The following is a 288,358-nucleotide window of genomic DNA, read 5'->3' as shown; positions in this document are numbered from 1 at the left end:
TGGTGTCGTCTGCAAATCTGATGAGTTCCCCATCTATCCCCTCGTCGTTGATGAAGATGTTGAAGAGCACTGGGCCCAGAACAGAGCCCTGGGGCACCCCCACTACACACTTCCCTCCATATAAATGCGGTTCCATTGAGGACCATACCTGTGGCCAACTTGAATTTGTGCATGTATAAAGTCAACCACAGATGGTACCTGCAGCTGCAACCTGACCTGTAATTGTTACTGTTATTTGGTCAATAGTGCTTATGACTGACTTGATATCATCTCTCAAGCAGATGCCCTGGAGTCAAGATTCACATTCACTGGTGTTGGGATTGCATCATGCTAAGCCTCTAGGACAGAGGTGTCAATCTCGCCATGTCACGTGACGTGTCGCAATGTATCACAACTCTTTTTGCATTGCCGGCAATGGGGTGGGCGCGGCTTCAGTGTGATGAAACCGGCCCATGGGCTGGCAGTTTGAGATCCCTGCTCTAGGAGGTGGGCTTCGTCTCCTGGCTCCAGCTGTAAAAGGGATCCATTCTCCTGTGGCTCAAGGATCAATGACCCCTATCATTCTATTGTGACAAGCATGACATAAAACCTTCAACCATTGAGTCTAATGCTTTCCCATTCTATCTTAATTCATTATATTTGGGGAAGTTTTTAAAAGGCATATTTTCTTCCTAACCATTGCATGGGTCATTTTTTGACAGCATTTATGATGCAAAATTTTTTTTTCTCTCTCTCTCTCTTTGTGTGTGTATGTGTGTGTGTGTGTGTGTGTGTGTGTGTGTTAAAGAGTAGCAGAGTATCACTTCTGACAATAAAATTTCCATGTAGCCATGCTGTGTAGTGCTGAATTTACTGAAGTCTGTAGAAAACAAATGCCTTAATTAATTTTGGCCTTCACAATTGCATTACCACACTGAATGGCTCTTTGCTTTCTAGAAACACTTGAGAGGGAGAAAGTAGGATGTGTAAAAACAGAGGGATGTGCATTACAAATGATAATTCTGCTTAATGATGGCTGACATAAAGGGAGCCAATACTTCCACTCTGTAGTTCCTACTTGCCTTCCAGCCTGAGGATGATCTTTTGACTATAGCCTTCCAGGCATTGAACATTGATCACAAAATACCTTATAGAAGTACAAAGATAAATTGCATGAAATCAGATGGTGTTAAATGCAAATACCTTCATCTATGCTGCGAAAAAACTCCTTGGGATCTTTAATTTATTTTTGCAGAAGCCAAATATCTAAGATAGATAAACCTATCATTTTATTTTTTTTTACCATTTTTACTTTTTTTCAGATTTTTAGTCCAATTTCTGCATCTGTATGAAAATAGTTGTAAAAACTATGCTTAAACTCAGTACACATCTTTTATGAATTTGTATAGTCAATATTAATACATTTTGCACTGATGTCTATAAAATATAAAAAACAATTTTCATACATGCACACACACAAATATATATTCAAGAGAAAAATACATGCTCTGTGTATTGTGTGGGTATATAAAGACAATTTTTTTCTTGACAAATTCAATCAGAAAGTTTAGGAGAGTATAAATTTTGGAAAATAAGTACATTTTTGTTTGAAAAAATAACTTTTGGAAAACCAAATCAAACTATGAAATAAATGTCTCTTGATTCTGCTTCAAATGGAATAGTCTAACAGTCAGACCCCCAAACATCTTATTCACTATGCTACATCAACATCTTGTTCCTATTTATTGCACTTGGTCACACCAGTTTAGTCAGGAAAGAGACATTAACATGATTTTCTAAAAAGTCTACCCCATCTTTCACCAGGGAACTTAGTGAAAATTGGTATGAAATTAAGTAACAATCTGAAATAAAATCACAGCAGTAAATACAAGGATTATGAGTTCAGAACCAGAGCCACAATGCTGTAATGAATAAGATAAGAAGGAAAAAGAAATCAAGGCAGACAACATGAAGTAGGAGTTGTCAAGAGTTGTCAAGGTTTTAGGTAGGGTTTTGCACTGATGTCTATTTTATGTGCACCTAGAGCAGGGGTGTCAGACTGCCGGCCCATCGGCCAGACGTGTCATCTGGAAGCCGTGCCCACCCCATTGCCGGCAATGGCAAAACCATCCCAATACATTGCGCGATGTCACGTGACATCGCAAGTTTGACATGTCTGACCTAGAGAGTAAAAAGCACCTCTGAAATCCTGTAATAAATTAGCAATTCATACTGTTTTTGACCACACCTTCTGTAATTCTTAAACATTGGTCATGCTGACTGAGATGGGATTTATGGAAGCTCTGATTCAAAATCAAGAGGGCACCTTGCCCTAAATAGTCACTTTCGGAAATGTAGACAATACTGAGCTGGATAGACTAATGGTCTTCCTATATTCCTAAAATAAAAATGTCCTGGATAGCCAATTCTCTAAATGAAAGGGACATGGAACAAAGCTTCTGCTGATGAATGTATTGGTAATGGTTGTAGAGGAGGGAAGATGGTCCTTAAAATAGTTCAGTTCCTCAGTCATAAAATCTTTATATATAATAATAACCAGTGCATTGAATTATGCCTAGAACTACACCAGAAAAAAAGCATCTCTGCAAACTCAGCCTCTCACAAGAAGACAGGCTGTTAAAAGTAATGAATAAAGTGGTTATGTTTGGGGACATGTTGTGCTGAAGGTATAAGTAACCAATAAGATTCTAATTATTCTCAATTATTTCAACCGTTGCTGTTCCACTGAGAATATCAGTCATATTCTGTCAAACTATCCCATCTTTGTTTTAACCAGATATCTTTTAAACTGGACCGGAAAAGACTGGATCTTGAAGTTTGACCTCTCCTTCAATCCAAAAATCTGACAATTAACCTAAAATAGAAGTCTTTGAATTATTTTCAAAACAGGTCCACTTGTATATAAGTCACTAAACATTCTATTGATTGTTTATTAATGTATGTTGCATTGATGTAAAATATGTGTACTTTGTTTTGTGATTGATTGATTACATTCATATACTGCCTTCCTCTGACCTCTGCTGATCCTCTGTAAATAGTTGGTATGTAACAATGAACACCAGTCTTGTGTCATTGACACCAGTTAAGACATCAGGTTAGAAATGGGGAGATGGTGAGTTCTAGTCTTGCCTTACGCATGAAGTCAGCTTAGTAACTTTGAGCCAGGCACTCTCTCTCAGCCGTGGGAAGGAAGCACTGTAATGGCAGATCATTTCTGAAAAACCCTGCCAAAAAAACTGCAGAGACTTGTCCAGTGGTGGGATTCAAATATGTGAACAACCTGCTCTCTGTGTGGATGCTGCTTCCGGAAGTCCATTCTGGGCCTGGGCAACAAAAAATTAGCTACCGTTTCCGCCGAAGTGGTGCAAACTGGCTGAATCCCACCACTGGACTTGTCTTTCAGAACTGGACATGATTGATTCCATTTTTTCTTGCTTCTTTTCTTACCGAGGAACTGAACAGAATTATTCTGCATGAACTCAGTTCATCCTCACTAAGGAATGAAGGCCTGATTCATACAGTGATTCAGATCTCCCCTTCTGACCAAAGCTATTTCAAATATCAATTCAATACCTCCTGACATGAGTGGGAAGAGTTGACTGAAAATGTAATTCATGGTACATTGATGTGCAAGCAAAGAAAAAGCAAATCTGCTTGCATTGATCAATGCAGGCTCAGCAACATGGATACGGTTGGAGAAAGACTAATTGTGGATTCCAGCTAAGGCTATGTTTAGTTAAACTAAACTTAATTGCATTAGGTTATAAAAATTCTGCCAATATTTGATCATTGGAACAGCAACACAGATGCTGTAAGATTGACCAGTTTCTCTCTTTCTTGTGTTAGAGAGCTATCTGATCTCAGAGAGATACCCTCACAGTCAGTTCCCACTGACAAACTATTTCCAAATTCAGAAAATTCCAAACTTGGAAAGCCCCAAAGAAGAATTGTGGTAGAATCTGGACTAAGCAAGAGGTGAAGTTGCTCAATAATAACAACTGTGAGAGGGATCTTGTAGTGGACCAATCACTTAAATATCAGCCAGCAGTGTGCTGCAGCTACCAAAAAAGCCAACACAGTGCTAGGTTGCATTAACAGAGGGACAGAATCAAGATCATGTGAAGGGTTGATACCACTTTATAATGCCTTGGTATGAGGAATAAAAATTCAACTCCAAGGATGTTGAAAAACAAAACAAGTTTTTTTTAAGCTTTTAAAAAAGCAGTGAAATTCTTGGTAATGGCAAATCCCAGAGCCCAGACTTGAATCAATTTTTGCATAGGTTTTTATACCCTGCCCCGTACACCTCCTTCCAAAGTGAGCCCAGTCGATAGGCCCACCCGATCACATGCTTTCTGACCGCCTAGCAACCATTACAATTACCAGACCCTCCAATTATTAGATCAAATGCCCTTTGATTCCTATCTTATCTTCACTCCCTTTTCTGTGACATGATTTGTAACATCCTGCTAACTCGGGGTATAGCCTTATCTACAAGGTGAACTGTTACCCAAGCTGGATAATTGCAATTATAAAAGATTTAGGTCTCCCTCCTTGTTTTTCTATAAGAATGCCTGCTTTGCATCTAGAAGCTATGTGTGTAACAGAGTTCATGCTTCAGTTAAACATGGCTGCACTTTGGTTCTTAGTTATACTTTAAAATACTAACTCTAAGCAGTTTTTGTAAAGAATAAGCCTTATATAAAATGAATTCATAAGCTATATGTTATTCTACAATACTGTGCACTATTCTAAAAGTATCCTTTAAGTCATAATAGTAGAAACAACAGCAACAACAATAGGGAGGATTTTTAGACCAATTAATCCAAGGATCCAAATGGAAGCTGTTGAAAGCTTCTGGATTGTGGCATGGTACAAACATGAAAAATAAATAAATAAAAGCTCTTCCAGATGCCCACTATATCTTCTTCCAGGGATGAGGAATGTTGGACCACAAATATCGCTGGCCTAATAAAGAAATTCCTTTCTACTTTGAGCCATGGGAAAGATATTCATGTTTGTTTAAAAATGTAAGTGGATTTTTATTCAAAAAAAAACAGAAGATGGTTTTTCAAAATGCAAATAGAAAAGATCTGGCAAGGAAGGCATCCTAGTGTGTGCCTTGGACTGCATATGTAACAGCTAGGAAAAATGGGATTTTACAACATAATATTTATATTTATATTTGTTGTTGTTAGTTGCGAAGTCGTGTCCGACCCATCGCGACCCTATGGACAATGTTCCTCCAGGCCTTCCTGTCCTCTACTATCTTCTGGAGTCCATTTAAGCTCACGCCTACTGCTTCAGTGACTCCATCCAGCCACCTCATTCTCTGTCGTCCCCTTCTTCTATTGCCCTCAATCTTTCCCAGCATTAGGCTCTTCTCCAGTGAGTCCTTCCTTCTCATTAGGTGGCCAAAGTATTTGAGTTTTAGCTTCAGGATCTGGCCTTCTAAAGAGCAGTCAGGGTTGATCTCCTCTAGGACTGACCGGTTTGATCGCCTTGCAGTCCAAGGAACTCGCAGGAGTCTTCTCCAGCACCATAGTTCAAAGGCTTCAATTCTTTGGCGCTCAGCCTTTCTTATGGTCCAGCTTTCACTGCCATACATTGCAACTGGGAAGACCATAGCCTTGACTATACGCACTTTTGTTGACAGGGTGATGTCTCTGCTTTTTAGTGTGCTGTCTAGATTTGCCATGGCTTTCCTCCCAAGGAGCAAGCGTCTTTTAATTTCTTGGCTACAGTCCCCATCTGCAGTGATCTTGGAGCCCAGGAAAATAAAATCTGTCACTACCTCCATTTCTTCCCCATCTATTTGCCAGGAATTGAGAGGGCCAGATGCCATGATCTTGGTTTTCTTAATGTTTAATTTCAATCCAAGTTTTGCACTCTCCTTCTTCACCCGCAACAAGAGGCTCTTTAGTTCTTCTTCACTTTCTGCCATTAGAGTGGTATCATCTGCATATCTTAGGTTGTTGATGTTTCTTCTGGCAATCTTAATTCCAACTTTTGATTCATCTAGCCCTGCCTTTCTCATGATGTGCTCTGCATATAAGTTAAACAGGCAAGGCGACAGTATACAGCCTTGCCGGACTCCTTTCCCAATTTTGAACCAATCAGTGGTTCCGTGTCCAGTTCTCACTGTTGCTTCTTGGCCCGCATATAGATTTCTCAAGAGACAAATAAGATGGTCTGGTATGCCCATCTCTTTAAGGACTTGCCAGAGTTTGTTATGATCCACACAATCAAAGGCTTTAGCATACTCAATGAAGCAGAAGTAGATGTTTTTCTGGAACTCTCTAGCTTTCTCCATGATCCAGCGTAAGTTAGCAATTTGATCTCTAGTTCCTCTGCCTCTTCGAAATCCTGCCTGTACTTCTGGTAGTTCTCGATCCACATACTGCTGGAGTCTAGCTTGTAGAATTTTAAGCATAACTTTACTAGCATGAGAAATGAGTGCAATGGTGCGATAGTTTGAACATTCTTTGGCACTGCCTTTCTTTGGAATTGGAATGTAAACTGATCTTTTCCAATCCTGTGGCCACTGTTGAGTTTTCCAAATTTGCTGGCAAATTGAGTGTTGCACTTTTACTGCATCGATATTTATATTTATTGAACTTATATACCGCCCTTCTCCCGTAGGACCCAGGGCGGTTCACAAGGCAATTAAAACAACATTACAATACAAAAAGTTAATAACAATTAAAATAGATTAAATTATCCTTGATTAAAAATCTAAAACCCCTATAACTCTGATTAAAAAACCCCAATTACAATAAGTTAAAAATTAAAAATTCTCAGTCCTGGCCGGAAAGCTCAAAGAGCCAGGTCTTCAGGTCCCGGCGGAATGAACAAAAATCAGGGGCAGTCCTGACCTCTACGGGTAACTGGTTCCAAAGGGCAGGCGTGCCCACAGAGAAGGCCTTCCCCCTGGGTGTTGCCCGCTGGCAATCCTTTGCCAGCGGCACCCTGAGAAGGCCCTCCCTGTGGGAGCGCACAGGATGAAGGGAACTTGATGCCGGCAGCAGGTGTTCCCTCAGATATCCTGGACCCAAGCCATTTAGGGCTTTATAGGTCATCACCAGCACCTTGAATCTCACCCGGAGGGCAACCAGAAGCCAATGCAGCTCACGGAGCAGAGGTGTTACATGGGAGTATCGGGAAGCCCCCATCACAACTAGCGCGGCTGCATTCTGCACCAGCTGAAGCCTCTGAGTGGTCCTCAAGGGCAGCCCCATGTAGAGAGCATTGCAGTAGTCTAACCGGGAGGTCACGAGCGCATGAGTGACTGTGTGCAAGGCATCTTGGTCCAGATAGGGCCGCAACTGGCGCACCAGGTGATCCTGGGCAAAAGCCCCCCTGGTCACGGCTCCTATATGATCTTCAAGTCTGAGCCGCGAGTCCAGGAGGACACCCAAGTTGCGAGCCCTATCGACGGGGGGTAACACCTCACCCCCCATCATTAAAGATGGAATAGAATGGTTCACTCGAGATGCCTGTACGCACAGCCACTCCGTCTTGGCAGGATTGAGTTGGAGCCTGTTTCTAAATATCTAAAAGTCTTTCACAATGAATAGAAAAGCCACTCCCTATTTCCAATGTGATATCTTTTTCTTGACTATGATCTTGACTCAAGCTGGCCAACTTGCTAAGTAAGAGTCATCTTCCTGTTTTATTTTATTCTTTTTCTTTAGTTGCTTGATTTCCTATCTTCAGAGCCTTTTCTAACATGCTGTCTAAGGAGACCAGAAATGGACAGGGGCTGTGGGAGTGTAGATTTAGCCACCTGTTAGACCTTATCTTTCCTGGCCAGTCAGGACTTCCCAAAAGACAATATGTGCTTGAGTTTAGGCAGTGATAAATTCATTTTTGAGTGAGGCAGCAGTCTGTCCATTCATCAAAAAAACATCATTGGACCAAAGAGTACTGGAAAATTTTATTTCACTTTCCAATTTTAGATTGTAAAAAGCCATCAAACTCTTACTCTAAATTTACAATAGTCTATATTTCTATAGTCCCATAGAATTCTAATCATCAAATTCCAAAATCAAAAATTTATTTCTTTCAGTTTCTTGCAAAAAGTGATTTCCATGCAGAAATAAAATTAGTCAAAGCCTTTTCTTTAATCAAAGGCATCAATTTTGCCATCTTTGCCATCTTTGTTGTCTACTTGAATTAAGGTTCTAGATCCATTTTGGTGGCCAAAAGTTCATCCTTGAAACTTACAAAACTTCAGATTTGAACAAGTTTGCATTTCTTACATAAGAAAGCACATATTTATTTCTGGTTAAATTTTGCAAAGGTTCTGCAGCACTTCTTTAGTACCAGTAAAGAACTGAACCCCCACCCCCCTTATCCCCAAAATAGGTGTAAATATTCATTTTTTCCTAGAAATTTGATAAGTTAAGGCAACCAGTTCTTGGCTACAGAAATCTGAATGACCGCTACAAGCTATAAATCTATACCAATATCTGGATTTTTCAGTCTTTATCAGATAACACTAATTATATCAGATATTTAGTTGAGGAACATCCTTCTATAGGATATACTAGGATATTTCCTAGTTTTTTTAAGAGTTGAAATAATTTAGTCAAAGTTCAGCACATGAAGTTACATCTATTACCAAGAGAATATGCCTAACTCTCAATTGCAAATGAACTGTACTTAAACATTGAGTTGGAGATGGCTTATGCCTGGGGATTTTACATAAGCAATTGCATTGCTCATTTCAGCTCTTAAACTATGCCACGTTTACAGTTTCAGGGGAAAAAACCCCTAAGTATGCCAGATATGCTAGAACAGATTGTCCTGAGTAAAAGGTCTAATCCTCATGGGAAAAAGCAGTGATTTTTTCCAAATATTAGAGCCCTGCTTTTCTTTGTCTTTCCTTTTGATTTTCAACAAAGAAACTTGCCTCTGCATCTTAATCCTGCAAAGGGTAGCATTTTCCATGCTGCAAGCCAAATAATAGTCTGAAATATCATTGGAAGAGATCTGTAAATGCACTAGAGAAGTATAGGAAGAGTCAAAATGCATTCCTAAATCCATCTGACACAAGAAGGGCATTCAAATATAACTTTGGACAAAAGATGGCTGCTTAGCAACCAAATCTGTGAAGCCTCCTTTGATTATAGAGGAGGGTTTACATTTTAATTAATTAATTTGAAAATGAGTGATTCAACTTCCCCTGTGCTGGTTTAATTTTGGAATGGATAGTGGAAAAATCCTTCATGTCCTTATTATTTCCTCTGGCTGCAACTTCAGAGTTCAAGAGTCTTACCAAATGAATTTACATTAACAATCCCATTAAATCCCTGCATATGGCCAATATTTTTGCAGTCTTTAGCAAAAAAACCAGTATGCTTGAACATCCTACTAGCATTTCTACCCTCCCCTATTCTACTTATTCCATTTCCTCAATCATTTACATGAGATATTATTTTGGATGAATGCCACTAATTCTTTGCTAACCTTTACTCTAAAATAAAAGCCTTCTTTCGTTATCAGACAATGCTATAGACAACTCATTCAATTCCAGTGTTGTCCTGATCATCTCAAAAAAAGAGGCTCTTTTAAAAGCAATATGCAGTTTCAGAATATGTTATTATTTCTGGATCACTTGCTGTATCTTCTGAAGGCAGCCTTTAATTGTCAATTTGGTGGTCTTTAATTCCTATTTTTCCCATGTTATCCATAGAGACCTTATTAATTGCTCATTAATTTACGATTTTTAACAGTGTACTTTTGCAATTCCAAATGCAACAAAATAAGAATGTTCAAGTGGGTTAAGGATCATTTAGGAACACCATGACCTTGATAAATAAGCAAAAGGAACTGAAGGGCAAAATAACTTTAAAATGAAAGGGCAAAGAAGTAGCCACTACTGTAAAACTACCTTTAAATACTGACATCCCACTATTTTAAAATATTTAACAGAATAACAGAGTTGGAAGGGACCTTGAGGATCTTCTAGTCCAGCCCCCAGCTCAGGCTGGAAACCCTATACCAGGGGTAGGCAACCTCGGCTCTTTTATGAGTCATGGACTTCAACTCCCAGAACTCCTGAGCCAGCCAAGCTGGCTCAGGAATTCTGGGAGTTGAAGTCCATGACTCATAAAAGAGCCGAGGTTGCCTACCCCTGCCCTATACCATTTCAGACAAATGATTGTCCACTCTCTTCTTGAAAACCTCCAGTGTTGGAGCACCCACAACTTCTGGAGGTAAATTGTTCCACTGATTAATTGTTCTAACTGGAAATTCCTCCTTAGTTCTAGGTCGGCTCTCTCCTTGATTCATTTCCATCCATTTCTGTCTTGAGTTTCTTTTGGAAGCCTATAGTGGTGTATAGAGGGATCTCAGATCAACAACATGACTCAGGTTTGGGGTTCTGTAGGCTGAACATAAATCGGTCCTTCATCTTAGCTATTATATCACAACTGCTTCCTAATTCCCAAAGGACAATTGTAGAGGGAATTGAGATAACCTGCTGAGTAGGACTGGCTGAATAAATATTCACTGAAAAGATAGGACTCTTTGATAGTTATTGGGACAGACATTATATTAAGTAAAACATGAAATCAATAGTTCAAATATGTATTTTAGCATGGATTAATTTCTGGCTAAAAAGTGCAGTTATTAAGCAGGATACATACATGAATGTTTCATATCCAGTATTTTCTACAGAAGCAATTCCTATATATGAAAAATAATATTTTTTTAAGATTGGTAGAGTAGCTGTAGATTTTTCAGAAAGCTGCATTTAAAAACAATACTTTATTTTTTTTACAATCTCCTACATAAGTGAAGAACTTTTATAGCTGATAATAATCTTGAACATTGCCATCCTAGATATTGTTATTTATGAAGGTATGTAGTACAATTAGTGACAGATTTTATTTTCCTGGGATCCAAGATCACCGCAGATGGGGACTGCAGCCAAGAAATTAAAAGACGCTTCTGGGGAGGAAAGCCATGGCAAATCTAGACAGCACACTAAAAAGCAGAGGGGGGAAAGGGGGGGAGGGGTAGGGAGGGATAGGTTGGGGAGGGGGAGGGGGGGATTGTTAAAGATAAAATGTATTTTAAAACTTTTCAATAAAAAAAAAAGCAGAGATATCACCCTGCAAACAAAAGTGTGTAAAGTCAAGGCTATGGTCTTCCCAGTTGCAATGTATGGCTGTGAAAGTTGGACCATAAGAAAGGCTGAGCGCCAAAGAATTGAGGCCTTTGAACTATGGTGCTGGAGAAGACTCCTGCAAGTCCCTTGGACTGCAAGGCAATCAAACCAGTCAGTCTTAGAGGAAATCAACCCTGACTGCTCTTTAGAAGGCCAGATCCTGAAGTTGAAACTCAAATACTTTGTCCACCTAATGAGAAGGAAGGACTCACTGGAGAAGAGCCTAATGCTGGGAAAGGTTGAGGGCAAGAGAAGAATGGGACGACAGAGAATGAGGTGGCTGGATGGAGTCACTGAAGCAGTAGGCGTGAGCCTAAATGGACTCCAGAAGATGGTAGAGGACAGGAAGGCCTGAATGAACGTTGTCCAGGGGGTTGTGATGGGTTGGACACGACTTCTCAACTAACAACAACATATAGTACAATGCACAAACATAAACTTTGTCTGCAGACCAAAAAGAAATATATTGTCCATTTAAACCTGTTAATTACTTATTTTCATGGGCACGCTTTCTTTTAATTTTAAAAGCCTGTATGAGTACCAATTTCTTCTTCTGAATAAAGCTATATAAAATTAAATGTATTCTACCCAGTCACTTGGTTAATAGTGAATATTAAAAAGAACTGTTTAGTTAATCCATATGGACTGCATTCATAAATTACTCCTCCTTTACTAAAGAACGACATTTTTCTCATAAACTGATTCATAATCATAAACTGTATCTCTTAAATGACCATAAGGTCCACAGTTTCATTTCTCTTATTTTCTTTCTCACTTAAGCTGTCCAGAATATTAACAGTAAATGCTACCCTGTCTTTTTTCCACTATGTTAATAGTCCTATAGTAACACAACAGTAGTAACGCTAAAGAGAAACCTTCTAAGAAATGTAATCCTCAGAGAACACAAGTTACAACAAGGTAGCTGGAAAGACTTACAGTGCTAGTCACCTTGAATGACCTAAGCCAGGGATAGGCAACCTCGGCTCTTTTATGACTCATGGACTTCAACTCCCAGAATTCCTGAGTCAGCTGACCTACCTCTGACCTAAGCACTTCAGAGATATACCCTTCAGTTCTCAGTACATAGCATGTTTTTCAAGCCTTACTGTATACTGTAAGCACTGTTGCCACAGTACTTAGTGTTTAAAATAGCACCTATTACTGTGTCTCTGCTCTTCCAGCCCTAGCCTTTGCTTCATCTGGAGAACTGAGAACCAGACCAGGTTAAATCCAAGGGAATTGCTGGGTTAGGCTGGTTACACTGGCAAATGATAGAAATTGCAATGCAATGTATCTGGCGGGTACTTGGTGGAAAAAAAGATTGCTTCAGAGTGCTCACACAGCCTTATAAAGACGAAAAAGCCTTCTAGCCCTGTGCTTTTTATGTTTCTCTGCAAACTGCTTAATTACTTTTTAGCTACAGTGTCCTTCAGAACGTGTTGATTACTATCATTTGCTGGTAGTAATTATCTTTTCAGAGACTGTAAGGGGTTGTTAATTTCATTACTTCAGTCAATTTCATTCTGTCCCTTGCCTTCATAGTTTCAATTTAGGGAATGCAGCACACATAAAAAATAGTCAGAGATATTATTATAGCAGCCTAATGAAGGCAATTTGCTTTTAGGTTACAAGAACACTGGACAATAAAATACTGCAGCTTTTTTATAGTATAGTTTATTTTTATTTTATTTATTTATAATATAATTTTATTAAACTTATTACAGTATAAAATGAAAATGAAAATGAAAACAGTGGGAAAATATAAAAGGGGGAAAGGGAAAGGAGGAAAGTGTAGGATTAAAGGGGGGGGAAGAGAAAAAATGATTAACTTCCAACTCTTTTCAGTGCAGTAGAACAAACATAAAATACTTAATGTAGGTCTGTTCCCATCATGTAATACATAGAGGTCTGTTCCCATATAGTAAATGCAGAGAAGAAAATCTAAATATATTCAATTTAAATAACCACAGCTGCCCAAGGTATCCACTTTAAGTGAAAAAGTTATTTATTTAAACTCTAATTAATGAACAAGCCAGGACCATGCAACTGTTTCAGTTCCTGATTTCAGGCAAATCCTAGTTGTTTAAATCTGGACATCAGAAGAAACAGTAATTATTAGGGAATGCTGGCGGGAGATCCCCAGAGGAAGGGCATTCTCTGTGGCGCGCCTGCCCTTTGGAATGATTTACCTGTGGAACTCCGGACTGCCCCCGACCTGCGCTCGTTTCGCCAGGACCTGAAAACCTGGCTTTTCTATCTGGCCTGGACTGAGGGGTTTTTTAGTTTTAAGTTTTAACATTGTTTTATTGTTGGGCTATTATTAATTTAATTCTTTTTAATTCTATTTTTATCTTAATTTATATTGTCTTTTAAATATTGCCCTGTAAACCGCCCTGAGTCCTTCGGGAATAGGGCGGTATAGAAAACTAATTATATAAATAAAAATAAATAATAAATTGTAAGCCCCACCCAGAGTCATTAACTGAAATGGATGACCATAGAAACTGAACAAACAAACAAAAATTAGTTGAAAGGGTAGAAGAGCAACCTCTACACTTATGGAGGAAGAGCTCTATAAACCAAAAGCTTTCTGAAGTTAGACCTACCTTGGCTGCAAAAATCCAGATAACCACTAGAGAGCGGTAATGAAATTTAGAAAGCTACCGTAACTCTTTGTACTGGAATACAAATCTGGCTCTGGGAATAGGGAAGGGGTGAATGAAGGGAGCAGTTTCAGAAAAGATTACGGAGTCCTGGAAAAGAAGGAACTCAAAATAACCTTACCTTCATTTTGTTTGAGATAAGATGTAGTAGAGACAACCTATGACAAGCTTCCAAGACTTTGTTATTATACCAAACAAAAAAAATGACATTATTGAAAATCCTGGTATTACTTTTTTTTTTACTTTGCCTACCTTACTCACACTATTTCATAGCCTCTAGTGATTGTCTGGATTTTTTCAGCCCATATCAATCGGCCTTATGAAGTAGACCAGACAGGAAACATGACCACATGAGGTAATTCTACTTTATTGTAAAACTACATTAACAGAATCATCTAAGTCTCGAAAGTACACCTCTTCTCCTGTCTCCTTTACAGGCCAAGAAACTATTGAGCTTCTTGCCTTGTCTACATTTGTGTTGTGGGCTCAGCTGCCTTTTATCTGATCATTTCATTGGTTGCTTCTTTTCACCCTGTCTCTCAAGATGTTCCCACATATCATTACAATATTTCGCAACTTTAACATATGCTTTGACAGCCCTATAGGACTCTATGGTGAAGACAACAATTTCACCAATACATTTATAGTTAGCATTCCTATCACTATGACTGAATAAACATTAAGAATGTAAATATTCAGAGCTATTCAAATTGTGTATTATCTGATGTCCACCTCAGAGAATGGGATGTTTAATATACGTTTATTCTGAAATTCTGCCTAATTTGTAAAATGAATAGAAAACTAAACCTATTTGTCTCCCTTGCTTGTCCTTTGCTCTATTATCTGGTCCCATTATTAGATAATGGTCACATGGGCCCGGATTATCTGAGGGAGCACCTGCTGCCAGTGTCAATTTCCCATCGTCCTGTGCGCTCCCACAGGGAGGGCCTCCTCAGGGTACCACCGGTCAAGGATTGCCGGCGGGTGATCCCCAGGGGGAGGGCGTTCTCTGTGGGCGCGGCTGCCCTATGGAATTAACTGCCAACGGAACTCCGGACTGCCCCCGACCTTCGTTCGTTTCGCTGGGACCTAAAAACCTGGCTCTTTGAGCTATCTGGCCTGGACTGAGGGGTTTTAATGATTTTAAATTGTGATTTTGACTTTTCTTTATACTTAATTTAATTTTATTTTAATTTTATATTGTATTGTTTTTAAATTCTGCCCTGTAAACTGCCCTGAGTCCTTCGGGAATAGGGCAGTATATAAACTGAATAAATAAATAAATAAATAAATAAATTATTAAGCTGATGAACCAGTCATTAAACTTAGTATAACCCTATTTCCAATATGATAGCCAGTTTGGGGTACTGGTTAAACCATCAGGTTAGAAACTGGGAGACTGTGAATTCTAATCCTGCCTTAGGCATAAAGCGAGCTGGGTGCCTTGGCCCAGTCACATTCTCTCAGCTTTAGAAACAAAGCAATGAAAAAGCACTTCTGAAAAACCTTGTCAAGAAAACTGCAGGGATTTGGCCAGGCAATCTCCAAGAATTTGACACGATTGAACAAAATAAAAATAAAAAGCTACATTATTCCCAAATCTTAAAGAATTTTTCCACTACGGATAGACTTAGCAGATTCCTGCACAAAGAAGGTTAGGTTCATCAAAACTAAATATTCATAATAGGGGTTGAGCTCAATATGAAGGAGATGATCTCTTTTATATCTTTTAAAGAGCACTTTGTACATTATTCCATGCAAAAGTAGAATTAGCTATAATTTTTTTAAAATACCTATTTTTACAACTTTTGTTCTGCCTTTTTTGGCTCTGGCTGATACTCAGTGAAGCTTACTTTCATAAAATAATTGCAGTCCATTCAGAACACCCAATGTAAGACAAGGCAAGAAAAGTGCTAAAACATAAAAATTATAGCAAAACAGTGCTGAGAATAAATTTCTCTACTGAATATTATAATATGTTGCCTTTTGATGTGCCATTTATTGTCTTCATTCATAAAACGTAGAATGGCTTACACAGAATACCAGATGGGCTGCCAACAGGCCTAGCTGCAGCAAGGTAGCTGCATTTTTTGCATTTGGAGCATAATGTGAAACAAACCTGGATTAAATTAAGAATTCATATGCAGTATTGAGCCAGCTTACAATTTTGTAGGCTGTTAGGCTATTGCAAGAGAAAGATGAAAGTTCAAAACAATGTGAGATAGATTGTCCCAGAAGTGTTTTCCAAAAGGCAACTGGACTATTTTAGGTTTTTTTATTGAAAACATTTTGCTTTTCATCCAAGAAGCTTCTTCAGCTTCTTGGATGAAAAGTGAATTTTTTTCAAGAAAAAAACAAGAAAGTCCAGTTACCTTTTGAAAGCACCTTTGGCACAACCATGATCTGGATGACTGAAAATCTCCATAGAAGATTTTCTATGTTAGATAGATAAATCCCATTTTTCCTTCTAGCAGTCCCCATGTAGTGATTGGAAAAATGGGATCTGTGTTCATGCAATGACTCTGTGCTGCATTCCATAGCAGAGGACTGCGTGGGGCGATCAATGAACCTCTTATTGGGAAAGAGCAGATAACAATACTTATTCACTGAGGAGGAATCAAACAAGAGCCTGGCATCCATGCTAGTTCCCTGGAGCATATTGGAGGAATTTCCAGATTTTGTGGCATTTTTGAGCTGGTGGTCTGCCTTCAAATGGGGAGGGCACAAGCTGCAAAGACTTGCTAAAGACTTCAGTAAAGGTCACCTTATAACAGGGTAGCTATAAATATGTTCTTAGTGTCAGTGCAAGCCCTGAGCATTATGGTTAATTCCATCCTTCCCTGCTAAACAATCAGATATTAATCTAGCTTTACAGAGGAAAGGTGTGCAGTGAGAATATGTGCCAGGATGACCTCATTCAACTCCTCCAGGGCTGTTCATGTTGTGACAGCTATGTGTGAAGAAATCAATTTTCATTTCAAGTCTGATCCCAGGGACTGCTTAGCTATAAGATGTGCTAATGAAAAGGAAAGTTTTATTAAAAGATATATTTCAGTTGCTTATGTATTCAAGTATAGGGAAGAAGGGGGGAGCAAAGGAAATGGTGATCAGTAAAATTCAGCCTTGATGCAAAAGCAAGAATGAACAAACATGGGCAACCTGTGGCTCAGAGCTGGCATGTGATTCCTAATTTTTTTTATAATACCCTCAAGGTCCTTACATATTTTTGCATGAAATTCATTGGCAGCTGCTGAAAATCACCTATACTTTCCTTCAAATAGGCTGTACACCTATAAACACCTATAAATAAAGAAACAAAAAACTTACAATTAAAACACCCAGTTTTATAAACTCCGACAAGATCACTCTGTCTTTTGGATCTAGACACTAGAAATAATACATAACCCAAAATGTTGCTCTGGTCTAAAAAAAAAGATTGCTTCATCCTATAGCAAAGCATTTCTCCCTTTATTTCTCTTTTTATTTAACATGCTGCTGCTTCAAAACTTTTATTATCTACGTTCAATCTCTGAATGGCCTGCTGTTCCTCTGAATGTTCAGTTATTCAGATGACTGCTTGGGCTTTCTACTAGAACAGCCTTTTTTAAGTTGGCATCTGGTTACAGGGAAACCAATGCCCATAATTATTCCTACCAGCAAAGCCCTATGTTTTGAGATGATAGGAATTGTCATTCAACAGGTTTGGCTTGGCATTTGTGTTCTTATAAACTGTCTCTTCCACTGAGACTTGGTCTGCCTTGTGTATTTGTTCAAAGAGGATCTGCACATAGATCATAGAATAACAGAAGTGGAAGGGACCTTGGAGTTCTTCTAGTCCAGGAGTAGGCAACCTTGGCTCTTTTATGACTTGTGGACTTCAATACCCAGAATTCCTGAACCAGCCATGCTGACTCGGGAATTCTGGGAGTTGAAGTCCACAAGTCATAAAAGAGCCATGGTTGCCTAGCCTTGTTCTAGTCCAACCCCCTGCTCAAGCAGGAGACCATATACCATTTTGGACATACGGCTGTCCAACCTCTTCTTGAAAAACCCCAGTGCTGAAGTACCCACAACTTCTGGAGGCAAGTTATTCCACTGGTTAATTGTTCTCACTGTCAATGGGGATACAGAATACAGAATAACAGAGTTGGAAGGGACCTTGGAGATCTTCTAGTCCAATCCCCTATTCAAGCAGGAGATCTTGTACCATTCTGGACAAATGACTATCCAGTCTCCTCCTCTGGGACCAGAGAAATCACCCCTTGCTTCTCCAAAGAAATGGAGGGGCTTCATGTGCCTGCCATGTTCCTGCCTGCCTGTTCTGAAAGACAGTGACAATCTAGAGGTTCTTCAACTTTTGTGGGATGATATGGGTGGGGGCCTGGAGATGTGCCTTCTTGTTGATGATTCCCACTTTATAGAACAACTTGCTTCCAGAGATATGGAATGCCTCTACCTTCCTCACTTTTCACAAGGTGAAAAAACAACCCTGTTTTGGCAAGCTTTCAGCTAGAAAAGTGCACCTGGGCTAACTTTATAAATGTTATAGAGGTTATTTATATTTATTCTCTTGCCTACTGTGTTTGTGTTGGTGAATTTTGTGCTGTATCTCATCTGGTTAATTGGTGGTATAATTTGGTAAAGCAATTTTTAGATGTTCATCTTTTCTGTTTTTATTTGTGCTGTATTATAAAACAGCCTGAGTCTGTCAAACTAGGGGCGGCTTATAAACAACTACATAAATAAACAATATTTGGAGAATGTCAATGTTTGGCAAGCCACAGCTTTTTTTATAAAAATAATTTGCTCTTGCTCTAGAGCAATGTTATTTGCATGATGGGACTACTACTGGGTGCGGTTTCTTTTTTTTTGGGGGGGGTGCATATGTGTGTGTGTGCTAAGCAGAATTCCTTATTCTGTCCAAATCACCAAATTACCGTCAGTGCTTTCTGTGGTGTCAGACACTAACCACCACTTGTTATTTCAGTTATCACAGTGCTGAAAATAGGGGGGAGAGGGGCAGGGAGGGAGGAATAAGCTGCAGTGCAAATTATTCATTCAACAAAAATGGAGACAGAAGGCATAACGGCTCATTTTGATTCTCTGAAGTGAAGCAGAGAATCTTTGTTTAGTAATAACAATAATCTTAATAATAATAATAATAATAATATAAAGTTGGAAGGGACCTTGGAGGTCATCTAGTCCAACCCCCTGCTCAGGCAGGAAACCCTATACCATTTCAGGCAAATGGCTGTCCAGTCTTCACCTCTCTTCACCTCTCAAAAGGTAAATTGTTTTAATTATTATGACCTTTCCCCAACAATTCTGGGAACTGCAGCTTTAGCAAGTCAGACTGCAGAGACCCATAGCCGAACACAAAATATTTACGGTAATTTTTATTTTCCAAGCAATTATCTCACACATACTACTACCCTGGATTATCCAAGCCCTATTGTCCTAAAAAACATTTAACCTCTACTTCCTTATCCTTGCTTTGATCAAAAAATTTAGGATTTTACTTGCAATGAATTCCCCTTTGTTTACAAAAAAAAATCACTAACAATTTACTAGAGTCAAGAGTATAATGGATTTTTAGAATGCTATCTTTTACATAGTGTTTTAGTGAGGACTGTTTCCATGGAGATCAGGAAGAGTTGTGCCTAATTATACCTTGCCTTCTTGGCCTAACTGCCTAGTGACATTGTTATCTGAATAATCTGTTGTATTCTACAGGCCCAGATTATAACAAGAAATGAGATTGGTTCTAGTCTGGGAGTATTGTGGCTGTTCTAGGGATTGTGGTAGAAGCAGCATTTTGTAATGTCTGGTAAGTGACATTTTCCCAGAACGTCCCATATTTTAATATCAATTTCCCATCAAAGTATGATGCTCAGTGTTCCAGCAGTAAATGTTCTATTTTAAGATGACCTAGCTTTGAGAGTGTTTTTCCTGTTGGATCTTTTTATGAGGATTATCTTCCATTTGGGTTTAATGTTCTTTTCTTATTGTCTTCCTAGTCTGAAGCAGTCTTTCTGATTAGTCATTTTATTCTCAGCCTCACAACATTCTGTTTCCATTCTTGTGAACGCTGTGTCATTTTCAGAATGGCCATCTCTAGAAACATTTATAGTATCTGTTGAAATAAATCTTTTACATTTATTAAATTTTCAGCGAGAGTTGTGTTGGGAGTCTCCCGATACTCCCATGTTACACCTCTGCTCCGTGAGCTGCATTGGTTGCCAGTTGTCTTCCGGGTGAGATTCAAGGTGCTAGTAATGGTGTTTAAAGCCCTACATGGCAGGGGTCCGGAGTACCTTAGGGAACACCTGCTGCCGGCGTCTACTTCCCTCCGCCCTGTGCGGTCCCACAGAGAGGGTCTCCTCAGGGTGCCACCGGTCAGAGAATGCCGACTGGTGGCCCCCAGGGGGAGATCCTTCTCTGTGGGCGCCCCGGAGCTATGGAACCAGTTACCGGTTGAGCTCCGGACGGCGCCCGACCTTCGCTCCTTTCGCCGCGATTTGAAAACATACTTGTTCGAGCAAGCCGGCCTGGCCTGAGGGGGGATTGGTGGGGTTTTTTACTATTTTATTGGGGGTTTTCTTTTACCATGTATCAACTGTATTTTTAATCGGGCATGTATTTAATTATCTTTTATTTTTTGTAAATTTCTGTGTTTTATTCTTGCCCTGTACACCGCCCTGAGTCCTTCGGGAGAAGGGCGGTATAGAAATATTAATAAATTAAATTAAATTAAATTAATACCAGCTTGATGCATGTCAACAGCTGCATTTAGGCAAAACTATGATTTAGTCAGTGGGCAATTTCTGGCCTCAGACTAATTTGAAAAGCTCTTCCCCATTCAGGCCACTAGCAAGACTGATCTGTCTCTTCCCTGAAAGCCTGCTACATGACAAAGAAGAAAGAAAAGAAAGTGACTGAAAGAGAGAATAAAATAACAAAAACTATATCAGAAACAGCCGGTGGCTGACTTTAAATGAACTTGAAAAACTAAGAAGGATCAGTATTCATATGGAAGACAATAGGAAGCAGTGGAGAGACAACCAGATAGACAATGTCATTTCCATGTTGTTGTCAAAAATAAATGTCTGTAAAGTTCCCTGCATTGAAATTTGACTTGAAGGAATCTGTATGTTACCACAGGGGTCTCCAACCTTGGCAACTTTAACACTTGTGGACTTCAACTCCCAGAATTCCTCAGCCACCTTGGCTGAGGAATTCTGGGAGTTGAAGTCCACAAGTCTTAAAGTTGCCAAGGTTGGGGACCTCTGCATTACCAGATAAGGAGGACATAGGAACTTCAGTCATTTTGACTGTGGTCTCACCAACTGCTTCCTTCAGCCCAACCCCATTAACTAAACTAAGGAAGCATATATTCAAGCAATCTTGTTGCCTAGTCCATAGTTTTTTCCCCAAAATTTTCCCAAAAATTTTGCAATAGACACAACCTACTCTCTAGCATTGCTGAGGCACTCTGAACAATACAATTATGTCAAGAAACCAACATAATTGGTTCTTTACTGATGGTCTCTGTAAAGCAATATAACATAGTCAGCAAAGCAATGCATGGATTATGTCTGTGAATGTGTAAATCTATAAACATCCAGTAAACACCGCACCATGGTGTTTAATATCAAACACTGACAAAGCTGCTTTAAAATTTCAAGGGGAAAGGTGGCTAGAGCTGGGGTATATCTGCAGTACTTCCTTATAAAGGTATAATGTGTGTGGGGTGGGGGAATTTGAAAGAAGCCTACAAGGTTACTGTTGTAGAGCTAAAGGAAGGGAAATGACATGAGCCAGTAGTTTCTCAACCTTTTCTTCACCACGGACTGCCTTAAAATACTTTTTGTGCCATTGACCACCAAGACATAACTCAAGATTTAAATCATAAAATTTCTTCAAGCCTTTGCAGATCCCTGTGACAACAGTACGCCCTGCCCCCAGAAGTCCGCGGACCACAGGTTGAGAACCACTGCCATGAGCTACCTTGAATTCTTAGGAAAAAGGTCATATAAATCTAATCAATCATGGTTGGGCTAGGATTCCTCAAAGTGGTCAGTATCAAACCCCAAGAGTTGATGTGACTACTCATTATTATTGATGGTCACACAGTTATTATTACTGTTACTCTTATTCATATTACTAATGGTTAATGTAGTATTTATTAAATTACTTTCACAGTTGGGGTAGACAAGCAGTCTGAAACTTCATAAAGATGTCGATGAATGTTAGACACTCAGGGTCACCTTTCAAAATTAAATGCAAAAAACAATTATTTACACAATGGCTAGCTAAAGTATAATTTGGTGCCAGTAGATGTGATTATGACCACCAATTTAGATGGCTTAAAAGAGAGTTGAACAAAATAAGGAGGATCAGGCTATCAATAGCTACTCATTTTGGTTTTTGTATACTCCATCCTGATCCAAAGAAAGAACACCACAAATACCAGGTACTATGAAACAACGGGTGAGATATTATCCTTCAGCCTATGTTTATGTTTCTTTACACAGATCTGCTCTAGCCCCATAATTATTTTTTGTTTTGCACCTTTTACAGCTCTGCAATTGTTTTCAAGTGTGATAACTAAAATTGTGTAGAGTGGTTCATTATATCATTATATGAGTTTTTAAAAAAATTCTATATATAAAATAGACCTTTTTTTCTTTCAAAACTCAAAGAATCTTGTTTTCAGAAAATCTAAACCAGTGTTTTTCAAATTTTAAGATGTATGGACTTCAACTCCCAGAATTCCTCAGCCACCATGCTCTAAACCTCAAAACATGCTAGACATCCCAGTTACTACCATGTGCCGGATTTCATTACATAACCACTTTTGTGCTGCAGTCCTTCATCATTTGTTTTAAGGCTCTTTGCAAGCAGTGAGAGGCTGTTTCTCCCAGGTTTGTAATGGGGATTTTTCCAGCATAGATTACCATAGCCTCTTATGTTAACTGACAGTTTCTGTTGCACATGAGAAGCTAACATCACTTTGGAAGGGGACATTCTTATAAATTACTTTAGTAGATGAAGTTCGATTTGCTTCTTGAGCAGTTTTGACTTAAAAACGCAACTGTTCTCATCATTGCAAGTTAAAAGGTACCTACTGTCTCTGATCCAGTGAAAATGCAATGGTTTATCCCTTTTCAAGTTTCTACATTTGGCCTTTAAGAATCCTTGTGAATAAAATGTCTGATATAGTTAAACTAGCAATGTGCATATAGCACTGCCCCCTGCTGTGAATATAACTGTTTCACATTCCTGGGTCACAAAACAGTTTAATCACATAATGAGATATTTATGTGTAAACAGGAGAAAAAAATAGGAAAAAATGGCTTTGTAAATTCCGTTCAATGTTTAAAATCATGTTAGAATGCAGCAGAAATAATATTATGGCCAAACAGTGGGGAGAGAGAGAGGGGGAGGGAGAGAAAGACAGAAAGAGAAAGAGAGAATATTCATTCGAGTCTTATTCTCTTCTGCTGAATTCAATTAAATTTGAAAATGTCTGCTGATGATCGATCCTGTGTCTGCAATGAACAACTAAATAAAACCAAAGGCTAAAAATTTAAGTAAGAAAGTGAGTTTTAAATTTTGTTCTATGCTCTCCAGTTGAAGAAATAATGGCAAGGACAGGAAACTATATAAAGCTATATAAATTTAATATGAATAAACAAATAACAATTAACTTTAAAGGATCGAAGTAAAGTCCTGGATCCTTTCCCAGAGTAGCCAGTCTATTTCTTTGGAAAGTTATGCGGGGAGTAAGTTCTTTCCTGCTTTTTCTCCACAACATCTGAGATTCAATTACTTATCTTTGGATGCTGTATAGAGTTGCATCGGCGGTTGAGGAGCCCAATAAATAAACCAATTAAATAAATAACAATGACCAGCCATTGCTAACTTATCTTCTATTAATTGTCTAATTTGAAAGGCATGTACATTTCTTAGATCCCTCTGAAAAGAACTTTGTATAATGCAAAATGTTTATTGCTGTCTGTATTATAATTTAACTTTATGGTGCTAGTTTCTTGTATTACAATTATATGATCTCTTTCTACATAGAAATCTGAAGAGGTTTACCTTCAGAGCCCTTTTTCCAGGTCCTTCCATCTACCAAATAAAGGTATTTTTTGCAATAACAGACAACAGTGAAATCTCTAATCTGTGTTTTGCAAACACGAGTCTGCTTTCAGAAGGTTCCGTTAAATCTGTATTTAGATGCATCCAGATACTTTTAATTTCTCTTTCCAAAATTTAAATTCATCTTATTAGCATTAAAAGAATTGAGCTGCTGTGAGCCTTGGATTTGCTTATTCCTCCTTTCTCCTCTGAACAGATTGTTTCCTGGGTCATAATTCCATTTAAAACCCTTCCAGCAGAGCAGTGGGAAAACTCCAGACCTTTGGTCTTGTCCTGAAAGCCAGGGGAAGTAGTTGATAAGAGACCAACCAGTACAGAATAGTGGGATCTGAGATTTTAAATAAACTAGTGTTAGATGGCTAGAGTATTCTGGGAGTTGAAGTCCATGCATCTTAAAAGGCTGAGAAATATTGGACTAGACCACAGAAGTGGTTTCCATGGTTCAGGGTGGACTTGAACCTGGATTAAGTTTGCCCCAATCTTTAACCACTATACAGGCAGCCCTCAATTTAACAATCAGAACTGAGCCTAAAATTTCCATTGCTAAGCGAGACAGTTGTTAAGTGAGTTTTACCTCATTTTAGGACATTTCTAGTTACGTGAATCACTTCAGTTATTAAGTTAGTTACACAGAATCTGCTATCCCGCTGACTTTGCTTGTCAGAAGGTCACAAAAGGGGGTCGCATGAACCTGGACACTGCAACCATCATAAATATATGTCAGTTGTCAAGCGTCTGAATTTTGATCACATGACCATGGGAATGCTGCAACCATCGTAGGTGTGAAAAATGATCATAAGTCATTTTTTCAGTGCTGCTGTAACTTCAGTCACTAAATGAATGGTTTTAAGTTGAGGACTACCTGTATCACATTGCCTTCTACTGCTTAACAACTATATTGGAGAAATTAGATTTCTCCTCTGCTAGGCTGGCACAATAATTTTTGTATAGTGGAGCTAAGTAAAATGAGATCCACTCACTTATTTAAAATTATGTGATCGGTGTACATCTTCTGTCTCCTATATTCATTCTTAAGAGTACAGGAAGCTGCAGGAAATCCTTGCAAATGGGAGCCCCAGAAAAATGCTTTAATTTCTACCTGATGGCTGGTAAAGATAATCTCATGACCAATGATAAAATTTACTCAATGACTAAACACATATTTTTAGGAATGGAATAGATATAAGCTATATATATTTTAGCAGTTAATAATTTATGTTAGTTTTAATTATACCATGTTTCATTGAATATGTGAATGACATCCACCATATCCAGTAAGTGAAACTTATTTCCTAATAAGCATGATTTACATTAGGCTAAACTTACTACTGTTAGTTTTTTTAATAGGAACTTCTTTCATTAACTTTCATTACTATATCTGTTTTATCCTGGTCCAGAATGAATTGTAAGGCAGCAGCTATGAGATTATTTACTTAGGCTGTTCAGTGTTTAATTCGTATGAGAAATGGATTCAGATTGTTTGGGATGAAAATAATCTATTTGTAATCTTGAAATGAGCCGATGTAAACTATTTACAGAATGTGGAGGCATCAAGAATCTGCTTGATTCATGTACAGCTCAAAAGCCTGCATTTACATGTAAACAGCAAAGAAAAGAATCTTACTTGATGATACCATGTGGTTTTCCTCTTAAAGCTTACCCAAATAAAAAAGTCTGAATAAACAGCATCCCTTGGCAAATATATTTTTAATTGTTTTCATTATCAGAAATAGCTTCTTTATAAGACAAACCAGTTCTCTCTTCCACAGCTAGAACCTGATCTAGATAGAAGCTAACAATTTCCAAGTGATGGAGATTCTAATAAGTAAAGGTAAAGGTTCCCCCGCACATGCGTGCTAGTCATTTCCAACTCTAGGGGCCGGTGCTCATCTGTGTTTCAAAGCCGAAGAGCCAGCGCTTGTCCGAGGACGTCTCTGTGGTCATGTGGCCGGCATGACTAGACGCCAAAGGCGCACAGAACGCTGTTACCTTCCCACTGTAGTGGTCCCTATTTTTCTACTTGCATTTTTACGTGCTTTCGAACTGCTAGGTTGGCAAAAGCTGGAACGAGTAACAGGCGCTCACTCTGTTATGTGGCACTCGGGATTCGACCCGCCAAACTGCCGACCATCTGATTGACAAGCTCAGCGTCCTAACCCATTGAGCCACCACGTCCCTAAAGGAGATTCTAATAGAAATCCTAAATCTAGCATTTGGTCAGTGCATAATATTGACAAAGAATCAAGATCACTTAGTCTCTGCTTCTGGTTTTATGACTGAGGTGGGGAAAAAAAATAAAACTTTGACTTTGGGTTTTGCTAATTAGATAGGTTTGTTGTTATAGAAATGGCTAGTATAGTATTAGTATTAGTATAGTATATATTATTATGTAAAAGCAAGATTTTGAGGCTGTATGTTACTGCCTTATTCTACTGCATTAAAGAGTCAGAAGTCAATGCTTTTCTTTCTGTTTCCCCTTTTACGTTACACTTTTTCCTCTTCCCTTTTCCCTCCCTTCCCTTCCCTTTATTTTCATTTTTCTTTGTATTTTATATTTTGATAAAATAATAAAAAATTAAATATGAGTTAAAGACCACTTAGTCTCAGCATCATTTTGCAACTTGTCATATTCTGACATCACCAGCTTGTTTGGGCTCCTCCTAAGAGGAATAGCTGCAACTACTTGTGACTTCTGAGATTGTTATACCATTTGAATATGACAGAATGACTTTTTGCAGCTGGAATAAGCCTGTACAGAAACTGAAGTTTTGTTTCAGTTTCCTCTTGTTTGCTTCTTCTTGCAAGAACAAACCACTTTGGTGAATTTCAGTGTCAACACCCCTCAAATTTAAGCACAGGGGGAGGATGGAGTTGCTATCTGCAATACCTTGAACTGCTGAAAGAAAGGCAAGACATAAATTTAATAAATAAGCTCTAATAAACATGTTATAGGCATTTGCTGTCTGCCTTAGGTTGTATATAAATGTCTGCCCTTCTCCATATGATTAAATTGCACATCAAAATGTAGAGGGGGAAAATTATATAAACTGAAACATTATGCTACTGTTTGCAAAGCTTACAACAGCTAAAACTGATGCAGCTGGAATCTCCAAGTTCACTCCATTCAAATGAAGTTAATCTGCACAATTCTAGATTCAAAATAGCCAATGAAGCAGACTCCCTGTCTATTCATTACAACTTGCAGCCTTAAGTATTTTTAACAAAAATAAAATGAAGTAAGTAGATCAGGGCATTCAGGAAAAGTAAATAATGAAACAAAGAAACCAGTTCACTTAGTGATATTTTATAAAGGATGCAAATATAATGTATAAAGGATCAGTTCAAAGGGTGGGATTGTTTACTTCTTATAAATGCAGAGAGAATAGTTAAATGGGCCCAAAACGCTTGCTGTATTAAGCCCGAATATCAACCTTTGTGTGCCCTTCCCCTTATTCAACTTATTCTGTAGGTTGATGCAGAAGGTCAGGAGAACATAATGGGTGAATAGTCCTATTGTTAAGTCTACCTCAGACATTTGAACAGATTGCAGTTCATTAAGCATCCTTCTAGTGGGGGGGGATCTTTTCTTAAGCAGTCACATGCTCCTTTCTGCTTTTGTGGCCTTCAACTATTTAATCCTGTCCCTCCTGTTGTCAGCCAAGAATATTTCTCGACATTTAATGGGTGCTGGATGCCAATGCTGTCAGGTTTAATTTTCCCAGTCCTCCACGCTATTATTTTTTGTAAATCAAACAACTGGGAAGAAATGTTTGTTTTAAGAAATAAAATATGGCCTGGATCAATAACTAGGGATACAATTTGCTTTCAGTGATCCATCAAGAATCCATCATAAGCTGTTTTGGTTATACAGGACTCAATTAAAGCAGATTTAAAGCAAGAAAGGTAGAATAAACATTGGTTACTCCTACCCTCCTCAACAAGAAACTGGCTTCACTAATCTACATGTTTCAACAAAGTAAATTTGTCACAATTTCAGAAGCCAATTTCCACTCTCACTTTAATCTCTGGAATGCCAGGAGCATCTGCATAAGGATACAAACCCCTCCCCCCAATATGACACCATGTAATCAAAGGCCTTCCCCTTTCAGGGTACCCATATGTGGTGTGAAATGCTTCTATTCAGTTTGTACTTTATTCCAAGTCCTCTTCCAGCTATTGCATCTTTTTTTCTATTCCATCGTATAGCTACAGCTTTCAGATTTCCCTGAACCTACAGTTAACACCATTTTAAATGTGAATTGATCAGTTTGACTACATAAAGATTGGCATGCTTTGAACATTTTAGTTTTAGAAATATTTAATGATTCCTGTGATTCAGACATACTGTACAAAGCATTCTACATGACTAAGGTAAGCAGTACTAGTCAGTTAAATTGTAGGCAAATATACATCACTTGACTTGAAGGGAAAGACATCCCAACAAAAGCAGTCTGGTAGTTGATCTAGAATTAAGGGCCTGGCCAATCAATACTCAGGTTAAAGTGAGTTGCAGTCTGTATCTATTGTATAGGCAAGCATTACTATTGCAGCAGCAATAATAAAGTTACAGTATCTTTAAGTTGGTCTCAGTAAGTAGGTGGAAAATTAAGTCCCTTTTAGGATGAAGTTGTTGAGGTGCATTATTTGGGAAGAGTTGTGCTCTTATACAACCCTTCATTTTTTTACTTCTGCATATTCATTTATTTTACCCATTCCTTTATACTTTATCTATTTCTGACAAGATATAGGTTCCAGCCCCCTTGCCGTTTTTCTAGCCTTCTTCTGAGATCAGTTCAGTTTGCCAATATCCCTTCTAGAATGCAATACCCACAAAAGGACACAATAATGCAAGTGGGACCTGAATAAGACCGAATAGAGTGCAATAATTACTTCTTGTGATCTGGACTCCATGCTTCTGTTAATACATTCCAAAATAGCATTTGTCTTTTTAGTCTCTGTATCATGATATTTTATCATGTTTAATTTCTGAGCTACTAAAATATCCAGATCTTTTTCATTTGTATTACTGTATTGCCAGACAAAGTCTCATCTATCCTTTACTAGTGCTTTTTATATTTTCTTCCAAGATATATAGGGTATTGTATTACATCCCTATTAAATGTCATCATGTTCATTTCAGCCATGTTGAAACATGCCTAGAGCTGCAAAGCTGAAAATTAATCTCAATCTTACTGAAATTTATACAGTTCACTAATTAATTAAAATCTTAAGCAGCATAGGATATAGGACAAAGCCCTGAGTTATTCCACTTCATATCACTTTCCATATTGACGTAAAATAATTTATCAGCACTCCCTGGATGTGGCTATTTAGCCTATTATGAATCCATCCCTATCATACTTTACCATATTGTTAATATTTATAGAATAATGACTTTGCCAAATTTTTTGACGAGTTCAGAGTACATTTTCATGGTATCCCCCTGATCTATCAAGCTATTGACTTCATCAAAAGAGGAGAAATAAAGGAGATGAGGTTAGACTGATACAATTTGTTTTGACAAATCCATTTCTGCTATTATTAATTCATTTCTGTGCAAGTGCTCACAAATACGCTTCAAATAATCTACTCATGGATATTGTTCTCTTAGATATCTAGCTAACCATTCTGACATTTTCTGGGTCCTCGTCTTTCTCTTTTTTGAAGATAGTGGTGACCTTTGCTTTCTTCTGGTCTTTAGCACTTCACCAAGTTTGCAGATTCTTCTCTACCACCATTTCATCTGCTGAAATTTACTCGAGGGAGCCACATGCTGCAGGGATTAATATAATCACAGTTACAGAAGACCATCTCTTAGTAGGAAACTGGATAGGTTTGAAATTATTCTTAAAGTCATTTACATCCACAAGCAAACTGAAGAAACCATTAGGGAAAATGGAAGGGGGAAATGTCAATGTATTGCCTTATTGGGTTAGGTTTTGCCTGAAAGTGGATAAGGTGCTCCAGTAAGTTCAGGCTATTACATTATCACTGGACCTGGTTCAGTTTGGCTAGTTCTGACTTGGAAAGATCTATTGGGAGAGATGTTATGTTCTATGACTCACTGTCCCAGGGGATGATACTATCTTGCTTGACCTCCTGGGACGAGTAAAAGGCACTCACTCTATTATGCGGCACTCAGGATTCAACCCGCCAAACTGCCGACCTTCTGATCGACAAGCTCAGTGTCCTAACCCACTGAGCCGCTGCGTCCCTACAAGAGTGATACCCAGATCTATTTCTATTTTTCATCTTCTCGAGATGTTGCTTACAGACTGCCATACAGATAAGACATAATAGACTAAAGCTGAGTCCAAAGAAGTGTTGGATGTTAGCAATAACTTTATCTGAGAGGACTTTACCAGCTATGAATGAGAAAGTATTCCCTCTCAAAGACTGGATTTGCAACTTGGAGTGCTTTTCGACACCCTGAGAGCTCAGTTAAGCACAAGAACAATGGGCACCTTCTTTTATCTGTACTTGATCTGTCAGCTTTGACCTTTGTTGGCAAAATCTGACTTAGCTTCCATGGTCTACACACTAGATACCTCCTGAATAGGTTATTAAAATACATTTAAAGGAATCCCAGAAACTTTCTACTTTAATAATTGTACTGAAATCTTTAAGAAGTGAAAATAATAATTAAGTATAATCTTTATTTTAACCTGTTAAAGAAGAAACTATACACAAGAAAGGTTTTAAAGGAAAGTACAACAACAACAGTTTAAAATCAATAATTAAACATTTTACAAATGTCACTATTTTTCTGTGACAAGAAAATAGCAATTTTTTAAAATCATACTAGCTGGACTGTCAAGATGTTTGATGGGAAATTCCCAACAGAATCCTAGTTGCTACATTCTAGACCCAATTTTTGCAACATAAGTGCATATGCTTTAGAATTATCCAGTTCCTTCTTAATTAGATAATAATAGCATGGTCAATTAAGTATGGTTATATTTTTATTATTCTTTATTTTGTGTTTGATTTTATTTTAATGTGCTGCTATAATTTTTACTTTTATCTGAAGACTGCTATTGACATTCTACACTCGCCCTGATAGATCTTCTGTCATACTCTGAAGGAAACAAGTGTTGGATCTGAACTCCAAAAATAGACCTTTCCCACTGTAGTTTTCTATTTGTGCTTGTTAGATGCTTTGTTAAGAGCTGAGGGAGGACAGCTCCCTATAAACATAGTTCCTGCTGGACAGCTCCTCAGCTGATTCAGGCCTTTGAACTTAATGTGTGTTTTGTGGTGAGATTGTGTTAGACAGCTTCTGAGTAGCAAAAGATTATAGGATAAAATAGTAAGGAATAATGCATACATATGACATGCATATCAACATGCATACTTATCCAATTATTCCCTTTTGAGGTAAGCAATGGTATGCAAGGCACAAAAAGGGAATAAAAAATAAACCAAATAAAACTTAAAAGGAAAAAAGTCAACTGCAAATCTTATTTCCACTAACACCATTCAGTATAAATCTCTATGCTTTTTTATCCTTTCAAACTGTCATTTCACATCCCTACACCAAAATATTTATTGCTTTTGATCTTTAAGGTTCTCAACTCTCTTTTGGGAGATCTTATCAACAGCATCCATGATTTCTCAGTCCCCCTCCCCTTCTGATTCATCCATTCACTCTTCCTCTTTCATCACCCCAGTATGATTAACCCACCTCATTATAGGCTTTTGTACCAGTCATGACTCTATCTCTTTTTTTTTTAGCATGCACACTTTTTTACCATCCCATTTAATACATATGAACCTTGAATTTGATTTAGTTTTTATGTTTCTCCTGACAAATCCAACTCCTGTGACTTCTTACTTCCATGCAAGAAGCTGGGCGAAGCATGCTGTTATATGCAGCCATTTGTTGCAACATATCACATACTGCCTACTATCTTTCCACCAGCATTTGCATATGTTACAATATCTTCACCCACATTCCTGCTTTTAATACCTAATCTACCGAGATACACAATCTAAGTTATTAAAACATTGCTTTTAATATAACAGCACGAAAATAATTAAACATTCAAAAATGGCTATTATCAAACAATGAGATAATAAATGATAAATGTATTAGATGATCTTTTTAGGAATTGTGTGCAGATAGTATAAATAAAGGAATATGTATTTCAAAAAGAAGAAATGTATACCTGCATTTTTTTGATTCATTTATTTTTCCCTAGCCCCCTTGATCATGGAATGCACATTTTACTTAGTTATTTAGTTATTGTTTTAAAGGTACTTTCCATTTATTTCATTTGCTGCTCTGTATTGGATTGGTGTGCCAGGAACATACAGACTGCAGAGTCCCCCCAAGGGGTTATAAATGTTATTTGGAGACTAGCTGTATAAGAAGAGAGCTTTATGATTCATGGGCAATTTGCTGACAGAAAACCAGTAGGACCCTTTTTTTTACATTTGTTCAAAAAAGACGCAGTTCACATATGTCTTTAGCTTTGATAACTGCTCAATCAAATTTCCCTATAGAGAATGTAAACTGCAGAAATATATTAATGTGAGAAGAAACATGCCTAACAACATAAACAAGGAACAAAGCATCTTAACTGCAACAGACCAAATAATATTTAGACCATCTTTTGGTATTCACAGTAGCTAAAAAAAAATAAATCTCCAGGAATTCTAAAATAAGGACAGGAGAACAGTACTTGACTCCTGATGTTGTATTGCTCTGATTAGTATTCAGAATCATATTTCCCTGGACTTTAGAGATAGCACATGGCTATCATGACCAACCACCACCGATTAGCCTTACTTTTTATGAATGCTTTTAACCCCACTTATACACCTTTTGGTGGCCATCACCATAGCATACAATATGCTAATAAATTCCATTGTTTAATTGTGTGGAGATCCACTTCCTTCTTATCTATCTAGGTTTTCCCATAACTTTTTTCATTGGCTGATTATAAATTGTACATAATGAGTAAAGGAGAAAACCCTCCTCTGTCTATTTGCTTCACATCCAGCATTAACAGCCCATGGTTCGATTATATATTATATTTTTCCCAATTCATCTTTATTATAAGCTAGAAAGAGCCAACTTATGAAACCTTGTCTCATAAAAGCAGGGTCTCAACCTGTTAATCTTTTAAAATGACCATTTAAGCCAGAGGTGTCAAACTGCTGGCCTGCAGGCCGGATGCGTCATGCTGAAACCCTGCCCACCCCATTGCCGGCAAGAGAAAAAAAGTTGCGACACATCACCTGATGTTGCAAGTTTGACACCCTTGATTTAAGCCATTGTAAGATTTTTTTTTGTTTAAGTTTGCAAAACTTGTAAAATAAAGAGAAAATTCTGGAGAGCAATCTATTAAAGGAGGGGTCCCCAACCTCTGAGCCATGGCCCACTAGTGGGCTATGAGCTGTTTGCAACTGGGCCACAGAAACACCAGGCGAGCTCATGCACATGTGCATCCCCATTTGTGCTAGCAGTGGGTGAGCGTGTGCATGTATGCTCCATTTGTGTGAGTGGTGTGCATGTGTGCATGCCGCTCATGCAAATGGAGCTACGCACACTTGCCAGCCACTTGCATGAAATCATACACACACACACACACACCGCTGGTCTGCAAAGCCAGAAAGGTTAGGGAACTCTGTATTAAAGGATTGCTGGGACTCTTACCTAAAGGAACAGAATGGGTGTGTGATGAGTCATTTGGGACACATTCACTGAGTTAACTATTATTCACATTAAACTCTTTATAACAGCCAAGAACCTCTATTTTTCACCTTCCAGATTTGCCCTCTGCAAATTGCAATTACCTGCTCGGTTGTGATAGTATGTCACCCAGAACAAGGCCAAGACCTGTCCTCCCATCTCAGAGAGCAAGCCATGGAGTAACAGATTTAAGCTGCTGAAAAACAGAACCCAACTGAATGTTAGGGGGAAAAACTGCCAGAACAGCTTGACAGTGGAATTAATTACCCAGATAGGTTATGGCCTCTCCTTCATTGAATGCATTCAAACAGAAGCTAGACAGCCATCTGTCAGAAATGTTTTAAATTGGATTTCTGCACTGAGCAGGAGATTAGGCTCAGTGACTTAAATAGCCCTTTCCAACATTGTGAAAGTAAGTTATTTAACAGCATATTGCTTTTTTAAAAAATAATGTGGGGGAATAAAAATAGGAAGATCTTTCAAAATAGAAGTCAACCTTCAAGTTATTATAATCATATTTATCTCACTTCCAAATACTTAAAGTAATTCTAGAACATCTGTCTAAGACTTGTTTCATTTGTGCCAAAATTCAATTTATTCAGATGAGAACATTTTGTATAAATCTATATCAAGATAAACAAAGGAATGAGAATGCAGCCAGACAACCACATTTTTGTGTAGCATGTTGTCTGAATTGAACACTGGATTCCACACTGAACAACACAGTTTAAATATTGTATAGTTCAGTCAATCTGAAAGTGAAGGTTCTTACTTATAGTTGCTCTTTACTCTGTAGTAAACAATTGTGTGTGTTGCAGTTTTAAAAACATTGTTAGATTTTTTTAGATTAGATCACTTAAACCAAGTTGGTTGGATTAAGTTTCCAAAGAAAGCAATGACACACAAATCCAAAGAAGTTTACTGTAATCTAGATGCAACTATCTGTACTGTATTGATTTAATAATTGAATTCACAATCACACTAAAACATGGCTTATTTCTGTATTGAAAGAATTATACATTGCTTGTTCATATCCTATTCAAACAAATCATGTTATGGCTTACTGCTGGGCATAAATTGTCAATACATTTCTAGGATTTTTTTAGATGAAGTTTCTTTGCGGACTATGTACTTGTGGTTTTAGCAATATTGCTGTTGCAACTGGTCCAGATGTGGGAGATTAGCATCACAACCCATTAACCACCAGAAACAGCAATTGGAAAACAGGAATATGCAGCCGTTACACATGGCCAAGCATGAAAATAATTAAGGCACTGGCACATGCCACAGATGACACTGCAAACACTGACTGACAGCAATTTGGAAGTCTCGTTCCATTTTGGCATCTATCCCAGCAAACTTTGCAGGGTTTGTTTCCCAACACTTCCTGTTTATTTTACTCTATTCTGGATTTATGCAAACAAATAAAAAACTGCATGGTGGCTCAGGCAGGGTCAAAGCTGGTACAAGTGGATTGGAGAAAAGTGATCCTTCCCCCAACCCCTTTATTTTCATACACAGCTTGGGTCCTTACAAACTGTTAAAAAGAAAGGTGGAAAAGCAGATACGCGGCTATTGGAGTGGATCCACTTTGTAATCCTCATTACCCCACATTGTTTTGTTTCTGAAGGAATAATAGAGCTGCTCAGCCATAAACTAATTATAAATCTAGTTCAGAAACACAGGAAGTCATTGTCAAACAGCAACTTCATCCCACATGAAGCTTGCAAATAACTTCAGTTTGATTTGGGACACATGAGAGTTCATGTTAAACTCTAATGTATGCTTTTTTTTCTTTTTTTTCTTTTTCCTTTTTTAACAATAGTGAGGCTATTCTAAATTGAACCTATTCCAAAAATTCCAGAAGTCAAAACATCTGAAGAAAGCAAAGTTAAGCAAAAGATAAAGTTTATGCCATTAAGTGGAGACGAGAAGGGAAAAGAGAGTAGTTGTTCCCCAAGGCACCAACAACTTCTGCTTGACTCAAAATCTTTTTAACCTCTGACCCATCCCACTATTCATATCACACAATGTACCTTTACCACTTGTTTTGATCTGGAAATATTCCAGCCCCTCACTTCTCAAGGGATAGAAACATCAGATATACAGAGAGAAGACTAAATATATGCTTCTGATAGGCAAAGGCATCTTGCCATCCAAACTTAAATGGTGCACCTAGTTGTCTTAAATTTGTAGAGGGTATAAGGCATGTAGAACAACTAAGGCATGTTTATTTAGTGGAAAGAATTTTATGTTAACTGAAAAGAGGACAACAAATTCCAAAGATATTATTACAGGCATTCTTGACACTTAGTCCTCATCTTACAACCACAATGGAGCCTGGAATCCCATCATAAGTCATTGCAGTCATAAATCAAGGTACCACATGACTGGACTCGATTTTTTGAATTTTTTTACAATAATCATTAAACTAATCACATGGTCATTAACTGAAATATCTGGTTATTAAACAAATCCAGCATATCTAATGGGCATCTAATGTGGTCACAAATTGCAGTCAGATGACCACAGGACACAGGACACTGCCACCACTTTGTAAATACAAGCCAGTTGCCAAGTGCTTAAAATGTGATCGTGTGAGTATGGGGTGGCACAGCGGTCATAACTTAGAAGACAGGTCATAGGTATCCTTTTTGAAGCCCATCATAACATGGAACAATCATTAAGCAACTTGTCACAATGTCACGCTGGCCAATATAGCAAGCTATCATTATTACAGGTTGGAACATCCTTTTGCAGGAACGTATTTTCAGGCTCTAAACAGGCATTGTCTACTCAGGGTTCCTCTTGGTCAGAAATGTCTATAAATACTTGTACTTTAGACTGGAAGTTTCACTAAACAATAACACTTTTCTTGGCCTGGTAAGCTTCTCAGCAGTGAGTCATTAACAGAACTTCCAGTTCCTGCTCCACCTCTGATAGACACAGCTGAACCCTGACACTATGACTGTCAAGTAATTTTTTTTATTTTTATACTGCCTTTTTTTCCTCATATACAACTCAAGGCAGCAAACATACCAATGTCCCTTCCTCCTTCTATTTCCCTACAACAACAAACCTGTTAGGTGGGTTGGGCCCAAACTTAGTCATGCCTAAAGCAAGATTAAAATGCACAGTCTCCTGGTTTCTAGGCTAGGCTCTTAACCACTACACCATACTGGGTCTCAGATTCAAATTATTATTTAAATAACCAATTTAAATAATCAATTAAATCTGAAGTTCACTCAAAGAGCATACAGCTATTTATATCCTAATAAATGAAAACACTCATTCATCGTTAGACAAAAACAGCCATAATTTAAAGCCAAATAAAGCCAAAAAATTAAAGAAACCTTAATTAAAATTTGTCCTACTGATTAATTCTGTAGTAAATTGCAACAATTTGAAACAATAATGCTTTTATTCATACTGAGCTTTGCAAATTAATCAGCTAAACTTCAGCTGATAGTCAACTTATCAAATTAGTCAATCCAAAATTTTTGCATGGTGAAGAGAAGTTATTATCAGGATTCTACGGGTAATTGAGTTGACAGTCTAATTGTAGAAGAATATTCAAGAATATGAATTGGCAAATGGACATTACACTGAATGGGGATTTCTTGGTTGATAATGATTGGTATCTAACCTAAGCATTGTCAAACGTTCTGCTGCAAACTGGATAATTATAGATGATTGCAAACTGTTGCTTCAGCAGGCCAAAATATTGTTGATCCCCATTAACGGCTATATATGCTGGTCTTTAAAGCAGATGAATACTACTATTCCTTTACTTCATGTCACTTGAATGGCAGAGTTCAGAGGCTTTTTCTTGGTAAGAGCTGACATGATTTATGTTTAATAAAGGTTACTTGGCTTCTGGAAAGCAGCCTCAAGCCAAGTCTCAGGATTCTTCTATAGTCTTGTCTATTATCTTCTACCTCTGAGATTACATCTCTCATCTTGGTAAACAAAGGGGCAGCTGTACGCTTGGCCAGCTCTGATGCAACCCTTTGTCCAGCACTAGTACTCTGCTCACATCATTCATCACATTTGCATAAAAATGATCCCTTGGAGGACAAATCCAAGGGACAAGGAAGGGGGAGAAAGAGAGAAGAAAAAACAAAGCTTCTTTCTATTTGCTGGCATTTGAATGGGGGCAGTAACAAAGTGACTGGTCCTCAGAAGCCAGAAGCAGTAAAAAGTAAACAAACTGCAAAGATTTTTCTACAAAAAGCAGCTTCCGAAAGGTTCTGGGTTGGAAGTGGGAGGAGACTCAGATTTATGCAAGGAGGCTGAAAATCAGAGATGCCAGAGAGAGAGAGAGAGAGAGAGAGAGAGAGAGAGAGAGAGAGAGAGAGAGAGAGAGAGAGAGAGAGAAGAATCTCTGTTTCTATTCCTCCTACTCTGTGGTGAGATTTAGCCAGTTCGCACCAGTTCTGCAGAACCAGTAGCTAATTTTTTGTTGCCCAGGCCCAGAGCAGACCTCTGGAAGCTGCATCCACACACGGAGAACCGGTTGTTCACATATCTGAATCCAACCACTGCTTCTACTAGAGGCTGTTTGCCAAGCTGTACATGTTTTACTTTGTCAGAGGTATATTATAATGTAGAAGGACGCAGAATTAAAGCATGGATTTATCCTGCTGAAAATGAAAGCCTATCTATCATCTCATATTATATTACAAGTCTGCAAGGTCAGTTCTGTGATAGGTTGCTTTTCATGCTCAGTGTGCAAAGCTATAGTACAAGGTATGAAACTCTAGAATAAGTGCGTGCATCATGTTACATTCTTACATAAGGAAGGAGACAGTCTGGGTGCCATTGTTGAAGAATTGACTATGGGTTCTGCTTCCAGCCATTCATATCCTCCAGCATCACACGTAGGCATTTGCAGACACAAACAACATGCTGCCTCTCACATCTCCTGTAAGCCTCCAGCCTTGCTGTAATGCTCCAGATTTTGGGGGGGAGGGGGAGGAATCTAGCAAGCATGTACTTCTGGGCTTCTGTGAGGCCCTACACAGAGCTAAATCCTTGGCCTAGACCACCTTTCTGTGGTTTGGTTGCATGTGCCTAATTTTCTCTTTGGCAGCAGGTGCAATACTATACGCAGTGCTAGTGTTACAGATTTTAATTTCAGGATCTTACGCGGTAATGAAATGCTGAGAAGCACACAATACGGAGAGGGTCTCTATGAAAACAGTTGTTTGAGCAACATGCACTGCCTCCCACATACTCCCTTGTCCTACTGCATCCTGATCAGGTGGCATAGGGAGACTGGGAAAGACAAGAATTTCCCATAGATGATAGTTACGTGTATTTAATGGAGGGAGGATCTTTTGAATACTCCCTCTGCAACATTCCTTTGTTTCCTTTCTTATCTAAATTCTTGAAGCCCTCTATCAAGCATAACTTCCTTTGGCTGTTACGTTGCAGGATCAAACATGATTTGCTGCTCGGCAGTGAACTAGTTATCTTTGGTTTATTTATTTGTTTGTTTACTAAACTTATATGCCATCTATCTCACTCCCAAAAACAATTCTGGGCAGCTTGCTATTTCAAAACTGATTTCCTTATTGTTTCAGCTTTCTTCTTTTTTAAGTTTTTATTAATTTTTTCATACAATTCAGTAGTACTTGTTCAACAAACGTGTTGTCTGAGTTTATCATTCACTAATGCAAATTTAATTCCTAATCCTTTATTCCTTTCTCCAGCCATTGATAAAATAAATCCCAAGTTTGATAGTATTCTGTTTCTTATTTTTCTTTCAACCTCAAAATAAGTCTATCCATTTCCGTAGATTCTAGCATTTTTTAAATTGTTTCTTCCTCTGGTGGTATTTCTTCATTTTTCCAATGTTGTGCAAATATGATTCTTGCCACTGCTATCACATGTAGAATCAAGTATATATTTTGTTTATAAATCTTTTCTGGCATTATACCTAATCTACATGTTTTCCCAACATCTTTTCTAGCCAAGTATGTATTTTTGTCCAATACCTCTTTGCTTTAACACATGTCCACCATACATGATAATAAGTTTACATTTCCAACATCTATCTGACATATTTTTAAACATTTTTTCTAATCTTGCTGGTGGCAAGTGCCATCTATGAAACATTTTCTATAGATTTTCTTTGTGAGAAGTTGACATTGTCAATTTATAGTTTCTTTCCCACAAGTTTTGCCATTTTTCTAAAACTATATTATATCCAAAATTCTTTGCCCATGTTATCATTGTTTCTTTAGCTTGTTCATTTTCCATTTTCAAATTCAATAAAATGTTATAGATTTTCTTAATTAATTTTTCATCAGAGGTTAATAATGTCTGATCAAACAAGGTCTGCTCTTTATAAAATCCGTTCAATTTAACATCTTTATTGTATCTAACTTGCATTTGTAAATATACCCACTATGATAGATCAATACCTGATTTTCCATCTCTTGTTTAGATTTTAAATTCTCTTCAGAATTTAGAATATCTTTATATGTCCATATTTTCTCAAAACTGACTAAATTTGGATGTACAAATGCTTCCATTGTTGAAAGCCATCCTGGAATTTTCAAGTATACTTTACATTTTATTTTTTCCCATGTTAGTAATAATGTGTTTCTAATATTAAGAGTTAACCAAATTTACTTTAAAGCAGTCCCAATTATATTTTTATATATTCTTTTGTATTCCTTAATTTCATCCCCCATTTAAAATTTTTCACCGCTTTTAACTACCTTCTTCCCAAATCTTCTTCTTTATTTGAGAAATTTTATCCAATCAGGGGATCTCTATTTCCAAGTCCATAGGGAAGAGGAATAAAAAGTAACAGTCTCACGCAGTTCTCAGCATGTTGTTGACAATCAGCTGTTTGGTGGCATGCTGCGGCTTGCCACAGCATGCCACAGGTCTTTGCTTTTTTCCCCAGTTGTTTATGACTTGGGCTCCCTGTGCATTTACAGGCAGCCTTTCTTCCGTCCATTTGAAGAGTTTCCTCAGTTCGTTTTGGGCTGATTGCTGTCTGCACCAAGCTCCCAAGACTTCCCTTCTTCTTTGTTGCCTCTCCAGGGCAACTTTCCGACCCCTTGGGGTCTCTAGACAGAGCGAAATCAGGCTAGGAAGCCGGAGCTCCGGTTTCTTTCACCCGTCTTGTCATGACATCAAACTGGAAGTCCTTGTTTCAGCTTTCTTGTTTCTGGACCATATGTATTCTTCTCCAGATTCAACATTTGGTCAATCTGCTCCATTTGATTCTCTCAATATTTTGGTTCTTGTGATAGTAGGCACACCTGTCACTGATGATTGCGGTTCTTGTTGCAGTGATCTCAGTGTAGTGAGATGAACTAGGCTGATTTTAAAATGTATAGTAAATTGTATCCATACTAAATTGATAATAATAATTAGGGAAGATATATGTTTTGTGAGGATCTATCCTTTAAGGAATTTTATTTTGGATGTACATGTATGGGTACTTTTTGACAATTTGATTTTCCTTTTTTTTTTTTGAGATGCAGAAGTAACATTTTGCATGACCTACTTATAAATTCCAGATTTTATATTCTTTTCTGCTTCTTAACCAGAAATAACTGCATGAAAACAAAGCAGGCTGCTTTATCTCTTTTCACCTACCTATCTGTATGGTATATACTTTATAAAATCCCACAGCTGGCTCAGCAGGATAAAATGTCAAGGTTTGGAGTTTAAATCTTCATTTTATTTAGATTACATTCTAACAAGCATACCCTGGATATTGGTCAATTTAGACAGCATGTTTTCTCCAATCCATCTATCTCTTATAGCCTTCCCTTTACAGTTGCTTATATACTTGCTATGATGATTAACAATTAAGAAACAAAATTGTTTTTGTTTCTATACTGCTGCAGCAGACCATCCATTCATACCCTAGGCCACAGGTAGGCAACCTCGGCTCTTTTATGACTCATGGACTTTACCAAGTTGGCTCAGGAATTCTGGGAGTTGAAGTCCATGAGTCATAAAAGAGCCGAGGTTGCCTACCCCTGCCCTAGGCTATTTCCCTAGTCCCTTTTGGTGGTGGTGGTGCCCCCACCAATAATGTTTGCTTAAAAAAATTGGCTGCTGACAAAGCATAGTTGTCAAGTTTCCGACGTATGGGCTTTTCAAGTGACTCTGAGGCTAACATCAAATGTTATTGCTTGACAATAGTATCCAGTAGTGGGATTCAGCCAGTTTGCACCAATTCAGCAGAACCAGTAGCTAGTTTTTTGCTGCCCAGGACCAGAATGGATTTCTGGAAGCAGCATCCACACGGAGAACCGGTTGTTCAACATATTTGAATCCCATCACTGATAGTATCACCATCGCACTAACTCTCTGCCTCACAAAGCCTGTGGCAGCCTTTAAATCTTCTGAATTATTGTATTTCATGTGTTTATTGGCAATAAGGTTCACCTTACTAATCTAATGAATATTCACTATTTGTTGTTGTTAGCTGCGAAGTCGTGTCCGACCCATCACGACCCCATGGACAATGTTCCTCCAGGCCTTCCTGTCCTCTACCATCTTCTGGAGTCCATTTAAGCTCACACCTACTGCTTCAGTGACTCCATCCAGCCACCTCATTCTCTGTCGTGCCCTTCTTCTATTGCCCTCAATGTTTCCCAGCATTAGGCTCTTCTCCAGTGAGTCCTTCCTTCTCATTAGATGGCCAAAGTATTTGAGTTTTATCTTCAGGATCTGGCCTTCTAAAGAGCAGTCAGGGTTGATCTCCTCTAGGACTGACCGGTTTGATCACCTTGCAGTCCAAGGGACTCGCAGGAGTCTTCTCCAGCACCACAGTTCAAAGGCCTCAATTCTTTGGCGCTCAGCCTTTTTTATGGTCCACCTTTCACTGCCATACATTTATTGTATTTATTGTATTTATTTATTTATTTATTTATTTATTTATTTATTTATTTATTTATTTATTTATTTTATTTAATTTTTATACCGCCCTTCTCCCGAAGGACTCAGGGCGGTGTACAGGGCAATACAATAAAATACAATATATAAAAATTAAAAGAAATATTAAATTTGTTGTTGTTAGTTGCGAAGTCGTGTCCGACCCATCGCGACCCTATGGACAATGTTCCTCCAGGCTTTCCTGTCCTCTGCCATCTTCTGGAGTCCATTTAAGCTCACGCCTACTGCTTCAGTGACTCCATCCAGCCACCTCATTCTCTGTCGTCCCCTTCTTCTATTGCCCTCAATCTTTCCCAGCATTAGGCTCTTCTCCAGTGAGTCCTTCCTCCTCATTAGGTGGCCAAAGTATTTGAGTTTTAGCTTCAGGATCTGGCCTTCTAAAGAGCAGTCAGGGTTGATCTCCTTGTTCTGAACCAGCCTGCTACCGGCCTTGCAATAAGGCAAACCCCTGTTCAAACAGTAGAGACTGGAGAGCGTCTGAGGCTGAAAAGCGTCTGCCAAGATTTATTACTCAAACAACAGAACAAGAAACAAAAACACTGGAACTTGAATCCTCAAACGGAAGGGTTGCTTTCAGCAACCAGCCCTTCCCCAAACACTCCTTTTATTTAGAGATCAGGGCGTGGCCTCCCTGTGCCTCCTCCCGAGGAGTCCCACAGCCTTTCTCTGTTTGTTCCTGCTCGACTGCCTCCTGCGTCGGGCGTCCTTGAACAGGGCCAGCTGTGGGTCATCATCCTCCGCACTATCGGGCTCACGCAGCTGAGAAGAGGGCCCCGGCTGGGGGCTCTGCGAAGCCTCCAAACCATCATCAGCCGGTTCGTCTTCCACACACTCCTCCTCCCCCTCATCTGAGTCATCCGAGACATCTGAGCCGGCTGCCGGACCCACAGGCTGGCCCTGAGTCACAACACTCCTCTAGGACTGACCGGTTTGATCGCCTTGCAGTCCAAGGGACTCGCAGGAGTCTTCTCCAGCACCAGAGTTCAAAGGCCTCAATTCTTTTGCACTCAGCCTTTCTTATGGTCCAACTTTCACTGCCATACATTGCAACTGGGAAGACCATAGCCTTGACTATACGCACTTTTTAATACAAAACGTTAAAATACCCCTAAACCCATCAGACCAGGCCGGCTTGTTCAAATAAATATGTTTTTAGGTCACGTCGGAAGGAGCGAAGGTCGGGAGCCATCCGGAGCTCCACCGGTAAACGGTTCCAAAGGTCTGGCGTGCAACTGGGAAGACCATAGCCTTGACTATACGCACTTTTGTTGACAGGGTGATGTCTTTGCTTTTTAGTGTGCTGTCTAGATTTGCCATGGCTTTCCTCCCAAGGAGTAAGCGTCTTTTAATTTCTTGGCTACAGTCCCCATCTGCAGTGATCTTGGAGCCCAGGAAAATAAAATCTGTCACTACCTCCATTTCTTCCCCATCTATTTGCCAGGAATTGAGAGGGCTGGATGGCATGATCTTGGTTTTCTTAATGTTAAGTTTCAACCCAACTTTTGCACTCTCCTTCTTCACCCGCAACAAGAGGCTCTTTAGTTCCTCTTCACTTTCTGCCATTAGAGTGGTATCATCTGCATATCTTAGGTTGTTGATATTTCTTCCGGCAATCTTAATTCAAACTTTTGATTCATCTAGCCCTGCCTTTCTCATGATGTGCTCTGCATATAAGTTAAATAGGCAGGGACTTCCGGTGGCTACGCGGCGCCGGAGACAGCCTTCCCGGGCTGCCCGCGGCTCAGCTGTGTGTTTTTTTGCCCGAAACAGCGCCGATCAGCTGTTCGGGCAAATTTGAAGCCCCCTCCTCGGGAGAAGAGGAGGGGGTGAGGCCCCAGGTAGGGGTAGAGTTCTCCGGGGCCGCCTGAGCTTGGAGCTTGGGCGGCTGAAGGATTGAACTCCCCCGAAGCCTGGGTTGCTCCCAGCTGGCCGGCGTCTCTGCTCCGGACTTCTTGGAGCAGAGCCAGGTGTCTGCGACCACCCCTGCCTGAAGAAAGGACTATGGATTAAAAGGAGCAGGCAGAGCGGTACAAGAGGAAAAGGTGAAGAGGATTATTTTATTTTACTCTCAAGCTTGATGGATTTTTTAAACTTTAAGTGAAAGTGCGTCACAATTGAAAGTAAAAGATGGCGGCTAAACCTCCCCCTAAAACTCTTCGGAGTGGTGGATCTTCTCCAGTGCAACAATCATCATTACAGGCGTTGCACCCTCCTGATGTATTGACACCGAAGGACTTACGAGATGCTCTGGATAAACATGCTCAGGTACTTTTGGAATCAATCAATCAATCAATGGGTGATAAATTTGCACAGATGGAGGAGAAATTGGAGAAACTGGAGGAGAGAATAGAAGAGAGGATGGAACAGAAGTTCAGCGTGATGAAGGTAGACATTTTGTCTTCAGTGCATAAAGTGGCGGAATGTGTGGATGATTTGGATGAAAAAGTGGAAGACTTGACTCAAAAGAATGCCATATTAGAAGCAAAAGTACGGGAGAATGAAGATTTAAGAGACAAAATGGAAAGGGAATTAAGTCTTGCTCAATATTACCAGATGCAGTTTGCTGTTAGAATCAGAGGCTTAAAAGAGAATATTAAGGAAGATTTAAAGCAGCTGGTTTCTGAGGCTCTCGAAGTGGTATTGAATCAGCCAGCATCTGAAATAAGAGAAGCTATGGATAAAGTGTTCCGTGTGAATTCATGGATTGCTAGACAGAGAAAGCTACCTAGAGATGTGGTGGTCTACTTTGCAAAAAGAGAAATTAGAGATGAAGTTATACAAGCTGCCTATGATGCTAAAGTTGTGATTGCTGATCAAGAAGTCTTGGTTTTAAAAGAAATTCCTCCAAAGATCTTAAGGAAAAGGAAAGACTTCACATTTCTTGTGCAAGAGCTTAAGCAACGAGATATAAGGTTCAGATGGGAGATTCCAGATGGGTTGATGGTGATGTATGAAGGTAAAAGGTACCGGTTGATTACTGTGAAGCAAGCGCGTGATTTCTATAATAACGTTTTAAAAGCAACCCCATTAACACTTCTGGAATCTGCAAAGGGATCTGGAGAAGGAGAACATCAAGAGGTTGAAGTAGAGGAAAACGGTGCTGGAGGAGATCAAGCTATAACTTCTTTGGATGATCCTAGAGAGCAAAGGGTAACGCGTGCTGCTTTAAAACGAGCAAAGAAAATAAAAGAACAAGACCAGCAAAAGTCTTCGGAATCTTCACAACGTACTCATAGCCAAGCAGTGGGAGGAGCACGGCCTAAAGAAGATAGTCCTATCAAAGCAGTGCTTCAAGAGCTTTGGGAGGATATGCATGGCAACTAAATTTTTGACTTGGAACGTTAATGGACTAAATTCACCACAGAAGAGAAAGAAAGTTTTTCAATATTTAAAACAATTCAAGATAGATGTTATATGTTTGCAAGAAACGCATATTAGGGCTATGGACCAAAAGTTTTTATTGAACTCAAGACTGGGTACGCACTTTGTTGCCTCTGCAATGAATAAGAAAAATGGGGTGGTTGTTTATATTAAAAGTGCTATAACAGCGGATTTAATTGAAGCAGACAAGCATGGAAGATACGTACTGATAGACTTGTTGCTAGAAGGCAAAAAGACGCTTTTAGTTGGACTGTATGCCCCTAATCAACAACAACAACAGGCTGATTTTTTTAGTTTACTTTATACAAAGCTTACCCAGTTGGATTATAAATCTTTTATTTTTATGGGGGACTGGAATGGTGTTTTGGATGTACAGATGGATAAGGCTGGAGCTTTTAAGCGCATTCCAAGTCATGCTAGACTGCCTAAATCTTTTTTTGAAATGAAGGATGACTTGGAACTGCGAGATATTTGGCGTGAGAGACACTTGCAGGAAAAGGATTATACTTTTTATTCTGATAGGCATCAATCTTTTTCGAGGATTGATTTCATTTTGGTGACTAATGACTTTTTTTTGAGGACTAAAAAGGTGAAGATTTGTGCAAGAACTATCTCTGATCATAGTCCAGTTTGGTTAGAGATTGATAAGGAGAAAAGAGACAGGCGCTCGTGGCGCGTAAATGAGAATTTGTTTAGAAATCAGAGAAATGTGGAAGAATGTAAACAGCGGATGAAGGATTTTTTTGAAACTAATATGAACAAAGGTACCTCTATGGATATGGTCTGGGATGCTAGCAAGGCCTACATGAGAGGGGTGTTGATATATATGAATAATAAACATAGACGTGCTGTGGAAGCTAGGAGGAAAGAACTGGAGAATGAAATAAAGGAAAAAGAAAAGGCTTTGATTTTGAACTCAGAGGATGTGAAGACTAAGGAGGCTATTAAATTGCTAAGAGGACAATTTGATAAATTAATGGCTGACCAAGTGGCAACCAATTTGCGGTTTGCCAGGCATAATACTTTTTGCAACGCTAATAAACCAGGCAGATGGTTAGCTTATAGATTGAGGAAAAAACAAAGGGCTTCTAATATAGACAAGATTGAGCATAAAGGAAGGGTTGTGTTTCAACAGGACCTTATTAAGGACGCTTTTGTGGATTTTTATTCTAAATTATATGCTAAGGAGAAAATTAATGAAAAAGACATTGATATATATTTGGAGAATGCTAGCATCCCGGTTCTTACGCAAGTACAAAAAGAAGGGATTAATCAATTGATTACAGAAGAAGAAATTTTTACAGCAATTAAGGAATTGAAGGTGGATAAAGCACCAGGTACGGATGGTTTGACTGCGGTCTATTATAAAAATTTACAAATAGAGATGATAAAACCGTTAAAGGAACTGTTCCAGACAATCCAGAGGGGGGGAAAGGTGCCACCGTCTTGGAGAACAGCTTTTATTTCTTTGATTCCGAAGGAAGACCAAGATGCTACTCAAGTTAAAAATTACAGACCGATATCGCTTTTAAATACAGATTACAAGATATTTGCTAAGGTTTTGGCTAATAGACTGATGAGGGTTCTGCAACAGGTGATTCATGGGGACCAAACGGGGTTTATTAGTGGTAGGCAAATGAAAAATAATGTGAGGCATATAGTTGATGTGTTAGAGTTTTTGGAAAGGAACAACCAGATATCTGCGGCGCTAATTTTCTTAGATGCTGAAAAAGCTTTTGATCAATTGAATTGGCAATTTTTGTTGAAAGTTTTAGACAAAATGGATTTTGGGGAAAATTTTTTGCAACCGATTAGGGCATTATATCAAAAACAAACTGCCCGAATTATAGTTAATAATAGCTTGACAGAAGCATGTAATATTGAGAAGGGCACAAGGCAAGGGTGTCCGTTATCGCCCTTGTTATTTGTGTTAACATTAGAGATATTATTGGTTAAAATACGGAATTCGGAAAAAATTAAGGGGATACAAATTAGAGATCAGGATTATAGATTGAGAGCATTCGCAGATGATCTGGTTGTTACAGTGACCCAGCCAGAGAACTCTGTTGTGGACCTGATGGAGATAATAACACAATATGGGAAGGTTTCTGGATTTAAAGTTAATACACAGAAAACCAAAATTTTGGTCAGAAATATGACAGTTTCGCAAAAGGTTCTTTTAGAAGGAGTAACTGGATTTGAGATTGTTAAAAGGGTTAAATATTTGGGGGTGTTTTTGTCGCCCTCTAATACAAAGTTATATAAAAATAATTATGAAAAACTATGGGGGAAAATTCAAAAAGAATTGGAGAATTGGGAAAAACTGCAATTGTCTTTGTTGGGACGGATTGCAGCAGTGAAAATGAATGTCCTGCCCAAATTTTTATTTCTATTTCAAATGATACCGATTCTTAAGAAAGATTCTAATTTGGAGGAATGGCAGCGAGGTATCAATAAATTTGTGTGGGCAGGGAAAAAGCCACGAGTTAAACTTAAGATTATGCAGGATACTCGTGAGAGAGGTGGGCTTAAAATGCCCAATCTTAAACTATATTATGAAGCTGCTGCATTAGTAGGAATAAGTGATTGGATTAATTTGACACAAGAGAGATTATTAAATCTTGAGGGCCATGATTTGTTGTTTGGCTGGCATGCATATTTGTTGTATGACAAGAAGGTAGACAATGTGTTTAGAGTGCATATTTTAAGACAGGCATTGCTGAGAGTTTGGAAGAAGTACAGACATAAGTTAGATTGCAAGATACCATTGTGGGCAATTCCAAAACACGCAATAGAAAATATACATGCTGGTTTCAAACATGATGTGACTACGTACAAGGAGATCCTAAGTTTGGAAAGAAATGTCTGGTGTTTGAAATCATATAGCCTCTTGCGAGAAGAGAAGGTTGTTCAAAACTGGTTTCAATATACTCAGTTACGGGCCAGGTGGAAAGAAGATCAGAAAAATGGTTTTACAATGACTGATGAAAATCTGATAAAGCAAATTAGAAACCAGGGACCAGCACATATTAAACGGATATATCTTGCGTTGATAGAGATTGATTCAGAAACAGAACTTGTTAAGGATTGTATGATAAAATGGGCCCAAAACATCCAGGAAGTTATTACAATGGACACGTGGGAAAAGATTTGGGTGAGGAACGTAAAATTTACACAAGCTCAAAATCTAAGAGAGAATTTTTACAAAATGTTTTATAGATGGCATTTAGATCCTAAAAAGCTCGCAAGTATGTATCCGAATTATCAGCCTAAATGTTGGAGGTGCGGTGATGAAGATGCAACATATTTTCATATATGGTGGACATGTAAAAAGGTTAAGGCCTTTTGGATAAAAGTTTGGTGGAACATGCAGAAGATTTTTAAACAGAGGATAAAGTTTTGTCCGCAACTTTTTTTGTTGGGAATAATTACAGATGCTACAGTTGTGGACGCTAAGTTGATGTTGAATTTAATTACGGCAGCAAGACTCTTAATAGGTCAGTATTGGAAGAAAGAGGAATTGCCGTCTATAGAAGAGTGGACTTTAAAGGTTTCCGACCTGGCAGAGATGGCGAAGATTTCGGCCTATTTGAAAGATCACTCGCAAGAACGCTATATTATGGAATGGAGAAAATGGATCGAATTTATCCAGAATAAGTATAGGGTTAAGAAGTTTTATGTAGCATTTGAATAAGTCTTCTTTCTTCTTTCTTTTTTTTTTCTTTTAGTTTTTTTATATATATATATATTTAATATTACTAAGGTTTGTTTTATCCTATATAAGCTAGAGAGTGATGGATTTTAGAGTTTATAGTTGTTAGTATATGATTGTTTATGATTGGTTTTTTTTATATATATACCTTGTATTTAGCTCTGGGAAGTCGGGGGGGGAGGGGGGGAGGGGGGAGAGGTAGGGGGGGAGGGTGAAGGGAGGGGGAGGGGGGGGTTTAAAGAAAAATTGTATGTTAAAACTTTTTAATAAAAAAAAAAGTTAAATAGGCAGGGCGACAGTATACAGCCTTGCCAGACTCCTTTCCCAATTTTGAACCAATCAGTGGTTCCGTGTCCAGTTCTCACTGTTGCTTCTTGGCCCACATATAGGTTTCTCAAGAAACAAATAAGATGGTCTGGTATGCCCATCTCTTTAAGAACTTGCCACAGTTTGTCATGATCCACACAATCAAAGGCTTTAGCATAGTCAATGAAGCAGAAGTTGATGTTTTTCTGGAACTCTCTAGCTTTCTCCATGATCCAGCATATGTTGGCAATTTGATCTCTAGTTCCTCTGCCTCTTTGAAATCCTGCCTGTACTTCTGGTAGTTCTCGATCCACATACTGCTGGAGTCTAGCTTGTAGGATTTTAAGCATAACTTTACTAGCATGAGAAATGAGTGCAATGGTGCGATAGTTTGAACATTCTTTGGCACTGCCTTTCTTTGGAACTGGAATGTAAACTGATCTTTTCCAATCCTGTGGCCACTGTTGAGTTTTCCAAATTTGCTGGCAAATTGAGTGTAGCACTTTTACTGCATCGTCTTTTAAGATTTTGAATAGCTCAGCTGGAATACTGTCACCTCCACTAGCTTTGTTGTTGCTCAGCTTTGCTAAGGCCCACTTCACTTCAAATTCTAGGATGTCTGGCTCGAGGTCAGTTGCCACCTCATTGTGATTATCAGGGACATAAAGCTCATTCTTGTATAGTTCTTCTGTGTAATTTTGCCACCTCTTCTTAATCTCTTCTGCCTCTGTTAGGTCCCTGCCATTTTGGTCCTTTATCATGCCCATTTTTGCATTAAACATTCCCTTCATCTCTCCAATTTTCTTGAAGAGATCTCTGGTCCTCCCTATTCTGTTGTTTTCTTCTATTACTTTGCACTGTTCATTTAAGAAGGCATTCTTATCTCTTCTAGCTATTCTCTGGAATTCTGCATTCAATTGGGCGTATCTTTCTTTTTCTCCCTTGCCTTTCGCTTTCCTCCTTTCCTCAGCTATTTGCAAAGCTTCCTCAGACAGCCATTTTGCTTTCTTGCATTTCTTTTTCTTTGGGATGGTTTTGGTTGCTACCTCTTGTACAATGTTGCAAACCTCTGTCCATAGTTCTTCAGGCACTCTGTCTATCAGATCTAATTCCTTAAATCTATTTGTCACCTCTACTGTATATTCAACAGGGATATGATTTAATTCATACCTGAGTGGCCTAGTGCTTTTCCCTACTTTCTTCAGTTTAAGTCTAAACTTTGCAACGAGAAGCTCATGGTCTGAGCCACAGTCAGCTCCTGGTCTTCTTTTTACTGACTGTATAGAGCTTCTCCATGTTTGGCTGCAGAGCACATAGTCAATCTGATTTCTGTGTTGACCGTCTGGTGATTTCCATGTGTAGAGCCATCTCTTGGGTTGTTGGAAAAGAGTGTTTGCTATGACCATCGTATTCTCTTGACAAAATTCTATCAGCCTCTGCCCTGCTTCATTTTGTACTCCAAGGCCAAACTTGCCTGTTATTCTGGTTATCTTTTGGCTTCGTACTTTAGCATTCCAATCCCCCATGATGATAAGGACATCATTTTTTGGTGCTAGTTCTATAAGGTGCTGTAGGGCTTCATAGAACCGGTCAATTTCATCCTCTTCAGCACTGGTGGTTGGGGCATAGACTTGGACTACTATGATATTGAATGGTTTGCCTTGGATTCGAACTGAAATCATTCTGTCATTTTGAGGATTGTATCCCAGTATTGCTTTTCCTACTCTTTTATTTGACTATGAAGGCTACTCCATTTCTGAAGTGGCTGAAGGACCACTAGGAGGCCGTGGGTGGCAAAGACCCTCCTGAGTGCTTGTATGGTGGATCTTGATGTGGTTTTCTTAAGGGGAATTACTTCGAGCCATTTTGAATAGCTATCTACGATTACTAAGAAACTTTGTCCCCGGATTGGTCCTGCAAAATCTAAATGGATGCGGGACCATGGATTTCTAGTAGTCTCCCATTTGTGTACTGGGGCGTGGGGTGGTTCACCTCTTGTTGATTGGCAAGGGTAGCATCCCCCCACGTGGGTTTCTATTTCCTTATCAATTCCGGGCCACCATACATAGCTCATTGCTAGGGATTTCATTTTGACCATCCCGGGATGTCCTTCGTGAAGGGTGTCAAGGGTTTGTGGTATGTTTTTGTTGGGTATTACTACCCTGCTGCCCCATAAGAGGCATCCTAAATGGGACGACAATTCTCGTTGTCTGTTAAAAAATGGTTGGAAGTGCGGTTCCGGGCATTTGGCTGGCCATCCTGTGGTCACCCATCATAGGACCCTGCTTAGAATTTTATCCTTGGCGGTGTTTTTGGCTATGATTTTAGCGGAGAGTGGACACTCCGGTAGCTCTGATATTGCTAACATGTTCCCTGCGGGAGCTGGGTCTGTATCTTTTGATGGAATGGGCAGTCTGCTCAGACAATCAGCGTGTCCTAGTTCCCTTCCTGGCTTGTGTATTAGCCTGTATGAGTACGCTGACAAAAAGGTGGACCAGTGCAGAATTCTTAGGGATAAAATTTGGGGGGTTGTTTTGTCCCAAGTGAATATTCCCAAAAGCGGCTTATGATCAGTGAAGATCGTGAAGGGTCTGCCGTATAGATAATCATGGAACTTCTTTACGCCTGCTACTATGGCTAGAGCCTCCCTGTCTATCTGCGCATAGTTTCTTTCTGCTTTAGATAGTGTGCGGGAATAGAAAGCGATTGGTCTTTGTGTGCCGTCCTTATATAGGTGGCTTAATACTGCTCCAATTCCGTAGGGGGAGGCATCGCAAGCGATGCACACGGGGACCTCTTCCCTAAACAGGGTGACCGTTGAGCTGTTACAGATAATACTTTTCAGTGATTGGAAACTGTTTTCGTGTGTCCTGGTCCAAGACCAGGGAGTGCCCTTGTCTAATAGTCTGTGGAGAGGCTCCGCGATTGTAGCCTTGTGAGGTAGGAATGCGTGATAGAAGTTTAGTAGTCCTAAAAAAGCTTGGAGTTCTTGTTTGTTTTTGGGACTGGGGGCTGTTTGAATAGCTTCTAATTTTTCACTGGTAGGGTGGATGCCCTTGGCATCTATTTTATAGCCCAGAAATTCTGTAGAAGTGACTCCTATGGAGCATTTCTCTCTTTTTACTTTGAGACCGGCTGTTCTGAGCCGGTCCAGGACAGCTGACAGCCTATCTGCTAAGTTGGCTTCTGTTTCTCCGGCGATGAGTACATCGTCGAAGTATGGGCAGACCCCGGGTATTCCCTTCAAGGTTTTCTCCATTATGCCTTGGAAGATCCCCGGGGCTGCCAAAATGCCAAACTGTAGCCTTTTTACTTTAAAAGCCCCACGGTGCGTGACGATTGTTTGTGCATCCGCGGTTTCATTGGTTACAGGCAATTGCAAGTACACCTGCGTGAGGTCAAGTTTTGCGAAGATGGCCCCGGAGCGGATGGAGGCGAGGACGTCTCTCACCGCTGGAACCGGGTAAGCGTGGGGACTTAGTGCTAAGTTTAGGGTGGCTTTATAGTCAGCGCATAGTCTTATCTCCCCGTTAGGCTTAACGGGGGTTACTATTGGGGTTTCCCAGCTTCCCCCATCTGTAGGTTCAAGCACCCCTAGTTTCACGAGGCATTCCAGTTCGTCCTCAATTTTTTTCTTGAGGGCGAATGGAACCCTCCTGGTCCTTATTCTAACGGGTTGGACGGTCGGGTTTAGTTTTAAGGAGATGGGGGGCCTGTATATTTCCCTAGCGAGCCGTAGAAGACGTCTGCATATTTGTTGCAGACGGCTTCGAGGCTTGCGGCCTGTATGGAGTTTACCCCAGTGATGGCGATGCCCAAGGGGCTGAACCAGTTCAGCCCTATTAAATTGGTGCGGTTCCCCTGAGTTATTAGGACTTCTAGGAGCCCCTTAAACTTTTTGTATTCAACCGTAACCCTGGCCTTTCCCTTCAACTGGATGGGGGTTTTCTGATAATCTGCTAGCTGAACGTGGGGTTTTTCTAAGGGGATTTCCCTTTTGCATCGGCGGAAGATTTCCTGGTACGTTTTAAAAGAAATTAGGGATACTGCCGACCCGGAGTCGACCTCCATGTCGCAGGCGACTCCCTGAATTTTGGTCTTAATTTTTACTTTGGGGCTTAAGCTATGCACCCTTTCCACCGTTTCCACTAAACTCCCCTGAATCTTTTCCCTGCTGTTTTGGGGGGTGTTCCTACCTGGGGGGTTGGCCTCCAGTTTGTGTAAGTTGTCGCGGGGGCGGCTTCGGCAGACAGACTTGATGTGGCCGGTTTTTCCGCAATTGTGGCACTTTGCGTTGCGGAACCGGCAGCTGCCCCGGACATGGTTGCCCCCGCAGCTGGCACAGTTGGCGCATTGGTCTCTTCATGGTGGCAGGAGGTTTCTTGCTTTCTGGCGGTCTGTAGTGTCGTTTCTTCGGGGTTGCCGCCTCTCCATTCGGCGTTGTAGTGCGTCCCCATCGGTGAGGTCTACGGACTCATTGTCATCGCTGAAGGTCGCTTCGTCTTGGTACACGGTTGCGTGGCTTTCAGGTGTGGTCGTGGCTGATTTCTTTCGGTGGTTGTCCTCGTAGGCCATTATCTCTCTGGAGAGTTCGGCTAGACTCATATCTGGCTTCGATATGAGCTTCTTCTGGAGACGTTCGTCCCTCAAGCCTATGACCACTTGGTCCCGGATTCGGTCTTCCAAATCCGGGAAACTGCAGCTACGGGCGGCGTGCCGGACCCCTGCGATGAAATCGTTCGCAGCTTCGTCTGGCCGCTGCTTCCTTTGAGCGAATTGTACCCGCCAGTACAGTTCGGAGCGGGCCGGCATGTAGTGTTTATTGAGCCGGTCAATAAGGTCAGCGTAGGATACTTCGGCGATCGGCACGGGGCTGAACAGCCCCACTGTGGCATTGTAGACCGGGGGACCGCTTATGTAGAGGAGTGCGGCGGCCTTTGCTCTTGTCGTCAGTAATTTTACTGACTAGGAGGAAGCCCTCGACCTGCCCCAGATGCAATTCCCATCGCTCCGGATGGCGGGTGTCGAACTCCCTGACGCGCCCAAAATTGGCCATGCTGTCTGGGTCCTGGGGTCCGCTCCGTTCGGGAAGTTAGAACTTCCAGTGACTGGTCTTGGCCGGGAACTCTCTTCCTCGGCCATGACTTCAGCTCGGTGGAGTGGATCCCATCCTCGTCGCCAGTGAAGTGGCTGAAGGACCACACAGTGACAGCTGGCTGGCTAACAAGGTTTATTTAGAGCAAGGCAAAGAAGGTACAAACTAGCTCGGCTTTTATAGCTGGCTGCCGGCTGGCCGGACCAATCAGGTTTTAGTCTTTTCGCGCCGCGCCTCTCTCGTCCAATCGTCTGGGCCGCTCCTTGACAGTTTTTCTTCCTCGTGGCCGGCGGCTCTCCGTTGTTTTGACAGCCGCGAGCTGTCAGTCGGCTGTGCCTGCGCTCTGGCGGGGAATTTTGACAGCTGTCAAAATTCCCGCGTGTTCTTCTGTCAGATTGGTTTACCTCATAGTTTAACGTGTTTAACAATAGTACGAAATATAGTAATAAGTATTTGCATTTATGTACACATATATTACAATTTCTTCTGAGGGATTCTTGCCTCAGAAGAATTCTGATTCTTACATTCCAGGTTCCTATGGAGAAAAAATCTTTACAGCATCGGACTTTCCTTTCACCACCAGACAGCTGAGCATCCTTTCGGCTTTGGCTCAGTCGCTTCATTCTTTCTGGCGCTACTAGTACTAGCCCTCTGCTCTTCCCCAGTAGCATATTGGACGCCTTCCGACCTGAGGGGCTCATCTTCCAGCATCATATTGTTTTGCCTTTTGGTACTGTCCATAGGGTTTTCATGGCAAAGATACTGGAGTGGGTTGCCATTTCCTTCTCCAGTGGATCACGTTTTGTCAGAACTCTCTGCTATGACCTTTCCGTCTTGGGTGGCCCTGCACAGCATAGCTCATAGCTTCATTGAATTACGCAAGCCCCTTCACCACGACAAGGCAGTAATCCATGAAGGGGATATTCACTATATCCCTACATTAAACCATAGATCATGGATTATAAATCATAATGATTGGGTTCAAACAATATGCTAAACCACAAATAAGCAACTCATAGTATGGCTTAATATGATGCATAAACCCAGCTAATTACAGCTTGGTTTCCATCACAAAAGGCAAATTATATGGAAAATCGTATGACTGCAGATGCATTTAGCTTTGAATCCTGCCTTTTGCTGATGAAAGTAACAAAAAGGTAATAGGACCATAAATATTATATAATATTTAAACAAATAATTGACTAATAGTTGCTGCAATTTTGGGTGTGGAGGTGGGGGTTTAATTTTACCTTGTAAAAAATCTACTACTTTATCTTCTACCCTAGGTTTTTTCCAAAAATACAAATATTTTAGATGATCTTGTTTCTTCAATGTCTTATATTAAAGGAAAATAGAAACAGATTATGTTATGCTCTAGAACACGGGTCCCCAACCCCCGGTCCATGGACCAGTACCAGGCTGCAGCATACCAGCACAAACAAGCAAAGCCCCATCCCCGGGATGCAGGCAGCCCCCAAAAACATGCACCCTCTGGTCCACAGAAAAATTGCTCTCCATGGAACCAGTCCCTGGTGCCCAAAAGGTTGGGGATCTCTGCTCTAGAACAGCGATGATCATTTTGCAAAAACATAACAGATGAACTTGTAGTAATGTTAGCAATTGGGTGACACTGGTCAAGTTATAAACTTACCTGACAGTTAAGGCAAGTACATTATACCTAGCATAGGAAACTAGCTATACTCTGAATCTGATGCAGAATATAGAACATAGAACCTCAGAGGTCTTATAATCCAACCCGCTGCTCAGGCAGGAAACCCTATACCATTTCAGACAAATGGTTGTCCAGTCTCTTTTTGAAAGCCTTCAGTAATGGAGCACCCACAACTTCTGAAGGCAAGCTATTCCATTGGTTGATTGCTCTCATCGTTAGGAAATTTTTCCTTAGTTCTAGGTTGCTTCTCTCCTTGGTTAGTAATATATTTCAGCCTGAGATCTTGAGTATCAAAAAGATTGTGTGAGTAGCATCACAAAACATAAAATGCATAAGGTATAGTATAATAATATAATGGGATTTCTGCTTTTAAAAGACAAAAATGTTTGACGTCTAGTGACTGTAAGGGAATAGAAGCAGAGGTTCAGAAAAATAGAAAAGGGGGAGGTAGGAGAAAGAAGAGTGTTAAATTTTATGGTAGGAGGCATAGAAAAAGAAAGGAAGGACTCAAGGAGGGAGAGGAGATACAGGTAGCTGCCCCAGATAATGTAAGGTGACTGCACAACCCATACACACATATGCAAATGCCCCAATGTTTCAAATTTGTCCATCTTCTGTTTATCCTGTTTGCTTGAAGGGATTGCATGTTGTACTAATAGCAAAAGTCAATATGTCATTTGTATTGTATGCATTCTGTGTGCTCTGCTCTGCTCTATAGTGAATAACAAAACAAAGTTGTAATTCAGGTGCCCCAACAGTTGTACAAATGAATCTTTTATGATGCATATCTAGAGGTCTAATCAGCCACAGCTGTCTGATATTGCAAAGTGAAACTAAGAGAAAAGCCATTTTGCACTTCTATTCCACAGTATAAAACCAAGAATGTTCTATTTTAAAATAGGGGGAAACTTACACATTGGTAAGGAGTGTGAACAGTGGAAATAAAAATTTCCTTTTATGTCTATTAAAAAAGAGCCTAATTGTGTCAACTTTGAAAATGAGTGTGGCTGCAGCCATTTTCCCTGCTCATTTTCGGTTGACACATAGCATGGAGGGAGGGGGGTTTACCAGGTGCTTCACTAAACTAAACAGATTTTCTCCCATGGGAACCAAGGTCATCAGCTGCTCCCGGGACTGTAGACTAGGCGTTTTGTGAAAAGCCCATCAAGAAGATGTATTGGGGAACGTAGTAGCTTGCATAGCTTTAGGGGTGGGATTTCTTAACTTTGTAGTTACATGTCTATTCAAATTTGGTTTCGCTTTTGTCATACCGATACTTTGTATCAGTAAACATGTTCTTTGAGGAACTTGCAAGCCTTGGAGTTCTGCTTTATTTCTCTCTGTCAGAACCATGATGTGTTGCATACCTAGTAAGACCTATTCACCATGTAAAATAATTACTAAACATATTATTCTTATATTCTGTTGAAACTCCTATCAAAATTACTGTAAATAGTTAAACTAAAACTCAGACACAAGCCCATCTGCTCTCATTTGTGTGAGAATGGCAAAAAAAAAATCTACACAAAAATTGGTAGGCAGGGAAGATTCATATATCCACTTGAATTTCACATGTTCCCTCCAGTGATTTGCTTTACTTTAATGCACATCCATAAACATTCCTATACGTAGGAACAATGAATTGGGTGGGACTGGAGGATGTTTGTTAGTTTCATTGTCCCAAAACATTTAGCCCAGGTAAATTTAGCCTACATTAAAAGGCAATTGGGATGCAGCTGGGGGGAAATAAATGATCAGAAAGGAGAGCCAGTTTGGTGTAGTGGTTAAGGCATCAGGCTAAAATCAAGGAGATCATGACATAAAATCTCTTAAAATTCCCCATCAAATTTTGTGCAGAATAATTTGGCTGGATGAGGGTTAGTGTTGTGTGTTTTTTTTAGTATACTATTACTAAACAATCCCTTCCTGATGTCTTTCAATAGACCTGAATTAAAACCTGTGAGGCCAGAGAGGCTGCAGATCATTGACGTGATGATCAGAAATGTTTTATTTGCACACATATGCAGAAGACACCTGAGACTAAATAAACATAATGGCATACCTCACATTTAACCCATAAGTATTTTGGGAGAAATTTTTGCCTGAAAAAAACAAAACACCTACAACAAATGTTCTTTCACACATTTGAATGAGAACTGGTAACAAAAATAAAAAATAATTTCTCTGCATAGTACCAATGAATTTCTGGAACCATTGCAAATTGACTATTTTCTGTCATTTCTTATCATTTTAAAACTATTCAAAATTTAAAACATTATTTATGTCTGTTTAACAAATCACTAAGCAAGCAACAGGTCTGGCTCTTAAAGAACCCAAATTTCCAGAAAAACTTCCTGAGTCCCTTTTTAGGCTTTTAATATTTCCGAAGCAATTCCTACAGCCAGGTACATCTTTAAAAACCAAATGACTAGAAATAACATATACAAATCATTGAGATTTTCAAACAATTAAATTTACACAAGGCCAGATCTTGTGATTTCCTGGGCTCCTATGCAATCATGGCATATACATGGTCTAATGATGGCTGAATTCGCCCATGTGCTTCATCTGCTTCTTCTGCTTCTGCTGTTGCTTTTTTTATGGTCATTATAAAAACTTGTTCTGCTATTGGCACAGGAGAGTATAATGTTAAGAGCCCTTTCTGCACCTTTCAAGCCTAAGTGAAATAGCTCAAGGAGCTCTGATTAAAAGCTGCCGTTCCTCCCACCCGGCCTTTTCCTCCTCTTCCTCCTCCTCCTTTCACAAAGCAGCTCTACATGCAAGGATTTGGTTCAAGGAGCATTCAAATCACAGCTGTCAGCTCGGAAACAAGAGCTTGGGTGGAATGAAGGGGGAGAAATAGGACACTGACATTGTGAGGGAGTTGCTATGGCAATTCAAACAGAGGGGTTGCTTAATAGGTTTTATTCCCAGGAAACCAGGAGCATTAGAAGGGAAATAGTAGAGCTAGCACTCCACAAAAGCATTACCACGTATTTTTTAATGAATAGCATCTCTATGGAGAATATCTTGGGCTTCTCCTTCAAGAGCAAAGGAAGAAGACCTCCTGGTGGCCATTTCAGATATAAACTAGTGGCTCAGAAAAGGAAAGTCCATTCCAGAGCAGAGCTATCTGGAAGGATATGAACCATAGAGTGCAATGTAAAGCTCTCCATTAACTTATGGCTGAGAACCCTTCTGGTGGCCAGAGGCACCCTGAATGGGTGGGAAGAAGCAAGGGCCCAGGAGATCAGGCACTTACACCAAGAGGTGGAGTTACATATTTCTGTTTTTGTTTGAAGGAAGCAGGAATTTTTATTTTTATTGTGTTTAGCCTAATTCAGGGCTCTTCAAAATTGGCCCTTTTATGACTTGTGAACTTCAACTCCCAGAATTCCTCAGCCAGCGCTGGCTGAGGAATTCTGGGAGTTGAAGTCCACAAGTCATAAAAGGGCCAAGTTTGAAGAGCCCTGGCCTAAATTTAAAGGGCTTGACAGAGGAATGGAAGACTGCAAATTTGGAGCTGAAGGCTGCCCATCAGTGACATAACTGATGAGGCCAGCAGTTCATGCACTTATTTATTTATTTATTTATTTATTCGTTTTATATACCGCCCTTCTCCCGGAGGACTCAGGGCGGTGTACAGAGCAAAGTAAGTATACAATAAACCAACAATAAAACAAATAAAACCCCAGATCTACAAATAAAACCCCAAATCTATCAGGCCAGGCCGGCTTGCTGGAATAGATAGGTTTTTAAATCTTGCCGAAAGGTGCGAAGGTCGGGGGCCATCCGGATTTCGGCTGGTAAGCGGTTCCAGAGGATTGGCGCACCCACCGAGAATGCTCTCCCCCTGGGGGTCACCAGCCGGCATTCTCTGACCGGTGGCACCCTGAGGAGGCCCTCTCTGTGGGAGCGCACAGGACGGAGGGGTGTTGACGCTGGCAGTAGGTGCTCCCGTAGGTATTCTGGACCCATGCCATGTAGGGCTTTGTATGTCATCACTAGCACCTTGAATTTCACCCGGAAGGCAACTGGAAGCCAGTGCAGCTCACGAAGCAGAGGTGTAATATGGGAGTATCGGGGAGCCCCCAAAAGCGTCCGTGCAGCTGCACTCTGTACCAGCTGAAGCTTCCGAGTGATTCTCAAGGGCAGCCCCATGTAAAGAGCGTTGCAGTAGTCAAGACGAGAGGTCACAAGTGCATGGGTGACTGTACGTAAGGCATCCAGGTCCAGATAGGGTCGTAGCTGGCGCACCAGACGAACCTGAGTGAAAGCCCCCCTAGTCACAGCTCCTATGTGATCTTCTAAGGAGAGCTGTGAATCTAGGAGGACACCCAGGTTGCGAGCCCTATCTACGGGGGGCAGTAACTCGCCCCCAATATTAAGGGTTGGAATACTCTGAATATCCTGACATGCCGGTATGTACAGCCATTCAGTCTTGTCCGGGTTGAGTTGAAGCCTGTTCCTCCCCATCCATTCCCGGACCGCTTCCAGGCAACGGGATATCACGTCAAGGGCATCACTGATGTGGTTTGGGGTCGAGATGAAAAGCTGGGTGTCATCAGCATACTGATGATAACCCACTCCAAAACCACAGATGATCTCACCTAGCGGCTTCATATAGATGTTAAACAGGAGAGGTGAGAGGACCGACCCCTGAGGAACTCCATAAATGAGAGGCCTTGGGGTCGATCTCTGGTCACCCGCCAACACCCACTGTGAACGTTCCAGAAGGTAGGAGGAGAACCACTGAAGAACAGTGCCTCCCACTCCCAATCTCCTGAGACGCCGAAGTAAGATACCATGGTCGATTGTATCAAAAGCCGCAGAGAGGTCTAATAGGACCAGGACAGAGGAATGACCCCTGTCCCGAGCCCGCCAGAGATCATTCATCAGAGCGACCAATGCCGTCTCCGTGCTGTGTCCGGGCCTGAAACCCGATTGGTACGGGTCTAGATAATCAGTATCTTCTAGGAACAGAGGAAGCTGATGCGCCACTATGCTCTCAACAACCTTCGCAAGAAAGCGAAGGTTGGAGACCGGGCGAAAGTTGTTTAAAACAGCTGGGTCCAGGGAAGGCTTTTTGAGGAGGGGTCTCACCACCGCTTCTTTCAAGGCTGCGGGGAAACTGCCCTCTTTCAATGAAGCAGTTACCACTGCATGGATCCAGCCTCGTGTCCCATCCCGAGCCGAATAAACCAGCCAGGAGGGGCACGGGTCCAATAAGGATGTAGTGGAGCTTAGCTTCCTCATGATCCTTTCTACCTCGTCCAGAGTCACAGGATCGAACTCTTCCCAGATAACATCAACAAGACTGTCCATGTTCTCATCATCAGACTCTGCCCAGTTGGAATCCAGACTGGTCCGGATCCGAGCGATTTTGTCCAGCAGATGTTGGCTAAATTCCTCAGCACGACCCTGCAAGGGATCCTCCTTCACCTCTAGATTAAGGAGGGAGCGGGTCACCTTAAACAGGGCGGTCGGGCGATTATCTGCGGACGCGATAAGGGCAGCAAAGTAATTAGACCTTGCCCTCCTTAGCGCCGCGAGATAAGACCTCGTAAAGGACCTTAGTCACGATCGGTCGGATTCGGATGGGCTGGATCTCCAACAGCTCTCTAGGCCCCGTCTCTGCCGTTTCATCTCCCGGAGCTCCGTAGAAAACCATGGAGCCCACTGGGATCTGCAACGGGTCAGGGGCCGCATGGGTACAACTCGGTCGAGTGCTTCTGTGGCTGCCTTTTCCCAGGCTTCCACCATGGCACTGGCCGAGCTATGAGCAAAGGAGGCAGGTGGGGGGCCAAGCGCTGTTTGGAACCGCCCAGGGTCCATAAGCCGCCTAGGGCGGTACCATTTCATTGGTTCAGTAAACCCACGACGGGGAGTGGCAAAGCGGAAGGTCAGCCGCAGGAGATGATGATCTGTCCATGACAGGGGGGTAACAATTGGAGAGCCCCCACCCAGATCATCTAACCACTGTCCAGATAGGAAAATCAAATCGAGCATGTGTCCTCCTACATGAGTTGGGCCCTGGATTATCTGCGTCAGGTCCATGGCCGTCATGGAAGCCATGAACTCCCGAGCCAACTCAGATGATCTCCCCAGGGATGGTAAGTTGAAGTCACCCAAGATCATAATTTTGGGGAACTCAACCACCAGTCCCGAGAGGATGACAAGAAGCTCGGGCAGGGCTGCTGCTATGCGACTAGGTGAAAGGTACACTAGCAGCAAGCCCAACTGAGCCTTAGGGCCACATCTAAGGAGGAGAGACTCACACCCGGCTATTTGGACAACAGTGGCCTCTCGCGGATACAGGTTCTCCCTCACCGCTACCGCCACTCCCCCGCCTCTTCCCTGAGCCCGAGGCCTGTGTAGCACCCGGAAACCTGGTGGGCAAAGATCTACCAAAGGGACACCACCCTCAGGTCCTAACCAGGTTTCCGTAATGCAGGCCAGATCCGCATGTTCACTCTCAACCAAATCTCGGAGGAGAGGAGCTTTATTGACTATGGATCTGGCATTAAGATATACAAGCCTGAGCTCAGGTGGTTGATTATCTTCGCTCCCGGTACCACGGGCCGAAACCAGAGGGTCGGAGTGCATCACCGCTTGAAGATAGCGGGGATGCACTCCCGGATGTTGATGCTGTCCTCTGTTCGGACACCTACTGCCATTCCCTACCGTCGTTGGAATAGGTAATCCCAAACTCCGCTTCGGGGGCCCGAGGGTAGCTAGTCTAAGCTCCCTCTCAGCGTGATCAATCTCAGGCCTGGCCTGAGTAGCGGTTGGTGGACACCTCCCGGTATCTGACCGAAACTCTAAACCCTCCCTTCTCCCTAACCCCATAAAAAATTTAGCTAGAAAATTAACCATGGACCTCTTATTAGGTTTGTAACCGAGGCCCCTATCCCTGCCCAGCCATCTCTCTGGGTCCCAACAATTGGGCCCTTCATCAAGAGGTAGATTGGTAAGTGAGGCGGGTCACATCCAGGAGGAGGGGGAACCCCTAAGGGCGAATAAGGCAGTGATGGAGTACTTGAGACGAGTCATTGATTAAAGAGTGACTTCGTAGCTAATAGACATGTCCGTGTAAGCCATTATTTACAAATGGGGAAGATGTTAGTAAGATGTTAAAGTAATAAGGGACTTAATATTAATTAAAATTAGGTATTGATTAGGTAATAGGTATTAGACCCGGTCAATTGCTGCCATTGTTGCCGTTGCCGCCGAGCTCCGGAGGGGGGAGGCAAGGCTACACAGTCAGTTGTTTTGCCAGTCAGTTGTTTTTGCTCTCCCCCTCCGAGTATGTACGTTGGGTGAAGTTGTTCTAGTCCGTATGTAAGGCAGCGGGGATCGATTGAGGCTTGAACGGCGTTTGTTACTTGATTCTGGGGCCAGCTGATCAGCGGTAGAGCCGGTCATTCCTGCCGTTGCCGCCGCCGCTCCTCTGCTCCGGAGGGGGGAGGCAAGGCTTCACACCGCAAAACGGTGCTAGCCTGCTGTTTTTGCTCTCCCCCTCCGAGTATGCACATCGGCCGAAGTTGATCTAGGCCCATGTATAAGGCAGCAGGAATGGATTGAGGCTGGTGGAGGCGTTTCAGAGTTGATTCTGGTGCCAGCTGATCTGCGGTAGACCCGGTCATTGTTGCCGTTACTGCCACCGCTGCTCTGCTCCGGAGGGGGAGGCAAGGCTTCACACCGCAAAACGGCCTGCTGTTTTTGCTCCCCCCCCTCCGAGTATGCTCCTCGACTGAAGTTGATCTGGCCCCATGTTTAAGGCAGCAGGAGTCGATTGAGGCTGGTAAAGGCGTTTCGTAGTTGGGTCTGCTGTTTTTGCTCCCCCCCTCCGAGTATGCACCTCGACTGAAGTTGATCTGGCCCCATGTATAAGGCAGCAGGAGTCGATTGAGGCTGGTAACGGAGTTTGATGGATGATTCTGGAGCCAGCTGATCAGCGGGAGACCAGGCCTTAGCAGCCGTTGACGCTGCTGCGGAGGGGGGAAGGCAAGGCTTCACACCGCAAAACGGTGCTAGACTGTTGTTTTGGTACTCCCCCTCTGAGTATGCACCTCGGCTGGGTCCCAGTGAGCCCCTTGGTCACCCATTGTAATGGCTTAACGTGGAGCTCACCAACTGCCGTCCATGGTCGCCGCCATCTTGGGCAAAAAAAAAAAATATTTTCCAATGCAATCTTCACTCTATATGAATTAGTGAAGTGATTATTTGTCTAACTGATTATTCCATCTTTCTGCTCAGAAGCAAATTGGATGTTTTTAATTTTCCACAAAATTCAGCTTACCCTAGCCTTCTTAGCACATACTGGAGAATCCCAGACACTGGGACTTTGGCCTGATCCAGTAAGGATGTTCTTATGAAACATTAAAATGTGGTTTTATTTATACATTAAATTTGTATTCCACCTTTCCTCAAAATGTTCAAGGTTGTGTACCTAATATTGTCTTTTCCACATTTTGTCACAACAAATACCAGTAAAGGTTTTCTTTTTAGAAAAGCAAATTTCATTTCCACCTAGTGCTAATCTATTATTTTACAGCCACAACCTTCATAAGCACTGATGGCAAAAAAATATATATTGTGATAGTCCTCGACTTGTGACAATTGGAACTGGAATTTCCATTGGAAGTCAATGTGGTCATAAAGCGAATCATCCAGACCAGACCCAATTTCATGATCATTTTTACTACAGTTGTTAATCACTTTCCAACTGTATTAATCATGCCACCTTTAAGCAAATTTGGCTTCCCCAATTTATTTTGCTTCTTGTAAGCAAGCTGGGAAGTTTGCAAACTCTCTAAAGAATGCAAATGAACAGCTGTCTGCAGGAGTATAAATCTTTCCATTCCCCACCATCCAGTCAGAGATGAAGAAGCTTCTTGGATGAGAAGCAAAACGTCTTCAAAAAAACCCAAGAAAGTCCAGTTGCCTTGTGAAAAAGAAAAAGCATCTTTGGGATAACTATGACCTGGATGACAGAGAATCTCCATAGATATCTCTAAACCCAATTAAATATATTCAGTAGATTCCCAATTCAACAAATTATCCCATGTTAGGGAGATTTCTTTTCCCTTTTGTTGAAACCAAATTCTTTTCCGTTAGATCTACATACAATGGATTCACAGAATAATTTTTTCTACCCTACCTAAATGGGAAATAATAGTGTCATTAAATATAAGGCCTTGAAACAGTGATAAAAGACACTGCCAATTATTTTTTGCAAAAGGACATATGGGATAAGTTTTTATTTATTTATTTTTATTTTTATTCCATTTATATCCCGCCCTTCTCCGAAGACTCAGGGCGGCTTACAAGCTTAGCAGTAGCCTTCATTCTATGTATATGCCTGCTTATTAGGGCTTTCACACACACCCCAAGCGGCATTATTACAAAGTCAGCTTAATTGCCCCCAACAATCTGGGTCCTCATTTTACCCACCTCGGAAGGATGGAAGGCTGAGTCAACCTTGAGCCTGGTGGGATGCGAACCTGCACTAATTGCAGGCAGCTGGTGTTCCTTAAGGAGGCATTAGCCCACTGCTCCACCAAGGCTAATAGTGCTAATCTGCACTATTATTACATAATATCAGTAAATTAAAATAGCCCATGTAGCTCATATTACCTCTTGTACCAGCATATGAAGTGACCCTTTTTGCTGAAGAAAAGATTCATCTTCTCACCTGAGCCTTGTGACAGTAACATGTCAAGTGGATGGTTAATTGAGTTTTGAATAGGGTGTAAACATCCATGGGAAAGACGGAGTAGATGCTTATATTTAATATTACGATGCAAATTCCATCACTTACAGTATTGCCTCTGGCATTTGGCAGAAGTATGAAAGACCCTGGATTTTATTTGATATGCACATTTTCATTGTTTTTTTCACTGTTGTAGATGCCCAAGGATGATAGAATCTAATTTGAGTATTTTAGATTCTATTACATTGATAAAATACCAAAATATACATATTCCTTGGTTTTACATATTACTATCAGGGAATCCATCTTGAATCTTTGAGGTATTAACGGATTAGCATTTTCTCTCATGGAAATCCTTGGCTGCTATCTCAATGAAACTGTTTACAAACAGTGCCATCTGATGGTAAAAATTCTCGATACAGAAATTCCTCATGTTTAAAGTTTAAGTCTATAGTGGAATTATCTCTCAAGAGATGGGGTTCACACAATAGATTAGGGGTGTCAAACTGCCGGCCTGTGGGCTGGACACGTAATCCGGAAGACATGCCCACCCCATTGCCGGCAATGGCAAAACCGTCCTGATAGGTTGTGCGATGTCACATGATGTCACGTTTGACATGTCTGCAATAGATCATACTCTTGTATGATCATTATGCTTCATTACTGTGCTTATGCATTGTATGTTTTAATTAACTTCACACATTTACTACGGAAGTTTTAATTTCTAACACAAATATCTTCCACCCTGCAGTTATTTTCTGGACCAAATTATGATTTAGTACAATATATGAACACAACAATTAATCTGAATATCTATAAGACCTCAAAAGTGAAACAATCATTCATATCACTTTATCATATTAAAGTTGCTGAAGTACCTTTCCCAAATCAGATTCTGCTAGATATATCAGAAGTTAAGTTTCCAGAACTTCTGTGACACATATACAAGGGCAATTTGGAAACAAACCTCCATTTGGTTATCGATGACAGACACTTGCAGATATAGAACTTTTATTACAACATTACATTACTTTTCAACATAATCGCCATTCAAATTGAGGGACTTGTCATAACGTCTTACAAGGTTTGAAATTCCTTAGTAATAGTTGTTGTTAGCTGCAAAGTCGTGTCCGACCCATCACGACCCCATGGACAACGTTCCTCCAGGCCTTCCTGTCCTCTACCATCTTCTGGAGTCCGTTTAAGCTCATGCCTACTGCTTCAGTGACTCCATCCAGCCACCTCATTCTCTGTCGTCCCCTTCTTCTATTGCCCTCAATCTTTCTCAGCATTAGGCTCTTCTCCAGTGAGTCCTTCCTTCTCATTAGGTGGCCAAAGTATTTGAGTTTCAACTTCAGGATCTGGCCTTCTAAAGAGCAGTCAGGGTTGATCTCCTCTAGGACCGACCGGTTTGATCGCCTTGCAGTCCAAGGGACTCGCAGGAGTCTTCTCCAGCACCATAGTTCAAAGGCTTCAATTCTTTGGCGCTCAGCCTTTCTTATGGTCCAACTTTCACAGCCATACATTGCAACTGGGAAGACCATAGCTTTGACTATACACCCTTTTGTTGGCAGGGTGATGTCTCTGCTTTTTAGTGTGCTGTCTAGATTTGCCAGAGGGACGCAGTGGCTCAGTGGGTTAGGACGCTAAGCTTGTTGATCAGATGGTCGGCAGTTTGGCGGGTCGAATCCCGAGTGCTGTGTAACAGAGTGAGTGCCTGCTACTCATCCCAGCTTCTGCCAACCTAGCAGTTCGAAAGCACGTAAAAATGTAAGTAGCAAATTAGGGACCACTATGGTGGGAAGGTAACAGCATTCCATGCGCCTTTGGTGTCTAGTCATGCTGGCCACATGTCTAGAGTCGTCCTCGGACAAGCGCTTGCTCTTCGGCTTTGAAACGGAGATGAGCACCGGCCCCTAGAGTTGGAAATGACTAGCACGCATGTGCGGGGGAACCTTTACCTTTACTTTACCTAGATTTGCCATGGCTTTCCTCCCAAGGAGTAAGCGTCTTTTAATTTCTTGGCTACAGTCCCCATCTGCAGTGATCTTGGAGCCCAGGAAAATAAAATCTGTCACTACCTCCATTTCTTCCCCATCTATTTGCCAGGAATTGAGAGGGCCGGATGCCATGATCTTGGTTTTCTTAATGTTAAGTTTCAAGCCCACTTTTGTACTCTCCTTCTTCACCCACAACAAGAGGCTCTTTAGTTCTTCTTCACTTTCTGCCATTAGACCTTTCAAGTCATCATGGGCGATAAAATTGGTAAGCAAAGACATCTGAATAATGGACTCCCTCAGGGCTCTGTATTGGCCCCATCCTTATTCAACTTATATATTTCCGATATACCACCCACGCTATCAACAAAGTTCTCTTACGCTGATGACTTGGCATTAGCATGTAGCCACAAGGACATCGAAGTTACAGAAGGTGTACTTACAGCCGACCTTACAACTCTGAGCACATACTTCCACCAATGGAGGTTAATCCCAAGCATAAGTAAGACAGTCACATCATGTTTCCACCTTAATAATAAACTGGCAAAAAGAGAACTCAATGTATATCTAAATAACAAATTACTCCCATATGAGGCAACTCCAAAATATCTGGGGGTCACCTTAGACAGGACCCTGTCTTTTAAAAAACATATTCAGAATATGGCTGCCAAGGTTAACAGCATTCTTCAAAAACTATGCGGAACAACTTGGGGAGCTTCAGCTCCAACTCTTCGATGCGCAGCCCTTGGGCTTTGCTACTCTGTAGTGGAATACTGTGCACCTGTATGGATAAACAGCTCACATACAAGACTTGTTCATGTTCAACTCAACCATACGATGAGATTAATTACTGGGTGCATAAAATCTACACCTATTCACTGGCTACCAGTTCTTAGCCACATACTTCCCCCGCACTTACGACGACAAGAAGCTCTCATTCGGGAGTATAGTGAGATCCTGCTAAACTCCTCTCTACCCATTCTCTACCTCTGATCTCTTAAGATGTCGATTAAAGTCAAGAAATCCACCATTCCTCACAGCGCTTAAGCTGCTGGCCAAACATCAGAGCACTATACAAAAGTGGATGGAAGCATGGAGTAGCTATACCTCCCAAGATATTTCTGAGCATATTAATCCTAATAGTATACCTCCAGGATTTAATCTACCCCAACATATATGGGTGACATACAATAGAATTAGAATGACTCATGGGGTGTGTGCCGGTTCTCTGTATAAATGGGGTAAGACACCTTCAGTACAATGTGATTGCAGGGCTCCCCGACAGACTATCCAACATATAGTGAGGGAATGCACTAATAGAAGATACCCAGGAGATTTTAAGGACTTCCTCTGCATAATAATGGGAGCTACTGACTGGATCTCCAAACTCAACATTAAACTCTGAAATGTTATTTCTGTTTTCCTCTTAGGTTTTATAATTGCTTCTTTTTTAAAAAAATTGTTTTAACTGTTCTAACTTGTAAATATGAAGTGCTTTTAATTCTGTGTGTGACCAGCCATACGCTAAATAAATAAATTAGAGTGGTATCATCTGCATATCTTAGGTTGTTGATATTTCTCCCGACAATCTTAATTCCAACTTTTGATTCATCTAGCCCTGCCTTTCTCATGATGTGCTGTGCATATAAGTTAAATAGGCAGGGCGACAGTATACAGCCTTGCCAGACTCCTTTCCCAATTTTGAACCAATCAGTGGTTCCGTGTCCAGTTGCTTTTTGACCCGCATATAGGTTTCTCAAGAGACAAATAAGATGGTCTGCTACTCCCATCTCTTTAAGAACTTGCCACAGTTTGTTGTGATCCACACAATCAAAGGCTTTAGCATAGTCAATGAAGCAGAAGTAGATGTTTTTCTGGAACTCCCTAGCTTTCTCCATGATCCAGCGTATGTTGGCAATTTGATCTCTAGTTCCTCTGCCTCTTCGAAATCCTGCCTGTACTTCTGGTAGTTCTCGATCCGCATACTGCTGGAGTCTAGCTTGTAGGATTTTAAGCATAACTTTACTAGCATGTGAAATGAGTGCAGTGGTGTGATAGTTTGAACATTCTTTGGCACTGCCTTTCTTTGGAATTGGAATGTAAACTGATCTTTTCCAATCCTGTGGCCACTGTTGAGCTTTCCAAATTTGCTGGCAAACTGAGTGTGGCACTTTTACTGCATCGTCTTTTAAGATTTTGAATAGCTCAGCTGGAATACTGTCACCTCCACTAGCTTTGTTGTTGCTCAGCTTTTCTAAGGCCCACTTCACTTCAAATTCTAGGATGTCTGGCTCGAGGTCAGTGACCACCTCATTGTGATTATCAGGGACATTAAGCTCATTCTTGTATAGTTCTTCTGTGTAATTTTGCCACCTCTTCTTAATCTCTTCTGCCTCTGTTAGGTCCCTCCCATTTTGGTCCTTTATCATGCCCATTTTTGCTTGAAACGTTCCCTTCATCTCCTATTTTCTTGAAGAGATCTCTGGTCCTCCCTATTCTATTGTTTTCTTCTATTTCTTTGCACTGTTCATTTAAGAAGGCATTCTTATCTCTTCTAGCTATTCTCTGGAATTCTGCATTCAATTGGGCGTATCTTTCTTTTTCTCCCTTGCCTTTTGCTTCCCTTCTTCCCCCAGCTATTTGCAAAGCTTCCTCAGACAGCCATTTTGCTTTCTTGCATTTCTTTTTCTTTGGGATGGTTTTAGTTGCTACCTCTTGTACAATGTTGCGAACCTCTGTCCATAGTTCTTCAGGCACTCTGTCTATCAGATCTAATTCCTTAAATCTATTTGTCACCTCTACTGTATATTCAACAGGGATATGATTTAATTCATACCTGAGTGGCCTAGTGCTTTTCCCTACTTTCTTCATTTTAAGCCTAAACTTTGCAACGAGAAGCTCATGGTCTGAGCCACAGTCAGCTCCTGGTCTTGTTTTTACTGACTGTATAGAGCTTCCCCATCTTTGGCTGCAGAGCATATAGTCAATTTGATTTCTGTGTTGACCGTCTGGTGATGTCCATGTGTAGAGCCGTCTCTTGGGTTGTTGGAAAAGAGTGTTTGCTATGACCATTGTATTCTCTTGACAAAATTCTATCAGCCTGTGCCCTGCTTCATTTTGTACTCCAAGGCCAAACTTGCCTGTTATTCCAGTTATCGTTTGGCTTTGTACTTTAGCATTCCAATCCCCCATGATGATAAGAACATCATTTTTTGGTGTTAGTTCTATAAGGTGCTGTAGGGCTTCATAGAACCGGTCAATTTCACCCTCTTCAGCACTGGTGGTTGGGGCATAGACTTGGACTACTGTGATATTGAATGGTTTGCCTTGCATTCGAACTGAGATCATTCTGTCATTTTGGGGATTGTATCCCAGTATTGCTTTTCCTACTCTTTTATTTTTATTTTTATTTATTAGAAGGGACGCGGTGGCTCAGTGGGTTAGGATGCTGAGCTTGTCGATCAGAAGATCCGCAGTTTGGCGTGTCGAATCCCGAGTGCTATGTAGCAGAGTGAGCGCCTGTTACTCGCCCCAGTTTCTGCCAACCTAGCAGTCCGAAAGCACGTAAAAATGCAAGTAGAAAAATAGGGACCACTACGGTGGGAAGGTAACAGCGTTCCGTGCGCCTTTGGTGTCTAGTCATGCCGGCCACATGACCACGGAGACATCCTCGGAGAAACGCTGGCTCTTCGGCTTTGAAACGGAGATGAGCACCAGCCCCTAGAGTTGGAAATGACTAGCACACATGTGCGGGGGAACCTTTACCTTTACCTTTACTCTTTTATTGACTATGAAGGCTAGTCCATTTCTTCTGAGGGATTCTTGCCCGCAGTAGTATATGTGATGGTCATCTGAATTAAGTTCACCCATTCCTGTCCTTTTTAGTTCGCTGATTCCTAAGATGTCGATGTTCAGCCTTGTCATCTCTTTTTTGACCACGTCCAGCTTGCCTTGATTCATGGATCTTATATTCCAGGTTCCTATAGAGAAAAAATCTTTACAGCATTGGACTTTCCTTTCACCACCAGATACATCCACAGCTGAGCGTCCTTTCGGCTTTGGCCCAGTCGCTTCATTCTTTCTGGCACTACTAGTACTAGCCCTCTGCTCTTCCCCAGTAGCACATTGGACGCCTTCTGACCTGAGGGGCTCATCTTCCAGCGTCATATCATTTTGCCTTTTGGTACTGTCCATAGGGTTTCCATGGCAAAGATACTGGAGTGGATTGCCATTTCCTTCTCCAGTGGATCACATTTTGTCAGAACTCTCTGCTATGCCCTGTCCTTCTTGGGTGGCCCTGCACAGCATAGCTCATGGCTTCATTGAATTATGCAAGCCCCTTCGCCATGACAAGGCAGTAATCCATGAAAGGGAATAGTAATAGTTGCTTGGAGCCAAATTTGGGCTACGGGAGTGAGTGTGATCAAAAACATCCCAACAGAACTGCTTCAAAAGTTCTTGGGTGCATCTAGCAGTGTGCAGGTGAGTGTTATTGTGAACCAACACCACACCAGAAGTAGTGCCATAGAAAATCCTGCCAAATGTGAAGATGCCAAAGGAGTACAGCTAGTGAAGTTCATGGACCCTGGTTTGACCATCAATTCAGAAGTCTACTGTGAAACGTTACAAAAACTCAGATGAGCCATCCATAACAAGCGTCGGGGCATGCTGACTTCTGGTATGGTGTTGTTTCACGATAATGCTCACCCGCACACCACTAGACGCACCCAAGAACTTTTGAAGCAGTTTCATTGGGATGTTTTTGATCATTCCCGCCATAGCCCAGATTTGGCACCGAGTGACTACTACTAAGTAATTTCAAACTTTGTAAGACATTATGACAAGACATTTGAATGGCGATTATGTCAAAAAGTAATGTAATGTAATTTTCTAATGTGTATAATAAAAGTTATGTTTCTGCAAGTGTCTGTCACTGATAACCAAATGGAGGTTTATTTCCAAATTGCCCTCGTATATGTGTCACAGAAGTTCTGGAAACTTAACTTCTGATATATCTAGCAGAATCTGATGTGGGAAAGGTACTTCAGCAACTTTAATAATTTCTAATGTGTATAATAAAAAATCTGTATCTGCGAGTGTCTGCCATTAATAACCAAGTGGAGGTTTATTTCCTAATTGTCCTCGTAATTTTATAAAGCTGAAATAATATTGCAGCAATCAAAAATCTTATTGGGCTTTTAGAAAGGAAGGCTGAAAGGAACATCATAGCTGTGTATAAATCTGGTGAGGGAAACTTTTTGTACTTAGCAAAGGGCCCTTTTTTTCTTTGGTTAAAATTGTCCATTTAAATTTCTGGATAGGCTCCTTCAAAATGCAAGTAAAGCGAGCACGATATTGTTCTTTGCTGATGTTATTGTGAGATATTGCTTGAATCTCAGGACAAATAACTATCAGCTCTGCTCCTAATCCTTTGGAATTCCTTTCCAATTAGCAGAAATGGCTGACCAAATGTCTAAAAAAAATTAAAAAGTAATTTATTTGAGAAAAGGAAAAAGTGAAAAGAAAAAGTAGCAATCTGACCTTGCTTAGATTTCTGAGTTCAGCCTAGGCCAGGGGTAGGCAACCTTGGCTCTTCTATGACTTCAACTCCCAGAATTCCTGAGCCAGCCATGCTGAGGGGAAAGGGAGAGGTTTCCAAGCTGAGCCATCCTGGCTCAGGAATTCTGGGAGTTGAAGTCCATGAGTCACAAAAGAGCCAAGGTTGCCTACCCCTGGCCTAGGCTGTTAGCTACTATCATCTAGTTTGGACCCAAGACTTCTAGTGTCCAAAAAAGGGATTGACATAAATATTTTACAACAACAATTCTCTAGTCAGAGTTTGTTATTTCCCCCAAAAGGTTTGCTTGGCAACTATGTTGCTATATGGTACATTGCTATCAGGAAAAGAAATATATTTTTTGTTTAACAGTAAGTTAGTTTAATTTGCTTGTTTAAGGTTTCATCTGCTTTTATTTTTTGCCTTTTAAATTTTTTCTTTTACATTTTTTTACTAATGTAAATGGATTCCTTTCCTTGAAATTAAATATAATGAAGGGAAGTATCCAACTATTTTAAATAAAATTAATAAATAAATTAGGTTCATGCAGCATCTTGCTTGTGATTTTATTTTTGAAGTCCACGGCAAACCAGTTTAACACTTCCATGTCATCAGTGTCAAGCCACTTAAGATTCCAATCTTTACTCATAAACCTTAGGGACATAACTACATAAATTACACTCTTTGAAGTAAAGCAACTAATGTGTTATACTAGGTGTTTTATTTTCACAGCAGACAAATGTGTGGACTGTCAACTCTGACATCATTAGCAAAGAAGCTACAATTGTCAGGCAAACTATTTCCTCATGATGTCATACATAGTCAAGGCAGCTGACAAGAGGTCAAGAAAAATTCACACCTGACAGCCATCACCATCTGAATCCTTTTAACATTCTTTAGTACTTCTCTGCTAATGACTCAGAATTTATTTGTTTTTAAACTCCTGATCTACTTCACATTCCCTAGTATACTGTTTGATTTAGATCTGTTCTGTTATCCACAATTAAACTCTTGGTCCGGGAAGGAAAAAGTATTTTAAAGCAACTGTCAAATTTCCTTTGAATTGAATTTGACTCCCAATGACTTCATGAACAAGTCTATTCAGTTTTTGTTGTTGCAACAAGATGGAAAGTGGTTTGGCACTGCCTTCCTCTGGGATGTTTTTCAACAACCTAGTCCATCCTATAATCCTGATATTCCCTAGAGGTTTCCTATCCAAGTACTAACCAGGCCCAACCCTTATTAGCTTCCAGACCCAGATAAGATCAATCAGGTGCCACTTGTTGAAATTATTAATTTTCTGAATAAGAACTGCGTGAAAAGGAGGCTCTGCAGGTTTACGCTAGCCTTATATATTTGTTGCAAGTTTACCACCTTACCATACAGGTAGTCCTTGACTTACAATACTTTAACATAGTAATTAGCATGGCCTTTGAAAGGGTACTTTACAGACTGTAATTATGACAGCTGTAAAGCACCTCTGGCTTTTAGAAAACATTGCAAATGTTGACCAACAATATAAATTGATTAGATGAATAACATATTAATAAAAGTTAATAGTAAGACAAAAGCAGAGTGGTCATATCACTGAAGGATTAGCTTTCCCTTGAATAGCCAATTTTTAATGAATGCGACTAACCACTAAATCAATTATTCAATTTATCTGGGATATATAGAGATAGAGATAGAGATATTACAAATGAAGCACATCTATCATTAATAGCTTTTGATTCATTAAATATTTTCTGTTTTATTAGTACTATAAAATTTTGGTTCTATAAAAGAAAACTTTAAGGTAAAATAGGAGGCCATGTCAACTGGAGGGAAATGTTGGATAGTGACTACCAAATATATAAATTGAGTTTTTTCAGCAATTTTTAATTTTATTTTGGAAATAAAAGTTTGCTTTGTGAGATATATCCTAAGTAGTAAATACTTCAACTAGGTATGCTTTAGATTAAAATTGTTTTAAAGTAAAAGCTGTCTTAAATATCAAGATGAAATGGTCATGCTAATTTTATTCTTTATGAAGCATAAATTACACTATCCTGACTAGTTCTAACTTTGAAAACTCAGGAATATGATTAATGCTTATGGTACTATGTACTAGACAGCTTATATTGTTTGACCAAGAAAGATGAAAGACAAAAGATGAAAGCAAAACTGTCTGAATCTTGGATCTGTGTAGTAGGAGCCAGAGAGTCTAATTCTTTTTTATTTATTTATTTTTATTTTAGCTTAGGTTTAATGGCAAATTTAAAGATTTTACTCCACTGTGATAGTGACATTAAGTGCCAAGACTGAAGAAATGTATGAAGCTTATTGCATATCCCAACATCAGTACACTGACTACCATAGTTAATTAAATTACTTAAAACTTAATTACATGCACTTACAGGAAGGAAATGCAAGTTAATTGTATCATGAAGCCATTAAGGTACTTCTCCAAAAAAAGCATAAAGTAAAATAAATAGACATTCTTCATCCATGTGAATATGTTTTCTTTCCTGGCTTTGTAATTTTCTAGGGTGTAGGATTGTGGACATTCTACAGCATTATTATTGCTAAGAATTATTTACTAAGCTAGAATACATTGTAGGAATGAAAACATTGGTCTTTGTTATTATACTCTGTTATTCCACAGAATTCTTCAGTGATATCAGGGATAAGTATGTTATTAGCATTTTCGACAAGACAGTATAGTTGGTGAAATCCTTGTCAAACACAGAATTTTATACTATTAGTAGATGCTATGTTTAAGTTTTTTATTTATAACATATAGTTCACATAGTGAATGTACAACATAATCAAGTTTTATCTTTATATTTGAAATATTATTTGAGGGAGCATACAGTTACTTAATGAATCAAATACCACAATATGTTTATAAAATATTTGTTAATCAACCTTTCTTCAGGCATGGCTGGAAAACAAATTTTGCTGAAGAACAGATTTGTTGCCAATGTTAAGTAATACAATAATTTGTACTTTGCGAAGACAGAAGATATATGAATTTCATGGATAGGGCATTGCCCATGAGAAACAAGAATTTTAGGAAATATATGCTAAACTAAAATAAGCTCAATTACCACATACCATATGCATGGCAATCATATAAATAAAAGATCTCTCCAAACTGGGTTTAAAAAAAACACCTTGATTCTGTCAAACAGAAGACAATAAACTTTGTTCTTCAAAGTTGGGGGAAAGATGTGAGATGTTTTATATCATATTTGTGTCATGTTCTCTTAGTACATGAACATGGGGGCTGGGGTGTTATTTTTTTTTATGATTGTGGATTGGGTTTTTATTTTTGTAAGCCCTTAAGAGTCACTGAGAGAGAGTGGGCAGCCATATAAATTTCATAAATAAATAAATAAATAAATAAATAAATAAATAAATAAATAAATAAATAAATAAATAATAAATAAATAAATAAATAAATAAATAAAATAAAATAAATAAAATAAATAAATAAGTAAATTAATTAATAGCTTGGCTTTTTTCCTCATAGAATGCTCAGAACAGAGTTCCGGCACCTTTTTTGGATGGAACCTTGTAGGGTAGGCAAGGCGGGTTGTATGACATGTGCGAGTTCTGGCACCTTTTTCTTTTAGAAAAAAAGCACTGATTAATAGTATGCTAACATCATAGTAAAAAAATAGGTAAAAGTTTCTCCTGCCAGTCATGTCCATCTGTAGGGGTGGTGTTCATCTCCGATCATAGCCAAAGAGCTAGCATTGTCTGAAGACGCTTCTGTGATCATGTGGCCAGCATATATGCTGAAGGCGCATGGAATGCTGTTAACTTCTACCAAAGTGGTACCGATTTAACTACTTGCATTTGCATGCTTTCGAACTGCTAGATTGGCAGCAAGTGAGGCAAGAACAGGAGCATCCTCTCCATCATGCAGTAGTGGAATCTGAAACTGCCAAACTTCCAGTCAATAAACCCAGCGTCTTAACTGCTCAGCCACTGTGCCCCCTACCATCATAGTACAGACAAACAAATAGTGAGAAGAAATTTATTTATTTTATTTATTTATTTTATTTTGACTTATATACCGCCCTATTCCCATAGGACTCAGGGCGGTTTACAGGTCAATTAAAAACCATACAATACAAAAGTTAAAATAAATTTAAAACAATTAATTAAATTTAAAGCCCAAAAGTTAAAAATTAAAACTTTAAAACCGAGTTAAAAACCCCTCAGTCTAGGCCAGGCACCTCAAAGAGCCAGGTTTTTAGGTCCTGGCGAAATGAGCGAAGGTTGGAGGCAGTCCTGAGTTCCATAGGAAGTTGGTTCCAAAGGGCAGGCGCACCCACAGAGAAGGCCCTCCCTCTGGGAGTCACCCGCCGGCAATCAGTGAAATTATGAAATGACATTACATTTTATCTCATTCTTGTATGAAGTAGAAGCAGATTATTCATTTTATGAAATCTGAACAGATCCTACCTTTTTGCCTCACCTTTCTACAGTCCGTTTATCCAATTGGCTTAGTTCTAGCATTACAAGTTGTGGATGGGATGGAAGACTATTTGGGCAATTGGACAGAGAAAGACAAGATATAATGAAATAAATTAGTGAGCATTTTCTTATACTTATAGGAACAAAACAAAAAATCCTTATTTCTCTAAGTTTAAATTTCTAGGTAGTTATAGATGCCATTTTTAGTTTTATTCAAGAATATATGTTATTTTGACACAGTAAGGTCTTGTATCTGTGTAAATCCATTAATAAATCCAAGACCATTTAAACTGAGAACTGACATAAAAAATGAATAGATTATGTACAATAATCTACTTTATAAATAGAATGTGCTTTCTCTTGACACTTCCAAGACATAGTATTCATATTGATATTTTTCCATGTTTAGTTTATTTTTATTCCAGGTTTCAGCACAACAAACCAAATACAGTATCTACTCCTAATTTATAAAGAACAACTGATATCCTGAATTACATTTCTCTTGAGGAAGAATTACTTTATCTCTAGTTTCTCCTACCTGGAATTATATGAGTAATCAAAAGGATGAACCTAGACCAGGCATGTCAAACTCGCGATGTCACGTGACATTACGCGACATACAGGGCTTTTTTTCTCATAGAACGCTCAGAACGGCATTCCAGCACTTTTTTTTTGCAAAAAAAGCTCCCTCTATTGGCTTTCAAAAACCTATTGCAGTGGTAGGCAATCTTGGCTCTTTTTTATGACTCGTGGACTTCAACTCCCAGAAATCCTGAGCCAGCCACGCTGAGGGGAAAGACAGGTTTCCAAGCTGAGCCATGGTGGCTCAGGAATTCTGGGAGTTGAAGTTCTTGAGTCATAAAAGAGCCAAGATTGCCTACCCTGCACTAGAGGAGGACATTAAAATTATTTACAAGGTTACTTCTTTAGGAATTAAACTTTTAGAATCTAAAACAGCTAATTCAAAAAAGCCAACAGAAAAGAACCTCACATTTTTCATCTGCTTCTATCTTTTAGAAGGTAAAATTAGATAACAAAATAATCTATTTCCTATGTTAACATCTCTGCAATGAAATCAATAAAGGTAATAGGAAAGAAATGAGAAACATTTTTCTCAATGTAATATGTCTAATTTAGCTGATGCTAGAAAAAAATAGTATCTTTTGTACACACTCTATTACAACTAAACCACTTTAAATTAAACAATTCTTAAGAATGAAATATTCTTAATTTGGACTTTACTTTTACTGTTTGGACTGTTGTGTGTTTGAAAAATAGATTATTTAGAATCTAGTTATGTTGCACTTCAGTCTTTAAATAATTAACCCAGTATATACATAACAATATATGATGTTTTCCATGGTGAGCTTAACATCAATAACAACATTTATTAAAAAGGCTAAAATAATTTCTGGTGGTATTATCTGTACATTAAAATTTTGTTTAGTCACAATCTTTCACTTTTCACATTCTGGACAAGCAGTGGTCATGTATCCTAGCAAAAGATGTTACATATGTGCATAAGCGTAGTCAGTAGCAAAAGCCTTTTTAAAAATATCAAACATGCACAGAAACAAAAATAAGTCCAAAATATCTGTATTACATCCAGAAATGCCAACTTTGCAACCAATATTTCTCATCCATAACTATGGCACACTAAGGATACCTGCATACATGCAAATACTTCTCTGGGATCAGTAACATAGCATGGATTGCTTTTTCCTTCCAGTAACAGATTGCTGGGAAATACCAAACATGGCCTTGAGAATTCCAATGTTTGTTACAAATTTTTCTGGATGTGGTTGGAAAGAGGCCTAGAAATGCCAGCACAAATATATCACACTTGCTGAATGTGCACACGCAACTAATTACAATCTTCAATTATATGTGATATATCTAAAATGAGATGGGCTGTCTCAACTGCAACTTGCAAACCATTCCATTTTGCAGCAAAACAATCCAGGACAAGCTGATCAGCAGAGCTTAGAGAGGACTCATTAACCCAATTTTTGGGAAGGAAAGAAACAGAAGGACAGTTTAACATCTTCCAGTTGATGTTATGTTATGTAACATCTTCTGGAAGTTGAAGTCCACGAGTCATAAAAGAGCCAAGGTTGCCTATGCCTGCCCTATTGGCTTTCGAAAGCTAATAGGAATTGCTGCTGAGTGTGCCAAAAGACCCGGACGGCAAATGTTGCACAGGCAAGTTGTCTGCAGCGAAGGCAGGAACTTTGCACCTCTCCCTGCTGCCCAACTACACCATCTCAACTAGGTAAGTAAGATATTATTTGCAAATAGGATGGCAATAAACAATTTAGGCTGCGTTTACATCAGGGCTTTTCAACCTTTTCAGAAATTGTACCACTTTTAGGACATGACAATATTCAAGCACCACCAGTGCTTAACAAGGTGTCAAAAACTTGATGACTAAAAAAAAAGGGGATGGTATTTTGGGTTTCATTGGTTAGATTCATTTATTGTTATAGAAATGGCTAGTTTATAATATTATAGAAAAGCAAAAAGTTGAGGTTCAATGTTAATGCTTCCTTCTACTCCTGTAACAGAGGAAGTCAGAAGTCAGTGCCTTTTCTTTTTCCCTTCTCCCCCTCACTTTTCCCTTTTTCTCTCACCCTTCGCTCGCAAAAGCCCACCCATTCACTCACACTTTGCTCACAAAAGCCTCCAGTCGCTCTCACTCACTCCTCCATCTCTTTCAAAGGCACCTCATTCAGTCTCTCCCCCACTCACTCCGTCTCTTTCAAAGGCCTCTTGCTCGCTCGCTCACTTACTGCCCCGTCGCTTCCAAATGCCTTTTGCTCATTCACTCACTCACTTACTGCTCCGTTGCTTCCAAACGCCATTTGCTCGTTCACACACTCACTTACTGCCCCGACGCTTCCAAACGCCATTTGCTCATTCACTCATTCACTTACTACACCATCGGTTCCAAACGCTTCCAAACGCCACTTGCTCACTGACTCACTTACTGCATTTGGAAGCGATGGGGCAGTAAGTGGACGAGTGCTAGTGCTGGAGGCCATCAGCTGTTTGGCGCTGGAGACCACTGCCATGAGGAACATAGCTCTGGGTTGGCGTTCGGAGCAGTTCCAGGTGGGGGCTCAGCACAGGCCGCGGCATGGCAACTGCGGGGAGGGGAATCCCCACGGCGGCTGTGGTGAGGGGAATCCCCACGGCATGTGGCTCCGAGCTGCAGGGGTGGAGGTGCAAAGGACGGGTGGCGACGCCATAGCAAGACACCGGCATCGCTCCCAGTGACAGCACCTCTGAGTTCTGGCACCTTTGTTTTTAGAAAAAAAGCACTGGTGATGTATCACAACTTTTTCCCATTGCCGGCAATCAGGTGGGCGCGGTTTCAGCATGACGCATCCAGCCCATGGGCTGGCTGTTTGACATGCCTGACCTAGACTATTTCCAGTTCTTTCCAAATCTTACAATTTCCAAAATATATATTGATAGTCATTGTATTAGCTACATACAATAGTGTAATTAAATCATTCAGCTATAGAATATTCAAAGTTGCTTTCTTAGCTGCGCAGTCACCATGTATTTTTTCTTCTGGAATGAGGAAACAATATTAAAAGCAACATTTGACTCCAACTTTAAAAGGAAAACAAATTAAGGAGATATGTATTAAAGTGACATATAGAACAGTATATTTCATATTGTGATGAAATTGCTACAGGAAATCGCAACAAATGAAATAGGAGAATCAACTATCTAAGATTATGGTGGTCTTGGTTTCATAGGATATATTAATTATAGATTGATAATAATAATAATAATAATAATAATAATAATAATAATAATAATAATAATAATAATAATAATAATAATAATAATAATAGAGTTGGAAGGGACCTTGGAGGTCTTCTAGTCCAACCCGCTGCTCAGGCAGGAAACCCTATTCCAATTTCAGACAAATGGTTATCCAGTCTCTTCTTAAAAACTTCTAGTGTTGGAGCATTCACAAGTTCTGGAGGCAGTTTGCTCCACTGATTAATCGTTCTGACTGTCAGGAAATTTCTCCTGAGTTCTAGGTTGCTTCTCTCTTTGATTAATTTCCATCCATTGCTTCTTGTCCTGCCTTCAGGTGCTTTGGAGAATAGCTTGACTTCCTCTTCTTTGTGGCAGCCTCTGAGATATTGGAACACTGCTATCATGTCACCCCTCGTCCTTCTCTTCATTAAAGTAGGCATACCCAATTTCAGCAACAGTTCCTTACAGTATATGTTTTAGCCTACAGTCCCCTAATCATTTTTGTTGCTCTTCTCTGTACTCTTTCTAGAGTCTCAACATCTTTTTTACATCGTGGTGACCAAAACTGGATGCAGTATTCCAAATGTGGCCTTACCAAGGCATTGTAAAGTGGTATTGACACTTCACATGATCTTGATTCTATCCCTCTGTTAGTTAATGCAGCCTAGCATTGTTTTGGCTTTTTTGTTGGATTTTTGGTGCTGAGAAAGAGTTTGAACTCTAAACTATTGAGTCTTCATCTAACACTGATTCCTAGTACAAGCGACATAGAAAATAGATTTTTGGAGACAATTACTGGAAAACCCCAAAAATTTCATGGCTTGGATGTAATACCGGGTATCCCTGCTGAAGAGTCTTTACTTTTGACAGCAACAATCAACAGTCTGTAATACAATTAGTCCACTTAATTATTATAAAGTATATTAGTGATTCTCAGATTCTTTATTGAATCTATATTGTTCTATAAATAAATATTAAGAGTCATTTTATTAACTATCACCACATGCAATAATGAGTCTTTAAACCAACCAGATCATGGAGGAGCTCATTTATAGCATCAAAGATGGCCAGGTGCTGATTGTGGAGCAGATCAAAAACTGTTCATGTGTAAGTTCCAAGTTAATAATAATAATGATGATGATGATGATGATGTTGGAAGGGACCTTGGAGGTCATCTAATCCAACCCCGTGCTTAGTTAAGCTAAAGAAGTTAAGCCAAAGAAGTTAAGTTAAGCTAAAGAAGAAGAAGAAAACCAACTATTTTTCAGAATATGATCTTGAGCATATACCAACATTTTCAACTTCATCAGAAATTGCTTTGAAATCCAGAAACTCATTGATAGAAAACTAGAGGAACAATGGAATAAACTTAAAGATGCTGTTAAGAATGAACATGATCAGGTTACCAAAGATGAAGAAACAGAAGAAAGCAAACTGAATGTCAGGGGGAAAAAAAGAAAAGAAACTGCCAAAAAGAGAAGCCAAAGCCAAGAAGGGCAAAAATCTCAAGAAAGAACATAACAGTCTTGGAAAGTTGTCAGAAGAAACAGGAAGTAGTATTATAACTGCATATGTAAAGATATTGAAGATGGAGACGGAAAAACAAGGAAAGTCTTCCACAATATATTTGAACTCAGAAAAAGGTTCCAATCTTAAATTGGTGTGCTAAAGGACACTTATGGACAGTAGCTGAGTCAAAAACTAGCATAGGAAGATTGAAGAAGTATACTGAAATATTGTACAGTAGAGATTTCAGCATCCAAGATGCCATAAACTCTACTGTAGAAGAAACTAGATCAGCACTTGGGTCATTACTAAGTTGGAAGGCTACAGGAACTGATAAAATATCTACAGAAATACTATATAGCAAGCAAGAAATAAAAAAAATCTGTAAATTATGTCAGTAAATTTGAAGAAAGAATCCAAAAATGGAAGAGGTGAGTCTAAATTCCAGTAAGGGAGAGGGAAAGGAAGAGGCAGAGAGGGTGGGGAAAGACACCTAACAGTGTGCAAACTGTTATACGATATATTTATCTTCACATGCTAGCAAAATCTTGCTTAGGATCGTTCAGTGCAGATTGGAGACCTTAATGGAAAGGGAGATCTCAGATATTAAGTTGACCTTAGAAAAAACTGAGGAACACGAGATACAGTATTATTGCTGATGCACATTGGATAACTGGGAAAGCCAAATAATATTTAAAAAGTCAGTCCGTGTTTTGTTTATTATAGAAAGGCCTTTGATTATCTCAATTATATCAAGCTGTGGCAAGTGCTTAGAAAAAGGGAATCCCAGAACATCTCACTGTCCTCTTCCAAAATTGCACCTATATACCTACAGTATAAAAGGGACGCGGTGGCTCAGTGGGTTAGGACGCTGAGCTTGTTGATCAGAAGGTCGGCAGTTTGGTGGGTCGAATCCCGAGTGCAGCGTAACAGAGTGAGCGCCTGTTACTCGTCCCAGCTTCTGCCAACCTAGCAGTTCGAAAGCACGTAAAAATGCAAGTAGAAAAATAGGGACCACTACGGTGGGAAGGTAACAGCATTCTGTGCACCTTTGGCGTCCAGTCATGCCGGCCACATGACCACGGAGACGTCCTCGGACAAGCGCTGGCTCTTTGGCTTTGAAACGGAGATGAGCACCGGCCCCTAGAGTTGGAAACGATTAGCACGCATGTGCGGGGGAACCTTTACCTTTTACCTACAGTATGGATAGATCATGGTGAAATAGACTGGTTCCTTGTTGGCAAAAGATTGAGACAAGATTGTATGTTCTCCCCTGTTCTATTCAGCCTATATTGTGAATATATATTAAGGGATGTACTCAGTGTCAATAGATACACCCCAGGAAGCTCTAAAATAGCAGTCCCCAATTTTCTGGTTCCACGGGTTGGCAGCGGGCAGAGGCACAGGCAAGGGGGGAGGGAATGGTTTCTCAGGTGCAATTTAGCTCCCGCACATGCCAATGGAGCTTTATGTGCTCACCCAGCTCTTGCGCAGCCCGGTCTCCAACAGGCCGTGAACCAGTACTCAAGGTTGGGGACACCTGACTTAAAAGATTACCAGGTTAGGGTCAGATCACGATGGAGAATATCAATGAGTGATTGTTATAAGTTGATGCCAACATGATAGCTCATAATCAAGAGGACCATATTTACTTCATCATTCTGAATATTTTCAGCTTACAGTTTAGTGGGGTTATTGAATTGAGCAATAGAAATCAAGCTATTTTAGTATACCCCAATGTGCTTCCTACATTTTTATATGTATTTCCATTGTCCTTTCCTTCATTTTTTCTTTCTTTCTGTCTCTTTTTCTTTGTTTTTCTGTCTTTCTCTCTCCCTCTCTGTTTTTCTTTCTTTTCTACATTCTTATAGATACATTATTTTACACCAGCATGTGATGTTTTCCTTGTCCAATCCACTCCCTTAAGATTTCTGGCTCTTCTTGAAAAGTCACTTACTGCATAATAGTATAACTATTCTTGCTTTGTCAAGAGTTTTTTGTGTGAATTAATATGCATGCAGATTGTGCTACAATGGCTTGATTATCTTGTTTCTTTGTTAGCATTCTAACTTTAAGACATAAATGTAAGCTAGATATAATTTATGCCTTAATTCTTTTAATAAAATCCTTTTCTGTATAGTTTTCATAAGGCAGATTTTCCTAGAGAACTCTTCCAAAACCTGATTCCTGCATGAAAAAGTGGAACAAAACCCATGCAACAATCAATCAATCTGCTCCAATACTTCTGGCATTAATAATAACCATACAATAATATTAAAATATTCATCTAAAATACCACCAAAGAGAAAGTTATATAATATAGCTGCGTAACAGATGACAAAAGTCTCCTAACATCTCTAAATACTCTATAGAAGAGCTCCATTTTAACTTGAAAGGCAGGTCTGGCCAAGAGAGGGTATATCAAGACTACTGGGGCCAAAATGTGCTTCCTGGACTTTTCTCTACTCCCCATCCACCCTTGCAAATGGAGCAAAAGGTTGATTGAGCTGGAGTTGTATTTTAAGGTTTTCCTCTAAAGAATTCAAAAACTAAGGTTGGGGGAAAATTATAAATAGCACCTAATATTCAATATATAAGGTTGAAGGAATCAGAATTTGTACTGAGATTTACCATGAAGTCCCAGAATGTAAGGATGTCCTTGAGGAGGAACAAAGTTCATTATAATTACTTTGGTAATCCAATTCTTCTAACATATTTCCCAGGAAAAATGACACTGCATGAAATTGGTTTAAGGAAGCCACTCTTCTTAATATAGATATAATTAGGCTGACGTTAAAAAGGCATTTCTGTTTATACTGTCACAAGGTGGTTATAGGTATATTTATTAACATACCAATCTCTAAGTGAAATCTAGTTTCCAAATCTGAAAAAGGTCTGATCCATGCTATGTTGACACTGCAGAAAATTAATACAGAACTCCTAAAGCACCAAATAAATGAATTATCTGCCATTTTTTTAGTCTTTTTCTTTCTGCCAGCTATCTATAGTGCATTAAATAGAAGGTCTTAACTATGCAGGACATGCAAATATAAATTCCCTCCTATCAGTAAAATTTTATTCTAATTATTTAAATTTCACCATCTTTTATCTCTTATGCCAAATTACATGGGGGGAAAGCAGAAGGGAGGTTTTTTTTAGAAAAAAGATGGAATTAGAATTAATTACTTCATGTGTATTCTGTTCCCCCTTTGAAAATCTTTTTGATTGGGAAGTCCATTAAATTGCATAGTTATTTGTTACAATTACATCACCTCTTCCATTCAAGAGTTCAAGTAGTTAAATCCTAGATAGTCTGATTCTAAGCTTGCAATTTTACATTTTAATTTTAATAATAATTTAATATGTGATGGCTGCTCACTTCAGTAATTTCTGGGCAGCTTACAAAATCCAAATACATAATGAAAACAATTAAAAATATAAACCAACAGCCCAATTCAAAAATAACCAAAACAATAAAAACACAAGCAGCTAACCCAAAGTCTAGGAACAGAGTCAGGTCTTAAGGGCTTTCCAAAATGGCAGGACAATGGCAGTGTCCATATTTTGGGGTGGGGGTGGGATTCTTTTCCAGAGGTAGGGAGCAGTGACTTAGAAAGCATGCTTCATTGGTCCCACAAAATGTTTAATTGAGGAGAGCCAGAGCCCACTCACTCAGCCCAAACATAATGGGTGGGCAGAAACAGTTGGAAATGAAGCAACACCCTCAGATAACCAGGCTCTGTGCCATTAAGGACTTAATAGATAACAACTTGTACCTTGAATTGCAATTGGAAACCTACTGGCATCCAACACAGCTTGGGACTCATGGGCATAATGAAAAGTGCCTGATTAATAATAATGATGATGATGATGGAAGGGACCTTGGAGGTCATCTAGTCCAACCCCCTGCTCAGGCAGGAAACCCTATCCCATTTCAGACAAATGGCTGTCCAGTCTCTTCTTAAAACCTTCCAGTGTTGGAGCATTCTCAGCTTCTGAAGGCAGGTTGATCCACTGATTAATTGTTCTGTCAGGAAATTACTGCTCAAGTTGCAGCATTTTGAATCAGTTGAGGCTTCCAGATGGTCTTCAAGGGCAAACTCATGCAGAGCACATTGCCATAATTTAATCATGAGGTGATCAGGGCATGTACTGTATGACCATCCAAAGTGTCTAGTTGAGGAAAGGCTGCACATTTCATTATATTATTTTGTTACATGTTGTTTCTAAAATTGTATTTCTTAACTAAAAAGGCCCATTTTTGAGAATTATATTTTTATCAAAAAGAAAAACATAATTTAACATTTTAATGCTATCCGTATATCAGTAATGGCTACAGACCAGAGCTTTTCAACCAGTGGTATGGGTACCACCTGTGGTACATTGGCACCTGGCAGGTGGTACGCGACCATCCTAGAAAAGTGGTAGCGGGGAAGGGGAATGAGCTGAACCGGTGGCAGCACCGCACAAGTCTGAGCAAGAGATGGCTGGAGCTGCAGGGCTGTCAGGGCTGAGCGGAAGCGCCAGGATCAGCACTTCTTCTGGGCTGTCAGGGCTCAGTGGAAGCGCTAGGTTCCCACTGGAGCTCGGCGCTGATCCTGGCACTTCTAAGCCCAGAAGAATTGCCAATCAGCTGGAATGTTGCAGCATCTCCAGGGTCTTGTGATTTACATTCAGATGCTTGGCAACTGATTCATGTCCCAGGGTCATGTGAAGTGACCAAAACCTGCTGCAACCACCCAGCAGACAGGGGAAATAAAAACCAAATACCCCCCCCACCCTCACCCCTGCTGCCAATCCTCAAGAGAAATGCTCACAATGAAAACCTCGGACAGGAGGAAGAGCGCCACCGGGCAGGCAGGCAGGTGTCTTGCTCGGCTGTGGCTTGGGGGGCACTTTTTTTCAGTGCCACTGTAACTTTGAAAAGTCACTAAGCGAACTGTTGTAAGTCGAGGACTACATGTACTTCATCACTTTTTTCCTTTTTTTTGGTCAAGTTTTTGACACCTTGCTAGGCGACTGGTGGCACTCGGATGTTGCCATATCCTAAAATGGTACAATGGGTGAAAAGGTTGAAAAGCCCTGCTATAGACCATTATGTCAAAGTATAGAATTTTATGCACACAACCCACCGTACAACACAAGGAATTATCCTGTCCTAAAGTGAATTGTCAAGAAAGCAACATCCAGATAATTTATTGATTTCTGAATCTGTATATACTGAACAGTGCAATACATAAACATGAGATGATACACTTACATCAAAAACCAGCAAGCTCCAGCCACGTGGTAGCTTGTTCTCAAATTTAACATACAACAGAATATGTATCAACTACAGGTCTAGTGCCCAGAGAAAGCTTAATTATAGAAGCTGATTACAATGGTTTGCCAATCATATTGGAATAGTTAATTTCAAACTGCTCAAAACAAAATTGTTTCATGTTTGCTAGCAAAAACATCAGAAAGCTATCAGAAGGCTTTTTAGAGCAACAGAATATCTAAAGCAACACAATCAAAATCATGATGTATTTGAATAGAATTACATGTTTCTTACCCTAAATACTATGGCACTGCACAAAAGCCTTAATATTAAAAAAAACCCTCCAATCTGGTCCAATGCAAAACTGCAGAAGACACTGTTAAATCATTGCACGGAAAATATGTGCTGTAACCTACTTACATGTTAAGTAGAAAAAGAATATTCTTAAAAGGGCAAAACAAATTTGTAATGTTTCATTTTGGTTTATCATATTTACTTTATCATATTTATTCATGCAAAAATCAGATCTATAATTATACCAAGTAACTTTAAAATAACAGATCAGCAAAGCACACTTAAATCTGTGAGCTAGAGATTACTTTTAAATAGAAAAATGGGAAATTATGCTTTTACTACAATATCTACTGTAATTTTATTACACATTCTCTTTAAAACCTGCATCTTTTAAAAGATACAAGTTATGAGAACCTTAAGAATGTCTCTGTGTACTAGAAGCCTATGTGTTGAAGTTTAGAACAATAGCATTGCAGTTACATGTAAAATATAAGCAAAACATTAATAGAAAAATTTAAAGTTAAAATAACAAAAAACACCAGATGCATGTGGTGTAAAACAGAATGGCCTTCAGTTGCATAAGGGAAACAGTTCTGAACTGCTTTTACAGTTTTCCATTCTTTTTAAATCACTAAATCACTCACTATGTGATTCCAGAAAGTTCCCTAAATCATTGCTTGACTTCTTCAGAACTGCATGGGAATGAAAGACTTTCTCCTCTTCTACTACAGTCGTTGGAATTTACTGAAGTTTTTTTTTTCCATGCAAGTTGCTTAAAACTAGTAACCAACATTAAGAATACATGTCTGAAGCATAAACAGCAGAAAACCCAAATCCAAATATAAACTTTCTTTTCGCTACAATTGCCAACACCAAATTTAATGCTGCTCCCTAAACACTGAAGCTTATTTTATGGAAAGCAGAGAGGTAAAGAGACAGGAGAATCAGCATTAATCATCTTTTTCTTTCACAAAAGTATCTTCTGGTGAAGTTTTCTGTGAGCTGAGGGACAAGTAGATACACAATTACTTATTTGTTCCCTAAAAATACATGTCTAATCTGCCATCTCATTTCAGAGTATGCAGATAAGCAATGGCTTCCACATGGAAGTTGGAGTCCTATATAGGGAAAAAGAGACTAGAAGAAAAACACTTGTATTATTATTTTCAAAGTTATATTAATGGGGAATCCAAATCATGTGGAAATTATGTATGCAGAGTTTATAATCAAAACCATGTAACTAGAATGAAAACTTTTAATGAAAGTGAAAATATCTTAATCAGATATGCTAGACAATTTACTAAGGACCCAAACTAGAACAGTTACAAGCAGGTAAAAGTAATCATTTTAAGCAATAACAAAAGGAAGGGACTAAATGAAGTCACTGATGATGAAGTTACCCAAATGCTTATTAGTCCATTTTGGACTCTATTAACTGTTCATTGACAAAGATTCACCAAAATATCAGGACAACAAAAATACACCAAGCTTAAAAAAATACAGCTAGATCAAAATTAATTTTAAAGTAAATTGAGCCACTACTCCTTTTTTACGTCTCACAGAAATGACACACACAAGAGAGCAGAGAATTGAGCCAATGAGACTAAGTCAAGGACAAAACTAAGCAAAACGGAGTTTGGGGCCATCAAGGTTTTAGGCGTTTGCTAATATCCCAGTAGAGCCTTACAAATATGATAAATGATAAGTAATCCATAATACAGAAAAAACTTCACAGAAAAACACCATGAAGTAAACTACAGCAGTCATAAACTACAAGGTGCTACAAATTCAAAGGTCATTTAAAAGGCACTTGTTTCTCAAGAATAAGCCTTATGCCTTTTAATTCTATACTAAAATTGCATTCATAGACATCAATGTAATATCTCAGCATGCATTAATCATGTATTGTAGAAATAATCTTCTACAAGCCAATTTTGATTACTATATGGAGTTTGGATTAGAAACATGTTATTCTACATATTAATTGACTGCAGATTTCTGGATGATACTAATAATGCATTCTGAAAATATGACTGCTGGTGATTCTATTCTGAATTTATAAGCAATAGGGAAAAATTATATTTAAACTGACTTAAGTTTGGTGTATTCAGAAATATTATCAGACATTGTTAATGAATTATGAAACTTCAGTGAAGACAAAAAGGTGTGGAGGACACAACGTTAAAAAATTAAAGCAACTTTTTCTTTTATACTCAGGAATAGTACATGTAACCTATTCAAGATAAAGTAAGTAATATATAATAATGCTTCTACTTTTTAAATTCTGTTTTCTGAAATGTTTAATCATTCTGATGGATTGAAAGATAAAAAAGTCAAAAGAAATATCTGCTGTCTGCATAAATCATAAACAGCATTTGGAAAAAGAAAATAATTTTAAACAACACTCTTAAGCTATAACTAGCAGCACATGAAATCTTAGAAAAAGTAACATTTTTGTGTCAAGCTTGGTCTGCAAAAAGAAATGATGAATCAATCAAAAAAATGCAAAGGAATATTTGACAAGTTGCCAAATATCTACCAAGTCTTCACAAAATTAAAGGAAAATATCTCCACAGCTATTAAGATCCCAAATTCAAGATCATTGTTTGGTTACTGAAAAGCACCATAATTCAGGAAATATATATTGTTCAACCTATGCTATGCATTCTATTTTTAAAGTCGTAACATTTCTATATTCTGGTGTTCCTCTAGTTTACATAATGAGAACTCCAGAATGTGCAAACTGATCGACTGTAAGTCTGTTAATTCTGAAATAATCCTATGGAAGTCAGAAGAAAGTATACAATTACAATTTATATTTATATTTCAGATATGTTCATGTTTCATATTATGCCAAACTATTAAAAAATCTCAGGTGAAAGATCAGCAATATTAAATCAAACACACAAAACAGCCATGAGTAATTTGCATTTAATCCTTTGGATTGCAACTGGATTGAACCAGACAACTGCAAATATCTAAACTGGTTTAAGGCTGACTGACATTTGCTCTGAATTTTCTCATTAGTTTTGCTTTGATTTTGCAAAACTGTATTTTGTCTTGATGTAGAATTTTATATAGAAAGCTTTAGGCAACAGCTGGAGATGCAATTTTGGGAGTCTTCTTCACAAATCATGCAAGCAACTGAAAACAGGCTATGACAAAAATTGTAACATAATTGGTACGTGGACTGCCTTCATTGCCTGATTGCACAAGCAGGAAAAAGTTGCTGCTTAACCCAATCCAACTTTTACTCAACCTCAAAGAGATGAGCAAATGATGGAACTGTTAGTCTTGTAGTCATGGGAGTCTGTTATAAAGTGCAAGAGAGAAATCAACATCTAGCACATAAGACCAGTATTATTTTAGTACTCCCATTCATCAGTTTTCATGTCCAAATAGTAAAGAATGTTCTGTGCAAGCTTCACTGCTTGCTTTCTAGATACCTTTGAACACTCATCTCCTTGAGGATCTATAGCATCAAGTGCTAGAAGCTGTTTGGTGAGGAGCTCCTCTAGCCGCATGTAGTTCTTATCAGTTCTGTTCCCATCAAAAGACAACACCTCTTGTTGAATCTGAGCCACATTTCCAAGAATATTCCAAATTGCTTTTTGTGATGGGATTTCTGTTTCTGTTTGCTCTACAAAAGTTTGTTGTTTAAGAAGCGCCTCCTTTAAGTCAATATAAGTTATGAGGGTTTGCACTTCTATCACAGCTCGCCTCCTGGCTTCTCGGATACAGGGATTATTGCCTGGGCTTATTTCATCCAACTGGGCGATTAACCCCTGCAGCTCTGTCTTTGACTTTAGATACAAATCTGAAGCTTTCTCTATTTTTAAAAGGGAAGCTTTAATTTCTTTCATGTTCGTGCGTATTTCTTCTATTTTTATAATGGATCCATTTTGTGCCAAGTCATAAGCGTAAGTGGAATCTGCTTCTTCTTCCAGATCCAGATATGTTTGCAATCTATTGATCTCTTCCACTACTTCTTTACGATAGTTTCTTATTTCTGGGTGGCCACATACATCTAAGGCATCCAGATCAGCAACCAGACCTGTGAGTACACAGGATAAATGTCTGCAGGTCTCATTGTTATTTACTCCCATTAATACAGCAATAAGAGTCCCTTTTGCTTTGTTCACATCTCCTATGACAGAATTAATTTTGGAAACAGAAGGATGTGCATCACTGGACAATGGCAGGGAAGGCTGCTGCTTTGTACAACGACTTATAATTTCTTGAACAGCACATATTTTGGTCAGGGTGCGATATCTGGCTTTCCGCAGAGAAATTTTCCCTCCGGTTTTTACCTGAGTGAGTCTAAAAATTATATCCTGTAAACCTTCTTCAAATTCCTCAGTTACACAGTTGCCTCCTTTATAAAAAGCAGTGATTTCCTGCTCCACCAATGCCTGTGCCTCGTTAAATATGGATTCTATCTCCAGCCTTTGCGGATGGTTTGCATTCTGCTCCAGTTCCTTAAGCAGTTTCTCAGTTTCTTGGGCAGCCCTCTTTCTGGCTTGCTGAACATCACCTCTTCCTTCAGCATCCACAGAATCTATTTCAAAAAGCTGTTTAGTCAAAGTCCTTTCTAATTTCTTGTAAGTTCTATCACTGGACAAACCACTGAAGGCTACTACTTGAGGTTCAAACTCTTTGACTTCTTTTTGTATTTCTTGCAGCCTTTTGATAGATGGATGTTGGTTACCCATATCCATTCTTTTTCTTCATCCAGTTTCAACAGAACTAAAAACAATGGAAAATATAATAAAATGTAACAGATTGCTTGAAAATATTCTAAAAAAACATATACGAGCAGTTGGAAGTACTCAAGAAATATTCCACTATTGTTTTATTCGAGAGACAATATAGTACAGTAACATAACATCTTTTTGAAGATATAATAACTCTAATCTTCTTGAAAGATTGTGCCAGTTGTTTTAACTCTGATGCTTATTAATTATGAACTTAAATATGCCTAACTGGTCTACCCCTTGCCAAAAGTAAAAAGTATGAACTAAAATGTTCCAAGCAGGGTGGTTTCTTTTCCCAATGTCTTTAAATACCACACGCAAGTCATAACAAGTGCTCACGTATTAGGGAAAAAACAGTAGCAACTGCATTCCCAAATAATATTCTTCTAGTATCAAAAGCAGGTAAAATAGGGACAAAAACAGACATATTCTCTCATTAACCTTCTTTGGTCATCCCAGGGAAATACAAAGTTATATTTTTGCCTTTTCCTCTTTTCTCCAGAAATAAGACAGTCGTCCTCTTAATTTCAAACTGCACAAGTCCTTTAGCTACTTGGGGTGACAATGCTTTGAGTCTGTCTGGTCCACCGATCCCATTCAAACAAACACATTCCCATTCTACCAGCTACTGCTTTGGTATAGATAGGAGCATAGAGCGAAGCTGCAACTCAATTCAGCCCCACCACTTGTAGCCTCCGTCCTATTCTTCTTACCCAGTGAGAAGCTCTTTGGGGGAAGCGAGTCCCCGTGCACAGAGCTTGATCCCCCGGCCCCCGTTTCAATCCTACATTCCTGCAGGAAGGTAGCCAGGAATCAGCCCCGAGCTCGGGCCGCTTCCCCCAGGTAGAGCGCGGGGACAAGCTCCCCGCCGTCCTCAATCCCCTCCCCCCACTCCCGTGACTTCACAATGCCGCACAATCTAATTCCGCTTTGACCACCGGGGCGCTTCTCCGGGAACGGCGGGAGGAGGGGGGGGTCGCCGGGGAGGCCGAGAAAGCGAAGGGCTTCGGGTTCCGGAGGAGACGAGAACAGGAGAATCCCGCCAGGCCTAATTCCTCCTTCCCCGTTCCCACGCACCCTTTATAACCAGGAGCTATTTCCCGGGAAGGGTGTGTGTGTGTGAAAGACCATCCTCGCCGTGACAAATCTCCGGCCTCAATTCGCCACCCCCAGACGCAGCTGTTCCCAGCTGTTCCCTAAATCAGCGTTTCCCAACCTTAGGAACTTGAAGATGCGTGGACTTCAACTCCCAGAATTCCCCAGCCAGCTACGCTGGCTGGGGAATTCTGGGAGTTGAAGTCCACGCATCTTCAAGTTCCTAAGGTTGGGAAACGCTGCCCTAAATCCATCCTTCCCGCCGGGATTCCGTCGCCGTCAACTACGCTACGCTTAAATACTCGCCCGCCCCCTGCGCGGCAGCTGCTTCACACCTGCAAGTAGTAGTGCGGACTAGTCGCCTGATCTGACGCAGAGCGGGTCTTTCCAGGAAGCCCGCCCCGCTGCACTAAGGGGGCTTTACACCTCTTCGCCGCAAACAAGAACACGCAACACGAGGCGAACAGCCATTTGGCCTACCCGCCTTGGGAGGCCAGGCACTACCCTTCTCTCTCCCCCCCCCTCCGCCCGACAACCCTTGCCTAATCCAGATGCGTCCCTCCACCGGCCCCAAGGAACGAGGGCTTCTACGGCTTTCTCCCTCAGCAGCCCATCTTGACCTCTGGAGGAAAAAAAAAGGCAGGCAGGCAGGCGTAGGGGAGGACGCCACAGGCCGATGGGCTCGAAAGGGCGACAATTGGGGTTGTGTAGCGGAGCTTTCAGTCCACCCCGTTGGCTGCAGGGCTCTGCTGAGCCTTCCTCTCTTCGATTCAGCCCGTCTCGCCAACTTCACCGGCATGCCAGTCTCGCTGCTTTTCACAACCGCCCACCAAGCAATCTTACCAGGCCGGCTGCTTTTGCTGTGTTTTTTTTTTTCAGTTTGCGAAGCCTGGACCCGCTTCCACGCTTCCCAATTGAAAAAAAAAACCATCACCCGGGCATGTTAACTCGCCCAGTTCCTTCGCCCCGTCGGCAAGCACCGGCTGCCCAACTTTCCCTCCTTATTCCGCAAGTCGTCTTCATCTTCACTCCATACTTCACACACACACACACACACACACACAAGACCCCACGAGTCAGGTAATTTCACTAACGTCGTCCTCTAGCTCCCTTCCTTCGAACCAGCGTGCGGACTTTCCATCATTCCCTCCGCTGTCCAATTCCCACGATTGTCCTTGGGAAGCGCACAGTAGGCTGGAGCTGCCCGTAACACCTTCGCCACAGCGTCCCTCCCTCTCCGCTCCCTTTCTCACCTCAAGGGTGGCTCGGAAACGATCTAGGGCTGATTGCAACACTCCAGCTCCCAGCCCGGTTCGCGCGCACTCCCGGCGTTCGCTAACGCCGGCGCCATTTGAGGGAACGAGGAGAGCGCGCGAGAACTCTCAGGGAACTCTCCCTCCCCCGCCTTTCACGACGTTGCCGTAAAGCAACGGGCCCGTTCAGTTCTTGGCGGCTGCGCGGGGTGTTTATCCCTTGGCTTGGATGGCGATTGCCGTGAGGAGCCGAGGATTACTATACAGCCTGGGCGGCTGCCCGTACCTAATCTCGAGCTGCGCGGGCTGCAGGTTTTTGTCATCCTCAGTCTCCGGGGAATCTTCGCGTGGCGAAGACCCGGAGAGGAAGAGCGCGCCCTCGCCTCCCAAGAGAAAGGTAACGCGGAGGAAATAAAGGGCTAGGTACCCGGGTGCCCTGCCAAAGTTTCATGCTTCCGTTCCGAATCTTTTCCAAGCCAGCGTGACGAGACTGTGGGAGGGCACCGGGTAACTTTCTGCTGTCATAGAGTCGGTGGCTTGGTTCACATAGCACAAGTTGTAACGCTAATCTGATTGCTTTTGCGTGTTCTGTAAATCCAGCCAATTGTGATTTATTCATCAAATGTTCATAAGCAAATCACAGAAATGAAGGAAGCCGCTTGGAATTAGTAAAACGATTGTTTCTTATCCTAGACAAGGCACTGTGCATAACTTGTGCATTCTAGTATATTATTCCTTTTGGGGTTTTTTTTCTATGAAATAAAAGGGATCTGGTTGCATCTTTTGTTGATGTGAGATTCTTTTTTTTTCATTAAACAAAAATGCTTTCTTCTGTTTAATGCACTTTTAACCACTTAGGTTAGCTTCAGTAATCAGTGCTCTGGTAGCTAACTGCTCACCTAGATCACCATTTTGTACTTTTATGTAAAGCTGATTTTGAAGACAGTTTGGAAACTGACAGAGAACTCCCTAGGACTGAATATTCACTTCATCATCAGCATGACTTTTAAGAATTTTAATTTAAGAAACTGATTTTAACTCCTGAATCTCTTCATATTTTGGAACTGCCTAAAGAATTACTTCCCTTCATGGATTACTGCCTTGTCGTGGCGAAGGGGCTTGCGTAATTCAATGAAGCTATGAGCTATGCCGTGCAGGGCATAGTACATAGTACTTTGGCCACCTAATGAGAAGGAAGGACTCACTGGAGAAGAGCCTAATGCTGGGAAAGATCGAGGGCAATAGAAGAAGGGGACGACAGAGAATGAGGTGGCTGGATGGAGTCACTGAAGCAGTAGGCGTGACCTTAAATGGACTCCAGAAGATGGTAGAGGACAGGAAGGCCTGGAGGAATGTTGTCCATAGGGTCGCGATGGGTCGGACACGACTTCGCAGCTAACAACAACAAAGAATTACTTAGACCAGTGGTGGCGAACCTATGGCACGCGTGCCAGAGGCGGCACTCAGAGCCCTCTCTGTGGGTGCACGCGCCATGCCCCGGAGATGGCAACTGTCCCTCTTCAACCAACCGCCTGCTAACTCACCGAAGTCCCACATGGCCGGATGCACCCCGCGTGGTGGGTTTCCCTCCCCCCCATCCCGTTCCTCCTGGCCTCGCATGCTCTCCTTTTCCCAGGCACAACCCACTGCATCGCCTCCTCAGCTGTCGGCCGGCCATCCATCTCAGATGCGGCTTCTTTGAACTGCTGGTGGCGGGCTATGGAGCCCTAGAGTGTGCCAGTCGAAGGGCCGGCAGACTGTGGCTGTTGACAGACACTGTTGGCCCCCATGCACTCACTGGCCTCTGTGTGCGGGGGCCAATGGTGTCAGACAGCAGCCTCCCCAGCCCTTGCCTTGCCCTATGGCAATGGCACCCCCACCCTGCCTTGCCTCAGCTGCAGGATGAGCCTCCTGCCTACCCTCCACAGGTGTCCCTCTCCACAGGTGTCCCTCCAAATAAAAAAAAAGCAACATTGAGGTGACCAGGCCCACCTTGGCCACACCTATCCAATCTGCCGTGACCACCACAGCCACGCCCACCCAGTGGACCATGCCTACCAGGCACCCGGTGATAAATAAGTGGGTTTTGGGTTGCAATCAGGTTCACCATCACTGACTTAGACCTTTAAGCCATCCTTCCTCACGTGAGGCTTGACAAGAAATGAATGGAGCACACCTACTCACTGAATTCTGTGGGATAGTGGATATGGCATCATAATCTAAGTTCTTCCTTTTCTTTATGTGTGTATAAAGGGATGAAGACTTGGGTCACCACATTAAGCACATTATTCTCCCTTCTGACACCCTTCTCCACTGATGCTACTACCTGGTCCATAGTGGTCCCTAGAACTGGAATGAGGCACACCTATTTTGTTAGCTTTTGAAACTTTAATACAATTCCCCCAAACTAGGAGTAAGAGTCAGTAACTATTGCTGTTTCCATTTATCTCCAATAACATTTTGGGGTTTTTTTGCCATGTTAGATTAGTTAAGATTAGTCTCAAAATTACAATTTCAGAAAACTGTATTACAAGTTACCTGGAAAAATTATTTTGAAGGGCAGCTTATAAAATGATTTTAATATCCTCACAATTCATCTTCTGCAGTTAAAATTACAATTACTTCAGTTTATCAGCCTTCCATGAACTTTACTCCTTTGCGGTATTCTGTTTTGTGGTTTATTTTCTTTTTTTCTGATTCAGTTACTTCTTTATGAGGAGATCAGTTTTTCACTTGAAGTTTTCTTGTTAAAAAAGAGGATCTGAAAATTACAGTGGGGATGTTCAGTAACGCATGATATCATAGTTTTGGAACTGCACATTTGGGTGTTTGGGGGATTAAGGGCAAACTAAAGATATTAAGTCTTACAGAGACATATCACAAATACCACAACTGTTTTCTATCAGGGGGAAAAAGGATCTGTGTATGAAATTTGGAAAATTATGTGCATTATATTTTATTTTTTAAAAAAATATTTGTTATGATTATTTCTTCATTTCACCACCTATTTGATATTTGCTAAACTACAAGATAAACAGACATAAGATTGAATTTTGCCCAGTGTTAAATGTTATTCTTTAAAATTCTGCTTAATCTTATCTCACTTTTATAATTGTTTGTATAGCCTGCCTCTTTGGGTAATATAATGTTGAGATAATTTGTGATGGTTTGTATTATTAACCCCTCCTCCTCTCTTTTTAAGGTTTCACGTTTTCACCCACCTTCAGATTCTTGTTGTGATTGGATTGGACCTCCTGATCAGTGTTCAAACCTTCGACCAGTAATATTTTATGTTCCTAAAGATGAAACTCCATTGGAGCGAAGACTGAGAGAACTTAGGCAGGAAACTCAGGCTTGGAATCAAGAATTCTGGGCAAATCAAAATTTATCATTTAGAAAGGTAGAAATATAAAACCACTAGATGGCACTGGTTGTTCATTTAAGTCTTGTAGGAAGATTTGTTTAAAGCAATGATACTATTCAACTATTCAATATACAATTCATGTTTTATATTTGTAATATTTTTAACTTATTTTTCATTTCTAAATTTCTCCAATGTCAATTATGAAGTCTTACTATCATAAACTTAATTATCTGTTTACGCTAACCTAGAACCAGTGTATTCTTTTTGTAGGGGGAAGTATTGCTGTACAAGTGTGTTCCTCTCTCACTTTTAATAGTCATATCAGAATGACTGATTTTTTTTGTTACAGAATTGCATATGTTGAAGATACTGTGTTTCCCCGAAAGTAAGACCCACCCCGAAAGTAAGTCCTAGCTTGATTTTTTTTGGGGGGGCTAATATAAGTCCTACCCCCAAAATAAGCCCTAGTTTGGGGCAAGGTGCATGCCTAAAAATCAAGCTAGGGTGGGAGTGGGGAGGGTGGAGCTGCCCCACACACCCCGCAGCCACCTACCATTGCAGCCAGGCCTCCTATGAATCGACACCTGCCTCGCCTTGCTGGCCCACTTATTCTGCAGGGCCCCCCAGCCTGTATTTCGTTGTCAGAGGCCTTTCTGGAAGGCCTCTGATGGCAAAATGCAGGCTGTGGGGGGGCATCCTGTGCATCATTCAGGAGCTCCATTCTCAGCTGAAGAGGCATTTCCTTTGGCTGCAGAAGAAGTGGGCCAGCTGGACAGGGCTGTTGGTGCCGCTGCCACGAGGTGAGACCGTGGAGAAGACACACATACACACACACACACACACACACACAAATAAGACCTGGTACCTCTTTTGGAGGCAAAAAAAAGACGGTTTTATTTTCAGGGAAACATGGTATATTAATCTCTAATTGTTTTGAAGAGTATCTTTGTTATCAGTTAAAATATTACATGGAGTTGATTTTGCAATCATAAACTATTATGATTGATAATTATCACTTAATAAGATGATACCAATAAACTAAGAACCAATACATTATAATATTATTGAATCTTATTTCAGGAAAAAGAAGAATTTGTTTGTTCTAGACTGAAAGCCAAAGGTATACAGCCAAGAGATGACAAAGGTTAGATCATTAGTTTTACCATTTGGCATACATTCTTAAATGATTTATGTTACTTGTGGATTTTAAATCTTAGAATCTTAAATCTTAGAATACTTATATCCCATTTTTGATCAAAGAAATCATGCATTGTATTTACTGTATTTGGTAAAGCTAAAACAAAAATGGCTTGGAATATTTGCTGTAGCATAGCTTAATTTCCTTACAGTGTTTCTAATCCTCAAATTTCATTAGTAATTTAAAATAGATTCTATTGCAGAAAGTTCAGTTTTAGAATAAGAACATTAGGCTCCTTGAGAATGAAGTTACAAGTTAGAGAACTCATGATAAGGAGTAATATAACTAAAATTTAATTACTGAGAAGCCTGGAAGAAGTCTATAATTTTCCATGAATTTGGGGTGACTCTTAGCTACAAAAGAATATTTTTATTTCTCTGCTTAGTACTATACTATTCATTTAACCCAGGCATCCCAATCCATGGCCTATAGGCCACGTGCACTCCTGAACAGTTAATAAGGCATCCCCACAAGATTGTAAGCTTTTAACAGGAAGTTTGTTATTTATATACACTAACTATATTATATATTTTATTTGTGGCCCAAGACAATTTCTCTTCACTCAGTGCAGCAAGCCAAAAGTTTGGACAGCCGTGATTTAACCAGTTATTACTAATGCTACTGTTTGTAATTCATACAGCATTTCCATTTTACAGAGTTCATACAGATATTTAATTTGAACATCCTTAAAATAATACAGCTATTTTGTGGAGAGTTGTTTGTGTATAGAAGAGACAGTATGTAGCCAAAAATCCATAAATTTGGATATCCTGGCTTCAGTTCTTATTTGATATTAAACCTGTCAAATAAATAACAAAGAAATTAACCGTTAAGATTGTGATTTTATTTCTCTTTCAGGTCAGAAAGCATCACTGACTGCAGAAGAAATGGCTGAATTTTACAAAGATTTCCTAAGTAAAAACTTGGGGAAAAATGTATACTATAATAGGTAAGAGATACTTTTCAGGATACTTTTCTTTCCTTATTTGTTAAATCAGTTTACCTTTCTCTTTCATTGATTTCTTTCAACAATTTATTTAATAAACTTTTTGGAACTGTTTCCAAATCACCAGCTGACTTTATCTGTTTCTCTGTTGCTATTCACTCACCTACCAATCTGCACTGTACTTTTTATATTCTTAATATTTCTTTATTGACTGCATTTCATCTAGCACAGTAGACAGTGCATCAGTGTCATAATCTACCTAAGTGATCATAGAAGGCCTTGAGGCAGATACCATGAGGCCTAAAACACTCAATTGCATTCACTGAGATTTGCAGCTAAGGGGGCATAAAATTGTAGATTTAGAAAGTAGTAGTTTGCATGCTTCCAGGTAAGATGTTGCAGTCCTAAATAAACTGCATAAGTTTATTTGTCATTTAGAAACAGGATTTTAATCATTATTTGCATACAGTACAGTATTGCTACATGATATACCACATTAAGATTAAAATATATAATCCTATTCACAGTTTTAATTTAATAGGACAATAGGCAATAAGAGTTACATTAAATATTGAACTAGGAAACAATATAATTTATCTGGACACATTGATACAGCACTTCACTTTATTACAATACAACTCTGAACATAGTTGGAAGAAAATCCAGATGAATTAAGCAAAGATACTTTTGAACACACATAAGTATAGCTGCTCTTTGAAACAGTTACTCTATTTTAAAAAGTATATTTCCAAGGTAACTAATACAATGAAAAAGCAAAACACCATTTTGAAATAAATGTCCTAATTTTCTCTTTAGGAAAAAATCCAGTGGTGTTTCTTGTATTACTTTAGTGGCTCTGTGTATTAAGATAGTTCCATTGTAAGGATGCCCAAATATTAATTATAGACTATAGTCTAATTTCTCTCTTCTCTCTTTAGTTTTAGTTTCATTTAAATATTGTATGCAATATTTAAAACGATAAAATTTATCCAAGTGATAAAATCATTTATCTTATCTGTATTATCGTATTTTAATAACACAACATTTTTGTATTAATTTAATAAATTGTTAACTTATTGTTTATCAGATAGGGCTATGCAACACATTCAGAAGAGGACCATACTTAGATCTTTTGATGAATTTGTAGAGTTAGAAACTCGTTTCAGAAATAAAAGAATGTCTCTTAACCTAATTTGTATTCACTGCATTGGTATATTATTGCAGTTTATATAAGCTTTATTAAAAGAGACCTTTTTCAGACTACAGAAGCATGTTAGCCTAATAAAATAAAATAAATAAAATGGTGCTTCAAATAATGGAGCATATGTTTTTGCACATACCCATACACATATACTGTAGTACAGAGTAAGGTATTTTTCTAGAAAGGTATTTCTAACAGTACAAATTTGTTAGGGTTCACTTTAATTACACAAGAGAGAGAAAGGTTTTTCTAAATATTTATCTTCTTTAATATTTTGTTCAAGATGACCATGATTTTGCTATGTTCCCTTGCTTCTAAAATGTAGGGAATGGTACAAACGGAATTTTACCATCACATTCCTCATGGGACAAGTAGCATTTGAAAAAGCGTGGAAGAAATTTGGACTGAAATGAAGTGCAAACTAACAGGCAGCAACATTGGGTAAAATTGACTCTTAAGTTGCAGCTTTGTCAATAATAATAATAACAATAATAATAAGTTGGAAGGGACCTTGGAGGTCATCTAGTCCAACCCCCTGCTCAGGCAAGAAACCCTATACCGTTTCAGGCAAATGGCTTCTAGTCTCTTCTTAAAGACTTCCAGTGTTGGAACATTCACAGCTTCTGTAGGCAAGTTGTTCCACTGATTAATTGTTCTAATTGTCACTGTATATTTAAAAATATACAACTACAAATTTATGCTTCAGAGTGCATGCGCCCACCCCATTGCCGGCAATGGCGAAAATGCTCCGATACGTTGTGCGACGTCACGTGATGTTGCGAGTTTGACGTGTCTGCTCTAGTGGCTCCATGTTTTAAGATAGCATGCCCAAATATTAATTATAGACTAATTATACTCTAATTTCTCTCTTCTCTCTCTTTTTAGTTTTTTCAACCAAAGATGAAATGAAGAATTGAATTTCTGTCCTAAATTATATGAAAGCATTCTGGTATATTTGTATGTAGGTGCTTGTTTTTATTTATTTATTTATTTTGTTAATTCATATACCAGATGCTTCCAGCTGACAGCAGTGGTTAAGAAATAGAAGTAATATATAAGACTGGTAATTTGTTAATACTGTTTCAACTATAAATAATCCAAATAATTTACTATTTTCTATGGATATCACTTATGAAGATGCCAGCATTATACTGTAATACGTGAAGACAATACTGTAATTGCATCATTTACATCATTATTTACTGCAAAGTTTATAAGTTAGGAATGATCCTCCTAATAGAGACTTTTGTTGCTGGGTATGAATTGCTTTGGCCTGCATTACATTATTTAAAAATTAGTGACCAAAATAAGGGTCTACGATGTGTACAGAACATCTTGCTAAATGGCTGAAGAGTGGATATTAATAACACGTTATGATGAGGCATTATCTGAGATGGACAGGTCCAAGGATCTGAGAAGTAGAAATGCCAGATCTGCCCTACAAGACACACCTAATGCCACTTTGCAACCTGCTTGGGCTGGTCCTATGACAAGGAATTATCTGGCTGCATATGAAATACTTGTACTTAAGAACTATTGGACCTGCAGCATGGATCCCAGGAAAATATAAAGAGGATTGGGTTGACAGCACAATCGAGATGATCTCTACCAACAGTGTCCAGTCCTTTCATCTTTTTAACACATCATCAGTTGCTAAATGATTGTAATATTTTAAGATGATTTTGTAATTGCTTCATTTAATTAAATGCAAACAACATGTCTCCATTTGGATGTATTCATTTTTTAAATCTCATGATGAGTATTATTCATTCTAGAAGAAGTCATCCGTGTCTTGTCAATCTAGTCGTACATAAATATTACCTTTATTGATTGATTGGCACATCCAATAGATGTTTCTTTAATAGATATATGATAGATTGCATTAGTTTAATGGAAAAGCAGCCTCTATTCCACAGTTCAAAATATATACAGTATGGCATGTCATATAATGATTTGCTGATGGCATTAGAGCAATTGACTCATCTATTTTCAAAACAGTCTCATTGAGATCGACTTCTGGCTGAATAGAAAGGTTCTTGGTGGATTCTGCATAGATTAGTACTTCTAATGGATTCAGACTGTGCATTCCTTCCATGCATGGAATTATTGCTTTTATTCACAGACAGTATTTCCGCTAGTAAAGAAAACAAATAAGCAGGTGGAAGCAACTTCTATTGTCTGTTCCATCCCCTGAAGCCATTAGTATTCTAATAATTGGTCTGGCCGATTTCATATCTCTCTAGGGCAGATATTTAGAGGATGCTAGTAATTCCAGATGCAACAGGGGATTGGTGTACACAGAATGTATATGCACAGATCCACCACAAAGGCAATTGGCCACAAGAAAAATAAAGCCAGTACTGTATATGGCAATCTTTTTGTTAGACAATCAAGAGTTACAGGACTGCATGTAAACTTATGTTTCTGAAATTCTACACTAGCAAGTTAGTTTTTTAAAAAAAGGCTTCATTTGCTTTTTGCCTAATTATTTCCCCCCTTTTTAAACAAATTGGATGAAGAATTCTTCAACTCCTGAATCTTGCATTCTTTTGTAATTCTGATCAGAGCAGCTTCTGCATTATAGTTACTGAAACTATATCATATATTCAGAATATTGTATGGATTTTTCAGAATTGATTTGCTGCTGTAATGTCCAAACCAAATAAGGAAAGTATCACTGACATTGGCTTTCTATAGAAATATCAAAAATAAATTTGTTTTCCAATTAAATGTTTTTTTAAAAAATGTCTAGTCGTTCTCAGTAAGATTGTTGAGTTCTATAAGGAAACAGTTTAGTGATGCTTATCTTGTTTGTAAATTCTACATGGTGTTTAATATGATAGGAAATGGTTATTGCATTCCAAGCATGTCTTTTATTTCCTGCTATTCATTGGATCTCTCCATTGAAGTATTCATTTCACTAGAATAAAAGAGGATGAAAGGCAAGAAGAGACTGATTAAGGCTAAGCTAAAAGCTCTTATGAATGTCTCAGTGTGATTGCAACTATTACAGAACAAGTGTTTATAGAGTATTTTTAATTATGTAAAAAATGAAGAGCGCCTTCATGGCATATTATTGTCAGTGTCTTAGTGTTTCAATCTTTATATTAGCATCCTTACTCTCTAATTTCTAACCCACTGGTTGTCTCATTTCCAAATAAAAAAGCAGATCTAACAAGGATTGCTTGTGATTATTCTGTATTCTGTATCCTTTTCTCCCAATTTCCTGTTAATGTGAGACAACACAGATGCCATTTGGTTCAGATATCACTGTTGAATCTGAAATCTCAGTAGAAGAAGATTGCTCTGTGAATACAATTGATTCTGGTAGGAAAACAGTAATCTGCATTATTAATAATTATGGTCTGATCCAAAGAGCTTCTAAAGCAGAGGTCCTCAACCTTTTGGGCACCAGGGACCAGTTCCGTGGAGAGAGGTTTTTCCGCAGACTGGAGCGTGTGTGGTTTTCTGTGTTGCCTGCATCTCACGGATGGGGCTTTGCTTGTTTGTGCAGATCGGTTGCTGACGTGGTGGCCCACTACTGGTCCACAGACTGCGGTTTGGGGGGCCCTGTTCTAAAGTATATAATTCTCTTACCTGTCCACAAATACAGTGTGTACCAAGTGCTATTGTTTTTTTAATTTTTGATTTGAGTACTGTTCTGAAAAAGCAGAATTGTGAGATGACCGTTGTGTACATCAATGATTTTCAAACTTGGCAACTTTAATATGTATGGTTAGTGTGGAAAGTCTAGGAGGACTTTCTCTCCTAGAATTAACCAGTCAGCCCTCGTGGCTGAGGAATTCTGGAATTGGAAGTCCAGACATTTTAAAGTTGCTATGCCAAGTTTCAGAAACCCTGCTGCAGATGCTGCTGTTCAGTCATGCCATGAAATCTTACTATCAGAATTTTTTTTCCTGGTGTGTTTCAAGCTACGTATCTGATATTAGTATAGTGAAATTTCTAGTGAAAATAACTTGTTATAGTGTTAGTTTAATTATTGCATCAAAATCAGTAAAATCTAATTTAAAGACCAACATATTCTTGCAGCATAAACATTTCCAAATTATGTCCTCTATGGATTCTACTGTATTAACAAGCATCATTCCAATTTGTTTTTTTTTTAACATTCAAATATTGTGTAATCAAAAAAATATTTCTGCCTTTATGTAACCCTGACCGAAAGGAAGATTAGATACATTCTCTATCTTGTTATTAAACCCAATCCCTGAAGATGTCATCTTTTCTAGTAAATGCGTACACATGATAAACTTGTAAATGTGCATCTTTATGTACTTTTATATACTAGCCAAGGGTCACAATCTCCCAAAAGGATGGGCAGATCAAAAAAAGTTTAATAAATAAAAGTTATTGTCTGAAAATGGCACTGTTTGTAAAGTTAATTGATTCCCAGATGTGATTAAAGGATATTTCTTCTTACAACATTTACACAAATAGACAGCTTCACTGAATAAAAATGAAGCTCAGCAAACAAATCTGTGCTTACTCATTAGTATGTCCCAATGAATTCACTAGTTCTCACTTCCAGGTAATACCTCTTGGTATGTAATGTTTCTTTAAGCTAGAGGTGGAGGGGGGGTTGTTGCACTATAAAAAATAGCACTCAGTATCAACTACACATACCCATATGTAATCTTTATAATAGAATACCTATATTGTTTTAATGTAGAATGCCTGGAAACTTTTCTCTCAACATGCTCTTGTCCAAATACAAAGCTGTCCCTGAGTCAAACTTGACTTCTTGTGGATACATGGAGACTATTACATAATTTTATTGGAAAAACTACAGAACAGATTACAACCTTCATTGAGGGTTGCACTTGTTTTACGGTACTTTCCAACCTAGTTCACAGTCCTGGTAATCTGCCATCCAAGTAGTAGCTAGACATAACAACAGTAGTTGTAGAGTTGGAAGGGTCTTTGGAGGTCTTCTAGTCCAACCCCCTGCTCAGGCAGGAAACCCTATACCATTTCAGACAAATGGCTGTCCAGTCTCTTCTTTAAAAAGTCCAGTGTTGGAGCATTCACAACTTCTGAGGCAGGTTGTTCCATTGATTAATTGTTGTAATTGTCAGGAAATTTCTCCTTAGTTCCAGGTTGCTTCTATCTTTGATTAGTTTCCATCCATTGCTTCTTGTCCTGCCTTCAAGTGCTTTGGAGAATAGCTTACCATGCTTAGCTTCTGAACCAGACACAATTGACTTGGTGCTATCATCTGCTGAGTAATTTACCTTAGAATCAAATATAAAAATAGTTCACATTACAAGATTTTCTTACACAAAAACTGTATACCTGTACAGAGAATCTCAAAGCTGGTGAAGCCCAGGAGAAACATCTTGTCTCTATTCACACAATAGAAGTTTTCCCAAATTAGTATTCACACTAGTTATAGCCACTAGCCAACAATAGTGGTCTGTTTATTTATTTATTTATTTATTTATTGGGACTTATATGCCGCCCTATCTCCCAAGGGACTCAGGGCGGCTTACAACAATAAAAACAACAATACAAAAATTAAAAAACGAATTAAATAACAGCCCCAAAATAAATTAACTACAATTAAAAATTAAAACATATTTAAAAACCCATCATCAATCCAGGTCAGCCTGATGGAAGAGAAAAGTTTTGAGGTCGCGGCGAAAGGACCGGAGGTCCGGGGCCATCCGAAGCTCAAGGGGAAGCTGGTTCTTTTGAATTCATATTTAATTCAGAAAAGCCTATCTTTCTTGAATTATTTGAAAAATACTTCATTGTACTTCATTATACTAATCATATATTAAATGTATGTCCAAATAAAATATATCAAATATATCAAATCCTAGCAGTCATTTCCTGAAGCCAATGTTTTTCTTGGACTCCCTAGATCTAGAAGGACAAATAATTTGAGTCAGGATTGGGGGCCAAGTTAAATATTTCTTTTTTAGCCAGAGTTTTTGCTATGCATATGATTGAAAGCATAAACCAAATTCCTTCATCTTTTGCTGTGATAAGTTTTTTCCTTCCCTCTCCCCTATTTACTGAATCATTCATAAGAAGTGTGGTATTTCTGAATTTAAATTTTGGCATTCACAACTAAATATGAGCAAACTGTATTGAACAAAAATAACAAAGAACTGGATAAGAGAACAAAAGACAAGGGGAATATAGTGTTTGTGTGTGTGTGTGTGTGTGTGTGTGAGAGAGAGAGAGAGAGAGAGAGAGAGAGAGAACAATATAGTACAGTAGAAAAACTAATTCACAGACTTCCTTGAAAAGAGTATCAACCACGTAATATTAGGCTTGTCTTGTACATGGGAAGGCTTTGAAGGATTTGCCTTTTACATAGGAAGCTGAAGCTGAATCAGATCTTGTGGGCTCTGGGTGTATCTGCTTCATTTTTCTATCTGCTGTATAACATTACACAGATTACACAGATGACGTTCACATCTCTCAGTAGCAATCTTTTGAGTACACAAATTAGGAACAGATGTTAAAAAGACAAAAAGAAATGGGCAGATGGGCTTGAAGGGACCACATTCTAGATGTAGACTACAACTTAAGTGTAATATTAATGTTTTACAGCTGAGTATAGGAGTTAAAGCAGAAAGAAAATTTTAAAATCAGCTTTTAATAGTTCCAAAATAAGCCTCTGTAATAGAGGAATCTCTAGCAAAACATGCTAGCATCCCAGAGGGATAAGCGTTTACTTTTCCTACACATAAGGAGTCAGCCAGATATCATGGCAGGATAGCTGACAAGCCAGTAAAAAGCAGCTGCAAGATATAGTACATATAGTATGAGGCTATTTGGTGTTCTATGTAGATACTGAGATAGTTCACACAATCTAATATAAATATAAATTTGCAGAGACCATTTTTTCTTCCTAGAAATTTTGTTCCTGAAAAGTCTGGTTGGTGATTTAATAAACAATTATATGTTGAGTCATACCATGTGTCCATTAACTTCTAAATGTTTTCTGATCCACATCATTGTCCAAGCTTTCTAAAACAAAAAAGTGGACTTTTATTATTCTTTTTTCCAGTTAACCAAAGCAATTTAGTGTGAATGTTTGTGCTTCTTTGGTATAGTTCCATCCCTTTATTTTTAAAACAATCCCAAGTTACCTTCCAAGGCAACTGTGAAATATTCCCTTGTGACCTTCCGGGAGCTTATAAGTTATAATGCCAGCCACTTCGTTGGTAGGCAGGTGTTATCTAAAGACAACAAATCATTTAATAAAAAAGAGTAGAAGTAGAGCAAGCAATTGGAATGTCTAAAATAATATGTAAAACAAGCTACCATTTTAGAAACATATCATTTAAAGGGAAAATGAGGTGAAGTTCTATGAGAGAAAAAGTATACATAAACTTTTGGATATACAAATAAAACCTGTGTGTCATATATATAAATTATATACAACCAAAAGTCAGGTCCCATAGGCCAATCACAATTTTTTCAGAGAAATATTATTGTAAGTGTTTACAGATAGTGTTTGACTTACAACCATGTGTTCAGCCATGGAAATTACAAAGGTGAAGACACAGGAAGCAACAGCAAGCATTTGTTCATTCCTGAACCTGGTTCAGCAAGCAAGTCAGCAAGAATTCATTCAACCAGCTGCCTTCTCTCTGAATTATCTGCATCAACCTTTTGCTGTCTCCTTTTCCGATCCAGCTTCTCCAACAAACATTTTGTACTTCCTTAATTCTTTCTTTCTGAAGACAGCGCTGTCTTCAAAAACAGGTAAGGGTAATAGAAACAGGAATGCTTCTATTTTCCAGCACATAGGTTATATTGACCTGTTAGTGTTGTGATTTTAAATATTTAATAGTTAAGTAAAATTAATATTTTTATTATTTGTAAACATACAGAAACATGTACAACTTTCTAGACTAATATTTATTTTTAAACACATTGTATACATTCCCAGCATTTTATTTGACATGAAATCCTTCATTGTGTTGTAGAAGAGTAATGGGGAAAAAGATAGTCTGCCAGGATAAAATCAGAAGAATTAGGAAATTTGAGAGCTAAAATGAAGACAATGAACCAGGAGTCCTAGGATCTCAGACATCAGAGATATTTTCTAGAGGATGGTAGTGTTGTTGGCAACAAAACAGCAAAGAACTCTGCAACACCATAAAGATTAACAAATTCATTATTTCTGAAATGTTTGTGGATCATAATTCACTTAATAGGCATGTACAGTGGTTTTGAGATCCGAGAAAGAATATTCTCAGCAGGAAATGGTGAACAAGATGTCGAGACTCTAGAAAGAGTACAGAGAAGAGCAACAAAGATGATTGGGGGACTGGAGGCTAAAACATATAGGGAACGGTTGCTGGAACTGGGTATGTGTAGTTTAATGAAGAGAAGGGTGAGGGGTGACATGATAGCAGTGTTCCAATATCTCAGGGGCCGCCACAAAGAAGAGGGAGTCAAGCTATTCTCCAAAGCACCTGAAAGCAGGACAAGAAGCAATGGATGGAAATTAGTCAAGGAGAGAAGCAACCTAGAACTAAGGAGAAACTTCCTGACAGTTAGAACAACTAACCAGTGGAACAACCTGCCTCCAGAAGTGGTGAATGCTCCAACACTGGAAGTTTTTAAGAAGAGACTGGACAGCCATTTGTCTGAAATGGTATAGGGTTTCCTGCCTTAGCAGGGGGTTGGACTAGATGACCTCCAAGGTCCCTTCCAACTTATTATTATTATTATTGTTGTTGTTGTTGGTATTATTATTATTATTATTATTATTATGAACTGAAAAATACTGTACTGGCTTTCCTAAATTGTCAAGCTACTATCACGGTACTAGGATAAATATTGTTTAGTCATATACATCAGATTGTATATATCAACAGACTCAGTATAAAAGCACAACTACTGCTTTTAAGTTATTGTTCATAATTTTTCCTGCCCCTTTCACTATTTTCTTCTTTCCCACTTTGAAAACAGCAATTACCCCTCCCCCCACACAGATATTCTTTCTTGAAGCTATACTTATTTGATGCAGTGGACTGAGATCCAGAACAACTAAGTGATCCAAATTTATGTAACAAATAAATATGTGCCCTATGGAATATCTTATTCCCTGAGGTGAGATTGGCTCCCACCTTTCCGAAGGAGCCTGAAGAACTGGCTCTGCCAGATGGCTTGGGGTCCTAAGGGGCGGGGGGGGGAGGGAAGAAAACATCACATTGGAGGTGGTTGTTGAATTAAGAGCCGCATCCCCCCGCGCATCCCGCTTCATTATTGGCATTCACGAAATGATCGCACCACCATCTACTAACTAGACGACGCATCACAACGTAAGCCAGAGAGAATGACAAATATCGATCGGCCACAATTAAAACCCCGGATTTCCCCCCCCCCGCCCGCAGTGTGGCGCATGCGTGCTATGGCAAAGCCTTCGCGGATTCCTCCCTCGCGCTTCTAACTTTTCCAGCTCTCTGTCCGCCCTGCATCCCCAGCTTCTCGGAACCAGTGACATCATGGCCGTGGGCACGCGCAGAGTTGTGGGCCGGGAGGGAACCGCCATTTTCGGAAAGGAGAGGGGTGGGGCTAAGGCCGGTCAGTCAGGCTTGGGAAGCCGGGAAGAAATTATCTCCCGGCCGTGAGAACTGAGGTATAGGGGGGCAACGGCGGTGCTGGGGTCTCCCCCGCCCCGTGATTGACAGCCCGGTCTTTCCACCCGGGCGGTGAAATCATAGCAGGGGTGAGTATCGGCACTGGGTCCCCGCCGCCTTATTAGCATCCTTTCTCCTTTCTTCGCCACCAAGGGAACCGGGCGGCCTGCCGCCCATCAAAAATGCGGATCGCTTAGGACTAACCGGCCAAAGTGGTGGCAGCCGTGGGCGCCAGTTGTAGGAAGAGCTCCGAGTGTGTACTTGTAGAATTGGGAGTAGATGAGAAGGACAAAGTGGTGCTCGCCAGCCGCAGCACCGAAAATGAGAAGCGGGTCCTGTGTGGGAGTGGATAGGATAGGTTCCTGGGTGGGGTGATGGAAGAAGGGATGTCACACTGGGGCGTGTTGAGCAGCGCATCTGAGAAGATGAAGAAGGTCATAGGAAGCTGATAGCAATTCTGTGTAAGGTGTCTTCTGTTGTCAATTTCTCATCTACAAGAAAAAGCTGATTTCGGTGCCTGTAAGTGCTGGACTAATCTCTGATGACAACAGCCATCCTTAGTCTGCTGCTGATGTTGCTCTTCCGAATGGAAAAACAGCTAATTGAGGAAGGGAGATTGAAGAGGAAGGAACTAGTTTGTTAGTTGGGCATGTGTTTCTCTGACTTCCCTTTCCCCCCACTTGTGCTTACTGTCCCTTCCCTGCTTTTGACAATTTATGTTGCAATTTGGGACCTGACAACATCCAGGAATGGTGACATCTGTAGAATCATGAAATATGATCCTTTGGATATTCAGATCTGCATAGTTAATGACCTATTTTTCTTCTGCATTAGAAATCCCTTCAGGTTGGTTTTACATTTTTTTTAAGTTATTAAAAGCTTGTGTCCACCAGCCACAACTTCACATAACACAGCTTTGTATGTAGATTTTTAATGTATATCATTATTGATTATTGATATAAAGCTATGAAAACATGGTTTTCCAGGCATCTTTTTATTGCAGGGTTGTTGTTTTTTTGCATTCTATACTTTACCCTTATTTTCTTCAATAGGTAGATATTTCTGGGGTTCATGTGTTTGTTTGCTTTTTCCTGATATGAGATCAGAAAAATGATAGCGGTCTTGTTTTCCATTTTTCTGTGTTTTGAGTTTGTAGGCAGATCCAGCAGTTGTTTTTTTTAAAGACTTTTTTATGGCTAGAAAATTTTGGTTGAGAAAAATGCAATAGCAAAGCTTATTATCTGTATGCATTATGATGGATAATCTTGATAGGATTTCAGCTTGTTTAATAATTTATAGAGCTAAATTTTTAATATCTAAAAGCTGCACCTTTTGCTTTAGGCTACTGATATGTAAGTTTTAGAAAACTGTGGAAGTATTCATTCCATTTTGCAATGTGGAATAGTTTGGGTGGAGACATTTAATGAAATTTAGAAAGGCTGTAGCATTATAAGTCAAACTCAACTGTCTGATACCATAATAAAATAAAAATTAAAACTCAGATTTCAATCTTGTGTCTGCTTACCTGAGAGTACATAAGATAAGATGACCTTTATTGTCATTTTTTTACTGTGGGCACAACGGCACACATCAAAAATGAAATTTAGTTGCCCGTTCTCAAAGTGGAACACATACATGACACACACCTAACCATAACAGGCATTTTAATTAATTATATTTAGAATTTTTAATTTATTTTTAGTTTTTAATTTTAATTTATTGCACAGATGATTTTAATTTTATTTTTATCTTGATTTCTGTACTTATTATATGTTTTGTTGTTAGTCCTTCAGGAGATAGGGCGGGATATAAATCCCATCAATAAATAAATAAATAAATAAATATTATATACACATATGTATAGAGTAAACCATATTGAATTTGGCAGTTAATATGCCTAGGTAGACATTTATACAAATAAGTTGTAAATGGAATTAAGTATGTTTTTGTGAGCTTATTTTGAATCTGTATATTAAATAATGATAGAAGTATAAATGTTTTCCAAATAAATTTAAATAATGCAATATCATAGAAAATAACTTTTTCTAAAAATTGTCAAAATAAGTACAGTAACAATTAAAAACCAAGTTATAACTCTTGGAATGATAAAGAGAAGAATCATGAACAGTAAAGGTCAAACAGATTCATTAAACAAAGTCTTAATGTGTTATAAACCAGTAACTTTATTGTAGCAAGCAAATTGCTGATCAGGAAAACTATCATGAGATGATATCAGGCTTCAAGCTTGGAATAGTGTAGCCCTAATGCATACCAATTTAGCAAAGTTTATATGCCAAAATTTAATGCAATCAATTTTGGGAAGTCAGGATTGGATAACATTTCTATGTTATATTGCAGTAATCTGTCTTCCATGAGCCTGATAATAGGATTGATATATAGAATTAATACGACATTTTTGAAATTGCTAAATGGAGGTTGCATATAAAAGCATTAAAATAAAAAATATCTAACTGTAAAATATTAATATTTTAAAAATAACCATACTGTATTTGTGGCTTTTTTAAAGTGGAAAGAAAAGCAAATACGGTTTAGAATAAGAAGGTTAAGAAAAACTAGGTCGTTAGTTTTTCTAATGTTTGCAATTTCAAATATGTAACCTTTAATATGTAAAGGATGAAACATATCTAACATTTTTTTTAAAAAATGAAGACATTTATAAAATGAAGATCAGCATATAATATAGTGTTTAAGCAGAAGCATGTTTAAAAATTGTTGTTTTCATTTTCTGATTTAAGGAGTTCCCCATTAGGATCTAAACAAATCTGCACCTATTTCTCTTTCCTTTTGTTTCTTATTTTTTATCTGTTTATTTCTCTTACTTCCCTCAGTGCCCTTGGGATGTTAGATTGCACCCTGTAATGCAGCGTCTGGCTTCTTATTGTAGGCTGAATTCCCTTTGGACATGTGGATTAGCACAGCTACTCCTCTAACTCCATTTTTTTGATCTGCTTCAAAGCCATGCTTTGATATCCACATTTTAATTTTAAATCTCAGTATATACATTGTGACAACATGGTTTCTATATATTTCAGGATTATTTTAACGATCAGAATGAGTACTTCAGCACATAAGGCAATAGGAAACAAAACTATCTGAGCTGTTTAAATTTCTTTCTTCATGGGAGGAGGAAGGGAAATAGATCTTCAATTTTTAGAACCTCTATAAAGTAAAATCTTTCCTTTAGATTATTCTTAAGAGGATGAAGTATTTATAAGCTTGATAATATGTAGAGGAGTTTGAGTAATGAAATCTTTTAGAAAAATCGTCAGTTTATTTTCCATGTTTGATTACTGATGTGCAGATAGATGTTTGATCATAGAAAATAAGAATTTGTTTTAGCTGCTTTTTTAAAACATCCTTAAAAATTCACTGATTCACTAGAAGAATTTTTTTCCCTTTAGCTATTTTCAAATTATGTAATAAACATTCTAGTCTTTCTTGGAAAATACTGTAAGGTTGTTTTATTATAGGTTATAAGTAAGCTGTTTTAATTTAAAAGCTGGAAAAATTATAAGTAGACAAAATTGTAGCTAACATAAAGATTAGGATTGTGACATTTCAAGCTACTTTGTAAACAGCTTGTTTTCAGCCTTGGATGCCATTTGTAATATTTAATACTAGCTATACAGGTATTCCTAGACTTACAACCATAGTTGAGACCAAAATTCATATTACTAAGTGAGACATTTGTTAATTGAATTTTGCCCCATTTTATGACCTTTCTTGCCACAGTTGTTAAGTGAATCACTGTGCTAAAGTTAATAACACGGTTAGTAACTGAATTTGGCTTCCCCATAGACTTTGCTTGTCAGAAGGTTGCAAAAGATGATCACATAACCTTGGGACATGCAACTGTCATAAATATAAGTCAGTTGCTAAGCATCCAAATTTTGATCATATGCAATGGTCATAAGTGTGAAAAATGGTGATAAGTCAGTTTTCAGTGCCGTAACTTTGAATGGTCACTAAACACATTGTTCTAAGTTGAGGACTTTACAAGGCTGATATATGAATTTAAGAAAATTTATATGGCTGCCCAACACACTCTCACTCTATGCAGTTTACAAGGATAAAAACACAATATAAAAAAACAAACAATAATCCCTAGCCCCTCTGGCAACAACAGTTAAGCCATTTGATGAGCTCCATCCTACTCTGGGGTCCCCAGGCTGATTGGAAAACCAGGTCTTCAGGGCCTTACAAAATAGTGTCAAAGTGTGGACCAATCTTATCTCTGCAGGGATGTTGTTCCACAAGCCAGCATGGAGAAGATCTTCTATGAATGCTTCTGAAATTCTTTAAATGCATTAAATACCTAACATAATTTAAATGCATAAAATACATAAAAAGAATTCCATGCATATTGCCAATTGCATATATAATTGCATTATATAATTATGACAGACTTCATCTTTCATGTATTTGAAAGTAACAGGTCTGTTGCTTGACAGATTTGTTTTTGGTAGTGTATAGCTATATGATTTTGAATAATTTCATCAGATACAACAGGGATAAATTATTGATCTCACATTTTTAGGAGACTTGGGGAGGTGAAATGAGGCATTACTTTTCAGTAGCAATGCCAACCCTATCCTCTCAGAGTGGAGATCAGATTAGCGCTCTCCTCCTAAAAATGGAGTTATTTAGAAGCTTCTAAAATTGGAGTTGTTTCCAAGAACCTTTGTCCGATTTTACCACGCCATCTTTCACATTTATTTTATTATTTGTGTTTTTATAATGGGTGTTTTTGGGGTTTTTATGGAAGCTTGCACCATATATGTTTTATTTGGTTTTATGTAAACTGCTAATAGGTTTTTTTATTGTGATGGACTATAAGTGTGAAAAATAATTTTTTCCATAGAAATGGAAGATTGTATGAGAAGATGTTAGCCTTGTGATAAAGCTTTCAGAGTAGTCTTCTTGGAAAAGTTTGGTTGTCTATAGACTTATCCTTGTTCACTTTCTCTTTCATTGTGCTCATTTTCCTCTTTTACCACATCCTAATTTTTTGGTACCTTTCTTTACTTTTAGGCATAGTTCTTAGCATATTACTGAAGTCTGAATGTGGCTTCAGCCTAAAATCATTGCGCACTGCTACTTAAATTATGCCTAATTTGAATAGTGTTATTGTAATTCAGATTTAGTCTCCATGACATGATGAAGGTTTCTGTAAAATTTTTAAAATGTACATATTTGTTCAGCTATGTATTGTCCTATAAAAAGTATATTTCTATGTGAGTTTTGTGTAGGAAGTGATGTCTGTATTCAGACTTCAGTTAACCCATTTGTTAACAGCCCCAAAGTCTTCAATTTGAGCAATCAAGAATGTTTAGGAAAGAGAGATTTCACAAGAATAGCTATGCTAGACTGCCAAAATAATCTGAAGTGGGATTTCAGAAAATAATCAAAACTATCTAATTCTGAAAGGAATCTGCAGGAATTTTCATTTTCACTTTTATGGGAATACTGCAAATTTGACTATTGGGAATATTTGATTACTTTAAGATTTTTGCACAAGTTTGTTTCATGCATAATAATCCTCAGTTAAACTAAAAGAAGCCTCTCCTGCTTCCTTACTTCACTATCTCCATTTCTTAAATGATGAGTTCATTCACAGATAGTGAATCAGATTCTAACTGGGAAATTAGTTTAATCTTCATTTACCAGCCAGTATCTGAGATCATCATTTAGAGTAAACGGATTACATTCAATGCAAGAAAGTGTGAGTTAAAGGGAAATTTAATTTAAAGAGGCTACATACTCCAAGGTAAATTATATGAAGACTTTGAACTCAGTTTAGTAATGGGATTAGCTCCTCTGACTTTTTAAGTATTTGAATGAATTGGATGCACACATCACTCTAAACCAAGGGTAGGCAACCTTGGCTCTTTTATGACTCATGGACTTCAACTCCCAGAATTCCTGGTGGCTCAGGAATTCTGGGAGTTGAAGTCCACGAGTCATGAAAGAGCCAAGGTTGCCTACCACTGCTCTAAACTATAAAATTGGGTTTTATCCACATATTTATCAAATCAGCTATTGAGTTTGTAAATAAATTATAGTTGGAACAACTGAGGGCTTCAGAGCTGCATGTGAATTTAAGTGTAATTTTAAGGTAAATTATTTTATTGTTTATTTTTAGAACAACTCAAAAGGCCAACTGTGGACTCCATCCTAAGACTTCTGCCTTAGTGTGAACCATGATATTTGTTGATATCTCATAAGCATGATGTAGCATAAATAGATATTTCAAAAGCATGAAATATCTACATTTCTCAGTGTATGATAGTTCAGTAAGTTAATCTGTTTAAAACATTAAAGCTAACTGTATAATACTTCACCTATGATGTAACTGTTGAAAAATAGTGATCAATACATGAATTAGCATAGTGATTTGCTTTTTTGTATCTTGCAAAAATCTACTACCATTAGTTCTTATTTACTGACCCCAGTTGGAACCAGCAGTCTATTGTTAAGCAAAGTGATTGCTATGTGGGAAATAATGGGACTGTTTTCTTTTTACCCATTCCCCTGCCCTGTGGAATGCTCTCTGTGGTGCCACAAGAGCTAGCTTGCAGCAACTGCCCATAACTGACAAGACTACTGTAATCAATGTAATATCTTTGACATTTGTTTGCCCCTAATGATTTTACTTCAGTTTCCCTTTACCCCCTCTCTTCGGAGTGTTCTCTCCCGTAATGGGATAATTAGCAGTAAGGAATTATTGTTTATAATTAATTCATTGGAGAAGAAGTGATAAGAGAGTAAACAAGCACACAATGGAGGAATGCACATTGGAAGGAATGCAGTGGAGCCAGCAGCAATTGTGTTAGGCAAACAGCCTGTTCTATTCCCCTTTGGGTCCCTGCTTATTCTCTTATAATCCCTTCCTCTCCAGTCTCTCTACTCTGCAAGTGTATGTGTGGGGGGGACAGTGGGTCAGTCACAGGACAATGTATATTGACTGTAATGGTGATAATGTAACTGAGGAATATTGATAAGGTTATAAACACAGCCATTGGTTGTAAAATTATTTTTTTCAGTATTGAAATCTCCCTGAATGAGTCAGTTGGTAAATGAGATTTGCCTATACAGTAGTTGTCTGGAAAGAAAAGAATATAGAACTTATTGCAGAATAAGACCAAGGAGGATGATAAATTGTGTGCCAATGATATTTGGTGTCTAGGTATTTTTTCATGTATTGATGTGTACAGATGTGTTGCTTTTACAAAGAATGAATTAAAAAAATGATTTGGTGTTTGCAAATTTGATTTCTCATCTACCGGTACTCTAAAGTAAAATAAGTTTTTTAAAAAATGACTTCAATGAGATGGGCAGCATACACGTTTGATGCATAAATAACATGTTTTTCAATATTAGATTTTTAAAGCAAAGTCCAGGTACTTTGTATATCAGCTTTTTCGTCCCAACCAGTATGGCCAAATCATCTGGATGGTATCTGATTTATTAATAGCTGCTGTAGAACATGAAAAAAGGCAGTAGTTAAAAATAGAAAACAAGAAAGGAAGTAATGAGAAAAGTTCTTGTCCTGAAAAATGTGGAGAATGATCCAACATAGAAGCTGCATTTAGGTCCATGGTTCCCAAGCAGTATGCTGTGGTACCGTAGGGCATTGCAGCAAAATCATAGAGCACTGAGGGATATTTTGCTGCTTAGTAAATGGAACTGTTGGTGATCTGGGCTGTCACTATACATATGCTAGCTTGAGCATGATGAAAGTTTGGAAACTTGGTTTAGATATTTTTAAGATTTGTCAAGGTAAACTGAAGAAGAAATAGATATCTTAAAATTTCAATATTTTAAAATATAAACATAATTGATTCTGGGAGTGAGGGGAGTTATTCATCTGCTTGTACTTTCACTGGGTCAGATTTGGGAATGGCAGGCTTCACCTATCCTGCCAAGTTTGGTAACTTGGCATGATAAGAAGTATTGTTGGGTTTAGCTTACTAATTTATTTCATATATTTGAATATGCTGTTTAGCCAATTTATTTATTTATTATACATAGAATTAAGGCTACTGCTAAGCTTGTAAGCCGCCCTGAGTCTTCGGAGAAGGGCGGGATATAAATGGAATAAAAATAAAAATAAAAATAAATTTCCTTGTTTACAGTCAACTATAACAACAATATAGATACTTAGGAGCAAAGCAAGTAAACTGTAATAAGATCAACAGAGTTAAAATAAATTAAGACCCAGAACTTTAAAGCCTGAGAGGACAAAATCTTTTCAGGGCTGCTTACTGAGGAAGTAAATACTATGAGAACATGGATTATATTACATTTCTCGATACTGAATTGATAACTAATAGTTTTATAGTGTGTACCAATTACGGAGATTATGGAAGTTTATGCTAGCAGTATCAAATGATAATCTAAAATTCTGATTTTAAAGTCACCATTCCATGAAAATATATGCGGTTACCTGGAATTTAGACCATATTAGTATGGCAATTATAATTCTTTTATTCTGTATGATGTGAGCCAGTCTATGTGACAAGGAAAAAACTGGACCAGAAATAGGAGCAACAAAGCATGGCTATGACAGGATTGAGAGACAGGACAGCCACTCATTTCCCTATGACCGAACTCTTGAGAAAAGTAATGAATAGAGCTAAGTCCAATAGTTGCTGCTGATATGCCTTTCTTCCCCCTGTGTTTTTCCATTGAAAGATAGAAAAAAGAAAAGATTTCAGACAGTACATGGCTGGATGCCAAGTGCCCCATGATCATTTGCAATTTCCTTTCTGGCTTCCTCAGAAAGTCAGTGGGGAAGCCAAGCAAGGAAAATTGCAAGGTGCTTGAATAAGCCTTTTCCATCCGTGCACCCTTCCCCAGCCACTCTGCATTTGCTTTGTTTCGGCCATATGTGCACCTCCATACATTCTCCCCAACCTGCACCTCTCATGTACCCTCCATGACCCTCCGCCACACTTCTCATGCACATTCATGCACTTTCCCTGACTTGCCTGACACCTCTTGTGCATCCTCTTCCAACAATCCTGACTCAAGCAGGTTCTCTAGTCTAGTTCTCCCTCATGCATCCTCTCCAGCTCATGCCTCTCACACTCTCTGACCTGTGTGTGCCTGTCATGCAACCTCCTTAACTCTCTCCCACATCCCTTCTTCTTTCTTCCCCCGTGTGGCCGCAGCTATTAACTTCCTGCCAGGTTGGAATTGACTGGTTGTGGGAAGTGGCAGGAAGTTGCCTTGCCTAATGATTATGGAATTCAGTTAATGACAGTAACCAGAACTGTAAGGATTGTCATTGCTAAGTGACCACATTGCTTAGCAATGGAATTTCTGGTGCAAATTTCTGTCATAAGTCAAGGATTACCTGTTTTAAATGTCAGAGCTGCATTGCTGCCTATGGAATTATTTGTTGAGCACTTTATATTGATATGCTTATTTATCTTCTGCTTACAACTGGAATCCTATTCAATATTCAGTATATAATTAATAGAACCATAAAATGTCTTTTGATACTATGCTTTCATGTTTGTGAGTTTTCCAGAGAATATTGTATATCAACTACCACAAACAGGTATTTCATGATTGGATCATCTTATTTGGGGCTTGTGAAATATAGGTAGCTAGATATTATTCTGTAACATTTCTGTAATCCTCTATTGAAGATTGAACTTGTGATTTTTTTCCCCACGAGTTTTAGGATTGTATACATTTTATTAGCTTTAAGAGATATCCAGGTCCTGGTGCTCAGTGGTTGTAGGAGGTGATATCTAGACATTATCAGAATGATATCTACAGTCTACCTTTAATATACAGTGCCATAAACCATTTAGTTCCACAGAATAAGCAAACACAAACATCACATAGAATGTACATTGTATGAAAACAGAGAAATTTTCTCATCCCCAAGAGGGGTGAAAGTCATGTGAAGCTCCTTACATAGGGACATGACATAATGTAACAACAGTCTCTCTGCTCTGAGTTTAAGGGAAGATGAGCACCACATATCATTGTGATGGTTTCCAGAAAATAAATGCTGTTGGGCATAATTATTAGTAAATAAGTTGCATTATGGGTATATGAACTAAAACTTTCATATTGAAATAATGTATTTAGATAGCATTTAAATAATATCTCTGAAACATTTTTTTCCTAGAATGTATGACAACATGTCCACAATGGTGTATCTAAAAGAAGACAAATTGGAAAAGCTCACTCAGGATGAGATTATTTCCAAGACTAAACAAGTGATTCAAGGCCTAGAAGCCTTGAAGAATGAGCACAATTCCATCTTACAGAGTTTACTTGAGACACTAAAATGTTTGAAGAAAGATGATGAGACCAATCTGGTGGAAGAAAAATCAAATATGATTCGAAAGTCTTTGGAAATGCTAGAATTGGGTCTAAGTGAAGCTCAGGTAAATAAAATGCATAAAAATAGCTTTATTTAATCAGTGATATTCAAAACCAAGGTGGAAGGTTGGTATTGTAATTCAATAAATATGATTGTATACAATCAATATATAACATGTCTCTGTGCTTTGGAGAAATCTGTGACTTCAGCACACATACCCTTTCAGTGCAGTTTTTACAATAATTTACCCTCTGTTTTCATCTGCCTTTAGGAAAGTCTTATTTGTTCCTTGGTGTCAGGCTAAACCCTAACATCAATAGGAGAATTTTAAAAAAAATCAATTGACATTCCTATGAAGGAAACTACTTTACTTTCTGATTTTATTAATTTACAATTTTATTTTGTTCTAGGTTTCCCACATGGCATAATCAATATACTTATGCATACTTACATATACACAAACTCATGTTTCTAGAGTCTTGACATGTGTACTTCGTATGGTAGTCTGTTTTTCAAAAGATAGAAATTTAATATATTATTCTTAAAGTATTTTTTTATTAAATGTATCATTTTTATCATAAATGATCTATTTTTAATATACTGCTCTATACACTGACCTCTGGTGAATGTCATAAATACATTAATAATAAATGTTTTATAAATGTTTTAGACATTAAGGCATTTTTATTCTTCTTAGATAATATTTATGCTTTGTTTCCTATGTCATGGCTTTCCATCTTTTGTTTTTAATGAAGTCAGCTCTTTAATTTATTGGTTGGTGGCTATTGTCTATCTCTCTCTCTCTAGCTATCTTATCGCCTGTCTGTCTAATCAACACGTGTTTCCTCATTGTTTTACAAAATGTTTAACTGCTAGAATTCTGAATCAAACAAATAACAATTTTTGGTGCATTCTAGGTGATGATGGCTTTGTCAAATCACTTAAATGCTGTAGAATCAGAGAAGCAGAAATTACGTGCCCAGGTTCGTAGGCTGTGTCAAGAAAACCAGTGGCTAAGAGATGAACTTGCTAATACCCAGCAGAAATTACAGAAAAGTGAACAGTCTGTGGCTCAGCTGGAAGAAGAAAAGAAGCACCTTGAATTCATGAATCAGTTAAAAAAATATGATGATGATATATCACCTTCAGTAAGTAGCTTCAGATAAATTACATGATTTTCTTTAAATTCCTTTCTGTGAATGAATGTTACTCTGAAAATATTTTTAATTTTTAAGGCAGATTTAATTTCTTTAATATCTGTAAGTATGGACAAAGACTGTATAATCTTTGTGCATGACGTGAATCTTGCTTATATATTGTGTAATTTTGTAATATTTTTATAACGCAGCCTCTTTTGAGTCCAGTATTTACTTGAGTTCGAGTTGGAAGCCAAAGGACAGATATATGGGACAGGCCAGAAATTAAGGAAGTACAGTTATATATTTAAAACCAGTTAATTTCCAGTTTCCCAAATGCACCTTCTAATCTAAGTATGCTATATATGCTATACATTTTATTGATTTGATTTGATTTTTATCTTACCACAATCTAACAACTCTTGGTGGTTACATTTTCACAATAAAAAGAACAACAGAATTAAAACAACGTACAATCTAAAGTAAAAAAAAAATTTGGATTCAGCAATTTTAACACTCTGAATATTTGGGATACATTTTAGGAGGACAAAGACGCAGATTCTGCCAAAGAGCCACTGGATGATTTATTCCCCAATGATGAAGATGACCAAGGACAAGGAAGTAAGTTACAATTGTAACTAATATTACTAGACTTACCAGGCTATACCCTGAATCTGCCCTTCATTTCTGAAACTGAATCTTGTGTTAGTAAGCCTCCACCCAAAATTTGAAATTGCAGAAAACTTTTGGTTCCCTCCATTCACCCCCAGTTGCGTTGTCTAACAATTACTAGTGAATGGGTCCCTAACTTTTCTTCTTTTTCATGAGCTGAGCTATATTTTAAAAAACCAGGTAATTTGAAGAGAAAAGCAGTATGAAAGTACTTTAACTTTGTTTACAGAATGCGTCCAAAAAGATGTATTCTCAAACAGTAGCATGTCATATTCTTAATTGTAATATAATATTTTATACGTAAAACATTAGTGTATATGCTACTAATGAAGGTCAATTCAACTATAGGTGGTTGGTTGATTGGTTTATAATGAAATACTGTAGTTATAGTCAAGGCTACTTTAAATGGTATACAAAATCAACAGCTGCAGCTATTGCCACAATATTAATATATCATACAGTAAAATATAAAATGATGGGTAAAATTGTAATGAATATAGTGTACCTGCACTGAGAAATTTATAGCTGTCAAGACCCAAAGTCCTTCTGGAACAGTCAGATTTTTATGAGCTTCCAAGAGATTGGCAACTAATCTTGCCTCAGAATTTAATGGGCTTATTCTGATTATTTTATTTCCAGTTCAACAGCCACATAGCAGTGCAGCAGCAGCTGCCCAACAGGGTGGTTATGAGATTCCAGCAAGATTAAGGACCCTTCATAATCTTGTCATTCAGTATGCTTCCCAAGGTAGATATGAGGTTGCAGTTCCACTTTGTAAGCAAGCTCTTGAAGACCTTGAAAAGACTTCAGGACACGATCACCCTGATGTTGCCACTATGTTGAACATACTTGCATTAGTATACAGGTTAGTAAATAGTTTTAAAAATATTGCATGTTTAGAATGCTACAGTGCAATGTTTTATTTATAAGACAGTTAAAAACATCCCCATTTAGCCAACACCCCAAGCCCAGAGGCTAACAGGAAAGGCCAGGTTTTTATAGTTTTACAAAATCTTAAGGTAAAGGTAAAGGTAAAGGTTCCCCTGCACATGCGTGCTAGTCGTTTCCGACTCTAGGGGCCGGTGCTCATCTCCGTTTCAAAGCCGAAGAGCCAGCGCTTGTCCGAGGACGTCTCCGTGGTCATGTGGCTGGCATGACTAGACGCCAAAGGCGCACGGAACGCTGTTACCTTCCCACCGTAGTGGTCCCTATTTTTCTACTTGCATTTTTACGTGCTTTCGAACTGCTAGGTTGGCAGAAGCTGGGACGAGTAACAGGCGCTCACTCTGTTACGCGGCACTCGGGATTCGACCCGCCAAACTGCCGACCTTCTGATCGACAAGCTCAGCGTCCTAACCCACTGAGCCACCGCGTCCCTTACAAAATCTTAAGTGTGGGTAAATTGGCCTAGAGAGACAGGGCCACCATGTTTTCTCCCCAAGGTCCCAAGGAAAGGGGATTTGGAGTGTCTGGTTGTGGACTGATTCAACAGGACTGGCAAATTCTGCTTGGAGTATATAAATTCTGCTTGGAGTATATATGTTTTCTCCCCAAGGTCCCAAGGAAAGGGGATTTGGAGTGTCTGGTTGTGGACTGATTCAACAGGACTGGCAAATTCTGCTTGGAGTAAATGATTCTGTAGGTTATCTCAATAAAACTAGATTTATAGACCCATTTATAGACCCATTCCATTAACCTTCTATTTCCTTTTCCAGAGCTTTAAGAAAGCCAAAGTATAATTAGGTTGATAACCAAGTAATCAATTCAGGATGGAAATTTTATTCACAGGATTTTATTTTATAATGTCACAATATTTCCAGATCTATGTGGCGGAGATCTGAACCCAGAGGCCTGTCACTATGTTCCCATATGTAGACAGAATAGCTACCTACAATGTCATTAAACACTGTAATCTTATACAGTGTTAACCTATTTGGGACTAAGCCTCATTAAAATGAATAGGATTAGACACAGACTCTGCTATAATTAACATATTGTCTTGTCAAACCCAGAAAAAGATGAGCTATATTTTTGCTGTCTCATCTTTTTCTATGCCCAGACTGCTCATCTCTTTGATAGTTAGCCAGTAACATTAGTTGATAGATAGTGATCCTTATTTGTGTCATTCTCCAGGCATCTAAGCTAGAATGTCCAATTTCTTGTTTTAAAGTAATTTAGCCTAGGGCTGCTCGGGCTGCCTGCGCTCTGGTGTGACAGAGTCTGACATGTTCTCCCTTGAGATGTGTTCAGTTAACTAAACAGCTGAAAAAAAGAAGTCTTCCCACTCCTTAGCAAGATTTCTCCCCTCCCCCATCACTAACTGAGCTATTCAACCTGGAAGCTAGAATTTTATATATACAAGTCTTATCAATCCTATTATTCCAGGATATATTAACGTTATTTTTTTTAAAAAAATCCTCTTATTTTTGTAGGTTTCCACATGGCTAAGTAATACATGGTATTATTTCAGCTACTGTATGTCTGGTAGTTAAAGCCCAGGAACTAAATTCACTTTTGTTTTAGTATTGTCTTCACAAATGCTTATGGTGATTCCACAAAATAAAGGTTTAGCTTCATTGTTAGCTTCACTAACAGCTACATGAAATATGATGAAGTGAAGTGTTGAATATTTACATAATGTTTATATAAAGCATTTATAACTAGTGTATGTTAAATGATTTCTTCCCAATTTAGGGACCAGAATAAATACAAAGATGCAGCAAATTTACTGAATGATGCCCTGGCCATTCGTGAAAAGACCTTAGGCAAAGATCATCCCGCGGTCTGTATATTCATTTTAATGTTAAACTTGAGAGGAAGGTTTTAAAGTTTATTGTTAAACATAATTGAAGTTAGAGAACCTTCAATTGTTTTGAATTTGTAATAACTGAATACAAATCTTTTTAGCTTTATTTATTTACTTTCTTGATACATGCATCAAGTGTACAGTATATTCCTCTGCTGAAACTGATATTGTCTATAATTGTATTTCTTGAAGTATACTAAAATATAAGTATGTGAGCTATTTAACTTAATCATTTCAGCAGGTGTAGTAGTTGATCTAGTAGTGTTTGGTTTTTCTTGCAGGTTGCAGCAACTTTAAATAATCTTGCTGTACTTTATGGGAAAAGAGGAAAATACAAGGAAGCTGAACCTTTATGCAAGAGGGCTTTGGAAATCAGAGAAAAGGTAACATTTATCTAGCTTTGGGTGGTGTAGAAAAATAATTCCTAAAATTGTAATAATAATAACTTGCCACATACTTTTACCAAATAACCCAATAATTACAAATGAAGCCAGTAAAATTAGCTTAGAATCCAATAAACAAATATTAATATAAACCAGAATACCATTACATTTAAAATATTGCCCTCAGTTATTTTTGTTGAAGCTATCTTACAATTATAATATTGGCAGTACAGGTAGTCCTTAACTTACGACTGAAATGGAGCTGTCCATTATGTTTGTAAGTTATGACAGTCATAAAGTGGGTCATCCACATGACTGATCAGATTTTGCAATCTTTTTTGTAATGCTAGTTACGTAAACACTGTGGTTGTTAAATGAACCAAATATTTCCTATGTCCGGTTTTGTCGAAAACCAGAAGTAAATACCAATTTTGGGCAAAAATATCATAAACTATGGTTATGTGACTGCAGGATCCTGCAAACTGCCATGTAGGCCAGTTCCCAAATTATGTAATGGGGGGTGGGTGGTGGGGTGGCTGTTGGAACTTCAGAACTGAGTTGTAGGTATCCTGGAGAGGTCTGTCAGAATTTAAAAGTTGCTAAGCAACCAGTGGTACATTGAGGACTACTTATATGCATGCAGACTAGAGAAGAAAACTATGTATGCAGTTAGGACTTTTTTTTTGTTATAAATATTTGGTGCAATACAGATATATGGCAGTTTGTTATTACAGAGCAGTAAAATATTTGTAATAGGACAGGAATGGTTGTTAACAAGGAAGATTGTATAAACCTTTTTGCAAGTAGTTTTATAAGATAATCTGCATACCAAAACACCCCAGTGAAAGCATTAGCACATGCGGCCGGGGGGGGGGGGAGAGCTAAAACATTTTTAAAAAATAGTTGTTACATGAATATTTTTTTCATTCTAAGGGAAACTTCCTTAATCACAGAATTTCTAATTTAAAAAGAAAAAGATTGGGAAGTTTTTCCACTTTGCTAGCTAAAATCTGAGAGCATGAGAGCAAAAGGGGATTCTGAAGAAAGCAGTAAGAATGACATGATGGACACTGGGAAGTTGAGCAATAGGGGACAAAGATAATTTCCTACAGGGCTTTTTCTATCAACATGATGGAGTAAAGAAATTAATGAAGTTGGAGAGGTATAAATAAATGAGAAGAAAGTCTGAAGAAATAATGTGAAATTATATAACCAGGGATTTTCAATACTTTAAATGTGCGCATGTTAGATTTAAATTAATATGATTGGCATATCACAACAAAATAATTGCCCAGTCCTTTGTTTACTGAAAATACTCTAGATTAAACCCTTCAGAGACTACAGGTAGTCCTTAAAACAGTTCATTTAGTGACTGTTCAAAGTTACAATGACACTGAAAAAAGTGACTTATGACTATTTTCAACTGTTGCAGCATTCCCATTTGATGGCATTGTCATGTGATCAAAATTCAGACGCTTGGCAACTGACTCATATTTATGATGGTTGCAGTAGCCTGGGATCATGTGATTACCTTTTGTAACCTTCTGGCAAGCAAAGTCAATGGGGAAGCCATATCCACTTAACAACTGTGTCACTACCTTAACAACTGCAGTGATTCACTTAACAACTGTGGCAAGAAAGGTCATAAAATTGGGCAAAATTCATTTAACAACTGTTTCAATTGTGGTCATAGGTCAAGGACCACCTGTAGTTATTAACTCTTAAATAACTCTTGTGTTCTAAGAAAGATAGTATTCCCCAAACAACCCATAATTGTGCTAGAAAATTTGCTTTGGCCTTCCAATATGTTTTTGTAAATAGAATCAATGGAAGAATCATTTATGATACTTTCTTTTCTCATCCAAAATGCCAACCTTACCAGGTAGATCAGACAGGAGACATGACTATAATTCTACTTTATTGTAAAGCTACATTATTAGAATCTTGCAAATCTGAAAGTAAAAATCTGCTGTTTCCTTTACAAACCAAGAAACTAGGGAGGGGCCTTATGAGCCTCTTGCTCCGCCCACTATCCAGCTGACAGCTATGCCTTCTCTTATTTAATTATTCCCATGCAGCTTTTCTTCACCCCATCTCCAAAGGTCTTTCCCATGTAATTATACAAAACTTCCAAGTAAAGACACTGGTTATTAGAGCTGTCCACACTTGTTTAACTGTAAGCAATTCTGTAAAGTTATACTTGAAAACTTTAAAGCATTTTAACAAGAAAATCATAAATCGTTAACAACTGCATTGCATGTAAATAAATCCTGGTAATGTTGATTGACAAATTTTGGACTTGGGATATAATTAAGTGGTTAATTTCAGAGAAAGATAGTTTGCAATATTTTTATATGACTTATTTATAATATTAAAAATAAAATTCATTGTACTAAATTCATTATAAGAATATAAGAAACATAAGAAAAATTAGAGAAGTAAATGTGATAGCAGTAATTCAATCAGCCATTAACTGATAAAAAATTAAAACATGTAGGTCCGCTGACGAAAGAGTATAAAGATTATCTCCATACCTCAATCAATTGGATACTGTAGTAATCGTATCTGAGAAAGAAAAGTATTAATGTGAAATTCCTCTTTATTTCTAGGTGCTGGGAAAAGACCATCCAGATGTTGCCAAACAGTTAAATAATCTGGCATTACTATGTCAGAACCAGGGAAAATATGAAGAAGTAGAATACTATTATCAGCGAGCACTTGAGATCTACCAAACAAAACTGGGGCCAGATGATCCAAATGTAGCAAAAACAAAGAATAATTTGGTATGTTTGTATAGGAGAATAAAAAGCAGAGAAGCAACTCATTGTGGTTCTCCCTTGCTGAATATCTTAAACTGATTTCAAAACACTGTGTCTTAGCTGCTGGTTCGTCCTACAAATGCTTACACAAGTGATAATACTGATATTTAAATTTAAAATATGCTAAAGTAATGGTTTCTCTCTTCAGGCATCCTGCTATTTGAAACAAGGGAAATTTAAGCAAGCAGAAACTTTGTACAAAGAGATTCTTACTCGTGCCCATGAAAGAGAATTTGGCTCTGTGGATGGTAAATGTTTATATTATGAAAAAAATGTTAGACGTGGAGATTTTTTTTCCAAATGATATGGTGTATGGCATGTTACATATTTAAAAATAACACAAAATTTAGACATATTAAAAGTGTTTATTTCTATGTTAGTTCTGCAGATCTGGGCACAGTTATTTTTTCAAGTGATACATATTTTAAATTGTACTTGGAGGCATACCCAACCCCCACTTTAAATTGAGCAGATTTCTCTCTCCCCCCCCCCCAATATATTACTAAAACTCCCTTGTCTGCAACCATTAACTGGACATAACAGTGCCCCATAGAGCAAAAATTTTTCAACCAGGATATTTCAAATAGGCTTACTTACAGAATGCATTCAAAATCCAGGAGCCATGACTCTTGTTGAACTGAAATTTGGCTAATTTTACAAAACATTTTATGTCTTATTTTATTTGTATTATAAAACATAATATGTTCAACATGGGCTACTTTTGAGACAGGTACATTTCTGAATATCTTCCTGAAGCTTTAACAACATTTCTAGTACGTTAGAAGCTCTGCCATTGTTGAATGCATTGAGGAGTCTAGTAAGGAAATAGCTCTAACATGATGACTCAGGAGGTCACGGGTTGTTTCAGTGCATAATGAATAAGGGATGGAAGAATCATTTTTTAAAGCAAAACATTCAAATGACATTGGTTACAATTATCTGTCTGCTTTTAGGCCTCTTTTCATAAGTAATAGAATTCTTCACAGTGTCGTAAAATATAGTACTAATAAAAATAAGTCAGCTGAGTGTTGTTTTACACAAAAAATACAGATTGTATATAGTAATTATAGTGTAGTGGCTTCATTGCACTAAATCGGTTATGTCAACAAGGATGTGTAAGTTGTCAGAAATACTGTGATAAATGAAAAACTTCATATGCTTTAGCAGACAGCAGTGTTCTCTCAGCCTGCTATTTGAAGGCTGGTTGAGATCAGAGCTACTTTAAATAGAACAATTTTTTCCACAGCTTCTAGTAAGCTAGATGCATTTTGACACAGTGGGATGAGATAACTTTCTATGGCATTCACCTTATTTTAAAAAAATTAGAATCTTTACAATAATAGAAGTACGAGCTACAAGTTAACATTGACCAAGATGTTTTAGAAACTAGCAGAGTCTAGGATAGATTTTTCTATATATTTATAAAATGCTTCCTTAACCATTATTCTGGAACGTGTGGTAATTTTATTTCACAATTCAATATTTTACATAGATGAAAACAAACCGATCTGGATGCATGCTGAGGAGAGAGAAGAATGCAAAGTAAGGAATTAAAGAACAGAAATGTATTTATAAGCAAATACGTTGTTAATTTATACTCCACTTTTCTGCTCCTTAATATATTATTCTCACTTTAGGGAAAACAAAAAGATGGCACTACATTTGGTGAATACGGAGGCTGGTACAAAGCTTGCAAAGTTGACAGGTAGGTGTATTTTCCCCAAAACATTTCTAGCATTTGGCTGTGGCCAGTGCTATGAATTCTGAAATGAAAAGAAATCATAGTGGGTAAAAAAGCCTATATCATTTTTTTTAAATTGTGTCATAGTATCAGAGTCTCTGCTTTCTAATGTGATATTTTTTTTCATTTAAAAGAGGAGATATGAACTTTCTAGTTTGCAAACTGTTTTTCTGTTTAATTCTTCGGGATCAGTGACAAGAACACTAACTTTCACAATCTCCTGCTTGTCTATTGCACTTGATGCTTGTGGTGTGATATCAGTGGACTAAACGTATTTTACCCCTGCTAGATAGGCCTATGTCTTATTTCTAAACATTCAACATTCTTCAAAACGTTGGAGGGATGTATAAGAAAATGATCATTTTACCAAAGCTACAGGTAGTCCTCAAGATACCACTGTAATGAAGCTTGCCCATTATGGTTGCAAGTAGTGATGGCTATTAAGCGAGACAGCCTCGCTTAACGACTCCCCCACCTCCCTGATTTTCCTTGAAGCAGCTGTTAAATGAATGTGTGGAATGTTAAGTGAAGCACAGGGTGCTTCAGGTGTGGGGGAGGCCTTTGGAGGCCTAGCACAGGCCCAGGCCCATGTCTCCCCCACCTCCCAAGACCCCCCATGCTCTGCTTTCCAGCCCTTAGGTCTCCACTGGCCTTTTCCTCCCCCCCTCTCCCCCCAGTCTCCACAGGTCTTTCCCTCCCCCTGGTCCCCACAGGTCTTAGCATGGATGCCTACCTCACCAGGCCCCACATACTCCTCCTCACTTACCTTTTGAAACTCTATGCATGGTGGTGAGGTTGCCTAGGTGATGAGGCTGCCTCCTGGAAGCAGCTGTCATTTTTAACACCGCCCCCCCAATTCTTTGCTGGTACATCAGAATGGTAGCTGCTTCCATGAAGCTACCATGGAGCCCAGGGACAAACTACTTTGCTTTGCATCTAGAGGTGCAGAAAGTTTCTGCAGTATTGTGCAGACCGCTTAAGGCAGCAAAACAGAGTGATTTTTCCTGGGCCGCATGGTGGCCTCACAAAAGTAGCCGCCAATTTTCCAAACTAGAAATTTAATGGGCCCTATCAGATTAATAGCTATTTTAAAACTATAGAGGTTACAATTATTCAGGAAACCTGTTGTTAACAATGTGCAAACTTGTTCATTCCAAAATGAGTAGTTCCAGAGAACTGTGCAACATTTTGTTCCCCCTAGGCCAGCCTCTTCTTGGAAAGTGGAAGAGGTTGCAGGTTTGGGCAGTTAATTCTTGAAACCAGAAGCATTTGAAGTGTTTCCAGTGTTCTTGATCAAAAAAGGCTGTTCCATCTGTAATGTTTTCTGTAAAATTATCTCAAACTATTTTCAGTTCAGAGGATTTACAGTATTTCCAGAAACCATAAAAAACCATCCACCAGAACAGTAGAGAAAAATCTTAAATATTCTCAAGAATATTCCTGAGTTGCCTGAATAAACTGTTTTGCAAAGCCCTCTGCAGAACCTAGCTACAGAGTGTTGCTCTGCCAAGGGTTTGATTGATGAAGCTAATGGATTTACTATAGGGATTAAAAGCATTTTGTGGCCTAAAGTGGTTATACTGGACAAGCAGCATAACCACTGGCCCTTGAGAGAAAGAGCTTCAAAGGGAGTAGCACTTCGTATATTTGTGTTATTGCTATTGCTCTTTGTTTCTAATAATTCCTATTTTTAATATTGATATGGCATTGAACTTGTAAAATGTTATTAAGAGGTGGTTTTACTTTTATTGGAATAAAAATGTTCACACGTGCTGTAAAGTGTGATAAATCAATGCAGAGTATTATATATCATATTTTTATGCAGTTCTTTTTTTAAAAAACTGAACAAAGTTGATAAATGAAAATTGATAATACAATTTGTATGTTTTAAAGCTATTGCTTTAGAACTAGTGTAGCTATAAAATGGATTAAAATAACTATGAAAACAGTTTATGCCCTTTGCAAGTATATTCTCCAAAATCACTTATAATGTTAAAGCTGATTTCTGCATGAAAATAGCAAACGAGTATTTAAATTCAATGCAGTTAGGAAATAAATGCCCATTACTTTATTATTTAGGCTTAAGATGAGCATTGGCTTTTAATCTTCCACTGCAGTCTTAAGCAGGATTGCTGCAATAACAGGTAGTTGTGGATTGCTGTCAGAAAATAATTTTGATTTTTAATTAACAGTCCAACAGTTACAACTACTTTAAAGAACCTTGGAGCACTTTACAGACGTCAAGGCAAATTTGAGGCTGCTGAAACACTGGAAGAGGCAGCAATGAGGTCCCGTAAACAGGCGAGTACTATTACACAAAAAGTTTCTTCAAAATGTTTAAAGTGTTTAATATAAATTTAGGAACAACGGATGATATGTATTCCTTTATTGCATGAAATACTAAAAAGGCTGCCATAAAGAGGCCAAACCAACAGGTTCAAGGATATCTTTGCAGCAAAATGCACCACTGACTACATCAGGAAATAGCAATTCCAAGCGCTCTTAAAAGTCATTGACCCCAAGTCTGTGCCCAGTACAAGAATCCACTGCTAGCATCTTTGACAAATGACCATTCAGTATCTGTCTAAGCACCTCTGTTTAATCAGTGACGCATAGGAGCACAGTTTGCATACATAGGAGCTTAGCAGGCCGACCATAAAGGAGTCCTTTTTACATTTTTAAATGAATACCAGTCTCCAAATCAATAAACAAAGATCACTAGAGAATGTAGCAGTGCATAGAAAACAAGGACAAATGATCAGTGATAGCACCAAAGTAAAAAACGTGCAAGAGCTATCCAGAAAACTTGCTTTTCAGATGCATCCAGAAAGCCTAAAAGAAACGGCAGCATATCAAGGTGATCTGCATAGATTTGGGAGACAAATTTGAACGATGTTGATAATGGTTAGCTTTATTCAGCTATTGTCCTTTTGTCTTGCTGATTATGGAGGTTTCAAACTATCTTTGAAAAAGACAGTTACTGCATATAGAAAGGTATCCTGTATCCCAGCATTGACAAGAAAACCAAAAACTTGTATGGAGTGCACACACACCTAACCAGCAAAACAGACAGACAATTCATGGCATGATGATTTTGGCTGGGGAAGAATGGGCCTCCAGCCTGAGCACCAGTTTCATGCTCTGTACACTGTTGCTTGTTCTTTGAGTACATGATGCCTCAGCACAAGCCCAACCTGTTTGTGACCCAGTTGGGTTAGGGCCTGGAGTCCAGCAACACTGTTACTGGCCATATATGTTGAAGGTAGGACATGTGGATGAATCTTGTTCTAATGTATATTCTGCAGGGACTAGGTAAGCCCATGTGGACTCTGTTGAAGTATGATGCTTATTTAGTGACTTGCTCAGAGACTGAGGACTCCTGGGTGAGCCATCCATTGTGCATTCAGTGTGATCGAAAGAGACACAATCAAATCTCTGCTCCAGTGTCAAGCCCTAACAAGTTGAACAAGATCAAGGAAGCAAATTTTAGTAAAGGATATTTAGTACTATTCTGGGGGTAAATACAGAATCTTGGAAACTATAAAAAGATTTTCTTCATTTATTGTGAGTTTTAGGCGGACTCTCTGAATGATTCAATTCGAAAAGCTGCTCACTAATGTTTGTTTTGTCTTTCTTTGTTGTAACAGGGACTTGACAATGTTCACAAACAAAAAGTTGCTGAAGTACTTAATGATCCAGAAAGTATAGAGAGAAGGCAAAGCCGTGAGAGCCTTAATATTGATGTGGTAAAGTATGAGAGTGGACCTGATGGAGGAGAGGAAGTGAGTATGAGCTTAGAATGGAATGGGGTGAGTACAGTACACAGTGCAGTCAAGTTTTTATTCTGTTGGTATTATAAAATATTCTTGGTTTATATTTATCTGCGTAAAATCCTGCTTTTTATATTTTAAAATTAATTGGATAATACTCAAATGGGGAAAATCTAGGAATTAATATTTGGATCTTGCTGCGCATGCTTGAATGCTGATTGAATGTCCTAGTTAATATAGGGCCTAAATCAAGCTAATGGTTTTTTTAGTGGAAGCAAAGTATGACAGTCACATGCTTGTATTCTTTACTACTTAAAAAGTTTGCTGATTCAGGAAACAAACACTGCTGTAAACTCAGATGGAATGATATAAAAGAAAAAAAAAACCTGGACGGTGTATTGTGAAAACAAAGTGAAAAAAAGTTTTGCATAAATGAAATCCACTTTTTTTCCACAGAGGTAGTCCTCATTTAACAAACATTCATTCATGGTGCTAAATAACTGGTTTGGTCATGTGATTAAAATTTGGATGCTTGGCAACTTGGCTGTACTTATGATTGCATAGGTTCTTCAACTCCTCTCACTTTCCCATCCCCCGATCTGTTATTTGTCTTTTTGGTCACCTTGTACAATGGACTCTTTGGTGGTGGCAGCACCAGCGATGGTGGTGATAGTGGTGGAACTAAAATAGGCCCAGCCAGCCACACCCAAGTCTACTTATGCCATTCCTCAGATAGGACTCACTGTTGCCTAAATTATGCACAGCGTTCTTATAATGCTTTGGAAGACCTCAGAATACTTTTGAAGCATTGTGAGATTTAGAAAATGAGACGAGTGGCCTCAGGAAGAAGGTCTGGCATAGTCAGCAGCTGCCTCACCTACAGCCAGGTTGGGCATGCCTCATCAGCGGGAAGAAGATGGTAAAGATCAGCTGGGTGTGGTAGCACTTGCAGAGTGTAGGGCAGTGGTGATGACTGGGACTTTGTGCTGTGGCTGTAGTTGGCTGCAGGGTAAGGCTCTGCGTTGCTGAGGTTGAAGAAGGGTTCCAGGGGGCAGTGATGGCTGGCTAAGGCTGCTGAAGGCCTTGGGCCTCTTATTTCAGCCCCACTGTTGCTGCTGCCGCCAAGGAGTACTGCTGTGCAGAGTGGCCAAAGGCAGAGATGGAAAGGAGATAGGAAGGTGGGAATGCTGAAGAGGAGGCTCCCGTAACTTACTGGGGCTCAGGACAGGGAAGGATCAAGCCAGGAATGGCTTGGATGTAAGTGGGTCCTTGCTTATTCACCAGTGGGATGCAATTAACAATTGCAGTGAAGACTGCCAGGATTGCTGTTGCTAAGTGATGTGGTCACTTAGCATTGTACTTTATAATTGCATCTCTTAAAGACAGAAATTCCAGTCCCAATTAACCATCGTAAGTCAAAGACCACCTATATGCTGTGAGCTGTGCTGCAGAATCTACTTCTGTATTCAACATTTCTGAAAGTTCATGGCACTAGAAATGCAAAAATAAAATCTGACTCTTACAGCTGGCTAAATTACTGCTTCCAAACATCAGGGAAGTCTGTTGTATTTTTAGAAAAAATGTTGTTTTTTTATTTCATGCCATCTGCTCCCATCTGCAAAAAGTGTGCCATAAAATTAAAACAAAAAGCACTTTCTAAAGCCAGCATTGATTGAACCTGTTTTTCTATTTGTCTGGTAACTTTATCATTGTTATAATGATTCTCGCTTATTGTAGCAGCAAATAGTTTTCTAGCTTTGATTTGTAACTGAATACCCTGAGCAGATACCATTATTGTTCACGATAAGCGCATCATGATAATTTTGTTTTTATAATACATTGGAAACCAATAGCAATTCATCTTGCATTTGGAAGTGTAGATTAGTTTCAATACTGGGATATTTTTCAGAGATGTCTTCTATTGCTCTTAAATCTTGCTTGGATTTTAGAGGTTGTGTGGTTCTACAGTATTTTGTTGCTTTCTTCGACTTTTTTCCTGCTCGTCTTTGACTTTCTTTGTCTTTCTTTCTGATTTAGTATTAACAGTGCTAAGACAGTCAATCAGCATATAATAGAAACACCATTACCTTATTATTCTTTAATTTATCCTGTTGGAATTAGAACTGTGTACTGTACTCTTCCCTGATTTTTTTCCCCTCTGCTTGGCATGCCTTCAGTTTTCAAGTGCAGGAAGATGAATTTTTTTCCATGTGTTTTACTTTTTATTAAGATATATGCAGATTTGCAATTGATAACACATTCAAAGAAATAAACAGTATTTCTTGGTCACAAATAGTCCATATTTTAAAATATTCTGATCAATAAATGACTTTCTTTAAAATGGAAATATCTGCTTTGAATAATATGTGGTCTTTGGGTTTTTTTTTAATTTATTCCATTTATATCCCGCCCTTCTCCGAAGACTCAGGGCGGCTTACAAGCTTAGCAGTAGCCTTCATTCTATGTATATGCCTGCTTATTAGGGCTTTCACACACACCCCAAGCGGCATTATTACAAAGTCAGCTTAATTGCCCCCAACAATCTGGGTCCTCATTTTACCTACCTCGGAAGGATGGAAGGCTGAGTCAACCTTGAGCCTGGTGGGATGCGAACCTGCACTAATTGCAGGCAGCTGGTGTTACTTAAGGAGGCATTAGCCCACTGCTCCACCAAGGCTCTTTTGAGTAAACTAGATTTAAATCATGTCAAAAGCAGCTGTAATTTAAACATATCCATCATATTCTTATAAAACGCTGCTAAATTTGAGATTCTTCTATAAGAATATTAATCATTTTGTATTGTTTAAAATGTTATCTTTGCCTGAAAAGTCATCTTTACAATAATTCTAGCAGTTTGTGATATTGAAATAATTATTTGGACAGAAATTTAATACAATAGGGATTTTCAACCTCTCTCTTTTGCATTCCCAACTCACTTTAATATCTCACTAAACCTCTCCAAAGGGACTTTGTCTTTTTTAAAAATAATTTTATTAAAAGTTTTAATTACAATAATAAAAGATAATGCAAACTAAGAATGAAAAAAAGTGCAAGAAAACAAAACAGAAAGAAAAAATAGAGAAAGAAAAAGCATCTTTCCACTGTCATCACAAATATAAACAATATCACTATTTCGTCAGCTCCTTAATTAATACATACAAAGCTCTTCATCCCATATCTCATCTCTTAACTATAGGCAAATAAGTAAATAATGTCTTCTCCGATCCAGGTGTCAGCAAAAAGTCCTAAAATAATAACATTAATTAAGAGATGTAAAACTCAGTATTCAACATCTCAACCCTTCACCACAAACAAATGCACATTTAGAATTCACAAAGCGGTCCCAATATTTTAGCTCAAACAAAAGACTAAAATTTAACATTAGAAAGAGGGGCAACTATAGTGAAAAAGGTTTAACTTGGTGTTAACTGAAAGCAAATCAATTCAAAATATTTTTCATTACAGAAGTCAGCAATTTGAAAAAGAACATGCAAAATAATAGCATCTCCGATTTTAACCCTGATCAAATAAACTGATTTTGTGTTTGTTTTTTTTACATAAAACAGTCTTTAATTCATTCAAATAATTGTTGATCCTTGTTTTGAATTTCTTCAAACAGCCTCTTTTTTAAGAACAACAAAAATAAATTATTCAAATTGCTCCCTGCGATTGTCATTTTTATTCCTTTCTTAATTTTTAAAGCCTCATCCATTTATACAGATTGTTCCCAACAAAACACAGTATTGCTGACATTGATTCAAAGTTCCAGTGCAGTTCTTCAAACATGTTTCTGAATGCCATTATAAATTGCTCTTGTTACATGTCCAATATTGAAAACAAATTTTCTTGCTCATAAAATATGTTTATTCTTTAAAATTAATTTCAAAGTCTTAATATACAAAAACCAATATTTAATATACAAAAACCAATAGTTTTCTGTAGCCAAAACTTTGTTTTGCTTTTTAATATTTTATTTTAAATTCTTAAATGAAGATACATCTTCATTTTTTTTACATTTTTTAAAGTGTAGCTTCTTTAAAGCAATTAATAGACAATTTCCAAAAGTGATTTGAAAGAGAAGTGTGAACCTAGAGTCCTTGAAAAGGACCCGTTTGCAGTGGAGCAAGTATGGCAAATTTCCTTAGCTCCCAGTTTACCCCATCTTCGGGAGAGTCCTGCTTTGCAATCTACTTGGGAGAAGTAACTGTATGGAGCACAACTTGTGTACCTTTGTGTTCTCTCTTTGACCAGAGGGGGTTGAAGGAGCTGATCTACTTGTCAGCTCCCTATTCTTAGCTGCAAATTTCAGCTCCATTTTTTGCCAAGCCATCTTTAATCTAGATGTCTTCAAGGGAATGAATGCAAGTAATTGCAATGGAAATAGACTTGAAATGCATATTGCATTTTTGGAAAGTCTACCAATAAGAATAAATGTGCCTTAGCTCCATGTGTATAACTGTTGGGATCCTCCTCATGGATAATAGTTTTCTAATCTTCAGTAGTTTTCATTATTTTCTAATTTCCTTGTGTTGCAACTATTTTCTCTCTCCCAAAAGTGCTTTAACAATCAAAGCTTGAGAGAAAACACATATAAATGTATGTATGTATGTATGTATTTTTATCCCGTCTTTTTATAAATAACTCAAAAGCAGCAAACATAAATTGTGGTTGTAAATTTATTATTATTTATGAAACTTGTACACCACCCATCTTGCTGAGGCGACTCTGGAGGGGTTCAGTTCTAATACTGAATACAAATGTTTAGGTTGAATTTGTCATCAAAGGTAACCTAAGCCTCAATTTATAAGCCCCTGGTGCTTTACTGTTTAATTAAATACAAAACAGATTTGTCAGGCCTGAAATTTGTCCAGGTTTTCATTAGATGTTTAAGAAGAAGGCAGGCCAATATCACTGGATCTTACTAATAAATATGAGGTTAATGTAAATTTAGAACTGACACTTCCCTCCTTGCAATCTAGGTGGAAAACAGTTAATGGAAAGAACAACAAAAAAGGGAATTGATAAATAGTATTTATTCAAAGAAAGGTTGAGGCTATAATACAAGTATTCCAATAGGTATCTTTTAAATCTTATAATATACTTTTGTTTAGGCAATTTGTGGTTGAAAAACTCTTGCTATTTCTTCTACTTTTTAATTTAAAGGACTGGAGGCTTGCCTCTTTTGGGAAAGCTGGGCAGTCTGCATCTATTCATTACTTTGCTACTTTAACAGTATAACGAACTTTTAGGAATATTAATGCATTTATTAGGAGCACATTTATTCCCATTGGTATTTTTCATAGTATCTGAAAGTTAAATTATTCTACCTTGTTCTGATTCTTTTTTTTTTTTGAGGTTTTTCGTCCCTTTGGCTGATGTGCTTTTTCAAATGGAAATTCGTTGGCTATAAAATCTATATGTTCTCAATTATATTATAATCACAGAATGATTCTTTCAGCATGAGAATACTAAGAGTTTTGCAATAGAAGATAAAGGCCTGCCTAAAGGCTTTTATTTTCATTTTAAAAATATTAGCTTTTTTTCATCTCTGCTAAGTATTTGTATGCAGCAATTCACATAATTATGTGACCTAGAAATACTGTGAACAAGTATTAACAAGCTTGAAACTGAAAACTGTTGAACTTCCTCCACAACAGTTTCATCCAGCTTTTTCTCTCTCCATTTCTGTCCGACAGGCCTAGATGCCTTTTCTGACTCTAATACTGTCTCCTGCATGACGGGCGTACACCATCTTCAAGCTCTAACTTCTCTCCACTACTGACTGCTGTGAATTTAGCAATCCCTTAAGATATTTGTCACAGCTATACTTCCTGTAAAAATGGCCACTTCTTCAGTTGCTGGTGTCTCTTTTCATTTGGGACAGGGGATCCTCTTTCTCTTGTATATGTGTCGCTTTGCCAGATATGTAGTCTTCTAGAATGTAGTCTTAATAACCATTTGCTGTGTAACAGATGAGTTAACAAAACTAAGAATGAAAATTCATAAGTAGATGTTTCACTATAATGAAAGATAGTTTAAGCTATTACACAAGAAATTAAAATGGCATGAAGGTTACTTTGACAGAGTAATTAGTTAAAAAGCACTCAAAATGTAAGGCACATGCTTATATTGTATTTAGACTTATAATAGGTTTAACATCAATATAGATGTCTTGACTTAATGCTTATTCAAAAGTAGCAGTGCTGTTTAGTATTCATGTGAAAATGCAATTACGCTTTTCTCTACTAATCTTGGTGATGGGTAACTTTGTGTATTTGTCTAATAAACTCAGTCCAACTGACGTCTGTCTCTGTCTTATGCGTACTACTTTCTGACCTTTTGTATATGGAAAGATTTATTTTCCAAAACAGCAAGGTATTAGTAACTTGAAATAAAGCATAAACAAGTTACTTAGAGAACAAAGTTAACAAATATTTCACTATGTAAATTGGTCTTCTGGAAAGTGAACTAAAATACCACCAAATATATTATTGTAAAATTATGGGCTTGCATCTTAACTTTTTAGAATACTGTTAAGGTTAAAGTGCAAGAACTTAAAAATGTTTTTTTGCTATCATATGCTTCTGTTCTTAATTTCTGCTTGCTATGTATGAGCCAAATGAGATTGAGCCTCAATAAAATCTTGCTCACTCAGCTGTTACTATAATGCTACTGCTTGGTGGTGGACTTTTGTTGGTATTCTTATTACTGCATCATGGTTTGCATGGACTGCAGTATGCAGCTAATAGAAATGTTGGCTATTGTGCAAGGAACTGCCTTTACCTATACTGTTTTAATACACGTTCATTTAATTTCAGTGGAAATGAGCAATTAAGTGTTCAGATAATTAAATCATTTTATCTTATTAAAACTAGCAAAACTTGTTTCATTGAAATGTATGAGAATTATAATTCTTGGTTAACTTGTCATCATGGTGAACTCTTTAAAGTGATGCACCCCTGACATAATATGCTCTGTGCTTATTTTTAATCTGCTCATCTCAGAACCATTATCACAGAATCTTAGAATTAAGGGTTCAAAGTGATATTGGAGATTATCTACTCTTATCTGTTAAGAATAACTTTTTGTGAAATTTTGTTTGAAATTGAGATACTTGCTTATAACTTCAATGACAGCAGAACATAACTGACGGGTGTTGTGATCGCTAAACTCTGACAAAGGATGAATGATTTGGTGGTTTTAAACATGCTCATCTTTTTCAGGATGGCAGTGGATCATTAAAACGCAGTGGTTCCTTTAGCAAACTTCGTGCTTCAATTAGACGCAGCAGCGAGAAGCTGGTTAGAAAACTGAAGGGAGGAAGTTCACGAGAAAGTCCTGGGTAATTATTTCTAGATGTGTTGCAACACATGGGAATTGAATTATGCGTAAACCTATCCTGCTGTGTAATGTGTTTATCTGTTGTGAGAATACACAAGTTTAATCAGGAAGCAGTTCTCATAAAAATGCAGTACATAGGATATTGTTGAAAGTTGGTCTTAAACAGATGTAAAAAGTTTGCTCTTAATTTGATTGTAAACAGTATTAAGGTTTTGTAAAAATTTTGATATTATATAAATTACTAGTTCAAGAATTGACTGCTCTGTCTTCCCACATACAATGACTAATGCACTTGGCTGGAATTTCAGCAGGTTCTCCTTAATAACAAAATATGAGCCTTTAATTTATTCTGAAAAAGTTATTAAGATTTAATTGACACATATATACATAATATCTAATCAAACTAGGTTATTGAAACTGTACAGATCTATTTAACTGGGTACTTGTTTACATTTATTAAACATGTAAACGTAATATTTTTTTTCACTTCTCACATATTAATAAAAGTTTTTTATCTACTTTGTCTAGAATTCCTGCGAATAAATTATTGTTATATTAAAATGGACTGAAATTCTTTATCCAGTCCATGTAATGCATAAAAGATATGCTTGCAACCAATATCATCATTTTGAAATCTATGCTCATTCTTCCTTATGGATCATATGGTTTGATTTTTTTTTGTAAAAAGCATGAATAACTTCACACTCCAAATATACAGAGATATGTTATTGGAATATGTGTGTGTGTGTGTTTGTGTGTGTGTTTGTAGAGAGAGAGAGGGAGTGAGAAAGAGATTGAGTTGTTTTCAGGTGTAAGGAAATAAACTTACAGATTTTATTACATGAAAGTATTATTAACTGTTACAAGAAGTTATGCAATGCTATTTTCAATAAGAACAATGGAGACAATCCTTGTTGGAAATATAGAACCAATTTTTATTTCTAACTATGGTGCTTTGTAAAACAGGTAACAGTAATAAAGGAAAGGAAAGCCTTTCTTTTAACAAGAATCTGAATTAGAGGTGATTCTTTTTTGCTACTTTGCTACTTTTTTGGTGCTTGTGATTATTGTCTGGCTTTGACTATAACCATAAGGGCCTTCATCCCATAATCTTTTCTATTTCTGTCACTTTCTAGTTTGGAATATTTCAGTATTTAGGTTATTGATAAGACAGTTAAACTTTTTGGGATACTTTTTCTCTGAACTACTAGATTTTCAGTCACTAAATTTTAGCAAAATATTTCCAAAGCCACTTACTTCTGTCCTTAAAATATACTTAAATGTGCCTTCTGTTTCTTTTAAGACTATTTTACCTTTTAAAACCAGCTTTTTCTCTTTGAAAACAACTTAAACATTTGTATACATTTTTCAGGTCTTTTATATTGCTTTAAAATTTTGCATTAGCATATGCTTTCATCATTTTTAAAGAAAGTTTGCTTTACAAATGAAAAAAAATACTTAACTACCTTCATTGCTTCCCAAAGAGCAACCCACTTTGTTCTGAAAATATACATTCTATGAAGTATTGTTAAATAACAATATTATTTAAGTGCCCTTATTTTCATTAAGAGCTATTTCTATTAATTTGATAAATAAATTTATACTAATGAATCTACACAAGTGAAAAACATCAGTTTTTGAATAGTATTGGATATGGGGAGAAGGAAATAAATGAAGATTTGTGTATTACTTTATAAAGTTCCATACTCAGTTTTGAAAGAAACTTACCTATATTTTTAAGAAAAAGGAAGATTTACTGACTGAATTATCATTAATTTGCCCCATACGAATTGCCTTTATAATATTTCAAAGTTTGTTTACCTGATCAAAAAACAATACTTACAATTTCTTACAATTGAAGTAGTATCCTTCTTAAATGTACAATTATTGTTGTTATGATCGCTTGTTTTATTTTTATTCTAATCCAAGCTACAATATTTTCCCATCTCATTTATTCTAACTTTTCTTCCTTTTTTTGCAATTCCTTCAGAATTGCAGTGCTTCCCTCTTTTAAATAAAAAAAATTGATTTTCCTTTTTGAACCACTGTTTTTATTTTTCCCAAGATGGTTGTTTGCTTTCAAACCTTCCAATCTGTCCTAATTCAGTGAATCACAGTAGATGGGAGCACTCAACAAAACTTACCTGATCTCAGAAAAGTTAAGGATGGTCAGAACTTGTTAGTATTTGGATGGGAATTTATTAGGAAATTCCAGGAATGTAAATTCTATACTATACCAACACACACACACACACACACACACACACACACACACACACACACAAACCTGACCTGCATATGTCCAGGATAATTACCAGAAAATGAGCTTTGAAGGAGTTTTTGCATTCAGAAAAAAATCTTAGGTTGCTACATTGAAACTTGGAAGTCTTGCATTCTGTGTTAATTAACTTTACTTTGCCATAATTATGTTGGCACTGCTGGAGTTCTTTATAAAAAAATAAATTCTGATATTCAAATTGTCACTGTAGATAATTATATATCTTCTCTTCTATATTACTTTCATGTTCCTATATTACTTTCATGCCGCTTCATTTCTTTAAGTAGGATTATTATGCTACAATTCAAGAAACAATTTAAAACATTATATAAATGGCCATGATGATTTTTAGAATCAAAATAGCAGGTCTCAGAGCAGTATCACAAACTGCTTTTGACAGCCTGCCTTAAGAGGCTTACACTCTTGGAAACTGCTGTTTGTGAATCATAAATTCATGGGTTCAACATGTATGATGCCTTGAATGCTGCTGCAAGTGGGAATTTGCCCAAAGAGAAGAATAACAAGATTCCAACCTACTTTTATTTAATACAAATTGTTATGCAGTTTAACCTCTAACTAGTATCTCATTTGAGGTGATATCTGTACATGATGGTGTTTATGTGTGTTCAGTAAAATATTGGCTCATAATGTCAATTTTTAGGGTTGGATTTGTTTGGTTGTTTTTTATAGAACAATCTACACCACTACCCACCTCCAACTTAGAATTTGGGCCAATGGTTTATTGAACATGCTTAAGGAAATCAAATTAGCACTCAGCAGTAAGTAATAGCTTTTTCTTTATTCAATTCTAGCCTCCGCTAGGCAGAATATGCTCAGATCAAATGGATTAGAGTTAATTTTTTATTACAGACAAGAAGCCATAAACAGTGATTGCCCAGTGCAGTGCAAAGAAGTCACAGACTGTGTATATCTGTACTCTATAGCCACAGATATCTTTCTAGGCTTCTTCCGCTCACTTTTCTAAATTAACTGGTAGGCCTCTAGATGCTAATATCCTCTCCAGTCTCAGCCCTTAAACACTCATGTTTTACACAGCCCTCTAATGTCTTTAGTGGGCTGTCTAGTGCTGATACTAGTTAAAATCCTCAATATTTTTCCTGTACCTTATTGATTTGTACTTGAAGGAATGGTGCTGCAAGAATAATAATATCATGACCTAGTTGCAGATTTTAATGCAAAATGAAATTTGGAAACATGTAAAAACTGGATTTTGTCTTGCCAAAGGCTTCCCGTATTTGCAATGGTCATATACTACTACTTGTATTCCAAAACAATTAAATTTATATCACAGAAAACCCTGGGTATGAAGTCAATTTTTAAATTGATTGTTTAATATTTCAGTGTCATCTGTGGATAATTTTCATTTAAAAACTGAGTTTATGTACATATTTGTGCTGTGTTATACATTTTTAGATTAACAATATATGTTTAACTATATATTTATAAATAAATAACGTAAATATTGCATGACTTACTACTTTATGTTGATAACACCTGTATTTTAATATGCATGCATTGAAGTTACTGAATATGCTGAAATATATTGTTATTTTTGGCACTAATACAGTGTAAATATTTTGTATACCTTACTTTATAATAAATTTTCTTGAATTTCTAAGGCTTGTTATATTAATGGTACTACTTACCATTAGGAATCCATAGGTGAGAACAATATATATATGTATGTATTGCTGGGGCTATCTTTTGGTTAACCTGTGCCAAAAGATACAATGTCCCTGTCTACTGATACACACTTGCTTTACTCACAACACAAATCCCTAAGACCAAGTAATTACAGTCACCACAATCTGGCCTTGCCAGTGCAGGGAAAACTTGCAAACTTGCAAATTTCTCATAAAAAATCTCTTATCTTATAATTTATCAAATGACTAATGTAAACTGACTGGGTAGTAATAGCCAGCTATTTCACGTTTTTCATCCCAAAACATCCAAGTTTAATTAGTCACCTGACTTTACTGTTTTAGACCTTAAAGGTTCATAAGAATCCTAGCTGCCATATGTCCAGGTTTTGCCTATATTTACTTCATTTAAAGTTAGTGCAAATGTTTGCTGTGCTAAGCACATCCAATACAGAAAAATAGTAATTTGTGTATTATGCTACTTGGTTTTAAATCTTAAGGGTAAACCCTCTTAAATTTTAGAAGCCCTTAAATTATTATAGCTGTAGTTCAATGAAGGGTAATTGTTCAATAAATCTAGGAATATACCATGGAAATTCTACAAGGTTTTATATGCATTGTTACAGCTAAATATGTTAATAATATCTTTTGGGGCTTAAGAATTGATTACATTAGTTAGTACAGTAAGATTTGCTACTAAATCTCCTCTGCAGATTGTGGACTTCAGTTGGCTAATGTTGGAATATTAGGGCAGAATTTTGTCAAATGCCTATATTCAGAGAAATTATCTTCAGAAAGAGAATCTCTAAAAACCAATAATTTAAATTATTTAATTTAAATTAAAGCTATTAAGGAACTAGTCAAGATGGGCAATCGTTTGTCCATTCAGTTACCAAGAATGAATGGCACGTTCTTAACTAAAGGATGTAGATAGTACTATATCTACTTTTAAAATAATGGCTTGAAATTGTCCAGTTAATAAAAGAATTTGTTAAGAAAATGGTACTTAAAATAATCTTAAATTTTATGATCTTTTGTGATAAATATAAGAGAATGTGTGTATGCTAAATTGCATTTCTTTCAGTCATAATAATGTTATTAGTGCAGGAGTTATTTTCTTGTTATATATGTTTTGTGTATTCAGAGCTTTCCATTTTCAGCTCTTCTGATTGGTTTATCATTGCATGTTTACTGTCCAGCATGAAGCGTGCCAGTTCAATGAATATTCTTAACGTGGGTGGCAAAGCAACTGAAGATCATTTTCAAGTAAGAAGCCCTATAATATTCTTATGCAACTAGATGTTACTGGCAGGGCTTAAAATAGCTATAGGTAAAATGACGAATTTGGGCATATCAGAACTCAAACTCAGACATGGAAATAAGTTTGATAGTGTTTCATTCCTAATTTTATGTCATAACACTGCAAAGCTTCTAGTAAGTAGGCCCAATAACTTTATTTAAAGTGGCCACCAACATTTGCAGTGTTACCCTTTTATATACTGTTGACTGCTGCTGCTAATTCATTGCTCTTTCTATTCTCTGAATATTTTAGGGCAGAAATTCCAGTGTTGTCAATAGAAACAACAAGTCTTTCATACAGATAGCAAATAAGGTGACAGAACCATGCAGTTCAGACTACAGTCGGGTGTTGTGTGACTGAACATATCTTCTTGGTTTGTGGATTTGCATTTCTTGCATCTGTCTGTATGCTTTTTTTTGTAGTGAAGAAAGTAAGTCATAATTGTACGAATGAAGCTATCTGGAAAGTCTATGATGAAGATAATTGGCTGTATGTGAAAAAACACATATTGTCTTTCCCATGATAGGGAAGCAGAAGCTAATAATTTCAGTTAGCAGATATTGTATTATCTTTATTGTTTTGTGTATTGATAGTGTTGTTCTGTAATGGCTTGTAGTATATTAAAGGCATTAGAAATTACACATACATTTTTTGATATTCAAGTCCCCCTTTTCCGGAACCATCATTGACTTCAACCATGATTATCAAGAGAAAGCAGACAAACTGTTGTTAACTGCTTTATATTAACATTTTCTGAAGTTTGCAAGGTTATCTTCACTGTCCAGGCATTTTAAGTGGCTATTGGAGTTTAGTATCACACTGATAGGGACGCAGTGGCTCAGTGGGTTAGGATGCTGAGCTTGTTGATCAGAAGGTCGGCAGTTTGGCGGGTCGAATCCCGAGTGCCGCGTAGCAGAGTGAGCGCCTGTCCCAGCTTCTGCCAACCTAGCAGTTCGAAAGCACGTAAAAATGCAAGTAGAAAAATAGAGACCACTACGGTGGGAAGGTAACAGCGTTCTGTGCGCCTTTGGCATCTAGTCATGCCGGCCACATGACCATGGAGACGTCCTCGGACAAGCGCTGGCTCTTCGGCTTTGAAACGGAGATCAGCACCGGTCCCTAGAGTCAGAAACGACTAGCACGCATGTGCGGGGGAAACTTTACCTTTTTACCTTTATCACACTGATTAGGATTAAAAAATATCTGAACAACATCCAGCATACTGATGCACTAATGTCAATCCACAATAGTTTCTCAGTTGTGTAAATTGGAGAGTTAGTCTAGAAGGAAATTAACAGTGGATGGAATTCTATGTGGCTTTTCCTATTTGCCAGCTTTTGCTAAAAGTCACAGGTTACTGACAGCTTGGAATACACTCTGGGGCAAATTTCAATCTGTCCCAAGGGGCAATAAATAAAAATAAATGTAAATTGTGCCCCTGAGTAAGTACAGGAAGATTAACATTGAAGAAATATTTTCAAATTCCAACCAATACTTTTTATAAAGATTGTTTTTAAAAGTTAAATTTCTGCATAATACTTGTTAATCATTGAGTAGGGCTACAATCCAACATGGGGAAAAAATGAGATTTCAAGATATTAACTCAGTCACGTTTTAATAATGTCTGCATGAAGACTCTTTCACATGTCTTAATATTTGTCATATTTGATTTAGTAGTCTAGTGACAAGTGTTATGTTGTGGCTGTTAACTAACCCTATAATTGCAACTAACATATATGACAATGTAGCAGATGTTTCAATACTAATGTGTTACATCAGGAGAATAAAAACCTATATATGGGTATTTGTTTGAAATATTCTTGCATTTGTATAAAACCCAAAATAAAATATGCAAAGCAATTAAGAACTTCACAGTTTTAAAAATGGAACTATTTATAAATGCTGCCAACATCTTATGGAACATAATAACAAGGGTTAATAAAAGTAAAACAGTCGGAGGGATAAAGTCTTCAGTTGGTTGTAGGACTAAATATTTAATTAATAATATGGCCACAATAGCATCATAGGGACTCTTCCCTTTACCTTGATCTGTGGAGAAGCTTGATCATGGCAGGCATGAGCATCAATATGAAAAAATGTAAAATGGTTCTATTTTTATAATTTAAATATATAACATTTGGTGTGCATTTTATATTATAAATAATCACCGCTCTTAGCATTTTCAGGATGCAACACAATTTTTTTTTGCTGAAGTTTCTGTATTTTCATGAGTTCAATATCCTATGGCAGAACTCTTTATCAGTAATGTTATGATACAAACGATAGAATTTATGATTTTTTAAAACTTCCAAGATATCTTAAGTTTCTGAAAAGCCAGTTCTGAAGATCTTTCATGCTCATATGGTACCTTAGAAACATATTCTTTTTGATTGCTTGTCTCCTAAGACAACCACGATAAAAAAAAATCTGATAGTACAGTTGGCTTTTTGTCTAATAAATAAAGAATTATTTAATTGAACACATGTTCTTTAGATAGCCACAATTTGAGAACAGAAGCAAATGCTTCCAGTTTTATGCTTGTGGTGGAAAAAGTTACTTTAACTCGGAGCTGTTTGGATTCCTCTTTAAGGAACTGAATCAGGCACTGATAAAGCTACGAAATTGAAATAAAGCCTACCTAGTTAATTGAAAGTGTGCTGAAAAATCCTGAAATTCAATTAAGATTCTAAAACTAATTTTAGATAAACAGTATCAGTCTTTGTTTTTCATTTTGGATTACCATGCATTTTGTTCAGTCAGAGATTGTATTTTTAAATGACTGATTGCACAGTTTGGAACTGTACATAAACTCTTTCTGTTCTCTTTCCTATGCAGGGACGAACTAATTGTCTGACAGATTCAAGAGCTAAGAGTGTCAGTCACACTGATTTGGCCCACTGAGGTTCTGGAACCGATGCTAGCTAAAAATGTTTGTATGAATTATGAAGCACTGAGATTCACAGGTTTTGGTGGTTCCTATTATTATTTTTTAGCACTTTCTAGGTTAAAGGCATAACAGAATGGACTATTCTAGGCTCTCTTAAAATAACTGGCATTTTAAAGAATCCTAGAGTTAGCAATTAGCTTCTTTCTGAAGCATGCTCAGTTTGTTGCATTGTTACTAGCAATATGGATTTGTGTTACAGATATTTGTATAGCAGTATTCATAAGCAGAAGAAAATATGCCCACAAAATAGAAAAAGAACTGAAGAATATAAAAATGCAAAAGCTTTCTTCAACATGCTGTTTTAAAACTGTTACAGGAGCATCCATTATTAACTATGTATGCATTTGCTAGAATGAGGTTTACATTAAGTTCATTGCTGTATGGAATAAGGATTCTGTCTGTACACATTAGATTACAGATACAGAAATTGTCATGTAGGTTTAGGTTTAGGTTTATTAAATTTTTATACCGCCCTTCTCCCGAAGGACTCAGGGCGGTGAACAGGGCATATCATAAAACTACAAAAATACAAAAGTTAAAAAAAGAATTAAATTATTGCCCACAGTAAAAACAATAGAAAATATATATAAATATTAAAACCCTAAATAACTCCCCATCAGGCCAGGCCAGCTTGTTCAAATAAATGGGTCTTTTACCCGCGCCGGAAGGAGCGGAGATCCGGTGCCATCCGGAGCTCAACCGGCAGCTGATTCCACAAAGCCGGAGCGCCCACAGAGAAGGCCCTCCCCCTGGGGGCCACCAGCCGACATTCCCTGACTGGAGGCACCCTGAGGAGGCCCTCTCTGTGGGAACGCACGGGGCGGAGGGGAGTCGACGCCGGCAGCAGGTGGTCCCCGAGGTATTCCGGCTTATGTCATTCGGGTTTTAAATCAGGAAGACAAGATACTGGTTAATTGGAATGGAATAACTTTGACATCTCTTGAAAATGACAATAGCCAATTAATTGTGGCTTTCTTCGGTCTAAAAATGGATGAAAGTGGTGCAATTTACTTTAACCTGAAAGAGAAAAACAGAATAGGCTAGAAGCCCATCAGGTTTTCAGTCTTTTCATTTTAGTCCCACAGAACACTCCTTTTTTTCCTCAGTCCAGAATTATAAGTACTTACTGCCTGTTGAATCTGACTTCTGTTTCAGTTTGGATTAAGAAAGGGGAAAAATAAGTACAGTACTGTGAAGTTGTGGCTTGCAAGAGGGTCTCATAAGAAATTTGTCAGGATAAAAAAAAAGCCTATTAGTGCAATTTGTTTCAATCTTCCATTGATTTATTACTCTCTTGTGTGACAAAAGTCTTTCTTCTCAGGGGACTAGATAAGGAAGGACAAGTGTTTCAGCATTTGGTTTTGAAGTCACATTTAATGAATTGTGTTTATCTGTTTCCATTTTGCAATACTATCATTTGCAAGCAGGAAGTAGGAAATGTGTGCAAGTCATAATTGCATACCAAGAAAATTAAAGCTCTGCCCAGCAGGAATAACCAAGCTAAGTTAATTTTGCTTACTTTTTTGCAGTACAATCAATGTTAATGTGGATTGCAGAGGTTAAAGCTCTAAAAGGAATATATTATAGTTTTATAAAAAATTACATGCAACAAGATTTGTGGTGAAACTACATCACTCCAGTGTTTAAATGAACACACAAATCTGGTCAACTGCTGCTGACTATGTCGAGGTTTTGTGAGAACATTGCATATCATTTGTAAATCTGAGTGAATTAAACTTGCTGGTTCACAATGGAGGTGGTTATATTGTTTTTAACCATCTCAGTTAAATTCTAAAATTCTGAACGGACTTTGGAAAGCAAGTATAAAGAAACCAAAAAGCTGAAGATACAATGACTCTCCATTTTTAAGTTGTTGTATTTGCATTCCTGTCTGAAAAGACTTTACATTGGTGGTATGTTCTAAACATCTGTTACTCAAAGTGGAGTATAAATATGCCTTATTCAATATATTTTTGAGAATAAGAGCATTAGATAAGATTTAAAGTTCTTTGAGATGGTTAGGTTATTAAAATAATACTAGTCTCGCTTATTTTTAACAATTTTTCTATTTTTGTTTTTTTAAGGAGAAAGATGCTTAGATAAAATGTTCTTCCGTATGGAAAATGGTTATGAGTTACATTGTCCTTCATGTTTAATGTTTTTTTAAAAGTGAATATTGATATTTAGTTTTATATTGTTATAAAATTACCTCTTGCATGCATACAGCTTAAATGAAAGTTGAAAATATTGGCTGCCAAAAAGTTGAAGAGGGGCAGCGCTTTAATGCCATCTTGTTTTGATCTTATAACAAACTTTAGTAGTATACTTTGACGAATGAACCACAACAGCTGTCTCTTCATTTGGTGGGACTAAAATTTTGACCTCTCCAGTAGAATTTATGAATATTGTTACCTTATCTCCTCCAGATGAGATGAAATAAATTCTCAGAATTCTCAGGTCATCTAGACTTTCTGGAAATTGTAGGAGAAATCTACTTTTAGAAGAAAAATCTAGGTGTATGTTATGTATTATGAATAAGTGAATGACCTAAAATATTAATATTCTCACATAGGAAATAAATATTTGTGAATAATCTGTATGACTGTGCTAAACTTGGTTCTTAGTCACCTGACTATCCTGACTTGCTTATGGATCTATCAGTGAATAGGAAATGAGAGAGAATTTACCTCATACTTTTCTTTGAAGCAGTTTACTCAGTACATTTGATTAGGAAAGTGGATATAGACAAACCTATGGCTGGGCAGTTGTGGTAAGGTATCACTCTACTGATATACTATTGAGCACATTAGGGATATAGTATATCTTATTTTCTGCAATGTTACAAAACAGTTACCATATACTGCCAGCTCATGATAGAAACAATTCAGCAGTTCACTAATTTAAGTGATTATTGTTGAAAGATAAATCACATATCATTCCTTTCATTAGAATCTTGCACTTGGTGCAGAAATAACTTGTTTGTGCATCTGTTGTACTTATTTGAAGAACTGAGTCCTCACCAGCAAAACCTCCTATCATAAAGGGGTTTTTCTCCCCTTTCAGAAGTAGCTTAAGCAACAATCTGTGTTGTTTTGTATAAACTCTAAAGCATGATTCCTTCCCTACCAAGTAGGCGTTTTCATAATAAATGATTTAATCCTATCATAGAAATTTATCTGTGGAAACAACAGGCTCATCCAATTAAGTCCACATCTGTCAGTGAATCCCTTTTAGACCTCATAACTGCAATCTGAAAAATAAGTTTAAGGAGTCCAAGTGAAACAAAAGGAAGACAGTGTGAGCAATAGTCATGTGGATTCTGCCTATTGGGAAGATTGCCATTTCTCACAACTCTGGGGATTTTAACTAAAACAGCAGTGAATTGAAAGCTCAGTGGCAATATTAATCTTATGTGACATCTGCACATTTAAATGTATTGGCAGTAGCATTATTAAATTAAATTTTAATTTTTTTCTTTAATTTTAAAATAGTATAAGTGATGGTGGTAATCTAAATTGCCCATCACATTATACACTTTCTTAGACAATACTGTTAATTAGTACCCCAAGTAACAATTTGTCTTATAAAATAAATAAGTTGCAATATTAAATATAATTTACCTAAGCTACATCTTTAATAGATGTTCCTATATCCATTTAGAATACTCAAGAATACAGTTAGCCCCAATACAAGTCTTTGAAAGAAACATTGGGGTTGGACTAGAAGACCTCCAAGGTCCTTTTCAACTCTGCTATTCTATTAATATGGTGATCTAGAATACTTGCCTTGATTCAGTAGTTATTTATATATGAAAAATTGGTAGTAGTATCTGGTTTCAAGAAAATGCTTCATGCAAAACAATTCAGATAATGTTTACTACAGATATCCCTCTTTGCAAGCAGGAATGCTTTTTAGATTTAACATGTTACATCAGCTAGCTAAAAGATGTTTTGTGTTAAACTAGTAATTCCACTGATTATGGAAAATTAAGTATTTTTATTATATATATTTCTGAAAAAAGATTGTGTAATGTTTTACTGAATTTGTTTACAATGTTGAAATACACCAATTTGTTAACAAGGTCAATTTCCCCACTGAATCTACTATGAAATCTGCTGAAGTACAAAATACATACTTGTAACATACATTCATGTAAAAAATATTTTACCAGAACTTGTTTATATTTTGCTGAAGTTATGAATACTCCCTTTTAAAAATATGAAACTTTATTTCATTATTGTATATCTCTCAATCAGAAAAAAAATGTTATTTTAAAAACACATTACTGTATTTCTTAATCTGTAATATCAATGTGTAGTTCTGTGGCTTCAAATAGTAAATTAAATAGTTTTTGTACCCTGTATGTATGACTTACCCCAAAACTGGATCTAACTAATGGCATTTCATCTGTGCACTTTATGTATGGCAGCACTGATGGGGCTATTGTGTAATGGCAGAATATTCAGCTAAACAGCTGAAATGGAGTACATGTACCCTTTTGAAAATCAGTTCAGAGCACTTGAGGATACCATAGTCAGAGAAAAATCAACAAAGTAGCAGTTTAAAAAAGGAAATAAATGGTACAGGTAGTCAACAACAGTTCATTTAGTGACTGAAGTTACAACGGCACTGTTTTTCACACAACCGTGACAGCATCCCCATGGTCATGTGATCAAAATTCAGACTCTCAGCAACTGACCTTCATTTATGACGGTTGTAGTGTCCCAGGGTCACGCGATTACCTTTTCTGACCTTTTGACAAGCAAAGCAGTGGGGAAGCCAGATTAATTTAATAACCATGTTACTAACAATGGCAGTGATTTGCTTAGTAACTGTGGCAGGAAAGGTCATTAAATGGTACAAAATTCACATAACCATTTTGCTTAGAACAGAAATTTTGGGCTCCATTGTGATTGTAAATTGAGAACCTGTAGTTCTAAATAGTATAGTTTTAACACTGGAAAATATTAAAATGGAAACAGGCTAAATCAATCTTTTAAGATTTGATTCTCCATATTTTATTTTTTAAAAATTGCATTTACTCTTTAAAACAGAACTGTTCTAATGAGGAATTTTATTCTTACAGGAAGAAATAATGTATGATCAATTTACGGTATCTGAAAAACTAAAAAAAATGGCTCTTTTAAGTCACAAAGTCTGGAAAAGCATATTTTCAATTTGCCACAGCAATTTCCTTAATCTATTTTAATTCTTAAATGGATGTTAAATTAGAGCAAAAGTATTTGCTTTAGACTGTTCTAAAAAAAACAGATTTTCTTCAAAAGTGTATAACATGGTATTTCTTCTTTTTTATTTTGTTTTAATGTTAGAGTTGTGATGTATTTAATTTTTAAAGCTTTCTTGTTACTCTCCAAGTGTAAAAATAAAGTATCAAACAGAGCTACATAAATGTGATTTCTTTATTAAAGAGGTGGAAATGTTCTGTGTATGAAATGTTTAGTTAGTCTCAACACTGATTGTTTAGCAACCTTTGGAAGTTCCAACAGATTGGGGGGGGAGTACTTCAATCCATATTTAAAGTTCCAAAAGTATGTGCTCCATCCACAGCCACACGAGTGCAATTTGGGCACTCAGAAACCAGGTCACTGTTACAGCCATTTGCAATGTCCTGTGGTCACGTGAACACGTTTTACGAAATTTTGCTAAAAACCAGCATTTACTTCTGGGTTTTGAAAAAACCACATCTGTAGTGAAGCAGTGGTTCACTTAACAATCACTGCATTTACTTAACAATCACCATTACAAAAGGATTGTTTAAAGTGGAGATTCGCTTTATGGCCATCACGAGTTATAACATAGCAGCCAGCTATAAATTTATTTATTTATTTAGTTACATTTATATACCGCCCTTTCCCTGAGGACTCAGGGCGGTTTACAGGGAATTAAAAAATCCAACATACAAAAGTTAAAAACCAGATTAAAAAATATTAAATTGACCCTGTACTCTTAAAAACCCCAATTCTGAGAGTTGATGACCAAACATCTTAAAACATTCTTAGAAAATAACTATGTTCACAGAATATTGTCTCCTTGTTCTCTCAAACCATCGTTTTTGTAATTCTACCCCATTACCTCATAAAATTCACCTATTTTATATACATGATATGCTGCTATATTGAATCCATTATTTTGCAAAATTCTCTAGAGGACTGCATCCCCAACTTCTGCATACCTAAAAAACAACTTGTGCTTCAAGATTATTGTGTAATTTATCCCACAAATGTACAATCTTTAGTAATGCCTGTTTCTCCATGAAGAACAAGGCCTTTCCCTTAAAAATGTAGCTTTAAATTGGGAGAGGGTGGTATTGTCTTAAATATTCTGAAGAATATTGCATTGGAGACAAGCACATGTTTTGTTTTGTTTAAACTGAACTTTTTATTTTATTCAGGCCACCATTCTCTGAAGTTGTTATGGTATTTTTAGTAAGCTAGAAACTTAAGACAACATGATGAGACACAGAATTAAATATTTCCAGGAAAACAATCGAGCCAAAATGAAGTGTATTTTATTACTTTGGAAAATTTCTAAACATATATTCAACTTTTAATAAGCCTGTAAAGTAAGTAAACACTAGTTTATATTAGGAAAGCTAAATGATTGCATTATAAATTTAAATAACACCTTCATCTTTAGTTATTTAACCATTATCTAAATTTTTGTGGTAAAATAATCAGAGTTCTGCATTCTGCTTAAAATGAAATCTAATAAAAGTTGTATCACTTAATTCTTTCAGTCATGATATTGGGTGGAGACTCCCCATCAAGTATTTCCCGGACATTTCTGACATAATTAAAACTTTAAAAAGATTCAGTGTAAATGAAAATTTAAGATTCTCCATTGCTGCTGCAGTACTCAACATTGTCTGTTCACAGTATGTTAAAATGTTATTACTATCATCTATTTTAGTATTTACACTGCTTTTTGATAATCATTTTTATTGTAAAACCCTGATTTAAAGTACATGCAAATTGCTATATGGTATTAATAAAAACTTAAAAGCTTTTAAGTTTAAACAAAAGCTTAATTAATAGTTATAGATTATTAGGAAAGAAAAGTCATGTATATTCCTACAGAGAAAATTTATTGGCAGGGCAAATACTTTATTCAGACAACAAAGAGTCCAGGATTTTCTATCCTTGAATAAATTGCGGCCACAAGAAGCTGCTGTGTTTTAATAATTTCACAATTTACTGGAAAGTATGCAATATACTAACCAAACTTTGTGATCTGAAGATGTTTTAATGAATAGGATCAATTAGGCTAAATATTATTTGAACAGGACTTCCGCTGATAATGGAAATCTTTGTTTAAATACAGTATAATAAAAGATTTTTCGACAAATCTTTTACAAAGTGAAGGAAATCTTCCATATTCTCCATTTAACCATCCATAAATTGCATTGACAAAATTCTTCAGGCAACTGCAGAAATTAATTACAGCATTAGGAAAAATATCTCCTAAAATCTGATGCTGGAGAAAGTGTATAAACAACTTAAGAATATAGGCACAATACTTGACAATGATATGGGAATAAGTAAAGTTTAATCAGCAGAGTATCTCATGAAATCCAGCGAGGGTAGGTGGGTGGATATGGATATTTCAAGTCCTTCTAATGAAATAGTGTCATCCATCAGGATTTAGAAACTTTACAACCTTGGCCCTATGGAATTACATTCCCATGAGATTTGGATTATCCCAACTCTGTTGGCTTTCCAAAAGACCTTGACAAGTTGTTTTTCTCCCAAGCACTAAGCCAATGCTGGATAAGCTCATTCTGAAATGACTTTTAATTGGAGTCGGTTCGGATTTGGCCTTAATTAATCTCTACTGTGAAGGGTTTTTTAAAATGTTTTTAGCCATGTATAAGCTGCCCAGAATTGCAAGTTGGGCAGCCACATGAATCATTTAAATACTGTAAATATGGACATTTAAGTCTTATTATCTTTTTCCCCTAAGATAGGGGACATGAGGACTTAAATCTAGTATGTTTCATCTCTTGCGGTTCTTGTGTATTTTTATATTTTTTATTTTTAGAAATTTAAAAAACCAAATTATTTTTTCCTGTGTAGAGACTGCAGTGGAAGTTATGTATATTTACATTTAGTGCACAGGAAGAATATAAATATTTCTTCATAAATTAAAAGAAAACAGCAAAAATTAAAGACATTTTCAGCTTTGTCAGCTTAAAGGTAAACATGGGACCCAACTAAATCTCCCCAGGAAAAGAATTCCCTAGCCATGTAAGTAAATTGCATCACACCATTAATAGTCTACCCTGACTTTAAAAGAATGCAGCATGTTTAAATGGATCTCTAACTTATTATTTCAGCCTAAGCACTGTAAGTGCAGCACGTTAGTCCTGTTGAATACATGTAAATGTAATTGCTGACAGAGAATTTCCTTTCTAGAAATACAGCTTAACCTTCAAAGGTTTTTCACTTCAGTTATTTTATCAGATGTTTGTTACATATGTTTTATATTGTTAAAGGGAATTCTTTTATAAACTGACATTTTGTTGTTCTGTTTTTTGTAGTTTAAACGAGTTCAAATTATTGTTTGCTATCATTCTGAGAGCACAATACAGATCAAATAATACTTTGCTGAGCAGACAGGATAACGCAACAGATAAATAGGATGATACAACAGCAGGAACAAATAGAGGATTTTTAACATATTAGTTCCTTTTTATACTGAAATAATGGTAAAAAAACCCCTGCTTTACATTTTTTCATAATCATGACTGATTTTCCTTATTCCTTTTACACCTTCCAAATTTACAGTATAATAGCAAAAACACTGGGGCAAATGAGGAGCAAAAATAATTCTTAACATTCGGAGCTCACTTCTACCATACAATGTTTCTCCACTAGTCAGTCCTTGGTTTACAGTGCGACAAACCATCAATCTCATTAACAGCTGATTAGACCAAGTTATTCCCAGTGCTGGAACAACAGTCCTGGCTGAGCAGCTGAAACACAAAGCCTGGAATTACAAAATATTCTAGCAATTTGAGCTAGGGGAAGCAAGGTTGTTTTTAGATTGGTTTCTTGGGCTAGGCTCATAGAAAAACTGCAGCAGTTTTATTGCATTTGCAATAAAAGAAATCTTACTAAACACAGAGGAAATAAAGAGTATTTTTTTCACTATTGCATTTAAATTCCACTGTTAAATCTTATTTTTTGTTGTTCCAGAAGTGTGCAGCCCCCCCCCAGTCCAAAATGTACATAATCCTGGGACAGATGAATTAATGATATGGTTTGATTTAAGGTAATTTTGCTGAACTCTTTAAAGATTAATGCACTAGTGTCTATTTCATAAGTGAGATCCGTCCTAGCAAATCTTATACCATATTAGATGCTTCAGAATCACATTAAGGTAGAATGTATTCCATTGCATCATATTAATCAGTGAACGCATGCTGTCTGTTGAAAACTTATTTTAACTAAGAAGAAAGTTCTGTTGGATAGAGGTGTGGTTGGTCACAACCTCACTCTTCACAGTTAGTGTTTCAACGAAACAGAATCCATCTAAAATCAGGTGTTTTCACCTTGTGTTTGGGGCTAGCCATAGAATCCAATAGCAGTTCTTCCTTACATCATTCCAGCTCAAAATGAGTTATTCTAGGTAGGGTTAGAAATACCCAATGTCAGCATATATACACTACCACACACATACAACATATATGAGATATGTGTTTAGATTCACTTTGTGTATATGTATGTGCGCACGTGTGCCTACATGTGTTTGCTGAATTTCTTTTTCCACTCACCTTTGAGTATTCCAAACAGCATCTTCCTTCTCATGCATTGCATCAGTTACCTAGATTACAAAAAAGGAATAAAAAAATGCACATTCAATACTTTGTCAGAATATAAGTAATAGGAAAGAAATGATTTTACATCAAATAAAATACTTTGGCTAGACCAGAGTTAATTAGCCAACCCTAATTCTGGTGAAAGAGGGACGCGGTGGCTCAGTGGGTTAGGACGCTGAGCCTGTCGATCAGAAGGTTGGCAGTTTGGCGGGTCGAATCCCGAATGCCGCATAACAGAGTGAGCCCCTGTTACTCATCCCAGCTTCTGCCAACCTAGCAGTTCGAAAGCACGTAAAAATGCAAGTAGAAAAATAGGGACCACTACGGTGGGAAAGTAACAGCGTTCCGTGCGCCTTTGGCGTCCAGTCATGCCGGCCACATGACCAGAGATGTCCTCGGACAAGCGCTGGCTCTTCGGCTTTGAAACGGAGATAAGCACCGGCCCCTAGAGTTGGAAACGACTAGCACGCATGTGCGGGGGAACCTTTACCTTTACTTTTTAATTCTGGTGATCTATAGGAACAATAGCTTTTACTTGGAAAAATTCCATTATTAACTTTCATTTAAGTGTTTAAATCAAGGTCCAGTTAAATATTAAAAACCAGTTAGATGCACATAGCTCTCCTGAAATTAGTGGGATGTTGCTTAGGCTAAGCAAACTCTACTATCTTACCTGATTAATGCATACGATGGGGGTGTGGAACCTGCAGCTTAATCTGTGAAGTTTTGCCCCAAATCTCTGTAAATATTTAGCTTTCAGGAGAGAATCTGTAGCACTGAATTCACATCTGAATAAGGCAGCAATGGAATCAATAATGACTAGCCGCACCATGCCTCTTGAGAGCAGCAAGCTAAGTCTCTTAGTAATGCACTCATGGAAAGTATCCTGTAATAAGAAGGAAATACAGCAGAATGTCTGTCAAGAACAGCACCGTTGTAAAAAAACTGCTCCAGTAGATGCACAGTAATTATTGCAATAGCTAGAGTAATCCTTATTCCAAGTTTTTCTATTTGCAATGCCAGCAAGCAGCAAACTCTATACTCAATCAAGTAGTTTTACTGAGTCAGGAAGCTGAGTGAGAATTAACAGCAATGTTGCAAATCTATGCACATTATCTTGAGACTAAATCCCAATTAACCCTTCTGAATATATAATAGGATTACATTAAGATTTTTACAACAGGGTTATTAGTATAGGTCCTTATTCTAAAACAATAGCTTGCTAGAATATCCTCTTTCTATGCTTGAAAATATGATTATTCAAAGCTTCTTTCTGCCAAAGCGGGCTAGCATTTTCTAACCAGTGATATCTTTCCAGGGTTTCAAGTCCCCTGAACATGTGTCCTGCCTAATGTCCCCATCAGTAATTAAATAAATACTAACAGGAAAGGATTAACTGTGGCCAGCACAAATTGATTTAACTCTTCCCCCAAAAAATTACCCCACTCCAAGCTGAAATATATCCTACTAACTGCATAGCTCTGCTGCATTATTACCAGTGCAATCCATAAGCCATTTGTAAGGCGGTATAGAATTAATATGTTTTCCTCTGCACAATTTTTATTGTATGTTCCTGATGGAACATCAAACTGCAAAGTAGCGAAGTATAGTTGACATACACATTCCAGTGAAAAACAAAATGCAGGAGAAATGCACTGGAAAGCAAGTTCTAGTCAATAATTTATTCATTTTTCCTTCTGGCTACTGTTCCAGTAAGCTGAAACAACTTCCCTCCCCAATGACCCATTCCCTATTAATATTTAGGAACGTGGCTAAAATGGAGTTGTTCAAAAGCACTTTTAATGTTTACATGTTGCCACTGGGAGACGCTATGTCAATATCATCTTGGATACATTATCCTGTAATTTTTTTTCTACACTTTATTATCTGTTTTATGGTGTACACTGCCAGAAATCCATGTGGAGTATCAGTACATAAAATAAATATGGAGGAATGATCAAAAAGGGGGTTTAAAAAGGTGCATTTACAAAGGCTGACATGTAGTTATGAAAGCTTTAGGAAACACTAAGGGAAAAATATTGTTTACTGACCTTGTATTTGTGGTAAACACCTAGGTTTTTTTTAAAATGTCTTTTTCATTTCTCCAACTTTTTAGCAGCAATGGCCATAGGAGACATTTGTATTTTCTTCTGTTTTAACAAACTAATGTGTTCCATGTGTGCACATTTTTTCACCAAGACTAATCAGGATATGTACTGTATAGCTGCACTGCCCATCTGTTTGTGTCAGATGTCTGATTAGGATAGATACATGGGTGTTGCGTCTGGATATAGATTTCTGTTCTTCCTTCATACTATGTTTGACTTTCAATATTTTTGTGCATCAAAAAGCTCAGGCCAGGCAACAAGCATGCTGCCCTGGGTTATGTGATCAAGAAAGAAGGGAGGGGTTTAGAATAGAGGAGTGGTGGCATACTGAACATTGCCCATCTGCCCCTCCCATTGAGGGGGGGTTTCTTTGCAGCCCCTGGCCATTTTCTAAATCAATATTTTTTCATTTCTTTTTTTCAGCTTCTCCCGCCACATCAAATATGGTCATATTACATTCTGTTTAAGAGAATTATTCTGCTGACAGACAGATAGCCATAGTTTTGAGCCCTTTTAGGAAATGACTTTCTAATCTGCCATTGGGTTGGAAAGAACAAAAGGAAAGCATTTGACGTACATTTTTCTCTTGGCCATTCCACTTTTGTTTTCCTTTCCTTAAAAAAAATTAAAAATAATGTTAAGCAAAAGGTATCCTGCGGAATTCCAGTGTATTTCTCACAAAGGCAACACTGAATATGCCAGAGGAAAAGCAAGCAAATGGTTAAGCCAGATCAATTTCTCTTTAAAAACAGTATAATGCAATGCCTAGTTGGAAAGATTTTCTACGCCTGCAGCATAATAACCAAATGCCAATCAATTCCCCTCTCTGCCAATTTTGAAAAAGCAAATGAATTCTCCTCTGTGCTTAATTCCCTTTCTAGTTGAATTTGTCCTCATTGAGGGCAGTGATACCACACCTTTGTCTCCAGAATACAAGTTTGTGGTTTGATCACAGTCCCTGAGCTTAACTGCTGTCCACCATTTAATGGACAAACTATCAGAGGTATGCTGGAGAAAAAATAAATAAATTAACATTTAATCAGTGAGGCAGACTGTAATTTGCATTCTATGCCCAAAATTAAATATCATTTAAGACTATATATATATTTATAAAAATAGGCAGCCAATGTTCCATGACTTGAGATTTATTATTGATAGATTAAAATCTGCTTTTACTCACACTGATTTTTTTTTAGTTTTCTACAGATAGCAAGATGTGCAAGACAGTTGTGCAGGAAACCCGAAACAAGGTTTTGTTTTTTTTACAAATCTTTATAATTCAGTTGACTTAGTGCCAAAAAAGTAAGCACATAACAGCACTACTTTAGCTTCTGAGAGTGCTTAAACTTAGCCAGCAGTTTCACAGCTCTGAAAACAAAGTTTACCTTTTTATTAAAAAATAAAAGAAAAATGAACACTCATTTTTCAGAAATTCTGTATTGAAGTATTGAAGTTCAAACCTGACCTGTTGAATGTGTTCTATAAGTTGAGATCTTTTTAATAACACCATTTTTTTTAATGTTTTGCATAGTTTAACTAATGGATGTTCTATATGTGTTGTTTGTAGCCTTTTAGCTTCATATTGAGAAAATTTGAGGAGGAAAGGTTAGCTATATATATTTTGTAAAAACATATAATCCTCTTTTTTCTGTAGAGATTTGCTGAGAAATGGCATCTTTGGAAACAGTACTATAAAACTGATGTTAAGTGTGAGTAATTGTCATTTTGATTTACAAAGTGCATATTCTATGTTGGAATGTAGCATCACAGCTCCTTTTCAACTGCATAGATTGAATTTAACATTTTGAAGCATTGACAGCCAGATAAAATACTCACCAAGTCTGCTGCATGTTCAACAAATATTCTGTTTCCAAATTTTATCTTCTGCATCACCTCAGATGGAACATCACTCCTCAATATGGGCAGCTGCTCAATCAATTGCTGCAAACGTTTATTAGGAAAAACATCTTCTGTGCAAATGTAAACTGCACCTGTAATGAAGGCCAAGCCATGTGAAATTACTGGTTTCTCTTTGTGGCAGTTGGCTGGAACACACACACACACGCACGCACGCACACACACGGAAGGGATAATAATTTTGTTTTTTTTTAAAAAAAATACTTTATATGGCTACCCATTTCATAACTGCAACTGTGGGTGGCTAACAAATTAAAATAAAATAAAAACTGTCAAGCAATAACATTTGATGTAAAAGCAAAGTAATACTAATAGCAAAACAGTATAAATAGATATACAGAATGTTTGTTGAGAACACGCAATATAGTGAAAACCATCTCACACACTACCTTAACCTCATGACCCCAATGCCCAGGAAAACAGTCATATTTTTAAGGTTATCTGAAATACCAGTAGTGTCTTGCTGGATCCTGGGAATTACGGTGTTCCAGACGGCAGGCGCTGCAACTGAAAATGCCCATTTCCAAAGCTGCAGTGGATATTAGTACAAAAATTCATCCACTTACAACAGTTCATTTAGTGACTGCTTGAAGTTACAGCGGCACTGAAAAAAATCACTTATGACCGTTTTTCACAGTTACAACCATTGCAGAAGCATCCCTGTGGTCATGTGATCAAAATTCAGACACTAGGCAACTGACTCATGATAGTTGTAGTGTCCTGGGATCATGTGATCGCCTTTTGCGACCTTATGGCAAGCAAAGTCAATGGGGAACCCATTTTCACTTAATAACTGTGTTACTAACTTAACAACTGCAATGATTCGCTTAACAACTGTAGCAAGAAAAGTCATAAAATGGGGCAAAAATCACTTAATAAATTGATTTAGCAACAGAAATTTTGAGCTCAATTGTGGTTGTAAGTTGAGGACTACCTGTATAGAAAGACCTGAACTCATAAACAGAACCAAACTTGCAAACAAAATGTTTGATTCAACTCCGGCAACTATAAATAATAATTTAGGTGATGGCAGCATAAGCATTACACAGTATTTCATCTTCTCCGAGTGCACAAAGCAAATTCCCACAGTGAAAAATGTGATTTGATTTCAGTAGCTGTTGAATGTAATTGTCCTTACATTTTTGAAGAAACCAAATTACAGGCTCTCATACATGTACTTTGGAACTAAATAAGAGAAAATTCATTACATCCTTTTAAGCTTTTAAAAACTAAACTCCTAGTCTTTATAGATACATAAATATGCTTGAAAGTATGTAAACAGTGCCTACCGAAATCTTCAAAACAATGAAATCAACAGTCGATTTATTGACTAGAATATTTTTAATGTTTGGAGTTGAAACTTTAGCAAGGAGTAGGCTACCTAGCTGAGTCACTGTTTTTTCCAAAAATAAAATTTAATATAATATAGGAGTCCTGGTGGCACAGTGGTTAAAGTGCAGTATTGCAGGCAATCTCTGCCCACAGCCTGGAGTTTGATCCTGATGGGACTCAAGGATGACTTAGCCTTTCATCCTTCTGAGGTTGGTAAAATGAGGACCCAGATTGTTGACGGCAATATGCAAATATTGCTTACATTGTAAACTGCCCAGAGAGTGCTGTAAAGCACTACGGGGCATTATATAGGACTAAATGCTAATAATCATGCAATAATATGCAACATTGCAGTGAGTGAAGAATTCTGCTTAAAATCATTACAAGAGTGTCATGGTTCTGATAGATGAGACCAATTAAAGCAGAACTCCAAGGCTTGAGTTTTCCTGTAAGAACATGTTTATTGGTTACAAAGTATCGGCACAGTCAAAACTGAAACCAAGACTAAAGTTCCCTCCAAAAAGTAACAGTATTACAAAGTTAAACTTCCCACCCCATAAACTATGCAATCAACTATGCTTCCCAATAGAATTGTTTGGTGGGCTTCCTAACATTACACTCAACCCCGTCTAATGAACACAAATGACCTTAGTTCCCACGGGACAGAGAATTGTTTAGACTAGCATAAAACTCCCCATATCTCTCCCCAATTTTGTGGCAACTGAAAAGGAGCAAGATGGCTTTAGCCAGGTTTGTTGCAGAATTGACAAAGAGATTAAAAGAGTATATTTCTTACCAGATTCTAGTCCACCATATCTGTATGGATATTGCACAGAAAGACACAACTGCAAAGCAATCTGAGTCTTCCCAGCAGAGCTTTCACCAGCAATTTCAGTAATTCCTGTATGGGGAATTCCACCTCGGAGCAAGCCATCTAGAACTGGGCAGCCCAGACTCAGCTTCTGGCCTTGGGAAGTGCTGGGGGCTTTGTTTTGAAATAGCTGGAGTGCTAAAACAATTTGACAAGAGGTTTACTTAATGTTACTTGTATGCCACTTTCAGTGTAATTATCCTGAAATGGTTCACAGAATAAAGATACGGAGGCTCTTAATCACTGCTGATTCAGAAATCCTCAGCAAGCATTCAGTTAAGACATCCAGCAAAAGCACAATGTTCTATTTTGACAGCAGGGAAAGAATATAAGGTGGAAAGGGAATAAAAGAGATTATCAATTTTTATAAAAAAATGTGCCATTATTTTATGACATAAACACATCAAATGTTATAGCATTTTCAATTAGATTTTAACAAAAGTCTGGAAGATCAAATCCCACTATATCTTCAAATTATAGGTTTATCATAGTTAATATTTTTTAAAATTGATTGTTTAGAAAAAAGCTAATTGAAGACTTACCTGTAAAAACAGAATTTTTTCTCAAAGTACTAGAAATTGTTCTTAGTAGATATTGTACATCTGTCTTGGATAGCTTTGTTAACCTTTGCAAATCTGATCCCGAAAGATGGAAAACGTCTTTAATTGATGTTATATTTGCTGAAATAAGAAAATTGATTCTATAACCAACATAGACTTATTTGAAAAGTGGAAATATTACAGGGCATAGACCGGTTATTATTTCATTCTCTTGCTCTTTATCATATCATATCATTTTTATTTTTTTTTCCGGCTCCAAAGATGGTGGACGCGCTGGGGAGAGCTCCGTAGCCCCCAACGGTAAGGCGTCCCCCCAGGAGCCCCCCAGGGATGTCAGCGGACCCCTGGGGTGGGGCCAGAAATTCGGGCAGATGAGCTGGGCAATGGTGCCGCCCGCTGCCTCCCGAAACAGCTGCAGGGGTGCCGGGACATCTCCGCCTCGCCACCTGGGCCGTTGGCAACCGTTATAAACGGGGGCCAGCGCCTCTGCCCTGCCTCTACCAATGTTCATGCTGCCGGGCAGGGGCGGCGTCTCCGCGGATCAGCTGTGCGGCGGAGGCGCCTTCAGGCATCCAGGAGGGGCCGGAGGCTCTGCTTTCCCCGGCCCCCTGTTCGGCTCCTAATCGGCTCCCGGGCGGCAGCGGCGTCTCCGCGGATCAGCTGTGCGGCGGAGGCACCTTCAGGCATCCAGGAGGGGTCGGAGGCTCTGCTCTGCCCCGGCCCCCTGATCGGCTCCTGATCGGCTCCCGGGCGGCAGCGGCGTCTCCGCGGATCAGCTGTGCGGCGGAGGCGCCTTCAGGCATCCAGAAGGGGCCGGAGGCTCTACTCTGCCCCAGCCCCCTGATCGGCTCCTGATCGGCTCCCGGGCGGCTGCTGCGTCTCCGCGGATCAGCTGTGCGGCGGAGGCGCCTTCAGGCATCCAGGAGGGGCCGGAGGCTCTGCTCTGCCCCGGCCCCCTGATCGGCTCCTGACCGGCTCCCGGGCGGCAGCGGCGTCTCCGCGGATCAGCTGTGCGGCGGAGGCGCCTTCAGCGGCGATGGCGACGACTCCCAAGCTCCAGCTCGGTCGCCTATTCGGGGAGCCGGCAGCCACGATGGCAGTGGCGGCAGGGCTTCCCCAGGCCCGCCCCCTGGCCCTTGGCAGGCATCCAGGAGGGGCCGGAGGCTCTGCTCTGCCCCGGCCCCCTGATCGGCTCCTGATCGGCTCCCGGGCGGCAGCGGCGTCTCCGCGGATCAGCTGTGCGGCGGAGGCACCGGCGGCGAGGACTACAGCGGCGATGGCGGCGACTCCCCAGCTCCAGTTCGGTCGCCTATTCAGGGAACCGGCAGCGACGGTGTCGGTGGCGGCAGGGCCTCTCCAATCCCCGCCCCTGGACCACGACAACCATCGCAGCCATCCAGGGGGGGCCGGAGGCTCTGCTCTGCCCCGGCCCCCTGACCGGCTCCCGGGCGACGGCGGCAACATCTCTGCCCTGCCCCAACCCCCGCACCTGTTCGACTCCGGCGGCGTCCCCAAGCGACCAACGGAGGCGCTGCGGACCAGCTGGGTAGCAGAGGCGGCGGCACCGTCGGCAGCGGCGACGGCGAGTACCACGCGGGGCCCTAGCCTGTCATCTCCCCACGGGCCCGAACACCCCCCCCGAGCCGCTGCAACTGCTGCAGCCATCCAGAGTGGGGCCGGTGCCTCCACCCTCGGCTCCCTATTATGCCTCCCTGGACAACAGCGACGCCAGGGATGATCAGGAAAGACCCCGCGGATCAAATGGATCAGCTAGGCGGCGGAAGAGACAGCCGCAGCAACCGCCCTGAGCGGGACCGGAGTCGTTGCCCTGCTTCGACCTTCTGGCCTGCTCCTGAACAACGGCGGCATCTCCCTGGGATCAAGGAGATGCCGCAGACCGGCTATGCGGACCCGATCGACCACCACCGAGGGGCCTTTGACAGCGGCGCTAAACTTCTCCAGGCCCTGGTCACCCAATCTCACCGAAAACCACTCGACGGCAGCACCACTAGATACGGCGGGGCGTCCACGGCCCGCACCCTGGGTGCCGACGCTATCTCCGTGCCGATCAACACCCCTAAAGACGCCAGGATGCAGCTGATCGTTGGAGATGACGGCGACTAGACCACCGAGGCCATCAACATCTGGCCTCCTCCAGCTCTGAACCCCCCCTGCCCTCCCTCGCCCCACAGGACATGATGGGCCTGGGTGCAAGCCACGGTGGCAGAGTGGCCTGTCCTACACCTGCAGCCCCATAGAGGTGAGAGCTCTATGGGGTATGCTTCACCCAGAGTGGGTCCTGGACCACCGCCAGAAGCAGAATCACAACCCATCGTGAGAGGATGGGGAGTGGCCTGCTTCTGGGGTTCACCCAACCAAGTGGCAGTGGCTGGGTGACGGTCCAGATACCCACCTACCCGACTAGACCCTCCTTCTAATGCTCCACCCAGGGGACCGCCTTCCCAATGCTCCCCGATGCTCCCTATGCGTCTTCAATATTCTTGCATAGACCTACTCGCCCTCAGGAGTTCCCCCCTCTCCTGGGTTCGTCCTGCCTTCACTACATCAAACCTTGATGACGGGCCCGACCTTTGGGTCTCTGAGAGATGGCCAGGCAGGGTCAGGGGCCTCCATCACAAGACCAACAAGAGGCCCCTGGTTAAGTTTCTTGTTAAGTTTTTTGTCGGGTTAGGGAGGGGGGCGGGAAAAGAGTATGGCTGCTCGGAGAAGGCAGGCCTTCCGGGTGCCATAACGCAGGCCAGGCTTACGACCATTCGCGATGGTGAGAAACGAGGACCAGTCGCCGACAATAACCGATGGCGTACTGACGAACATCCTATTCCCAGGATGGTGGGGAACGGCAGAAGGTGCACAAACAGAGGGCCGTATCATCACCGGGAGTGTCATCTCCGCTCTGTACAAGCGGTGAGACGCTCCGACCCTCTGTACTTCCCCGGAGGACCCGGGAGCGAAGGTGTGCAGCCTCCTATGCTAAGGCTGGTCTACCTGAATGCCAGGTCCGTAGCTAACAAGGCACACCTTGTTCGTGACCTAGTGGAGAGCGAGCACGCGGACCTGGCTTGCATCACGGAAACCTGGCTGGGCCAAGAGGGTGGTGTCCCTCTGGTTGACCTCTGCCCGCCAGGTTTCCGGGTGCTGCACCAGCCTCGGACCCATGGGAGGGGCGGGGGAGTGGCAGTTATCATCAGGGAATCCCTTAGCCCACGAGAGATCACCGTCCCTCAGATGGTCGGGTGTGAGTCTCTCCTACTGAGATACGGCCCGGGGGCGCAGTTGGGCCTGCTGCTGGCATACCTACCACCTAATCGTGCAGCGGCAGCCCTGCCCGAGCTACTCGATGTCCTCTCAGGGTTGGTGGTTGAATTCCCAAGACTCATGGTCTTGGGCGACTTTAACCTACCGTCCCTGGGAGGATCGTCCGACCTGGCTCGGGAGTTCATGGCTTCCATGGCGGCCATGGACCTGTCGCAAATAATTTCTGGACCGACTCATGAGAGAGGCCACACCCCAGACTTAGTGTTCTTGTCTGGACGGTGGCGCGATGATATCGGTGGGGGTGCCACGACTGTTATGCCCCTGTCATGGACCGATCATCACCTTGTGCGGCTAGACTTCCCCTTTGCCACCCCCCGCCGTGGGTGCGCGGTGCCAACCAGATGGTACCGCCCCAGGCGCCTAATGGACCCTGATAGGTTCCAGGCAGCGCTTGGGGACGCACATGCACTCCCTGCTCACAGCTCGGCGGATGCCTTAGTGGAAGCCTGGGAGAAGGCAGCCACGGAGGCTCTGGACCGAGTTGCACCCATGCGGCCTCTGACCCGGCGCAGATCCCAGCGAGCCCCATGGTTCACCGCGGAGCTCCGGGAAATGAAGCGTCGGAGACGGGGCCTAGAGAGCCGTTGGAGATCCAGTCGATCCGAATCCGACCGATTGCGATTAAGAATCCTCACCAGGTCTTATCTCGCTGCGATAAGGGTGGCAAAATCCAACTACTTTTCCACCCTCATCGCGTCCGCAGATAATCGCCCGGCTGCCTTGTTCAGGGTGACTCGCTCCCTACTGAACCAAGAGGTGAGGGAGGAACCCTTGCAGGGTCGAGCCGAGGAATTCGGCCAATATCTGCTGGATAAAATTGCTCGGATCCGAACCGGCCTGGACTCCAACTGGGCTGAGTTGGAAGAACAAGGCATGGACAGTCTTGTCGACGTCACCTGGGAGGAATTTGATCCTGTGACTCCGAAGGAAGTGGACAGGATTATGAGGAGGTTGAGCTCCTCCACATGCTTACTGGACCCGTGCCCTTCCTGGCTGGCATATGCAGCTCGAGAGGGGACACGAGGCTGGTTCCTGGCGGTCATCTCCGCTTCTCTGAGTGAGGGTCACTTCCCCACCGCCTTGAAGGAGGCGGTGGTGAGACCTCTCCTCAAGAAGCCCACCTTGGACCCATCCTCATTGAATAACTTTCGTCCAGTCTCCAATCTTCGCTTCCTTGCGAAGGTTGTTGAGAGCGTGGTGGCGCACCAACTCCCTCAGATCCTGGATGAAGCGGTTTATCTAGACCCGTACCAATCGGGCTTCAGGCCGGGCTACAGCACGGAGACGGCATTGGTCGCTCTGATAAATGATCTCTGGAGAGCCCGGGACAGGGGCCATTCCTCTGTCCTAGTCTTATTAGACCTCTCGGCGGCTTTCGATACCATCAACCATGGTATCTTGCTGCGACGCCTCAGGGGAGTGGGAGGCACGGTTCTGCGTTGGTTCTCCTCCTTTCTCCAGGGTCGCTCGCAGTCGGTGTTGGCAGGGGGACAGAGGTCGACCCCGAGGCCTCTCGCTTGCGGAGTCCCTCAGGGGTCGGTCCTCTCGCCTCTCCTGTTCAACATCTACATGAAACCGCTGGGTGAGATCATTCGCAGCTTTGGAGTAGGGTACCATCAGTATGCTGATGACACCCAGCTTTTCATCTCAACTCCAAACAACATCAGTGATGCCCTCGACGTGATGTCCCGCTGCCTGAAAGCGGTCCGGGAATGGATGGGGAGGAACAGGCTTCAACTGAACCCGGACAAGACTGAATGGCTGTACGTACCGGCAAGCCAGGATACTCAGAACATCCCATCCCTTAACATCGGGGACAAGTTACTACCCCCTGTTGATAGGGCCCGCAACCTGGGTGTCCTCCTTGACTCGCAGCTCTCCCTGGAAGATCACATAGGAGCTGTGACCAAGGGGGCCTTCTCCCGGGTTTGACTAGTTCGCCAATTACGGCCTTATCTGGACCTGGATGCCTTACGTACAGTCACCCATGCTCTTGTGACCTCTCGCCTAGACTACTGTAACGCTCTCTACTTGGGGCTGCCCTTGAGATCCACTCGGAAGCTTCAACTGGTGCAAAGTGCAGCGGCACGGACACTCTTGGGAGCCTCCCGATACTCCCATATCACACCTCTCCTCCGTGCGCTGCACTGGCTTCCAGTTGCCTTCCGTGTGAAGTTCAAGGTGCTAACAATGACATACAAAGCCCTACATGGCATGGGTCCGGACTACCTACGGGAGCACCTTCTGCCAATGTCAGCACCCCACCGTCCTGTGCGCTCCCACAGAGAGGGCCTCCTCAGGGTGCCACCGCTCAAGGAATGTCGGCTGGTGGCCCCCAGGGGGAGGGCATTCTCAGTGGGTGCGCCAGCCCTCTGGAACAGCTTGCCAACCGAAATCCGGATGGCCCCTGACCTCCGCACCTTCCGGCGCGAATTAAAAACTTACCTGTTCCAGCAGTCCGGCCTGGCCTGATAGCTCTAATTGGGGTCCCAGTTTGTATTTTGCTATTGTTTGTTTTTCACTATTGTTCATTCTGTATGCCTACCCTATTCTGTACACCGCCCCGAGTCCCTCGGGAGAAGGGCGGTTTATAAAAACAAATAAATAAATAAATAAATAAATACCTGAGTATGTCCCATTCAATGCAATGCAATTTACTTTTAAGTAGACATGATCAGCATGGCAGCATAAATAGGTTTTTATGCAAGCACCTTTTTCTAAAGCAAAACTGTGAAACTATAATTGTTCACTGTTCAACTATTCAAAACATCCCTTACCACTGGCAGTCATTCATTTATATTTCACATTTCTAAACAGTAGTTTAGAAATGGTAACTGGTAACTAGTTTAGCAATGAGAGCAAGGCTAAAAATTTCCCATCAATTAGCTATAGACACACTCACAGATATTTATTCAGAAGTGAGTCCAACATGGCTTGTTCTTTAAAAATTCAGATTGCAACCTTAGCTTCTTTTCAAATCTGGATATATCTAACCTCATCACAATCAGCATTTACCTACTTGCAATCGTAGTCTGTACAAATCCCTAGTCAAATGCAGCAAGACAAAGTTTTCTTACATAATCAATATATAAAAATGATAGAGGGGTGGCATATAACATGAAAACAAGGATTTGTAGACAGTTGATGTACCTTTTTTAATAGCTGCAATCACTCTAGGGTTCATGTCAAACTTATCCCAGTCCATTTCTTCACAAATGCAGAGCTAGGCATAGAGGAAGAAAACTGAGTAAGATACAGCTTTAGAAAGATACTAACAGAAAGACTTGAAATAGTTTTTCACATCAGCCTTGCTCCCTGGTCTCAGTATTATTTTTCCAATTTTTCTTTAATGCTTTTATGTTACTAGTGTTATATACTGATTTGCAATTGCTAGGCTCCTTGGCTTGTTTTAGTTACTTTCAGGTCATGTAGCATAACCTGAAGAATGGTTCACACATAATCTGCACAAGACAATTGGTACTTAGGTGGAAAAATATAAGGATATATGAGATTGGCCAAAACATGTTGAAGGTTGTGAAAGTGGATGAAAGTGCTATTTTTACAATCATCACACAGAATAAGGTACCTTGAATAAGGGGCTTCCTTTATTCTTCTGGAACTCAAACAGCCTAGCCTATTAGACATTGAGTAGGACATGTGTGGAAAGAATATGAATGAAGCTCTTATCCTGAAAGTGAACAAAATATTATGACAGTTGAATGAAAAATAAATCTTCCACCTCTATTGGTTAAAGAAATTTTAATAAAGGAAAAATAATTATTAAAACGAACTCTTTTGTTACCTATATTTACTTCTTCATAGGATCTTTATTTGCCATATAGTTCCCGTCAAACACATATGTGACTATAGACTCAAAATTGCACACTAGCTTGAAAAAAAGGCCAATTTTGAAAGTCAAACAGAATTCTCAAAAACTGACAGTCGGACAAAAGTCACCCAACTCAGACTCCATCGAGAGAAGACTAGTAAGCAAGAGTTACTTTTAAATTATTCCCTACCTTCAATGAACGATCCCAGCCTTCGAAAAGAGAAAGGCGCTAACAAGAATCAGCCTAAACCGCGGAAAGCGTGGGCCAATCACAGAAAGCTGGAAAGAATTATTAACCAATCATATGTCTCGCTCGTCATCAAGAACACAGCTTTTCTCAACTTCGCTGTCAATGTAAAGGGCGCATGCGGCACTATAACGCTAGCCGCTGCGCGCACGCGTGCGAGACTCCTCTCTCTTTCTTCCCTCCCCTTTTCACTTTCCTACTTGCCTTGAAGGGGATTGGTTGAGAAGTATATATCAACGGGGAGGGGAGGTCGGCCCACTATTGTAATGTTGAAAACAACAGCTCTGGCCCCCCCAAAGAGAAACGTTTCTCAACTTTCATTGGTCAGGAGAGACGTCTACCTTTAGTGAATCTGATGGCGATTGGATGGCTGTGGCGGGGCACTAGCTTTGGATTGGGTGGCTGGGGTGGCTCGACGGTTTGGGCGAGTCGCCGTGTGGCGGCGGCTGTGGTGCGGGCTCTGAAGGGAAAATGTCGGGCCGCGAGGCCCCTGATGGCAAAAAGTTGATTCGGTCCCCTAGTGGGCTCCGAATGGTCCCCGAAAGCCGGGCTGCGCAGAGCCCTTTCGGATTGGAAGAGCCGCCGTGGGTGCCGGATAAGGAGGTAACGGTGGTAGGGCTGCTCAGGTCTGGACCCTATTCAGTATATCTCGCTTCCCTCCTTTCGGGCTTTGCCGCCCTCCGCCAAAGCCTCTCCCATCAGTCCCTATTCGTCACGAGACGGTTGGATGGTGGAAAAACCAGGCCCTTCGCGGAACTCCAGTTGTGCTCTACGCCAGCGTTTCCCAACCTTAGGAACTTGAAGATGCGTGGACTTCAACTCCCAGAATTCCCCAGCCAGCTATGCTGGCTGGGGAATTCTGGGAGTTGAAGTCCACGCATCTTCAAGTTCCTAAGGTTGGGAAACACTGCTCTACGCCTCGTCTCCCATTTTTTTTTTTACCTTCAGGTCTTCCCCCCCCACCTGGAATGAAAGTCCTGCCGCGACGCTCAAAGCTCGCCCTTCAGGCTGATTGGGTCGATTCTCTGAACGGCCTGCCTTCAAATCACCCTTCCAAGTAGTGGAACATCAGAACAGTTTGCTGAAAACGGGGCTGGCACTTTGATGTGCTGTTCTTCTGTTCGCCAGCAGAGGGTGCCTGAGTAGAAAATAGTGTCTTGATTAGAGGGGGGGAGGGCGATGACTGCGGTATTTGGGAGCTACCCAAAAGTTGGTTGTAACATAAGCGGCTGTATAAACCAGGGGTCTTCAAACTTGGCCCTTTTATGACTTGTGGACTTCAACTCCCAGAATTCCTCAGCCAGCAAAGCTGGCTGAGGAATTCTGGGAGTTGAAGTCCACAAGTCATAAAAGGGCCAAGTTTGAAGACCCCTGGTATAAACGCTTTACACGAAATAAAAGAGTGAAGTTCTCTATTTGAAACAATTATCTTAGAAAAATAAGGTTTACTTTCAACGATGGATGATGGATTAAGTATGTGTTTTGTGGAAGAAACTAGTTTGGGTGAGGGATTTGAAGGGAGAAGTATTCTGCTCGTTTATGGAATTCCCATTCGTGGGAATAATAAGGAAATTGATCACACAGCTAAGGAGACCTAGAAAACAAATCACGGCTTGGAAAGAAAAACTGAGGTGAAGGGAGAAGCTGCAGGATCTTAAGCAGAAGCGGCAGAAGAACAGCCAGTGTTTCAGACTTATTGCTGAAACAAGAAAGGTGCAAATGTACTCAGTAGAGCCGTGGTTTTACAACATACTATACGCACCAGAATTGACAGCATACATATAATAAATCGTTGCAAATGTTAGGTTGAAAAAACACACACAAGTGCTTAGCTAAATGTGTTGTGTGTATTTTATCAAATGCTGGAAAATCATGAATTACCAAAGTTTCAATAACATTGCAAACAATATCACTTCTAGGATGTTTGTTAAATGATGTCAGAAATAGATAATATTTGTATAGAAAGTAGGTTGAAGCTTGTTGGAGCTTAGGATGTTATCCAAGAACAATAAGATAAAGTACATTTCAAAGCAGCCCAACATATTTTATGTTCCATGAATTATGAAAAATATTGGCAGTATATATTGTCGTTATGTGGAGGAAGAAAATTTTGTGATTGAAACTCTTGTAAAATACAAGTCTTCATAACAATATATGTGAAGAATAACATTCTGTAGTAATCTCTGTTTCTTCAGGGCTACCTCCCCTTTCCCCATATAACATATTTTTATGCCCAATATAAATTGGTGTTTTTATCCTTTCACATAAAGTGATATTTCAAGCACTGTCTGGAAAATATGTGGTATAAAGGTGAAGAAAATCAAGTGGATGGGAATCAGTTAAAGTTCATTAGAAGAAATGGTAACATCGAGATTGATTTCAAGCAGTTTTAAATCTGGGCTTTAGATGTGATCTCAGAAAGTAGTCCTTAGATGGGTCATGCTAATTGTGCTTGAATTTGAACTACAGATGATCTTGTATTTTTTTTTGTTTTAGTAGGAAAATATGGTACAGAAAAATGATCTCTGTAGAAGCATTTTATGAGGCTTACTCATGTAAATCAATGAAGCTCTTTAGAACTGTGTCACATAATATGCCATGTATTCTTTTAGTCCTTGGCTGAAACAGTCAAATTTTAATATGTTTGTATTATTATTTTATAGTGTCCTAGATGTATGCAATGCAATACAAAGTTTGACTTCATAACCAGAAAGGTAAGAGTTTGGATGAAAATTTATTGTAGAGCATTCTCCTGAAAGCAATAAAATGTCCTCACCACAGTTGTCACTATTGAGTAGAATGTTCTGCATACCAAATGAATGTGTTATACTGGTAGCTGTAGCATTTAGGATAGCAGTAGTTTGTACTGAAAAAACTTAGTGTAGCTTATATTGAACATAATAATGATACCAATTTTTCTTTATGGTTTTTCTATCTTCTTGAAATTGCATTGTGAACACTTAAAATTTTCAGTAGATGAATTTATTTTTTCAACTTCTACAGCTGCACATCTCAGCCAATGACTTTGGGCAGCTTAATGATAAAAATATAAAAACAAAACATTTAAAACAATAGAAACATCCAAAATAAATATATACAGCAAATCATTAAACAACAGGAAATAAAAAAAACGGGGTCTTTAAATGTGTATCATTTGCTTTAAGTATAAGCCAGAATTACAAATCTCGCTATACATGAGTATTGAACGCTACATATGCAATAATAAGTACTTTCACAAATTTGGCTCTCTTTTACATTGTTATCCTGGAGGCAATTACGGTTCGTTCTCTAATTAGATTTCTTTTTAGTCAAGCCATGCAAGCAATACACATTACAGTTGAAAACTGCATACTGTGCATATGCTTTTTAATGCTACAGATTTGCTGTGTCCACATATTAATTCAGGGTGTATTTGGTTTTGATTTCTTGAATAAACCAGCTGGCCAGGTTGTACTTATGTTTAACCTTGGTTTAAAAGCCTAAGACACATAATTTTAGGGCTAAATGAACAATTTTAGGCCTAAATGAAATAAAAAGTTTGCATGATGTATGGATTTAGCTGTTTTGCTTTACAATTATATCATGAATATTGTGTGATTATGTAAATTCTGTATTTATATCAGTTATATGCTTTATAATTTCTCAAACAATGTAATTGCTTTCTTGTGTTGCAACTTCACTGAGTTTTTGATAAGCAATTATAGTAACAAAAATCATTTCAAAACTGTAGATATAAGAATGCAATATTGCATAGGGCGGCCAGAATAAAAATCTGGATGGCACAGTAGTTCTACTACTATGTAATGTTCATTCATATTATTGCAATCCTGATCTGGTAGCCCTAAAATTTCACATCACAAAGATGTTTGTTTGACAAACATAATTTGGATAGGCAAATTATCCTTCAGATAGTGAAGGAAATATTTGGGTTGATCAAATGTCATTTTCACATGGTATGTGAAGCTGTTGATAGCTTAACTATGGACTATTGAAAAAACCCAAGATATCTCATGCATAGAGTATATTAAACCTTGTATTGGTAGAATTTTTGCAATTCTTAAAGGATAAGATGTGATTTGTTTGTGGGCTTTATATGTTACATGAATACTTCCAGAATTCATCCCTCCCTCCCTCCCTCCCTCCCTCCCTCCCTCCCTCCCTCCCTCCCTTCCTTCCTTCCTTCCTTCCTTCCTTCCTTCCTTCCTTCCTTCCTTCCTTCCTTCCTTCCTTCCTTCCTTCCCTGTCTCCCTCAGTTTTGTGATATGGAGATTACGAAATTTATTAAGCACTGTTTATATTCCCTAAATATATAACTTTTAGCTTAGTTAAGTACTTGTTTGCTGATATTATTATATTTCTACACCACCCATCTCACCTAAATTACTCTGCGCATTTGATACTTGAAGCTTGCTGACTGTGCTTGTTTTTTTAGAACAGGGAAAGGAAAACGCTGCCTATTGTACTCTGCATTTTCATGGACTGATTGCTAGACTTCCATGGAAACTAAGGAAGTAGTGCAATGTGATCTGCAAAGACAGCTTTCTCTAGCACATGAGAGTTTAGACCTAATTCAGACATTTTTCTCAATTTGATTTTGCAAACATTCTGGTGTTTTTTTTAAACATGGCCTATCAGGATTTTATCCTCTTTATACTCCTTGTACTTCTGCTACAGTATTCTATCTGCCTGATAGAATTTGCAGTAGATCAGAATCAAATATTCTAAATATAGTGATCCAATTTCGGTTAATATCTCTCTCTTTCTCTCTCTTTCCTCCATTCCAGCATCATTGCAGGAGATGTGGAAAGTGCTTTTGTGATAAATGCTGCAGCAAGAAAGTGCCTCTGCCTCGTATGTACTTTGTTGATCCTGTACGCCAGTGTGCTGAATGTGCTCTCATTTCTCAGAAAGAAATGGAGTTCTACGACAGGCAACTCAAAGTACTTATGAATGGTAAGTATAGATTATAGATTCTTATTTGACTTGCTAAAAGACAATATATAAGTTTGTTTTGGGTGATACACTTAATAATAGTAATAAATAAATGACATAAAACAGGATTGTGAAATTTGAACCAAAAATTATAGTTGGCCATTAAGTGGTATATTGAAGGCAGTAGTGGATAGTAGAAGGCAAAAACTATATTGGATTTTGTTAAATTTGGGTAATACCAGTACAAGTTTAGTCATTATATATTAATTTTCTCTTTAGTGATTGCACTTCAGTAACAATACTTGCATGTCTTAGGGAAAAGTACTGAAGGTTTTGGGTCTGCATAAATTTTGGAGCTTCAGCTTGGGATTTTCTGGTATAAGTAAATGTTTGGATTCCAGAATGAAAAATGAGAAACCTCTGTCCCATTTTAATTGGAATAATCTAGATATGTCCAATTTTTTCCCTCTTAATAACAAAAGTTCTGAGAAAGGTTAATAAACATTAACTCTGTATAGTAAGATTGAGAATTGCACATGTAAGCTTGTTTTAATTTTATTGTATTTATAAAATGTATCTAATTCTTTTTCTTCCGTTCCTGCAATGTTTAGGTGCTACATTCTTCGTAACTCCAGGGACATCAGAAACAACAGAAATGATGGTTTGTCGACTTTCCAACAACCAGAGGTAAGAAGAGTGTTGTGTTTGCTAGTACTAATTGAATCAGTTGAAATCTTTTTCTGAAAAATATTATCTTTGCTACATATTTTGTCTTAATGTTTTGAAGAATTACCTAAGAAACCTGTCCGCTGTTATTTCCAAAGTGTCATCTGAGCAATATTGCTTTGACTTGCTCTTAGCAGAAAATTGATACTTTTTCAGTTTCCATTTTTGAAGCTTTTGGCTGTGGTATGTATTATTTGTTGTTTTTCTTATAATTTAATAAGTAGGCTAGTGTACCTTATTAATTTTCTGGTATTGGTTATTGTATAAGCATGATCTTACTGGAGGAATACATTTTAATATTTCAGAAAGATACTTTTCAACTCATATCAATAGATTAATCTTTAGCAAGTTGGGAAAATCAATACCTTTCATTATTTTATAAAGCTTTAAGGAGGTAGTTGTTTTGACATATGGTAATTTGTTTACAAGTATAGAAGTGATGACAGAATTTAGGAGATTTCCTTGGATAGCTTTTCCTATGTTACGAACACTTTCAAAAATTTGTTTGAGAATGAATAGTGTGTGTGTTTTGTGTGTGTGTATGTGTGTGTGTTTAAAACTAGAAACAAGGATCACCAAGACTTAAAAATTTATTAAAACTGAGCTTTTGTCAGCACTCTGACATCGTCAGAGTATAAGCTAAGATTGGGAAGCATATTCTTAATAGTCTGTGAGGCCAGAAATCAGACGTCAGCGCGCTTGACGGAGACAGGACCGATGCAATTGATTGCAGGAGGGCGGGAGCGGAATAGACCTGTTACACGCTCATTAGCCAAACTACTGGCCTCACAGAGACTATAAGAATGTGCTTCCCAATCCTGGCTTATACTCGGACGACGTCAGCAGGTGCTGACGAAAGTTCAGTTTTAATAAATTTTTAAGTCTTGGTGATACTTGTTTCTAGTTTTAAACATGTATATACCCAAGATTCATATTTTTAGGACTATTTACACACACACACACACACACACACACACACACACACACACACGTGCACACACACACACACACAAATAGGTTCTACCAATAATGAGTAAGAATTTTTAACAAATGTAATGTTTTATAATTATATAAATGATTTATTTTCTACTATGGGACTTAGTATTGTAAGAATTACTAAGTATACATGAAATGAACATCATTTTTTCTCTATTTGTGCAGGTATCTGTTTTTGGATGGAGAAAGCCATTATGAAATAGAAATTTCACATATCTCCACGGTCCAAATTCTTACTGAAGGATTTACTCCTGGAGGTAATTTGTTTATTAAGCATAAATAGTAACTAGGAACCTGCAGCTCAGATCACTGGGTTTTGCTCTTCATAGTTTAAGCCTTCCAGATTATAGTGTTGAAACCATAATTTAGAGAATTCCTCTATCAGTATCTGTATTCCAGGCCAGGCAACACAATACATTGCATCTCTCTTCCCTGCATGATTCCTTACTAGCGGTAAATATTTCCTCATTGCTTCTCTTTAGTCTTTTTCTATTGCCGTTTTTTAACTTTGCCTTTCAAATGTCTACTATTTTATCCAGCTTTCTTTAGTGTCTTTCTTGTCAAATCTTCCTAGAATTCTATTCATATTAATAGTTAGCTTCTTGGGATATTTTCTTAGATTGCTTCTTAATGGCAAGCATTCTGCAACATATTTGTCTCTGAGTTCTCTTCTTGTGGAATACATATCTTATCTGAAATATATCTTGTACGGGGTAGGCAACCTCGGCTCTTTTATGACTCATGGACTTCAACTCCCAGAATTCCTGAGTCAGCTATGCTGACTCAGGAATTCTGGGAGTTAAAGTTCATGAGTCATAAAAGAGCCGAGGTTGCCTATCCTTGGTCTAGTAGTTAAACTGCTGCACCAGGATAGGACAGTCCTGCTTCAGTCCAGCAAAAGAAGTTATTTGGGTGTCCTGGGGCTGGTCTCTTAGCACAACCAATAATTGTTGTGGAGGAGAAAAATGAAAAAAAAAAAGATTTGTGAACCTCTGTAGAAAATGTATGATACAATCAAATAAGTAAAAATGGGAACTGGCTTCCTTTCGTCAGGAATCATTTTAGCATTGTGAAGGTAGTGGTGGTGATTTAGATAGCAATAGTTCAGAAACATCCAGTCTGAGAATTTTGTGATATAATGAACTTACAATTGTTAATACATTAGTGAGCAATTACAGGGCCACGCAGTACACATATGTGATTGCTTAGACACCTCTATTTTCAGTTTAGAATATTAGTAGCTTTTGCACTTTCCGATTAATACATATGCTAATGAACAAATTTTTTTATATAATTAAGTATAATTATTGCATGTATCACATTTGTGCACAATGAAAGTGTTGAATATATTAACTGTCAGATAATACTTATTGCTATCATACTAGAGCTTGCAAATATTTATTTATTGTATTTCTTAACCACCCATCTCTCTCAGAGAGGGGCTCTAGACAGTGTACAATATAATGAATAAAATTTAAAAAATCAGAATTAATTTAAGATTTAAAAGGTTTAAAAATGTAAACAATATATAAAATTTCAGAAGATGAAAAATTCCAAGATGGGGGCTTAGCAATTGTTAATACAGGTGGGGAAAATTCTCAAGGGGCCAGCCAGCTACAGAGTTGTATGGACCTCTTTGTCCCCCATGTAAGGCGGGTTGGCCAAGTTTTGACTCCTTTGAAGAACGCCAAGAGATTGGGGGCTTTCCTCATCTCTGAAGGCAAGGTATTCCACAGTGTAGGGTAGTGGCAAAAAAGACCATCCTGTAGACCCTGCCTGTCGAAATTCTTTGACTGCAGCGTACTTTCCTTGCCTGAATGAGTGGGATGGGTTGATGTAATGGGATGAAGCCAGTTCTGTAGGTAGCTTGACCCTTTGCCATGTAGGGTTTTATAGGTGATGATCAACACCAAGAATTGGACCAGGAAGCAAACTGGTACCTAATACAGTTTGTGGAGCAAAGCTGTTATATGTGCCCTTCTTTGGGCACCCAGTATGGTTTGCACAGCCAATTCTACACTGTTGAAGCTTCCAGATACTTTTCAAAGGTAGCCCCAGGCAGAGTGGTTGCAATAGACCAATTAGGAAATGACCAAAGCATGAGTGACAGAATGGTAGGCCTCCCTGTCCGGGAAGGGGCATAACTGGCACACAATGCAGCAGGAGCCGTGAGTCCAAGAGGTTCTCCAAGTTACACACTGGGACTGTCTGGGGTAGTGCAACTTCATCCAGGACCAACAATGATAAATTCCTGGATACAGAGGGTCCCACCCACAGCCATCCCTTCTTATCAGGGTTCAATTGAAGTCTGTTATTTCTCATCCAGAACCCCACAGCCTCCAGGCACCACAAAAAGCCATCCACGGCGTCACTCACTTCACTTGGAACAAAGATATATAGCTGGATATCATCGGCATATTGGTGATACTGTCCAAAAGAACCTCAAGCCTAAAAACAAATTGAGTACCTTACTTTTATGAAGCTTATAAACATAGCTTTTTATAAAAGCATTTTATTTACAATTTTTCCCTTGTACTAATCTTTTTGATTTTGTTGCTGATTCCAATTCAGAAATCTTTACTGTTTGAAACAAAACAATATTTATTTACCTGAAGTGGAGCTTGTTTACAATAGGAATGAGACTTTGAACTTCCAATTTACTAGTATTTACACTTTTTGGTAAATAATAAAATATTTATTTTAGATAGTAGCTTCTGCCACAGATGTAAGCATGTAATTAGGACTTGTTTCTCACTTCATTAACCTAGCAAAAAAGATTGATACTGGCTGTACTTGCAGTATGTCACAAAGTTACAAGTATTCCATGAGAAACTCAGTCATTGTTTCTTTCCAACCCTTGTTTTTAGTTTGTGTGTGTGTGTGTGTGTGTGTGTGTGTGTGTATAAATTCAAAATAAACTCAAATAAAACAAGAAACATGATGGGAAGTATGCTGCAAATCAGATACTCTCAATTATTTGGAATTACTTTTAGCTGGTATTAGCAAAAGGATGACTTCCTAAAGATGTGATTGGTAATTAAATCAGTGTAAAACCTGTTGTGTTCAATTACTTAGAATCATTGAGAGTCTAGCTATATGCATAATCATTGTAGAATGTAATTTAAAAATATTTCTATTTGTACATTTTAAAAGTAATGTGGAACTGTATTATGAACAAATATTATGCCAGCCCATTATTAAAGCACATAGTTTTAAGAAAATTTTGGATTTCAATAGCTCATTTTTTATTTTTCCTTAACATTGTGTTAGTCACAAAAGTAACTACTATATATAAGAAATATTTCATTAATGCCAGTTCTGAAAAATGCAAGATTTTGCTGACTTTTAAACCATTAAAACTAGATTATATAAAAATGCAGTGGTGAGAATTCAGGAAAAAAAGAATAGTAAAATCTGAGACCAGGGTTTCACGTATGTCACTGGATTAAATTGCATTCATATCCATTTCTGGTCTGTAGCTTTCTGTATATTTTCCCAAATGACTTGATCCTATCTGTTTAATTTTTATGGCTATAAATTGAATCTTCATTTTAAACCACCTGTATTTCTTTTTATTAACATTTCTCTTCATTGCTTGCCTGCTTCCTTGATGTAGAAAACGACATTCATACTTATACCTGCCTCTTGGAAAGTGAACACATTATGGAAGGTCAGCACTGGAACTCATTACTCCTAAGCATGCTTTTTGTGTTATTTCTTCAGGATGTGAGGCCTAGTGCAGATAGTATTTTTGTGGGAATGTTTCCTTAGTGGCTGAACATTAGATCCATTCATGATCAACCATCTTGATGGCCAACTAGCATTCTCCAGGCTACATCTAGCCACTGTTCCTTTTTTCATCTCCTTGTCTGATAGCTAGGCTTGGGTTACAAAAGTTAAACATTAAAAGAAGTTATGTTAGGCTGAAATATTAAAACTAAAAAGTATCTTGGTATTCTTTTATTGAAGTAAGTCAGAGATGCTTTGCTTTTCTCCAAAAATATGTGTAAATTTACTTACTTGGGTTCAGTGAAGAGATTTATCTGTCATAAATGAAACTGTCAAGAAGAGTTTTTTTGTGAGTAGGGGTTGGGTGGTTTCTGCTTAAGAAAAAAAGATTTGATTATTTCATAATTCCAGGTGAGATGGGGAAAGTCTTGTAAAAAAGAAAAACCCTTTCATTGGATGAATATCATAAATCCAATAGAAGATGGTTTCAACTTTGCCCCCCTCCCCCAGCAGAGATGTGAAACTATTTTAGGCCAAGGATCTGACTTGATGTTGGAAAAAATGGGAAAGATCAGGATTAGGAAGACAGAAGAAGTTATATTTGATATACATTTAAAGTAAGTTTAAAATGATAACACTGTAGAAAAGATTTAATACACCGCTTAGCACAGGCACAGCAGCTGCGTACCCTATCTTTCTACAGAATTGCACCTAACAAATCTGAGCAAATACTTTAGGCTATGACCTCACTGTGGAAGTGGCAGCACTTATTATTGTTTCTGGTTGCTTCACTGCCTTTCCTGACTGATATGTCACATTGAGAAACCTGTAATACCTCTCTGTTTGCAACACTACAGTCATCGATGGTCACTTCCCTTGCGTGCATCACTCTGAAAATGGGATTGGGTAGGTGATAGCTTTGAGTAGATGAATTAAAATGACAGTTTTCAGGAAGTGGCCACAATTAGTTACCCAAGGCAAAGGATTCATTCTGCCTTACCAATAGACCAGTTCTGATTACATCAGTTTGAACACTGTGTATAAAGTTACGTAGGATTTGTATATTCAGCTTTTTAAATATCTACAATAAACTTAGAATGTAATATGGCTTCATACTGTTAATTGGACTGTGCAACTGTTCAGATTCATTTCCAAAGGGTGATTCAGATTTCTTGGAGAAAATATAGTATCTGTTTGCAATTTTTAAAACAGCCATGTCTTTCCCTTGACTGCTTTCTGCAATTGCCAAGTGATCCTGGGAAAACATGTATCTGCTTTGAAGAGCTTCAGGAAAAATACTAAGTTTATGTCTTGCACCCGCTGAAATACTATTTTGGAACATGCTTCAAAAATCAAATAGCCTTGTTGCTAGATCAGTGTTAAGAAATAGCCATTTTTAAAAAATATTTTTGTCTCAGGATTATTTTAGCATGTTGACTTTTTTGATCAAACAAAACTGAAAAGAATATCGTATTAGTTTTACCTGTTGTTGAATCACCTCTATGCTGTTTAAACTATTAAATCACAGTTTAGGTATCTTAGAAAGCTCACTATGGTTCATATTCACAATTTAATTATTATATTACTTTTCACTCAAATACATTTATCATTGCATAAAATAGAATAATTTAATGGACTTGTTTTAGTATTCTCACATTAACACAATTCAAGAGCTGTGCGTTAGTTATGTATTTCTTACAATATATTCAGAGAAATTACAACCCCAAAATTATTTTTGATACTATTTCCATTAGTTAAGTCAGCTTCATAAAATGCTAATCTTCTAAAAATGAGAAATGTGTCTACATAAAAATATGGCAGAAGAGAATTCCAGTCTTACATCTCTACTCATGAAAGAGTAACAACATCAGTTCTTTCCCACTTCTCTTTTGTTTTCACGGTTAGTCTTTCACTTAGAACTGTAATGGAACCTGCCTATTATGGTTCGAATTTGTGACAGTTGTAAAACAGTCAGCAGTGTTTTGCTGAAATTTGGAAATAAATACCAATTTTCAGCAAAAGTAAACCATCATAAAAGACTGCTGCCTGATTGTGGGATAGCCATAAATGTATCTCGGTTGCTGAGCACCTGAAGTACTGTCATGTGACCAAAAGGGGGAGACCATCATAACTTGGAATCTGAGTCATAAGTAGCTCCCCATTGTAACTTGGAACAGTCGCTCAGGTTGCAAGTCAACGTTTACCTATATTCTTTCCAAAACAATAGAATCTTGGGAAGAAATTATGTAGATGGATTTGAGAGCAGGATAACAGAATGGGACTAAATTTGATATAGGAGGACTGCAAAAGAAAAGATTTAATTGAACAGTGTCAGGCAGGGGCTGCAGAGAAAAGAATCTAGAAAAAAAACACCTCCCAATGCTTTCCTGAAAGGCAGTTGGGCAGAAGGTTGACATGACATTTTTAATCATGTGATCTAAAACACAACTATTTTAAAGTGTTAGAATTCAGAGCCATCCTCTGTATGTGCTTCTGCATTTGTGCAACAGTACAAATACAAGAAATTAGAACTCTGTATGTTTGATTTTTTTTTCTTTCTACTAAAAAGGAATAAACGGACTTTGCCTTTGTAATATTTCTCGGACACTTCTAATGTTATAAATGAATGTAGATTTTTTTTAAAAAAAAAATCTTAATTGCAGATTTTAGTGGTTTTAGTTGGGGTTTTCATGTCAATTCTCAACCAACAATCTCACAGGAAAAATTTATTCAAAATTGTGCCTTCAAAATACATGTCAACTTGTAATGCAGGAGATGGGTACAAGTATTTTATTGTTATTGTTGTTGAAGCAGTATTGAATTTGGGATGTAATCATAAATGTGGACTGACTTAAACATTATGACCAAGTCATATTTGTTTGAGCATACATCATCCAAATAAATGTGTTGTGTAATGCACATTCTCCACATGTACTCTTGAATATGATGCCTTTAAAAACACTAGTTCAGTCAGACATTTGTCTTGTAACCTCAAAGCTACCCAGTCTGAATACTTGCTCAGCCATAGTTGTTTTGCCTGTGCCTTTCTTCATATCATTATTTCTTGATGTGACTTTGTAACCTAGAGTTTAATCCATTACTCCAAATTCTTCTTTCCTTTATTTGTCAGTGACTGGGGCTAGAGATGAAAGGTTAGCCAGCCACCATTGTAGGGATAAAGCTGTATTTGTTTTGGAGTGTAAATCTGGATTACATTTAACACCACTTGAGTAAACTTCCACTTGCACAATGGGATTTCTTCTTGTTCTCCCTTTTCTAAGTCTGGTTCAGAGATTTACTCAAAAGTTTGGATTGCATTTTGGGATGTGTAATTTTTCTGGTGATAGAATCCATTCTGTCAAAAAAAAAAGCTATGGTTTGGTACAGTCCTTTGTATTTTTAACAAAGTATTTTTCCCCTTCCCCCCCCCCTTAGGAGGCAATACTCGTGCTACAGGTATGCTACTTCAGTACAAAGTACCAGGATCAGATGAATTCAAACAGATTAAATTTACTGCTGGTGAAGATTTCAATTCCAATAAAAAGCTATCAGCTACCTGGCTAGCAGCAATGCATAAGGTAACTAAAGCAATTGTTAATTAAATTATGTCTTAAAACGCCTAATCCACTGTTCAGTTATCAGCATCCAAGATGCCAATAGGAAATTGGCAAGAAACACGGTGTTAGCAATAGTCTTTTCTACCGGGAGAATCCACTGAAGTTCAGAGTCAAGATGGCAGGTATGCCATTGTAATCAAAACCACATCTTTTAAAAGAGAGTGATGTTTAGCTACCACAGACTATTAGTTAAATACTAAGTTGAGGTAGTCTTTGAGTTATGACAGCAACAGAGACCAGAATTTCCATTGTTAGTAATGTGGTCATGCAACATGACTGCATCATTTAGGCTGGCAGTGTTTGCCATCCTGCTTGCCATTGTTAACCTAATCCCATGGTAATTAGGCACTTCTAGCTGCTGTAAAATGTCACAATATCCTCCCACAGTCATGTGACCACATTTTTGGCAATTGGCAACTGGTTTGCCTTTATGGCTAGTTGCAGTGCCCTACGGTCATCTGACCATGATTCGCAATCTTTTTTTATCTGTTAAAACTGCTGCTGTTTAGCTTAATGATTTGCAAAAAATGTAAAAAGATGGGTCTAGTCTCGACCTACAACTGCAGTGACTAAGATTGAAATTTTGGTTCCAATTATGGTAGTAAGTTGAGGACTATCTATATTATGGCCATAAACCAATATAAGTGTTTGTGTACAGATTTTCATATAAAGAGAATCATAGTTACCTTATGAAATTCTACAAAATTTTCCATGTGCCATTTGATGAATCAGAATCTTAACATTTAGCACATCTTGCTTTGTGTTTTTCTTCTATTATAATAATTTGAATGCATTCAGAAATAATTCAGCCCCAGTGCTGAATTACATGTGCAATTCCAATAGCTTCAAACAATGACAATTCATATGCTATCCTTTCTTTTTTGTCATCTTACAGGCAGCAAAACTTCTTTATGAATCTCGGGATCAATAGGGAGTATTTTGGAATTGAGGAGAAAAGATTGGCTCTAAAAATAAGCTTACTACTTGCTATTTACACATGGTATAGGGATTTTCCCTTTCTCCTTTCCTACGTTAAATGTGGTTCATCATGTGAGCACTGGCCAATTATAATGTGAGTATTTGGACCTATAAGTATTCACTTATTTAGTGTGCAATATGTATACAGTTTATTAATGCTTTAAATAGAGCTCTGCAAGTCTGCATCTACAACTTTATTTTGTTAAATCTTATCTGCACTTAATATGTAAAATGAAGTGTGACCTGCACTATTGCTAAATATATAGCACAACTTTTATAATGCAAATTATGTAACTCACTTAAAACCAATCCTCAATGTTCCAGAAAAAAGTTCTTCAGAAATGTAGACCTCAGGTTTTTTCCCCCAGATACCCAAATGATCTATCAAATCCACCTTAGGTATTATTTCATATAGAATCACCCTGTCTTCTGCTGAGGGGTTTGTATCATGAGATTAAAGGGGTTTTTTTGTTGTAAAGTTAAGATTTACCAAATACTACAAATAGTGCTGTATAAATTGGCCTTTTTGAATGAAACTGTCAGCAAAATTGTTTTTGAGATTTTATAGACATGTTTTGTGATAATTTGAGATTTGGCTAATAAAATCTTATTAAATACTACGTAAGCTTGTCTGATGTAGCACTACTGAGAATTCATTTTAAGTAATACATATATTGGTGTTGTCAATTTGAACTTGATATGAAATCAAGTACAAATTAAGCAGGAAAAATGTAAAAGTTAAATACAAATACAGAAAGTTTCTAAAGAATTCTGGTTGAAGACTTGATTTAGCACATTATTCTTAAGGACATGCAGAGAATATATAACAGCATAACGCATGTAAGATGTGTTATGTGTATGAAAATTTCATAAATGACTTTCAGAAAAATCATACATGTTAAAAACAAACACCCAAAATGTCAACAATATCTTAGTAGTAGTTTATTGTGCACACTGGATTAGCAGTGTATTGCAGGCTTTTAACTTGTAATTTCATTTAGCAAATATTCTTTTACAATACCCTTTCACTTCTCGTCACACAATATATACAATTGATGCTAAACAATAATAAAAGCAAGTCACAGCACTGCATGAATGGTTATAAATTATGCACAATGTATAATGAATAAAGCCATTTGGTCTAGAATTTACTGGCAAAAAACAAGCATGGTTACAACATAATGGGAAGTTCAAAATAGACTTTTGTATATAAAACCATGTACAATTAGTATTCCAGTGAAGTGCTTCTTTGCTTGAAAGTAGATATTGGGTTTATTGCATATCTCACCCTGGTAAGCAGGGTCACTAGAATCACAGATACTATTTCAGTCCAAAAAGTAAATCATCTCTCCTTTCTCAGCCTCAGTCTATTGAACCAACTTGTCTTTTTATTCAACCTTTGAATCACCTTCCTACTTTCACAAATAAAATTTAAACGTCCTTAAAATAAATCTTCTAGCTTTTATAGCCTACCTCCTACCATTTCCAACTATTGCACTTTTCTTTCATAAGACATACAAGTTCCTTAAATCAGGATTGTCAAGGAAATAGAAGTCAGGATGTGTTTGAGAAATGGTAACAGAATATTGGGAAGATAAATTTGTACTGTAAGCAGAATATCAAGCAGAAACATCAAGTGAAGGAACAAGTGCAGTTTTTAGAAGTGTGCAAAATCTATTCAGCATAACTGCATCTCTGTCCTGTCAGAAACACCTTTTATATCAGAAGATTGTTCATTACTCTCAACTTGTCAACTCTTACAAGATCTTTAAGGATTTACACATTAAAATCAACATTCAATTGAATATTTTAACTGTAATGTTCTTGACATAACAGGGCAGCTACAGTGAACTATGACAGAGTAGACAGCATTATCTGCATTTTACAAAGGTTTTAACATCTAGCACTTTTAATTCAATTGGCAAAAAATACTGTAGACTGTTTGAGTACCTCTCTCAATGATTGGCATATTAATATGGAGCAGACCTCACTTACAAACTGCAGATTGAAAATCTCAAATGCTGTCTATCATATTAAACAAGAGCACCATTTAAAACAAGGATAGCTTTAATTTGTGGTGAAATGTAGTTGCAAATGTCTCCAGTGTATACTTTCCATCTTTTAGCTCCCAGAAAAAAATATTGACATATCAAGTGATTCAGGCAAGTGTTCGCTGTCTTGGTTTTATCCTTGGGCATAACTGCAATAACATGAAATTGAAAGTAAACTTTAAAGTGCAAAAGAGTGATAAACATGTAAGGACAAAGCTGTAATATTTCTAGAAATTTTGAAGCATTATAAAAAAATAGGTATGAGGAAATGAAAAATACTTCTTGGCTATTTCCACAAATAAAATCACTTGTTGCTATATAAAATATATACTGTATATCTTGGTTTGCTTAAAGTAATGCAAAGAGATATAGCTAGTACATCATAAATTTATTAATTGACTTTTACTTTAGAATGTTTCAAATGCCACTATAAGTTACTAATATCTAAGGAATTCTGTTCTTGTCAGGTTTCCTGATATCAGAAGAAACACTGAAGAGTGCAGTGAAATAAAGTTATGGGTTCTGGCTTTTGTACAGAAAGCACCAAATTTCATTAAAAATAAAGGAGGGGGAGCCAAGGTATAGAATACCCATTTTCCCATGTGAAACTTATATTCATTGTCATTTTCAGGATTTAAAGCGCAATCAATATTAGCAGTTTTTACTTTAGTCATTTCTCCAAACTCCTGAAAATAATCAGTTATCTACTTACAACTTAGATATTCAAGTGATCACCAGGAAATCCACATAAACTTTGTACCCATGCAGAGCTCTGATCAAAACCTTTGAAAGGTTTAATAAACTTTGGCATGAGTCTTTCTCCCACAAACATCTGCATACATACGCATAATTCTTGCTAATTGCTTTTTTCTAGGATCACCACAGAAATTTCTGGAGCAAACCATGGGCCTTATCTTTCTTTTCTTTTTGCTCTGCCACAGTATGACAGCTGGCATCTTTTTCAAACGCTTTGTCAGGGAGAAAAGAATCCCCGCCTTTTGAGTGGCCAAACAACTTATAAACAAAAAAGCCATCTGCAGCTAAATCTACAAAGTAGCCTGAGAACCATCAATCACCAATTTTGACAGAGTTATATCTAGAACTAACAGAAAGAAGGAATGAGTTTTGAGGAAAATGGTTTAGTAACTAGTCTTAGAATCTATGGTCGTCAACACATACATCCATAGTGTAACTGTTGGATGAGAGGACCTATTGTATCAGATGTGATCAAAAAAGATTGGAAATGTTTACAGAAGTCTACTACAAGCAGTTCTTGACTTACAGCTGTTTTCTTAGTGACTTTTCCAGAGTACTTACAATCTGAATCTGATGGCAGGTGTGTGTGTCCCATGGCTGCATTTTGGGCACTTGGCAAGTGGCCATTTGCAGTGCCTCATGGTCATGTGACTGCGTTTTATTATGGGTTTTGCAAAAAACCAGCATTTATTTCTGGGTTTTGGCAAAACTGGCCCCTACCATACAATTGGTTCACTTAACACCTTGCAAAAAAAAAGTCCTGATGCTCTTAGCATCTTCTTTAGTAACAAATGTAAAGAAAGAATAAAATAAAATTATGCATGAGATTACTGCATGGATATATTATTATTCTGATTATTTAAAAGAAAAAACTCCTGTGATTGGGAAGAACTATATAGTTCACAGAAACCATGATTGAAGAACTGAAAGTTTCCTTCCACTGACCAGGATTCTCTAGCCCTTCATATGGATTACTCTTACACTATGGTAATTGCACATGTAATTATTTTCTAATGGTAGGCTTTATGATAACTATTTCAAGCTATTAGAAGGTGAAGCAAAATACATTACAAAGCTGTAGATTAATCATTGGTGTTAATGGTTTCCAATGTGTTTATTCCTTGTTCATGGCTTTGGTATGAACAATCGTATATTCAGCCTAGGCACTATGCCACAACTTAGGATAAAATATGTATCATACTTACCCCCAAGAGATTTTTAGGCACATAGCCTTCCTTGTCATTGAGCCGAGCCCACCACCAGTCTGTCTCATTGTCATCTTTGCGTCGCAAAATTGTAAGTGCATCTCCTTCATGAAATGACAACTCATCGTTGTTCTGAGCTTCATAATCCCACAGTGCATAAACTATGCCTTTGTTCATGACTCCTAACTTCTCCTGTACACCTGTTAACAAATGTTTTAACAAAAAACAATTTGAAATTAGAAACTATAATTTCAATTATGAAATTAAAATTTAATCATAAATTTAGGGAGAAGGGCGGTATACAAATCAAATAAATAAATAAATAAATAAATATAAAATCCCTTGCTTCTGGCCAGTAGGAACAAAAATGTAAAGTTTGCATAATTATAACCTATCCCTACTTCACTGCTTCATCAGCAAAAATAACAGCAGCATTATTTATTCATTTATTTGACTTTATTAAATCTTCAACTCTAATGGACTCTGGGTGATGTATAAACTCCAACTGACTCTTGGCAGTAAAAAATAAACAATAAAAATCATTTTTAAACATTGGTATCTTGTTTCCTTTGGCCCTCAAGAAGAGGTTTAATGTAGGGGACCTGGAATACAACCGCTCTGCTGAAATACCCTAATTGTGCAGAAATGGAGACAAACATTCTTTCAGTTATTTATACCCTATTCCATATTTGAAGCAGCTGTGATTTCCAGGTGATCTTCAAGCACAGCCCCATGATTACATTGCAATAATCCACCTGCTACTTGAACAGTAGTTATAATTTCAGAAGGACCCTAAGTTGCACACCAGTCTTGAATGGAGAAATGCAGTTCCAGCCAACATCTATAATGGTCACTATGTCTAATCAGGATTGAATGAAGTCTATTCTCCGCCTTCCGGACCTGATCAGCTTCCAGAAACTGAGTACACTGATAGCCTCAACCATGCATCTCAGAGTTGAGATGCAGAGCTAGGTAATACTGAACCCCCAAATGGCAGAAGCTCTTATCCAGTGGCTTTATGTAGATGCTAAACGGGAAGGGAGGGGAAAGGATCCCCACATACGAAGGGCTAAAAATATGGTCTCCATCAATACTCACTGGAACCCCTGCAGTTGGTCCAGAAGGATACTGTGATTGATAGTATCAAAAATTGCTAAGAAATCAAGAGTACTTGAGTAATAGGCAAAAAAAGAAAAGGCGAGCGGATGAACACATGAAACTCCATTTGTGCAAACAGTGGATGCACACACGTTCAAAGCTCCATTTGTGCAGAACCATCCTGTCTTCCTTCCCACCATCTCCACTGGTCCACAGAGGTAGAAAGGTTGGGGACTGCTGCTCTAAAGAACCCACCTCTTCCCTTAATACTTGGCATGATTAGTGCCAAGGCTTTGTCACAGAACGCTCAGAATGGAGTTCTGGCACCTTTTTTGGATGGAACCTTGTAGGGTAGACAAGGCAGGTTGTATGACGTGTGAGTTCCGGCACCTTTTTGTTTTACAATAAAAGCACTGATTAGTGCATATTTGTATTATATAGTGCAAATACTTTGGTGCCCAGAGAAGAAATTTCTATTGATTGGAGAAGTGAATTCCAATGATCTTTCTTCGATGCAGTTGTTTCTAACCCGGATAAGTCTTAAAAATACAACCCAGTGATGAGAGCAAAGTAAATGTCTCCTAAAATCAGATCTCATCAGATCTCATTTCCAGTAAAAAGACTATATTTCCTATTTCTTTACAGCCAAACTCCCTCAAGGATAGAAATGAATATGGGAAAAGAATATATCCATCTGCTTTATAATTTCTCCATTCTCATTTAAGCCCTCCCACATACTGACATAACACTTGCATAAGTAAGTCCTGTCTATCCACTGGCCATACTATGTAAAGGTGATATTTTAAAGTGGCAGGTACCTGAAATCTTAAACACCAGTCAAAGTACTGAGCAAAGGAGGAGGAACTATTATTCCTACCAACTGTTATAGTGACCAATCTAAACAAAAGCTTTCTTCATCTGACAATATTGTGGGGGTTGTACTGCAATCTTAACATCTGAAGGGCAGATTGGGACAGATGGCAAGTGAACTTAGGTTTCTCATCTCTCCATTTACACAATCAAATTCAGATAAGAAAGAGTACTGTTCATGAAAATTTATGTCTGTGCGCAAATATTCAAAATAAATATTTTTTGTACTAATATAAATACTAATATAGATCTTGAAATGAGCTGAGAAGATACATTATTTAAGTTATGAATCTTCAAATTCTACAGGGAAACATTGAAACCTACCATATAGGAACTGGGAACACTGAATATATCCTTCTTCCATCTCCTCACATTTATCTGCTGCAGTTTCTATATCACTTATAGTTGAAGCAAAAATTGCTGCTCCAGATTCAACAAGCAACTTACAGAGGTGAACACTGTTGCAACTGGCAGCACAATGCAAAGGAGTCCTGAAACAAAGTAGACACTGGAAAATCAATATAAATAAAGGAAATAAAGGATATAAATATATATGCTAAGATGAAACCAACTAGCATCTGGCTGCTAGTTTTTCTTCTCCAATTGTTAGAAGGGTTATTAATATACCATATTAATACCATACCATCCATCACTGTCTGCTGCATTAACGTTGACCCCAAAATCCAACAAAAATTTAACTATGTGGTGATGGCCAGCACAAACTGCATTGTGCAGGGGGGTGATTCCTTCATCATTAGGTTTGCTGGGATCATCCACCTAGGAAAAAACAGGCATGACTACATGAAACATACATTTGTTTATTTATTAAACAAAGCTGATGAATTTGATCCTATTTCCAAGCTTACCTCATATATGATCCTTTGCACTAGATCAAATTCTCCCTCTAGTGAGGCATCCAACAGCAGGGCCAAGGGATTGAACTTCACCCGCAAGGTATGACCAGTTCTCTCCGAGTCTGGTTTCTTCAGGTTGGTCCTTTTCGTCTGAACAACATTGTGAGAGTTATCTTTAAATTACTTTATTGTGATAATATTCAATTTATCGAAATCCAAATTTTATTTTATGTATTTATTAAATTTATATATCATTAAATATATTAAATTTATATATCTCGCTATCCAGAGCTATCTCATTCTTCATTATTGAATTTATATACCGCTCAACTCACTATCTCATTATCCATGAGCTAATTAAGATTTAATTTTCATTTCTAATCTGCCAGAACCTAGAAATGAACAAGAACAAATACAAGATGTATTCCAACTTGATCTTTACCTTCTTTTAAGTATGTATAAAATCATTACCCCATAGTCTCTCAACATAATTGAAAATCTACTTGGGCTATTCTAGGATCTTAATAATCTTCAACCACTACAGAGAGACTCAGCTTTTTATTATATTTCTCTCTCTCTCCTGCTTAAAAATGTGTTGAGTTATTGGTATGACCCACTTTTGCTGGTTATGATTGGATTGTGGAACTTAAACCCACAACAGAAAGTTTTGAAGTATGGCCTCTAATTTATGACTCACAAAAGACAGATACGGCTCATCAGCAAACTTCTAGACTTCCTGTCAACCTATTTAAGGATGCCGAAATAGGAATATTGTTAAGCTGTAGCAAGCCAACATTATTTGACTGATGAAATATCCTTTCAGCCTTCCAAGCCACATGTTAAGTCACCACTGGAGAAGTTTGCTATAGAAAGGACATATGGCTTAAAATGATACAAGCATTAACAAATTAAAAACACATTTATTAAAAATATGTTTTTTAAATATGTTATTCCTGTTTTTCTGTAACTTACCACAGGAAGCAGAGGTGTAGGAGGAAGAACAGGTAGCACCTGCACTTCTTCATCATCTGGGGAACTGCCCATGGGTATTGGACTAGGAGGCCGCTCAACAGGAGGAGCCACAGCAGGGTTGTTGTTATCATCCTCAGTTGTCTCAGGAATTTGATTTATAGTTTCTACACTGATCAACTCCTCAGTTGCAGGAGAAGGTAGTTCATTATCGTTAGCATCTGATGAAGGTTCATCAGCAAGAGGAACAGTAGAAGGTACTGCAACTGGATCCTCAACATTGCCATTAGTGTTCATATTTCCATTATCAACATCTGCCAAGGTACCGATGAAATCTTGCGAGTTACTTGGCTCATAAAAAGGGGCACTTTCTATTCCTCCTGCCAAGGTATTAAAGCGCTGGTATAAGAGTTTTTGAATATTTGGTCCACTGGGGCCCTCTGGCTCTGTGATAGAACTTCGCTTCTTCAAAGGCCTAGGAGCATTGGCAAGTTTCCTGCGAAGAGCTTCAAGGTCAGCATCACTTTGGTAACGAAGGGGTGAATGAACAATAGGAGTGAGCTTTGTTGGACTGAGAGGACGAGGAATGTTTTCTACATTACTGTTATCACCAGAGGATGGAGTGATTTCCTGCTCTTGATCTTTTTCACTCATATCATTTGGTGCTTGAGACTGTGATGTACTGGCAGGCAAAGAGCCTTGAAGGAAGGGAAGCGGTGAAGGAGATGTTGAGCCAGACTGTACAACAGGTTTCCCATAGACTGAGAAGAAAAGGTAAGAGAGGGACAGTTAAAAGTAAAATAGAATTATATATAATTTTAAATGAAAAAAATCAAAATTACTTATGCCAGTGGTTGACTTTGTAAAATTTCCTAATAGACATATATAACTCTCCAATCCCTTCTACAATCTTCAGAAATTGAAGTATCCCAAAGAGAAAGAAATTATAAGGCCAAACATGTCTGATTATTTCCCATGTTTGATTTATTTTAGCCCCCCCCCCCCCGCAACAGGCACATAAACAGAGATAAGACATATTTTAAGCAGGAATCACAACAAATAATCACACCAAAGGTTAAGTGCTTTTTAGAAGTGTGAATGAGAGAAATCAAAAAAAGGTAATCATTTCTTTTCTCCCCTTGAGGGTCAAGATACATTTTAATCCTAGTTCATTCTAGATCTTTCTTTTTATGCTCTTTTAAATTAAACTAAGTCTCACCAAGGCTTTTTATCTCACATATATAGAGACATTAAAATGTCTTTTTATTTCATATATTCATACACTGAAATGAGAACAAACTCCACTCCCTACTAGCACTAATAGAGCCAGTTTGGTCTAGTGGTTAAGGCAAGGGTCTTCAAACTTGGCCCTTTTATAACTTGTGAACTTCAACTCCCAGAATTCCTCAGCCAGGCACGCTGGCTGAGGAATTCTGACAGTTGAAGTCCACAAGTCATAAAAGAGCCGAGTTTGAAGACCCCTGGGTTAAGGCACCAGGCTCGAAAGCAGGAGACTGAGTTCTAATCCCACCTCAGGCATGAAAGCTAGCTGGGTGACTTTCTCTCTCAGCCAAACTCGCCTCACACAGTTGTGTGGATATGTTTGCCACTTTGAGTTATTTGTAAAAATAATAAAGGTGACATATAAATAAATTTAAAAATGTTACTTAGTTTGGAAATGTCTACAAGAAAACAAGCTCAGAGAGAACCAAGGACCCCACTATATACAGACATACGTGCATATCTTATCTCTTTTTGATATACATCTCAGAATCACTGTTCACATTTATTAAACTGTTACACAAACCAAGTCTGATTCCTAAAGGGTTGCAACTTCTAAAGCATAGCCAGAAAAAGTAGCAAAAAATTATTCTACCTGCTTTAACTGACTTATTTAGCGTACTATACACAGCTTGTTGATAGTTCTTTGGTGGAGTTGCTTGCTGCAGATAGACTGAATATATGGAACTTGAATTCACAGTTTGAGGCCCTTTCCTAGGAGACTGGGGTCTTGAACCTTTTTCAGCTAAGAAAGGCCTAATGGCCACTGTTAAAGGGAGATCAGGCCTGCTATCACCGCCTGGAAATAATGGTGCATTAGAAGGTTGGTATGTTGGACTTGGAGGCACACATATTCTCTGCTGTATCTGCTGTGAAGAACTTGGTTGGTGAATGCCACTTGTGGGTGGTAAAGGAATAGGTCTTTGCCGGTTCACTGCTGTAGAACTAGGCCTTGGCAGGCTGCCATCTTTTCGTCTTTCCAAGGAATTAGTGGAACCTGGTCCTGAAGGAACAGAGCTTGGATAGGTCCCATAGTTTTGAGGCAACTGTTTATTTACACCAGGAATAGTTGGTGGCATTTTGCCCACATCAAGACTCTAGGAAAAAACGTTTTAAAAGGCTGGTTAGACTGCTCTATTCCACACTGAAAACTAGGTAACTGAAATATAAATCTAATGACAAGATGCATAAAACTTTGCCAAGGAGCTCCATAGTATAACATTTTAACAAATGAGTTGTATAGATTCTGTACCAAGTTGTACAAGCAATAAAATTTTTAATATTATGTGAAGCAGGAGGGAGGGATGGAGGGAGGGAGGAAGGAAGGAAGGAAAACCCACCAGTTTATCAGTACTTCCTAATCCTGAAGACGACAAAGGTTGACTGGATATAGTTCCTTGTTTTAAATTTGCATCCATGTTTGATTCCTTCCAGTCTGTATTAGAGAGGTGTGGTGGTTTTACCACAGTAGTTTGTTTAAGTGCAGGCCATGTTCCATCATTAGCTTGAAAGAAAGGAAAGTTTCATTAAAGATATGCTTGTGGAATAAATCAAATAGATCTAGAAAAAAAAATTATTTTTATTTATTTTATTTTAATTCCATTTATATCCCGCCCTTCTCCGAAGACTCAGGGCGGCTTACAAGCTTAGCAGTAGCCTTCATTCTATGTATATGCCTGCTTATTAGGGCTTTCATACACCCCCCAAGCGGCATTATTACAAAGTCAGCTTAATTGCCCCCAACAATCTGGGTCCTCATTTTACCTACCTCGGAAGGATGGAAGGCTGAGTCAACCTTGAGCCTGGTGGGATGCGAACCTGCACTAATTGCAGGCAGCTGGTGTTACTTAAGGAGGCATTAGCCCACTGCTCCACCAAGGCTCAAATTACATTAAGGAAATAAAAGTAATAATAGAGAAGTCAAAAAACAGGTGTACTTTTAATTCTAAAGGTTCATTATTTATGCACTGTTCTATTCCATACCATGATCAAATTACAAGAGGCTATAACATATCCATGTGAAAATAACTACTTATTTAAAATGGCTACATTCAGAAGACACAGTTTCTGAAGCATATTAATAGCTGATAAAAAAGCAACTCTTATCATAATCAGCTATACATGTTGAAATTCTCTCCTATGGTCATTTCTTAAAAGGGACAAAACAGTTAATGCATTTATAATCAGTGGTTTTGCACAATGAATTGCACAATTTGAATCTAAGTTGTTTCATATAATTTTTCTGATTCTTTGTTACAAAATTATAGTCGTGATTGGTCCTTTGTCAGTCTTAGGATGTTATTAGAAGAGCCATGAAGGCCCAGCTCTTCACTCAGACCTTTGGGGAAGAAGAGAGGGAGACCTCTTGCTTCATTCCATCTGTCTGTCACACTTGCCATGTTTAACTTCTATCTTTATCTTTTATCAGTTTTACTGTAATGTCTTTGTTGTGAGTGCCCAAATCAGCAGCATGCAAGTTTAATAACTTATTATATTACTAAGGAGAAAAAAAACTGTGCAAAGAAGCAGAAGAAACAGTAGATCCTTATACTCAGCTTGTGCAAGACCATGCACATACACACAGAGATTGAAGGGTATGTTTGGGATAAACATTCTATTCTAAAAACAAGCAACTCCCATATTCACCATTGCTCACAAACTTATTCATGCTACTGTATTTGAATTCCAGGAAAACATTCTGCTGAAGATGAAACTTAGAATATACCATTCTGTGTCTTAATTTAACTTATTTAAATTAAAGCTGGAATAAGCCATACTTTTTAGTTAATAAATGAGAATGTAGCATTACTGCAGAGAAATTCTATACCATTAAAATATGTATTTTTTTAGTTTTGATAGTCTGACAATAACTACATTTTTCTCCCATACATACGCACGAGCATGATTTTCAATCTGTGTCATTAAATATCCATTTTGTGATCCTCTACTCAATCACCCAATGTTCATATTATCAATTACTAAATAATCTTATTTTAATTAAATCTCTTCTCAGAAATCCTATTTTAATTAAATCTCTTCTCAGAAACATAAACCTTTCAAGAAGCTGACTAGAATGCAAAAAATGGAATAACAATATATTACAATTTATATTAGAATTTTAAATGTTACAGATTTATATTCAAATTTAGCATGCTGAAAAGTAATCAGTTGAGAATAAAATGACTTGATTTTTGATTGGAGAGTTAAAAATCATTGAAGAATATATTTGGTTTAAATATATTATGGTTTGTAAAACATACATTTCCAAAACTGATTAGTTTTGTTTCTTGGATACCATGTAGAGCTGCATTCAGGTCTGACATCAAGGTCTGATACTGTCCATGACCACCTATTACCATCATCTAGTAGTACAAAGAATCAGAAAATCAACTTTCTCTACCCACTCAACCCCCCCCTCGCCCCACCATTACAACAACAATCACCTTGACTTCATGCCTGCCTGCCTAATATGAGGAAGTATGTTCCATATTTAAAGACCTTTTTTCACATGTAAAAAAATCTCACATAGGATTATAAGCCACCCTGAAATCAATTTCTGGAGACAAATACTGTATATATTTTATGTATATGAATGTATACAATAAATATAAATAAATTATGCTGACAAGATTGCTTTAATTTAAACACATATCTAAAAGAAGTGACCTCAGTCTATAGTTTAAAATCTGCCTTGGAAAGTTTCATAGTCAATATCAGAATATATATTAAAATGTAGGATAGAGACAAGGCAGAATTCTGGCTTGTGGAGTATGTGTTGTTTTTTTACTAAAATTCCAAGACCTATTAGCAAGACACAAGAGCAGAATACCTACTGCAAAAAATGACTGAATGTTAAAAGATGAATCAAGTCAGTTATTTCTGCATTCCATAAACTACAGAGCGTAATATCCAATATATTCAAATACAAGCTATATACTGGTGTAGTTCCAGGTTTTAATTTAATTATATGAAAAAAATTAAAGTAATAGTTATGAGAATTTTTTCCTCATTTTCATAATGTCAAACTTGACTCCATAGTTGCCTGCCTTTGCTTGCAGTTTGCCAGTGACAGGAGAAGGGTGGTGAATTCCTAAGGGAAGGGGGAGGCTGTGGAATGCACTCCAGCCTTCTGTTGCCAGCAAGATGTTATCCGCCAAGGTCAAGTTATGAAGAATGTTTGAGTGGCACAGACAGTTTTTACCAAAACAAAAGAACTGAACTCAATTGGTAAACTATGAACTGTGGGTGGCCTGGAGGGGAAAAAGGAGTTTTACCTATGTGGGCATTTGCGGGAAACTCCCAGAACTGACTTTGCTTCTGCTGTGCCTAGACCGGATTTTTCAATAAAGCTACACTCTTGGTCATCCTAAAGAGCCGGGAGTTTCTTTTGTTGAATGTGCCAAATGGGACGATTCACACATAACATGCAAGACATATGCACATAGTCACACACAATAAACCTAAGACAAAGCAGTTTCAAGGCCTTTTCAGTTTGAAAAATAGTTTGCCCTATTGATGCCCAGTTATGTGGCAACAGATGGTCAACCTCAAAAAGTTAAAACTTCATTATTACTAGATTAGAAGACACTATCAGAAATTTTAACGGTTATAACTAGATTAAGAAGTTGAGGAAAATATCCTAGAAGACAATGACAGAGCCCTTTTGCACTGCTTCCAAAAAAACCACACATTTTTCTTGAAAACTTTATTTTTCTTTGTCCTTTGGTATGGGTGACCTGCCTTCTGAAACTACCAGTGGAATTCATAACTGAGATCAAGAATGGAAGTATGAACTTTCTTTTATTCCTGATTTAATTATTTTTTTTTAAAAATCCCCAAACTATTCTAGTTAGAAAGGCATCTAGGGTTTACAAAAAGATTAGTTTAAAACATTCCTAAAATTACATCATTTGTTTAGCTTGAACACAGCAGAGCATATAAGTAAAGGTAGGATGAACAATGCATGTCTACGGAGATCTCAATCATCCAAGTCCCAAAAGTGTCTCAAAAGTGCTTTTTCAAAAGGCAACTGGACTGTTTTTTCCTTGAGGAAGAAGAACAAAACATTTTATTTCTTGGATGAGAAACAAAACGTTTTGTTCTTCTTCCTCAAGGAAAAAACAGTCCAGTTGCCTTTTGAAAAAGCATTTTTTGAGATGAACAACGCATGCATTCATGTTTCTTTGGAGACAGAGATTACCCCCAGTATTTTGAAAGCTGAATCCGTTAATGTTAACAAGCTATTCTGTTTCTTCTAGATATATAAAGAGAGTATTAAGGTTTGCTAATCACTGAAATATCTGAATCATTCTCTTCTTTCCTCCTCCCAAAAACTCATATATACATTTATCTAAAATACACAGGTGGATATTACAAAACCTCTAAATATTCTTTTCTGTTTAACATGTATCTGTATATAAAACTTCACATATCCATATTAAAATTAGAATTTCTTAATTTGTCAATAATTTACAAATTCACAATGCACAATTTTAGAACAAATAGATGCTGAGTGAATATTGTGTGTAGCAGATTGAAGATATAAGACAGGGGTGTCAAACTCAATTTCATTGGCCGCATCAGCATTGCGGTTGCCCTCAGGGGGCCGGGTGGGTATGGACTGGGTGGGCGTGGCCTACTGGGTGGGTGTGGCTAGAGTGCGTATGGCCTACTGGGTGGGCGTGGCCAGCTCTACATCGTTTGCATCAAGGGTGCCTATGGGGGCCTGGGCAGGAGTGGGACAGATCTGAGGGTCTCTGGCAGGAGGAGGGTCTCTGGGCCAGGGCCAAGGCAGTGGGGGCAGTGGGGGCCATTCCCTTACTGTTTCCAGGATGGCTTCGCGGGCCACATGAAACCACTTTGCAGGCCAAATCTGGCCCCTGGGCCTTGTGTTTGACATGTCTGATATAAGAGAATACAATACAATACAATTATAATGCTTAAATCAGAAATCTTCTATAGTCCTGGAGTTTATCTACCATAACTATAGTTTGTAACTATAGTAAATAATTAGATATGCTCACAAATAAAAAGAAGAGAAAGAACAGGTTATGGATAAAAATTCAAAAATAAATGATAAGAGACAGGTAAAAAGAAAAAAAAAACAATCCCACCCCAGAAATTACAGGGACAAAAATGTGACATGTGATATATTCTGAATGAAGTTGTTTTATATACTTAGTATATAATCTTTTCAGAAATTGTTTTTGATTTACTGGAGAAAAAAAGGTTAACTTTAAAAAAAAAGCTTATGCATAAATATAGACATGACTGAACAGCAATCTTACTGTTTTTGAAAAAATATTCATGTTTTAAGTTTTTAATTCTATGCTTCTTGCAATTAACGTTTCATAGCAGAATTGCATAATACTGCACATCTAGAAAATCCATAGAGATACCAAATAGAAATATAAGACAGATATTTATCTCAAGATTATTAAAATCAAAGAAAGTTGCAGGGGCCATTTTGTTTTATTTCAATATTTTATCCCAAGAGATAGAGGGCCATCTGAAAGAAATACTCCTTTATCATCTCCCTCTGCACAAAAGAAGTAGAATCAATAAGAGCTACTTACCAGATTTGGACCTTCCATGAGTTGTGCTAGTAGTAATTGTGAGGGACTGTGGTTTTACTGGGTCAAGTGGTACAGCATAATTGTTGGAACTAGGAACCTGAATGTATGGCCCAACTGCTGCAACTCTGCCTGAAGCATTCAATGATGACTGTGGGGAGGACGTTCCATTTATCCGATTTAACTAAAAAAATAACAAACCAAAAGTTGGGTTAATATGCATTTTTAAAAATAGAAGCTAGAACTGCTTCATTGAAGCTCAAAAGTAATTAGTGCCGTCTACTCCACTTCCTTCATCTCAATCATATTGGACATTTTAAGAGATAGCATGTTTTTTTAAATGATTTTATGATAAAGGCAGGCACATTTTTATAATTTTTATTGCTTAATATTAATGCCTTCAGTTCTGGAAACCTTAAATCATTCACTGTCTACTTCAATATAGAAAGAATGATCAGACATTATCTCAGATATAATCCATTTTCTTCCATTTGCAAGTTTGAAGAAACTGTAGCCTTTCATATGTTACAAAAGCACTCCTGATAGATTTCTCTCATGATTGCCACAACAGCTGAAGGTTCTGCAAATTGTGGTTCAGCAAGATATAGATCATGGGTGTCAAACTCGATTAAGTCACGTGATGTATCACATTTTTTTTGCCTTTGCATAGTGGGGATGGGAGTGGCCTGCGTGTGACACATCCGGCCTGCGGGCTGCCAGTTTGACACCCCTGATATAGATGGTCAGAGGTTTCCCACTCACATTCTACTGGTTTTAAGCAAGAAGGATGTGGCTAGAAATATTAATAGGTAGCTGATAGGAAAATCAAGAGAGGAGGAGGAGATCATTTCTCCTTTGGCAAGATGGGTGGCAAGTACATTTAATAAAAAAGTAAATACAATTTCTATTTTACTGTTCTAATTATAAGAGCGCTCTGTGCAAGAATTAGTATTTTTCAGATTACAGAGCATTGTCTCTAAATTGTCATGTGTTTCATAGTATTGCAACTGATTGCAAATCTTTTTTGTAATACTAAAAATAAACACCAGATTTGCCAGCACATTTAACACATTTTTAATCACACGTGTGTGGTATGAATAGATATTTTAAAAAGTTATACATTTCTCACTAACTTAAAAGAGTATTTCCAAGATATTAGAATGTTACAGCTGCATAAAAATGGAATTTCATTGGGCTTTACAGAACTCACTGAAATGTGGCCCTTTTAATAGTTTATCTTACAGGGATGTTTTCTTTTTGACGTGCCTCAACTTTTTTCTTGTACAGGCGCTCGCGTAGCTCATTGATTCGTTTGTCCATCATAGCCACTTCCATGTTACGTTTGTTCAAAAGTTCTTTCTGTTGCTGAAGTTTAGTATTCTGTTCTTGATTAAGCCTGTTGCGAATCTATTTTTTAAAAAATAATAATAATCATAATTATCATTCAAAGTTGACCCAAATTTCTCAGATCTTTAATGTGAAAAGAATTAAGATCCACCAGACAAGATCTAAACATGCATGTATGAAATTTGTTTCGTTTTTAAAAAATGAAATGACAGTAGTTCATGTGTATCTCAGAAATTGCTGAAACTCAGTGGTTTGGTAAGAGACTATTGTTTAAGACACCCAAACCTAAACCTTCTTTTTCAGGAACTGAGAGAAAAGTAAGGGGATTTCATTCATTTAAAGGGTATCTATGCAGGGAGATAAAATCCCATCAGATGGTCTGCCCATGCAGACCAATCTTTGCCGAGCTAGAAATCTATATGTCTGATGTAAAAAAGCCAAAAATAATCTATATGTGTGGTTTTAAGCTAGTCAGACAAAGTCAGAATACTACCTAAATTGTGTGAGCTAATATCAAGAAGCTCATTCTAGATCTATTGTCCTACTGCTACTGTTCAGCTCATTTCAGAGTGAGCAGAAAAGTGCTGGCGTGTAATTTCCCATCTTATTCTCTGCTTATTTTTGATCTGAATATACGGAGGAGCAGAAAGGCATGTCATAACAGGATTTAAAGTAATTTTTAGACTACAGTCTCCTTTCCCCCTAATTTGAAGACCTGTGGTTTCTCCAGAAAAGCAATTTGTAGCAAGCATACATTGCACATTTTCCTATATATATTAAACTTATATCCTTGTGTCTCACTGACGATTTTAGATCAAAAGCCTTAGATGGCCTTTAAATGAAATTCTGGGGAACACATTCTGAAAAATAAGTGGAGCTAACTAATAAGTTTCCTAATATGCTGGCCCTGACATGTGGAGAAAAAAACCTAGTTTAACAGCCTTTTCTGTAAAGCCAAGACACATGAGATCATCTAAATCTCAGGAAGAGGCAGTGCCCAATCAACAGGGCAGGCACTGTGACATAGAAGCACACCTTTTCATTTCTGCAAGATAACAGTTTCATAGAAGGGACCTGAATATGCCCATCCTATTATATCTAGTGGAATGGGAGAAACTATCAGAGATACAAGGAGTCCTCTGGTTATGCCCACTAATTCAAGAACCATTCAAAGTTATGTCAGTGCTGAATGAGGGGGTCTTAAGACCGGTTCTCAGAATTGTGGTCATTGCAGTGTCTCTGGGGTCATGTGATTGTGATTTGGATGCCTGGCAACTGGCTTGCAATTGCAACAGTTGCAGTATTCCATCCCACAATTCCATTTGTGATCTTCCAAACTGGTTTCCCACAAGCCAGCGGGAGTCTGCAAATCATTCCCAGCACTTTTTCTCATGACCTCATTCTGTAGAGCCCACTCACCTGCCCACCTGTAGCTCTCACCCATCAGTCTCCTTGCCTGGAACTCCTCCTGCCTCTCCCCATGTTGCAGCTACATGATGTCCTTGCTTAATTAGTCAAGTGATCTTGGGAGTAGAATGGCAATCAAGACTGCCATTACACTTTATGACGAAATTGTTCAATGATGGAAATTCTGGCCCCAATTGTGCTCATAACTCAAATATTATCTGTGGGAGTTACCCAATAAATGGTCTATGGCTGAACTAGTAGTGAACATAGTGATGGGTACTGTTCAACTTTGATGGATTCTCTATTTTTGTTTTATTTTGCTATAGAGAAATGAGTGACTTTTAAAAGACCAAAGGAGCTAGAAAAAAGGCTACACTTCTGCTAATAATTATTTACCTGTAGCTCTTGATATAATTTTTTTAATTCTATAGCTGCAGGTCCTGTCATCTGTCCATTATAAGACTGGAACCCATTCAATTTCCCTTTTCTTAGGTCTTCTAATTGTTGAGTAAGCTGGTCCACTTTTAACACTGCAGCTTGTAATTCTTGTTGCTTCTCCTGGAACATGGCGCTGATATGTTCAATTTCAGTAGCTACAATTAAAATAAAAATAAAAAAGAATTATCAATGAGTATCAGAGATTACATGCAACACTTTAGAATTATATGCTTGCAATCTTTGCATTTGGTGGTCTCTGAGCTTGGTTGTTTTCTTGCAGTTTTTTGCAGACTAGCACTGATGATGTTACCTAGTTTGGGTAATGAAACATCTGCAAGAAAACAACCAAGCTCAAAGAGCACCAAGGATTCCTCATGTCAACCCAGAGCTACAAATATCATCCTTTATTGGTTTGTATTATATTTCTATGAGCAAAATAAGAATGAGAAATGTAGAAACTGTAATTTGACAGAAGTTCATTATAGTATTCTCATGCCATACGTTTTCTGATCCCTAAATACACAAATAGTCCAATTTATTTCTGTTCCCTATAATCAGGACTTATAAGCATTAAGGGTCAAATGTGAGATGCTAAGAATATTGACAGGAAAACTTAAACCCTAAATCATACAGTCCAGCTCTATGTTCAAAGCGTAGGATGCTGACTATGTCAGCCTATAAATGTCATAAACAAACAAGCCTGCATTTATACTTAAGGGCTTAAGAAAATCAGTGTATGCATTTGTAAATATTTTTGAAAGAAATAGTATTAAGAAATTCTCTAAAAACAGTAAAAATTGAAAATATTAATACTGAATAACTCTTCTGATTTGAATATGATTGATCATGTGCTTTCTTTTTTGAATAAGCAGGGTATGTACATCTATAATGTATCAGAACTATATTTATTTAATTTACTGTATTTAAAACATTTGTAAAGTTATCCATTTTAAAATCGAACTATGACCTCAGCCTATCTCAGCACCTGTGGGAAGAGCCAAGATTGGGTGCCTTCTGGAAGATTAAAAGGATGCAAGACTGTCGGATCTCCATCATGGTGAGCTATATGCAAACTAGATCATTACAGCTCACATAATAGGCCACATTTTTTTAAAAAAAATCCTGGCTTACTGAAATATATAAATGCCTTACATTCCTCAGACAATTCATACCAAGTTTAACAGTTTTAACTACACATGAACTTTTATATTTCATTCTTAATCAAGTGTGTGCTCACAGCGTGCTGAAAAGCAAGGTGAACCTGGCTATCTTCTGATATAGCAGTTGTTCTCTCTATCATGAAAAATGGAGGGGGGTGGAAAATAAAAGTGTAATAGCAAAAATGGCTTCCATGTTCAAAATGGCTCAGATGATTGTTTTTCCATATTTGAAGTACCACAGTAGTTTGACAGGCATCTCGGTGCATGACTATCTCTAAATCAAATACTGGATCAAAAAAGTCAAGTAACAAGCATTCCAGAAATGGAGAGAAATTACTCATACACAAATTGCCATTCATAATTTTGCTGTAGTCCACCTGCCCCCTCATGGCACGGATTTTTTTCAGCTTGGTCTCTTGGGTCTCTACTCGTTCTTTAAGTTTCTGAAGCTTTTCACTCTCAGACACAGACTGTTGCTGACGGCGTTCTTGTTGCTTGAGATAACGCAAACGTTGTTCCTATCAAAACAAGTACAACATGTAATCACGCTGTCTTATTTTTAGAAAAATATTACCAGTCTCTTAGTATTAAAAGCATGTTGAGACAGCCAGTCTTTAAATTAGTTAACAGCTTTCTTGCCTGCTGATCTTTTTCCTTTTGAGTCTAGAAACAAATAACTCCCTGTCAAACCTGTAAGAAGATCAAACCTCATATACACTTTAAGAATTGAAGTGAATTATTCATTCCAACATAGTTGCAAGTTTCCTGTAATGCATACTTCCTGCTACTCGAACATGCTTCCTTCCACTGAAAAACTGGTCCCAACACTCCATTACACAACTTCCTAAAGGAAACAGTGACTATCATAGGATTACAAACAAATAAAGATAAGGAGATCAGAAGCAAGATAAATATCACTTCTTTAGAATCACAGACTATAAACTGAACAAATGCAGGAAATGCTTCCTTTTTTTCTCATAGCACTTTTTTTGTTATCACACAAAACAAAAACTAAAATTCATTTCTATCCTCTAATCGGCACATATTTTCAGTAACCTATGCTAAAATACTGCAATATGAAAGTATATATCAATTATGTTACAATTGGAAGGGGTTTTTTGGGAATTTTAATACATAAAATACAGCCCTGTTCAGACAAATAGCCTATACCATGAACAATTTTTAACATATCAATTATGTTCACTTATTTACTCCTTTTCTGAACTAAATATGCCATAATCTTTGCTCACTGAGGATTCATTACAATCCCTTCATAATATAGGTTGTTCTTTCTGCACCAGAACTGAACATGCTATTCATGTCTAGTTGTACTATAAGCATGTTTAAAACCATATACTACTGGTAATTATATATTTTTATTTTTATTTAATTAGTCTGAAATCAATTGGTGCAATTTAACTATTTATTTATGATTCCAAAAAATGGAGAGTGGAATCTCATATCTCTCTATTCTTATAATCCCTATTCATATATCCCTCTATTCCAAAACCTTTGGAAACTCTTATCATTCTTAACATTCACAGAGCATTCCATGCTTAATTTAAAAGCATCCATACTAAATCTTTGAGCTCAAATAAACAGATGAAACTTGTCCAGCCAAAAGAAAAAAGAGGACGAACCAGAGGTGTTAATTCTCAGACATGAAATAAATAGTCTGGGCAATTTAAGCCATACTACCACCAAAGAACTATTGATAAAACAAAACAAAACAAAAACTAGCTATAAAATGTCTGTTGTGTTTCAACTGCTGCCTTATAAAATATCCTGGCCATTTTTGCTGCATTGGTGCACTTATTACCAACTATGCTACCTTCACTAAGAATCCAATCCACTTTTATTTCAAGAGTATAATATAAGGTCAGTTTCAGATGTTCGCTTGTAGCAGCATTTTAAGCAAGGAAAAAGAGTATTGAATTGCAGCAATTCTTGATTACATCATTTTCTGTATTGCTCAGATTTAAAAAATCTTCTAGAGAGTATATTTTCAAAGTCTGATAGAAGTTTACCTTGGCAACCAACATTTGCTGCTGATTTTCAATTTGCTGTTGCTGCCTAGCAGCCATATCCTGAAGTTCTGACAGTGTGAGTTCAACACGTGGATTTCCAACCTATAAAGGAAAAAAGATCAATTGTAAAAAAGGAAGAGCACTAGAGACATAATAACACAATTTCAGTGGAAATAAATTAAAAGCAAGCTATAATTTATTACTTGTTCTCAAGAAAAAACAGAGCTCCAAAATGACACATATACATTACATATGAAATATGTTTGAAAATTTGGCTTCCTGAAACCAAATATAGCTTTTACCTACCTAACACATCAAGGTTTAGCAAAAAGTAGACAATCAATTATAAAATACACAAAAACCAGTAAATTACTAAAAAAAATCCTAGAACAATCCTAAAAAGAAAACCCCCAAATTAAAAAACCCAATAATAAATATTTAAACATTTCACATACTGTATATATACAGTATATTGTACATCAGATGCTGCACAGAAATTATTGGTTTACAAAAAATCTGGGTGTTATTAAAACTCTTCAGGTCTGTTTGTAACTTTTAAATAGTCCAACTGTGCATCATTGCACAAACCTTTCTGAAGTACCTCAAATCTGATAACTTGAAACACATGCAAAATCTGAGTCCCATTACTCCTATGTAATTGAAATTTCAAGGATCTTCACATCATTTGTATTTGAAAAGTTGTAGCCACTGTAGCGTCACCAGTCATGCGACTGTGATTTCCAAAGCTCCCTGCAAGCTTCCCACAAGCAAAGTCTATAGGGAAGCCAGCAGGAAGTTGGAAGTCACTCCCACTCCCATTGCTTCTTTGTCCACGTTTTGTCATTCCGTTTTGTTGTTTGTATAATGAAATATATCTGAAAGGATGACCCAATGGTTCATAGTTGTCTAGTACTTTATACCACTAACAGAAAAATAGCAAAAATGATAATACTACTCTATGGTTATAAAATATGAAATTTGTAGCAAACACACATTGCTTTTTTATTATTAAAGAGTTTTACAAAAAAAATTTTACAATACATATCCCCAAAACCCACCCACCCCAAACCACCCCCCTTCACCCCCCCACTTCCCAGAGCTGAATACAGGGTTATAAATATAATAATCGTATTCTAACTAAGATTATCCATTATAAAATTAACCAAATTCATAATGTGCTTTAACTCCCCTTTAACATAAATACATTCAAATTATTAAAAACATAATAATAATAACTTAAACAAAAATATATCAATTAAGATTAATAACAATCTAAAATCTACTCATAAGCTAAATGGAACTTTTTAGTCCCATATTTATTCTGAATATAATCTATCCATCTCCTCCAAACTGAAATATATCTTTCTTGCGAGTGATCCTTCAAATAAGCAGAAATCTTAGACATTTCTGCAAGATTTGATACCTTAAGTACCCATTCTTCTATAGTAGGCAAACTATCCTTCTTCCAATATTGTCCTACCAGTAACCGTGCTGCTGTTATCAAGTTGCTTCATTTTTTGATTAGTGGAAAACATACTAATTTTTTAAAAATAAATAAATCACACATTTACTAAGTAAATATTTCTGTTTTTACAATTTCATGTAAAAAAGCAGAAGACTCATTTTTCTTCTCTATTAATAATGTTGAATTTCTACCATTTTTAGACTGAATTTCAAGCTAGCCTGGTCTGCCTACCAAACAAAATTATCTGACATTAGTATGGTATCATGATTAATGAATGCACATGTTTTTTCATTACCTTATTTTATTTTTCACAGTTGAACAGTATCACTACAACTATTTTACCATCAAATAATTGTGCATAATAAAACAATGTAGCTTTCAATTACTGAAAGAAAGTCTTCAGAAGAATGCATCATAATCCTAATGGCTTAAATATTACAACATTTGATAAAGCATATCAAAATCCATGAATCTGAACTACAAAAAATACAAAAAGGCTGAGGGAAATAAAAATACTAGCCAGTAAAAAGAAAGTTACTTCTGTCCAGATCTATTGAGCCATGTCCTGAACTCTTTCAATAAGGTATATGTTTTTTTGCACAGACACCTTAAGAAGAAGTTTAACTTATGACTAGGATATAGTTCCAACTCAACTTCTCATACAAAAATCAGTAAGACATTAAAGAAAGTTTAATTTAGTTTTTCCCCCAAAATATTACAGTTAAGTGCATACATTCCATAATACTGAAAGGCTAAAAATAACAGATCTCCAAAATATAGCATTTCACCTTCTATCAACAATGGTAACAGCAAATAATGACAATAACCTTTTACACACAAATATACTTTCTACGTATTTAGACAAATCTTTACCATCAGTGACTATTCTGGATTGGTATATGAACAAAACAGAAATAACAACAACAAAGGTTTAAACCTGTAGCATTATGCTTGGCTGTTTCTTCTTTCTTCATGAGAAAAAGAAGGTTGTAGAAGAACAAGAAAGACGCTCAGCTTCAGAGCTGCAATTTTGAAGATCAGAAACAGTATGTTTGGCTCATCAAAGTAGGGCAGCTAAGTCTTTGAAAATTAAATAACTTCATAATAAATTTGTTCTCAAGTAATACAAGTTTTCCTGAAAAGGATTCAAGATTTTAATTCTAATTCTTTTTAATTCAGTTACAATTCAGATAAAATGGCTGAAAAATATCTCAAATTCTCCTAATCCAAAGTCCTCTATTAGAAAACAAAGCTCAAAGAAAACAATAGTAAATATTTCTAATCCTGTTAAACTCTGAGAGCTCAAATAACTAAATATTGTACTCATACTACTTATATAGTTGTTCTCTGAATGACATCATTTATTTTTCAAAACAAACCTGAGCCTATCACATGTAAGACACACTTGTGGAACTCACTGAAAATAATATAATAATAATGCATTTCCAATGTTCATACATAGATAACTACTCCCACACATTCCAAAAATTCATTTTGAGCTTCACTTTCTAACAAACTATTGGCTTCTTTTTATTAAGTGAGAAATGCTGCCTTAAAATAGAACTGGTTCAAATATAATTCTGACCCATACTAACCTATGAATTAAAAACTTCTATAAAAACATACTATTTATACTTCAACTTCTTACATCTGAGGAATCGTTTAGAGCCAAGTATCATCTACTGAAAACATGGAGAGTGAAGTCTCACTTTATTTTTAGTTCTATCATATCCCAGTGACAAAGATGCAGAAATAAAGTTAGATATCATAATTAAAATGATTATGTTATTCAACAAAAGTGCCCATATGCTTTATTATCTTCACTTATTTAAAAATGATCAGCTGATATACACTTAACTCCCAAAGTTAAGTTTCTATGCACACCAGTATTAGAAGCAGCAGTCTTAAAAAACTGTGAAGCAGAAATATGATAATATATAGTTCCCTGGCATGTGATCGTGCTTATCAACCTGTAATCTTCAAATTTTGGTCACTGCAGCGGTATATGAAGAAACACATGTACCAAATAAATTGCAGACTGGAATCTTGAAGATAGGTGTTTTCATATCTGTTTAAAATCTGTTATATAGATCTGTAAAATAATCCATGTATGGAACAGCTGATTTTGTCTGTCCAAACTGAAACCCAAATGTGCATGATTTTGATGTTTCATGTCCAGAATGCAATGGACTTGCTTTTTATTTATTCATACAATGAAAAGAAATATTTTGATCTATGCAGGGTTGGTTTGTTGGGACGGTGGAAAAGAAGATAGACAAATGAGAAAGGGATAGAGGAGAAGGAAGACAATGAAAAAATGAGGATTGTTGTTGTTAGTTGCGAAGTCGTGTCCGACCCATCGCGACCCTATGGACAATGTTCCTCCAGGCCTTCCTGTCCTCTACCATCTTCTGGAGTCCATCTAGGCTCACGCCTACTGCTTCAGTGACTCCATCCAGCCACCTCATTCTCTGTCGTCCCCTTCTTCACTCGCAACAAGAGGCTCTTTAGTTCCTCTTCACTTTCTGCCATTAGAGTGGTATCATCTGCATATCTTAGGTTGTTGATGTTTCTTCCGGCAATCTTAATTCCAACTTTTGATTCATCTAGCCCTGCCTTTCTCATGATGTGCTCTGCATATAAGTTAAATAGGCAAGGTGACAGTATGCAGCCTTGCCGGACCCCTTTCCCAATTTTGAACCAATCAGTGGTTCCGTGTCCAGTTCTCACTGTTGCTTCTTGGCCTACATATAGGTTTCTCAAGAGACAAATAAGATGGTCTGGTATGCCCATCTCTTTAAGAACTTGCCAGAGTTTGTTATGATCCACACAATCAAAGGCTTTAGCATAGTCAATGAAGCAGAAGTAGATATGCTTAATTTGAGACTTATCAGAGACAACAATGGCTAAGAAGAAAAGAAGGTGCTGGGAAGATAAGGTAATACAGGGGACCAGTAGGACATGCCATACTAGAATTCCTAAAGTGCCTCCAGGCCGCCAACTCAGAAAGTTTGGGGAGCTCTGAATTAGAAAACCCATATTAGTAGGTTAAATTCACATGTCATGTTAATATGTGTAGTTACAAAGTTTGGATTTTGTGTGATGCATAACCCTTGCTATTGTTACTTAATAGCCAGTTGAAACTAACATACTATTATTGCCAGGTCAATTGTTTCATCTACATTTCTGTCTTGAAATTTTTAAAATTAGTTCAAAAGATCACTGAATCCATTTGGGAAGGAAAATGTAAATTTTACAATAGCAATAACTTAGTTTTATGGCAAAAATAGATTGACTAAATCTAGATAAAAAGGGAACATATTTGGATACAGAAATCCAACAGTGAAGATAAAGCTTGCTATCTAATGATCTAGTGTCATTTATCTAATGATAGTGTCATTTATCAGGGCTTTGTGTACTTCAAAAATGATTCAGAAGAAATGTTTTGCACTTCATAGGAGCATAGCATTTCTCTGATATTTTTAGGCCTCCACAAAAACCTAAAAAGATACTGTTGCTTTAAACAATTAAATCATTAAACTAAACTTCATTAAAGTCATTAAAGTTTTAACGTTTTTTTCAAGGTAGGCATAGGCCTTACATATACATAGACACTGGACACTTCATCTAGCAATATAATTTAAAATGTGGTTAATTATAAAAAACGTCACTTAAGTTCTCCTTATGCCATTATTTATAATAAAAAGTACTATACCATCTCACTAAAACATTGCTTTAAATTGTGGGCAATAGCAAAGTTGTAATTAAAAGACAAATCAATTAAACATTACCAAAATAATACTAGCTATAGATTAAATACAATTTCAGCAGCATCAGTTAACATGCCCAACCCAGCATGAAGAAAAAAAATGCTGCCAGCAGCAGGATATATTATTTTCTTTTGTCAGGAATCTCCATGTTCTGGGAATAGCTTTCTAAGTGTTCCTCAGATAATAGGAAGGCAGAAAGAAAAGTCCCTTTCATAAGGTTCATATGAGAAAATATAGTATTTCAAATAATCTGGTGTTAGTTCATGTAGGTTATTATTTATTATAACCTGTACGTAACTGTGCCCATAAATAGAAAGGCAGACAATGAAGTAGTTATAACAAGGAAGTCATATGCTTTTTACAACTGACCCTAATCAGTATTTTGGCTGTCCAATCAAGAACTGCTGAAATTTCCCTGAGAGAATAGATTAAAATCTTTATCTGTGCAAATATGCTGCTGGCTATACCGAAATCTAATGGCAGAAAGTGAAGAAGAACTAAAGAGCCTCTTGTTGCGGGTGAAGAAGGAGAGTGCAAAACTTGGGTTGAAACTAAACATTAAGAAAACCAAGATCATGGCATCTGGCCCTCTCAATTCCTGGCAAATAGATGGGGAAGAAATGGAGGTAGTGACAGATTTTATTTTCCTGGGCTCCAAGATCACTGCAGATAGGGACTGTAGCCAAGAAATTAAAAGACGCTTGCTCCTTGGGAGGAAAGCCATGGCAAATCTAGATAGCACACTAAAAAGCAGAGACATCACCCTGTCAACAAAAGTGCGTATAGTCAAGGCTATGGTCTTCCCAGTTGCAATGTATGGCAGTGAAAGCTGGACCATAAGAAAGGCTGAGTGCCAAAGAATTGAAGCCTTTGAACTATGGTGCTGGAGAAGACTCCTGCGAGTTCCTTGGACTGCAAGGCGATCAAACCGGTCAGTCCTAGAGGAGATCAACCCTGACTGCTCTTTAGAAGGCCAGATCCTGAAGCTAAAACTCAAATACTTTGGCCACCTAATGAGAAGGAAGGACTCACTGGAGAAGAGCCTAATGCTGGGAAAGATTGAGGGCAATAGAAGAAGGGGACGACAGAGAATGAGGTGGCTGGATGGAGTCACTGAAGCAGTAGGCGTGAGCTTACATGGACTCCAGAAGATGGTAGAGGACAGGAAGGCCTGGAGGAACATTGTCCATAGGGTCGCGATGGGTCGGACACGACTTCGCAACTAACAACAACAATACTGAAATCTGGATACAAAGATCCAAGGATTTAAATTTATGAATAAATCCAAGCTGCAATTCAAACGATGTAGGTCAGAATTGTCCAGCTAAGAAAAAAATAAATTATCTTTTTATATGTTAGGCATTTTCTTTTGTGCATTCAATTGTATGTGCTCATTCAGTTTGCTACTGTCAGCCCTTCAAGGTGGGGCAGAACAGGAACTATTAGAACTCTATGTCATTGGTTATAATAATATTTAATACCTGACACAAGTTTCTCCCTGCCCGCTTTTGTACCCAAGAAAATCAGGGCAGGAAAATCGTGAGGTTTTTTTTTTCTCAGCCCAATCTTTCTCAGGGTTGACCTGGTATTTACATAACCACCCTCACATTCTTTCTTAAAGAACATCTTTGTATTCTTCTACACCACCTCTCCTATCAGATTTATTCTACTCTCCTAACTGTGAAGGATAGGAAGGTCCTATAGAAACCAAATACAGAACAAACTCTTGCTCCCCACATTTGCTTGGCAGTTCTTCAAGACCACTAGACAAGTCTTGCAGCTTAGGGTCAGACAGCATTGGAAAGTGCTTGGACTTGGAAACAAGCGTTGAATAGAACAGCATTCCCCAACCTTTCCGGGCTGGTGGCCCAGTGTGAGGCAGGAGAGGGGGGAAGAGGGGATGGTTTTGTGCAAGAGGAAGCCATCGCACGCACACACACAGCTTCATCTGTGTGAGCGGCGGCATGCGAAAACCTGCCACTCACATGGGCCAGTTGCAAATAGGCCACATCATGATAGTGGGCCATGGCCCACAGGTTGGGAACCCCCAGAATAGAGAATAATGATACTTTCAGCTCTGCCAGATAGGCCAGGACAAAACAACACAAGAGCTACAGAAACTCAACTGGATAGGGTATTTTAATAGAACTTTGAAATCCCCAAACTCTACCCCCCCTTTTATACCAAAGAGAATCAAAACAAAGTAATCTTGAATATTTTTCTTGTCACTTCCTCTGTATATCAGACTGTACTTCTTAATGAACCATTTAAAAGAACATGAATTGGTTCTGTGACAAATATTTCAAAACATGTAATGCATTTTTCTCTTTAATAACCGATAATCAGTTCCAAAGTTGTAAGAAATTTAATCTAATTTTATAGCAAATAGAAAAAAGATATACTGACTGCACATTGGTTCACTGTGAAATATACAAAAGTTACTACAAACTGAAGACTGCTCAGTGATGAAATGGTTTCCATTCTCCTTTTAATGAAACTGGAAAGAACAGCAAACCAAAATATGAATGTTGTATTTACTATAATTCATCACTCAAAAGCAATTATGAATAATAGAAATGTTTCATTAAGCACTATAAATAAATACTATTCCTTTTAATTGTGACTTGTGAAACTGGATTTTTCTGAATGTTTAAAGAGGAAACAAAGCCATTCTAGTTTGATATGCTCTAACCTGCGATGATTATTAAAAGATTCTGAAATACCATAGGCTTTACTTTATTTTTGTTTTTCCAACATTGTGGTTAATGCAATGTTTATGAAGGTGACACAATCTCAGAAAACAGACATTCAAAACAGCATAAGATTAAATTTAATGCTGCAGGCATTATAAAGCATTTACATGCCTCACATATTTTCATAACAACATTATTTCTTTTTCAGCTAAATTGTTGACAATGTTCCATAAGAAATCTGTACAATTCCAAATGTAAATATAATAAAAATTGTAGTACTATTTCTTCTATTTCACCATTTATTTTCACAGCTAAGTATGATTACTAAAACAATAATCAAATGCTTATTGCTAATATTAATTGTAAATCCAATGAACTGCAAAAACACTATTTACAAGCTAAGTTGGTCAATAAGTCCCAAATCTCATAAGAAATAAGTTCTCATCCTCACTTTGTATAGATCTAATAAATCTCAGGTGGTCTTGTACCTTCTTCAATCAAAAACAAAAGTCCCCTTCTCCTCTTGCCCAAATCCTTTTTCAATATGGAGAACTGCCTCTGAGCATTCATCAGAAATCAATGAATGAAAAAGTCTAGTGGATTTTGCCAGCAGTGAGAAGCCTTATCATGACAAGATCACATCAGTTGTCAGGTCTAATTAGCTTAATGCATTGTCCTTTTCATATTAAATGGAGAAATTTAAGCTAGTTCCTTTTTTACACTTGACTGTGGATTTAAATTCAAAACACAAAACACAGTAGACTGTAGAAGATTCCAGAAGTGAAATTACCAAAATCACACAAAATATCGCACTCTTACAAAATGTTGGTTGTTATTTTATGTTACTTTATTTTACTTTGTTTATTTCTGTCTTAACTATGAAACTCACTCGAGGATGCCAAAATTCCAGGTTTAAAAATACAAATCAACTTGAAAATACATATACTTTTAATATGCCATTTGCCACATACCCCATTTTCTGTACGTTTCTCCACAGGGATAGAGATTCCATTTCTATGATTTTGAGTCTGACGTCCTGGGGAAAACACAATTATAACATTTAGGTTTCCCATTTAATAGTTATTTTTAGCATTAGTATACATTTAGACAATTTAAATATAATGCCCAACCTTGTGTGTGGATTTGGCCAGCACAATTTTAGGTGCTGAAGAGGACAGTAAAATGTTTTCTATCTTTTTAGGTATACAGAGGTTTGTTTTTCTACATCTCAATAGAACCTCAGTTCAATAACAACTAAAGAACCACTGGAATTGACATTATCTGAGTTATAATTTCTATGTTGTTTTCCACAATTATACAGCTAAGATGGTAAAGTGGTAAAGCGTTTATTCACTATAACCTTTCCACAAAAACTATCACCACTGCTGCTAATTTCAATGTTTTTCACATGCAGCAACCCCATGATCACATGATTAAAATTTGCTATCTTGACAACTGGCATATATTTATAATGATTGTATTGACATGGTTCATATGATCACCTTTTGTGATCTTCTGACAAGCAAAGTCAATGGGGAAGCAAGATTCACTTAACAATCGTGTTACTAACTTAACTGTAGTGATTCACTTAACAAATGTGGCAAAAAAGGTCATAGCATGGGCCAAAATTGACTTAATAACTGTCTTGCTTAGCAACAGAAAGTTTGGACTCAATTGTGGTCAAAAGTTGAGGATTACCTACATACCTATTTGTAAACTACACCAACCGCCATACCATTTTATTCACAGAAGAGAATGTCAAAACTCTATTAAGCCTGAGTTTCCACCAGGCACTGTGAAGAATTCACTGCCCAGTCTTTTCTATGTATCAACTTGCTTGCCATGATTGCTTTATCTTCATGAAGAGTAACAGTATGCCTAAGATTATAAAAACAAGCCGCTGACCTAAACAGCCAGACTTTTGTTCAAATGCAATCTCTGATAATTTTGTAAATTAAAAAAGTGGGAGCTGGTATGGTGGCAATGGACCAAGGGATTGGAAAGCCAGTGGAGCCCCGTTGACATTTCCCTGGCTGGCAACCAAGTGAGATTGGGTCCGGGGGTGCCACCCCATTATGGAGGCTCCTTGGTGAGCATGAAGTAAAGCTCAGTGGTGCTGTGGATATGCTGCTTTTGCTCTAACTGTGGAACAGACACCAGAGGACTCAGTAGCACAGTAGAATGAGCAGAAATAAATTAGCAGATTAGCTAGTTGGTTCTGCTGCCCCAGAGAATATAAACACAGGCTCAACTGGCACAGGATGAGGAAGTGATGGTGGTTATGGGGTTCTGTTCATTACAGTCCCCGGTGGAGTAGAGGGTTCACATGACCAGGTGGTTTATGGGAGTGAGAGCAGGAGCAAGGCAGTGAAACTGTGGGAGGACTGCCATGTGTCTTGCAACTGCTGCTCAGGTGGCCACATGTAAAATAGCCATTTCAGTAGATTCCCTTGCCTGTCTAGGAATACCTGGGACTGAAGTTGCTGACACACAAAATTAAGAACATTTGTATGAACCAGGGGTTTTATAAGATTTGGTAGCTGGAGGTGCGGGTTATGCCTAGTTGTCTTGCTACCCTCATATGGGAGATAAGAATGGGTTGGAGGTGCTGCCTTTCAGTCCTTTTTGGAGGATGGCTTCTTTGCTGCTTGGGTAACAGCAGCAGGTAGGGGAGTAAAAGAGGATAGTTTGGTTTAGGATACTGTAGAGTTTTGTGAAGGAAGGCATTGTTAAGATGGTTGGATAGAGGACCTGGTCAGGTGGGTGTAGTGAGTGCCATAACCTGAACAGAACTTGTTTTGTCTTTATTGTTTAGGCTGGATGTGGATGGCTTCCAGTGCCTTATGGATGGGAGCTCGGATAGGGAAGAAAAGCAAGACAGGGAGAGAGGGGAGATAATAGGGGAGGGCACTGCAATCATGATGGCATCGGGAATATGAACAAGAGACAGGGGGCAGGGCTCTTTTGGAGAAGGTTGCTGTGTTTAATACCAGCACAGTGTTCTGGCCTCCTGTGCTCAGCTTCAAGACCTGGTTTCCAAAGCTTTGGTGGTTCAGGTCTCCATCTGTTGCTGCTTAATGCCAGGCTGACCTGCAACAAAGCTCACTTCATCCACAATCTGACTGTGGATGAGAGAACCAGCCTGGTTTGTATCATCAATACCTGGAAGGGCAATGTAGGGGGGTATCCCCTCTCTGAAATGTGCCCTACTGAGTTTCAAGTGTAGTATCAGTTGTGACTCCAGGCACAGGTGGCTGTGGTGGTTATTTGTGAGTCTTTGGTGGCCTCTAGTATGCCTTTTCATTTAATGTATTTATGAAGAAATGTATGAGAAATGGTTGTGACATTGAAGTGTGTCATGTTGTATATAGTCTGTTGTGAACAATGTAGAAAGAAGCAACAATTGCTGTGCACAATGTTTATGTTAAGCAGACATGAAAATTGGTGTATCACAAGACACATAAAAGTTAAATGAAATGGGAATAATGGGTACTTAAGAAGCACGTGTGATAAAACAAGAAAATATAAAATCAGATATGAAGAGGTGTTGGATGAATGTGGACTGAACACAAAATGAACCACAAATTTGATAGAAGTTGCAGCTTCTTGTCTTGTAATAATACTGGGAATGGCTAGTTTAGTGACAGTGTTGAAAAGAAGAATGACTAGAAATAAGAAATATTTTAATTTATAGATGAGTTAAGAATAAAAGTTTTAAAAACACAACTGCAAAGAAGATGAAATACAGCAAGGAAACAATTTTTTTATTTATTAAACTTATTTGCTACTCATCTTATCACAGGTAAGTAAATAATACTGGTTTGAAAGAGGGGTCAAAGAGGCCATCTATATCAAAATTGAATAGCCCTCTCTCAACAGAGGGGGAGGGATACGACATCATCTATGTCCAGTCTACAACACAGTCCTTTCAAGAGTTTCAAGAAGGCTACACCCATTTGCACTACTCAGGTGACCCTGATGACACAGATAAACCTCCAGCTGGCCTCAATGAATCTAAAAGAATGCAAATGACCAACTGTCTGCAAGGAGTATAAATCCTTACATTCCCCACCATCCAGTCAGAGCTGAAGACGTTTCTTGGATGAGTAGCAAAATGTCTTCAAAGAAAAACAAGAAAGTCCAGTTGCCTCATGAAAAAGCATCTTTGGGATAAATTATACTTACAGATTAAAATTCAGAGATTGATAAAGGAGAATATTTAATGTTGTTCAGTGTTCAGTTTCATTTGTCGGAACCATGACAGACAGGTCCCTAGTACTCTTTGAGTTTAGTTGTTTTCTTGAAGATGGTTCATTATTCAAACTAGGTAACAATATCAGTGTCAGTCCTGACTAGATTACTAACACTGATGATGATACCTAGTTTAGGTAATGAAACATCTGCAAGAAAACAACCAAGCTCAGAGGGCACCAAAGAGCCCTCAAAATTTAGAGAACAGAACAATAACAATAAATGAATAATAAGGTTCAGGGGGGGAATATAGATGGCTTTCAATTCTAGTAGTAACTGATGCAAGACTGGTTCTTATTTTTTCTTTATTTCTGGTATGATGTCCAAATATGTGGGGGTGCAGAAAAGGATTTCCATTCTAAATTGATACACAATCTCTACCTTTATACAGAGTACACACTTCTCTTTCAAATTAAGAGTTCTTCTTGATATATTAAATCAAAAGTTCAAAAAGCACTTACTAATTTTTGAGGTTGTTTCTTAATACTACTGATTTTGCAATTCTTAATTTAAATCCTCAGACTGATGGAATAGGGAAATATACTTCTGTTATGTCCCAAGGGTACAGTCCTAGTGGATTAGGAGCCGTAGTGGTACAGTCATTAGAATACAGTACTGCAGGCTAACTCATTGCTCACTCCAGGAGTTCGATTCTGAAAGGCTCAAGGTTGACTCAGCCTTCCATCCTTCCGAGGTCAATAAAATGAGGACCCATGTTGGGGGCAATATGCTGACTCTGTAAACTGCTTAGAGAGGGCTGTAAAGCACCATGAAGCAGTATACAAGTCTAAGTGCTATTGCTATTATACATTTGCTGAAAAGTTTGAACAGTTGACTGAACATTGAATAATTTCTGTGTTCAAGTAAGTTAGATATTTTGAAATGGATCATAGCTTCTTAACTATTTGATCTTAGATCTTATTAGTTACTTTTTGATTCTTTTTCCTTCCATGTAATGTCTAATTATCAGTTATTTTCTTATAAAAGCATACTTAAAACTTACTCCTTCAGTTATTCTGAAATCTTCAGTCCTAGTATTGGATTTTTAACGGTAGTGTGTGTTATGTATAATTTCCAGAAGAAGAACCCACTCTTTCCTATTTACTTTTGATGTCTAAATTTGCCATTATCCCCTAAAGCAAAATGAAGGCTTTTATCTGTATATTTTAAAAGTCCTGCTTCTCCATTCCTTTTTCTAACTAAGAAAAAAAAACTTAGCTGCTTTTAAGTAAAACATGTTACTGAGACAGAAATAGCTTGTCTAGGGCCTAAAAGTACTAAAAGTATTGGAAATCCACAAGCTGGCAATTGAAAACAAAATGAAAAGCTTTTAGATAAGCATCCTTAGGACTGTAGACTAAACAAATTTAAATCAGGATTATATGTAGTGTTTTAGACCTATAATTACACTGTGGGCCAAAGGTATCAGGTGGCAAAATAAGATTCTAAATATAGAATACATAAAAGTACAATGTTCACTCCCAAAAAGAATGAGAGATTTTTACAAACCCACAAGGAAAATGTCATAAAGCAAAGCTAAATATTTTAACCATTATTTTCCAGCACTAGTAAATCCTGATATTGTTTCACAGTGGTAAATACAAGGTGGATTATTTTCATTTAAAGTATTTACTCCAAGTTTTTCACAATTAAACATTAGAAATTCACTTGTAAGAATTAAAATCAACTTTACAGTTCTAGGAAAATGTACTTGTACTCTCTTGAATTTTCTTATCTTTGCCACTGAATATTATTATAAGTTTAATGTGAGTCCTAATAATATACGGTATAAATTGAATGACTGGAGAAATAATACCAATATTTGATATTTGTTTCATATATTTCATAAACTAATAAGTCATTCATTATACAATGTGAAAATATAATCTAAGAATTTAAGTAATCTTAAATTAAAAGTAATCTAATTGCTGTTTGAGTCAAACAACTGAATAGGTATACAGCATATAATTAATGAATCAATTTCCCCTTAGGTTCAGAAACTGGTCTCATCACCTTCAGCTGCAATAACTAAGAACAAACATTTATTGTAATTTGTCATCAGCAGTGCTTTTTTTGTAAAAGAAAAAGGTGCCGGAACTCACACATGTCATACAATCCACCTTGCCTACCCTACAAAGTTCCATCCAAAAAAGGTGCCGAAACTCCGTTCTGAGCGTTCTATGACAAAAAAAGCCCTGGTCATCAGTATCTCACATCATTATATAGGAATGTTTGCCCAATCCTCACACAGAAGGATAGGAAGCATGGAATATATCTTTAAGGATCATTATCTATAGAAATACCTGCAAATAACCTTTACCTACAGAATTAGTTAAAAGTCAGCTATGCTGGCACATTTAATTTAAACTGATAAAAGTTGGGGCACATAAAAATTATAACCATGATATAGCAACAAACCTAGAATGAAAGAGTACATACCCTGTTCAGTGCTTTCTGTTGGGGATTCTTCATGTCGGAGAAAAAATTTCACTTCCTCTCTACGAGGTCCCCATTTTTGTAGATGGTCATACATCATGTGATCAAAGGGTATGTGTCGTTCTGAATACAGAATCAAATGTCATTCATTAGAGCAATTCACTGGCAATTTACTTAAAATAAGAATAAACAAGTATATAAAATAAGATATATGTTTTATTTTCCTGTCATTTCCCTCCCCCCATCAAAATTATAATATTCTAGGGTCTAATGGATAACCTAATTCTTTCTTCCTCCGAATTACAGAGTAACCTTTTTGGAAAAATTTACAAATTGAAATTATATAATCTCTAAAAATAATGACAGTAATGCTGAACTGGACTGTAGCTTGCACAAGACTGTAGCTTCATGTAATTCATTCCCATGTTTATATTTTTAAAATATTATTATTAGATTTATATCCCACCTTTTCATTCAGGAGTTCAAGGTAATGTATACAGCACTCTTTCATCCAGTTTTTGCCCAATATTAGCATACTGTGTGATAGGCTGAAGTAAAAGGGAATAAACTGGCCCAATCATTCAGTGACCTTCTGAATGCCATAAATATTTTACTCTTTCACAAGCCAGTACATTAGAAACTAACAATGAAGGACTAGCGTCTCAGTTTTGGAATCACTCCCAACACTTTTAACAACTACACCATACAGTACTGGATCTCATATTTTGCAACCAAACAATTATAAATAGGACTTTAGTCACTATCACTCTAGAAACAATTACATTCAAACAATTTGCAAGCCACCACATTCCACAGAGCCAAGTCAGCCTAACACAAAAGCAAACGAGATATTACACCTCTATTTTGCTATCTGACAAAACAAGTCTTGATGAAAATATGAAATAATACTAAGTAATGCAATGATTTAAAGAATGTCACTAAGGTGTAATATCCCCTTGTTTCTTAACTCCTAAATATTTTTGTTCTTTACCAGTTTTTTAGGATCATGCCAGTTTACTATGTTTACCCACTGCTAATTTATGATAATCAAGATAATCATATCTTTTTTACCTTTTACCAAGAACAAGCAGGCAGAAACCTCTTCCATTCAGAATATGCCATCAGAATTCTATTAAGAAGTATAGGTTTAAGGCTAAATATGCACATTTAACTCTATTCAGGTTCAAGCTAAAAGTATGCCATCTACACAAGTACAGTAATGGTATTGTGCTAGATTGCTGTGAAAATTTAAAGAGAAGGAAGTAGTAGAATACTGTGGAGTTCCATTTGTCTTTTGTGGAACCTAAGATTTACATGAAACAAATGAGAGAAGTTATCTTGAACTCCGGGCTGTTGTATTATCTATCTATCTATCTATCTATCTATCTATCTATCTATCTATCTATCTATCCATCCATCAAACACCTCTACTCGTTTGCCACATCTTGCTCCCTGGACAACTATAAAACTCTGTAATTAGAAAAAAACCTCAATCTCTGTGGAAACAGAGGTGACAGAAATGCCTTTACCTAGCTGCTGCAGCCTACTTAACTATAACAAAACTAGGCTACTGAAATGTTTATTTATTTATTTATTATTGGGACTTATATGCCGCCCTATCTCCCGAAGGACTCGGGGCAGCTAACAACAATAAAATACAACAATACAAAAGTTAAAAAGAATTAAATTAACAGCCCCAATAGAATAAATTAAAATTGGAGTTAAAAATTAGAAAACATTTTAAAATCCCTGTCATCAGTCCAGGTCAGCCTGATGGAAAAGAAGTGTTTTAAGGCCGCGGCAAAAGGACCGGAGATCCGGGGCCATCCAGAGCTCAAGCGGAAGTTGGTTCCATAGGGCTGGCGCTCCCACAGAGAAGGCCCTCCCCCTGGGGGTCGCCAGCCGACATTGTCTAGCCGACGGTACCCTGAAGAGGCTCTGTGTGAGCGTACTGGGCGATGGGAGATCGTTCCCGGCAGCAGACGGTCCTGTAAATATCCCGGGCCTAAGCCATGTAGGGCTTTAAAGGTAAGTACCAGCACCTTAAATCTCACCCGGAGGACAACCGGTAACCAATGCAGCTCACGCAGGAGGGGTGTAATATGGGAGTATCGGGATGCTCCCATCACTACCCGCGCATATATGTGCTTAATTTAAGAAGCTATAGCAACTTCACTGATGCATAATATAGCTGTTTTAGTTCTTCTCAAACTAGATACAGTTCCTGTTTATTAACTGCATGATTTGCCAATTTTGGAGCTAAATTCAAAGCGCAGTCCTTTAAGGCCAAGTTCCCCCAAATTGGATCCAGATTTATTAAAATTCTACAAAATCCACATGGATGTGTGATTTATAATAATCTCCTCCAATCATACCTGACTAGCTTCTAAGATCAGGTAAGCATCACTAGGACAAATACCTCGAACTGGCTCTAGCTAAGGAATGTTATTTGAGTGTAGATAATTGCACCTATCTAATATTTCTTTTAGAGGTCTTTTAAACAGATAACTGTTTTCCCTAGTTCTTAAGCATTGTAGTGTTTACTGTTCTTAAACTTTGTGGTATATACTATAGATTAATTTATTCAGACTTTTTATACTGCTAACTATGTAATGGATATTTTAAAGCTCTCATTTTCAAAATGGATTTAAATATATGGATTCTATTTAGTAAATATAATACATATATGAATATGTATTTTGATTGATTTATGCTGTAATTCATTATTATAAAGATATAACTGGAAATGAAACACTTTCATAGTTTACTGATCTGCTGATTTTTCATACGACTATGAATCTCCACATAGTCTGGAAAAAAATGTATAGTTTCAGCCTAAACTGTGGATAATGCACAGTCACAAAGTAATGTTTCTTTTAAACTGTTGTTGAAAATCAGTTGATAAATGATAATGCTTGACATAATGCAGCAGAGACAAATATGGAAGCCCAAAGTATTGCTTACCATTTCCACGCCACACTTCAGAAAGATGGCAGCTACCTTCACCAGGTTCTTTGCAAAATTCCACCACATCTCGACAGGTTGTTTCAGGAGTAATTGGTACTTCAGTCAAAATTTGTTCATTATTGCTCAGGAACACAGTCAATATCATCTGAAAAACAGGAAACCACTGTACAATATAGATCAAAACTTTTTACATCATGTAGTCTGATCTGTATAATTTGGTGCACTGTCCTGAGACAATGAGTTTTTAAACTACAGAACAAGGGCCCCTTTATAAAATTCAGCAAACATTCACTGAAAAATGAAACAGAATAAAGATATGCCCAAAGATCAACAGAGTTAATAAAAGAAATTACAACTCGCATCTCTTTTCAAATAATAATGTTCTGGTGACATGTTATATTTGGTTACAATAGATTGGAAAGAAATAAAAGAATGTTATGCTCACAGATTGGCAATCAGAATACAAGCCAGCAAAAACAATACATCTGATTTTCAATCAACGTCAATTTAAGCAGTGCATCCCATTTAATCAAGAAGCCATAATATACAGTAGTTTTTTTATTATAGGTTATATTGTTAAATTGCAATGAGACCTTAGATAAATGTGCTTGGATCTACAGAATGAGTGGAACAAATCCATTCCCTAGCAGTCATCCAGTAATATTATCACCACTAATAAAAGAACATCGGTTTCAAAGGGAACTTGGAGTTATTCCTGAGACTTTGGTGCACAATTTGGTTGCAGCCTTACTTGCAGGCTGGAATGGAGCACACAAGGACCTTGGGATAGGATGGCACCTATATGGACACTTTGTGAACATGGATCCTATAGGGCCCCCAGTTTACGGCAGAGCTCCAGGTAATGAAACAACACAAGAAACACCTAGAGCATTGTTGGAAGAAGAGAAGGGATGAAGCCTTTGTTAGGACTTAGCTTGTGGCAGTAAGAGCAGTGAAGTACACTTACTTCTGCAGCTGCAGATGATCTAAGACTTTTACAGTGGTCTATTATCCAAAATGTTCATTACAACTAAGCTGACAAAATGTAAAAAAACCACATCCAACATTTTTAAAAAATATTTTAAGATGACCCTAAACAAATTTGTTTATCTATTACAATAGGCAACTTTTTATATAATTTCGTCTTCCTAGGAAATGATAAAACAATGCATTTTTAGTTAGAAGAACTGTGATCAATTATGTCTGTTAGTTGGAAAAATGTGGCTCAATAAAATTGTATTGTGATAAAGCATACAACCTATTTAACGCCCGTCTCTTTTTGTTCAGCAACAGCAGTTTTGCTAAAAGAGAGAAGTAACTAGAAGTGTCTAGCTGCAATATATAGACTCAGACTTACAAAATGTAAGCAAAGAGAAATATGAAGTACAAATAATAAATTAAGAACAATTGCACAATGCAATGATCATGTAAAATGCCCTTAAGGGTATTTTTATGAGAGATATAAAAAATGGCTTTCGCTTTGAAATGTATCATGAGACTGCATTAAAACTTTAGGCAGACATTTTAAGATTTAATGAGTAAGCTAGACAATTCAAATTTATTATTTTATCTACAAATTCAGGTAATGCAAGAGTCATTTAACTGTTGTTAGTAAAAATAACCTAAGGCATGACTTTGTAAATTACAACTGTAAGGTCAGATTATGGAAACTAATCTTCTAAAACTCTCTGACTATAAAGTAGCCTTTATTCTTTGTAAAATACCAGGACACAATCAGTAAAATAATATACAGGTGCCAAGGCCACCAGAGAATTCTCCAGACATGCATTATTTAAATGCAATAAATAAAATAGCTGAAAAATGAATTTTCTACACATAGGTATTAAAGCCAAAAAACCTATTTTCTAAGAAACAGCAAAAACCTGTTTTATAAGCAGAATGCATTTAATTATGAAATATTATAAATATGTAGAAAAGTATGCCACTTTTCAAAAATCTCTAATGCCCTTATATTTGTAACATAATTTTTAATTTGTAAGCTAGTATCTACAAGACAATGTGATTGTAACAATATTCTGAAAATATTACTTTAAAAAACCTCAAGCACAAATTCAGGTACAAACAGTAAATTTCTAAACATGAAAACATTACTGTCTGTAGTACATAATAATTGCAAACCGCCCCAATTGTTGTGAGAGCATCATTATAATGGAAAAAGTTGTTTTCATTCTCACCTGTTTTTTCATTACTTTGTTTACTTTTCTGTTTCTCTGACTTATGCTGTTCCTGTTGTGTTGCCAATTTTTGTCTTTTGATAAGTTTAAGAGGCTTTGAAGAATCATTCTTAAAGGGTTCCTCATATGTAAACCACAGAAAAAAAAGATTTTTTTAAAAAAATATATACAGTGAAATCTAGAATCTAAAATAGTCCCTGTGCATAGGCTGCAGTGAGAATCTACTTAAATGGGCATCTTCTGGATGCCTAGTAAATGAATACAAGAGATAATGACGTGTGAAGATAAGCTAGGCTAGTGAAGCAAGACAGAGCCTAGTGACAGCAGATAGTGTGGATTGGGTTTCACCTAATTAGGTAAGTTTAAAAGAAGAATTCACTTAATCAAACGTGTAGTATTAACCACTGAGTCAGTTTAAGAAATGCATGTCAAAATAATGAGAGAATTTAAAGTTGTCATTGAATTAAACAGAAAATAATGAAGTTTTAATACAGTTACAGAAGACAGGCTTAAGATACAGGAGGATCTGGACAGACTTGAACACTGGGTGCTATCTAACAAAATGAAATTCAATGGTGAAAAAAGTAAGGTTCTACATTTAGGCAGGAAAAATCAAATGCACAGGTATAGGATAGGTGGTTGTTGTTGTTGTTAGCTGCGAAGTCGTGTCCAACCCATCGCGACCCTATGGTCAATGTTCCTCCAGGCCTTCCTGTCCTCTACCATATTCTGGAGTCCATTTAAGCTCACACCTACTGCTTCAGTGACTCCATCCAACCACCTCATTCTCTGTCGTCCCCTTCTTCTCTTGCCCTCAATCTTTCCCAGCATTGGGTTCTTCTCCAGTGAATCCTTCCTTCTCATTAGGTGGCCAAAGTATTTGAGTTTTAGCTTCAGGATCTGGCCTTGTAAAGAGCAGTCAGGGTTGATCTCCTCTAGGACTGACCGGTTTGATCACCTTGCAGTCCAAGGGACTTGCAGGAGTCTTCTCCAGCACCATAGCTCAAAGGCCTCAATTCTTTGGCGCTTGGCCTTTCTTATGGTCCAACTTTCACTGCCATACATTGCAACTGGGAAGACCATAGCCTTGACAATACGTACTTTTGTTGACAGGGTGATGTCTCTGCTTTTTAGTGTGCTGTCTAGATTTGTCATGGCTTTTTTCCCGAGGAGCAAGCATCTTTTAATTTCTTGGCTACAGTCTCCATCTGCAGTGATCTTGGAGCCCAGGAAAATAAAATCTGCCACTACCTCCATTTCTTCCCCATCTATTTGCCAGGAATTGAGAGGGCCGGATGCCATGATCTTGGTTTTCTTAATGTTAAGTTTCAACCCAAGTTTTGCACTCTCCTTCTTCACCCGCAACAAGAGGCTCTTTAGTTCTTCTTCACTTTCTGCCATTAGAGTGGTATCATCTGCATATCTTAGGTTGTTGATATTTCTTCCGGCAATCTTAATTCCAACTTTTGATTCATTTAGCCCTGCCTTTCTCATGATGTGCTCTGCATATAAGTTAAATAGGCAGGGCGACAGTATACAGCCTTGCCGGACTCCTTTCCCAATTTTGAACCAATCAGTGGTTCCGTGTCCAGTTCTCACTGTTGCTTCTTGGCCCACATATAGGTTTCTCAAGAGACAAATAAGATGGTCTGGTACACCTATCTCTTTAAGGACTTGCCACAGTTTGTTATGATCCACACAATCAAAGGCTTTAGCATAGTCAATGAAGCAGAAGTAGATGTTTTTCTGGAACTCTCTAGCTTTCTCCATGATCCAGCGTATGTTGGCAATTTGATCTCTAGTTCCTCTGCCTCTTCGAAATCCTGCCTGTACTTCTGGTAGTTCTCGATCCACATACTGCTGGAGTCTAGCTTGTAGGATTTTAAGCATAACTTTACTAGCATGAGAAATGAGTGCAATGGTGCGATAGTTTGAACATTCTTTGGCACTGCCTTTCTTTGGAATTGGAATGTAAACTGATCTTTTCCAATCCTGTGGCCACTGTTGAGTTTTCCAAATTTGCTGGCAAATTGAGTGTAGCACTTTTACTGCATCGTCTTTTAAGATTTTGAATAGCTCAGCTATCACCTCCACTAGCTTTGTTGTTGTTCAGCTTTTCTAAGGCCCACTTCACTTCACATTCTAGGATGTCTGGCTCGAGGTCAATGACCCCCTCATTGTGATTATCAGGGATGTTAAGCTCATTCTTGTATAGTTCTTCTGTGTAATTTTGCCACCTCTTCTTAATCTCTTCTGCCTCTGTTAGGTCCCTGCCGTTTTGGTCCTTTATCATGCCCATTTTTGCATTAAACGTTAACCCTTTTTAGAAATTTCCAGGTCCTGATGCCAGATTGTTCTTATTTTAGAAATCCTTTCTATTATTTTTTATTTTATAACACAGAAAAAAAATTATTGTCCAATTTCAGGCTTCAACTGGATGGGCTGCAGTATCATCAGTATGCTGATGATACCCACTAATATAATCTCCACATTTAGGTCAATCAAAATAGAGCTGGAAGTGACCTTGGAGGTCTTCTAGTTCAACCCACTGCTCAAGCAGGGCACCCTATACCAGAGGTGTCAAACTCGCAATGTCACGTGATGCGTCGTTATGTATCGTGACTTTTTTGCCACTGCTGGCAATAGGGTGGCTGTGGTTTCACTATGATGCATCCAGCCTGCGGGCCCTGCCCTATACCATTTCAGATAGGTGGCTGTCCAGTCTTTTCTTAAAAACTTCCAGTGATGAAGCACCTACAACTTCTGAAGGCAAGCTGTTCCACTGGTTAATTATTCTCACTGTTAGAAAGTTTCTCCTTAATTCCAGGTTGCTTCTCTCCTTGATTAGTTTTTATTTGTTGTTTCTTATCTTGCCTTCTGGTGTTTTGTGGCAGCCCCTCAAATATGGAATAATGCTTTTATGTTGCCCCCTAGTCCTTCTTTTCTCTAGACTGGCCATATCCAATTTGTGCAACTGTTCTTCATATGTTTTTGTTTCCAGGCCCTTAATCATCTTAGTTGTTCTTCTTTGCACTTTTTCCAAAGTCTCAACATCTTTTTTGTGATGTGGTGACCAAAACTGGATACAATATTCCACATGTGGTCTTACTAAGGCTTTATAAAGCTGTACTAATACTTCATATGATTTTGATTCTATGCCTCTGTTTATACAACCAAGGATTGTATTAGCTTTTTTGGCTGCTGCCTCAAACTGCTGCTTCATGTTTAAGTGATCGACCATTAAGACTCCAAGGTCCCTCTCACAGTTACTGTTTTTGAGTCAGGTTTCACCTAATCTGTACTTGTAACTTTCATTTTTCCTGCAAAGGTGTAAAACCTTGTTCAAGTCTGTTAAGTCTTTTTGGATTCTGAGCTTGTCTTCTAGAGTGTTGGCTATTTCTGCCAGCTTAGTGTCATCTGTTCCCTCATCTCAGTCACTTATGAAGATACTGAAGAGTACTGGGCCTAAGACAGAATCTTGTGGTACCTTACTGCTTCCTTCCTTCTGTGTAGAAATAGTACCATTAAGGACTACTTGTTGAGTATGGTTTGTTAGTCAGTTACAAATGGTGGTGATGCTGTCTAGCCCACAGAAGTAGGTTGTGGGTCTACTTCGTCAAATGCCTTGCTGAAGTCTAAGTATACTTTGTCCACAGCATTCCACTGGTCTACTAATTTAGTTACTTGATCAAAGAATTAAATAAGATTGGTTTGGCATTATCTGTTTTTAACAAACCCATGCTGGCTACTAGTTATAACTTTGTTTCTAGATGTTCACAGATCTGTTTTTTGATTATTTTTTCCAATATCTTCCCAGGTATTGATGTTAGGCTGATTTGTTTGTAGTTTCTTGGGTCTGGTTTTTTTTTTTTACTTTTTTGAATATGGTGATAGGTATAGCAGATAGCAGACAGGTAATGCAATGGCAGTGCTGGCTGAGTGCCGGAGGCTGTAAGGATTTGGATGCAGAAGAATTGGCTTCACCTCAATCCTAACAAGATTGAGTGGTTTGGGGGTTTTGGTCCCCCAAGCCCAGATAATATTCATGACTCTGGATTGGGGGGCACTCCCCCAGACTGAATTGGTGCACAATCTGGGGGTCTTCTTAGACCTATACCACTCAAATGACAGTTGTGGCTGGGGGAGGGGCTTTGCACAGATTTGCACATCTCTTTGTACCCTTTCCTGGATTGGGAGGCTTTGTTCATACTCACTCATGCCTTTATTTGGATTACCGCAATGTGCTCTAGCTGGGATTGTCCTTAAAGAGCACCTGGAAGCTACAACTACTCCATAATGCAGCAACACACGACAGTGATGGGTGCATCTAGGTTTACCCATGTAACAGTTCTGTTGTACAAACTGCTCTGGCTCCCCGTTTCCTTCTGTATGCAATTCAAGGTGCTAGTCATTACATTTAAATCCCTATATGGTACACGGCTAGATCAGATAGGATAGGCGTGCTCCTAGTCCCTTTGCTGAAATATTACTATCTTATGAGTTCTAGGAAGTATGCCTTTTATGTGGCAGATCCTGACCTAAAGAACATTCTTCCCCTGAAGTTTGGCAAACGTCTACCCTCCTAGCTTTCTTTTTTCTTATTAAAAAGTTTTACAGTACATTTTAAACATAAATTGAACCCCCTCCCCATAAACCCACCCTTCCCTCACCCTCCCCAACTTCCCCCCACCTCCCCATAAAGCCGACCCTTCCCTCCCCCCCGAAAGCTGAATACAGGGTATTGCATCTAACAAGATTGAGCTAAAATATGCTATCTATATCTGATGACCTATAAAGCCCTACATGGCATGGGTCCGGATTATCTTAGGGAGCACCTGCTGCCAGCATCAACTTCCCATCGTCCTGTGCGCTCCCATAGAGAGGGCCTCCTTAGGGTGCCGCCGGGTGATCCCCAGAGGGAGGGCATTTTCTGTGGGCGCGCCTGCCCTTTGGAATGATTTACCTGTGGAACTCCGGACCGCCCCCGATCTGCGTTCATTTCGCCAGGACCTGAAAACCTGGCTTTTCGATCTATCAAGCCTGGACTGAAGGGGTTTTAGCTTTTTAATATTGCTTTAATTGTTGGGCTTTAATTAATTTAATTCATTTTAATTTTATATTATCTTTTTATATTGTCTTTTATATGCTGCCCTGTAAACCGCCCTGAGTCCTTCGGGAATAAGGCAGTATAGAAAAATAAATAAATAAATAAATAAATAAATAAATAAATAAATACACACACTTTAAATCCTCACACTTTAACTCTCATTAAACACAGCTGAATAACAATGCATCTTATTAAATTCTAATACTCATTCATATGCTAAATAAAACTTTTTAGTCCCATGTTTATTCCGAATGTAGTTAATCCATCTTCTCCATTCCGAAATGTATCTTTGTTGCGATTGATCTTTCAAATATGCTGACATTTTTGCCATTTCTGCTAGGTTCGAAACTTTTAGAGTCCACTCTTCTATAGTAGGCAGATCCTCTTTCTTCCAATATTGCGATACCAAAAATCTTGCTGCCGTTATTAAATTCAACATCAATTTAGTTTCTATAACAGTACAATCTGTAATAATACCCAACAGAAATAGCTGCGGAGAAAACCTTATCTTTTTCTTAAATATCTTCTGCATATTCCACCAAATTTTAATCCAAAAAGCTTTAACTTTTTTGCATGTCCACCATATATGATAATACGTTGCATCATCACAACCACACCTCCAACATTTAGGTTGATAGTTTGGATACATACATGCTAATTATTTAGGATCTAAATGCCATCTATAAAACATTTAATACAGGGTATTGCATCTAACAAGCTTGAGCTAGAATATGCTAACTATCTATAATACACTTTAAATCCTATCACACTTTAACTCCCGTTAAGCATAACTAAACAATAATACATCTTATTAAATTCTAATACTCATTCATATGCTAAATAAAACTTTTTAGTCCCATATTTATTCAGAATGTAATCAATCCATTTTCTCCATTCTGAAATGTATCTTTGCTGCAATTAACCTTTCAAATATACTGAATTTTTTACCATTTCTACTAATTTCGAAACCTTTAAAAGTCCACTCTTCTATAATAGGCAAATCCTCCTTCTTCCAATATTACGATACCCAAAGTCTTGCTGCCGCTATTAAATTCAACATAAATTTACTTTCTATAACAATACAATCTGTAATAATGTCCAACAAAAATAACTGCAAAGAAAACCTTATCTTTTTCTTAAATATCTTCTACGTAATCCACCAAATTTTAATCCAAAAATCCCTTTGCTCTTATAGGTACATATATTCCAATTAAAAGTATATTCTTCCCTTCTATTAAGCTTTGTCGCCATCTTTTGCAGCTTGAAGCTTTCGGAACATATCTTGCAGATCCATAAACACCTGTCTCTTTGGTCTCACTCTTCCCCCTGGTTCGGTATTAATAGATTGACCACCAGTTCACCACCATCCCAGTTGGTATCTCCCATCTGAACTGGATCTGTCGTTTTTTTAATTCATCTGCCAAGAAATTCTTAAAATTCTTAAAATTCTTGATGGAATTTCTTTCAAAATTAGGACCTCTTGATCAGCCACTTTAAATCTGTTATTATAAAAAGCTTGAATAATCACATTTCTAATCGTTCTCTTTGTAAAATAAACAACCACATCTCTTGGTAGTTTTCTTTGCCTGGCAATCCAAGAGTTGACATGAAATATTCTATTTCCCTTATAAAATCTTCAGCTCGCCATCCCAATTATTTGGGGTTGTTTTATTTTTGGTGTCTTAATTTTATCTTGGGGTTTTTAGAATTGTATTCCTATTGTTTTAACTTGGGCAATCATTTAATCTCTTTTTAATGTTTGTATTTGGTATTTTATTCTGCCCTGTGAACCGCCCTGAGTCCTCAGGGAGAAGGGCGGTATATAAATATTATTAAATTAAATTAAAATTAAATATAGGTGCCAGGGCCTTTGCGAATGTCTCTTCCAAATTTTCTTGTGGATTTTCTTTCAGACCTCTTATCATCAAAGCAAACTCCATGTTTCTATATTGTATCATTACCACCTCATCATCAATCTTATCCATTTTATTCTCAACTTCACATATTTTAGCTTCCAATATCAAATTATTTTGGTTAATTTCTTCCACACGTTCATCCAAACGCTCAATACAAACTGCCAACCCCTGGCATGCCAGTAAAATATCCTTTCTTATTTCCTTATTTTTCTCACTAATGAGCTCTGCAATTTGCTCAGATTGAAGTTTTAACGCTTCTTGTAAGTCTTTTAATGTTAATGTTGACGAGGGTGGTGCGGGGGGGTGGCATCAAGGTCTGAAATACAGATTGTTGTTGAGCTGGAGATGCCCCCACACTTCTGGAAACAGGAGCTCTAGGCGGTTTAGAAGCCATTTTAACACTCATTAACTTTCGTTTCTCATTTTCACTTTTTCACCCAACCTTAAAAAAAATCACAGTTCAACTTAGAAACCCAAGTTGCAACTTTGTTGCTTTCCTTTTAAATCTCTGAATCTTCTAATCTCTTTTGTACCAGTTTCAAATGTTTTTAAAAGAGTCTTTTACAGCTTTTAAAAGTTCATTCCAGCACCATCTTCCTCCCCTTTCTTTTAAATTAAGCTTTGGAGAAGAGAAGAAAAAAAATAACTCCCCAGAGTTAAAGATCTTGTACTTGCAAATTTAGAAATCTCCTGCTCAGCTCTGCCTGCGTCCGAGTAATCCAAAGTTCAATATTGAATGCAGGGATGGTTGCAGCGTCTTGCTCTGTTTCAAAACCTTAAAACAGAGGAGTCCCCAAGTCCGGAGCTGAATTCAGGCTCCGAGGGAGCTCTTTCCCTTCGCTCCACAGACTAATCATTCTGGGGATCTAGGGGAGCTCTACCTCTACATGAATGCTCACCCCCCCTTCTCCCGAAGGGGGAGTTCCCAAACTGCAAAACAGCTGATTGTCGCTGTTTTTGCGATTTGAACGGAACAACGGGGCTGAAGGTCAAAAATGACCGCCATCGACGGAGCCTTGCCACCCGGAAGCCACTACCCTCCTAGCTTTCTGAAAAGACCTGTTTTTTCTCCCCAAGCACTGGGATACGATACTACGGTTTAGTAGATTTGATGATAGACTGCAGGTGAAAGCTTAACTTTGGTGCCAGGTTTTAAAGTCTATGAGTTTTAATAGATATATGTATGTATAATGTTGTTTTATAATTGATGTTAGCTGTTGGATAGGAACTGCCGAGAGTCTGATATAAGATGAATAGCTATATAAATTAATTGACAGATTTTGTGTTTTAATCCAGGGGCCCCCAACCCCTGGTCCATGGAGCAGTACCAGGCATGGCATGCCAGCAACCGGTCCGCACAAACAAGCAAAGCCCTATCTGTGGGATGCAGGCAGCCCACAAAACCATGCCCCCACTGGTCTGCAGAAAAACCTCTCTCAATGGAACTGGTTCCTGGTGCCCAAAAGTTTGGGGACCTGTTTTAATTCTAGTCTTCTCAGCCACATTTTGAAACATATATGTTATTTTCAGAGAACATTAAACCAAAATAAGAGTTGAATAACTCCATCTCGTCTTAGTTACATATTTTTATTAAGCAGATGATCTGTTTCTTTTCTTTTTAAATTCTGAACATATCTGGTTTTTCATAGTTGTTAAAATTTATCACAATTGTTAGTTCATTCTCGACTTTTTGACACCATCTCTATCCTTCTGGGTTAGCTATATATTCTTCCTTGATGACTGTCCCTTTTCCCTCCTCCTGTTATGTAATGTTTTAGGTTTCAGATTTTCACTGAGTTATGTGCAGCTGCACCAGTTTCTTCTGCTATCTTCCAATTTTTTCCTCATTGGCATTATTTTCAGTTGTGGTTTTAATAATTATTAAAATATAAATGTATCTATTTATACAGTTCCAAATAAATAAAGCTGTTCCAGCTCAAAATATATCTGGCATAGAAATAAAACCAGTACAATACCTAAAGAAAGCAAACCGAATAAACAGTTTCTGCTCTCATACAATTGTCTCCTCTCAAACAAGTCCCCTCTTTCATTGAGTCAAAACTACTAGGAGCTAAACTTCACCGCTCAGCCAGTTGGGTAATTTATGCTAGTAAAGCTATTGCAAATGAACTGTTGAAAAAGATGTGAGGTATGCCGGTACATACAGTATCTGCTGGTTCTCAGATGCATTCAGTATTTAAATAGAATATTCAATCAATCAAATATTCTAATCTATCTTGCTGTACTGAAAATAAAAAATAGATGCACCATCCCAGATGTGAGTGGGTCTGGCAAATAGAAAGCCCAGCAGACCTTCCAGGATCAGACTTGTATAGTGAAAAATTGGATGCACTTTCCAAATGGCTAGAAGCATACAGCTTTTTTAGACAGTTATGTGGATCTCAGGAAAATGAGAGGCCTCTGCAATGGGTGAGGGCTGAGAAGCATTTGAGGATAATAACTGTTAAGTGTGGCCTGAAAAAACAACATCAGAATGAAGGTATGAAATGAGTTATAAGCAACTTCAACCACAAAAAAAGATCAGGTGAGTTGTTTTGTGGCAGTTAAAGAAAAGAAATTATTCTAAGGTGGAATTTGCCCTCTCTTTTACCACCTGTCTGTGGATGGTGGGCAAATAATGGTACATATAATACATGAAATAAGACAGGGGTCAAAACCTTTTTCTTCCACATAGGAGCCAGAAGCTGCTTTGTCCTCCGTTTTCCAAGCAGACCTAAGCCCTGGGCTCATCTATGTGCCTTGCTCATTGGACAAGATGAAAAAAGGGTGCACGGAGACTGGGAAGGAGGAAACAGGAGCGGTCACTACCACTTCTTCAGCCACACAAGCCAAGATGCAGTCTGAGAGTGGCTGCTACCACCAATTCTTCCTCCTTCCTTACTCCACGTCACAGCTTGCTTTCACTGGGCAGGGCACTTGTTGCTCTAAACGTGCCAAGGCAGCTGGTGAACCCATTACCAAAATGGCTGGCCTTTTTTTAGCACTGTTGCTTCCAGGTGAATAAAACATTTATTTTAAGGAGTATGGGCCAGATGATTTCAGGTAGTGGGCCACATTTGGCCATGGGCCATAAGATGCCAACTTCTGAAACAAATCAGTCAAAAGTCTGCCATTAACTGTAGTTCTCCATCAGAAATGATCTGACTGAGCAAAACCTTGGTTCTGAATACTTAAACTCGAGATTCATTTATGATTGATAAAAACAACAGTTCAAACCATTACTGTTTTCAAATCAGCATGTTAGCAAGTCAGATTAAAAAGGAAATTATTTTTTCTGCATCCAAATGCCAACTATTGTGCTAATCATTAAATACATAATTAGAACTTGATATTTGTAACCATGGAGAAGGCAATTTTAAAGATAACATTTTCTTGTATTACTACAGCTGCTTAAATATTTTTCTATCATGAACTAAAACCATGCAGTATAAAAATTCTCAGTCTCTTCTGACACATAAAACATATCTATTGGGCAGTTACCCAGTACTAAAAGAGTTTTACAGAATATTTTTAAATTACTTATTTATAAGTAGTCTCCTACTCTGTTATACAGAGATATTTGAAGTTTCAATTATTAAGAATTGTTGATATAATTAAATAATAACTCATTTACAATGTAGAAGATTTTAAAATATATAAACTCTTGCTTACTCTGTCATTTGTATATAGCATGTATCATCAGATATTCAAAATCACTACATAAAAATTATATAAAATTTAGCCAAATTTTCTGTGCTTGGACAACATGCTAAACTAAAATATACTAAGCCAATGTGATTGTCACTGAGAAAATCTATCTATGTGCTGCTAAGGATTGAAAACATAATCAGATAATCAGCCAATCAGTTGTAATCACTCATACTAATCACTGAACCAATCATTATTGAATTTGTCCAATTTGTTGAGTTCATACAACTCAAACCATAATTAACTACATAAGCTAAGCTCGCAAAATACAATTAAATTTGAATCTAATCTGTTCTGTAAATCCAACAATACTTTACTCTTGCATAACACAGCCAGCATTTAAATTTTAATGTAAAGCATCCCATCTTTACGGTTACTTTCATGTAAAGCATCTAAATAGGTGATAAAGATTGAAATATTTTTTAAAAATATTAACTATTTGAAAGACATTCAATAGTTGAAGTTACGGGGGCGGAGCCAGCTGTCAGAGCGGGCGGCTGTGTGAACGGAGTTCTCTCCACGCACAACCTCTCACCCAGTGTTCGCGGGGGCTTTTCGGAGCTTCAGGAGGTCCTGTAGGGGCATCCGAAGTCGCAGGCAGCCCGGAGAACCTTCATGAGCGGCGGTTCGTGTTGGAAATCCGGAGAAGTCTGATGCGAGCGAACCGGGGAGAAGGAGGCCAGTAATGGCCGACATGAAGATCTGACAGAGGGACGGAGCCAGCACGTAAGCAGCGGGACAACGGTGGAGCGGAGCTGACGGAGAGTATATCCGAATATCTAATAGGAAGCGCTTAAGAAAGAGGTACTGGTTTGAAGTGGGAGCCTCACGGAGAGGGAATAAGTGGCGATAGAAGTCTCGAGGGAGGCGTTTGGCAAAAACAGCAAGGAAAAGAAATTCGAGGACTATAGTGACTATATGACTGTTAGAGACTGAACTCTGGATTGTCGGACATAAAAAGTGACCAGCTTGGTTTATCCTGGGCTTTCCTGGTAAATTTTGAACTTCTGAACTTTTGAAACTTTTGAAATTGTACTCTACTTGTCACGGGCGGCCATTTGATATAGCAATTTAGTAATTGGAGGTTTGTTTAGTGGGACACCTACTGGTCTTTGACAGTAGAAGAAGACGGAAAAGGTGTCAACTTCTGCGCCGGAAACGGGGGAAAAAAAAAAGAACGTGACTTTGAATATATTCAGACATATATACTATAGAATTCTATTATATAAATTGCTTAGTTGGTAATAAGTATCTGGTGGTAACTGTTTTACATACCTTTTGTCATAGAATTAAGAGGTTTATACAAGACCCAGGGTACTATATATTGATAAAACGTGTGTTACAACCGGGGAACCATGACAAGTATTTCGGGAGCAACTAAGCCTAGCGCTGGCAAAAAGGTGGCAACACAGGGACAAGGGATGGCCTCAAGTCCCTCCAATCAGAAGTCTATAGAGGATATGCTACAAAGGGAAAGATCTAACTCAAATTCCTTTAAAGATCTACATGCCCTGTTGCAAAACCTACACGAGGTAATGGCCAAAAACCATGAGGAGATGAAGAGAGAAATAGGCCAAATAAGAAATGACACTGGTGAATTAAAGGGGAAAATTCAAGCGATAGATGACAAATTCGAAGGGATTCAACAACAATTAGTCAAAAATGAACAAAGACTTCAAGATATGGAAGCTAGAATGGAAAAAGAGGAAAAGAGAGTAGATGATTTAAATGAAACACTTCTTCAGGCCAATAAGGAGTTAGAAACAACAGTTATTTTTCTGGAAGCAGAAAAGGCTGCTCACTATCTACGCTTCCAAAATGTTCAAGAAAAAAGAGGGGAAGATTTGTTGGTCATGATGGCAGAATTGATGGCAAAGGCACTCGGTGTAGGGAAGGAGGAAATGCTGGCGGAAATTGATGAAACATACAGGGTTCAAACTAATTATGCGAGAAGGCACAACCTCCCAAAAGAAGTACATGTAAGGCTAGTTAAGAAATCAATTCGGGATGAGCTTCTGCATAGATCTAGAGAGGAACCATTAGAATTTCGGGGCCAACCAATCACCATCCTTAAACAGATACCTAAAAGGATGAGGGACCTGAGACGTGGCTATCAATTCTTAACATCTAAATTAATCAGGGAAAATGTAAACTTTAGATGGCTAACCCCAGAGGGTATCCTAGTTACGTGGCAGGACAGAAGGCATAGACTGGACACGATAGAGAAGGCAGAAGATTTTTACAAACTCCACTTCCATAACCAAGAGGAAGTGGATTTAGAAGATCAAGATGGAAGGGAGGTAAGAGAAAGAGATACGATACGAGGGACAATGGATGGGAAGGTCTTAGCAACAGAGGATAGAAGGAATAAACCTGGAGAGCCAACAGAGAAACATGGGATCAGAGACAAGGAAGAGAGAGAGCCCCGAATCACAAGATCCACAAAAACTAGAAATAAGTGAGATGAAGGGAGGGGAGTGTAGTATTATGTCTGTGAATATTAATGGACTAAACTCGCCAGTGAAAAGGCGGAAATTTTTTAATAGGCTCATTCATCAACAATTGGATATCGTGGCAATACAAGAAGTCCATATAAAGGAACAACAAAAATATTTGTTAGTACAACCAAAAATAGGGAATCTATTCGTTTCCTTAGACCAACACAAGAAAAAGAGAGGAGTGGCATTATATGTAAACCCAAAATTGATAGCAAAACAAATTTATAACGATAAAGAGGGTAGAATACTGATAGTCGAGGTTGTAATAAACCACAGGAAGGTCATGATGGTAGAGATATATGCCCCAAATCATAATCAAGAACAATTTTTTAAAACACTTCACAATAAGATATGTAGCATTGATTATGAGGAGATCTGTTTAATAGGAGACTTTAATGCTATCCTAGATATAAATTTGGATTATATGGGTAAGACGCTCAGGAAAAAGAAGAGAAGAACTCTACCGAGATCTTTTCTCAACTTGGCTAACGATCTAAATATTCAAGATGTCTGGAGGGAAAGAAATCGTAAGGCTAGACAATATACACATTACTCCAATCGACATAACTCATGGTCTAGAATAGACATGGTATGGATGACGGAAGAAATTAGTTCTGAAATAGATGAGGTGCATATAGCGATAGGTACTTGGGCAGACCACAATCCTATTAAACTTAACTGGAAAGGTTCCAAAAAAATACCTAGATGGACGCTACAAAGAGCAATCTTAAAAGAGGACGAATTCAAATCTAAGATGGAGAGAGAACTAAGTTTTTTCTTTAAGGAAAATAAAGCCATAGACACCTCAGTACAAAACAATTGGGATACGGCCAAGGCAATGATGAGAGGGGTAGCGAGGGCATACATGGTATACAAAAACAAGGGGAAAAGACAACAACGGGAAAGATTAGAAGGGGAATATAAGAGCTTAGAAGTTATACTCCAACAAGACCCACAAAAAGAGAATATTAAGCAATCTATGGATTTGATTAAACACAAGCTTAACATTTTAGATAAAGAGAAATTAGCACAACAACTGAGAAACACGAAACAAAATTTCTTTGAAAATGCAAATAAACCGGGCTGTTGGCTCGCATATAAATTGGGAAAACAAAAGGGGAAAAACTGGATTCGTGAATTACGAGATGAGGAAGGGAGAATATTCCACCAGGAAGAAAAAAAAAATCATAGCCCAGGAATTCTATGAGCGTCTATACAAAGAAGATAGCCAGGCAAGTGTGGAGAAAATGGAGGAATATTTTCAAAAAGCCAAACTACCCAAAGTCACAGAAGATACTAGAAATATGCTAAACGAGGAAATTCGGCTATCTGAGGTGATAAAAGCTATCAATGCACAAAAGAACAATAAAGCATCGGGCCCTGACGGTCTCCCGTCAGAAATCTATAAAGAATTACAAAATATTTTAGCGCAACCCCTAGTGGAGGTATTTAACGCAGTATTAGAAGGCGCAAGAACGCCTAAATCTTGGTCGGAGGCAAACATAACCCTTATCCCGAAAGATAATACGGACCATACATTAATCCAAAATTATAGACCCATATCACTTCTGAATTCGGACTATAAGATATTTACTTCAATTATAGCGGAACGATTGAAACGATTTCTGAACGACTTCATATACGCAGACCAGAATGGTTTTCTCACTAAGAGACACACTAAGCACAATATTAGAATAATATTAGATACGTTGGAGTACTATGAATTACATAGTGGTCAACAGATGGCATTACTTTTTTTAGACGCCCAAAAGGCATTTGATAATGTTAAATGGTCTTTCTTGCACCAACAACTTAGCTTCATGAACATGGGTGAAAAATTTATAAATGTAATTAGGGCAATTTATGACAACCAGGAAGCAAAAATAATTATTAATGGGGAAGCATCCAGGAAGTTTCAAATTCAAAAGGGAACACGGCAAGGCTGCCCCTTATCACCACTGCTGTTTATATTATCACTTGAAGTATTAACGAGAACTATAAGAAATGACCCAAAGATAAAAGGATTAACCATTAAAAAGGAAACCTTTAAACTTCAAGCTTTCGCGGACGATCTGGTCTTTATTATGGAGGATCCATGTCAGACGGGACCAAATTTATTGGAAGAACTATCTAAATATGGTGAGGTCGCTGGACTGCGAATAAATAGAAATAAGACCAAGATGGTTGTTAAAAATATGACCAATAAACAAAAAGAAAATTTGGCTGGAATTATGGATATAGAGATAGTTAAGAAAATAAAATATCTAGGGATTAACATTACGGCTAGATGCACCTCACTCAAAAAAGATAATTATGATAACGTAGTGAATCAAATAAAAGGGGATCTGGAAAGATGGGGAAATCTAAACCTCTCATTATTGGGAAGAATCGCTGTCATTAAAATGAATATTCTGCCTAAAATCCTGTTTCTATTTCAGAATATCCCAATACAACTCGATTCTAAATTTTTTCGAAATTTGAATAAATTATCATTAAATTTCGTCTGGCAGGGAAAAAAACCAAGAATTAAATTGAAATATCTACAGGACACGAAGGAAAATGGGGGTTTTGGATTGCCAGACTGGGAATTATATTACCATGCAGCGGCTCTGAGTTGGATTAGAGAATGGGTACTCTTGAGAAATAGAAGACTACTAACTTTAGAGGGTCACGATTTGCAATATGGCTGGCATGCTTTCCTATGGACGGAGAAACAAGGTCTTTTCTCACATTTTCAAAGACATCAGATTAGGCATGCGTTATTTAATACCTGGAAAAAAATCAGATCTCATAACTACACTAAAGTACCGGTCTGGCTATCCACCCTTGAAGCGATCGTTTACCCAAATCTATTTGATTTGGGTAACATAATTTCATACAAGGATATTCTGAATGAGGAGGGGGAATTGAAAACTAGGAATGAACTAGAACTACAAGGTATAAAACTCGATTGGTGGGCTTATTTACAAATCCAATCGAGATATAGGAAGGATAAAAATGAATGGGGGATATATACCTCAGAAACAGCATTGGACAAAATATTACTGGGACCAGACTCTAAACAAATAAGGAATTTATATAAATTGCTTTTGGGATATAAACTGTTTGAAGAGCAAGTGAAGGATCCCATGTTGATCTGGGCTAACAATTTAGGACATAACATTGATCTAGGTACTTGGCAAACAATTTGGGACAGAAACAAAAGGATAACACTGGCCTCTTCGTACAAAGAAAATTTATTTAAAATGTTTTATCGATGGCATCTTCCCCCAGCCCGTCTAGCAAAAATGTATATAACAGCATCTCCCAAGTGTTGGAAGTGCTCTGAAGAGATAGGCACATACTTCCATACGTGGTGGTCTTGCAGTAAAACACAAAAATTTTGGAGAATGATTTGGACCTGGCTGAAAGAAATATTGAAACAAGATATTGAGTTTAGTCCAGAATTTTTCTTGTTGGGAATTACGAAAGAGAAATACCCTAAAGATGTGCTATATTTAACGATCCATATTATCACAGCAGCTAGAATGTCATTTGCGCAAAAATGGAAAAAGAATGAGATCCCAGGTGAGAAAGAAGTTATTAGGAAAATTTGGGATTGCGCAGAAATGGACAAACTAACTTTGGAACTAAAAAATAAAGATCAATCAGAATATTATAGAATTTGGAACAAATTGTATCTTTGGAGGGATAAAAAAGAAAGGTCTTTAATAGGGTTTACAGACTAGCTTATTGTCTTAAATATTCTGTTATCTTAATGATTTGTAACTTAAGTGTATCTAAGTGTTTATTTGATGTACATATATACATGTATATATATATATTTGAACATTGTAGACAAAAAGGTTTGTCAGCCCGCTGGTACTGTATCCAATGTTTTTAAATAATAAGTTTAATAAAAAATATTAAAAAAAAAGTTGAAGTTACATTCGATTAAAAATGTTCTGAAAAGGTCATAGACAGATTTACTGCTTTTTTATCACATACTGCAATTTATCACATCTAAGAGGTTTTTGCAATATGATAAACCATACAATGTAATAATAGTGCCAGCTTTGCAGGATGAAATTTCCACAGTAATACATCAAGATGTATTTTGAAATTAACAATTAGTTTTACAAAGGTAGACAGATAAAATGGAAAATGAGATTGAGGATTAATTTATGATATTAAAGAAAAAAAAAGAAGTTTCACTACAGTTGAACAAATCCACAATTATGGACAACAAAGCTATTTTAACAACCTATGTATGACATTTTATTCAAACTTCATAAGAAAAGAAAGTGTTCTTTCAAAAAAAATCTCATAGTTAATGCAAAAAGAAATGAATTTTTACTATATTAAAACCATTTTCTGAAAATGCCAATATTCTCCTCATGAACATTGTTCTCCATGCATCTGATGAAGCTCCATTTATGCCAGAAAATCAGAACAATATTTTTGAAAAGGGAAGTTCCAAAAGTGTTATGTACTCATTATGTAACTTATAGACAGCATTATTTTGCCAAATTTTTAAGTCCATCTTTACATATTTCACTAATGTGAATACAACATTAAAATCAGTTTCAAGAATGAATGATAATTTTCACATCTTTGTCATAAAGTGATGACCAGTGTGTTTCTATGTTATTACACTGGATATTATGTGGTTTTCTAAATGCAGCTTTTTGACATGTTTTGTTGAATTATTCAGAAGAGTATTAGAGATTTATCTTTACAAACATAAGATTGATTTCTGAATTAAGATTGAAAAAGGGAAAATAATTTATCTAAAGTATTTCACAACCTTAATTAAATTAATCTAAAACTTCAGGATAAGCAAGTACTGTAACCATTATTAATTGCAATAGCAAATTAGTTAGATCTAATCACATATCTTGCAGAAAGATTTCTATCAATTTCCTAAAGTATTCTCAAAGATGAGTTTAAAAGGGCTGACAGAAATTTGGAGCTTATTTACATGTTTTAAAAACTGACAGGATTATGACTCACTGACCTAATAAATTTGAAGATTGATGTATAGATAAGGAAGTAAGTGTGTATAATAAGTCAAGTAAGTGTGTATAATATACATGTTATATATAAAGAAAGAAAATGGATTACTCATAAGAAATGCAAATTTGATTTTAATAAAACTGAATACTGATGATTCTGGCAAAACAAAATGATTTTAATCAAACTACAATTGAAAAATAAAATTTAATTAACATTCATATTAACTTTTTAAACTTCGTAACTTGCTGGATTGTTTTTAGTGCAGTTAATCGTGTTCTCATGAAAGAAAAAAATCACTTGGCAGTAGCATTAAGAGATCTTTGACCCTATCAGGTTTGAAGTCTGATAATGAATTGTGGTTGAAGGACATCAGCCACAAATATGACATTAACATGAAAAATGAAATAATTTTAATATTTCATCTTTTATGAATAAGTTTATATGCATGTTACTTTATCACATTCAGAAAATTATCATCCATTCTTGAAACTGATTTTATTTGCATTTAGAATACTTTTTGTGATCCTACTTAGAGTATAATTATTACAGTACCAAAAACTTTAACTTTGTCACTTTATTAAAAAATAATATTGAAAATAACCATTTCTATAGATGTGCAGTAAACATATTCCAAATGAAAAAGTATTGCAAAGTTTAATGCTGATCCAAAAAAGGTTAACCATTATATTGGACCCTGCCCTTTATTGTCTAAACTCAGGATAAATGTTAAATAAGCCTCATCATTAATTATCCCTCATCCCTGCTTTCCCCAATACATTTGTTAAATGAATGTGCAGGTCATTAAGTGTGCGTGAGATGCCTAAGGGGTGACCCTGGAGGGCCTAGTACAGGCACAAGCTCACCTGCCTTGGGCCTCTCAAGGCATCCCCTGCCCCCTGAAATACCCATGCTCCACTTCCCATCCCTTGGTGTCCCCACAACCATCTGGACCTCCTCCACTCCTCACAATTGCTCACTTACCTTGCAAACATTTGCAGAGCTCAGGAGGAAAAGGAAAGGAAGAGAGCAGGCTTTGAAATCTGAGCTATATCTGGGCAAAGCAACCCTTTCCCCTCCATGCAGGGAAACCTCTGCATTTTGAAATCTGAGCTAGATCATTATTTCACAATGGCTAAACACCATGATTGGCTAGCTTGAGAAAGAACTATGATTTACAAAGAAACATTTAATTCAGCAGCCTTTACCTCTCTATGCAGCAAGGCAGACCAGAACTAGTTCAGATTTCAAAACAGAAGTTTCTCTGTGCGGAGGGGAAAGGACTGCTTTGCTGGAGAATTAAACATTTCCTTGCAAAGCATGGGGCTTTCCCTGATGATGATGTTTAGCCACTTTGTTGCTAGGCTGTACGGGTGGCTGGATTGAAAAAGACGCTGCTTGTAGAATTCTCTCACATGGTTCAGCAAGAGAGGCCTCCTCTCCTTCCCTTCCCCCATCTCCTGAGCTCTGCAGATCTTCACAAGGTGAGTGGTTGTGAGTCATGAAGAAATGTGTGGAATCCAATGGGGGGCAAAGTGCCTCTGGGGACCTGGCAGGACAGGATGGGGGAAGAAATAGGTGGGCACACTGCAATATCTCTGCAGTCAGTCATAAGGGCCAGCAACTGGGTGGGCTCTGTAGATTTCATAACTTTGAAACAGGGTCATATATAGCTTTTGGAAGGGTCTATTATAACTTTGAACAGTTATTAAATGACCTGTCATACCTCAAGAACTACTTTTAACTGTAAAGATTTTAACATTTCTCCCCACAATTTCAAAATGTATTTTAATTTATACCTCTATTCTATATTCAAAATAAAGTTTTGGAATATATGGCATTACTTTGAAAAGCCCTAGATAATAATAATAATAATAATAATAATAATAATAATAATAATAATAATAATAATAATAATAATAATAATAATAATAATAATAATAATAATAATAATAATAATAATGTTGGAAGGGACCTTGGAGGTCATCTAGTCCAACCCCCTGCTCAGGCAGGAAACCTTATACCATTTCAGGGAAATGGCTGTCCAGTCTCTTCTTAAAAACCTCCAGTGTTGGAGCATTCACCACCTCTGGAGGCAGGTTGTTCCACTGGTTAATTGTTCTGTCAGATAGTGCCATCTTTTCCAAACTGTATATTGCCCTAAGATATTATTTTGAAAGGTTTTTTTACATCAATCAGATCAAACATAATGAGGGAATGGAGCTAAAAGGAATGGATAAAGGTGGAGAACATATTACTACTTCAGTACACCAAAATTTACAATGAGTTAAAAGAGATACAACAAAATTGATAAAAAAAATTTTTCCTGAAGTACACACTTATTTTGTAGTTAAAGGTAAAGGTAAAGGTTCCCCCGCACATGCGTGCTAGTCGTTTCCGACTCTAGGGGTCGGTGCTCATCTCCGTTTCAAAGCCAAAGAGCCAGTGCTTATCCGAGGACATCTCCGTGGTCATGTGGCCGGCATGACTAGACGCCAAAGGCGCACGGAACGCTGTTACCTTCCCACCGTAGTGGTCCCTATTTTTCTACTTGCATTTTTTACGTGCTTTCGAACTGCTAGGTTGGCAGAAGCTGGGACGAATAACAGGCGCTCACTCTGCTACGCGGCACTCGGGATTCGACCCACCAAACTGCCGACCTTCTGATCGACAAGCTCAGCGTCCTAACCCACTGAGCCACTGCGTCCCTTATTTTGTAGTTAACAATATACTAATTACAAAAATGGCAATGTGTTGCATTATATTTCCCATGAGTGAGAAATAAAAAAATGTTAAAACCTATAGTCTTTTACTGGCTAGCACACAGGTCTGCAACCCGCGGCTCCGGAGCCACATGCGGCTCTTTCAGCCATCTCCTGCGGCTCCCAGTCCTCTGCCATGTGCAGTCCAAAAAAAAAAAAAGTGGGACTAAAAAAGTTCAACCAATCAATTCAAATATGCAGGGTAGCTGCATATCGCGCCTTGGCTCCACTCTTCAGTCAAACCCTGTTCTGCGCATGCGCACACATTTTTTGCGGCTCCTAGTTTTTCCTTTTGTGAGGGAACCAGTTCCAACTGGCTCTTTCACTGTTTCAGGTTGCTGACCTCTGGGCTAGCATATATGGGCATTTTATTGTTTATGTGATTATTTGAAAAAGGTGCTGTTACGCAATCATACAATTCTTAGTTAAAAAGGACAGTAAAAGAAAATTTTATTTCAAATAGAAACAAAAATCTAATTATCATTAAAACAAACTCTTATAACAATTTATTTGCAGTTTGGGAAAATTTATAGACTCATTGATTTAGCACCTCTCAAAGCTGTATACTGCAATTAGATGTTCTTTAAAATTCTTAGGAAATGAGTTTCCTAACAAGGATTTTATATTAATGGAACTTAGGAAATGTCGGACAATAAAAATATATAGTTCTGTATATTTTAGAAGAACACGTTGTGGGAACCTAGAGACTATTAAATATATATGTAAACTCTAATTATAAAATTAAACAGGTAATGTGATAAATGCATCTATCCACTTTCAAAAAATAATTCCAATTTAAGCACAATATTAATTTAAAATTATGCAAAGCATTTGAAAGGTGTGCTAAATGTATTGACAAAAGCAAAATACTCCTTCCTGAAGTGTAAAGCAGCCATGATCTTAGCAAACTATCACAAGGCTGCTCCAAAGGCTGTCCCTAGTACTGAGTAGCAAGCTGACAACATTAAGATAATTAACAGAATCAGCGCATATGCAAAAGGGCATGGATGTTTTAAGGCTTTAAAGCAGGACACTCTGCTTTCACAATCATCAGTGTTTTGTATGTATTTGAAGCAATTATGTAACCAAATGGCATGTAAGGGTCATCTGGTTTTATAAAAATAAAAGCAATGTTGGCAATGTAGATGAGTATCTTTACATAAAATTCTTATAACCTAAAATTAGAAATGATCGGATACTGCTTTTAGAAGAAATACATGATAATAAATTAATATGAAATCCAATATGTTGTATCTGTCTTGTTACATCAACGTGATCTTCTCTAAAGTTATTAAAATGACCGTTAATTTGACAACTGCAGCCCATACTACTATTTCTTATAAACTGAAAAGGATCTATGTCATGCAGGGCTGAATTCAAGAATCTCACAAATGTGACCACCAATGGAGATACAGCCTTACTTAATATCTCCTCCCTGGCATCAGATATTGAAGACATGGTACTAATTATGGCTCTATTCTCCATGGATTTGCCCTATTCTTCTTCAACTAACTTTTAATGGCAGAAAATTCCACAGCTTAATTATTTTGCAAAGCAATACAGTTGGTCCATTTAACAACCACTTGTGCAGTGACTGTTCAAATTTGCTTTGGCCACTGCACAAGCGATATTTACAATTGGTCCTGAAAGTTTCAGCTGTTTCAATACCTTTGCAATCATGTGATTGAGATTTGGGTACCAGCAACCAGTCCAAATTTCTGACTGTCACAATGTTCCAGAGTTATGTGATCACAATTTGCCTACTGGCTTTCCACAAGCGAAGACAATGGGGAAGACATCCGGAAGTCAGAAATCATGAGCCCCTCACTTAAAGACCTGCAGAATCTTTGCTTAACTGGGCTTTGCTGGAACTGCCATCACTAAGTGGTCAGTCATGTGACATCACATTTTACAACTATATCATTTAGCAATGGAAAATCCAGCCCCTGTAGCCATCAAAAAGCAAGGGCTTCCTATACTTCTTTTTATCATCTCTTGATATCCCTTCTTCTAATTTTAATAGTTTAACCCAATATCTAACAAAAAAATTATTATCCATATTTAATTATACATGCACGGTTTTAAATGCCTATCATATCTCCCCTTACTCATCTTCACTCCAAACTCAGATGCTACATTCTTTCCTAATAGAACTAATGTAGTACTTAATCATACTCATATTTGATTTTCCAGATCTACAATATCTTTTTTCAAGAGTACCTCCCAGAATGGGGAACACTTTTTTTTCAAAATTGTTATATAGAGACTTCCCCAAGATAGTGTGCTGAGAGATGGGGTGATCCCTTTCTCCTGGCTATGAACAGCTGATTTTGCTGCCAAAGCAGATTTTTTTGGCAGTCTGTGCCCTACATCTAAACAGGAGCAATTAGGGATGACCCAATAGAACCTCAGATTACTATGGATCCACTTGAGAAAAGAATTTTGAACACTGCAATTCCTGGTAGGGAGTGGTCAGAGTCAGGTTATCTTTCAGCTGTTCATTTTTTTTAAAGCATACTTGGTTTTAACTGCACATTTTGAATTTTCTTTATCTCAATCGTTCTTTTAAAAGTTAAGTGACTGGTTGAATGCTGATTTACTCTAACCCCTTGTTGGATTTTAACTTAATTCTTCATTGTTTTTTCACTGTTTTACTCTGCAATTCTGAATTACTTTCACTTTTTCTGTATGGAAGTCAGCTACATTTCCTGAGCAGTGAAAGTGACCTGTTTGGATTCAAGTTTGCATTAGATTTTCACTACACGGATGTCACATTTTCTAAACTTTTAAAAAGTTTTGGTCTTGATTTTTTTTAATTTTGATGGAAATTTTCCTTTTTCCTTTTTTTCATCCTTCTTTATTGTGAGAAATATTACCTCAACATTTTCTGTGGCTACTTTGTTACAGTATATCTAACTTCCCTGTCCTTGAAAGGAACTGTTTATGTCTGGTAGTGAATCCTCAGTTACAGGATTACATTAAAAATGCAAACAATGCACCAATTTAAAGATAAAGCCTTCGGGAGGCCTTCAGGAAAAATGTTTTTTGTTCCAATTGAAAACTTTGGTTAAAAAAATGATAAAATAACAATAGTTCAAATCAACCTAAAGAGGATATCCCAATTTAAGCATCTGTAACCAAACTCTAGACTTATCACTGGATGGATTGGAATCTAAAGTGCATTTGGCAGATTTAAAAGGAACTTGGTTTGGAAACTGCAAGTTTGTTGAAGAAGTCTGAAAGAGATATGGTTTCTACAGATTTGGAGTTAACAGTATCAATGAATAATGAACTGGCCTTTCTTAAGAAGATTGATAGTGACTGGGAAAAGACAGGGAAGTTAGATATACTGTAACAAAGTAGCCACAGAAAATGTTGAGGTAATATTTCTCACAATAAAGAAGGATGAAAAAAAGGAAAAAGGCATGTCACTGGATGTAGTTTTATGAAATATGCCATCTAGAAGTTTTTGCTTTCAAGTGTTAGCTTGCAAGATGATCATAACATTATTAGAAAGATGTAAAATGAAACCTTACCACCTTTACAGGCATTGTACAACTGAAGTGAACTTCCATTTTCTAAATACTGTATGATTTCTATATAATTGTGTTTCTTAACCTTTTTTTTCTCAGATCCCCTTCCTGCTTTTAAAAATTATAGGGAATCCCAAAAGAGCTTTTGGTTGTATTTATTTATATTTTTTATTTTAAAAATTAAAAGACACATTCACTGATGTCATAATTTCTCACAATTGTTTGATGGGATTTTAATATTGTATTAATTTTCAACATAGGCTGGCAAATAATTTTGATTTTGAGGACTCCTGAGAGATTCTTGGGAGATCCCCAAGGTCCTAGGACCACGCTTGAAGAAACTGTTTATGTCTGGTAGTGAATCCTCAGTTACAGGATTACATTAAAAATGCAAATAATGCACCAATTTAAAGATAAAGCCTTCGGGAGGCCTTCAGGAAAAATGTTTTTTAACCTTCAAGTTCAAATTGAAAACTTTTGTAAAAAAAATGATAAAATAACAATAGTTCAAATCAACCTAAAGAGGATATCCCAATTTAAGCATCTGTAACCAAACTCTAGACTTATCACTGGATGGATTGGAATCTAAACTGCATTTGGCAGATTTAAAAGGAACTTGGTTTGGAAACTGCAAGTTTGTTGAAGAAGTCTGAAAGAGATATGGTTTCTACAGATTTGGAGTTAACAGTATCAATGAATAATGAACTGGACTTTCTTAAGAAGATTGATGGAAAAGTATTTGGACTGGAGTTTTTGGGGAGAAGATGGGTCAAAAATAGAAGTTTATGATTCAGGGGAATAAGATACAATTGTTGGAAAAAATTTCAACCAAAATCTTAAGAAAATTTTTTCTTATTAAGAATCAAATAAGAACATTTGATCCTGGGCAGATCAGAGATAATGATTGTGATTTACAGTGATTTATTGCAGACTTTCTATGAGTTAAATACAAAAATAGATTGTTAACAGAGGACTTTTAAGTTTAATTTTACTCAAAAAAAAGTTATATAGAAAAATTTATCATTTATATAATTTGAAATTAACTATAAGGAAAACTGAAAAAACAAAAGGCAAAAGATTAATAATTCTAAAACAACTATCATAGTAGTAGAGCATATCACACCACTTTGAGAATAAATATACAACTACAGTAATTATATTTTTAAAAGCAGTGTAAGGGAAAAAAGTGAAAAAGTATTGTGAATTTGATTTTTTTACCATATCAGAAAATGCAAGTGATTTTCTCAATATTAGTAAGATGCTAGTCACTATATAAGGTGGGGTTCATGTGATTGTCAGTTCCTTTTTTATGACTGAAACAAATTGAGAAACAAAAGAGAAATACTCAGCATTCCACTAAGCCATACATTATTGCCCCCTATATGTGTGAGAAAACATTGGGGAAATATACCATATTAATACTTATATTTTATTATGAATCCACATTATTATAAACCAAGAAATGCATAATAATTCCTTCCTAGTATCCCCAGATTTGGATTAATTCCCAATTCAGTTCTAACTGTGGCAGCTCAAGTCCTTTATCCAAACCCAAAATACTTCTCAAATGTTGTTATAGTGTTTGTTCTAGTATTGATGTTTAAGCCCCAAACTTCAGCTCAATGTAAGAGCACTGGAGTGACCTTGGACTTATATAAATTAATAATTGGGGATAAGGAATCTGAATAACTATGTTTATTTTTTTTAATTTAGGGAGTAGATTCACTCCTGCTTTTGTTGTAAGTGAGCTTCTTTGATGATGAAGGAGCCAAGATCCAGCCTCAGAAAAAACTACCCCTAGGTGAGGAAAGGTATTAACTTGCTTTATTGGCTCATCATATAATAGCCACCTATGGCTATAGTGTTGTTTTCCAAAACCCTTAATTTTTTTTACTTTGATTTATTAATAGAGATTATAACAATAGAAGCCAAGTCTTCTTAACAACCTACAGAATCCTACTTGTAAATATGACAGTAATATATTACCAGTGTATACTAAGATATAACAATGTATACAGTGTATGATGCCTTAGGCATGTGTTCTTCAGGATCCTTCGTTACTCTTGGTAAGTCAACGTATAGACTAAATAACAATGGTGGTGCTGGTTGAAACTAAAAAAAAGTAAAGAAGGCAATAATTGAGGGGACTTCACTACAGAACTGGGTGAGACATCTGTTCCAAATTTATAGAAACTATCTTCCTTGATATTATTTTTTCCTAAAAGATCTGAAGCATTCATTCATTAATGTAACTGTGATATCACATTATTATAGTTGATGTATGAATTTGTGGATATAAAATATGAAAAAGTAGAAATATTGGAAAAAATATTAAAATATAAAAATACTAAAACCTTTATACAATAGAACAATGTTTCTTCAAGTGTGGTCCTAGGACCTTGGGGATCTCCCAAGAATCTCTCAGGAGTCCTCAAAATCAAAATTATTTGCCAGCCTATGTTGAAAAATAATACAATATTAAAATCCCATCAAACAATTGTGAGAAATTATGACATCAGTGAATGCTTTAATTTTTAATATAATAAATATCAATAAATACAACCAAAAGCTCTTTTGGAATTCCCTATAATTTTTAAAAGCAGGAAGGGGATCTGAGAAAAAAAAGGTTAAGAAACACAATTATATAGAAATCATACAGTATTTAGAAAATGGAAGTTCACTTCAGTTGTACAATGCCTGTAAAGGTGGTAAGGTTTCATTTTACATCTTTCTAATAATGTTATGATCATCTTGCAAGCTAACACTTGAAAGCAAAAACTTCTAGATGGCATATTTCATAAAACTACATCCAGTGACATGCCTTATACTTATTAACTGAATGCAATCTAAAGAATAATCTACTGAATGAAGTCAGGAAGTATTCTTGAACTGTGATGACAGTCATTAAGTTTACATACACCCAAACAAAAAGATAGCCATGCTGATTCATCAGAAAAAAATAAGTTAGGTAATACCTTTACTAAGACCAATCAAAATGCTACAAAAATTACCCATGCTTTCTTAAAAATTTGAAACCATAAAAAGTATTTTGCAACATTTTGGTTCAGTCTAATAAAGATATTGCCCAATTATATATTATGCTTCAAAATGTTTTCCATTAGAGATTTACAATCATCTGCATGTTCTGTAAACTCATTAATTCTAATATCCCTGTTTTTGACAACTGTAATATACCATCATCACAGAATCACTGGGAGTTAACCAAATAGGTTTGTCTCATCCTTACCAAAATGCTTTATGCTACAGAAATTTCATCTAAACTATTACTTTATAATTTCACCATGCACAGTCAACGTTTACTTCTTACTCATGTTCTCATGTTCAAGCAGTTTTTCTTATGGTTAGTAATACAAGAAATCCTGCCCCTCCCTTATTTATTGGAAGATATATTAAGAAATGTTTAATTAGATATGCTTCTTTCTAAAAACTATGTGATTTCTTTTGCATATGAAGAGCAATTCAGGGAAAATAGAATACTTATTTGCTTGGCTTAGGAAACTATCTTTACAGATTATTATATATAAAAATAAAGCACAGCCAACTAACATAGAAAGCAGATTGCTGATAAACATTATTTAAAAAATCCTATCATTGTTGGAAAAGATAAAACACCAAAGCAAGGTCCCATTCTTTTATGTTGAGATGAGCAGCAAAACATGTTGCAAGCATGTTTCCAGGAGGCAACAAATTATATATTTAAATAAATAAATACAGAGACTACAGAATGCAGCCTGATCTAATACTTCCTGTTTCTGTTACATAGAAATCCAACTATGTACACTCATAAGGCTTTCTGCATTGGGATTTACTCATAAAAAAGTAGACAGGATTGCAGCAAGAATGTGTCTCTAGCCTTTCACTATACATATTTTCTTTGAAGCATATTCAGATTACCCCTTCATTGTGCCAGATGAAAGGCCAGAGAGCTCATGCACCTCAGTTTTTCCCATCTTAATTCTCTACAAAACACATAAAGGACACAGCATTCCCATGATAAAGAACAACCTTTCCCTAAGCATGAACCTAACATAGCAACGAAAGGTTGTGTAAGAACCTTGTAAGAATGTAAGATGTAACCACTGATGGTTTGGGGTGTGTGGATTGGCAGCAGTGATTTAAATCCTCCTGACAGGCTGACCAATCTTTTCTTAGGGAGGGCTGAGAGAGAAACTAACCATATATAATTTATATATATATATATATATATAAAAGAAGGGGGATTATAATCCGACCCGTCCTTCAGAAAACTCCAACATCTAACCTTAAACCCTGAACGGCCTGGCCCCGTCACATTCAGCTGCTTATGGCACCGAAGAGGGGGAGGGAAGGAAAATCCTTCCTGCATCTGTTGGGAAAGGGGGAAAAAAAACAAAACGTGCGGCGCGGTGGTCTCCACAACCCCCTCTAATCGAATCAAGGTCTGTGCAGGAATAGGCTGAAGATCCCAGATACTGGATCGTTACTAAGGCTGTTTCGGCGACTATCTCTGGCCGGCCTTTCGTCGCAACACCCGGGACTATCCCACTATGATTCCTCCTTCCTCCCCCCCCTCTTTTCTTCTACGCCCCGCAATCCTGCTCACCGGCATCATTTCCGGCGCTGTCACTCGTGCTAATCAAGACGCCGGTCAGAGGAACGAAGGAAAAAGGGGGGGGGCAGGGCGACCGCGGACCAGGCCTGCCTGCGCTGCCGCTCCTTCTGGCTCTCGGGACCGGAATAGAGGCTGGCTTCGAGCACGGTGGCCAGGCTCCGTTGTCCTATTTCCTCCACTCGGAATGGTATCCTCGTTTTCTGGGGTTGGTTTTTTTTTTCTTCCTTCCCGTCCTCACCTCACGGGCGGTGATGACAGTGGCCGCAGTATCAAGAACGGGCAGTGCAAGCCACGGCCGCCGCCGCCGCTGTCGCCGCCTCGTCCTCCTCTTTTCTCCTCAAGAGTTTTTTCCTCAGCTCCGCTCTACTCCGCCTCGCCAGGGGTTAACGACGACGCTTCCCTATTGGCCGAGGCAGGAGAGAAAAGGGGGAGGGGTTTCCCCACTGCCCTTGGAATGAGCAGGAAAAGGGGAGGAGCCCGAGAGAAAGAGAGGAATGCGAGGCGCGCTTAGTGCGTGCCCGCCTACCTGCTCTTTGGGTCGCACGTGACGCAGCCCAGGTTATTATTGCTGGTGCTTTTTTAGGATGCCGGAAGGAGCCACCCTTTTGTAAATGCGCCTGCAAGATTTTCGCCATAGGGGGGTGGGGGTGGATTCTACACGAGCTTTGCGTGCATAGGAGAATCGAGCCACCCCCCTCCCTTTTCCCGTGGGCGTCCAGTGGTGCGTCACTGCAGGATCGCGGGATTCAGCTTCCTTTAGAGATCGTATAGAATAGATTCTGAACCAGTCTTCAAGGCAGCTTTATGCTAAAGTCAGTCCCGCCGTTCTCAAGTCGACGTAGGCTGTGTTTCTAATTCGACAAAAATATGACGGCATCGTCTTTTCCCCAGTCTTGATACCCTTCAGAAGGACGACGTTAGTAATGCTGTATTCGATCATCTCCTGCCAGATTGGGGACGTTTAATGTAAATTCTGTACATTAGGGAGGCACCAAGTTGGGAGACGATGGCTTGCGCTTTTAATCAGGGGTCTTCAAACTTGGCCCTTTTATGACTTGTGGACTTCAACTCCCAGAATTCCTCAGCCAGCTTCGCTGGCTGAGGAATTCTGGGAGTTGAAGTCCACAAGTCATAAAAGGGCCAAGTTTGAAGACCCCTGCTTTTAATGGTCCCAGTTCGTTCTGAATTTGCTGTGTTCTAGCTGTTTTTCCTGTTTTTCCAATTCTGTCTTGAACTAAATACTTCTGGCATCCTGCTGACTTCCTTCCCCTTCTAGTAGGATTTGCTGCTCTGGGCAAAGGCCACCTACAAGTACTTTCCTCGTGTCTTTTTGCATTTGCTAGCAGGACCGGCTGTATAGTTGTTCGGGCGGAAAAATCATTTTCATATACCCTTTCTGCATGCTCCTCTTCTAGAATAGATCATGGGGATAGAAAAAAAGCTATCTGAAGATTAAGTCTCCTGTTATAGATTTATATAGGTTAATAGAGATGAGGGTAAATAACAGCTTTGAGGGGAAAATATCCCTTGATCATCTTCAATATTTCATTTCACACATCTCCATTAGTAACAAATATTAAAACCGACTTAATATAAAAGTCTGATTTTTCTTAACTATTGTCAAATGCTAAAATGTGGACACACCCTTATTTCCCCTACAATTCTGCCTCCCTAATTTGCTTTCTGCGTTGGGACTGATCACTATAATTGCAAATATTGTAAATCTCTAAATTCATATGTTGAAATCCGTTCTACTACTGATCAATTATGATTCTAAACATTATCTCTTCCAGTTTAGCTGAAAGTAAAATCAGTTTTTTCACTGTGTTCACATAACATTTGCATCATACGAGACTGAACCATAACAAAATTAATTTCTTCCTAATAATCAGTAGGAATCTGATACAAATGTATTTCTTTTTGTTATACCCCCCTTCCCCCAAACCCTGGCATATCAAAGGCTTCCAAGTGTTTCTACTGTGGTTTCCTTTTTCCGCTGTATTGTATAATTTGTTTGGTTTTTTTAGACCTTGATCTGGGCAATGGCTGGAGTAAAAGCTAAAATCTGGAAGAAAAGTAGATTATGCGGTGAGCAAAAAAACCACATGAATTACTAAGGCATAGAACCAGACTTCTTTCACAGGGAACATAAAACTTGGCTCTGCATAATAGCAAATATGATCATTCTCTAGGAAGATATTTTATTTTTATTAAATAGAATAAAACAGAATAAATCGAAACAGAACAAATGTTTTGAAATGGATGTATCTTGAAATTCAGGAGTGACATGGGGCTCCCCAAACACCTAATTTTTCTTTAGAAGAGGCCTAAATTTATGGACTCTCTCAAATATTGACTTGATTCATATTTTCACATATCACAGTTTCTTAGAATGTGGGTTACTTTAGTAATAATCCACACTCAGCAAATACTGAGTACATCACAGCTAAATTTATCAATTCAATTTTCCAAATCTGCATAGGTAATTTTAAACTAACCACATTGGGTTGGTTTTCAAAGTAACCTAGTCGAAAATATGATAGGCTCATTTGGGATTCAGTACACTGTATGCATATAGACAGCACATTCAGAGTATTGTTATCTTTAACTTTTAACAAAGGCTCACATATTAAGGATTTACAACTTTGAGGATTAGGTTGCTTTAAGGATAAGAAGCTTGTTAAGCTTTTAAGATACTACAATACAATTTTTCTAACACTAGTGATATTGTTCCAGTCTTAATATTTTGGATTAGAATTTGGACGCTCAGCAAATATTCCTATGGTATAAATCCCAGAGGCCTAACCCGTAAAGTTAGTTCATTTTGGCTATGTTCACGTGATATGGTAAGCAACTACAAAGACTTAGCAAGCTTCTCAATGACATCATGTTACCTTTATAAACGCACCTCATTAGGCAAAGATGAAATCTTAACCAAACCACATAATATTGGCCCACTCAACATGCCTATAGCTTATCTTTATTTTATTAGGGCTTCTTATTTTGTCTGAATCCTGTAATGACATTGAGTACTCCTCCTTTCCTGCCACCAATACAGATGCAGAAAATGCCTCCATGTGGCTGCTTTAACTACATCATCATTTAGTCCCCAGTAGAGAGATAATGACAGTTTAAAACCATGTTTCCTAAATAATAAAAAGGGATGCAGCCTAATTTGAATGCCACTGCATAACTGGTAAATATTTCTTCTTTCATATAACCCAGTGTTTCTCAATCTCAGAATTTTAAGCATGTTGGTTGGGAGTTGAAGTCCATAGATAATAGTGCTGAGGTTGAAAAACACTGATCTATACAAACCACAGATACGATATGGAAGTGCAAATTCTGTGTTGGAAAAAATATATCAACAGGAACTAGAACTCCCATCTGAAATTTTCTAAGGGCCCTCTGCTAAGATCCATTAACATTAACTGGCATTGGCTCTAGTTGGATGTTATGCTTACTTGCTGTTAACCAGTCTACTCAAATTATTCTAATTTTGTATGTTCACACAACTCACTGCACATTCATAAATTGATAGACTGGGTTCACAAAACTCTCTGTGCTAGAATATGGTTGACTTTTTTTGTGCTTCAGATGAGTGACCACAGCTATAGTGCTATACTATACATAGATGAAAAATCAAATCCGCTTTCTGCAGCTTTGCTTAAGTCTTAATAGCAGTTTTAAACATATGGTAGAATGACTCGAGCAAGAGTAATTCTTCCTGTCTTCTTCCTCTATGTTACACCCTATGGGCTAAAGGCACAATGTACTTTAAAAGTTGACAGTCCTTATTACAAGACTTGAGGTATGCAAGGAATGCAGATGGCAGAGACCACGCCCCCTCCTTCCGCTTCTCCGTCAAGGCGAGGCTCTGGGACAAGGCTTTCCTGAAAGTGGGAGGTTAAAAACTCACTGGGTTGTATATGGTATTAATTAAAGGGGGAGAACATAATTTCCTATTAACGTTACTGGAGAATTGGAAAAGGTACATGAAAGGTTTGGGAAAAATATATTCAACGTATTTTAATTTTTTAGAAGTATTTAAAAAAATGAAGAGGAAGTAACATCGAGTCAAATTTATTTGTGATGGTAATTGATTCTGTGATCAGGAAACTTGATAGATAATATTTAAAAGCTGTTCACTTAATCATGCTTTACTGAATTAGACCAATTTTCTAGGCTTACCTGACATAAAGAGCTGTAATTTAACATGGGTTGTACACAAAGAACATTTTAAGCTAAGAATGTAGTTGGCTACTATACATTTTGGAAAATTATAGAAAGTAAAATATTAAGTGAAAATATATTTATTTTTGCAAACTATTTTTTTAAAAAAATATTCTTTTCTCTGCCCAACCTACCTCACAGGGTTGTTTTGAGAAAAACAGAAAGGAGTATTAGATATGTTCACTGCACTGAGCTGTTTATAAAAATCATAAAGGCAGGGTATAAATAAAACAAATACACTCTGCTCTACATTACATAACCAGAGAAGAGAGCTTAAAATTTATATTACCCATATTTCTCCTGTTGTGATGCTTTGGAGAATTTTTCTTTTTCTCTGCAGCTCATGCCTGATTTTCAAACTATATCTTTTCTTTGCTATCTTCCTCTGCCAAACCACATTTGGTCCTGTTGTATTCAATTCAAGGAGTAATTGTGCTGACAAATCATGACCTGCTTAGTGTGAGGTCTGTCCAAGTTCTAGCACATTGGAAAGAATCAAAACAAAAATCCTTGGATTTTTAAGTGTGAAATCTAATGAATCTTTTGGCAATGATGAGATGTAACCTTGACATCATAACAGCTTTGTGTCAATTTGTTCTTGTCTCTTTCCCCTGCCACCCTGTGAATATTAATTAGTTATATGAGAGTTTAAGCCTTACTTCTAAAGTAGCCTGTATTTCACCTCCTGCTTCTTCTTAGGGGAAACCTGTTCAGCTTCTTTGAGGCAGAAATTGCATATACCTAACTCTGACTGGCTAGAGTTGATGACATCCCAGCCCCTCCCAGTACTGCTTATCAATTATTAACCTCATTATATTTTTAAATGTATTTTTATATATGCCAACTCAGCTGTTTGCACAACATTCTAATCCTGTGTTTCTCAACATTGGCAACTTCCCCATGGTGGCTGGGGAATTCTGGAAGTTGAAGTCTTGACATCTTAAAGTTGTCAAGGTTGAGAAACACTGCTCTCATCTATTGCTTGACAATGACATGCTCAGTTAACCGGGTATACGCAACCTCCAGAACCTTTAATTAAGCACACAGATTGAGTTTACATTAGATGTGGTCCATCATGTGACATTCAAGGTATTATCTCAGAGCGTACCTGGTATTTACCAGGCTCTTGAATTTTATATGCATGTATTTTAAATGGGAAGCTGCAAAGTATCAACATATTTTTTATAGAATGCCTCTGGCAATCAAATGGACTCTATAAACATTTTTAGAAAATGTAAATGGTGGAATTGCCTAGTGCTTTGTTTGGAAGTGTGCACAGCAGCCCAGAGGAAGATCAACAGGAGTAAAAAGAAACATTTCAGGGGAGAAAAAGTAGAAGGGTAGACAAATGGCATTTAATTCATAGCTGAATTTATACAAAAAGTATCTGCAAGATTATATACAATAGCTGCGGATCCTAGGGAAAAATGCATGTGATTCTATCGTCATTTCTCGTTTCCACTTAATTAGTGAGCCTTTCTTATAATTTTTTTGATCTATTAGTCTTTGATATTTTTGGTCCTATTGTATTTATTGCTTTTGCACTTTACTGATTCTATTAACTTCTCCATCTGAGCTTAAATGCTTACATAAAAAAGGAATTTTGTAATTTAAAGAGGATCATTTTCTGACTTAACTCAAGGTTCTAGCATTGCATTGTATTTTCTGTCATGAGCCACCTAAAATGACAGCAGTCTGACCTATGTTTACTGCTTCAATGAGAGCTATGCCTTTTACAACTAGCCTTGTGGTGTAGCCGAAACAATCTTGAACTGAACACACTCAAAACTGTAGAAATGACAGTAGACTTTAGGAGAAACCCTACTATTCTACAACCTCTTACAATACTAGACAACACAGTATCAACAGTAGAGACCTTCAAGTTTCTGGGTTCTATAATACCTCAAGATTTAAAATGGACACCTAACATCAAAAATATAATCAAAAAAGCACAACAAAGAATGTTCTTCCTCCACCAACTCAGAAAGCTCAGACTGCCCAAGGAGCTGCTGATACAGTTCTACAAAGGAATTATTGAGTATGTCTTTTGCACCTCTATAACTGTCTGGTTTAAAACTGCAGCCAAACAAGGCAGACACAGACTTAAATGAATAGTTAGAACTGCAGAAAAAACAATTGCTACCAGCCTGCCTTCCATTGAGGACCTGTAAACTGCATGAGCAAGAAAGAGGGCTGTGAAAATATCTACAGAACCCTCACATCCTGGACATAAACTATTTCAACTTCTTCCCTCAAGACAATATTACAGGGCATTGCACACCAGAACAACTAGACATAAAGACAGTTTCCAAGATACAGCTTCAGGTCAAAATTGCATCAAAATAATTCAAAATTATGAGGGGTGTGTGCAATTATGCTCCATAACTTTTCTGCAAATGTGATATAGCAATGAGAATAGTGCCACACCAATCATCATAAATTTATTTTTTTTGTTGATACCAATAACTTTCCAATCATACATTGGTTTTTCATGTAATATTTTCCTGCTTTTTGCATGAAAAACGGACAAGCTCTAACATCAGATTAAACAAGGTTCCACTGTTGTAATCTGGATCCTAATAGCTCTGCCTTACTCTTAGGCAACTCCAAATATCTAATCAGGTCATTTAGTTCACTCTGTGAAATTAGATGTGGTTCAGGAGGAGCATACAGTGGGCTAAAATTTGGGTCCACTGACATCAACGGCCCTGGATCAGCTCCCTCCTGTTCATCATCTTTCTCATCCTAGAGTATAGAATTCTGGTGGATTTGGAATTGGCAAGCCCTTACCATGGGGAACAGGACGCAGTGCGGATGGAATGTTTGGATATTCCACAATCCACTTCTTCTTTCTTGAAAACTCTTTTGCAATTGGGGGAACCATGCAAAAATAGCAGTCGCTACCATGATTGGTGGGTTCCCTCCACACCATTGGAATGGCAAAAGGCATGGATTTTTTGTTCTTGTTTAGCCAATGAAGCAAATAATTTGCACATATAATGCAACAATAATGAGGGGCCCAACTCTTGTCCTGATCCCCTATTTTGTATCCAAAATATAGGTGGCATACCTTTTTTACCACTGCCATCATACTGCACTTTTGAGATGCAAATGTAACCTTGCCACAAATATAGCAGAAGTTATCTGCATTGTTTACACAGTTTTCTGAGGAAAAATATCATGCAACTGTTCCTGGGAAATGTTAGGCAATAACATTTTCACAAGCCCCCAAATGTAACTGTATGATGTATAGATCTGAACAAGACAAAATGTACCTTGCAATGAAAGAACAATAAATTAATTAGGTAATAATCATTAGTGTCAAAGTGAAAATAACTTTATACACTTCCATATGGTACCATTATCACTGTTCTACTATACTTTGGTGAGAAGTTACAAGGCATCATGATCATTAGATACCTCTCTCCCTTGTAGGCAAATATACCTGCCTATGTATAAATCTTTATTGTGAAATATCTTGAAAACTTTAGCCAACCAGCACCTTTATCACCTGTTTTCTAATTCATCTAATCAAAATATGTAAGAATTAACACATTTTATCTCAGAGGTTGATAATTTCTCAAAAATTATAGACCAGTGAAATATTTTATATATGGAAATACTTATATCCATGTTTTTCCTCTTATAAAATTCAACATGATCTGGGGGGTTAAATGAATTTCCATAAGATTACTGATCACATTGAAACCTCCTTAGCTTTTACCAAATGGTTGTATTATGTACCTTAAGACTATCAAGTCCTGGGGTATAGTCATACAAGTTTCTGAATCACAAATTGCCAACTATATTGTAACCTGGCATATTCTACTGCAATCTGAATGACTCTCAGCCTACATATAAATAGAAACAATTTTAAGACATCCATGGTAACAGCTGAAACTATGCAATGCCTTTTTCTTCAATAATTACATTGAAAATAAATCATGGTTATGTTATCCATGTGAAGATAACCACACACCTGGCTATTGTAATACATAACATAACCTGAGGGACAGGATGTTGCTATAGAGCTAAAGCTAAACAAAAGTTGGATGGGAAACTTTTTGGGGGAAAAAATCTATACTATTTATTCAGTGACAGAACATATGTATTTGTACATAAATATTACAAAGGGAATTAGTCTCCAATGATTAAACACAAGATAAACAATGAGCTACTGTAAAAATTTCCTGCCACATATCATAATTTTAAAGTTGAATACAATTCAGATTACATTTTGAGGGATTTAGAAACAAAGAGATCAACTTCTCAAAAGTCTAAGACATCCCTTTAGATGAATTAATAATCAACCCAGCAGATATCATTGAAATTTCTAGCATGAGGTGAGTAGAGAAAACAATTAGAATTGGCACATAAACCTTATTTCCATAAAATTCTTTGTCCCGGTCTTCTATTTTTACCTCTTTTGGGCTTAAATGCACAACTGTTTAAAGTATCAATTTACTTGTATATTCAAAGAGGATATTTTAAAAAACATGTAATTTAGGAAATATCCATTTACTTCAATTTATCTAAACTTCTTCTGTTGAATTATACAGTAGAATTGTACTGATTGAAAGTTTGCTAAAGAGATTGTGTGCTCTTCTTTTAGTTAAATAAACAGGATGGGCAACATAATCTGCCTGCCTGTTTCTACTGTTAAAATATAGTGCTTTGCATCTCTGAATTTTTATTTTATTTCAGAGATACAAACACAGCAGAAGGTATTTGTTATATATAACAATCTACTTGAGTGAGAAGACTTCTGTGTTTCAAATTTACCAGAATACATACAAGCAGATGAAGCTGCAAAGTTTCTGCATTATTGATCTTAGCCCTTTTGAGCCAAAATTGTAATTATATTATTTAATTATTTTAATTGCACGTACAATTAGGGAAGAAAGTGATGTTGATTATTTCTTAATTGTATGTGTGGCTTCACATATTATGTGCATACAATGCTAAAGTTGGAAAAAAATCACATCCTTCAAAGTATTACTAATATCTGTGGGTGATTTGCATTTCTTATCCCACCATTTTGTGTATTAGTACTATTTAAAATAATTCACCTGCCAACCATTTCCTAATCTACATCTTCTGCTCATTTACAGAAAACATAATAAAAACCCAGCAAAACAATATCTGAATAGTATTAAAACAATAGCCAACTTACAAACGTATTCCTAACAGTTTTAAAAAGATCTTCCAATTGCTTATTTGACACCGCCTAACTTCTAAGGGACTCTGGATAGCTCACAATAAGCAAAATAAAAGCAATATAGTAAGAATATTGATCAAAGGGTAAACTAGAAAAGAATAAAAAGAGCAAGATGGTGAATCTACTTGGCAGCACATTTACGAACATTCTGTGAAAAGCTCCAGCTAACCTAGCCCAAGGTCTGGGAGAATATGGCCCTTCAGAAATCCATCAGGTAGGAAACATTAAAGGAAGGCATATTGTTACACTACTTTGAAAGCTAAATGCAGAGTGTTTGGGTGACTGACCTTGTTTATCTAACATCAAAACCCTTCCATCCAATGGCCATGGAGCAGCATAAACATAAAGGTACAAATGGTTTTCAAATCTGAAAGCAGCAGTTTGAAATCAAACTGGTCACAAAAATGAATTTAATCTTACCTTTTCCCAACTTGGAGAGAGATGTCTTACAAAATTAGCCTTACAAAACATATGAAAGTAGCTTACAGGATCAAAATCTTACTTTTATGACTACACATTGCCCTCTAGGCTGAATTTCTCATAATGCCTGGCTGTGGTTTGTTCTAGCTAAAGCCTGCCCCCTTCCCCCCAAAATCAGGAGGGTTCCAGGAAAAAGAATGGGCATAGTAACATGGGTATGTCCTAACTACAGCAGCTACTACAATATTTCTATTGACAAAACTGCATTATTTGGCAGGATCAAATAATTGCTAATTCAAAATTAACAAGTTATGCAGTTTCATGGTTTTATATTGGTATTAATACTGACAAAACGGACTGTCAATTCAAGCTGTCATGGGGCAGAATTGTATTTACAGCTGAGAGTACCATATACAATATTCAGTCCACCACACACCAGTGCTTATTAGGTTTGTTTTTCAGTGCATTTGTACAACAGATTTATAACTTGAATGATACAGGAATTTATCTCTAAACAAAACAAAACAAACCACCTCAGGGGAAACAAAAATATATCTCTGTATGTTTCCCTTATGGTGCAAAATTAAATCTAGGGTTTAGAGGTCAAGGACACTTACCAGATTAGAATATTCTTAAAACTAATTCATTCTATTTCAACAAAATGTACAAAAATCAAATGTTGATTACATCCCAGACACTCTTATTCTCATAGCAGAAGTGCTAATTGGGGGATGTAAGTGATATTCACTAAGTAAATGAACAATATAATTTAGATATTATGCACTTTATATTGTGATTATGCAAAACTCATTAAATATGTTTCTTCAGAATTGGTGCTATTAACATGGATGCCAAACTGATGGATGCCAAACTGATGGAATCACCTTGTGGTTTATTAAATAAATAAATACATAAAAAATAAAGATTAACTCTATCTGTAAAGCCAACTCAGCCTAACTTCATTATCATATAATCTTAAGATGTGGTAACAAAATAGAAAATAACTTGATCACATTTTTACTGAATACTTTCTTCTGCTATTTTGTTTTTACCTCATTTGTTGTTTGATTATTCTAGGTGGACCAAGAATCTGCTAGAATCTCAGAAGAGATATGGAAAGACTTGTGAAATTCTAAAGAAAAATTGTATACAAATGTTTCTTTCCAACAAAGCCAGGGAGTACCTGATTGTGTATGTGACTGAGAACCTTTGCAACTTGTAGGGATGAATGCTACACGTTTTAATGTACAATCTAGCATGCAATTGATACAGTTATAGCTCCCATTCCCCTCAGGTTTTACCTCCCCTCACACCTACACATTTCATGCAACTTTACAGTTTTATCCTTTTCATCAATGTTCAGTTTTAGGCACCCAGGATTAGCAGATCAGATAGTTTATTGACATACTACTTCTCTGAAAGGATAGAAAGAGCCAATCCATACCTACTATCTAAAAGCATTAAATCAGCTTTCAGATTTTTTTTCCCTTGGGACGTGACTTTGTAGATGTATCAGCTGACATTTTCCTTAGATTCTTTAAATAGAAACTGCTTTATTTTGGCGGGTTTTGGTTGGCTAGATTTTATGGCCTTAGGTTATTATAGATCCTGCTGTCTTTAACATGCTTTATCTACTATGTTTTGAAGTTCTGTCGTGTATCCTGGAATCTGAGCCCTAGGAGTGCTAAATAGAGCATTATATTTTATATACCGTATTTTTCGGACCATAAGACGCACCGGACCATAAGACGCACCCAGTTTTTAGAGCAGGAAAACAAGAAAAAAATTCTTTCTCCTTCTCTCTCTCTCCCTCTCTCTTTCTCTCCCTCCCTCTCCCATTGTCCCTTCCTTCCTTCCCTCCCTTTGTCCCTCTCTGCATTAGAGCAGTACCCGCGGAGGCGGCCCTGCAGCCCGGCTTTCTCTTGCAGAAAGCAAGCTGAAACGGAGTGAGGGAGATTGCCAGAAATGCGAATCGGCCGATCTCGCGCTCCTGCAAACTCCCTCGCTCGGTTTCAGCTTCCTTTGCTACAAGAGAAAGCAAGCTGAAACGAGGCAGATTGCAGCAGCGCGAGATCAGCCGATTCGCATTCCTGGCAATCTCCTCACTCCGTTTCAGCCTGCTTTCTCTTGTAGCAAGGGAAGCTGAAACCGAGCGAGGGAGAGTGCAGGAGCGTGAGATCGGCGTTTCTCAGCACGTGCCGATTCGTGCTCCACTTGCAGAGGTTGGGGTTGGCCATACGGATCACCTTCGGACCATAAGACGCACCCTCGTTTTCCCCCCCACTTTTGGGGAAAAAAGTGTGTCTTATGGTCTGAAAAATACAGTAACTGTGTTGTACAATGTCATTATGTTGTACTGTATGCCACTTTGATAGCTGGACAATTAAAGACCAACAATTAAAAGAAAGCAGTGAAGGAAAGTGTCCAATAAATAAATAAATAAGAAATATTGATAACATGTAGGAAATATACATTATTAATAAAATATTCAGCACAATTCTTGAACATCACATTTATTCGCACCATGACAGATGGCAGATTACCATTGTGCTAATGATGCACACTGCTTACAGAATAATTGGTTTCCCATGATGTAGCTCAACTTGTTTACAGCTAAGATGACATACTGAAGAGTGCAAGTTTTAATGATGCTGAGGCCTGGCTCCTGAAATAACATAATCTTAATTAGACCAACAATAAATAATTTTTAAAAAAATACTTATACTTTACTGAAAAATTATGATGTAGAATGATGGGGGAAAATCAACAACCAATCAATTATAATATTACATTTTCCACTGGGCACTACCTAATTGTATTTTCTCATCAGAAGATTCCACCAAATGTTTCTCAATTTTACTCCCCAATTCTGCTCCAAAGTGCCATGAAGACTCTTCATAGCAGACCTAGGTTACACATATGAGATTGAAGTGGGAAGGAAGAGCAGCCTGACCAGTCCATTCATATGATGCTGCGGTCAACTCACTATTTTAGATAACTTTAGTATGACTACATATAACATCTATCAATTATTCTGATACAGAAAATATAACTCAAGCCTGTATCAAGCTTGGATAGATACACAAGTCTAAGTGTTATTTTATGCAAACACATAAAATGCTACAATCTAAATAAAATAGCAGAATGCTATGCATGTTTACTTGGGAATCAATCACACTGTGTTCAGTATGTCTCACTTCGTAATACTTATAAACTACAGCATTTTTACACTTTATTCATACTCTTCCTTAATACATAGCTGTCAGAGCCAGCATATGGAGGACCCAATAACTATATAATTATAATCAATGCTTCTGTTATCTAGTGGCACTTTTAACAGGCCTCAACCAAGTAACAGATTTGCTTTTTCTAGCATGTTATGACTGCTTACAACAGAAGAATGTGAACACCAGCTGCAAGGCAACAGTTAGAATTGCAGCTACACTCTTCCAGGTATGTACATTGTGAAAGATGATAGTTTTAATTCATTTAAATAAGTTTAAATTAATTATGAATAAAAATCATGTATATTCAAATATAGTGCTATCTGCAAAAAAGAAAAACCACAAAAGTGGAAAAACATGCTTGTGAGTTTAAAATATTATATAGATAAGACACTAAAATGGTTTCTAGCAGAATTTAATACCAAATAGACTGGATCCAGATTTTAAACCTAAAAAATACCAGTAGCTTCCTCGTTATAGCATCTGTTTCACTCAGCTTAGCAAATTGACAAGAGATGATTTCTGTCTGTCCCCTGAATATTTTATTAAGAGTTGCTTTCGATAGCAAAATGAACAACATATAAATTTAACAAACTGGCTTGCATAATCTGGTTTAATGGGTTAAGTAGAGGCGTCAGGAAGTGCATCCAGTCAGTAAATGCTCAACTCCATCCAGTTGCCCTGACTCTACCCTGAATTAAGGGCTTACAGGGCTGTAAAAAGGGAGTTTTTTAATGGGTTAAGTAGAGGAAAGGAGACCTAATCGTAAAAGTCACTGACAGATTTTAGAGGTACTACTTACTTTTCCATGTACTATACTATACTGCTCAAAAAAACAAAGGGAACAGAAAATAAGACATCCTACTATTAAATACAGTACATTGTGTTGTTTAAGTGTTCCCTTTATTTTTTTGAGCAGTATATTTTAGTTTCCAACATGGGGAAAGGCGCTAGCTAGCCTAGATACATGCCAAGTAAAATCTGAATCTTATTTAATGGATATACATATTAAGAAAATCGTAGATTCAGAAGAAGTATTACTTTCAGAGCTTTATGTACACACTTGGTACTAACGACTAACGCAGAACCACTGTCAAGTTCTACATTAAGCTCTTGATTAATGAAATGTAATTATGACAGACCTATATACATTTCCAATTATGCTAGCACTTACTCCTCCTCTTTTTTTCCGCTGCTCTTCTTTCAGCTGAATGTTCACCTAAGGATAAAAGAATTTCATTATCAAAAGACCAAACAATAATTTCTAATAAATTTAGAGGCATAGGTCATATCAGGACAAAGTTATATTTCAAGAAAAAAAAATGTATTAAGAGAACCTGAATACTCAAGGCAAATATAATTACAAAAAAATCTGTAAATGTAATAAATACCAGAAATGTTGTAGCATAGATGAAAAATCTTAACTATTTTAATTCACAATTATATTTTATGATATACAAATACCTGGGACTGGAACTTTCAGGAAAAATATGCTAAAGCCTATATTGTACTATATTGGGGAAAAAGCTGTCAAACAGTTTGTCAAGAGGAATGTCAAACATAATTAAAAATCTGTTATCAATAAATTTTACTGAAAGTTTGGATTACCTTTCAATGATTTATGGTTATTCAAATTATTTTTTGGACGTCTTGACACTAATGTCACTAACACCTTGAAATTCCATATTTATTACAGATTGCTGAAGAATATGTATTAGGCGCAAATTAGTAACCTGATTTTATAAGAATTTGAAGAAATAAGATTAACTTATTATTTTTGCAAAATTTGGGACAAGTTTGATATCCATGAATTGGTTATTTCCTTTAGTTTGAACACTTCAGATAATGTTTTATTAAGGACTGGTTGAAATCACTGTAAGACAGTACTAACAATGCAATTCAGGAATTGAAATGTTAATTCACATGGCTTGGGGATTAAAAAAACCCAAGAGGACAGGTGACAGGCATTGGGGATTTTTTTTCTACCGTCAGCCACCCCAGCATAAAGCGCCCATATCGGGCCCCAATCCAGCTGGCACAGCCAGGTTTTAAGGCTCTTGTGGAAGGCCAGGAATGTAGAGTCCAATTTCACCTCCAATGGGAGCATATTTCAAAGGGAGGGGCCACAGCAGACTCCGCTAGGTGAAATTCTTTGGCAGATGGGATCTGAAGTAGGCTTCTTCTGCTGGAGTGAATGGGATGGGCTAATCCTATTACGGTGAGATAGTTCCTCAGACACCCTGCAACCATGCTATGCAGGGCTTTAAAGGTGACAACCAACACCTTGAATTAGATTTGAAAGCAGACTGGCAAGTAATGCAGCTCACAAAACAGGAGTGTTAAATATACCAACCAAAGAGCCTTCAGAACTATCTATGCAACTGCATTCTGTAGTAGTTGTAGCTTCCTAATAGTCTTCAAGGGTAAGGTAAAGGTAAAGGTTCCCCCGCACATGCGTGCTAGTCCTTTCCGACTCTAGGGGCCGGTGCTCATCTCCGTTTCAAAGCCGAAGAGCCAGTGCTTGTCCGAGGACGTCTCCGTGGTCATAGGGCCGGCATGACTAGACGCCAAAGGCGCACGGAACGCTGTTACCTTCCCACCGTAGTGGTCCCTATTTTTCTACTTGCATTTTTACGTGCTTTCGAACTGCTAGGTGGGCAGAAGCTGGGACGAGTAACAGGCGCTCACTCTGTTACGCGGCACTCGGGATTCGACCCGCCAAACTGCCGACCTTCTGATCGACAAGCTCAGCGTCGGTAGTCCCATGTAAAGTGTGTCACAGTAATCCAAGTGAGAGATGACACAGGCATGAATGACTGCTTACAGCTTAATGTAGCAGTTAAGGTGCTGGACTAGAAACCAAGACACAGTGAATTCTAGTCATGCCTTAGGCATGTAAACCAACTGGGACAGTCACCCTCTCTCAGCCCAACCCACCTCACAGGATTATTGCTGGTGGAAAATAGAAGAAGGAAGATGTATTAGGTATGTTCACCACCTTGAGTTACTTATAAAGTAATAAAGGTGGGATAAAAATCTAATAAATAAATCCAAAATTGCATATGTAACTAAATTTCCAGAAAACAAACATATAAAATTTACCTCCAAATTCAATTTTGTAAAAAAGGTATCCTGTCAAGATTACAGAAATCACAACAGGCTGCATTTCTGGTGAAGGTTTATAGAGAGCCCACAACCTTGAAATATTACCCAGCATCTGTAAGTAGGAACAAAACAAACATTATTAGAAAGTAAACTAGTGCTTACCAATTTATTAAATTTATGTGCTTTTTATATTCAAATTCGTATTTTATTAGTGACCAGAGGTACTCTTAAAAAAAGACCACCTTGAATATGAAGGCTTTATTCAGAATGCATTTAACTTGTCCTTCATTTACCCAAGAAAGTAATAATTCTTTTGGATCACACTTGTGGCCTATTATTCAGTAGTTTGCCACAGTGATCAACTTACAAGCCTTTGAAAATCCACAAATAGAACATGGAAACCAAAGCCCATCCTTATTAAATTTATTTCTCTAGCCTAGCAAACAGCATCCAGTTAGTAGGATTTTTTATGAGTTAACCATAAACTACATTAAGTGCATCTAACCACCTCTGGGTCTTCCATTGAAACTATGGCTGCCCAAACCATAGCTTAGAATAGATCCTACATGAGCAAAGGCTCAGAAGGAGGTAACTTTATACATTATTTTCCATCCTACAACAAACATCTCCAGGACAGAAATCAAAATACAACACATCTGTATGCCACACTGGCAACGGCAATCTACAGTTTTTATAATAGCTTCATGTAGGTATCATACCTAATAAATTCCTACAGCTTTTGCCCAAAGAGGATATAGAAGATGATGGGAACTTTCACCTCTAGTGGCAATGAATCTAGTATACTCTAGGATTGCATACCCAAGGCTCACATTTTAACAGCCACAAGTGGAACTACAGCTCAGGAAAGCTTATTCCTTTAAATAGCTTGTTAGTTGGATAAGATGCTACCAGCCTCGAGTTTTTGCCATCATGGATTAAAAAGGCTCTCCTACTACAAAGTAGGGCACGAGAGAAAGTGAGGTAGTAAGTCCTCTAGTAGTTCTCGCGGATGGGGCTTCGGTTGCTGGCATATTACAGCCCAGTGTTGGTCCACGGAGCAGGGGTTGGAGATCCTTGGACTACTGTGTCTTTATCATCCTTAGACCCATCCCGGTAACCTTCCCCAACAACGGAGCGTTAATTTCGTTCGCAAGCGACGGGGCCGCTCCCAAGGCGCCGGATGGGGCGCTGTCAGACAGCAAAAGGTAAAAAAAAAAATCTCCTAGCCAACCCGCTATCCCAAAGGATAACATCTAACCCACCTTCAAAGTCAGAGAAACCCTAAGAATGAAAGGTCACAAACGGATGATTGTAGAGTAAGAATGCCGCAAGGGATGCTGGATACGGAAGTAGCGTCTTCCTAGAACGGCTCTTCATCCGGTTTTGGCCGCCTACAGCACCCCCTGCTGAGGAATTCTGGGAGTTGAAGTCCACAAGTCATAAAAGGGCCAAGTTTGAAGACCCCTGTAAAGAGTTGCTTCCCGCCGCGCAAAGGCTGGACGTTGCTGAAAAAGACACCTTGGCCTGGCTTATTTTCTGCAGATTTCAGTTCTTTCGAATACTAGGGGACAATTCGGGGCACAGACACCGTTGTGCAAGGAAGCCCTGTTCTTTCTGCTTCTCCACGGGCAGGAGCATTAACTGCCACTTGAGTTTAGAAAATACACTTACGATTTCACTTCGATTCAGTGCGTAGAGGAAAGTAAGCCTGCAAAATTCAATAGCGTATATCCAAGAGAGGTTGAAATACCATGGGCGCTAATACGCGGATTAATTCCGTATTATTTGATTAATTGACGCTGTATTTTAAGTTGCAATAGGATCGGGCTGCCTACGTGACTAACGCTTTGTATAGTCTGCTCTGATAACTCACGCTGGTCTAAGACGTCTGATGTTCCTCGAATGATACACATATAAATTCAGTGTGACTCCTCCCAAAAATATGCATAGAACTGTACTTGTTTCGGCTTACAAGTAATTAAAGCTTAAAGTATGTGCTTTTCACTTCAAAAGTTACTGATTTCAATAGAATTTATTCCTAAGTAAATATGTATAAAATTACTACTTTAACCACCACCCTTTTTCTCTTACAAGTACGATATATTACCATTTTTCTCTTACAAGTACGATATATTATATGTCCTCAAATACAGATGACTCATCATAGCAGTACAGCTTATTGAATAGGGGCAGCAATGGTTAAACTTTTTATAAAATCACTCCCTATTCACAATTAAGAATTGCAGCTTTGATTGTTGTAACATGGAATGACCTCAAAACAACCTTCTTCACAACATAAACTGCATATAGAATTGTTAGGAATGGAAGGAATCCAGTCCAACTGAGTCAAATTCTGCTTTACTGGCAATTAATAGCTAAAAGGGAAAATTATGACAGCTTCAGACCAATCCATTATCAGATTGGGAAAGACTCAATTAGATCCTTCATAAACTAAATGCCATTTTTATTCCATGATCTACACCAGACATGTCAAACACAAGGCCCGGGGGCCGGATCCGGCCCGCGAAGTGGTTTCATGCGGCCCGCGAAGCCATCCTGGAAACAGTGAGGGAACGGCCCCCATTGCCTTGGCTCTGGCCCAGAGACCCTCTTGCCAGAGACCCTCAGATCTGTCCCACACCTGCCCAGGCCCCCATAGGCAGCCTTGATGCGAACGATGTAGAGCTGGCCATGCCCACCCAGTAGGCCATACGCACTCTAGCCACGCCCACCCAGTAGGCCACGCCCACCCTGGCCATACCCACCCGGCCCCCTGAGGGCAACCGCAATGCTGATGCGGCCCTCAATGAAATTGAGTTTGACACCCTTGATCTACACCATTTTAATAACTCATTCCACTTAATTGTCATACTGGTTTTAGCATGGTTAGGATTGTCCAGCACTTCTGGAAGGCGTCAGATTGGAGAATACATCTTAAAATGAACACTGCTTAGGGGGAGATGCACATCATCTTTAAAATGTTACATAGTTTTACTCTCAATAGGATTCACCTCTGTATAAGTACACATAACATGAAATGCAGATTCATAAATCTCTTATGCTCACTTGCTGTACTTTCAACTTACCCATGCAAGAGCTTCTCTATCATAAATCTGAAGGTTAGTTATGTAGATTTGACAGACTGCAGGATGTCTGGTTTGGCAGGTGAATATTACATAGGAGGAAGGGGAAACGTGTCTGTTGAATTTATTTCAGCTGTTGAAACATGTTGCTGAGATAGTTTGAGGCTTGTATTAAATTCAGATGGTTAACAATAAAAGATAGGAAGACTCAATTTTAAACTGTAATCTTGATCTTACTGAAGAGGATTTATGGAATGTAGTTTTATAGGTTTTGTAAAATTCTATAGACCAGGGGTATCAAACTACTGGCTCGCGGGCCAGATGCGTCATCCCAAAACCGCGCCCACCCCATTGCTGGCAATAGAGAAAAAGGTCCAATACGATAATAATAATAATAATAATAATAATAATAATAATAATAATAATAATAATAATAATAATAATAAAGTTGGAAGGGACCTTGGAGGTCATCTAGTCCAACCCCCTGCTCAGGCAGGAAACCTTATACCATTTCAGGCAAATGGCTGTCCAGTCTCTTCTTAAAAACCTCCAGTGTTGGAGCATTCACCACCTCTGGAGGCAGGTTGTTCCACTGGTTAATTGTTCTAACTGTCAGGAAGTTTCTCCTTAGTTCTAGGTTGCTTCTCTCCTTGACTAGTTTCCATCCGCTGCTTCTTGTCCTGCTTTCAGGTGCTTTGGAGAATAGCTTGACTCCCTCTTCTTTGTGGTAGCCCCTGAGATATTGGAACACTGCTATCATGTCACCCCTCACCCTTCTCTTCATTAAACTACACATACCCAATTCCAGCAACCGTTCCCTATATGTTTTAGCCTCCAGCCCCCTAATCATCTTGGTTGCTCTTCTCTGTACCCTTTCTAGAGTCTCGACATCTTTTTTACATCGTGGTGACCAAAACTGGATGCAGTATTCCAGGTGTGGCCTTACCAAGGCACTGTAAAGTGGTATTAGTACCTCACTTGATCTTGATTCTATCCCTCTGTTAATGCAGCCTAGCACTGTGTTGGCTTTTTTGGCAGCTGCAGCACACTGCTGGCTCATATTGAAGTGATTGTCTACTAAGACTCTGAGATCCCTCTCACAGTTACTACTATTGAGCAAGGTACCACCTATACTATGCCTGTGCGTTTGATTTTTCCTGCCTAAATGTAGAACCTTACTTTTTTCACCATTGAATTTCATTTTGTTAGATAGTGCCCAGTGTTTGAGTCTGTCCAGATCCTTCTGTATCTTAAGCCTATCTTCTGGAGTATTGGCTATTCCTGCCAGCTTGGTGTCGTCTGCAAATTTGATGAGTTCCCCATCTATCCCCTCATCCAAATCATTAATGAAGATATTGAAGAGCACTGGGCCCAGAACAGAGCCCTGGGGCACCCCACTACACACTTTCTTCCATGTAGATGCGGTTCCATTGAGGACCACACGCTGAGTACGGCCTGTCAGCCAGCTACGAATCCATCTGGTGGTAATGCTATCTAACCCACATTTTTCTATCTTATCAAGTAGTAGGTTGTGATCTACTTTATCAAATGCCTTACTGAAGTCCAAGTAAATTATATCTACAGCATTCCTCTGGTCCACTAGTTTTGTCACTTGGTCAAAGAATGTAATAAGATTTGTCTGGCATGATCTGTTTTTGACAAACCCATGTTGACTTTTAGTGATGACTTTGTTTGCATCAAGGTGTTCGCTGATTTGTTGTTTGATTATCTTTTCCAGAATCTTCCCAGGTATTGAGGTCAGGGTGATAGGTCTATAGTTTCCTGGATCTATTTTTTTCCTTTTTTGAAGATGGGAACTACATCAGCTCTCTTCCAGTCCTCTGGTAGTTCCCCAGTGCTCCAGGATCTTTGAAAAATATAGTTCAGTGGTTCTGAGATCACGTCTGCCAGTTCCTTGAGAACCTTGGGGTGTAATCCATCTGGTCCTGGTGATTTGAAGTCGTCTAGGCTGGACAGGTGCTCACTTACCATTTTCTTGCCTATCTTAACTTGAGTTTCTATTCTGTTTTTTATGGCAGTGGTTTGGGTAGGTTGGACTGTTTTTTTCCCTTTGTATGAAGACAGATGCAAAAAACGAATTAAATAGTTCTGCTTTCTCCCTATTGCTTGTCACCTTCTTGCCACTTTCCCCCACTAATGGACCAATCATTTCCTTAACTTTTTTCTTGTTTTTTATATGTTTTATTTATTTATTATTTATTAATTTAATTTATATACCGCCCTTCTCCCGGAGGACTCAGGGCGGTGAACAGGGCAATACATAAAAACTAGATACAAAAATTAAAAATTATTAAAACGTGATTAAACAATGCCCATAATAAATTAATACAAATTAAAAATTGAAGTTCATTTATAAAAATCCCACCCCATCCCATCAGGCCAGGCCAGCTTGTTTAAAGAGATGGGTTTTAAGATCGCGCCGGAAGGAGCGGAGATCGGGCGCCATCCGGAGCTCGACCGGAAGATGGTTCCATAAATCCAGTGCACCCACAGAGAACGCCCTCCCCCTGGGGGCCACCAGTCGGCATTCTTTGACCGGTGGCACCCTGAGGAGGCCCTCTCTGTGGGAGCGTACTGGGCGGAGGGAAGTTGACGCCGGCTGCAGGTGCTCCCCAAGGTATTCCGGACCCATGCCATGAAGGGCTTTGTAGGTCATTACTAACACCTTGAACCTCACCCGGAAGACAACTGGTAGCCAATGCAGCTCGCGGAGCAAAGGTGTGACATGGGAGTATCGGGAAACTCCCAATACAACTCTCGCGGCTGCATTCTGTACCAGTTGGAGCCTCCGAGTGGTCTTCAAGGGTAGCCCCATGTAGAGAGCGTTGCAGTAATCAAGACGAGAGGTCACGAACGCATGAGTGACCGTACGTAAGGCATCCCGGTCTAGATAGGGCCGCAACTGGCGCACCAGGCGAACCTGGGCGAAGGCCCCCCTAGTCACAGCTACTATATGGTCTTCTAGGGAGAGCTGTGAATCTAGGAGGACTCCCAAGTTGCGAGCCCTATCTACAGGAGGTAATAACTCACCCCCCATAGTGAGGGGTGGGATATCCTGAATATCCCGAGATGCCGGTACGCACAGCCACTCAGTCTTGTCAGGGTTGAGTCGAAGCCTGTTCCTCCCCATCCAGACCCGGACCGCCTCCAGGCACCGGGACATCACGTCGAGGGCATCACTGGGGTGGTTTGGGGTCGAAATGAAAAGTTGGGTATCATCAGCATACTGATGATACCCAACTCCAAAACCACGAATGATCTCACCCAGCGGTTTCATGTAGATGTTGAACAGGAGAGGCGAGAGGACCGACCCCTGAGGGACTCCACAAACGAGAGGCCTCGCGGTCGACCTCTGCCCCCCTGCCAACACCGACTGCGAGCATCCCAGGAGATAGGAGGAGAACCACTGAAGAACTGTGCCTCCCACTCCCAATCCCCTGAGACGCCGCAGCAGGATACCATGGTCGATGGTATCGAAAGCCGCTGAGAGGTCTAATAGGACTAGGACAGAGGAATATCCCCTGTCCCGAGCCCTCCAGAGATCATTCACCAGCGCGACCAATGCCGTCTCCGTGCTGTACCCGGGCCTGAAGCCCGATTGGTACGGGTCTAGATAATCCGCTTCATCCAGGACCAGAGGGAGCTGATGCGCCACCACACTCTCAACAACCTTCGCAAGAAAGCGAAGGTTGGAGACCGGACGAAAGTTATTCAACACAGCCGGGTCCAAGGCAGGCTTCTTGAGGAGAGGTCTTACCACCGCCTCTTTCAAGGCGGCGGGAAAACTACCCTCACTCAAAGTGTTGTGACTCAGGGCCAGCCTGTGGGTCCGGCAGCCGGCTCAGATGTCTCGGATGACTCAGATGAGGGGGAGGAGGAGGGTGTGGAAGACGAACTGGCTGATGATGGCTTGGAGGCTTCGCAGAGCCCCCAGCCGGGGCCCTCTTCTCAGCTGCGTGAGCCCGATAGTGCGGAGGATGATGACCCACAGCTGGCCCTGTTCAAGGACGCCCGACGCAGGAGGCAGTCGAGCAGGAACAAACAGAGAAAGGCTGTGGGACTCCTCGGGAGGAGGCACAGGGAGGCCACGCCCTGAACTCTAAATAAAAGGAGTGTTTGGGGAAGGGCTGGTTGCTGAAAGCAACCCTTCCGTTTGAGGATTCAAGTTCCAGTGTTTTTGTTTCTTGTTCTGTTGTTTGAGTAATAAATCTTGGCAGACGCTTTTCAGCCTCAGACGCTCTCCAGTCTCTACTGTTTGAACAGGGGTTTGCCTTATTGCAAGGCCGGTAGCAGGCTGGTTCAGAACACAAAGAGGCAGATATAACCGCCTGGAACCAGCCTCGTGTCCCCTCCCGGGCTGCATAAACCAGCCAGGAAGGGCACGGGTCCAATAAACATGTGGTGGAGCTCAGCCTCCCCATAATCCTGTCCACTTCCTCCGGAGTCACAGGATCGAACTCCTCCCAGGTAACATTGACAAGACCGCTCGTGTCCTGATCGTCCGATACTGCCCAGTCGGAGTCCAGACCGGTCCGAATCCGAGCGATTTTGTCCGACAGATGTTGACTAAATTCCTCGGCACGCCCCTGCAAGGGTTCCTCACTCACCTCCTGATTAAGGAGGGAGCGGGTCACCCTAAACAGGGCGGCCGGGCGATTATCTGCGGACGCGATGAGGGCAGCGAAGTAGTTAGACCTCGCCACCCTTATCGCTGCGAGATAAGACCTAATATGGGTTCTTAGTCGCAATCGGTCGGATTCAGATCGGCTGGACCTCCAAACGCTCTCTAGGCCCCGTCTCCGACGCTTCATCTCCCGGAGCTCCGCGGAGAACCATGGAGCCCATTGGGATCTGCGCCGGGTCAGGGGCCGCAGGGGTACAACTCGGTCAAGTGCCTCCGTGGCCGTCCTTTCCCAGGCTTCCACTAAGGCATCTGCCGAGCTGTGAGCTGAGGAGGCAGGTGGGGACCCCAGTGCTGCCTGGAACCTCTCAGGGTCCATTAAGCGCCTGGGGCGGAACCATCTGGTTGGCACAACAACCCCACGGTGGGGAGTGGCAAAACGGAAGACCAGCCGCAGGAGATGATGATCGGTCCATGACAGGGGCATAACAATTGGGAAGCCCCCACCAAGATCATCTAACCACCGACCAGATAAAAAAACCAAGTCAAGGGTGTGGCCTCCCTCATGAGTCGGTCCATGAATTACTTGCGTCAGGTCCATGGCCGTCATGGAAGCCATGAACTCCCGAGCTAACTCAGATGCTCCTCCCAGGGATGGTAGATTGAAGTCTCCCAAGACCATAAGTTTGGGAAACTCAATCACCAGCCCTGAGAGGATATCGAGAAGCTCAGGCAGGGCTGCTGCTGCGCGACTAGGCGAAAGGTACACCAGCAGCAAGCCCAACTGCGCCCTAGGACCAAACCTCAATAAGAGAGATTCACACCCGACTATCTGAGGAACGGTGGCCTCCTGCGGACATAAGGTCTCCCTCATAACCACAGCCACTCCCCCATCCCTACCCTGAGTCCGAGGCCGGTGTAGCACCCGGAAGCCTGGTGGGCAAAGATCAACCAGGGGGATACCGCCCTCTGGGCCCAACCAGGTTTCCGTGATGCAGGCCAGGTCCGCATGCTCACCCTCGACCAAATCCCGGATGAGAGGAGCCTTGTTAGCAACGGACCTGGCATTCAGGTACACCAGCCGGAGCTCAGGTGGCTGCACATCCCCGCTCCCAGAACCTTGGGTCGAAGACAGAGGGTCGGAGCGCCTCACCGCTTGTAAATAGCGGAGAAGCCCTCCCGGAGGTCGGTACGGCCCTCTGATCTTACACCTGCTGCCATTCCCTATCGTCGTGGGAATTGGCAATCCCACGACCCGCTCCGGAGCTCCGGAGATGACCGACCCCGGCTCCCCCCCTACGCGATCTATCCTGGGCCTGGCCTGAACAACAGTTGGTGGATTACCCCCCATCTCCAACCAACCACAACCCTCCCCCCTCCCTAACCCTACAAAAAATTTGGCTAAAAAAGTAATCAGGGGCCTCTTATTAAATTTATATCTTAGGCCCCTGTGCCTGCCCGGCCATCTCTCAGGGTCCCAACAATCGGGCCCGTCATCAAGAGGCAGAGTAGAAGGTAAGGCGGGTCACACCCAGGATGGGGGGGCACCCCTGTGGGGCTCCCAGGGTCGTTAAAATTGCCAGAGCTCCTCGCGGAGCTCAGCCAAGCACGTCCGCCATCTTTTATGTCATCTTTTATGTTGAAAGAAGCATTTTTTGTTATTTTTGACTTTGGTCGCAAGCCTTAGTTCATTTTGAGCCTTAGCTTTCCTCACTTCATCTTTGCAGGCACAGGCTATTTGCTGATATTCTGACTTAGTTATGTGCCCCTTTTTCCACTTCTTATACTTGTCCTTTTTATCTTTCAATTTATCAGAGAGTTCTTTATGCAGCCATGCTGGTTTCTTTTGAGAGCTGTTATTTTTCTTCTTTGTTGGTATTGTACTAGAATGGGCCTTTATTATCTCACTTTTCAAAATTTCCCAAGCTTCTTGAGTTGTTTTCCCCTTTAGGAATCTCATCCATGTAATTCTTCCCATGGTCTCTCTAAGTTTATTGAAATTAGCTCTTTTAAAGTCCAAGACTCTAGTTTGGCTGTGTTCTATTGCTTGTGCCTCCAGAATGTTGAATTCCAATATTGCATGATCACTTCCCCCCAAGGTTCCTGTGGCTTCGACACCTTCTATCATTTTATCTCTGTTTGTGAGAATTAAATCCAATATGGCTAATCCCCTAGTTCCCTTCTCTACTTTTTGGGAGAGAAAGTTGTCTGCTAGGTTTGACAGGAATCTGTTTGATCTTCCACTTGGTGCAGAGTTTGTCTCCCAGTTGATATCAGGGTAATTAAAGTCCCCCATTACTATTGTGATGTGCTTCTTACATACCTTAGTTAGCTGACTAGCAAAAAGTTCATCTATTTCCTCTGCTTGGTTGGGTGGCCTATAGTATACACCTATGGCAATGTCATTTTTCCCCCTTTTATATTGACCCAAATGCTTTCAAGTTTAC

At 38.2% G+C, this 288,358-nt stretch overlaps 6 protein-coding genes and 1 long non-coding RNA gene across 20 annotated transcripts; 3 read left to right on the top strand and 4 right to left on the bottom strand.

Moving 5' to 3' along the window:
* Positions 1-88,996: 88,996 nt before the first annotated feature.
* On the bottom strand, positions 88,997-96,616 carry BAG5 (BAG cochaperone 5). 2 transcript variants are annotated; one of them, XM_081313471.1, is made up of 2 exons: positions 96,473-96,616; positions 88,997-94,116 (listed from the first exon to the last, which is right to left on the bottom strand). In XM_081313471.1, the coding sequence occupies exon 2, from the start codon at positions 94,086-94,088 to the stop codon at positions 92,736-92,738; it is 1,353 nt and encodes a 450-aa protein (XP_081169597.1). In that variant the 5' UTR covers positions 94,089-94,116; positions 96,473-96,616; the 3' UTR covers positions 88,997-92,735. The 2 variants fall into 2 exon arrangements, with proteins under 2 accessions (XP_081169597.1, XP_081169598.1); XM_081313472.1 differs by having other exon boundaries at positions 96,314-96,500.
* Positions 96,617-96,664: 48 nt separating this feature from the next.
* On the top strand, positions 96,665-107,556 carry COA8 (cytochrome c oxidase assembly factor 8). The gene is made up of 6 exons (XM_081313294.1): positions 96,665-96,869; positions 99,675-99,872; positions 100,917-100,980; positions 101,893-101,983; positions 103,507-103,622; positions 104,067-107,556. Exons 1-5 carry the CDS (start codon positions 96,702-96,704, stop codon positions 103,592-103,594), a joined length of 609 nt encoding a protein of 202 aa, XP_081169420.1. The 5' UTR covers positions 96,665-96,701; the 3' UTR covers positions 103,595-103,622; positions 104,067-107,556.
* Positions 107,557-112,758: 5,202 nt separating this feature from the next.
* Positions 112,759-157,846, top strand: KLC1 (kinesin light chain 1). 7 transcript variants are annotated; one of them, XR_014024559.1, is made up of 19 exons: positions 112,768-112,899; positions 113,558-113,656; positions 122,979-123,240; positions 124,094-124,324; positions 124,855-124,933; positions 125,624-125,849; positions 127,679-127,766; positions 128,072-128,173; positions 130,783-130,956; positions 131,141-131,240; positions 132,485-132,534; positions 132,630-132,697; positions 134,926-135,034; positions 136,381-136,515; positions 143,727-143,845; positions 148,983-149,049; positions 149,336-149,395; positions 151,919-152,459; positions 152,890-157,846. XR_014024559.1 is itself a non-coding variant. In XM_081313292.1 (18 exons), exons 2-18 carry the CDS (start codon positions 113,580-113,582, stop codon positions 151,982-151,984), a joined length of 2,040 nt encoding a protein of 679 aa, XP_081169418.1. In that variant the 5' UTR covers positions 112,768-112,899; positions 113,558-113,579; the 3' UTR covers positions 151,985-152,876. The 7 variants fall into 7 exon arrangements, 1 of the variants encoding a protein (XP_081169418.1); XR_014024561.1 differs by having other exon boundaries at positions 136,381-136,542; XR_014024557.1 differs by lacking the exon at positions 113,558-113,656 and having other exon boundaries at positions 112,759-112,899; positions 136,381-136,542.
* A 2,822-nt stretch (positions 157,847-160,668) lies between these two features.
* On the bottom strand, positions 160,669-176,021 carry XRCC3 (X-ray repair cross complementing 3). Of its 3 annotated transcripts, none has more exons than XM_081314770.1 (8): positions 176,012-176,021; positions 175,143-175,199; positions 168,639-168,776; positions 168,022-168,234; positions 165,813-165,967; positions 162,542-162,754; positions 161,824-161,873; positions 160,669-161,022 (listed from the first exon to the last, which is right to left on the bottom strand). In XM_081314770.1, exons 2-8 carry the CDS (start codon positions 175,195-175,197, stop codon positions 160,773-160,775), a joined length of 1,074 nt encoding a protein of 357 aa, XP_081170896.1. In that variant the 5' UTR covers positions 175,198-175,199; positions 176,012-176,021; the 3' UTR covers positions 160,669-160,772. The 3 variants fall into 3 exon arrangements, with proteins under 3 accessions (XP_081170896.1, XP_081170895.1, XP_081170897.1); XM_081314769.1 differs by lacking the exon at positions 176,012-176,021 and adding an exon at positions 175,579-175,681; XM_081314771.1 differs by lacking the exon at positions 176,012-176,021 and adding an exon at positions 175,579-175,681 and having other exon boundaries at positions 160,849-161,014.
* Positions 176,022-176,476: 455 nt separating this feature from the next.
* Positions 176,477-195,000, top strand: ZFYVE21 (zinc finger FYVE-type containing 21). Of its 4 annotated transcripts, none has more exons than XR_014027862.1 (9): positions 176,477-176,671; positions 178,732-178,782; positions 180,853-181,021; positions 181,612-181,687; positions 182,888-182,979; positions 186,339-186,392; positions 189,887-190,029; positions 190,964-191,140; positions 193,972-195,000. XR_014027862.1 is itself a non-coding variant. In XM_081338693.1 (8 exons), exons 1-8 carry the CDS (start codon positions 176,540-176,542, stop codon positions 190,997-190,999), a joined length of 753 nt encoding a protein of 250 aa, XP_081194819.1. In that variant the 5' UTR covers positions 176,477-176,539; the 3' UTR covers positions 191,000-191,753. The 4 variants fall into 4 exon arrangements, 2 of the variants coding, with proteins under 2 accessions (XP_081194819.1, XP_081194820.1); XR_014027863.1 differs by lacking the exon at positions 193,972-195,000 and adding an exon at positions 193,565-193,867; XM_081338693.1 differs by lacking the exon at positions 193,972-195,000 and having other exon boundaries at positions 190,964-191,753.
* Positions 191,974-262,327, bottom strand: PPP1R13B (protein phosphatase 1 regulatory subunit 13B). Of its 2 annotated transcripts, XM_081338675.1 has the most exons (18): positions 261,978-262,327; positions 230,661-230,808; positions 227,700-227,819; positions 221,981-222,045; positions 213,082-213,183; positions 211,398-211,572; positions 209,853-210,049; positions 207,945-208,109; positions 206,706-206,886; positions 203,391-203,492; positions 201,471-201,634; positions 200,726-201,227; positions 198,853-199,610; positions 197,893-198,030; positions 197,670-197,803; positions 197,351-197,517; positions 195,059-195,258; positions 191,974-193,246 (listed from the first exon to the last, which is right to left on the bottom strand). In XM_081338675.1, exons 1-18 carry the CDS (start codon positions 261,984-261,986, stop codon positions 193,205-193,207), a joined length of 3,369 nt encoding a protein of 1,122 aa, XP_081194801.1. In that variant the 5' UTR covers positions 261,987-262,327; the 3' UTR covers positions 191,974-193,204. The 2 variants fall into 2 exon arrangements, with proteins under 2 accessions (XP_081194801.1, XP_081194802.1); XM_081338676.1 differs by lacking the exon at positions 203,391-203,492.
* Positions 262,328-274,354: 12,027 nt separating this feature from the next.
* Positions 274,355-279,589, bottom strand: LOC308659881. The gene is made up of 4 exons (XR_014024628.1): positions 279,449-279,589; positions 278,184-278,298; positions 276,256-276,300; positions 274,355-274,522 (listed from the first exon to the last, which is right to left on the bottom strand). It is a non-coding gene; the product is annotated as an uncharacterized lncRNA (long non-coding RNA).
* Between the last annotated feature and the right edge of the window lie 8,769 nt (positions 279,590-288,358).

The sequence above is a fragment of the Vipera berus genome (assembly GCF_964194415.1).
Source record: "Vipera berus genome assembly, chromosome: 1".
Taxonomy (NCBI): domain Eukaryota; kingdom Metazoa; phylum Chordata; class Lepidosauria; order Squamata; family Viperidae; genus Vipera; species Vipera berus.
Note: the sequence above shows the minus strand (reverse complement) of the source record. Positions and strands in the feature narration are given on the sequence as shown.

Excerpts from the sequence above, each read along its gene's own strand:
- BAG5 (XM_081313471.1), bottom strand. The coding sequence starts at position 94,088 with ATGGATATGGGTAACCAACATCCATCTATCAAAAGGCTGCAAGAAATA.
- COA8 (XM_081313294.1), top strand. The coding sequence starts at position 96,702 with ATGGCGATTGCCGTGAGGAGCCGAGGATTACTATACAGCCTGGGCGGC. Across the intron at positions 96,870-99,674 it reads CCTCGCCTCCCAAGAGAAAG|GTTTCACGTTTTCACCCACC; the intron begins GTAACGCGGAGG and ends TCTCTTTTTAAG. Across the intron at positions 101,984-103,506 it reads AAAAATGTATACTATAATAG|GGAATGGTACAAACGGAATT; the intron begins GTAAGAGATACT and ends TCTAAAATGTAG.
- KLC1 (XM_081313292.1), top strand. The coding sequence starts at position 113,580 with ATGAAATATGATCCTTTGGATATTCAGATCTGCATAGTTAATGACCTA. Across the intron at positions 123,241-124,093 it reads TGGGTCTAAGTGAAGCTCAG|GTGATGATGGCTTTGTCAAA; the intron begins GTAAATAAAATG and ends GGTGCATTCTAG. Across the intron at positions 136,543-143,726 it reads TGAGCTTAGAATGGAATGGG|GATGGCAGTGGATCATTAAA; the intron begins GTGAGTACAGTA and ends CATCTTTTTCAG.
- XRCC3 (XM_081314770.1), bottom strand. The coding sequence starts at position 175,197 with ATGGACTGGGATAAGTTTGACATGAACCCTAGAGTGATTGCAGCTATT. Across the intron at positions 168,777-175,142 it reads GATTGCAGCTATTAAAAAAG|CAAATATAACATCAATTAAA; the intron begins GTACATCAACTG and ends TTCTTATTTCAG. Across the intron at positions 161,023-161,823 it reads GCTGTTTGGAATACTCAAAG|CTGCTCAGCCAGGACTGTTG; the intron begins GTGAGTGGAAAA and ends TTTGTGTTTCAG.
- ZFYVE21 (XM_081338693.1), top strand. The coding sequence starts at position 176,540 with ATGTCGGGCCGCGAGGCCCCTGATGGCAAAAAGTTGATTCGGTCCCCT. Across the intron at positions 181,022-181,611 it reads ACTCAAAGTACTTATGAATG|GTGCTACATTCTTCGTAACT; the intron begins GTAAGTATAGAT and ends TGCAATGTTTAG. Across the intron at positions 182,980-186,338 it reads TGAAGGATTTACTCCTGGAG|AAAACGACATTCATACTTAT; the intron begins GTAATTTGTTTA and ends TCCTTGATGTAG.
- PPP1R13B (XM_081338675.1), bottom strand. Across the intron at positions 213,184-221,980 it reads AGAAACGTACAGAAAATGGG|GTTGGAAATCCACGTGTTGA; the intron begins GTATGTGGCAAA and ends TTTCCTTTATAG. Across the intron at positions 193,247-195,058 it reads TGCCTAAAAATCTCTTGGGG|TTATGCCCAAGGATAAAACC; the intron begins GTAAGTATGATA and ends ATGTTATTGCAG.